The 281509-nt window shown below is 44.9% G+C and overlaps 2 protein-coding genes across 9 annotated transcripts in view; both read right to left on the bottom strand.

The window, feature by feature from the left end:
• The window catches only part of MMP17 (matrix metallopeptidase 17), a 118821-nt gene extending 118663 nt beyond the window's left edge, over nt 1–158 (bottom strand). Inside the window, exon 1 of the mRNA XM_070950844.1 lies at nt 74–158. Coding sequence (XP_070806945.1) covers nt 74–151 — 78 coding nt within the window. The 5' untranslated portion in view covers nt 152–158. The remainder of the gene's footprint in view (nt 1–73) is intronic.
• Nucleotides 159–38813: 38655 nt separating this feature from the next.
• Nucleotides 38814–162904, bottom strand: SFSWAP (splicing factor SWAP). 8 transcript variants are annotated; one of them, XM_070951299.1, is made up of 19 exons: nt 162507–162521; nt 158316–158453; nt 157757–157926; nt 156928–157062; nt 152444–152532; nt 143176–143401; nt 141607–141725; nt 138736–138868; nt 121161–121416; nt 117384–117515; nt 115118–115211; nt 99889–100060; nt 95093–95326; nt 85328–85518; nt 64943–65220; nt 55514–55639; nt 47464–47631; nt 44173–44245; nt 38814–39143 (listed from the first exon to the last, which is right to left on the bottom strand). In XM_070951299.1, exons 2-19 carry the CDS (start codon nt 158390–158392, stop codon nt 39078–39080), a joined length of 2739 nt encoding a protein of 912 aa, XP_070807400.1. In that variant the 5' UTR covers nt 158393–158453; nt 162507–162521; the 3' UTR covers nt 38814–39077. The 8 variants fall into 8 exon arrangements, 7 of the variants coding, with proteins under 7 accessions (XP_070807400.1, XP_070807396.1, XP_070807397.1 ...); XM_070951295.1 differs by lacking the exon at nt 158316–158453 and having other exon boundaries at nt 162507–162901; XM_070951296.1 differs by lacking the exon at nt 158316–158453 and having other exon boundaries at nt 99889–100057; nt 162507–162901.
• Nucleotides 162905–281509: the final 118605 nt, after the last annotated feature.

Below are 281509 nucleotides of genomic sequence, written 5' to 3'. Positions count from 1 at the left end.
CCCCTGGAGAGATCCCTTCGCGCAGAAGACAACCCCCCCCAAAAAAAGAGAGAGAGAAACGAGCCCCACTTACAACTCCCCGCGCCAGCTCCTCGGCGGTGGGGGTGGGGGCGGCCAAGGTCCGCCGCGTCGCCAAGCAAAAGGCGAGCATCAGAAACATCTCCTGGGGGGGCAGGCAGGGCCGGGGCCAACAGCTGCCCAACATCCCTTTCAGTCGTCTTCCACCGCCGCCGCCGCCGCCGCCCGCAGCCGCGGAGCCGCCGAGGAAGGCTGAGGAAGACGCCGGGCGCCGCCGGCGATCCGCAAAGGGGAAGAGGCGGAGGGCGACATCCGCGTTTCAGCGCTGCCGGCGGGGACTGTCGCCGGGGGAAAGCCGCTCCCCTCGCAGCAGCAACAGCAGCAGCAGCCCCCTCCCCGCCAGCCCCCGCGCGTCCTCAAGAAGATGAGGAGGGGGTCGGGGGGGGGGCGCAGTGGCAGAAGCTCCTGCGGGGGTGGGGAATTTGGGGAGGGGTGTCGTCGGCTCAGCTGTGCCCGGAGGAACCAGCGTCCAGAGATCCGAGGAGTGGGCTCCAACCCCCGGCGTCGGTTCCAACTTTTCTGGCGCAAACCGGTGCGCCCGGCAAGCAGGCAGGCAAGCAACAATCGCGGACTAAAGGCTCTCGGGCGCTCCCAGAAGCGTCTCAGAGTTCTGGGAGCTGCGAAGAATCCGTCGCTCCCCCCCACTCACTCCTTCCCCAGCTGGGGCTGGACGTCGCGCTCCGACAGCTGCCCAAAAAAAGGAAGAAGAAGAAGCGCGCAGTCGCCACCCAGCAACACCGAGACGCAGCCGCCGGGTCAGTGAAGAGAGAGCGCAGCTGAGCCCGGAGAAGTCCTTTTCGGTCGCGGCAACGGCAAAGCTTTGCGAAAGGAGGGCGGAGCGGGGGCGGCGGGAAAGGGAGGGGGGTCTCGGAGGCGTCGCCTTGGAGGGCCGGCCGGGGCGCTGGCGAGCGGGGAGGCGCGCTCCCCGGCTCGGGCACAGAGCTCCCTCCCGCGCGCGTCAAGACGCAGCGCAGCAGCGAGCTGGGGATGGAGGATTCCGCGTGGCCGGGACACGGGTTGTGCCTCTAGAGAGCTTGGGGGGGGGGTGGAGGAAGAGGAGGAAGAGGAGGGGGGTTCTAGATCTAGACTGGGTCAGGGAGAGGGCCAAGGAGATGCTCCGAGGGTCCCAGAGGCGCATCTCCTTGCCTGGCTTCAGGGGACGGGATCTTATGGAAGCGCCTGGTCCTTGTCCCGACTTCGGAGCGCTCTCTCCCTCCCGTTGGAGATTCTCAGTCCTTCAGGTCAGGATGCTTTTCCTGTTTTTCTTTGAAGACCTTTCGCTTCTCATCCAAGAAGCTTCTTCAGCTCTGACTGGATAATGGGGAATGGAAGGATTGATATTCCTTGCAGACAGCTGGTCATTTGCATCCTTTTAGAGCAGTGTTTCTCAACCTTGGTAGCTTGAAGATGGGTGGACTTCAACTCCCAGAATCCCCCAGCCAGCAGTGCTGGCTGGGGGGATTTTGGGAGTTTGAAGTCCACCCATCTTCAAGCTTCCAAGGTTGAGAAACACTGTTTTAGAGGGTCCCTTGAAGCGCTTGGAGGTTTATCTGTGTCCTCAGGGTCACCTAAGTGGTGCAAATGGTTCCTGTAGTCTGCCATTTTTCCCCCCTGGAAATCCATTCCTACTCCCACGCCGTTCCAAGAGCGTTCATCCCAAATTGCATAGCTAAAAGTCTGTAGAGATTCTCAGTCCTCCAGGTCCTTTTTTTCTTTGAAGATGTTTCACTTCTCATCCAAGAAGCTTCTTCCGCTCTGACTGGATGGTGGGGAATGGAAGGATTGATGCTTCTTGCAGGACAGCTGGTCATTTGCATCCTTTGAGAGGATCATTGAGGCCACTTGGAGTTTTATCTGTGTCCTCAGGGTCACCTGAATGGTGCAAAATGGGTGGGGAGCCTTCTTGGAACACAGTTGAAAGGACGGTGTTGTAGATGGATGCATTGTAGAATGGAGATAATGATGTCATATCCCATTAGAAGAGACTCTGCCTGCATTGCAGCAAGCCAACGGGGTGGAGGGGGGTGGGGCGGCGAGGGAGGGGACAGGGGCGAGTCCCCCCTGTTCTTTGCATCACAGTTTTCCATCATCAGCATCCTCTTCATCATCATCAGTCATGGGAATGTTACTACTCGGAGACACTGCAAAAGTCCCTTTCTCCCTGCGGTCTCGCAAAACCAAAAGCCAACCACAATTCACACATAAACACACACATCATAAAGGCATACCTGCAGAGAAAGCTAAATCGCTATTTTTTTTTAAAGGTAAAGTTAAAGGTTCCCCTCGCACATATGTGCTAGTCGTTCCCGACTCTAGGGGGCAATGCTCATCTCCGTTTCAAAGCCGAAGAGCCAGTGCTGTCCGAAGACGTCTCCATGGTCATGTGGCCAGCATGACTCAACGCCAAAGGTGCACGGAACGCTGTTCCCTTCCCACCAAAGGTGGTCCCTATTTTTCTACTTGCCTTTTTTACCTGCTTTCAATTGCTAGGTTGGCAGAAGCTGGGACAAGTCACGGGAGCTCACCCCGTTACGCGGCACTAGGGATTCGAACCGCTGAACTGCTGACCTTTCGATCGACAAGCTCAGCATCTTAGCCACTGAGCCACTGCGTAGATAGATAGATAGATAGATAGATAGATAGATAGATAGATAGATCTAGATGGATGGATAGATGGATGGACGGACATAATTGCAGAAAAGAGAGCTGGAGAGAGAGACAGATGTATATGAATAGAGGTAGATAGATAGATAGATAGATAGATAGATAGATAGATAGATAGATAGATAGATAGATAAAGGTTCCCCCTGGCACATATGTGCTAGTTGTTCCTGACTCTAGGGGACGGTGCTCATCTCCGTTTCAAACCGAAGAGCCAGTGCTGTCTGGTGGTCCCTATTTTTCTACTTGCATTTTTTACCTGCTTTCGAACTGCTAGGTTGGCAGAAACTGGGACAAGTCACGGAAGCTCATCCCGTTACGCGGCACTAGGAATTCGAACCACTGAACTGCCAACTTTTCGATCGACAAGCTCAGCATCTTAGCCACTGAGCCACCGTGTCCCTTAAAAAGAGAGTTTAAGCAACCATTAAAATGCAGCTTGTGGAAACTACCAGCCTGGGAAACCAGGCAAAGAGAAACTGGCAAGGAAAAGTCAGATAAAGAGATGGAGTTGCAGCTGGGGACCCTCCCTAGTTTCTCAGGCTGTAAAGGAGATGGGTGTATGAGAAAGACCCTGAGAAACAGGGTGGAGAGATGGAGTTTAGGGCAGGGGTCCCCGGCCCATTAGATTATTAGGAAGCTCACTGGGGGCAAAAAAAATCATTAAAAATAGTCTTATTTTTGGGATTCTTGAAATCAAAATTCTCGATTTCAAAATCTTTCTCACTCTTTTGATGAAGGATGGAGAAAATTGGATCTGCAGACCGATTGCAGCTCATAATTGATTTATGAGCTTTGTTTAAAATCATCTTTTTTTATTTATTATTCATATTCTGCCTTTTATTATTTTTACAAATAACTCCAAACAACCCTGTGAGGTGGGTTGAGCTGAGAGAGAGGGGGACTGGTCCAAGGGCACCCAATCGGCTTTCATGCCTAAGGTGGGACTAGAACTCACCCTCTCCTGGTGATTGGGCCCAAAGTCACCCAATTGGCTTCCATGCCTAAGGTGGGACTAGAACTCACCCTCTCCTGGTGATTGGCCCAAAGTCACCCAATTGGCTTCCGTGCCTAAGGCGGGACTGCAATTCACTGTTTCCTGATATCTAGCTGGTGCCTTTACCACTAGACTAAAGTAGTGATAGGGGGCGGAGCTTAATGTAGAAGCACAGTTGTTCCTCCTTTAAAGCTCCGCCCTCCTGCTAAATCAAGCTCTTGAATTCTCCATCCCGACCTTTTGCATTTTCTGAAACCTGTATGATTCCTCAGTCAATAGGATATTTTTATTTTTATTGATTCACTTCGGTATTTATCTCTCACCTTGCCGTGACGATGCATAAGGGAGCCTCACAGGTTTTTTTTAAAGAAAAGCAAAATTAAAATACAACTCTGTCAATAAAACAGGAGGCACGGCACAGCCATTGAATAGCCCCATAAAACATATTCCACAAACAGCACATACAGTATTCCACAAATAAAATATAACCTGAGCAGCTCTAAATAAGAAGACGGGGGTGGGGGTGGTGGGGGGAATGGTTAGAATAAAATATGTTGAGGGTGCAGCCAAGAACCAAGCTGCCTATGGTGTCTCTGTCTTGTGTGTGTGCATAAAGACTCTGATATTGTCACTTGTCAGATGAAGAGAAGGAGCAAGAGGCACAAGAGCTGGGACTTGAAAAGGGAGAAGAATAGAATAGGAGAGGAGAGGAGAGGAGAGGGGAGGAGAGGGGAGGGGAGGGGAGGGGAAGGGAGAGGAGAGGAGAGGAGAGGAGAGGAGAGGAGAGGAGAGAAGAGAAGAGAAGAGAAGGAGAAGGAGAAGGAGAAGGAGAAGGAGAAAGAGAAGGAGAAGGAGAAGGAGAAGGAGAAGGAGAAGGAATAAGATTAAAATTAATTAGAATAGAATAAGATTAGAATTAATTAGGATAGGATAGGATAGGATAGGATAGGATAGGATAGGATAGGATAGGATAGGATAGGACCGGACAGGACAGGACAGGACAGGACAGGACAGGACAGGACAGGACTGGATTAGAATAGAATAGAATAGAATAGAATAGAATAGAATAGAATAGAATAGAATAGAATAGAATAGAATAGAATAGAATAGAATAGAATAGAATAGAATAGAACAGAGGAGTAGGAGGAAGGAAGGAAGGAAAGTAGAGTAGAGTAGAGTAGAGTAGAGTAGAGTAGAGTAGAATAGAATAGAATAGAATAGAATAGAATAGAATAGAATAGAATAGAATAGAATAGAGGAGGAGGAGGAGAAGTAAGTAAGGAAAAATAGAGTAGAGTAGAATGGGGAGGAGGAGGAGGAAGAAGGAAGGAAGGAAGAATAGAATTGAATATGAATAGAGGAGAGAAGAGGAGAATAGGTGGAGGCGGAGGAGGAAGGAAGGAAGAATAGAAGATGAATAGAATAGAATAGAATAGAATAGAATAGAATAGAATAGAATAGAATAGAATAGAAGGAGGAAGAGCTTTTTTATTATCTCTTTTGAATGGTGTGTAAATGTGGTTTATCTCTATGTGCCTACTGATTGATTTATTGACCCATATAAATCAGAACACATCCTCTGCAGCAGCCCAGATAAGCAGGGACCAGGCAAGCAAGCAGGAAACAATACTCAAATCAAAAAACTGCCAAGGAAAAGACCACACGCCCCACCAACTTATATCATGGCAATCTACTGTATAGGAACAGAGAGCAAAACTCCCTTCCTTTCAACACTGAGGACGTTACCCAGTTATGTAGTGAAACCTCTGCAAGAAAACAGCCAGGAAAACAGAGAGCACCACGGACTCCACACTTCATTCAATTTTAAGACATGAAACTTTTAAAAAAGAAACAAAAAAGCAGATATGTCAGAGACCTTAGCCCTCGTTAAAGAAAGAAATCCATGGACGTCATGTTTGGAAGTGCCAGAATTAGCATTGGGAAAATTTGCAAAAGACCTATTTCCATTTCTTCTCTCCCAGAAAGTCTCTTATCAAGTCAGTGCACCCCAGAGGTGGAAATCAGCCAGTTCAGACCGGTTCAGTTGAAACCGGTATGGCGCTATGCCATCCTATTTAGCCACATTTTCTAAATTGCGTGCATGCGTAAAATTTAGGTGCACGGCAACCCAGTGGTAAAATTATGCGAAACCCACCCACCTCTGGCACAGCCCCAATTGCCCAAAAAGGGAGGATGGGATTGAAGAAGAAGGCTATGAAGATGAGAAGATGAGAAGACTCACTCCAGAATGAGATACGACTTCTCTCTGCTGGGGGGAACCATTCAGTGGTTGAAATTCAAATTTTTTTTACTACCGGTTCTGTGGGCATGGCTTGGTGGGCATGGTGTGGCTTGGTGGGTGTGGCCTGGTGGGCATGGCAGGGGAAGGATACTGAAAAATCTCCATTCCCTCCCCACTCCTGGGGGAAGGATATTGCAAAATCTCCATTCCCTCCCCACTCTGGGGCCAGCCAGAGGTGGCATTTGCCAGTTCTCCAAACTACTCAAAATTTCCACTACTGGTTCTCCAGAACCTGTCAGAACCTGATGGATTTCACCCCTGCCCCATTCCCTCCCCACTCCTGGGGGAAGGGTATTGCAAAACCTCCATTCCCACCCCACTCCTGGGGGAAGGATATTGCAAAATCTCCATTCCCTCCCCACTCTGGGGCCAGCCAGAGGTGGCATTTGCCAGTTCTCCGAACTACTCAAAATTTCCGCTACCGGTTCTCCAGAACCTGTCAGAACCTGCTGGATTTCACCCCTGGAACCATCCATTTTCCCCAACAGCTTTCAATGCGTGTCTCATAACAGCTCAGGAGGGAGGGCCACATTTTTGAAATATTTTCAAGGACGAGAACAAAGAAAACTTCCTTTCCGTCAGCTTCGGCTCATTTATGGTAACTTCTGATCTTTGCTACTACTTTTCAAGCAAACTGTCCTTTGCTCCCAACGCTGCACGTTTAATCTTCGCCTTCCCCTCTGAGCTTCGTCGGAAAACCCTCGCCGGTATGTTCCACCTCATTTGTCCAGCCCAAAACCCTCTTCTCTCATTCGTGGGAGGCTTTGTCTTGCCACCCAATCCGATCTGTGCCAAAATCATCATTATTATAAGTTGGTGCTTATTAAAATCCCTCCAGGCGTGTTTTTGAAATGCTGCCTGCCGCGTTTCATTTGTAAGAAATATTATCTTTGGAGTATTTCGTGACAACTCACCCATTGCTTAGCAACATTGCGTTAGAGTGATTTTTGCAACTAAGTTCGTAATCCTTCTCGTACGAGGAATTATATCACTTGGCAGCTGAGACAACCTCAGGCTGATCCACTGTTTTCCTGCAGTGCAGCACCAAGCCAGGGGAAAGCAGGTGGAATCCACTTCGATCATTCAGGTTGGTGTATTTGTCGGGGGGGGGGGGAGATGAAAAAAGAGATCCCTTTTGTTATTACCTTGAAAGTAAATACCTACAATTTTATCCAGTGGTGAAATCTGAACCGGTTTGCTACTGGTTCGCTGGTCACGCTTGCACGCTCCACGCGCGCATGCACACCAAATGTGTGCTGCATGCACACCAAATGTGTGCTGCATGCACATGTGTAATATGCACCAAAAGGAGGCTTGGGAAGGTAAGTAGAACAGCGAGGGGGAGGATCAGCTGTGTTGCGTTATTTAGCTTAACTAGAAAGCAGGATTTCCTGCTAAAGCTAAACCCGCAGCACAGCTGATTGTTGGAATACCAGTTCAGAGGAACCGGTAGCTTTTTTAAACTATTGGTTTGCCCGAACCGGTAGCTTTTTAAACTGCTGGTTCAACCAAACCGGAGCGAACCGTTAGCATTTCACCCCTGATTTTATCCCAAGCTGTTATGGAATGGATGGCCGGTACCATGTGCATCATTAAAGATACACTCTGAGAATCACTAAGGAGCAGCCGTCTTAAATTGCTTCCTCCCTGGAAGATTATCTAATCTTTGACGTCTCTTTGCTCTCTGGAATGCAGCCCCTCCCTCCTGGGAATCCAGACCACATTCCACCACACTCCCTGTCAAACAGAGTAGATACCATCAACTATTTTCTTCTAAAAATCTTATGCTAACTCTAGCTAACCAAGTCGCTCCAAATTTGGAATTTGCTATTTCTTATCTAGAGCAAGGGTTCCCAACTGGGGATGTGAGATGATATTCCAGGGGGGTGAAAAAACTTGGATTTAGAAGTTTCAAAATTATAGTGCAGTGATGGCTAACCTTTTCCAGACCGGGTGCCCAAAGCGCATGCAAATCCCAAAATACAATGTGCGCGTGGCCCCCCACATGCACCCCCACACGCATGTGCATGTGCCCCCCACACGTGTCCCCCCACACATGCATGTGTGGCACCCACGCATGTGCCCCACCCTCTGTGCATGCACGCATTCCCCCGCCCCCCCCGACAGAGACGCTAAGACCAGCTGGCTGGTGGGAGGCACGCATGCATGCGCAGCGGAGCTGAACTGGGGTGACAACTCATGTGCCATCAGAGAGGGCACTGCTTGCCACCTCTGGCATGCGTGCCATAGGTTTGCCATCACGGTTATAGTGTATATGCATAATTCAAACCAGATATTTACTTTTGTAAGGGGTGCGAGAATATATCAGAAGTGTTCTAGAGATGCGGAGAATAGAAAAGGTTGGGAAGCCCTGATCTAGAGGCTTAAAAGTTATTCAATCATGAGAACCTGTTTCCTACTCAGTGTAAAACTAGAGATAGGCATTATCAGAAGGAGACCTGACAGCACACAATTTGCTAGAGAGAAGTTCCCTGAAGATGGGCTCCAGCATGAGTCTGAAAGCTCGGAAGACAAAACCTCTGGTCCCGGTGACTGACCCAGATCGAATCCTGCAACATTATCCGGGGACACGTACATTCGCCTTCATTCAGGAGATCTCCTGATCCAATCAGCCAAATACTCTCTCAACACAAACACAGTTCTATCTACTTGGACCAACCAGTCGTAGAAGATGACCAGAATGAGCCAGAGGGAAGGGTCAAATGCGTCATCAGTCTTGAGTCCCTGCGTGCCCACAAGAGATGTAAATTCATCCTACCTTGAATTTTGTTGACTCTTATCTAGTGCCTATTTGAATTATTATTATCTATTTTTATAATTATAATTATAATTATCTATAATTATTATCTAGTGCCTATTATTGAATTATCGAGTCTGTCATCTGCACCTCTATAAGTGTCTGGTTTGGCTCTGCAACCCAACAAGACAGACCCAGACTTCAGAGGATCATTAGAACTGCAGAAAAAAACATGGCTACCAACCTGCCTTCCATGGAGGACCTGTATACTGCACGAGTCAAAAAGAGGGCTGTGAAAATATCTACAGACCCCTCGCATCCTGGACATCAACTCTTTCAACTCCTACCCTCAAAACGATGCTATAGAGCACTGCACACCAGAACAACTAGACACAAGGACAGTTTTTTCCTCCATGCCATCACTCTGCTAAACAAATAATTCCCTCAACACTGTCAAACTATTCACTAAGTCTGCACTACTATTAATCTTCTCATTGTTCCCGCCACCCATCTCCTCCCACTTATGACTGTATGACTGTAGCTTTGTTGCTTGTATCCTTACGATTTATATTGATATTGTTTCCTGATGGCTTATTTGTACCCTATGACCATCATTAAGTGTTGTACCTTATGATTCTTGACGAATGTATCTTGTCTTTTTATGTACACTGAGAGCATATGCACCAAAGACAAATTCCTTGTGTGTCCAATCACACTTGGCCATTCAAGAATTCTATTCTATTCTATTCTATTCTATTCTATTCTATTCTATTCTATTCTATTCTATTCTATTCTATTCTATTCTATTCTATTCTATTCTACTCTACTCTACTCTACTCTACTCTACTCTACTCTACTCTACTCTACTCTACTCTACTCTACTCTACTCTACTCTACTCGCTTTAACTGTTAAGAGTCCAGATTCTTGTAGAGAATGTTAGCGTACAATCAACCTTTATATTCATTTGAATTGCCTGGATTTCCTGATTTTGTTGGCACCTGATACCAGTTCTTCTTACTTTCACAGAGACGTGTGTGGTAGATGATGGACACAGCAAATGGAGAAGGCATTTCGCTTTTTCAAAAGTGACAATCAGGAAATCACAGTCTATTGGATTTGAAGGGCAATGTGGTGATGATATTTCAATTGGATGATATTTTGGATCACCCGCTAGAATCCTTGATGGTTTCGGAGTGACCATTTAGCTAGGGGAAAAAAAGAAGAAGAAGAAGAATGTCAGTATGATACTTGATAACAGCTGAGCATTTTCATAATTAAAAGGATGAACTGGGATATTTTTTTCTCTCCCTCAAGCCCTGGCATTTTATTACAAAAGTGAAATGGATTTAATCGATAAATATCTGGATTAAATCAAAACTGCACAGAGGAACAGAAAACTGCATTTATGTTATCAGACATAAATCCTCCAACACTGTTACTGGGATGAGATGCAGATCTAAATTGTAGAATTGGTTTTCTTTTTTTTCTTTTTTTTATTAAGCCATTTGGTCCCTTCAGCAAATAAAAATAACCCAAAACCTGTTTTTGCTTTCACAGCCACGGAGAAAGAATCTCAACATCCAACATTTGCAAATTTGCTTGCTTGGTTTAAATTTGATGCCATTTAAAAAATAACATCTCATTTGGAAGTGGGCACAAAAAGCTCAGGCCATGAATATTTTGCTTTGCAGCACAAGCTCCCCTCGAAAACTACTTTTCCAAGATTGCTGGTAGGCTTAACACACAACGCAACATTGGACAATTCCAATTTTTCCAATTGTTACCATGTATCTGTTGCATGAATTCTATGCTGCTCCTTTGCAACTGTCTGCCTTCTTTTTTTAAAAAAAAATATATTAAATTTTCCAAGTTAAAATCAACATAAGACAAAAACATCGATTATACATAAAAACAAAAACCATACATTCCCCTCCCTCCTTCCCCCATTCATAACACTAAACATACAAACACGTCTATCCCGGCAGATAATATTCCTGCCCTCATTAATAAATAATGATGCCCACAACACAGAATAAAGTAAATTGTCAGGTTTCGATGCTATCTCAAAATAAATGAATTTCCAAACTGCCAATCTTTAAGGAAGTTTTCTCTTTATTCGAGCACAGCAATCTGATCCTGGCTCTTTCGCGGTCAGTACTGACCTTTTGCCCCCCAATCCCTCCCTTTCCGATCCCCAATTCTCTGCTTCTCATTGGCTATCTTCCAAGTCACTTTCCTGATTCCTTCTTCGTCAGATCACAGGAATGTCTCCCCCCTCTTCCATCTCCAAGGAGACAGAATCTTCAAAGCGATTTAGTAGGCAAAAGTTCAGGCTTCTCCTCCCTTTATTATATGTCAGTGCTGGGACGCTGACATAAATATTCCCCAAATATGGTTTTCATACAATTATCTTTCAATCTAGATAAGTATTATCTCTCCTCATATTGACTTAGGCCCTCACTTCATCTCAATCCTTTTATTCAACCACCGATACCACCTGCCCCAACTTTGAAAAAAATTCAGAATCCTCTTTTTCTTTCAACGTCTGCCTTCTGTGGGATTTGACAGAGTGGCAAACCACTGGTACGTAAACAGAGAGGAAATGGCATCCCTTCTACCACTGATGATGTTGCCTAGTTGGGTCTTGAAATGTCTTCAAGAAAACAACCAAGCTCAGAGAGAACCAAGGACCCCACAGTCCTCCTCCTCTTCCTCCCCTTCCCCTTCCCTTCTGGCACTGATGATATTACCTAGTTGATAATGAAACATCTGCAAGAAAACCACCACCAAGCTCAGAGAGCGCTAAGGACCTCACATTCCTCCTCCCCCCTTCTAGCACTGATGATGTAACCTAGTTGGGTCATGAAACATCTGCAAGAAAACCACCAAGCTCAGAGAGCACCAAGGACCTCACCGTTCAACCCTGAGCTACAAATATTCTCTTCTAGAATAGTGTCCACTTTCTAAAAAGACCAGGCAAGGGAGCTACACCAAGACTTGAAACGTGACCCTGAAGCCATCAAGTCTAACCCCCCGTTCTTTGGAGGAACTCAAATGAAAGCCTGTCTGGGAGATGGTTACCCACCCTTTGCTCAAACACAGCTGCTGAAGAGAAGTCCACCCACTCTCTCAGTACTTGATTTTTTTAATAAAGAAGGCTTTCTTAATGTTCATATGATGCTTAATTCTTTGGAACTTGCAACCACTCTTCTGTGGCGTCCTTGATGCTCTCTGAGCTTGGTTGAAGTTCAACTCTTGGGTGTCTATATTATCCTCTTCTATTGAAACAATTATTCCACCACGAAAGAAGAACATCGTGGCTTTCGGTTGCATGACAACCTACAAAGAAGTGAAAGAATGCTATTATTACTTTTCCAAGGCTAATGCTAGATGAGATAGCATTAGGTAGGCAAGAGGGGCCAACTCCAAGGAAGCTGCTGTCCCTAGACAACAGCCTACAGATAATGAAGTTTTGCACATCAGCTTTCTCTAAGCAGAAATATCGGTCTTCAACCCCCATAATTCCATTTCCTGCAATAAACATACTTGTTTCCCAAATGTTGCATGAGGAACTGATCTGTGTAACCCAATATCCATCCATCCATCCATCCATCCTTCCTTCCTTCCATCTATCCATCCATCCATCCATCCATCCATCATCCATCCATCCATCTATCATCTATCTACAGTATCTATCTATCTATCTTCCATCCATCCATCTACTATCTATCTTTCTACAGTGTCTATCTATCTATCTATCTATCTATCTATCTATCTATCTATCTATCTATCTATCATCCATCTATCATCTATCTACAGTATCTATCTATCTATCTATCTATCTATCTATCTATCTATCTATCATCCATCCATCTATCATACATCCATCTATCATACATCCATACATCCATCCATCCATCTTTTCTCCTCCTCCTCTTCTTTTCTTCCCTCCCTCCCTCTAACCCTCCCTTCCTTCCTTGATAACCTCCCCCCATCATGCTCCCACTCTCTTCCTCCCTGCAAACCCCACTCCCTTCTAGCACTGATGATGTTACCTAGTTGTGTCATGAAACGTCTGCAAGAAAAAAAGCGAGCTTGGAAAATGCCAAGGACCCCACAATTCTAGTCGTCGTCGTCATCATCATCATCATCATCATCATCATCATCATCATCATCATTATCATCATCATCATCATCATCATCCTCCCAAAGCCCACTCCCTTCTAGCACTGATGAGGTTGGGTCATGACACGTCTGCAAGAAAACCACCAGGCTTAAGAGAGCACCAAGGACCCCACCAGTTCAACCCTGAGCTACGAATAGTCTCTTCTTATGAAGCCTACAAATCTCATTATTCTTTGTCATTGGCCATGCCGTCTAGTTATGTTGGAAGCATCAGTTCAGCAACAGCTAGAGATTTAGAGGTGCTCCAGTCCTTCGGGAGAAGGATGACTAAGGAGCTGCTGATCCAGTTCTACAGAGGAACTATTGAGTTTGTCATCTGCACCTCTATAACTGTCTGGTTTGGCTGTGCAACCCAACAAGAGAGACACAGACTTCAGAGGATCATTAGAACTGCAGAAAAAACCATGGCTACCAACCTGCCTTCCATGGAGGACTGTATACTGCACGAGTCAAAAAGAGGGCTGTGAAAATATCTACAGACCCCTTGCATCCTGGACATAAACTGTTTCAACTCCTACCCTCAGAACGATGCTATAGAGCACTGCACGCCAGAACAACTAGACACAAGGACAGTTTTTTCCCGAATGCCATCACTCTGCTAAACAAATAATTTCCTCAACACTGTCAAACTATTCACTAAGTCTGCATTATTATTAATCTTCTCATCGTTCCTATCACCCATCTCTTCCCACTTAGGACTGTATGACTGTAATTTTGTTTCTTGTATCCTTACAATTTATATTGATATTATTTCCTAGTATGATTTGATTGCTTATTTGTACCCTATGACTATCATTAAGTGTTGTACTTATGATCCTTAACTAATGTATCTTGTCTTTTTATGTACATTGAGAGCATATGCACCAAAGACAAATTCCTTGTGTGTCCAATCACACTTGACCAATAAAAAAATTCTACTCTACTCTACTCTACTCTACTCTACTCTACTCTACTCTACTCTACTCTACTCTACTCTACTCTACTCTACTCTACTCTACTCTACTCTACTCTTCTCTTTAAGGATATTCTTGGCTCATAACCGATGTTGTGGGTTATTGAGCAGAGTACCCTTTGAGTAAACGCATGAAAAGCGACTAGGAGTGGTTGTGAACAATCACAGTTAACATACAAACACACTGAGTTGTTGTAGTTTTAACTTTTAGAAAAAGTAAAGCAAAGTCCAAAAACAATCCAAGTGATACACAGATAAAACGAGAGTTAAAAGATCAATGCAGGGATATTTCAAAAACAAAATCTTATTACCAGTTGTAGTCCATACACAATAAAACAGTTCTTCTCAAGTTTCAAAACAGGAACAAGTTGAATATCAAAACATTCAATAAATAGTAGAAAGCAACATGTAGCTATGATCAAACAGTGGGTCAGCCTTGGAAAGCCTGAAGGAAAGCCCATGCTTTTCAGATTCAGGATTTCCCAGATGTGCCAGTTTACCTATTCTAGTAAAGAGAACTTTGGAAAATGCCTTACTGAGAGTTGGGGGTTTTCTGGAACGCTGACATTGTAATCACACAGAGAGATCAGGTAGAGAGTTACAGCAAATAAGCAGGTAAAATGGTGTAGTATCCTCACAAGCCATGATCCTGACTTCCCTTAAGTACATTGGCTACAGAGCTTAGCCAATCAGGATACAAGATGATGCAATAGAGTCTTAAAGCAATATAATACCTTTCTGACTGCAAACATACATTGTTGGTTTATATATTGCCTGACCAACTAGTTAGACAAATAACCATTTCCTAACATTATTCTATTCTATTCTATTCTATTCTATTCTATTCTATTCTATTCTATTCTATTCTATTCTATTCTATTCTATTCCATTCTTTATTCTTTATTCTTTATTCCTTATTCTATTCTCCTTCCTTCCTTCCTTCCTTCCTTCCTTCCTTCCTTCCTTCCTTCCTTCCTTCCTTCCTTCATTCTATTCTATTCTATTCTATTCTATTCTATTCTATTCTATTCTATTCTATTCTATTCTATTCTATTCTATTCTATTCTATTCTATTCTATTCTATTCCATTCCATTCCATTCCATTCCATTCCATTCTCTTTGCTCTCCATTGCTCATTTGGAAGACATTACCATCAACAGCCTTGGAAAGCACAGGTTCCCTCCTTCCTAGACCTGTGAAATGTTGCCCTTTGCAAAAAAAAAAAAAAAAAAAAAAAAAAAAAGCAGCGATAGTTGAACTGCTGCCTTTCTCATTACGGGTCTTTAATGAGCTTTTTGCCATTTTTTTTCCCTTCATGGGGAAATAAAAAAAAAAAAAGATAAAGGACAGAAACCGTGCGCAGCAGGGTGACAAGTGGCTGACCAATTTAATTGGCAGGTGCCCTTGGTCACCTGGAGAGAGTTCTGTGAAGAGGACTCTCTGCAGGCCAAACGTGTCACACCGGGGGGGTGCTTCGGGAACCATTCCCCCCCCCACCTCTTCGAAAGCATCAATTTTAAATGCTCTTTCCTTTGGCGTAATTGACTAGTTGAGTGACATCAGAAAGATGCTGGGAACACTGATTTATTTTAACTCCACCAAATGTCTTTTGAGTTGCTTTGCCAGCCGTGTCAGAATTAAATTAGGAGCCGTTCCAAGCAGTTGGAATGGTTCCACCGTTAATCCTTGTAATGGTATGTGGGAAAGACCTTGGGAGACCGGCGAAGAGACTCTGGCAAGGGGCATGGGGGAGGTCAGATAAGAGACAGCCTAGCCCACAGCTGCATAAATGGGTGGAGAAAAGGCTCAGAAGGGACCCTCCTATGCTGATAAGGGACAGCATAGCCCAGAGCTGCATAATGGGTGGGGCACGAGACTCAGGAGGGACTCTCTCTGGTTTCTCAACCTGCAAAAGGGGCAGCTGTGAGAAAGATCTTGGGACACAGGGGGATGCTGCCTAGGGAGCAGTTGGATAAGAGATGGCATAGCCCAGAGCTGCATAACAGGTGGAAAAAGACACTCAGAAGGGACCCTCCCTAGTTTCTCGGGCTGTAAAGGAGATGGCTGTAATGGTATGTGGGAAAGACCTTGGGAGAGGGAGGCAATGCCTATAGAATAATCAGGTAAGAGACAACCTAACTCACAGCTGCATAAATGGGTGGAGAAAAGGCTCAGAAGGGACCCTCCCTAGTATCCTGGGCTGTAAAAGAGACGGGGGGGGGAAGAGAATTGTACTTTCAGATCTGCAAGATTCTGCTAATATCGCTTTTAATAAAATAGATTGTGATTGCTATTTGATTTACTCCACAAGGTTGACATAGCAGAGTTGGAAGGGACCTTAAAGATCTTCTAGTCCAACCCCTTGCTCAAGCAGGTATAGTATAGTACCATTCCAGACAAATGGAATCTAATCTCTTTTTTAGAAACCTCTAGTGATGGAGCATCCACAACTTCTGGAGGCAAGTTGTTCCACTGATTAATTGTTCTCACTGTTAGGAAATTTCTCCTTGGTTTTAGACTGGATCTCTCTTTAATGATCTTCCACCCATTACGTCGTGTCTTGCCCTCTGGACAATTTGTAGAATAAGTCAATCCCCTCTTCTCCTTAAAAGGTAAAGGTAAAGGTAAAGGTAAAGGTTCCCCTTGCATATATGTGCTAATCATTCCTGACTCTAGGGGGCACTGCTCATCTCTGTTTCAAAACCGAAGAGCCAGCGCTGTCCGAAGACGTCTCCATGGTCATGTGGCAGGCATGATTCAATGCCAAAGGTGCACGGAACGCTGTTCCCTTCCCACCAAAGGTGGTCCCTGTTTTTCTACTGTCATTTTCAACGTGCTTTTGAACTGCTAGGTTGACAGAAGCTGGGACAAGTAATGGGAGCTCACCCCGTTACACGGGATTACACTAGGGATTTGAAACTTTCGATCGACAAGCTCAGTGTGTTAGCCACTGAGCCCCCTTTTTTTCTCTTCTCTTTTTTTCTCTTCTCCTTAGGATAGTCCAAATTGTGGGGCTATCCCATATGCTATTTCTTTTCCTTTTTTTTTAATGCAGTTCTAACACAGTCAGTGTATTTAAGAGGTGGGGGGAGCCAACTCTTTGTTTAAATAGAAATTTAGGATTAGGATTAGGATTAGGATTAGGATTAGGATTAGGATTAGGATTAGGATTAGGATTAGGATTAGGATTAGGATTAGGGTTAGGGTTAGAGTCAGGATCAGGGTCAGGGTTAGGGTTTAGGCATTTTCAGCGCCTCGTGCATCGAATCTCATTCCAGCTCTTGCAATGACATATTGTAATGATCATTTTGCCATGATGGGCACCTCACAATACTTGTATCCAGCACCCAACCTTTTCCCTGGGCTGCGTTTTGAGCTTTTGAGTGGTGACTTGGAGAGAAGCCCATCGCAAAGCAGCAGATGGGGGTGATGACAAAACCCAAAATTTGATTTCATTCCTATTTAAGGTTAATTGCTAATAAAAGGGGGCGATTCTGCCGTTGGATATTTACTCATTCTCTCTTTCCGCCACATAACACGCAAATCTGGAAACTTACCCTACAATTTAAACAACAATCACCTTTCACGATGATTAAGGAAAGGCGGTGATTATATGATACAAATCCTCCATCGGTTGTCAGCCCCCGTCTGAGTCAGATCCTGACAGCGCTGCTTTTTGAAGGAAGTATCTCAGATGGAAGAAGGCCTGGTCTGGGAGGCCAACTTCTTCAACAGAGGCCCTTTGTGCACGGAAGGCGAGGAGGACGCAAGAAAGACCTTTACTTGGTGTAAGTAGGGGCAAGGTGGAACACCATTCTGATCTCGAGTTTAGAGATGCAATTTGACTGCTTCTTAAGACTCTTTCTTCTGCTAGGTATTCAAAATGGACTGTGATTAATACACACACACACATATCTATTCCCATACACACACATGCATATGCATATACCGTGTTTCCCCCCAAATAAGACCAGGTCTTATATTAAATTTTGCTCCAAAAGATGGTTTATTTTCCACTTAGGTCTTATTTTGGGGGAATTACGGTACTAAATGCCTCCGTCTGCTGACAATCTTAACTGGGGCTTATTTTTGGGGTAGGGCTTATATTACGAGCATCCTGAAAAATCATGCTAGGGTTTATTTTCCAGTTGGGTCTTATTTTCGGGGAAACAGGGTAGCTGTGCTTTCTCCTCCCACCCCCTCATGTGGGTGTGGGTGTGTGTAGACTGACTTACCTTCTTTCTTTCTTTCTTTCTTTCTTTCTTTCTTTCTTTCTTTCTTTCTTTCTTGGGTGGGCATCAGAATTTCATTTTTCAATGTGTGCCAGTGTGTTCATAGAAAAAAAATGACAATAACGGTGATCTTATCTAGTGACAATAAAGGTGATTATCTTATCTTATCTTATCTTATCTTATCTTATCTTATCTTATCTTATCTTATCTTATCTTATCTTATCTTCTTACCCTGTTTCCCCAAAAATAAGACCCAACTGGAAAATAAGCCCTAGCATGATTTTTCAAGATGTTCATAATATAAGTCCTACCCCAAAAATAAGCCCCAGTTAAGATCGTCAGCAGACGGAGGCGTTTAGTACTGTATTTTCCCCAAAATAAGACCTAACCAGAAAATAAGCCCTAATGTGTCTTTTGGAGCAAAAATCTTATTTTGGGGGAAAAACACGGTGTTTTATCTCATCCCATCCCATCCAGAAAAATCTGGAAGCTTAAGAGCTGATTCTGAACTAACCTGCTTGTTTTTCACCCTCGCTTGCTGAGCAAGGGAGAAGATGAAATTTTCATACAGCTTTTTCCTGTTGTAAAAGTCTCAGATTTTCAATTCTATTACAAGTCATGCAACAGCCAGTCAAGGCCAGGTCTTGCAGTCTCCTAATCACAGCAGGGCCATGAAGTCATGGTTGTAGGAGATGAGCAGAGGGTAGGGTTAAATGCCTCGTCAGTTTGGCATCATTCGGCAGCCACAAGAAACCCAAGTCCAGTCCTTCCTTCTTTCCTTCTCCTCCTCCTCCTCCTCCTCCTCTTCCCCTTTCTCTTCTCCCTTTTCTTCTCCTTCTCCTTCTCCTCCTTCTTCCTCTTCCTCTTCCCCTTCTCCCTTTTCTTCTCCTTCTCCTTCTCCTTCTCCAACTCTGTTAATCTGTAACTATTGTCTCTGGATCCTGGTCATCGCCCTGACACTTGGCCAAACACTCAGTGATTCCCAAAAAGAAAAGAGATCCCATTTCAAGTCTTTCTCCTTTTCTGATGTTTGCTTGGAAACAAGTGAGTCTACGGAACAAGTCGCCAATGTTCACTTCCAAATATTTAGAGACGGCTTTGCTTACCATTTTATTGTACGATCTTTCCATTTTAAACCTGTGGCTCTGGAACACTTCAATCCTTCCCTGTGGATTTTTTTTTCCTGCATGACAGAAGCATTAATTCAGACACTGGGTAATGTAAAACATTCCACTGCATCAGGGCGATAGTTAGCACAATCAAAATAATAGGCATTGTTAATTACGGATGTTGTTTTGTGGATCTTAAAAGGTCACCCTCTGGCACTTTTTAAAAATCAAGGTATATTTCCCTTGACTGCTCTCCAGATGTTAGAGATGTTTTGACTGATAATCTAGAAGATTCTCTTTGGTTTTACCAAACGATATTCCAAAAATATCAGAACTGATATTTATTCATTCATTTATGTACCTAATTGATATAGCCACCCCATCTTGCAAACAAGCAACTCCGGGCAACGTACAACAAATATTTTATTTATTAAACTTATATGCATTTTTTAATTACATCCATTATTTATTACATCCATTATTTATTACTACCGTGTTTCCCCAAAAATAAAACAGGGTCTTATTTTCTTTTGACCCCCCACCCACCCAAGGAGCTGTTGATCCAGTTCTACAGAGGAATTATTGAGTCTGTCATCTGCACCTCTATAACTGTCTGGTTTGGCTCTGCAACCCAACAAGACAAACACTGGTGTAGGGTCTCCTGCTTGAGTGGGGGGTTGGACTAGATGACCTATAAGGTCCCTTCCAACTCTGTTAATCTGTTATTTATTTTTATTTATTGATTGATTTATTATTTTTTCTTTTATACCGCCCTTCTCCCGAAGGACTCAGGGAGGTGAACAGCCAAGGTTAAAATACATACAGTATGAAAATTAAAATAATTTTAAAAATAATTAAATCAATTTGGCTACCCAATTTTAAAACCCCTTACCCATAAAATTAATCAATTAAAATCTTAAGCCAGCCTGGCTCGCTGAAACAAGAAAGTCTTCAGAGCCCGATGGAAAGTACGGAGATCCAGGATCAGTTGTATCCCTGGGGGTAGTTATCTGTTATCCCACAACTTCCGAAGGCAACTTTTGTTCCATTGGTTGATTGTTCTCACTGTCAGGAAATTCCTCCTTATTTCCAGGCTGAATCTCTCCTTGATCAGTTTCCATCCATGATTCCTTGTCTGGTCTTCGGGGGCTTTGGGAAATAGCTGTACCCCGTCCTCTCTGTGGCAGCCCCTCACATATTGGAAGCCTGCTATCATGTCTCCCTTGGTCCTTCTCTTCACTCTTCCCTTCGCTCTTTGCTTAACAACTCTTGCAAGAAAGGTAAAATTCATTTAACAAAACGTCTCCCTTAGGAACCAGGATTTTGGGGCTCCATCGTGGTCGTAAGTCGAGATCTGCCTGTAGTTTCAGTGCGAAGCCCGTTTGATTGAATGCCTGAACTGAACTGCCTTAAATGCTTGGGAAATCAAATCTAATAAGACTCGGCTGGGTTAGAATTGATTCAACTATTCAGAAAAGAAAAAAAATCAAGCCAAATGGACCGGATGCAACTTTTTTTTTTCCATTTCCCCATTCAGCAAAGCAAACAAGTCAACCAATCCAAGTTTTCCCCGAGTCAAGAATCTAACCTCAATTGACTCTTATTTGACTCAATTTTCTCAATTGACTGGCATCGCTTGGCGTAACGCGATAACCGAAACATGGGTTTGCTTGACTTCACAACTGTAAAGCCAGAGACCGATGGTCTGTAAAGATTGATTGCTTGCCACTTTCGGTGAACTCTTGTCTGCCTGATTTGAAAGGTTAAAAAGAGGCATCCGTATACGTAAGAAAAAATTCTAGAAGGGAGAGAAGAATCTAGTTTATTTTTCCAGCTCTCATTTCTCAAGAGAGAAATATTGTTCATATAACTATCGGTGTAAATGCATAAAGCTCTTTCATATTTAACCTTCAGCGCAGAGTTGATTTTCAGCATGACAAAACATGTTAAATAGGATTTCAGGTGGAGGGGAGAAAAAAAAAAGATATTGGAGAGAATATTGGATATTGGAGAGCCTTGGTGGCGCAGCAGACTAAAGCACTGTTAAGTAACACCAGCTGCCTGCAATTACTGCAAGTTCGAATCTCACCAGGCTCAAGGTTGACTCAGCCTTCTATCCTTTCAAGGCAGGTAAAATGAGGACCCGGTTTGTGGGGGCAATAAGCTGACTTTGTATAAAAAAGAACACTGCTTAGGGGGGCCCGAAAGCCCTACTAAGCAGGTATATACAAAAGTATGAAGGCTATTGCTTAACGCATTGTAAGCCGCCCTGAGTCTCCAGAGAAGGGCGGCATATAAATCGAACCAATAAATAAATAAATAAATAATAAATATGAGGCCAAAACATAGAAAACTCATTTAACTAGGAACCTGGGCAGAAATTTTGGAAGCTAGGCAGTGGAAGAGGGTAGAAGTGGGAGAAATACCTAGACTGAACAGCCAAGAAGCAAATGCAGACAGAGATAAAGATCCAAGAGAGGAATTTGGGAGGTAAGTAAAAAAAAAAAAAAAAAAAGAATAGCAATTAAAGTATTAAAGCGGGCAAGAGACGAAGGATAGATGATTTCTCCTTTTTGTTGTTGTTCTGATTTGCTTCTCCTTTTCTCTCTCTTTCTTTTCTTTTTTTTTTTAGGTAGGTGACATGACTAGAAGTTAGGTAGGATAGAAAGAAAATGTTTCTTTAGTAAAAGGTGACATGATTAAAAGTTAGAGTAAGTGATAGAAATAAGAGAAGGGGGAATATTAGTGTATACATTTTTATATAATAAAATAAAAGTAATAACAAGAGAAAACATGGAATAATTGAATAATGACAGACTGCAACTTAATACAAATGTGTATCATTATTAGAAATTATACAGGTTGACTGAATGTAACAACTATGATTAATTCTACTAGTTTTATTTGTATTAGAATTTATGACACTCAGGTGCCACACTGTTCTCGCATTGATTTCAGAGGTGGCTTTCAGCAGGTTCTGACCAGTTCTGCAGAACCGGTAGCAGAAATTTTGAGTAGTTTGGAGAACCGGTAGTAAAAATTATGACTGGCCCCATCCCTATCTATTCTCTGCCTCCCAAGTCCCAGCTGATCGGGAGGAAATGGGGATTTTGCAGTAACTTTCCCTGGATTGGGGAGGGAATGGAGCAGGGGTGAAATGCTCCTGGTTTGGACGGATCGCCCGATCCAGTAGCGATGGCGGCGGGTGGTTCAGAGAACCGGTAGCAAAAATCCCTGTGCCCCCCCCCCCCATGCCCACCTGAGCCGCGTGATCATCAGAGGCTTTTTTTTTACTTTTAAAAGCATTTTTTCTACAACCTCTTTGGCCAAAAATATGCTTTTAAAAGTAAAAAAAAAAAGCCTCTGATGATCGCGTGGCTCAGCTGGGATTGTCAGAGGCTTTTAAAAGCATTTTTTCTACAACCTCTCCCAGCTGAGTTGCCTGATCGTCAGAGGCTTTTAAAAGCATTTTTTTTCCTGCAACCTCTTAAGGTTGTAGAAAAAATGCTTTTAAAAGTAAAAAAAAAAAAAAAAAGTTGGCCACGCCCACCCAGTCACATTAACACCCTCCACCAAGCCACGCCCACAGAACCGGTAGTAACAAATTTTACATTTCACCACTGGAATGGAGATTTTGCAGTATCCTTCCCCTGGAGTGGGGTGGGAATGGAGATTTTGCAGTATTCTCCCCCTGCCATGCCCACTAAGCCACATGCACAGAACTGGTAGTAAAAATTTTTGAAACCCACCAATTGATTTGATATTTTTGTAAAAAATTAAAAAATTAAAAAAACTTGAAAAAAAGAAAGAAAACTCATTTAACCCCCAGGTTTTCACTTTGGATCGATATTATTCAGAGACACATCTTAATCATTGAAGGATAAGAGTTTGACCTTTCCCTTGATTTTGATAGATCTGTATTTACGGGCTTCATTAAGTGATAATGAAGAAGCAAATGTTGGGAGAAATTAAAAGGTTAAGGGAGAGATCAGAAAATATTTTGTCTCGTTTCACAGGGAAATCCATCACGGCCCAAATCTTTACTGTTACTCAAAGTTAAGATAATAGTTTGGGGTTTTTTTTAGAAATTTCATTCACTGGAAATGCAGTTGTTCATTCTGGAAGGTCAATTTTGGCAAAGAAAATCCTCTGTTATGCTTTGGAGAATAGCTCGACTCCCTCTTCTTTGGGGCAGTCCTTCAAATATTGGAATGCTGCTTTGTCACTCCGAGTCCCTCTTTTCATTAAACTAGACATACACCATTCCAGCAACCGTTTTAGCCTCCAGTCACCTAATCATCAGATTTATCTTAATTCTTGAATTTTTCTTTATTCTTGGATTTTGCTTTGTCTGCTGTCTAAACATACCTTTGCTAAAAACCCTGGTGATTTGTTGTCAGGTCGTAAAGTTGACTGGTAAATCCAATACAACTAGATTTTGTTGATGGTTTTGTAAGGTCCCAAAATATACTTGAGTCACCAGAATGCCAAAGAGAGAGACTCAAGACGAGGCTTGCAAAAAAGCAGATTTTATTTATGGCCAAAAACAAAATACTGGGTGGAACTATATCCAGAACATACAGATACAATGCATGCGAGGAAATAGCCACACCTTGGGGAAGGTATGGTGTCCTTTTATACCCTCAGAGACGTCAGCTTAGTATAAGGTGACCAGACGTCCCGCTTTTGGCGGGACAGTCCCGCTTTTGAGCAATTTGTCCCGCGTCCCGCGGCGTTTTAAAAAAGTCCCGATTTTTCATTCTGCCTCCTGAGTCCCGGCTGCCTCCTGAGTCCCAGCTGATGGCTAGAGGGAAAAAACCTGTTTAAACTCTTGCCGCGGGGCTTCAAAGGGCCGCCCTACGTTGATTAGCTCGGCTTCCCCCTCTCAGCTGATTTGCGCAGGGCTCTGCTCTTGCTAAATTGCTCAGCAGTTTTTTTTTTCTCTTTGTGCAAACCAAGCTCAAAACGAAACTGAAAGTAAAACAGGCTGTTGGCTTTGCTGTTTGCTTGCAACGTTGGAAAATTAGGCAGATTTATTTTCCTTTTCCTCACCAAAAAAGGTAGGTGCAAACAATGGGAAATTATTTAGGGCAAAAGAGGAGAGTTCAAGATTTTAAAACACAAAAGAAAAAAAAGCTCTTTTTAACTAGGGAATTGTAATAATTGAGATACTATTAATTGTATACTGTGTTGAAAGCAGAAATGGTTAAGTTGTGGTTTGGAGGAATATATGGGGGAAATTATTTGGTTTATTATTATTGGTAAGTATAATTAATTGATTTGTAAGAAATTGGATTGAATGGAAATAATTGGAATATTCATGTTCATATTGATTAATATACAAAAAAGATAGTTATATAACTAATTGATTTATATTAAAATGTTGAATTTGTATTAAACAACTGTATTACATAATTAACCAATGTGAGGATGGATATAAAAATAGATGACAATGGGAAGGGGTATAATATAGAATAGAAGGGAAAAATTGAATTTGATTAAGATTAGAGATGAGGATGAAGGGTAATATTGTTTTTTTAAAAAAAATAGACGAGGAATAAATATGGCAAAAAGGAAATATAGAAATTATAAATTTAATTGAAATGACTAAACACTGTTTAAATTTGTGAACCAGCCAAATATTCTGTTCAAAGAAAATACATTGTATGTTTGTATGTGTGTTTCTAATTATTGCTATTTATTCATATTTGTTCTCTTTTATTCTTTAAAGTTTAACAATTCATTCTTTATCTTAATATCTTTATATTTGTTTGGGGTTGGCTTTCTTCCCTTTCATCTTTTTTATTGTACAGCAATCTTTCTCCTCAAACCTACCACCTCTCTTTTCTTTCCTTCTTACTTTCTCTTCCCCCCACCCTCTTCTTCTCCTCCCTATTTCCTCTTCCTTTCTCCTTCTCCTCCTCTTCCTCCCTCTCTTACCGTCACTCCTACTCTAATTTCCCTTCCCTTCCTTCATCCCTCTCTATTACTGTATCCTTTTATGCATATGGACTACTCAGAGGGCGGAAAAAGTTATTTCTGACTGGTCCTCACACTTTTGACCAGTCCTCGAACTTACGACTGTCCTCACATTTTACATTTTCTGCCCTATCTTGTCATCATGGTGAAGAGAAGCAGTTGTGAAATGAGTGACATGGTTGTTAAGAATGCTGCACGGGCATAAATGTGAGGATGGTCATAAGTGTGAGGACCAGTCAAAAGTGCGAGGACCTGTCAGAAATGACTTTTTTCAGCCCTCTGGTTAGTCCTTTTGTGCATATGGACTACTCAGAGGGCTGAAAAAGTTATTTTTGACTGGTCCTCACACTTTTGACCAGTCCTCGAACTTACGACTGTCCTCACATTTTACATTTTTGCCCTATCTTGTCATCATGGTGAAGAGAAGCAGTTGTGAAATGAGTGACATGGTTGTTAAGAATGCTGCATGGGCATAAATGTGAGGATGGTCATAAGTGTGAGGACCAGTCAAAAGTGTGAGGACCTGTCAGAAATGACTTTCCAGCCCTCTGAATAGTCCCTATACACATAGCCATGGCCACCCGGTCACATGACCAGCTAGCCACGCCCACCCAGTCACATGGCCTCCAAGCCATGCCCACACAATAAGCCACGCCCACAATGGTGTCCCTCTTACCAATGTTAAAATCTGTTCACCTTACCCTATACACATAGCCATGGCCACCCGGTCACATGACCAGCTAGTCACGCCCACCCAGTCACATGACCAGCTAGCCACGCCCACAACGTCCCTCTTTACCAATGTTAAAATCTGGTCACCTTAGCTTAGTACCCAATTCTAGCCTCCTAATTTAGGTTTGTGTATTTCTTGTTGCCCTGCAAGGGGGAATAGAAACTTCCCAATTAGTCATCTTAAGCATTTCTTTATTTACTTAATTGGCCATTTAGCCTCTGGCTCTGGAAGACAAGATCTTATCCAGATCAAACATAAATTAGGGCTGAGGTGTAAATTATCCCTTTGTTGATGGCTGTAGTTCCAACAGAGATACGTACCATGCTTTTAGATGGCACAGAAAGAGATTGATATGAGTTCAGATCAAATGGCAGGGACATAACGTTTGACAAATACCAGATACATTTCAGAGGCCTAATAACAATATGTTTGTAACAGGAGATACAAATAGAAAGGAATAATATGTATTACAGGAACCTAATGGTTACAGAATCTAGCATACCAGTATATCATATTCTAGTATTATTTATTATATCCTTATTATTGTTTCCCTTCAGTTTGGTTTTCATTTTGTGTCACACCCAGTCCAAATCCTAGGACCACATTTTATTGCAAGATGATGGGTGTCTTGTAAAATGGCTCTTTGTGGTGCCCCCCCTCGTTTTGGAGAGAGGAGGGCTACGGGGGAAAAAAACTTTCTCCCTCCTCCCCCACCCCAAAATCAGCTGTTGTCTTTAACTCAGTGGTGAAATCCAAATTTTTTTTACTACCGGTTTGTTGGGTATAGTGTGGCTTGGTGGATGTGGCAGGGGAAGGATATTGCAAAATCCCCATTCTCTCACCACTCCTGGGAAAAGGATACTTTAAAATCCCCATTCCCTCCCACCTCTTGAGGGAAGGATATTGCAAAATTCCCATTCCCTCCCCACTCCTGAGGGAAGGATATTGCAATATCCCCATTCCCACCCCACTCCAGGGGAAGGATACTGCAAAATCCCCATTCCCTCCTCACTCCTGAGGGAAAGATATTGCAAAATCTCCATTTCCTCCCCACTCTGGGGCCAGCCAGAGGTGGTATTTGCCGGTTCTCCGAACCACTCAAAATTTTTGCTACCAATTCTCCAGAACCTGTCAGAACCTGCTGGATTTCACCCCTGCTTTAACTCCACCAGAAATTACTGCTTTCGTAGGGCTAGAAATGAAAAAACGGGCCTGTAACTGATTTTCAGAGTATTTATTCAATTAAGATGATTCGGCCTCATTTTGGAATGAAGAAGAGAAACTAAGGAAAGTCTCCAAAAAAATAAAAATAAAAAATTTAGAGGCTTTGCTTTAGAAAAAAACACCCACCACAGAAAGATGACACAAAACCCAGCTATTGGAGTTTCCCTCCCCTTCCAACTGGAAGTTGAAAATACCCCTGTCTGTTAAATGGCAAGCCTTTTCTGAATTAAAATTATTTTCTCAATTCCCGTATCGGAATCGTTTAAGCACACTTAGCCAGACTGAAAAGGCCTCCCATTTTCTACAGCAAAAATTAAAGGTATTCTTTATAACAGTTACCAAATGTTAAACTTAACTGGCAATTTGCAACTGTGCATTGACAGAAGTTCTTCCGTCAAACATCTATTATGGATGAAGGGGGGAAAAATATATTTATCTGTCATGAATTCTTGCCTGTAATCTTCACTGGGGTCAAATGTCACCTAAAGTGTGGCATTTGCTGGATTTTTTTTTTTTTTTTTTTTACATTAAGGCAGGCTGGAATGAACCTTCCCGATTCCTTCTCTTTCAAAGCATTTATTCCACTTTTGGAAAGAAAAGTGAAGGTCCTAGAGGGCAAAACGCCTACATTTTTGAAAAGCTCTCGTCTCTTGACGCGTCAATTCGATGTGAATGATAATCTGTTCAGAATCTGCAAATCTTCTGAACTACAGCACGGAATCCCTTAAACCCGATACTTCAGAGAGCAAAAAGTGAACTGGCTTACCTCCAAATGAGATTTTATCTTCAATCACCATAGCCAAATTGATTTTTTTTTCCTTTTAACATCTTTTTCCTCTTGTCGATTTTTTCCCCCCCTCCGGAAAAAAAAAATCGATCCCCTTGTTTTTGTTTTAATATATAATAAAATAAATAAAAAAATAATAGCTTTATTGTCACTGTACGTGTATACACAGTATACCCATATAACGAAATTCACTTACCACCCAAAGACCAGGTCCAACACATATAACAATCCTCAAACGCACCACAAATATATATCTGTGGTTATATAGATAAGGAATGTTTGTCGCAACATTAGAAGTGTGTGGACGGGGATGTGAATCTTTGTGTAGCTTTCTAGATCGATGGTGTCATGTTATTAGCTGGTAAGCCAAAAGATTTGCAGCGAATGTTCGGAGGGATTGTATAATGCAGTGATAGCAAATCTTTTTGGCACTGATTGCCGAAAAGGTTGCACGGAAACATTGAGCGCGCGCGTGTCAGTGGTGGGTTTCAAAATTTTGTAGTACCGGTTCTGTGGGTGTGGCTTGGTGGGCGTGGCATGGCTTGGTGGGTGTGGCAAGGGAAGGATACTGTAAAATCTCCATTCCCTCCCCACTCTAGGGGAAGGTTACTGCAAAATCCCCATTCCCTCCTGATCAGCTGGGACTCAGGAGACAGAGAATAGATGAGGGTGGGGCCAGTCAAAGGCGGTATTTACCAGTTCTCTGAACTACTCAAAATTTCCGCTACCGGTTCTCCAGAACTGGTCAGAACCTGCTGAAATCCACCTCTGGCGGGTGTGCTCGTCAGGACCGCGCTCTGGAAAAAACGAAGTTCCGGGTTCTAGCACAAATGCGTGCCCGATGATCAGCTAGCTTGCGCACATGTGCAAACCTGTTTTCAGCACTGCCGTGTGTGCAAGGGGATCACACTCCGGAAAAGCTGAACTTCCAGGTTCTGGCACACATGCGCACCTGACAATCAGCTGGCTGGTGCACGTGCACACAACAGTTTTTGGTGCTCGCGAAGGACAGCTGATCGTTGCATGCACATGCACGCCAGAAACCCAGAAGACAAACAGGCAAGGCCACATGTGCTGGGTGACATGGCTTTGCGTGCCCCTTTGGGCAGACGTGCCATAGGTTTGCCATCAGGGGTATAATGCAACGGTGTTCTGCCCCAGCTCCGGATTCCCGAGGATATTGACACACACCAACAGTCCTTATCAAATTTATTAAATAGCAAGAATAAACCAAAGTCTGGCAAAGGTTGGCAACCAGGCCAGAAAACAAGATACGATAAGACTTTTCCAAAAATGCTCTGATGATAATTACAAGTTGTTTCCAGCAAGAAACTTACTAAAGGCATGTGACTTAAATAGGCTAGGGGAGTGGCCAATTATCCTCAAGCCTTACTCTCGAGACCTCCTCCTGAGTAGCCACTCCTGCCTTTTGGCAGCCCTGCGTGCTCGAGCATTGAGAAGAGACTCCTCCACTTCGCTCTCTCCACTTGAAGGAGCCTCTGGAGGTTCTGAAGGCCCTGGCTGAGTCTCTGTCTCTGGCACCACATCCTCTCCAGCCTCCTCACTGTCCGACGCGAGTGCCGGCTGCGCAGGCTGTTGGCGCGACCGCACCAGCCTCCTCTTCGTCGGGATCAGCCACGATCCGCGCAGGCTGCTGGCGGGCCACAACAAATGGGGATTATAGATCTGAAAATTAATTTATCTTGCTAATGTATCCATCGAAGGAAATGGAACAAATTACGCCTAATCCCGTTGCAGCAAATGTTGGAGAGATTGTATAATGCAATGAGGATTATAGATCTGACAAAGAAAACAGAATCCACCATATTTCAATGGGGGAAAAAAAAACCCTATAGGAAATAGATACCGTACATTTCTTCATCTTGGCAAAAGGTTTATTAATGATAAGGAAAGAGACGAAGAAACTGTTTTTTAAAGAAATGCAAATGCTATAGAAAAAAGAGCGGGCAGTATGTGTGTACTAGGGTTAGAAATAAAAGTCAAAAGAAGGGGAAAATGTCTGTTTGACCAGCTTCCCAAATATCGCCGATTCTCTTTGGAAAGTCAAGATTGTTGAGAAGAGTCCGAACTTTCAAGGACAAACTTCAACTATTTTTGGCTTCTGCAAAAAAAGTGCCTTGAATGGGTTTAATATTTGCCTCTAGGCAGCCCGGAGTCTTTCCTCCAACTACTTTAATGGAAATGTATGTGGGTGATTTCAATTACATCCAGACCCATTTTGACAAATTTATGGCCAGCTAAGTGGTTATTAATATTATATAGAAGTAGCCATTGAAAGCAAAGGCTTTCTATCTTTCACACACTGTCTCTGTGGTGTGGCAAAACACTTATTAAAAAAATGGGAGACCGAGGAGCCGAAATCCTTGCAAAATAGTATTGAGAAACATCTCCCACAGTGGAGGCCTTCTAGAAAAGATGAAAAGCAGAGAGTTCAAGTTTGTTCTTTCTTTTTGCAAAGGAGCAGCCAAGGAAGGAGAAATACAGGTAGTCCTCGACTTGCGACCACAACTGAGCCCAACATTTCTGTCGCTAAGTGAGACACTTAAGTGAGTTTTGCCCCTTCTTGCCACGGTTAAGCGAATCACGGCAGTTGTTAAATTAGTCACACCGTTGTTAAGCGAGTCTGGCTCCCCCCCTGACTTTGCTTGTCAGAAGGCTGCAAAAGGGGGATTACGTGTCATAAGTACGAGTCAGTTGCCAAGCGTCTGATTTTTTGCTCATGTGAACATGGAGATGCTGCAATGTCATAAAGGGTGAAAAATGGTCGTTATTTTTTTCGTGTTTTTACAACTTTGAAGTCACCAAATGAACTGTTGTTAACTCGTGGACTACCTGTATCTAAAGATCTCGGAGAAGCAGAGTTATCTAACGAATTTGGGTGAAAGAGTTGTTTGAGTTCTTTCTGGACATCCAAAAGGATGGGATGTGGCTAGGTGGAAGCTGCATCCCATCATCATCGCATTGTCATCACACCAGGAGGTGATTCAACAAAGCCCCAATCCTGAATAGTTACCTCTGTAATCATCATTTAACGACCCCATAATCCCTTGCGGGGTGGAGTCTGGGCAACTGAATGGAGCTAGCAGAGCGTTTACTGGCCGGATGTTGTTCCTGATGCCAACGCGGAGTTTTGTTCAGCAGATATATCCTCATTGTGCCCAGAGAGAGAAATATCTGCCTCTACCTAGGATTGAACTCATAGCCTCCTGATTGTGAGGCGAAAGCTCCACCTCTACGCCACCACGCCACTCCTAATAGTTACCACTGAAATGTTGAGACCGAATTCATTCAGTAGTAAAAAGTGCTAAATATTTTTAGATCACAAAATGGCATCTTGCCTATTTGGCCATTGTCAGGTCCCATAGATTGCTATCGGAAGGCTGCCATTTTGGTGGGGAGGGGCCCTGGGCGCATTCTTTAGTTTATAGCCTTTTTCCTGGTGCCTATCTATCCTGTGCTTTTGATTTACCTTCTTGGGAATGTAAGGGGGGGGGGAGCCATCTGTTTTGTCTCACTTCCAGAGCCTCCAGCAAGTGATGCCCGAGAACAACTTATCACCTTCTCAGCTTCTGTGTCATGTCCCCCTTGGAGCCTGAATCTGCGGGGGGGGGGGGGAGGAGATGAGCTGGAACAGGAGCTGACAGAGATCTAGGGGGTGGCTCTGTTGGGTTTGGAGGAAACTGGGGAAGGGCACGGCTTTTCAGGATCAGAAAGGCTTGTAGACAGGGAGGAGCAGGAGAGGCAGAGCTCAGGCGATGAGCAGGGACCACCCCCTCCTGATCCTAGAGCAAGAAGAGAAGAGAGAAGGCAGGAACGACACAGACTGAGCCGGCTATGAGGGATGAGTGCCCCGTCCTCCTTCACAAGGCACACCTGGGGACTGAGATGTTAAGGAGGTGCCAGTGGGAGGGACATTTGTTGGGAACAAGCGTTGAATCTGTGGAGCCTCTTGTGTTCTTGCCGAAGTCTGGAGATTACTGTGTTCTGTCTTGTGGGACTTGCCCGGTTTGCCTACTTTGCTGAACTTCTTGCTCTGGTTACTCTTTTGCTAACCTTGCTAACTGGACTTCTTGCCTTGGTTATTGGTTTGCTAACCTGGCTTACTGGACTACTCGCAGCCAGAGGCTGTTGAAGATGCGTGTGAGAGCTTTGCTCCAGGACGTGTAGTAAACGTGGGGACATTTGGAGGCAGTTGGAGCAATAAAGGGGAGTTAGACCTGTTCTCTGGCTGTGTTGCTTCTGTGCCATGCCCCGGGTCATCACATAATGGTTCTCAAAATAACTGCACCTGTGGATTGGCTTATTCAACACCGGACTGATAGGAGGGGTTTCTAACTGGACTGGAATTGCGCGGGAATCCTCAGATCCTGCTTCGTCTTGCTATCGCTTTCTTTCAATAAAAGGTCTCCTTTTGAAATGGTAATTGTTTCAAGAGTTCTGCTTTCTTGAACAGGAGAGGAGAATTTCCCCATGTTACGTGGGGAAGTTCACTGGAGAAAAGAGATTGTGTTTGGAAGGGTTAGGGCCGTGATGGCGAACCTATGGCATGCGTGCCACAGGTAGCACGCGGAGCCACATTAGTGGGCATGCCAGCTCAGCTCTGGGCCGCATGCGCGCACCGACCAGCTGATTTTCGGGCCTTCTGGGCCCACCAGAATTAGGGAAACAGGCTGTTTCCTGCCTCTGGGGGCCTGAGGGGGTGGGGGAGGCCCGTTTTTCTTTCTTACCTGGCTCCAGATCCTCTCTGTGTATCTTGGATAGAGAGGCTCCTACAGACTCCTAGAGAGGTTCTGAAGGCTGGGGACAGCAAAAAATGTCACCTCCTGTCCCACCGGGAGTTGGGAAATGGGCCCTTTCAGCCTCCGTAGGGCCTCCAAGGGAATGGGAAAGGCAGTTTTCGCCGTTCCCAGATACACAGAGGATCTGGAACCAGGTAAGAATGAAAAACGGGCCTACCAGGCCATCCTGTGCCAGGAGCAGGGGGGGAGGGGGTTGCACACAAATGCTCGTGGGCACGTGCGTGCATGACCCTCTCCCGCCCCCCCTCTCCTGGCACGCGATGGCAAAAAGGTTAACCATCACTGGGTTAGGGGGTCGAAAGAAACCAGGCCACTGGTGGTTGGACACCATCAAAAGTGACACCGGCCAGAGCATAGAATAACATAAAGAAGTGCCAAGATCGGAAGACGTGGAGAGACCTGGTCCATGGAATCGCCAAGAATCGGACACGACTGAATGGACATAGTTATCGTATCATCACGTCTGGAATCGACCACTGTTGCAGCACCCCAGACGTAAGAACTTAGTGGAAACACTTGAATTTAAAAGATAAATCGAATAAAGAACTAAAGATCAGCAGTTTGTCTCCTGTGACGTCCCCTTCTGTGCGATCACTCCATAAGGACTGAGTAGAATGTATTTCTGGGCCTTCTTGTCTTTAGAAACCAAAAAAACAACTTTCTGCATTTCATTCTCCGATAAACAAGGCCTTATTATCCGAGGCAAGGAAAATCCTTTTCCAAACAAGATGAAAATGTACATTTTCATAATGTAACCCGAGGCAATTACCAAGTTGCAATTTGGGGGTGGGGGTGGGGGGTGGGAGAAAAGCAAAGAAAGTCAGGGAACAAACAGAAATGGTGTAGCTCGTTCCCCCCCTTTAAATAGGGAATACATTTGAGAGAGAGAGAGAAAAAAAGAGACATGCCATTAACAGCATCTCCGAGCGCATTCAAACAGCGATGCATTGCGTAGGAAGAGAGGAGGCAAAAGAAATTGCCCCTTGGGAAAAGAGTTTGAAAAAACACTCCCTAAAGATCGCCGAAATGGTTTTTTTTTTTTGCAGACGTTTTCATTACCAAACCAGGTAACATCATCAGTGCCTTTGTCCCTTTCTCAACAAGATTCGTATTTTTTGGAAGGTAAAACCCTCCTTGAAAAGCTCCATCTGTCAACTCGCAAAGCATCCCTGGCCTGCAGTACGGCAGCCAAAGACAGGCGCACATTCCAGACGTATCTTTCTCAAGGCTGTCTCCCAGGCTTACCAACAGCAGCCGAGGGGAGTGATCTCTACAACCCACAAAATTGCTTCATTGGCGAATGTGATTGATGACACACCCTGGGGGGAGGGGGGAAACAGGGCCATGATTGGGGCCATAAATTACGTAGGGTCAGAGTTGGCTTCATTTGGGAACGTACTGATATGAAGCTCCTAATAAATACCTGGATTTCTTTTGAAGCTTGGCTCGAGGCTCATGATTTAATTAGGGCATCTGTCGGAACCCTGACACCATTGCTATTCTTGATTCTAGGATATTAACATTCAGGGTCACCAAATTTTCTCGATGATCCTTCAATATATCCACATTTTATTCTGGCAAAGATTTACTATTAAAAATGAAAGTTCTCTAGAGGTGTTGTGGCTCCGTTACCTGAGCCGGTGTCATCGGCAGGAGAGGTGTTAGGTTCAGCTTGCAGCTTACTCCTAACTTGTTGGTCAGGCAATATATCTGTTTCTTTAAGAAACAACTGAGCCACGTAATCAGGGTTTGCTGAACCCTGTAATTAGGCTACAGTGCATAAATAAGCAGCACAGAGAAGCGTTCGTTCTTCCTGCTTCTTCCGGATTGATACCTGATTGTATCCTGTTGCTTACTGCGTCTGTTATATGGTACTGTATACCAAGAGTTACTAAAGTCTGTTTGCTTTGGTAAGGGAAGATACTTACTGGACTGATATTACTGTTTATGACCTTGGACTGTTTTACTTACACCGAGACTGCTTGTTATCTATAAAGTATTTTTCTCACACGAGCCGCACGTTTATCTCCTTCCCTGTGTGTTTCTGCTCTGCTCGTTGCACAAGCAACAAATACTTTTTACACACACCCTAACAAGAGGATTCCGAGAGCGAAGGAGAGGAGTTGGCAAGGCCTCCCTCTCCAGGACCCTCCTCTCTGGCAATGCCTTCAGTGTCCGCCGAAGGGCAAGAGATAGGGCCAGGGCCAAGCACGTCCACACAGCCACAGATGGACAGTGATGAGGGTAATGAGTCTTGGCTGGATCCATGCTAGCGTCGCAGAGATAAGCATGCGCAACAGAAGAAAAGGCGTGCCCGAGATTAGGCTGAGTCACTGGACCACACCCCACAGGATATAAAAGGGAGCGTGGTGGCCAGTCAAACCTTGTGACGAACAAAGCTGAAAGCTTCCACGCCATTCTGCATTGCCAGACTTTTGGCTATAGACTTTGCTGGATTATCTCTGGACTTGATTGACTCCGTAATTATTGAGCTGTTTCTTTTGATGTACCAGGAGTGGGGAGAAGTTATCTCACCTCTTTGTAAATAATAAACTCTTGGCAGGCAGCCACTAGGTTGTTGCCAAGTTCCGTTATCATAAGGAAAAGGATTTTGCCGGCTGGTTTGGTCTTTAACTCTTGAACGTCTGTTGGTGTGTGTGCGTGTGGTTGGGGACAGAACAGGAGGATAGATTAATCTCTGCCTCCTATTGTAAAGTGGAAAAATGCATCACAATTGCCGGACCTCTTGACCAGTCCATCAAAAGACAGATAAACGATTTCCAAAGAGAAAAGCAGGGTCGGAACTCCTTCAGACAGACCACTTGAAAAAATACCTCGATTACAGGCTAGATCTAACAATGGCATTTTTTTTTTCGGCACTAAGAAAATGACAACGGATTTTGTAACCCTGAAATCCCAAGGATTCATGCTTGCTTGAACTCTGGCCAAGTTTTAAAGCAAAAGGTTTGAACCTTTTAAATTGAGGATTTTCTGGAAGTTCCTAATACTCTTTAACCTCAAGGTCTCCAGATTTTTTTTTTTTAAATAAATCAATCTGTACATTCAAAAGGCTTTGTCACCACACGCTATTTTATAAAACTGAATTGTTCCATCTTTTAAAGGCGGAAACAAGTATCCAAAAATTTTAAACTGGCTCTTGTTCAGAACTGCCACTTAAAACCCTCTTGATTCCTTTGGGTTTTTTTTTTTTAAAAAGGTATTGTGCTCCATTTGTACAAGCTATAATTATAGGAAATTGGCAAGATTCAGTGCATAATTGCAGATTGCCAGTCGCCTTTTATAAAGGCATGGCAACATCTATAAAGTATTAAAACTCTCCTGATTTTCTGTTGGATGAAAACAGTGCAATGCAGGACGATTCTTGAATCAAGGTGCTTCAAAAATAGCTTAACTTAAAAAAAAAGTGTCCAAAATCTTGGATCCATGACTCCCTTGGGATTTGACATTGAAAGGATCTTCAGACCAGTTGCTTTGGCAAAATGGTAGCCCCTGTAGTGCTATCTGGGTAATTTTCCACTAGCAAAATCAATGGAGAAGCCAGCAGGAAATCAAATCCCCTTCCTTTTTCCTTCCTACGGTCATTCTGTTTTATTTACGTAAGGAAGTATCTCTGTGTTAAGGTAATGTTTTAATAGCTGACCAGCTGCTGTAAGGCTGCAAACCGAGATGATGCAATGAGAATAAATCAGCAGTTATCACTTTAAGAAGCTGTCTATATGAGGGAGGCCATGAGACAGCGTCTCTCTCTCATGTCTCTCTGCATTATAGTCCTCTGTGTAGAGTTGAAGATTGATTGCTTGCCTGGTATATGCCTACCATGTGTATGTCTGTATATAGAAGTCTTGTATATAAACCACTGTTTATAATGACAAAACCTCTGTGTCCTGTATTTTGCTCCTGGGTTGTCTCAAAAATAGTAGTCATACTGTGCACACTCTGAAATGATGACCCAACAGACTGTGGCCTTTTCTAGCGTCCCCTCATTTTTAACGCTGTGTTTGGGACCTGGACAAAGTTAAGCATGAACAGAAGTGGTTTTGTGTTTGGTAAGGTGATTGTAGAAATAATAATGTGGCAAGGAAAAATAGGTCAGTGAATTCATTTACTGTTAAGAGGCTCCACACACTAAAACAAACTTGGAAAACAGCTAGCATTAAATCACCCGTCCACTCCCAATGCCTAAAGCTGGCTGAAATTTTATTATACTAATTTTACTCCTTTATGACTAATTTCAAAATGGATTACGCATCAATCCCTTCTTCCCAAGACTAATTTCACAAAGAGTTCCAGCTGTGGTGTTTCTAGACCCTCACGCCATCGGCCCAGCCTCAATTCTGGAGCGGTGGATTTTGGGTGGTACGGAGCGTCCTGGATCCTTCTAAAATTGCCCCACAAAAATTTGGCAGCAAAATGCAAGTCTTTTGTGGTTTGTTTGTCCTTGCATTTTCAACAAGTATTGCTTCAAGAAGTGGATTATTATTATATCCACCAAGCGCCCAATATATTTTTAATTAGAAGTCCAAATAAATAGTTTGTTTGTGTGTGTGAGAAAGACAATCTGCCAACTCCATGGCTACAAATATATATATATGTATGTATGTATGTATGTATGTATTGTTTTTTCTGTCGAAGCACCTGGTCTACCCCAATATGGGAGGGAGCATCCTGCTTCCCTTTCGCCTTTCAGCTCCAATCCAGGAGCCATCAGGCAGTTGCTTTCACTACAAACTATTTTGTAGCAAATTTATATTTGCTGATAAAGAAATAAAGGGAGACTAGTATAGATCTATTTCAAGCTATTTAGCTCTCAAGTTCAAATCCGAGTAAGGGTATGGCTAGCTGATGAGTCTTACCTGATTTCCTCTGTCTCCCTAACCTTAACCAGAGGAAATGGCGGGGACCGGCTGCACATGTGTTTAAATATTTTCGGGAGGGCTTATTTTTTTGGAGGGGAGGGCTTATTTTAGCAAAAGTGCTCAAAAGCCCAATTGGGCTTATTATCAGGGGATGTCTTATTTTTAAGGAAACGGTATATGTATGTGTGTGTGTATGTATGTATATATATATTTCTGCCTCCTATTTTATGATAAAGTCAAATAAATATATATAAAGGTAAAGGTTCCCCACTCTAGGGGGCGGTGCTCATCTCCATTTCAAAGCCAAAGAGCCAGCACTGTCCGAAGATGTCTCTGTGGTCATGTGGCTGCCATGACTAAACGCCAAAGGCGCATGGAACGCTGTTCCCTTCCTACCAAAGGGGGTCCCTATTTTTCTACTTGCATTTTTTAACATGCTTTCGAACTGCTAGACTGGCAGAAGTTGGGACAAGGAACGGGAGCTCACCCCGTTACACGGCACTAGGGATTCGAACCGCTGAACTGCTGACCTTTCGATTAACAAGCTCAGCGTCTTAGCCGCTGAGCCACCGCATCCCTTTATATCTATATCTATATCTATATCTATATCTATATCTAGATCTGTCTCTTATTTTATGATAAAGTCAAATAAATTGAGGTTTACCTTTATGGGCAGACTCTGGATATCTGGAGGATCCTGAGTTCTTCTTCCAGCAAGGTATTAAGAAGTCTTATTCCAAATCTTGGAATGGTTGTCACCAAGTAAATAACTAGTTTTTTTTTTCTGACTGGGGGTCATAAAACCCTGCAAGTCAGTTTCCAATTACAGCCTAGAGAATATTAGGAATCTGCTCCCTTCGACCCCTTTTGCATTATTCTCTCCAAGCAAAATCTATACAGCTCAATAAATGTCAGTCCTTCGGCCTAATTTTTTTCCCTTCCTTTTGCCAGGTTGCTTTGATTAGCATTTCCTCACTTTGTTCTGCTAAACTCAATTTATACACACTGCTTTAGAGGATCCTGATTGAAATGCGAGAATAAGGTCATCTGAAACAAAGAAAAGGAGGGGGAAAAAAAGAAAGAAACAAAAACAATAACCAACCAATCTCCAGAAAGCCTTTAGCTAATAAAAAGGATTTCTCTGCATTTTTATTTGTGTAACACTCGCCGGAATTTCGTATTTACAAATATACAGGCACCTCTTTGTTGTAAAATTCTAACTGAGAAACCAATCAGAACATAATTTACAAGGCTCCCTTTTCCCACGGCTGTTTTTTTTTTCGGCCAAGGAAGTTTTGCAACTCAGCAGCGTTGCAAGAAGATTCTCTTTCTCGCAGTTAACGAGGACTTTCTGTTCCTTCTACAGCTTCCATCTTTCCGTCTCAAGAGGCACTGGTTGAAATATTTTTAGAAGCTGCAAGCATCGCCCTCACCTTGGCCATAAGATCCTGCACACAAAGGAAGCATAAAACAAAGTCAGACAGCAACACTAACCAAACAAACAGTCTGCCGAAGGTTGGCAGAGGATCTCTTCCAACGGCATGTACACTGTGTCACAGAAGTGAATATACCCCAGGGATGAAATGCTCCCGGTTCAGACCGGAGCGCCTGATCCGGTAGCGATGGCGGCGGGTGGTTCGGAGAACCGGTAGCAAAAATCCCTGCCCCCCGCCCCCCCCCCAATGTCAAAATGTAAACTGGATGTATAAGTAGCTCCTAGTCTGTTTACAAATTCTGTCAAGGATAACCAGCAGGCCAAAAAAAAAAAAAAAAAGAGAGAGAGAGAGAGAGAGAGGGAGGGAGAAGCTAAGTTTGGTTAGCCGTCTCATTTAATTGCTTGAGATGGTTTGACATTTCTCAAAAGCGGTCTTTTTTTAGGGCAATTCCAGACCAGGGGCGAGCTGTGGCTTCAGAGACACTGCCCCAAAGGGGAACAATTTATTTATTTATTTATTTAGTCGCATTTCTATGCCGTCCAACTCCCAAGGGACTCTTTGTCAGATCAGAACAATTTTGTCAGATCAGAACAATTCAATCAAATCTGCCAATGCGCTTTCCAATGCTATATTCTTGAATCTCACTGTGCTCATCTTAAAAATTTGGGAATGAGAAATGTGGGGTTTGTTTGCTCCAGAAAGGAATATTACGATAGCAGATGGCTGGTTATAATAAATACTGTAAACATTATTTATAAAAACATGCAAAGAACGATGGCAGGAATTGGGTTATGTCTAGTTTAATGAAAAGAAGGATCAGGGGTGACAAGATAGCAGTGCTCCAATATCTGAGAGGCTGCCACAAAGAAGAGAGAGTCAAGCTATTCTCCAAAGCTCCTGAGGGCAGGAAAAGAAGCAGTGGATGGGAACTAATCAAGGGGAGATCCACCTACTGTGTTTCCCCAAAAATAAGACCTTGTCTTATGTATTTTTTAACCCTAAAATAAGCGCTTGGCATTATTTTCAGGGAGGTCTTATTATTTTGGGGCGCATGGAACAAGATGGGGTTCCTCTTGCTGTCTTACCTGATTTCCAGCTCTGTCTCCATTTAAATGCACGTTGTGCATCCGTTTAAATATTTTCGGGGAGGTCTTATTTTAGCGCATGCGCTGAAAAGCCCAATTGGCTTTATCATCAGGGGATGTCTTAATTTTGGGGAGACACGGTAGAAATACGGAGAAATTTCCTGGCTAGTGAGAAAAATTAATCAGGGCAACGACTTCCCTCCGGAAATTGTTGGGTGCTCCAACACTGGAGGATTTTTTAAAAAGAAATTGGACAGATCATTTGTCTGAAATAGTCTAGACTCTAGGACAATGATGGCTAACTTTTTTGTCATCGCGAGCCAAAAGCATGGGGGAGTCTCGCACATGTGTACCCACACCCATAATTCAATGCACTCTGCCCCCTTGCGCATTCACCCACGATCCCCCTGCGCTCCCCCCGCTTTTGGCACACAATGGCATGGTGAGCCCATAGGCCTGTTTTTTGCCCTTCCCAGGCTCCAGAGGCTTTCTTGGAACCTGGGGAGGATGAAAACGGCCTTCCCCACTCTCCCGGAGGCCCTCCAGGGGCCGGAAACGGCTCGTTTCCCAATTTCCGGTGGGCCCAGAAGGCCTGAAAATCAGCTGGCTGGCTAGTGCATGCGCACCATAGCTGAGCTGGGATAACGCTCACGTGCCCACCAATATGGCTCCCACGCCATAGGTTCGCCATCACGGGTCTAGGGTCGCCTGCTCAAGCAGGGGGTTGGGGATAGATGACCTCCAAGGGCTCTGTTATTTTGTAAATAATCGTGCAAAGCAGTTTTGATGATTTGCCCACCTCTCTACATTTTGCAGAGAAATGTGGTTCAGCAAATTACATGAAGGTTTTTTTTTTTTTTTTTGCTGCTGAGCAGACCATCTTTTGAAACTAGAGGAAGCAAGAAATTTTTGGCTCCCAAAATTCAAATGGCCAGTTTCAGTATGCATGGAAATATTTCCTTGGCATGTCTACGCTGCAAAATTGCTGGCTTCTGTTCAGCCACTCTGGAAAATTTAGCTAACCGGAGGATATCCAAGATTTTAATCACGGCTGTCACTTAAATGTATATAACGTTTTTGTAATTTGAAAAGGATATCAGAACACGTCATTTCTTATGGCTGTTTTCTAAACAAGGAAGCAAATAAAAGCCTATTTTCTGCATTTCTTTTTTTTTTTTGGTGAGAAAAGAATCTTTTAACTGGTGGTCATTTTCCAAGGTCTGATATCAAGACTCCCCCTTTATGAAGCTTGACAACTGTTTTATAATTGCCCTTTCAAAAGTAAACAGCCACTTTTTCAGGGAAAAAAAACAAGAAAGTTATTGTTGGGAAGAGAAAAAAGTTTCTGTCTGTAAAAGAACTGGAGATTAAGATGGATCTGGGACTGGTTTGGGCACTGGGGCTAAAATCACTCATTCCTAACCACCTTTTAAATTTTTATTTATTCATATCCTGCCTTTATTATTTTTACAATGATCTTTTTCAGTTCAGAAAATAACTCTATTCTTCAGTAAAATTTGGGTGTAAACCTAGCTGTGATTCATTTAACAACAGCTTTACTTAGCAACAGAATTTTCCTTCCTTCCTTCCTTCCTTCCTTCCTTCCTTCCTTCCTTGTTGGTACCTGGCCTACACTGGGTACTGGGTCCCATCTGGTGACCCACTGGGGCGCCAGCCCCCGTGGCAGATGTAACTGTACCATTTTGGATGGGATCCCTTTCCGAATCCCGCCCTGGACTAAACCTGGCCCATTACTGATGGTGTCCTGAGGGGTCCAATCTCCAAGAGACGCTGCAGCTGGAAGGAGGCGCCACACCTATCACCAACTCCTTCGAAGTAGGAGTTGAGCAGCGCGGGTGATGGTTGCGGCATCGATATCCTGACCTACCCAGGATCTGACCTGCTGATTTCTCGGCTGCCATCTCATTACCATTGCGAGGTGGAATCTTATGGAACGGCCCCTGGCGGACAGTAACGTCAGCCGGGGTCCCTCCGAGGGCAAGCCGGAACGAGTCTCCAGTATGTCTGGCTGTGAAAGTTGGACCATAAGAAAGGCTAAGCACCAAAGAATGGAGGCCTTTGAATTCTGGTGCTGGAGAAGACTCCTGAGAGTCCCTTGGACTGCAAGGCGATCCAACCGGTCCATCCTAGAGGAGATCAACCCTGACTGACTGCTCTTTAGAAGGCCAGATCCTGAAGAGGAAACTCAAATCCTTTGGCCACCTAATGAGAAGGAAGGACTCCCTGGAGAAGAGCCTAATGCTGGGAATGATGGAGGGCAAAAGAAGAAGGGGCCGGCAGAGAACGAGGTGGCTGGATGGAGTCACTGAAGCAGTCAGCCATGAGCTTAAATGGTCTCCGGGGGATGGTAGAGGACAGGAAGGCCTGGAGGAATGTTGTCCATGGGGTCACGATGGGTCGGACACGGCTTCGCAACTAACAACAACAAACAGACAGGCTGAAATGACTCTCTATCCGCGGTGACCTGTTCCTCATTGGAACCCAGCAACAGAATTTCTTTTCTTTTTTTCCATACTTTTTTATCTTATCTTAATACTTCTATGCTTATTGTATAAAGAACATCTTCTTCCGCCCTTAAATTCTACTTTTTTCATTATTAATCATATATATTTTCTTTTCACTTTCATATTAATTCATTCTTCATCCTAATAAATTTTTACATGTTCGGGGTAGCCCTTTTACCATTTCATCTTTTTTTGTTTTACAACAATCTTTCTTCTCCTTCTCTCTTTCCCTTCCCTCCCTTCTTTTAACCTTTCCTTTCTTCTTTCCTCCTCCTCTACTTCCCCTTCCTTTCTCCCCCTCCTTTCTTCCTCCCTTTCTAACCTTCTCTCCTACTCTTATTTCCCCTCCCTTTCTTCCTCTCCTTTTCCTTTTCTTCTATTTCTCTCTCTCCTTCCTCACTTCTCCCCTCCTTCCATCCCTCTACTCCTTCTTACCATTCCCTCTCCATTGCTGTATTCATTTTCAATTCAATATTTTCCTCTATGTTGTCCAGGCGACCCCGATTTTTTCTTCAATTATTATATATATTTCTCAAAATCCCCATCCCATTTTTAAATTATTAAGAATGTATTTCAATTTATTCCATTTTTACCATGAAAGCTTTTAACTCAATTAACCTTCCACCTCTTATTTTCTTTCATTCCTAATTTCTTATTTTCACATCAATTATTTCCGTTTACTAGCGTTTCAATTTTATATCACCATTTCAGTTATTTCACTTTTAAAATCTATCTTTCACATTGCGTCTGCTAATCCATTTTACAATAAACAATATACTTCTTTTTTGTTTCTTACTTACATCATTTACTAACATTTCACTTTTATTATCTTAATTTCAATTAATTATTCCATTTTACCGTGGTCTATATATTTCTAATTTACTTCTTACATGCAATTTCTATTACTAATACCATTCCTTTAAATCAACCAATAAATGCTTTAATTCCCTTTCTACTATCCAATTATTCTTCCCCTTTTAACCATTTTCTTTTGCTCTCTCCAAAATTCAATTTCTTAATATTTTCCTCCCTTTCTCTTATTTTCTTCTTTTTCTTTTTATATTTATTGTATCTTTCCCCCTGAATCCTTTCTCTAGTTTTTAAAATTGTTACCCTCTTCATTCTCCCCCAAACAACAAATATATAGGCTGGAATGCCTCTCTATCTGCGGTGACCTGTTCCTCATTGGAACCCAGCAACAGAATTTCTGTTGTGGTTGTGAGCGGAGAACTGCCTGTTAAATCACAAACATTGTCACAACAAAGAGACAACTAAGAAAAACTCCCTCCTCTCACAAAGCAGAAACATAAAAGATTTTAGGCATCTCCTTTGCAACGTGCAAAATGCCAATACCCCACAAGACGCTCAAGCAAGAACTGTGGTAACTGCGAAGCCTTGGAAAATCCGGAAGACGCTTAAGTTTTTTTTTACCTGAGTGATTTTACTCTGAACAGACGACACAATTGCAGAAGAGATCTGGCCCTCTTTTTCCAAAGGCACTCCCCTAAATATTTGAGAAGGAGGAGGGAAAAAAAAATCAATGGACAGGTAATTAAACACATACCTGAATTAAGTTGAGCGATTGCAATTAAATATGAAAAAAACAGAAGAACGGTGGAGGGAAAGGACTGGAAGGAGGGGTTTTTTTTTGCATCCTGCCTTTTTTCAGGAAATGAATGCGATTAGCCTGCCTTTTAAACAACTTGTAAGACCAGTGGGAAATATATACCATATTTTTCGGACTATAAGACGCACCAAGATTTTGAAGAGGTAAGCCAGAAAAAAAAGCTCGTGCCCTCCCCGGGCCCCAGGAGCAGTCTGCAGGCCTCCCAAATTCTCTGCGTGTCCCGTTTTTGCAAAAAACAGGATGCGCAGAGGGTTTGGGAGGCCTGTAGAGTGCTCCTGGGGGCTGGGGAGGGCAAAAGCGTAACGTGTGGGGGGTTGGGAGGCCAAAAACGGGCCTGTTTTTTGCAAAAACAGGGCATGCAGAGTGTTTGGGAGGCCTGCAGAGTGCTCCTGGGGGCTGGGGAAGACAAAAACACCCCCGTTTTTGCAAAAAATGGGCCCGTTTTTGGCCTCCCAAACCCCCATGTCGCGTTTTTTGCCCTCACCAGCCCCCAGGAACACTCTGCAGGCCTCCCAAACCCTCTGCAGGCCCCATTTTTGCGAAAAATGGGCCGGCTTTTGGCAAAAATGGGATGCACAGGTTGGGGTTTCGGGAGGCCAAAAATGGCTGTATTCGGTTTATAAGACGCATCAATACCTCCACCCTCTTTTGGGGGGGGGGGGGTAAAAGTGCATCTTATACTCCCAAAAAGTACAGCATATATATAATCAGAGGAAACACTTTGGAAATCTAGGTTGGACTCTGACACGAGGCATGCCCCCCCCACCCCCCCGCAAATTCTCATCAGTAGTACATCCTTAACTTGCAGCCTCTCCACAAATATTCCCATATAATTAATAATTAAAATTAAGCTGCTTCTGGAACATTCGCCGATGACCAGTTTTCTCACATGAAGCCATGCTGATTTATTTATTTATTCTTTGGGGGGGGGGGGGGAGGAAAACAATTCCCTGGAGCATCTCCCAAAATAAAGAAGAAGAAATACCCCAACGTTCTGGGGTTCTCACGGAAACATAAGAAAATAAAATTAAAAATGCAGCTCTGAGAGACGAGCCAGGCAAAGCTTCAAAGGGGAAAATCGGGATTCCATGGAGAGCCAGTCGAATCATCGAGTCACACTGAACCTTCAAATTGATTTGAGATGTCAGAGGCCTTCAAATAACTTCAGAGAGATTGCAACGCGATCCAGAGAATTTGACAATCTCTGTGTGGTTTTGTCGTCTCAGACATGGCTGGAACTTTTTTCCCCAACTAGGGACAAAGATGGGTGGGTGGGTGGTGGGTGGTAGATGCTGAATGAGTTCTTGGACACTGGAAGAATAGCCAGGGAGGTTTGATGGCTTCCACAAACTGCCTAGGAGAGATTTGAGCTGCTCTGGAGTTTGCATCTCACTCTGCTGATAGAATGCAGTTAGGCAGGTTGCTAAGACAGAGAGAGAAATTCAGATTTACTCTGATGCTCTTCTTCAATCTCATTTGCTCTCTCTGGCATGGTCTTTAATCACACAACCCAAATCTTTTCCTGATACCTGGGTAACTTTCCAGTTTTTTTTTTTAAAGGGAATATTTCAATAATTTATCAATTATTAAACCTGCAAGGTTAATATCCTGCTTAATATCCTCTAAAGGATCTACCATCCTTACTGTTTTAATTCATTCTGCCCCCCCCCCCCCAAATGAAGAGGCTGAAAAGCATTCTGACGCTTCCCTACTGAGACCTGTGATCCAACCTTTCTCCAAATCAAATTGGTGGAGATGAAACCTTGTTGCTCCTGAAACTGAATCTTGCCACAGTCGAATCTTAAATTATTATCTCCAATCCCCAAAATTGGACTGGAGATAATAGAGGCTGGTCAGGGATAACAAAACATATATCTATCCATCCATCTCCCTACCTACATCTCCCTATCTGTCTGTCTCTCTAATCTGGTTTAGCCTGTCTTATATATCTCCATCCACCCACCCACCCACCCACCCATTCTATCCATACATGTCTGTCTATTTATCTCCAATATCCATCCATCCATTCTATCCATACGTCTGTCTATCTCCCATCTCCGTCCATCCATCCAACCAACCTACCTTTCCATCCTTACGTCTACCTCCCAACTCAATCCATCCATCCATCCATCCATCCATCCATCCATCCATCCATCCATCCAACCAACCAACCTTTCTATCCATACGTCTATTTATCTCCCATTTCCATCCGTCTGTCCATCCGTCCATCTATTCACCAACCTTTCTATCCATACGTCTGTCTATTCATCTCCCATTTCCAACCGTTCGTTCATCCATCCATTCTATCTATACATCTATTTATGTCCCATTTCCATCCATCCATCCATTCAACCAACCTTTCTATCCATGTCTGTCTGTTTATCTCCCATCTCCATCCGTCCATCCATCCATTCAACCTTTCTATCCATACGTCTATCTCCCATCTCCATCCATCTATCCAACCAACCTTTCTATCCATACGTCTGTCTGTATCTCCCATTCCATCCATCCGTCCATCCCTCCTTTCTATCTATATATGTCTGTCTACCTAGCTATCTATCTCCATCCATTCCTCTCTCCCTCTTTACGTCCCTCCCTCCCACCTCTGCAAGCAGAAGCATCACACATAAAATGGTGGTATGTCATTGGAGGTAAGCAGGGTTTTCTTTTCCCCTTTTCTGAACAGGAGAGTGGTGGAAAAAATACCCCAGCCTGTTTTCCTCGCCCTTTCAACTCCACCAGCCTAGCCCATCCGCAGAGCTGTGTGGAGCGAACTACATAAACCCTCTTCAACCCCTCTTCGATTTTTCATGAGGGCAAGTCAAACAGGTAACCAGCTAAACAGCTGCAGAGCGCCCCTTTTGCGATGCTGGAGCATTTACAATTCCAACATGCTCAACGCTTTCTCGCTGCGTTCGCCCCCCACCCCCCGCAAAAGGTTTGGAGAAGAAAGGGAACCGAGCTTGGATTTTATTTTATTTTTTGGCAGAGAATCAGCAAGCACACCCCACCCCCCCGGCTTTACCATTATTTACTTTCCCAGTTTGGATTATTTATACACTCAGCCGGAATGGGGGCTCTTGGGGGCTCATTACCCAGAACGCTCTTGGCTGGATCCTCGACTCTCCACGGGAGAGATGCTGGCCGAGTGACTGGAATTCTTATGGGCGGGTTGTTTTCCCGGCGAGACGGAAGGCGAGTGGGACCTCGCTTTGGACTTGAGGTGGGAGTGTGACCGCCTCTTCTTTTTTTCGTGTGGGCTTCTGAAAAAAGGAAACAGGAACACACAGCACAGCCCCGTTAGACTAAACCAGGGGTGTCGAACTCGATTTCATTGAGGGCTGCATCAGAGTTGTGTTTGACCTCGGAGGGCCGGGGGGGGGGGGGAGGGATGGGGCATGGTTGATGTGACGGGACTCGTGTTGGGGGCACCTGTGGTGGCCAAGTGCTAAGGCAGGACTTCCCTGAGGCCCTCCCTCACTCTCATTATAATCTTCCTTCCTTCCTTCTTTTCCTTTCCTTTCCTTTTTTTCCCTTCATTCTTTTTCCTTCCCCTCTTTCCTTATTTTGCCGTCCTTGCTCTCTTCCCATCTTCTTCTTTCTCTTTCTCCTTTCCTGTTCCTTCTTGCATGCTCAAATGCAAAAGGGGAAATGTTTCTCCTTTTGTTTTGATAGCCCTCTGCCAGTGAAAACGGAGCTCGGAGGGGAGCGGGGCACGTGGCTGAAAACGGGGCGTGGGGAAGCGAGCTCTGTTTTTGCTGGCAGAGACACTGTGGGCCATTCCTTTGCTGTTTTCAGGCTGGCCCCATGGACCGGATCTAAGCACCCCGCAGGCCAGATCCGGGCCCTGGACCTTGAATTTGACACCCCTGGTCTAAAACAAGCAATCGCAACAGAGGAAAAGGGGGGGGGGAAGGAAAACAAAACAAAACAAACAAACAAACAAAAAAACACAAAACCACTGTTTGCCCTTCTTGTTTTAATCTTCCTGGGGCAGATTTCTCTTTTTCGCATCAAAAACGACGTACTTTTATTATTTTTCTAAGGAGCTCCCGATGTCGGAAGAGCTTCCTCCAAAGCCAAGTGGGCAAGTCTGGCCCAGGTTCGAAATGAGAACCTCGACGAAGCCTGCTTGAGCAGGGGGCTGGACTAGAAGATCTCCAAGGTCCCTTTCCAGCTCCATTCTGATTCTGACTCGTGTTCCATTTTAACCTTCGCAAGTGGCCGATGGTGAAACGCTCATGTGGACAGTGTGGAAATATTGCCTGCCTTATGGAAGGCACGAAAAATTGTGTCAGGAATGAAAGAGGAATCAAAGATATTCCTCTTACCGTCCAGCTGTAGACTTCCTCCAATAAAGGAGAATATTTGTAGCTCAGAGCTGAGTTACGGGGTATTTGCAGGATCACTTCCTACCGGCCTCCCACCGCCCAGTGCGCTCACATGGGGCTGCCCTCCTCCGGGTCCCCTTGGCCAGACAGTGTCGGCTGGCGGTCCCCAGGATGAGGGCGTTTCTGTGGTCGCACTGACCCTCTGGAATGGGTTGCCCACCGGGCTCTGGACGGCCCCCGACTTCCACATCTTCCGCGCCGACCTAAAGACATGGCTCTTTCAGCAACTTCCCTGATCTGCCGTGGATTTTAACTTGGGGATTTGAAATCGGTTTTTAATATTATTTAATCTTTATCTATTGTCGGGTTGTTTTATTGTTGTGAGCCGCCCCGAGTCCTACGGGAGAAGGGCAGCATATAAATCTGACAAACAAACAAACAAACAAACAAACAAACAAACAAACAAACAAACAAACAAACAAAGAGTCCTTGGTGCTCTCTGAGCTTGGTGGTTTTCTTACAGACGTTTCATGACCCACATCAGTGCTAGCACTGATGACGTTACCTAGTTTGGGTGATAAAACGCCTGCAAGAAAAGCACCAGGCTCAGAGAGCACAAAGGGCCCCCATTGTACTTCTAATCTATCCTGAGAGCTCGCGGTCAAGACGGATACTGTACAGCCGCCAACGTACTCTTTCTCTCACAAATCATCTTTTTTAAAGCTCACCAATATGTAGCTGAGACTTAATGTGCGCTACAGGGGATCTGCACCATAAACGGTTTTCTTCCTTTCTTCCCAGCTTGCGTGAGGCTACTTTGACCAGGTAGCACAAGCAGGCATTGCAACTGAAAATTGCTGTGGTTAAAGATGGAGATGTTTTTACAGAAAAGCTATCTCCTTACAGAAATGAAACAAGGGGATAAGCTAAAAACAACCGGCATTCTGCTGAGCTCTTGAGATAACACCCAGCTTTGTGGCTGGGAACATTTTCTCCCCAATCAAAACAAGGTCCAATTCTGTTATCAAACTGCAAAGCTTGGTCCTTAATCTCCAAGTCTTTGCCTTCAGATATGAGGAGGGGAGAAAGTACACGGCTGGCTGAAGGAGGAGGAAAAAAAAAAAGCATAATTTCAGAGGAAAGAGTAGGTGATGCTTCTTATCTGACTCAATACCGATTCTTTTTCTTTTTTTCCTCTAGCAAAGAATATGCCTCTTAGTAGTTTGGTCTGCAAAACGTTTCACAGGTCCACCATGAATGGGTTGGTGTCCTTCAACTTCATACTTTAAGTCAGTGTTGGCGAAGCTTTTCGGCACAGAGTGACCAACAGGTTGCATGGAAACTGCACGCACGCGCTCGTCGGGGCTGCGCTCCAGAAAAGCCAAACTTCCGGGTTCTAACATGCATGCGCACGCCTGACTATCAGCTGGCCGGTGCACATGTGCAGGCCGGTTTTCGGCACTGCTGTGAGTGTGAAGGGATCGTGCTCCGGAAAAGCCGAACTTCCAGGTTCTGGCGGCCATGCATACCTGACAATCAGCTGGGTGGTGTGCCTGTACCGGTTTTCGGCACTGCAACAATGCATGAAGGACAGCTGATCATCACGCACGCATGGGCGCCAGAAACCCGGAAGACAAACAGGCAAGGCCGTGCGTGCCAGGCGACATGGCTTCGTGTGTCACTTTGAGCACGCGTGCCATAAGTTCGGCATCACGGCTGTAAGTGATGTTGGCAAAGCTATGGGCTCACACTGTAGCTCAACGAGAGAGCTCACGGTTTGAATTCAGAGGAACCAAGTTTCATTCCCCCCATCCGGTGGTGAAATGTAAAGTTATTACCGGTTCTGTGGGTGTGGCTTGGGGGGGTAATGTGACTGGGTGGGCGTGGCCAACTTTTTTTTAATAAAGCATTTTTTCTACAACCTCTTCAGCCGAAGAGGTTGTAGAAAAAATGCTTTTAAAAGCCTCTGATGATCCCAGCTGAGTTCCCTGATCGTCAGAGGCTTTTTTTGCTTTTAAAAGCATTTTTTCTACAACCTCTTCAGCCAAAGAGGTTGTAAAAAAAAATGCTTTTAACTGCCTCTGCCAATCAGGCAACTCAGCTGGGATCGCCAGAGGCTTTTAAAAGCATTTTTTCTACCTCTTCGGCTGAAGAGGTTGTAGAAAAAATGCTTTTAAAAATAATAATAAAAAAAGCCTCTGATGATCGCGCAGCTCAGCTGGGCATGGGGGGGGGGGCCGCAGGTTCTCCGAACCACCCGCCACCATCGCTACCGGATCGGGTGATCCGGTCCAAACCGGGACCATTTCACCTGTGCCCCCATCTCTCTGGGTATTGGAGAATTATGAACACCGACTAATGTCCCATCTCAAATTGTCTTCTGGATGGTGGCTATAGTAAAGGTGATGGAAGAGAAATAGGGAAACTAAGCATGGAAACCGGCGGGGTGAATTTGGGGCCAGCCACTCTCCTTTCTCTGCCCAGCCCACCTCACAGGGATGATGGTAGGAAAAATAAGGGGAGGGACAGTACAGGTGGTCCTCGACTTACGACTGCAACTGAACCCCAAATTTCCGTTGCTAAGCAAAACAGCCGGTTCAGTGAATTCTACCCCGTTTTTCCGACCTTTCTGGTCACCAGTTGTTAAATGAATCACTGCAGTTGTTAAAAGTTAGGAACAGGGTCGCTAAGTGAATCTGGCTTCCCCACGGATTTTGCTTGTCAGAAGGTCACAAAAGGAGATCAAACAACCCCGGGATACGGCAATATGAGCCAGTTGCTAAGAGGCTGAATTTTGACCGCCTGGCCATGGAAGATGCTACAACTGTTGTATGTATGAAAAAATTGTCACAAGTCACTCTTCCCAGTATCGTCGTGACTTCGAAAGGTCACTGAACAAATGGTTATACGGCAAGGACTGCCTATAGGACCCAGATTGTTGGGGGCAAGAGGCTGATTCTGTAAAATCACTTAGAGAGGGCTGGAAAGCACTGTGAAGCGGTATATAACTCTAAGTGCTATTCCTTCCTTCCTTCCTTCCTTCCTTCCTTCCTTCCTTCCTTCCTTCCTTCCTTCCTTCCTTCCTTCCTTCCTTTCCTGTGCTGACTGCTAGCACTTCAATCTTGACAGGGCTCAAGGTTGACTCAGCCTTCCATCCTTCCGAGGTGGGTAAAATGAGGACCCAGATGGTTGGGGGCAAGAGGCTGACTCTGTAAACCGCTCAGAGAGGGCTGTAAAAGCACTTTGAAGCGGTATAGAAGTCTAAGGGCTACTGCTATCCATCAATCTCTCTCTCTCTATCTTTCACTGTTTTTTTTTCTCTCTCTCTGTCTATTCTGTCACTCATCCATCCATCTGAATTCTTAATTGCAGACTAATTCTGCCCACTGTCAGCAGTTCAATCCTGACTAGCTCGAGGTTGACTCAGCCTTCCATCCTTCTGAGGTGGGTAAAATGAGGACCCAGATTGTTGGGGGCAAGAGGCTGACTCTGTAGAGAGGGCTGTAAATGTCTAAGGGCTATTGCTAGTGTTATTTTCCTTCCTTCCTTCCTTCCTTCCTTCCTTCCTTCCTTCCTTCCTTCCTTCCTTCCTTCCTTCCTTCCTTCCCTCCCCCCCTCCCATCCACCCACCCACCCACCCACCCATCCATCCATGGTGTGCAGTAGTTAGAATGCAGTATTGCAGGCTAACTCTGCCCACTGTCTGCAGTTCGATCCTGACTGGCTCAAGGGTGACTCAGCCTTCCATCCTAAGGAAGGTTGGTCACTAAAATGAGGACCCAGATTGTTGGGGGCCATAGGCTGACTCTGTAAACCGCTTAGAGAGGGCTGTAAATGTCTAAGGGCTATTGCTAGTGTTATTTTCCTTCCTTCCTTCCTTCCTTCCTTCCTTCCTTCCTTCCTCCCTCCCTCCCTCCCTCCCTCCCTCCCTCCCTTCAGGTTGACTCAACCTTCCATCCTTCCGAGGTGGGTAAAATGAGGACCCAGATTGTTGAGGACCACAGGCTGACTCTGTAAACCGCTTAGAGAGGGCTGCAGAGCCCTGTGAAGCGGTATAGAAGTCTAAGTGCTATTGCTATAGCTACACCCACTTTAAAAAAAATGAAGATGGGATACACATCGGAGAAATAAATAAATAAATAAGGAAACCAATTCTAAGGAGGGAAGAGATTGAGGAAAAGGAAGAATGGCTCTGCTTCTAACCCCCCAAACCAGGACGGACGTGAAGTCCTCAGATCGATGCATGCACAGGATGCAACTGCAGCATCTGTTGGGGTTATTCTGAAAAATTCATTAGTTTTCATTATAGGGAGGGAGGGAGGAAGTGGGGTGGGAATTCAGCCTGGCTTAATTTACGGCAGGACCTCCTTGCCCTCTGCAGACAAAGGCGGCTCTGACTCGGCTGCACTGAAAGAGCCTTGGACAGAAGTCTTGATAAATAGAGATCAGCCGATATATCATAATCGCTCAAATCTGACTCTTCTCACATCAAATACAACAAAGCCCAATGTGCTGTTCACGTCATCCCATTTCAGAGTCGCATGCTCAGAATTTACAAGCTGGCAAAGAATATTTCGAGCTTGCAAGGTATTCTGACCCAGCTCCTCAAACAGGACAAACCCTCTGTAGTTAAATCAATGATTCCTTTATTAGGAGCGCCGGCAGCCCCCGGCAAAAAATTTCTCTCTCACCGCAGGCTAACAAATCTGTCCGGCAGGGAGATGAATAGTTGTCTGCCACATCTATTTGTCTCTGCCCCCTGCCTTTTATCCCCAGTTAGGGTGGAGCTTTGCTGGCAGCGGTGGCTCTTCCGTCCCAAGGACCGGCCCATAGATTTCCACTGCTCTCCTCTCCTCTGCCTTCTGCGCATCTGCGCGTCAGGCACTGGACCCAGCTGTTCCTCCTCTTCCTCATCAGCCACCTCCAGACCTGGGGGCTGTTGACTCTCCATCTGAGGGCTGATGGATGGCCCAGGCTCTGCCTCTTTCTCTCTCACTGACAGCTCCATTCCCTCTTCCCCCTCGGAGCTCGCAGGTTGCCTTGATGCTGACCCTGACTCCCATACTGCCTCCTCCTCCTCCTCTGATTCGTCTGCTGGAGGGGCCAGTGGCTGAGAAACCACAAGGATGGCTGTCCTAGAGACACTGATGTTGAGTTGATGCTCTACCTGAGGGACAGGTGCAGATTCTCCCAGGGGCCAAATCAATGAGAGGAGAAATCTTAGTTAATTAAGAATCCCCAATTCTTAATAAGAATCCGTACAGGTATAGTCTTAAGGGGTGCATTTCCCTGGGTGGTGCTTTAAATGCTCATTGAAAAAAGGCAAACTGAGAACGAGGCACACGCAAATAAGATCAGTACAGGTAGTCCTTGATTTACGGCCTCAACTGAGCCCCAATGTTTCTGTTGCTAAGCGAGACAGTTGTTAAGTGAATTTTGCCGCGTGTTACGAGCTTTCTTTTCCACAGCTTTCTTTTCGAATCCCTTGCAGTTTTTAAGTTAGGAACGCGGTCATAAAGTGGAATTCACTTTGGTCGTAAAAAAGGGGAACGCATGACCCCGGGCCACTGCAATCGTCATAAATATGAACCAGTTGCCAAGCGTCTGGATTTTGATCACGTGACCATGGGGATGCTGGAACGGTCGTAAGTGTGGAAAAACTAAGTCATTTTTTTTCCAGTGCCGCTGTTTTAACTTTCAACAGTCACTAAATGAACTGTTCTAATCTGTACTTTTAACTTGTGGCGGAAGGGAGAGGCGTTAAGATCTCCAGCACGTATCGCGCTACCCTTTTAGAATGATGGATGTAAACGGGTGAGCATTTCTCTGTAGAGAAGGTAAGATGTAAGGATAGCATGCATTCACAGGAAAGCCCACAGAGCATATTTTAAAACCTCGGGCAATGGAGATGGATGGAACTGCCTTGCACCATAATAAACATCGGCCTCCTTGGGAAGCTTCCTCTCGATCAGGGCTGTTTGCATTCCTCCTAACCAAAGCCTCCTAAATCAGAGAATAATTCGAGCCATAAAGATGCTAAAAGGCGCACACAACCTCACTCCTGCTACTTTCTATATATCACTCTCCTGGATTCATGTCTTCGTCTTATGAGCATTGTCTTCTTTTGCTTTCTGGCTGGTTTATATTTGCAATTATTAACAAATTGGGATCCATGCCCAGAAGCGACTACTGAAAGGATGTCAAAATAATAATAATAATAACAACAACAACAACAACAACAACAACAACAACAACAACAACAACAATCCAAATAAATCTCTCGGTTTTATGCCCTTTGGAGTTGGGGTCTCAATGCCGCAACCTAATTTCGTTGCTCATCTATAATGAAAAGGGGTCAAGCGAATCGCCTACAAAACCTACGGAAAAAAGATAACAGTTTTTTTTTCCTAGCCTCTTTAGTAAAATTGATGGAGAAGGCATCCCAAAGAATGTCAGGCCACCTTTTTTTTAAAAAAAACCCACCATGTCCTTGTTTAGTGAATGCCTCCTTTAGCGACCATTCGCAGCGGTGACAGCAATGAAAAAGTAACTCTGCGACTGATCCACACACCTATGACCTTCACAGGTCTGTAAACCGAAAGAATGCAGAAGATCGTAGGCGTGGTTTCACTTTGCGACCGGTTCACTTAACAGCTGCCAGTTCCAACTGTGGTTGGTAAATGAGGACTAAGCTATATTTTGAAAGCGAATGGAGAAAGTGAGGTAAAGAGCTGGACAAAGCCATGTAAATCAAGAAAGCCACAGCGTTCCCATTCTGGAGCAACACAGGTGTGCTGCGAGCACAATTGTGTACCTGGAACGGGTGCGTCTTCTGCTGATGCCCGGGCTGTTGCTCACACGATAGGCAGTTGGGACGCTCCGCTCTTCTCGATGCCTTTCAGGGGTGTGCGCCCGTCTTCTCGGCGACCTTGAGCGAGACCTGAATGGGCGAAAGAGGAGAATTAAGTTCAGCCTAGAAGGATTTTGAGGATCTTTAAGTTTCTTGATACGGGCACGGCACCAGGATTATCAAAGAGGAGTACAAATTCCAGCAAATCCATTTAAAAGGAGAAAATGTGGGTCTGTTACACCGCAAATACTTTTGGAAAGAAAGAAAGAAAGAAAGAAAGAAAGAAAGAAAGAAAGAAAGAAAGAAAGAAAGAAAGAAAGAGGAAGGATGGAAGGAAGGAAGGGGGAAAAAGGAAAGAGAAACAAAGAAAAGAAAGAAAAGAAAGAAAGAAAAAAACAAAGAAAGGGGAAGGAAGGAAGGAAAGAGAAAAGAAAGAGAAAGAAAGAAGGAAGGAAGGAAAGAGAAAGAGAAAAGAGAAAGAAAGAAGGAAGGAAAGAAAGAAAGAGGAAGGAAGGAAGCGGGAAAAAAGAAAGAGAAAGATGGAAAAAAGAAGGAAAGGAAGAAAGAGAGGAAGGAAGGAAGGGAATAAAAAGAAAAAAGAAAGATGGAAAGAAAGTAAAGAGAAACAAAGAAAAGAAAGAAAGAAAGAAAACAAGGAAAGAAGGAAGGAAAGAGAAAGAGAAAAGAGAAAAAGAAAGAAAGAGGAAGGAAGGAAAGAGAAAAGAAAGAGAAAGAAAGAAGGAAAGAAAGAAAGAAAGAGGAAGGAAGGAAGCGAGAAAAAAGAAAGATGGAAAAAAGAAGGAAAGAGGAAGGAAGGAAGGAATAAAAAGAAAAAAGAAAGGAAGAAAGATGGAAAGAAAAGAAAAGAAAAGAAAAGAAAAGAAAGAAAGAAAGAAAGAAAGAAAGAAAGAAAGAAAGAAAGAAAGAAAGAAAATTAAGATCACCAGACATGCAGCCTGGGGGAGTGGTTGTCAGCTCCCCAAATGCTTTATCCACTCACTTCCCCCCGCCCCACGACTTACTGTTTTTAAAATCCCAAACCAAATAATTCTGTCTTTTAAGTGCTTAAAAAGACAGGATGCAGATTAAGTGCTCTCCAGATGCAAAACAAATCATATTGGAACCGACGTTAGCCAAGAGGGCCGATTCTATTTTGTACGGCCAGCGGGACAACGCAAAGAGCCTCCTTTAAGAAAGGAACCAAGTGTGCTTATGGAACGATGGCCTCAGCCCAGCCTTTCCCACCGAAAAGGGCTTAGAACAGTGATGGCTAACCTTTTTGCCGTTGTGTGCCAAACGTGGGTGTAGTGGGGGGGGGGATTGCGCACGCCTGTGCCTACACCCATAATTCAGTGCGCCCCGTCTCCCCACGCATGCATGCGTGACCCCCCGCTCTCCCCCCGCTTTTGGCACGCGATAGCCCAGTGGGCCTGGTAGGACCATTTTTTGCCCTCCCCAGGCTCCAGAGCTTTTCTAGGAGCCTGGGGAGAGTGAAAACAACCTTCCCCACTCCCCTGGAGGCTCTCCGGAGGCCTGGAAACAGCCCATTTCCTGACTTCCAGTGGGCTCGGAAGGCCCGAAAATCAGCTGGCCAGCGTGCACATGCGTGCTGGACTGAGGTAGGGCAATGCTCCTGTGCCCACAAATATGGCTCCATGTGCCACCTGTGGCACCTGTGCCATAGGTTCGCCATCATGGGCTTAGAACTTGTCAGAGGGAAAGCGAGTGATTTTTTCTTTTTAAGCCACTTAATATCAGACCGCCTTAGCTTCTGAGATTTGCATAGCAATGACTAACATTCCTAAAAACCTCCAGTATTCAGACAATATTAAATAAATGACATTAGCTTTGAATACTGGTAAATATCACGTGTATTTTTCCGAATGCAGAGTGGGCTATTTAAAAAAAAAAAAAACCAAAAAAAACCCCCCTGTGCTAAATGCGGAAAGGTTACTGCCATTCATACGTGGGCTTATATCAGTGGTGAAATTCAACATTTTAAACTACTTTTTAAAATGGTTCTGTGGGCATGGCTTGGTGGGCGTGGCAGGGGAAGGATACTACAAAATCTTCATTCCCACCCCATTCCTGGGGGAAGGCTATTGCAAAATCTCCATTCCCACTCCCCTCCTGGGGGAAGGATATTGCAAAATCTCCATTCTCACCCGACTCCTGGGGGGAAGAATACTGCAAAATCCCCATTCCCACCCCACTCTGGGGCCAGCCAGAGATGGCATTTGCTGGTTCTCCGAACTACTCAAAATTTCCACTACCGGTTCTCCAGAACCCGTCAGAACCTGCTTATATATATATATATGTATGTATATTTGAAGGAAAAGTGTGGATTGTTGTTTGAGATTATGACTATTCGTAAGGACTTCAGATTCGTTCAAATTGCTAATCCCTTCCCGTTCTTAAGGAGCAGTATCTGAATGACTTTGCCCAGGAGAAAAAAACTGATTTTGAAGTCTTTATTTTGGCCTCTCTCATCAAGGAAACACCCACTCCCCACACATTTTGAGAATTAACATTACTGACTCTTTGAAAACGGAAGGCTATGAACAAGTGAAGTTTGCTTAATGCCAATCAAATCCTCTTACACGCTAAATACTTTAATGATGCCTTCCCTTGCTAATTACTACATACAGATCATTAGCTGGGTAAACAGAGTAGGTGGCTTAGCACGTAACCTCTTAGAAAGTTATACCCAGAAAAGCAATTCATGCCAAATAAAATTTAGCCTTTAAATGAAACGCAGGCAAGCAATTTGTCCGATCTATTTCTTCTACCCGAAGCAGAACAAAGCACACAGAGATACATGATCCCCTTAAGATTCATTTTTGGGGAGTTTTTTTTAAAAAAAATATATATATATAATTGGGACTTTCCAGGTTGAGGATTTCAGTTGTAAAATTTGTTGTAGAGCTGGCAGCAGATTCGGACAGTGAGGAAGTTGGGGAGGAACGTGGGCCTGTCCTGGAGTCTGGGGAAGGCTCTGATGAGGGCTCTGCGTGGGAGGCAGAGAGGGGGCCAAGGCCATCTGATAGTTCTTTGCTGCCTCCGGAGTCTGACGTCAGTGAGGCAGAAGAACAGCGGGAGCCTGTTCCCAGTGTGTGCATGCAGAGAGCTGCTAGAAGGCAAGAACAATTAAGAAAAAAGGGTCGACTTGGGAGTAAGGCTTGGAGATGATTGGCCCCTCCCATAAGACATAAAAGGAGAGTGAATGGGACGTGAGCTTTTGCAGGAAGCAATTAGTTCATCTGGTCGGGAAAAGCTTTGGGAAAGTTCTGTTTGACTCTGTGCTAAGTTTGGCCTTGCCTTGCGTGTGGCAATTAGTTCTCTGGCAGCATTCCAAGGGAGATAAGGTGGGTGTTTGTAAACACTCCCCTGAAAGACTGTTTGAGAAGCCTTTCAGACTGGGAATGACAATAATTCACAGGTGTATGAATTAAAGAGGTTTGCCGGGACTAAGATTGTGCTGTATCCTTTCCAAGGAAGCCTAGGTCAGAACAAAAACTACTGGATCACTTGCCGTCTAATTGTATTTCTTCCTCCTCCCTTCCAAACTGCAATGCTGTACTTTTGCAGAAAGTTAAAAAAAAGAAAAGAAAAAAAAAAGAATGAATTCGTATCGACTCTGGTTGGCAGTTATTATGGTTCACAGGTGTGACATATGTAGATGACCGCGGCAGGGTGAGGAGTTTAAGCAAAGCAAGGCCAGAGGTTGAAGATACAGATTGGCAAGTTGGAAAAAAACAGACGGCAATAAGCAGACCAACTCCATGCTTTTGCGGAGAAAATAAAAAACCCAGATGCCTCTATGTTAATGGTTTGGCACCGATCCGGCCTTGAAGGACATTTTACTCACGTTACACTGTGAAATTAGAAAACCTCTCAATTAAAAGCATCTTGGAAGCCCTTCAAAGATAGACTTTGCCCAGCTGCTAAAGTACTGCCCTGCTGATCCTTTCGCTGGGTCGCCATTTAACCCGGGATCCGAAGACCTCGTGGGAAATTTCACGAGATCGGGATCTGAACTCGGATGAGCAAAAGGTGACCTGAATGTACAAATGAGCTAAAACAGCTCTCCTACGAGCTATCAGGTGATGGGAAATGTGAGACTAGAAAGCTAATAAGGACAAAGAACTGGGTTAGGCGTTAATCTGTGGTGTTTTTTTTTCTTCTACTACAAAAGGAACAATAATTGGAATTTTAATATTCTAGCAAAGAAATATGTGAGTTTTAAAGAAGGGGTCCCCAACCTTTTCAGCTTGGCGGCCTGGCCTGGCAAGTGTGTGTGTGTCGGGCGCATGCACAGCTCCATTTGTGTGGGCTGCACATGGAGATTCGCTCGTGAGCACAAGTACTCTCTACTTGCGCAAGTGGAGCTTCACATGTGCATGCTTGCCCACCCCTCCTGCAGCCCTGTTTCGAACAGGCTACAGTCCGATAGTGGCCCTTCAGTCTGGGGATTGGGGGCTCCCCCTGTTTTAACACATGAAGGAAACAGAACGAAACCTGATCGGTATATTTCAGAGGCTGAGCCATTCTCCATCAGCCTCTAATTCAGATCGGCAGCCCAGAAGAAAATTTTGCAGTGAAACATTTCCGCGGGAAGAAAAAGAATGTTAATCCTTAGAAAATTTGTAGAGAGCATAGCAAAAGGGGCTTGAAGGACAGAAGGAAAACATGCGACCAAGACAACAGTCAGAAGAAAGAAATTTGAGTCTGGGACAGAACTGTAATCCGAGCAAACTTCTCAGGCAAGCTCTCTAGTTCACGTTAAGATAGACCAGGCCGGTATATCTAGCAAGAATCGCAAAGATGTTCCCTGGAACCTCAGCAGAATGTTGGAAATGTGGGTCAGCCAGGGGTACATTTTACCACCAATGGTGGACATGTCTACAAGCCCAAAATTATTGGAGTAAGATAAAAGTTTGGCTCATGGAGATTACAGGAGTCAGCTTTCAACTGAGACCAGAGGTCTACTTGTTAGGAATAAACCCTGGAGGCATAAGGAAAGCAGACTGGTACCTTTTCATACACGTTACCACTGCGGCTAGAATTGCATATGCGCAGCTTTGGAAAGGGAAAGAAGTACCATCAGATCAGATGATTATCGACAAAATTTTGTGGTGTGCAGAATGTGATAGATTAACATATATTCTTAAAGATAGACAAGAATCAATTTTCAATCAAAGCTGGGATAAATGGTACCAATGGATAGAAGTAAAAATGTCATGAGGTAGATGTTAGGGAAGCATGTAGCATAGATATGTAAATAGCAAGCTAAATATAAATAAGGTAATATTAGATATAAGATGATTAACAAATGCAAGATGCAGTCTGATAAACCAAATTGAAGCTGTAGTATGATGATATGTAATGTTATTTAGAAACTGTATATATATGGCGTTTGAATCAACCTCAGTCGTATGTATGTGATTGTGTTTCATTATAGTCTTTTTTCTGTTTTTTGTTTCTAATTTATAATAAAAAAAATTGTTTTTTAAAAAGATAGACTGGGCCGGGTGGGGGTGGGGGTGGGAGAAGAATCATATGGCTGGAAGGGACTTTGGAGGTCTTCTACTCCAACCCCCTCCTTCAGGCAGGAAACCTTATACCACCCTAGTCAAACGTCCAGTCTATTTTGGTACCCCCAATGATGGAGCGCCCACAAATTCAGGAGCGAAGCTGTTCCCTTGATTAATTGTTCTCACTGTTAAAACATTTCTCCTTATTTCTAGGTTGATTCTCTCTTTAATGATCTTTTTCACCCGTTACTTCTTCTCCTGCTCTCTGGTGCCTTAGAGAATAAGTCAATCCTCTCCTCTTTGTGATGGCCCCTCAAGTACTGGAAGAGAGTTATCCTGTCCTACCCCCCCAATCCTTCTCTTTGATACCTAGCTCCCACAACCGCTCCTCATACAATTGAGCCTCCAGTCCCCTAATCATCTTTGTTGCTCTTCGCTGCACTCTTTCTAGGACAGGGGTCGGCAACCTTAAACACTCAAAGAGCCACAAAGGTCCTAACCGGAAGCTCTCGTTCAATTCTGGAGCCGATCGGAAGTCCGGTCCCTCACCATAGAGTCTCCTCTTAGCACGGCATCCTTTTTCCTCTACCTGTCCTAACCGAAAGCCCTATCAATTGTGCCGCCGACCAGCAACAGGGAGCCGCAGCAGAGGGATGAAAGAGCCACATGCGGCTCCAGAGCCGCGGGTTGCTGACCCCTGTTCTAGAGCATCTTTTTTGGCGTTGTGGTGACCAGAATTGGATGCAGTATTCCAAGGATGGCCTCACCTGCGTGGTGTAAATCGACTCTATCATTTTCAGACTCGCAAGATTCTTTACAACAAAAGTAGTCCTGACATAAACAGCACTGGCTTCTCAGCCTAGCCCGGCTATGGACAATACTTCAGGGGCCGATTTATAGATCAGACTAATGCTCAATTCCTGAAGAAGTCTGAAGATACACCTGGGAGAAGATGCATCACCCTCTTGTTTACCCATCAAGCTACCTTCAAGTCCCTGCCCAGCTCTACTTAGTGAAACCAAGAGCGTACAAAATTCGGTCTCGCCGGACATTCTGCCTTCCCTCTCTCCCTTCCTATATAGCTCTGACCTGACAGTTCTTGGGTCAAGGAACTTGTGGTTAACACGGGGGAAGAAGTCATCAAAATAATATAAATTGGTTTATCGTGATGGGAGCCTGGAGCTTGAAAAATTTGCAGTGGAGACGTTGAAGGGCTTGTCAAAACCCCACAGTACATCTGAAGCCATTTTCAGAGGAAAGTTATCCTGTCAAAAGCCATCTAAAACCTCTCTGTGCCGCTAAGTAGGAATTCCCCTTAGCCAAGGTCTTAACGTCTCTCTTTTCTAGCCCAGGGACGGAGAAGGGCTTGGAACAGAAGTTTAGTTTAGTTAGTTTAGTTTATTTGATTTGTATACCACCCTACTCCCGAAGGACTCAGGGCGGTGAACAGCCAAACAATAAAATACATAAATATAAAAATTTAAAAACCAGATAAAATCAAATTAAATCATTTTGGCCCAGACAAATTAAAACACCCCAATAATTTAAAAACAGATTTAAAATTTACATATTAAAAGAAGGAGGAGATTAGGCCAAGCCCGCTTGATGGAATAAAAAAGTCTTCACAGCGCGGCGGAAGGTGCACAGATCCGGGATCCTCCGTATCTCTGGGGGGAGCTCATTCCAGACGGTAGGTGCCCCCACAGAGAAGGCTCTCCCCCTAGGGGTTGCCAGCCGACACTGTTTGGCTGACGGCACCCGGAGGAGTCCCTCTCTATGAGAGCGTACTGGCCGGTGGGAGGCTATTGGTGGTAGTAGGCGGTCCCGTAGATAACCAGGTCCTAAGCCATGGAGCGCTTTAAAGGTGGTAACCAAAACCTTGAAGCGCACCCGGAAGACCACCGGGAGCCAGTGCAGCTCGCGCAGGAGAGGTGTCACATGGGAGTGCCATGTTGCTCCCATTACCACCCGCGCGGCCGCACTCTGCGCCAGTTGGAGCCTCCGGGTGCTCCTCAAGGGGAGCCCCATGTAGAGAGCATTACAATAGTCCAGGCGGGAGGTGACAAGGGCATGAGTGACCGTGCGTAACAAGTCCCGATCCAGAAAGGGACGCAACTGGCGAATCAGGCGGACCTGATGAAAAATCCTCCCGGTCACGGTCGTCAAGTGCTCTTCTAAAGACAGCCGTGAATCCAGGAGGACCCCCAAGTTGCGAGCCCTCTCCGTGGGGGCCAGTGATTCGCCCCTAATAGTCAGTGATGGCGTCAACTGATTATATCGGGACGTCGGAAACCACAGCCACTTGGTCTTGGATGGGTTGAGCCTGAGCCTGTTCCTCCCCATCCAGATCCGTACGGCCTCCAGGCACCGGGACATCACTTCAAGGGCATCGTTGGGGTGATCCGGGGTGGAGATGTACAGCTGGGTGTCATCAGCGTACTGATGGTACTCCACCCCGAAACCACGGATGATCTCGCCCAGCGGCTTCACATAAATGTTGAACAGGAGAGGCGAGAGGACCGACTCTTGCGGCACCCCACATATGAGGGGCCTCGGGGTCGACCTCTGTCCCCCTGTCAACACAGACTGTGACCAGTCAGAGAGGAAAGAGGAGAACCACCGCAACACAGTGCCTCCCACCCCTAACTCTTCCAACCGGTGCAGCATGATACCATGGTCGATGGTATCAAAAGCTGCTGAGAGATCTAACAGGACCAGGACAGAGGAGCACCCCCTGTCCTGAGCCCTCCAGAGATCATCAACCAACGCGACCAATGCCGTTTCCGTGCTGTATCCGGGCCTGAAGCCCGACTGGAACGGATCCATATACATCCAGAAGTCTCTCCCTTCCCTCATTTGCATTGTCTCTTTCATCCGAGGATCCAAGCTGAGATTTTCTGCAGAGAAAGGGCCTGCTTTCCCAGTGAAATAGCGCCTTCCCTTAAGACGGGAAACTGTTAAAAAACGAAAGCGTTGATTTCCCTACTGCGTTTCCCTCTGTTATGAGGCGAACGGTGGCACGTATGAAGGTTGTCAGATATCCCTTCCAATCTTTTAAAAAAACAACAACACTAATTTAATCCTCAGATTCAATTAGGCAGAAACCTCTTTATGTCTCCAAGGCTCTGCTCTGGGGGGAACTCGGGACAGTAATGGAAGAGACACGGGATGGAAGGAGCCATATGATTTTTTAACAAGAACGTACAAGATTTGACATTTTTAGAGGGGGGCTAGCTGTCAAAAAAAAAAGTTTCCTATTCCCATCTCCTCAACTTAAATGATGTGTTTAAATTTATTTGCATTTTCCTAAAATACACATGCCAACACGTTTACTGCGCCCCTTCTGTTTTTTTTTTCTTTTTAAATTCTCCAAAACTTTAGCTTTTGAAAAACTTTCATTATGGATTTTTTAAAAGCTTGACAAGAGCCTCCTCTCGTTTCAATCAACTTCTCCCCAACTACATACCTTATTCTCGTATCCTAAAGGAGGCGTGAAGTGGGTGTGGGAACCATCTGACGTTCCATGTCAAGCGATGCGGTGACTTTGGCAACGTTGATAAAAATGACATCTTTTTTGCCCCTGGCAACTGACAAGAAGCTGTCTGCACTCTTAATTGGCGTCAGCAATCTGCCACTTATTTTTTGGGGGGGGGCAACCCCTGGCAGACGCACCGAAGGAAATGAAAGCTTTCCTTGTTCTAAACGTGTCACTTTTAGAAAACGCATCGCATGGCTGAATGCGGAATGGCTAAAAATATCAAGCGATACCCGGAAAAAGAGACAGGGTACGACGATGAGACCTGCAGGATACCGAAAACTTTTTAAGCATTTCAAGAGTTAGAAAAAAAAAAAAGCTCACCTGGAATGCCGGACGGTTCTGTAGGCCGTGGGAAGCGAATGCTTTGCTTTCGAATGGGATCGCGATTTGGCTTTGGAGGAAGAAGAGGAGTGGTATTTCGAAGGAGGGGTATGGGACCGCGATCGGGATCGTTTCTTGTGTTTCTTCTTCTTCTTCTCTTTCTCTTCCTCTCTGGGCAGATCTCTGCATTTGCTTGTAGGCCTTTCGGGCACCTTGGCTTCTAGGACTGGTAACGTCCGGATGCCGGTCAACAGAGCGCAGGGGATATTACTGACCGTCTGAAAGGAAGACAGCCAAGAGTTAGGGTGGGGTTTCTAGGAATCTGGGGGTGGCAAGTCAGCTAGGGAAATCCTGGAAGATCAACACGCATCCTGATACGATAAATAGCTTTCTGGCAAGCAAGCAATTTCAGTCTGTAAAAAGAAAATATCCTCCCCTACCCATTTTGAGAATTGGAAGTAATTTGCTACAGGTTATCAGTCTGAAGTTGTTGAGTGCCACATGCTGGAAAACTCTCTGTTCTACTTTGCTTCTAATTCTTACTATAGAATTTTACAGGGCTGGAAGGGCTGGAAGGGATCTTGGAGGTCTTCTAGTCCAACCCCCTGCTCAAGCAGAAGACCATTCCAGACAAATGGCTGTTCACCTCTTCTTAAAGCCTCACAACTGCTGAATGCAAGCCGTTCCACTGATTGTTCTCACTGTCAGGAAATTTTTTCTTAAGTTTTAGAGATTGGAGGTCTATCTTGGTAAATTTCCATTAAGTTAACCCCTTGTCCTGTCTTTAGGGGCCATGGGGAATAAACAGTAACAGAGTTGGAAGGGACCTTGGAGGTCATCTAGTCCAACCCCCTGCTCACGCAGGAGACCTGTAGTAGGGATTCAAGCTTCAGGTATAAAGAAATGTTTTGATTAACAGAGTTGGAAGGGACCCTGTAGGTCATCCAGTGCAACCCCCTGCCCAAGCAGGAGACCCTACACCATTTCTGACAGATGGCAGTCCAGCCTCTCCTTGAAATCTTGAAATTTAGAGCCCTCTTCCACAGAACAAGTCCCGACTGGATGCAAAGAAATAATCTCTTTTCGATAGACAGCCTGTTTTTGATGAGACACCTTCTGCCACCCAGAAGAGACTGGATAACTCTCTAATTTTACAAGCGTGGGATAAACATTCAGTAGCAATTCCTTGGCCACCTAAAAAAATTTTCATATTCAGAGATGTCTAGACAATTTTTTCTCCATGCTGACTGCAAGATTACAGTTTTGGGAACAGAGTTCACATTCGGATGGGCAAAATGCATAAAAACCCTGGGCAGGTTAAAATGTAATTACCATTTGTTGGAAGGGGTGTGTGGGGGAGGAGGTTGGAGAGGAAAAGCAGCATTTGTTTAAAAGAGTTTCCCAACTTTTATGGAAAGCAATATAGACTGAGAATATATTCCCAAAAAGGAACATTAAAACTAAATCACCGACTCGCCCAGTAATCAGTATTTCTTACTGAATTCAGTCAGTAAATTTAAGCGTACTGATTTAATTTAAATTTAATTACTCGAGTCAGTAATTTAAATACTCATTTAAATTTCTGGCCGAAGCTTTCCAGGATTTTAAAGAAAACTTTCCTGGCGTTATCTAGAAATGCCCAGCAGAGAAGATGGAATCTTTATTAATGTATAATCCTTTCCGTCCATCTGCAGGCAAAAGATCCTTTGATGTTTGGTGAAACTAGGAAATACTATTTCACATCAGATCCAACCGCATTTGTCTTGTTTTGGATCCTGTATTTTTAGCCAAGGGCAGGCAGATGACCAAGTTAATGAAAAGAAGGACCAGGGGTGACATGATAGCAGTCTTCCAATATCTCAGGGGCTGCCCCAAAGAAGAGGGAGTCAAGCTCTTCTCCAAAGCCCCAGAAGGCAGGACAAGAAGCAATGAGTGGAAACTAATCAAGGAGAGAAGCAACCTGGAATTAAGGAGAAATTTCCTGGCAGTTAGAACAATTAATCAGTGGAACAACCTGCCTCCAGAAGTTGTGAATGCTCCAACACTGGAAGTTTTTAAGAAGAGATTGGACAATCATCTCTCTGAAATGGTACAGGGTTTCCTGCCTGAGCAGGGGGTTGGTCTAGAAGACCTTACTAAAGCCTTCAGGTACAGATCTACTGGATCTGTAGATCTGTACCTGAAGGCTTTAGTAAGGTCTTCTACCACTACATGTAATCCTCGATTTACAACAGTCCGTTTAGTGGCCATTTAAAGCTACAAGGCACTGAAAAAAAGTGACCTATGACTATTTTTCACACTTACGACCATTGGAGAATCCCCATGGTCATGTGATCAACGGGTTCATATTTATGCTTGGGCAGGAGGGAGGGGGGGTTGGGCTAGATGACCTACAAGGTTCCTTCCAACTCTGTTAATCTGTCCTGGGTTTTCATGATCCCCTTTTACGACCTTCAGATGAGCAAAAGTCAATAGGGAAACCAGATTCACTTAACAGCCGTGTGACCAGGGGTGAAATGCTCTGGTAACGATGGCGGTGGGTGGTTCGGAGAACCGGTAGCAAAAATCCCTGCCACCTCCCCACACCCAGCTAAGCCGAGCGATCATCAGAGGTTTTTTTTAAAAAAATTTAAAAGCATTTTTTCTACAACCTCTTCGGCTGAAAAAATGCTTTTAAAAGTAAAAAAAAAGCCTCTGATGATCACGCGGCTAAGCAGGGATCGTCAGAGGCTTTTAAAAGCATTTTTTCTACAACCTCTTCAGCTGAAGAGGTTGTAGAAAAAACGGTTTTAAAAGTTAAAAAAAAAAAGTTGGCCACACCCACTCAGTGACAGTAACTCCCCCAACCAAGCCCCGCCCACAGAACCGGTAGTAACGAATTTTACATTTCACCACTGCGTGTGACTAACTTAACTGTGGCGATTTGCTTAACAATGGTGGCAAGAAAGGTGGTAAAATGGGGCGAGACACAGCTAACCAATGTCTGTCACAGCTTAGTGACAGAAATGTTGGGCTCAATTGGGGTCGTTTTGCATTTGCCGCATTCTCAGTTGGTGCTTTTCAATGTGCATTTAGAGCTCCAATCCAGGGAAATGCAGTTAACTTGAGTTAACTTCTTCTGGATCTGGAAATCCCTACCACTAATGACAGCAGGACATCTGAGCCAGCGTCCGATTTCTAGTTCTTTAACTGTGACCTGGAAAGGCTTCATCATTAGGCTGAAATTCCACCATCGCTACACCTTTCAGCCCTGCACGACCTCCGACTGAATGGATCAATAAGAGATGGTCTTCCTTGATGCTGGAAGAGCCGAGGATAATTGCTGGATCCATCAAACGCTTCTAATTTTAGCTGCCTTGGCAGGGTTTATTTTAGAAGATCACCATGTTCGTGAAAAATTTAAAAGCGCCTCTTTTGGGGGAGAAGAAGAAGGAGGAGAAGGAAAAAGAGAAGGAGAAGAAGAAGAAAAGGGTAGGAGGAAGAGAAGGAAGAAGAAGAAGAAGAAGAAGAAGAAGAAGAAGAAGAAGAAGAAGAAGAAGAAGAAGAAGAAGAAGAAGAAGAAGAAGAAGAAGAAGAAGAAGAAGAAGAAGAAGAGGAGGAGGAGGAAGAACGGGGTAGGAGGAAGAGGAGAAGGAAGAAGAAAAAAAAGGGGTAGGAGGAAGAGGAGAAGGAAGAAGAAAAAAAAGGGGTAGGAGGAAGAGGAGATGGAAGAAGAAGAAGAAGAAGGAAGGAAGGAAGGAAGGGAGAAGAAGAAGAAGTTTGGAGTTTTTTGGATTTCTATTCTGCCCTTCTCCCAGGGGACTCAGGACGGTGTACAGCCACATTAAAACACATGAATTTATAAAATTTAAAACCAATTAAAACAAATATATACAATTTGGCCCTCAAATTAAAACACACATACACTCACTTAAAATTCATATTAGGCCAGTCTGACTTGCTGAAACAGGAAGGTCTTTCGGGCACGGTGAAAAGTACGCAGGTCGGGGCTAAGACGAAGCTCTAGGGGCAGCTCATTCCAAAGGGCTGGTGCCCCCACAGAGGAGGAGGAGGAGGAGGAGGAGGAGGAGGAGGAGGAGGAGGAGGAGGAGGAGAAGAAGAAAGTAGGAGGAAGAGGAGAAGGAAGAAGAAGAAGCAGAAGAAGCAGAAGCAAAAGAAGGAGGAGGAGGAGGAGGAGGAGGAGGAGGGTCTACGTGATAAAGGCACCTATGTTCACGCAAATGCGCTCAGCTAGGATGTTCACACGACATGGTAACCTTGGTTGGATTCCGATTTGCTTTGGGGCCATAGTGCAAAGCCATCCTCTTGGGTTCGCTTGATGCTTTACACTTAGAACAACCTAGAACCAGTCCCAAAAGTGCTTTCTCAAGAGGCTACTGGAGTTCCCTGTTTTTCTTTGAAGACATTTTGCTTTTCATCCAAGAAGCTTCTTCAGCTCTGACTGGATGATGGGGGAAGGAAGGATTAATATTCCTTGCAGACAGCTGGTCATTTGCATCCCTTTAGAGAGCTGTTGAGGCCACTTGGGAGGTTTATCTGTATCCTCAGGGTCACCTGAGTTGTGCTCCTGGTTTCTGTAGTCTGCAATTTTTCCTCTGGAAATCCATTCCACTCAGGTGACCCTGAGGACACAGATAAACCTCCAAGGGTTTCAACGACCCTCTAAAAAGAATGCAAATGACCAGCTTCCTACAGGGAATACAAATCCTTCCATTCCCCACCATCCAGTCAGAGCTGAAGAAGCTTCTTGGATGAGAAGCGAAACATCTTCAAAAGAAAAAAAGAAGAAAGTCCAGTTGCCTCCTGAAAAAGCACCTTTGGGACAACCATGACCTGGATGACTGAGAATCTCGACAGACCTAGAACCAGATTAAGATTGTTGTGTGAATACAACTTCTGTTTGTTTTTGTTTGTTTCCTTTAGTGCCACCCTAGATTCCTGCTGCCCGCCTGGAGAAATCCTTGCGTATTTGGTCCCTTAGCCATTTCAAGAAGAATCCTCTTTCGGGGGGGGGGGGGGGGGAGAAAGGAAGAAGAAACGAGCATGACAGTGGTCAGTTCAGAAGAGAGACTGAAAAATCCAAAAAGGACGTAAGTCTGCACAATTTCCAAGCACGGATAAAGCAAGATTTTTCAATGCATGAAAAGAACCGAAGGGGGAGGGGGGAGGAGGAAGAGGAGGAGGGGGAAATGACCATTCCCCCCCCCCGCCTTCCTGAGCAGCATTTTCTGAAGTTTCACAGCAGACTCTCGAGAAAGCTTTGCTTAGGATAAAAATCAAAAGCGGGTCCCCGGTGCTGAGACGTCTGTCAAGGGAGCCGAAAAAGCTCTAATTAAAATGCCAAAACGTTTTGCTGAAGTGTAGAAGACAGAAATGCACGAGAGACATGTCAGGGCAGAAGAGAGGGTAAGATGTTTCATTGGGGGAGAGGGGCGAGGGGGGGGAGAGAGAGAAAGATGGGAGATGGAAGAGAAGTTTATTTCCAGCATTTGAAGAAATAAGTCACGGGGCCTGAGCTCTCCGATTATAAAACCAGTGTCAAAAATGCTGGGAGTTGTAAAGTACTCATTTTAGAATAGAATAGAATAGAATAGAATAGAATAGAATAGAATAGAATAGAATAGAATAGAATAGAATAGAACAGAATTGAATTTTTTTATTGGCCAAGTGTGATTGGACAAGGAGTTTGTCTTGGTGCATACGCTCTCAGTGTACATAAAAAGAAAAGATACATTTGTCAAGAATCAAAAGGTACAACACTTAATGATAGTCATAGGGTACAAATAAGCAAACAGGAAACAATAGCAATATAAATCATAAGGATACAAGCAACAAAATACAGTCATAAGTGGAAGGAGATGGGTGATAGGAACGATGAGAAGGCTAATAGTAATGCAAATTTAGTGAATAGTTTGAGGGAATTATTTGTTTAGCAGAGTGATGGCGTTCGGGAAAAAACTGTCCTTGTGTCTAGTTGTTCTGGTGTGCAGTGATCTATAGCGTCGTTTTGAGGGTAGGAGTTGAAAGAGTTTATGTCCAGGATGCGAGGGGTCTGTAGATATTTTCCCAGCCCTCTTTTTGACTCCTGCAGTATACAGGTCCTCCATGGAAGGCAGGTTGGTAGCCATGGTTTTTTCTGCCATTCTAATTATCCTCTGTGTCTCACTTGTTGGGTTGCACAGCCAAACCAGACAGTTATGGATGTGCAGATGACAGACTCAATAATTCCTCTGTAGAACTGGATCAGCAGCTCCTTGGGTAGTTTGAACTTCCTGAGTTGGTGCAGAAAGAACATTACCCAACTAGGTAACATCATCATTGCTAGAAGGGAGTGGGAGGAGGATCGTGGGTCCTTGGTGCTCTCTGAGCTTGGTGGTTTTTCTTGCAGATGTTTCATTACCCAACTAGATAACATCATCAGTGCTAGAAGGGAGTGGGGTTTGCTGAGTGGAGGAGGTGGGAGAGGCCTATGGGATCCTTGGTGCTATCTGAGCTGGGTTGTTTTCTTGCAAATGTTTCGTTACCCAACTAGATAACATCATCAGTGCTAGAAGGGAGCGGGGTTTGCAGAGGAGGGGGGGCGAGGACTGTGGGATTTTGGTGCTGTCTGAGCTTGGTTGTTTTCTTGCAGACGTTTCAAGACCCTTTTAGGTAACACCATCAGTGCTAAAAGAGAGTGGGGTTTGCTCTCTGTTTATATACAATACTTTGCCCTGCCAGTGATGGTGGGAGCGCTTGGTGGCTCCTTGATTAGACTGTTGTTTAGTGTTAAGCTTACTTGTCTGAGGTTGGCAGTTTCTCGATTGGGCTATCCAAGGCAAGCCACTTATATATAAAGAGAGGCCAACAGTGACAGGTTTCAAGAATAAAATAAACAAACTTAACTTAAATTTATTTGGGGCAGAGGGAGGGGGAAAAAAAAGGTTGATAAGAGTAATAAAAAAAAACCCCACAGCCATCGCAAAAAAATTAAAATAAAATAAATAAAGTAAAACAAAGCTATCGGAACGTCTTCTGGAAATGAAAGGAGTTTTGGGCGAGGAGTCCTTAAAATGTCAAAAGCTGAAGCCTAGAAATATTTTTATCAAGCTGTGTCGAGGGAATCAATACTTTTGTTTGAAGCCAAGGCGGAATTCGGTGCCGCCATCCAAGCGCAAACAATGTCGCTTTCCTTCAAGAAGCATTTAATCGCTGCAAAATCTGATAAGGCATGTTTTTCTTTTCTCTTCGTTTTTTTTCCACACAGATCGGTGACGGGTGTTTCTTGAGCACCCTTTGATGTTCTACGCCTGGAAAAAAGCCGGTGGCAGAAGGAGGGAGAAGAGATGGTCGTCCGGACAGGTGTTCTGCCCCAGCTATGGACCCCACAGAACGCAGCACACACGAAGTCTGTACAAAACTTAATTTTCTAAAATAACCTAGTCTTTCTCAAACAAAGGCTGTTAATAAACTTTCTTAACAGCCTACAAGAAACCGAAGATAAAAGTAATCACAATCTTACTATGGTTGGCAGAAAGCCCAGAAGCAATTTGCAAAGAATCCAAACGCGAAGGAGAGTGAACTAAAGTTGTTCCCTACAGTTTGCTTCAGTCAGCGTTCCTCCTTAAATAGGCTAAGGGAGTGGCCAATTAGCCCCAAGCCTTACTCTTGAGGAGACCTCCTCCTGAGGAGCCACTCCTGCCTTTTGGCAGCTCTGCGTGCCCGTGCATCGAGAAGAGGCTCCTCCTCTTCGTCCTCTTCACTTAAAGGAGCTTCTGGAGGTTCTGAAGGCCCTGGCTGAGTCCCTGCCTCTGGCACCACATCTTCATCAGCCTCCTCGCTGTCCGACGCGAGCGCCAGCTGCGCAGGCTGCTGGCACGACACCACACCAGCCTCCTCTTCGTCGGGATCAGCCACAATCCGCATAGGCCACTGACGGGCCACAACAACAGGGGAGAAGGGAGTCGGCATCTCTTCAGGTAGTCCTCGACTTACGACAGCGACTGAACCCGCTGAGTCACCAGTATTGTCATGTGAGTTGTAACACCAACCCGACCAAATTCGATTTGATGACATTTTGGGCAGTGGTTTGTTAAACGAATGCTGCAGTTTTGTTAGGTGAATCTGTTGTCCTCTATGGGCCATGGGTTGGCGGATGTTGTTTTTGGGGTTTTTTTTTGCTGGAAATGGAAGGAGGTGCCAGTTTCTGGAAGAAAACACCTTGTAAAATGTCATGTGACTGCAGGACGCTGCAAATGGTTGTAAGTGTGGACAGGTGTGCCAGGTGTCCAAAATTTGGCTCCAGGATTGCAGCTCTCCAGACGTCGGAACTTGTAAGTTAGGTTGTAAGTTCTGTTTTGGGGGATTCGTTGCAACTTTGAAGTCACTAAGCAACCAGTCATAAGTCAAGGACTACCTTTACTTGATCAACTGACCTTGTGTGGGGAGCCCACACAGCTGTGGGGTCCTGAGAGAACCTCCTGTTGCCCCTTTAATTAATTTTAATAGGGTCCAGCATCTTGCCTCGTTTCCAATCCTAAATTTTTTAAGATTTTAATTTAATTCTCATGTGCTTTTTTTGTATTTTAACGTTTTACTCAGAGGTGTATTTCAGCAGGTTCTGACAGTTCTGGAGAACCGGTAGTGGAAATTTTGAGTAGTTCGGAGAACTGGTAGTAAAAATTCTGACAGGCCCTGCCCCAATCTATTCTCTGCCTCCCAATTCCCAGCTGATTGAGAGAAAATGGGGATTTTGCAGTATCCTTCCCCTGGAGTGGGGTGTGAATGGAGATTTTGCAGTATCCTTCCCCTGGAGTGTGGTGGGAATGGAGATTTTACAGTATCCTTCCCCTGGAGTGGGGTGGGAATGGAGATTTTGCAGCATCCTTCCCCCGTCACGCCCACCAAGCCATGCCTACCAAGCCATGCCACACCCACCAAGCCACACCCACAGAACCGGTAGTAAAAAATTTTTGAAACCCAACACTGGTTTTACTAGACACGGCCAAGGGTCTTTCTCGGAGGGAGATGGGCAGTTCAAAAATGTATAAAAACAAACCAACAAACCCAATGCACATTCAGCAGATGAATCGTATCAATCGCACACACATTTAAAAGTGATAATGGACACAAACGTACAAACCACACACATTACAAAAAAAAAAAAAAAAGGAACGCGGGCCAAGCCGAAGATGCTGCAAAATATATCAAGAAACCCTTTCTCCCTTGAGGAAAGGGGATCTGCTTCTAGCTGTCAGTCAAGATTTAGCAACAAAGATAAATGGGAAGTTATCTTAGGAAGGATAATGAAAAGCATAAACCAGGAGCGGGGATGAAATCAAAGCAAAGGGGCGATTAGCCGTCCCATTCTTCAACCTGGAGCCCTCGGAGTTAATGCTTGCTAAGAGGTATTTGAGCAGCTCTTTTTGAGTTCTTACAGGCATTTCATGTAATCAATTCTCCCCCTCTGAATGTCAATTATCCCTGGTTTATGAAGGAATGCAGGCCCCCTTCCAACGTCTATTAGATTTGCCAGGGTTATTGACTAGCTTGGGTTGATATACAGCAAATGGAAACTGCCAGCTAAACCCTGGGATGCAAAAGCTGGATAAGTGCTTACTAACATTTATAAACCTGTAGCAAATCAGGATTACTGTGACAGCCCATTACCATATTAGAAAACACAAAGGGAGGAGGTGAGCAGAGGCAGAATCCAAAAGTTTCAAAGGATATATAACTTCGGCGGTAAAGAAGAGCCGCAGTTCTAAGGACGACAAATGTCAGAGCCTGGTTCAAAACCTTGATTCGAGAGCAGGAATCCCTTCCCGACATTTTGCATTTTGCCAAATAGGTAAAAGTCTTTTGAAGTGAGTGGCGTATAATGAATTTAGACCATCATTCACGAGGTAAGGATAACAAGGCGAAGGATAAAGAATAAAAAGCCAACCACTTCAGGGAGTATTTTGCGTATTTTCAAAAAGGCCCTCAGCAAGGTGGCAGCTGCTGATTGTGGATTTTTGCACACTAACTGGGTCTGCACAACATATAGGGTTGGACTAGAAGATTGCCGAGTTCCCTTCCAGATCTATGATTCTATGAATGTCGGTATCTGTTGTGACCCCGATTCCCGAGCCTGTCCTAACAGAAGAAGAGGACTCAGAAGGTGATGGGGAGGAACTGATAAGGCCTCCCTCTCCAGGACCCTCCTCTCTGGCAATGCCTCAGGTTCCATCCGAAGGCCAAGAGGAACAGCCTGGGATATGCCAGGAGGAAAGCATATCGGAACAACAACAGATAGGGAGCGAGGATGATGAATCCTGGCTTGATCCCAGGCAGCGTCGGAGGGAGAAGCGCGCGCAGCAACGAAAGAGGCGTGGGAGGGCCAGAGATTGAGCTGAGTCACTGGGCCACACCCCACAAGGAATAAAAGTGGGTGTGATTGCTCTTCAGGCTTTGTGACGGTCAAAGTTAAAAACCTGAGAGTGACATCGCGTTACCTGAAATCTGGCTTGTACATATTTGGATTGGACCTTGGCTAACTCTTGCTTCGTGGATTACTTTTTTGCTACTGGACCGGACTGAGGATAAACTCTCTCTTGCTGACTGTGAGTGAAAACTGACTTGGCAGGCATTTCGCAGTTTACTGCCAAAACTCTTATCTGCAAGGGATTCTAGTCTGATTGCATAATAAAACCTTGGCAGGCGTGCCTGGTTGTGTGTTTGCCTGTGTAGGGAAGGGGGGACAAAACAGTATCATGCCATGGTTCACACAACACGCTAGGCTGTTCTGGTAAACTTGCAAGATTTGTTTCTCTTGGTACATGCTTATTTATTTATTTATTTGTTTGTTTGTTTATTTAGTCATGTTTATGTTTATATTAGAAGTGGAGAACCTTTGAGAGCTGTATGCAATGTAATTTCATTTTAATGTATGCCGATTAGTGTACATTCAAAGTGACAATAAAGTATTCTATTCTATTCTATTCTATTCTATTCTATTCTATTCTATTCTATTCCATTCCATTCCTTTTGCTTCTACTTCTTTCATTCTTCTACTTCTTCCTCTTCATCTCCTCCATTCTATTCTATTCTATTCTATTCTATTCTATTCTATTCTATTCTATTCTATTCTATTCTATTCTATTCTATTCTATTCTATTCTATTCTATTCTATTCTATTCTATCCTATCCTATCCTATTCTATCCTATTCCATTCCTTCTCTTATTCCCTTCTCTTCTTATTTCTACTCTACTCTGTTCTATTTTCTATTCTATTCTCAAAATAAAAACTCCATCATATATTTTATATATGCGAATGTCATCCATCCCCTGAGCTATTCACAAGCTACTGCACATGACTGATGAACATTTTTTTTTTAACAAACGTATTCCAAAACTATTGTTTTAAGGTGTCTAGAAAATATTCCGGGGAAGAAAAATCCATCATCAAACGATGAGGTTCTTCAGCCTCCCTGAGACAACCTCACTTATCTTGTGCTCCTTCTTCCCTGCCTCTTCTCATCAAAAGCTGTTATGTGGAGAAGATACCCACACAAGATTGTCTATACCAGTGGTTCCTAATGTGGGGCCCACACCCCACAGGGGGGCAAACTGATTTTTTTTTTTGGCGTAACATTTTTTATTTTTATTTCTCATAAACATATTTAAGTGTACAGTCTCTTATCCATCATTAATCATTGATCATTCATCTTATCCTTTAACTTTCATTTTTATTTGTTCGGGGCTGCCTTTTTACCATTTCCTCTTCTTTGTTTTACAGCAACCTTTCCTCTTCTTCTTCCCTCCTCTTTTTTCTTCTGTCCCTTTCTACTTTCTTTATTCCTCCTCTCCTCCCCTTCCCTTCCCCCGCTCCTCTCTTCTTCCTCCCTTTCTAACCCTCTGTCCTAATCTTCTTTCCCCTCCCTTTTCTTCCTCTCCTTTCCCCTCCTTCCCTCTCTCTGCTCCCCACTTCTTTGTTGTATCCATTTTCAATTTAATCTAGAATGGTATTCGAGCAGCCCCGATTTTCTATTTACATATATCTTCATTTCAAATTCTTTTTTGTTTAATAACCACATCTGTTTTATCATTCATGTACACTTTTATAGTAACACTTTTTCTCTCCCCCCCCCTTTTCCATTTACCCAGGCGTCATCTGAGTTTCTATTCTTTTTATTGTCTTTTCTCTTATTTGTCTTTTCTCTATCCACTTCCTTTCTCTATCTTTATTTATATTTCTTTTCTAACCAATCATAAAAACTTTCCCATGTCTTGAAGAGCCTTGGTAGTACAGGGGTTTAAGGCACCCTGTTATTAAGCTTATTAAGACCAGCTGCCTGCAATTACTGCAGGGTTCGAATCTCGCCAAGGCTCAAGGTTGACTCAGCCTTCCATCCTTTCTAAGGTAGGTGAAATGAGGACCCAGTTTGTGGGGGCAATAAGCTGACTTTGTATAAATATACAAAAGGATGAAGGCTATTGCTGAGCACATTGTAAGCCGCCCTGAGTCTTCGGAGAAGGGCGGCATATAAATCAAATTAAAAAAAAAACAAAAAAACGTCAATTCCTCTTTTATCTTTTATTCTCAATGTTAATCTATTCATTTCTGCACATTCTAAAATTTTCTTTATTATTTAATGGGGGCAATTTGGAACCTTGTTTAAACCAAGTTAATGGCCTTTTAGGCTTCCTCCGCATGAGTAGAAGTTCACTTTTTGAATAGTAAGAATTATATGTCACCGGGGGGGGGGGGGGGAGGGGGAAACGGGATTTTAGAGATGCTTAGGTGGCGTATAGCCAAAAAAAGGTTGAGAACCATTGGTCTATGCTAAGGTTGTCTCATCTCTCAAGAGCTTGAAGACAAGGAGTAAGTCCAGGTCCACCTATCTTAGGACAAGACAAGGTTTCAAAGATTCCACCTTCAAGGAGAACTTGACGGACATGCAGATCACACGTCTTGCTCTACTTGGAATGCCACTCTAAACAGCAACCGTTGCAAACACTATTTTGCCACCTTTGCCAGAGAAGTGTGTCTTCTCCAGTTTCAGATCCAGGCCCAACTCCCAAAAAAGAAGGCGAGTTAAGTCTCTTTTACTGTCATAAATTCATCTAAATTGTCAACAAGGTGCACGTTCTAATTCTCAACCACATCTGATGCACCCCGCGTCATCTGTAACAAAACGACCAAACTTGAAGATTGTTCCACTCAAAGAACAAGCTCTCAAAATAGTTTTAAACGAAATGAAGAGGGAAGGAAGGAAGGAAGGGCGGGATGGGTGATGGTTGACAGGGACCCTTGAAATTTGTTAGTGGGCTAATCATATACAATTGAATATGTCATTCACACCAACCGCTTTAAATTACAAGAATTGTTGCTTGGGATCAATTAAAGATATTCATTATCTTTTGAAATCTGCATTTCCATGTGCTTGTTAATAACCACAAAGAGTGCTATTAAAAACACAAAAGCTATTAGAGGAGATTTAAAACAAAGAAGCCTCATTTACATACAATTCCAGTTATTTTTAGTAGAAGCATCACATTTTTTTTCTCTTCTTCTTGAAGCCTCCGATTCATGGAGAGTATAGGAATCTCTCTCAACAACCACCTGAAGGAACGTCATTCATAGCTCGGAAGCTATCTCTGAATTGATAATTCAAACCATCCATGGACTCACAAGACTTAAGCTAAGAATATTAATCTTTTTGGGCTTTAAGCACTTTACTCCAAAATACCTAAGGCAGATTGTCTGCCTGGATCAAAAACAAAAACAAAAAAACAACCCACATCAAACTTATACACTAAGATGCTCTCGCTGCTTTTCTGCGTACAAGAAGTTTTAGATTTAAGTCACTGGCCTCTGATTTATACTTCAATCCTTAAGCTGATGTGCTTTCACGAGCTTAGAAAGAAGTGATGGAAATTTTAATTGAATCGGATTTTCCCGTCCCAGGAAGGAAAAAAAAAAACCCCAACCCTAGGTTTTAAGATATAGCTCTGTCTTCATTACTGGGAAACAGACGGCTATAATATAGATCCTCCCAGCAGCCGTCACATTCTTGCTAAGATAATGTTTATTCTCCCCTGGTGATGGAGAATTTATGATCCTTCTACTGAGTTTGCTCAAGATGTCATTACCCAAAGATGTGTTGGAAGTTTCACACCGGAAAAAGAAAAGACCTCTGCCCTAAGAGCAAAACAACGGCCCAAACATGAAAGAACAAGGGGGGTGGGGGACCACCCCTCAAGAATCAAATAAAATCAGAACAAGATAATAAGGAAGCTCAGGGCTGTGAAAAGAGTCCCTGAAATTGAGAACCAGAAAATGATGTGGAAAAGTGACGCGGTGGCTCAGCAGCTAAGACGCTGAGCTTGTCGATCGAAAGAGTCGGCAGTTCAGCGGTTCGAACCCCTAGTGCCGCGTAACGGGGTGAGCTCCCGTGACTTGTCCCAGCTTCTGCCAACCTAGCAGTCCGAAAGCACGTAAAAAAATGCAAGTAGAAAAATAGGAACCACCTTTGGTGGAAAGGGAATAGCGTTCTGTGCGCCTTTGGCGTTGAGTCATGCTGGCCACATGACCACGGAAACATCTTTGGACAGCGCTGGCTCTTCGGCTTTGAAACAGAGATGAGCACCACCCCCTAGAGTCAGGAACAACTAGCACGTATGTGCGAGGGGAACCTTTACCTTATACACATATAATCATAGGATTCAGATATCAGGGTCAGGCCATGTTCTGCTTAAACACAGATTGCTGAAGAAACCACTGGCTGGGTGTTTACACATTCGGTTAGCAGCTGGTTGCTACACAATGGTTTCCATTGTGATTCTCCAAGTTTTTGGTCCATGAACTAAAGAAACTGTCAGAAGGCTGAAACCAATCTCGCAGAATTAGATACCAGGAGATCTCAGCTCCAGCTTTGCAGCAGCAATTCAAACCTGATAACCCATCCAACAGTTTTATGGGCATCTTTGCCAAAGCTTGCAGAGCAATTAAGTTTAAAAGACTTAAGAGAAGGGCCTTTTTTCTTATCAACACAAAACACGCCTGCAGTTTAAAGCTTGCAGTTAAATCGAGTGTAATCAAGATCCAAATGATTTCTTAAGCTGACTTTCCAGATGCGATCCAAGGTGAATGGTTCTGCCTTTCACACGGTCTCGCTTTTTTTGATGTGTCAAAGGTCACGGATCTCGTGCCTTTGGCTCAAGAAACCACAGGAAAAGAATCCCAAGGATTTGCCATTAGGAACATTCGCACAAAAATATTCTGGTAAGCAAAATTTTCTCCCCAAAGAGCGAGTTTAATTATTGGTTTTGTTGGCTTGCAAAAGGAAGAGGCACTGGTCAAAATGCCCAGAGATTAGATGAATTCTTTTGGGATAGGAAACAAACCATGATCCTCATGACACTCTTTCATGAAAACTAGAAATATCGGCTAATCTTTTTGAGGCATCTGAGCCCCAAGGTAAGTCATTTTTGGATTCTGACAGTGATGCTGCCTGGGGATGCTTGGACTTGGGAGGTTAAAGCATCCATGGGAGCAGTTGCTTTAAGAGGATCTTTTGGAAGTATGTTGGCCTTAATCTTAAATATGTTGAAATTAAGGCTTGGTAAAATTTAACTAGGGTCAGAAATGTTCTATATCTTGGGTTGGGTCTGTAAATGTTCACTGGGCACATGATATAAAGCAGGATTTCTCAACCTCTGCAACTTTTCTTCTCTCTACATATCAACGACTGCATCTCAAAAGATCTCTCTGTTAAAATACTGAAGTTTGCAGATGATACAACGATGATTGGTCTCATTCAAGACAACGATGAATCTGCATACAGACAGGAGGTTGAATAACTAGCCTTGTGGTGCAACCAGGACAATCTTGAACTAAATACACTCAAAACTGTAGAAATGGTGGTGGATTTTAGAAGAAAACCTTCTATACTACCATCTCTTATAATACTAGACGATACAGTATCAACAGTAGAGACCTTCAAGTTTCTAGGTTCTATCATATCTCAAGACTTAAAATGGTCACCTAACATCAAAAATGTCATCAAAAAAGCACAATAAAGAATGTTTTTTCTGCACCAACTCAGAAAGCTCAAACTGCCCCAGGAGCTGCTGATCCAGTTCTACAGAGGAATGATTGAATCTGTCATCTGCACCTCCATAACTGTCTGGTTTGGCTCTGCAACCCAACAAGACAGACACAGACTTCAACGGATAATTAGAACTGCAGAAAAAAACATGGCTACCAACTGCCTTCCATTGAGGACCAAAAAGAGGGCTGTGAAAATATTTACAGACCCGGACATAAATTGTTTCAACTCCTACCCTCAAAACGATGCTATAGAGCATTGCACACCAGAACAACTAGACACAAGGACAGTTTTTTCCCGAATGCCATCACTCTGCTTAACAATTAATTCCCACAACACTGTCAAACAATTTACTAAGATTGTATTACTATTATTCTTCTCTTCTTTCTTAGTATTTATCTCTTCCCACTTATGACTATATGTTGCTTGTATCTTTCAATTTACATTGTTTTATTTGTTTCCTAGTACGATTTGATAGTTTATTAGTAACCTTGACTATCACTAAGTGTTGTATCTTTTTATTCTTGATGAATGTATTTTATTCTCCTTATGTACACTGAGAGCATATACACCAAAGACAAATTCCTTGTGTGTCCAATCATACTTGGCCAATAAAGAATTCTATTCTATTCTAATTCTATTTTAAGATGGGTGGACTTCAACTCAACGTCAACCTCAGCTTGGTGGCCACGGAATTGAAGTCCACCCATCTTAAAAGCTGCCAAGGTTGAAAAACACTGATCTAAGTTAAAAGGAGAGAAGTACTTATTGTTCCACTTGGTTGAACTTGGTTTGACATAAAATGAGTGGACTTCAACTTCAGCTTTCTGGCTGGAGAATTCTGGGAGTTAAGGTTTATCCATCTTAAAAGCTATCAAGGTTGAGAAACACTGATCTAAGATAAGGACAGAGATACTTATGATTGGGTTGGATGCAAGATGGATGAACTTCAAGTCAACTTCAGCTTGTTGGCCAGGGAATTCTGGGAGTTGAAGCCCACCCATCTTAAAAATTATCAAGGCTGAGAAACACCGATCTAAGACAAAGGAGAGAAGTCCTTACTGCTCCTCTTGGTTACAGTAGCTTGGAAACCAACCACCACCCAACTTTGACTAGGAGAATCTGTGCCTACCAGTATCTCTCCCACATACTTCCGAAGCTTTCCCGTTATAGACACGGAAGAGTGGGCACTTTGCAAAATGCCAACTTCCCTGCCAGCCTCCAACCGCAGGCAGGGATGATTAAATAAACAGATCGGAAGAGCCAAAGTACCACCTGCTCCTTCGGGGTTTCGGCTATGACTGATCATCCCTTAGAGGGAGAGAGGGGAAAAAAAATCTTATTTCCTCAATACAGACTATTTTATTTTTCCTCCTAATGAGAACGCTTGGACAGCTGCTGCCAGCTCTCGGATGCCAAAGATCAAGCACAATACGCTTTTGTTCCTTAGCAATTTAATTTGAGTTCTTTCTGCCCTGGTTTTTGAGGCTCCCAAACTTGTTTTCAGGAGCCACGTTAGCGCTAGCAAGTCCCCAAGTTTCCCGGGACAATTATTGAGAACTGTAGTTCTTAGGTTGCTCCTGGCAACACTACGTCCCCATAGCGTTTTTTTCCCCCTTTGCTTCAGATCCCAGATCCACCCTTTTCTAAACAAGCAAGATGAAGAAAAGCAGTAATTAATAAATCAGAAGCTTCTATCGGTTCTAATGCACCGCCTCGACGGAATTAAGGGTGACGCAAAGTTAGCAAAGTGAGTTTCTTGCCTCCGGTTTTCAAAGCTGTTTCTTGCCCGGTACATGCTGAGGGCTAGAAACACCCTCAATACTTGTTCAAAAATAGTATCAGTCCCACTGTTGGCTTTGCTTTTAGCATGCAATGTTGCCTGAAATGCCTGACCTCGACTGGAAAAAAGAAAAGAAAATTCCAAATCTTAAAAAAGAAAAACAACAACTCCAGGACTGAAGAAGATGCGGAGAACACAGCCGACGTTGCAAGTTTTTTAACGGACGGACGTTTGCGAGTTTTTTTCAATTACGGAGTCTTAAGTAAATCTTAATAACCCTTTGGAAGGGGAGGAAAATTCCTCATTTCATCTGGCATAAACGCATTTGTTTACATGTCTATGGATTTATCCGAATAGGCTCCATTACTGCAAGTGCGTTCTCCAATACGTGAGCATTTTTGAACACGTCTTGGTGTGTGCCCCCCCCGCCCCCCAAGGCAATGCTGCTCCTTGAAAAATATGTTGTGATCCGGAGGGATAATTATACTCCGGATCAAAGGACGTGTTTGGGAAATGCAAATAATGTATGCTTTTATTAGAAATGCAAATCTTAGCATTTCCCCCTCCCCCTCCCAATAGCTTAAAAGGTAAAGATTCTCCTCGCACATATGTGCTAGTCGTTCCCGACTCTAGGGGGCGCTGCTCATCTCCATTTCAAAGCCGAAGAGCCAGTGCTGTCTGAAGACGTCTCCGTGGTCATGTGGCCGGCATGACTCAACGCCAAAGGCGCACAGAACGCTGTTCCCTTCCCACCAAAGGTGGTCCCTGTTTTTCTACTTGCATTTTTTTTACCTGCTTTCGAACTGCTCAGATGGCAGAAGCTGGGCCAAGTCACGGGAGCTCACCCTGTTTCACGGCACTAGGGATTCGAACCGCTGAACTGCCGACCTTTTCGATCGACAAGCTCAGCGTCTTAGCCATTGAGCCACCGTGTTTATTTTGTCCCCATAGTTTAGCAAATAGAAACAAAACTGCCCTTTAAACATGGCCTCACTTTGGCGATATCAGGAAGATTAAGCCGAGTCCATTTATCACAATTCCTTACATCCCCAAAGACCAACGTGTCGTTCATTTTAGACAATTTTTTTCCTTCCTTTCTTTAAAGAGTTACTCCTTACTCAATTTCAGTCAACGTTAATGTTTTCAGCAGTACTGGTAGCTCTCCCATTGCCTGCCCTTAAAAACAGCCTCTTGGCAAATTTTGTCAGCCTTACTAAGGTGGACCCAGATGGGAAACATGAACAGAGGAAGTAATTCTACTTTATCGTAAAGCTACATCAATAGAATCTTGCAAGTCTGAAAGTACAAATCTCCCATTGTCTCCTTTACAACCTGAGAAACTAGGAAGGGTCCCTTCTGAGTTTCTTTCTTCACCTATTATGCAGCTGGAGGCCATGCCTTCTCTTATCTGGCTGGTCCCTAAATAATCATGTGGTTTTGCTTCATCTCCCAAGGCTTTTCCCACATACCATTACAGCTATGTCCTTTACAGGATGAGAAACTAGGGAGGATCTCTTCTGAGCCTCCTTCTCATCCATTATGAAGCTGTGGGGTATGCTGTCTCTTTGTCAGAGCTCCCACAAATGTCCTAGTTAACTCATGAGCCTCTAATTAACTCACCAGCCTCGAGCCAAGTTTCAAAAGAAATCCAGTTATTTATTAGGAGCAACATGTCGGCGGTTTCCCAAGTGTAGTCAACTCTGCCACACGTAACTTCCACTGAGGACCTGTATACTGCACGAGTCAAAAAGAGGGCTGTGAAAGTATCTACAGACCCCTCACATCCTGGACATCAATTGTTTCAACTCCTACCCTCAAAACAATGCTATAGAGCACTGCACATCAGAACAACTGGACACAAGAAGTTTTTTCCCGAACGCCATCACTCTGCTAAACAAATAATTCCCTCAACACTGTCAAACTATTCACTAAGTCTGCATTACTATTACTATTAATCTTCTCATCGTTCCCATCACCCATCTCCTCCCACTTATGACTGTAACTTGTTGCTGTATCCTTATGATTTATATTGTTTCCTAGTATGATTTGATTGCTTATTTATACCCTATGACTATCATTGTACCTTATGATTCTTGACGAATGTATCTTGTCTTTTTATGTACAGAGAGCATATGCCAATAAAGAATTCTCTTCTTTCTTTCTTTCTTTCTTTCTTTTTCTTTCTTTCTTTCTTTCTTTCTTTCTTTCTTTCTTTCTTTCTCTCTCTCTCTCTCTCTCTCTCTCTCTCTCTTTCTTTCTTTCTTTCTTTCTTTCCCTCTCTCTCTCTGTCTCTCTCTCTCTCTCCCGAGGTCTTTCCCACACACCATTATAGTCACCTCCTTTACAGCTTGAGAAACTAGGGAGGGTTCCTTCTGAGCATCTTTCTCCATCTGTTATGCAGCTCTGGGCTATGCAGTCTCTTTTCCCAACGCTTCCCTTGGCAGCATCTCTTTGCCCCCTCTCTCAAGATTTCCCCCACCTGCCATCACAAATTCCCCCTGTAGTGTAAAGAGTGTCTTCTTTGCTCACCTCCATGTTAAAGGCACTTTCCTCCATTTTGTCAACTTCCATGTCTGCCAGTGGATTCTTCAGGTTCTGCAAAAAGAGGGCAGCTTTTCTCTTTCGTTCCGCTTGAAGCTGTTTCTCTTTCGATTCTTTGGAAGCCTGGGCTAGTTTTTCTCTTGCTGCAGCTGCCAATCTGTCTTCTAATTTCTGTTTTGCTGGTGGTGGTGGAGGAAAAGAGAAGAGACTGTCGTTTAACTTAAGACCTGTTTCTTATGCCAAGCTGCATTATTGTCTGAAAATCAGGCAACTTTAAAAAAACAAAACACATACACCCCCCCCCAAAAAAAATTACATGGCCTTTTAAAGATTGCTTGGAAAAACACCTTAAAAATATGTAAGAGGCAAAACAAAAGTTCTTTAAAAGAAAAAAAGAATATGAAGTGCTGTGACTGCTCTAAAAACATCAAACAGCGGAGATTTTCAAAGACGGCTTTTCATTAGCTAACAAAAGACATGATAAAGAACAAAGGACTAAGGGGAAATAGCAAAGATGAGGCTGCCATAAATTCTGAGAAAAGATTATCAGGGAGTGGGACAGAGACTAAACAGAGAACAAATCCCACTCTCCCTCCTGGCACTGATGATGTTATTTAGTTGGGTGATGAAACGTCTGCAAGGAAACCACCAAGCTCAAGAGAGCACCAAGAACCCTACAGACCAGGGGTGAAATGCTACTGGTTTGGGCTGGCAGAAAAAAAATGTAAAAAAAAAAAAAAGTTCCGACGATCAGCTGAGCGATGCGCGATCGTGATAACTTTTTAAGAAACTTTTTTTAGCATTTTTTAACTACCGGTTCTCTGGAACCGGTAGTTAAAAATGCTTTAAAAAAGTTAAAAAAAAAAAAAAAAGGCTCCAACAATCACACCTGTGCCCCACGATCGTCGGAGCCTCTTTTTTTTTTACTTTTTAAAAGCATTTTTTTACTACCTATTTGCCCAAACTGGTAGTAAAAAAATGCCTTTAAAAGGTAAAAAGAAGGTTCTGACGATCACGCAGCACAGCTGCAAGGCGATCCAACTGGTCAGTCCTAGAGGAGATCAACCCTGACTGCTCTTCAGAAGGCCAGATCCTGAAGAGGAAACTCAAATACTTTGGCCGCCTAATGAGAAGGAAGGACTCCCTGGAGAAGAGCCTAATGTTGGGAAAGATTGAGGGCAAAAGAAGAAGGGGACGGCAGAGAACAAGGTGGCTGGATGGAGTCACTGAAGCAGTCGGCGTGAGCTAAAATAGACTCCAGGAGGATGGTAGAGGACAGGAAGACCTGGAGGAACGTTGTCCGTGAGGTCGCGATGGGTTGGACATGACTTTGCGACTAACAACAACAATCTACTGTCTATCTTTTTCTGGCTCTCATGCAGAACTGTTCTCACCATCTCCTATGAAGCTAAAGGCTGGGCTTAATTTATCTTTTGCATCGCAAAAATTCAAAGAACTCGACTCTGCCCTAATGCCAAATGGACAAAGCAAAAGGCAACTACCTCCAACGCCAAGCAGAGACTCAAGGTTAAAGGAAATTTAAGCATCATGCAATCGAGGGGAAGATTAATTGGGGCACAAATCGGAAAGGCAGGAAACAATGCTTCCGAGAACTAGTTTCTAAACTAAGTTAAACATTCTCGCAGATTGCCGTCACATGCGCCTTTCCTTGCTAATTATTTCTTATTCTAATTATTTCTTAGTTGGTGCAGCTCCCTGCCTCTTCCACGTTGGTTACAATTGCCATGGAAATGTTTTCTGCTTACGCGGACATTTTCCGACGCTGTGCTAGAACCGAGCGATGGAGACAGAAGGGAGGTTAGCATGCAAATACCGTTAGCTGTACGCTCAACAGCTTTCCTCATCGCTGGCTGTGCTAATTAAAATAGCCTGTGTGTGTTTGTGCGTGTGACAAGTGCAAGATGTGCGTTTAAGCCATATCATGTTACGAATGCTTCTCTTAGCCTGGCTTGCTGATTAAAAAAAAAAAGACCACTGGTTTTATCAGGCAATGGTGCTCTCCAAGTTTTTAAGTGTGGATGGACGGTGAATGAGGCTTAAATCACTCAAGAGTGCCTTGTGGAGGAGTGAATGCATGGTCCCGGTAAGTCCATTTGCAACATAGTTGGCGCTGCTGGTTTTTTTGAACATAATGGAGGAGAACACGCAGGAGGAAAACTGCCAAGAACCAAACCAACGCAGCTCTTGGGAGAAAAACCTGCATCTCTTCACCTTCCGTTTCCAGGCTTTCAAGCAGAGACCAACCGTTCAGGGCCCTTGACACGACCTGCTTCTGAATCGTTACTTGGTTGGAACTATAAGTAGCAATTAATTAAAGGGCTTCCTGCCATTTATAATCGCTGCCCTGCCCTGATAAAACAATACACCCTCCCCAACACACTCACACGTGTAAAAGAGCTGTGGCTTAAACAAATTAAAGGCTTCTTGTAGAGTTTGTCAATGCACTTTTTTTTTTAACCATTTCCATATGTTTGCTTGCATACAATATTTTGGCTCTATTAAGGTGGGATTAGAACTCACCATCTCCTGGTGATTGGCCCAAAGTCACCTAGCTGGTGGGACTAAAACTCACAGTCTCCTGGTTTCTAGGCTAGAATCTTAACCACTGCACGAAACTGGCTCCCTATCCTAAAGCTGTGGTGGCGCAGTGGTTAGAAATGCAGGCTAACTCTGCCAACTGCCAGCAGTTTGAGCTTTACCGGCTCAAGAGTGATTCAGCTTTTCATCCTTCTGAGGACAGTTAAAATGAGGACTCAGATTCTTGAAGGCAATAGGCTGACTCTGGAAACTGCTTAGAGAGGGCTGTAAAGCACTATGAAGCAGTATATAAATCTAATTGCTATTGCTATTAATGATCTGGGTTTAAACAGAACCATTTTTTTTTAAAAAAAGTGATCTCTGTTGTTTCTGGTTCCCCAGCAAGTTTCGCATTTCATTGATATTGTACAAACGAAGTGGCTTTGCTGTCTTTAGTGCTGATGTACATCTGTGGACGGATATTAAAAAAGCACTTTATCAAGATTTGTAAACAGTATTTTAAAATATTGCCTATTTTCCCAAATATGAAAGAAGGAGAATTAATAAGACATCCCCTGATAATAAGCCCAATCAGGCTTTTGAGTGCATGCGCTAAAATAAGCCTCCCCCTGAAAATAAGCTCTCCTCAAAAATATTTAAATGCAGAGTTGGAAATCAGGTAGGATGACAAGATGAGCCCCATCTTGCTCCATTCACCCCAAAATAATAAGACCTCCCCGAAAATAATGCCAAGAACTTATTTTGGGGTTCAAAAAAATATAACACAGGGTCTTATTTTCAGGGAAACATGGTATGTATGTGTGTGTCTGTGTGTATGTATGTATGTATGTATGTATGTATGTATGTATGTATGTATTTTTCTTCAACTGGGTATTTTCCTACGTAAACCAAGTTTCTCAAATTGCAGCCATAGCTCAGTGAAATCACATCCACTATCCTAGGCTTCTTCAGACAGCAAGCAAGCATTTTGCTGCCTATTGGGAGACTAATATAGATCTATTTCGGACTGATTGGTCCTCATCAGTTAGCCACACCGTTACCATATGTTCCCTCCCCGTAGAGGCTAAGTATTTGCTTTCTTCTCTTATCGTAGGTTTTTGTATGTATTTTTCTTCAACTGGGTATTTTCCTACGTAAACCAAGTTTTATGTAGGAAATACCCAGTTGAAGAAAAATACATACAAAATCCTACGATAAGAGAAGAAAGCATATATACATGTGTGTGTGTGTGTGTATAAAAATTTTTATTTGCAAATGGATTCATGATTTTTTAAAAATTAATAATCATGTTTGCACTTTGTGGAGGAGTCTTTTCACAGCAGCTCAAAGTCAACCCTATCACTGTGGCTGCTTCATGAGACTTCTCTTATCAAATTACGCTGCTGCGTTTTATTGAATTAGACACACATAAATGCAGATTTAATTATCACTCGGGCACCATTCTTTCAGGAAAGGAAAAATGGAAAGGAGAATAACGTTTCCTTTCTTCCTCTGCCTCATTTATTTTGTGTCTGATATAGCAATGTCAAGGACCACGAATGGCTCGGTTACTTTACTCGCAAATACGTTTTGTGTGCGATGGCTACCTTTTGTGTAAAATAAGCCAGCATTGCTGATTTACAGGGAACATTTCACACAGGTAACCGTCAATCCCTAATTGAGCGCCAACATTTCTGTTTGCCAATGAGACAGTTGTTAAGTGAACTTTGCCCCATTTTGCAACCTTTCTTGCCACGGTTGTTAAGCAAATCACAATCATATCCGGGGATATTGCAACCGTCATAAATATGAAGCAGTTGCCAAACATCCAAATTTTGGTCACATGACCATGGGGCTAAGTGTGAAAAGTGCTCATAAATGTGGAAAAGCACCACTTTTTCCAGTGACGTCATAACTTCGAACTGTTGTAAAGTAAAGACTACCTGTACTTCCTTCTCTTTCGTCTTTGCACAAGACAAGAACCAAAAGGAAGGAAGAGTTATTTTATTAGTGACAATCTGACAATCAGCTGGCCAGGCGAGCATTTGGTTTTTGGCACTGCCGCGTGCGTGAAAGACAGCTAATCGATGTGTGTGCATGCATGCCAGGAACCCGGAAGACAAACAGGCAAGGCTGAGCGTGTCAGGCGACATGGCTTCACGTGCCATTTTGGGCACACGTGCCATAGATTCGCCATCACTGCCCTGTACCAGTTCATACAAATGGTTGTCCAATCTCTTCTTAAAAACCTCCAGTGATGGAGCATCTACAACTTCTAGAGGCAAGTCTTTCCACTGGTTAATTGTTCTATCGATCAGGAAATTTCTCCTTAGTTCTAGGTTGGGTCTCTGTTTGATTAGTTGCAAAAAAGAAAATCACATGTGTTATTTCATGGCTGGATTCACACAACTACCAGGTGTGTGAGCTTCAAAGAGCCGAGGTGGCGCAGTGGTTAGAGTGCAGTACTACAGCTACTTCAGCTGACTGCTAGTTCAGCAGATCAGCGGATCAAATCTCACCGGCTCAAGGTTGACTCAGCCTTCCATCCTTCCGAGGTGGGTAAAATGAGGAGCCAGATTGTTAGGGGGCAATATGCTATTTAGTATACTGTCTTTGGTGTAAGCCGCCCAGAGTCCTCGGAGAGTGGGCGGCATAGAAATATGACTAATATAATAATAATAATAATAATAATAATAATAATAATAATAATAATAATAGGCCTACCCTGCTATTTAGAAATTCTAAATTTGCCGGACTTGAACATTTTGACTCTACAAAAAAACCACCTTACTCGGAACAGCTTACATCCTCCGACGATACCTTAACAGTTCCTAGGTTCTTGGTTAGGACTCGAGCTGCTGAGCTATTAACCAGCCTCAAAGGCTGTGAATCTCACTAAAGATTAACCAATAATAATAATAATAATAATAATAATAATAATAATAATAATAATAATAATAATTCCTAGAATTCCTTGCTGGCATAGCTGCTGCTGGGAGTTTTGGGGTCAGATCAGGGGTGAAATGCTCCCGGTTCGGACTGGATCGCCCGATCCGATAGCAATGGCGGCAGGTGGTTCGGAGAACCGGTAGCAAAAATCCCTGCGGCCCCCCTCCCATGCCCAGCTGAGCCACACGATCATCAGAGGCTTTTTTTTTTTTACTTTTAAAAGCATTTTTTCTACAACCTCTTCTGCCGAAAAAATGCTTTTAAAAGTAAAAAAAAAACAAGCCTCTGATGATCACACGGCTCAGCTGGGATCATCAGAGGCTTTTAAAAGCATTTTTTTCCTGTAACCTCTTCGGCTGAAGAGGTTGTAGAAAAAATGCTTTTAAAAGTTAAAAAAAAAAAAAAAATGGCCACGCCCACCGTCACATTACCCTCCCCCCACCAAGCCACGCCCACAGAACCGGTAGTAACAAATTTTACATTTCACCACTGGGTTCAGATGTCCATGCAGCTGAGAAACTGCTTTGGGCAAGAGACCAGGAGGAAGGAACTGTAATTGCGGTCTACAGATCACATGTCCGAACAATGTGCTCTCTGGCAATTTAATGTGCGGTGGGCACATTAATGCAAGCCGAGATGATAGCAAGCTTGATCAATTAATTACCCAACTCCAGTTTAGTCTAGGTGACTGCTTTATTTATTTATTTATTGGTTCGATTTATATGCCGCCCTTCTCCGGAGACTTACGGAGACTCCGGCGATTTACAATGCGTTAAGCAATAGCCTTCATACTTTTGTATATACCTGCTTAGTAGGGCTTTTGGCCCCCCCCCCCAAGCGGTGTTCTTTTTTATACAAAGTCAGTTATGTGACAGCACTGGCTGGATCGCAGAACTATGCAACTCCACCCTCTTGGAGATCTAACAAAGTTCAAACACACTTCATAATCGTTTTGTGTCCAGGAGATGAATAGGAGAAGCTGGAAGGTGGAGTTAGGCGTGTCATCAGTTTGACGTCATTGTGCAGCCACAAGAGACCTAGGTCCAGCCCCCCTGTGAATTCTGTTGACCCTTAAAAAAGCAAAGGTTCCCCTTGCACATATGTGCTAGTCGTTCCTGACTCTAGGGGGCGCTGCTCATCTCCGTTTCAAAGCCGAAGAGCCAGCACTGTCTGAAGACGTCTCCGTGGTCATGAGGCCGGCATAACTCAATGCCAAAGGCGCACGGAACGCTGTTCCCTTCCCACCAAAGGTGGTCCCTATTTTTCTACTTGCATTTTTTTATGTGCTTTTGAACTACTAGGTTGGCAGAAGCTGGGACAAGTAAGGGGAGCTCACCCCATTCCGCGGCACTAGGGATTCGAACCACTGAAAAGCCAACCTTTCGATCAACAAGCTCAGCATCTTAGCCACTGAGCCACCACATCCCCCTTGATATAGGTGTATAGGTGGCAATAATGAACTTTTCTGTGCTTTGAACCAAACGAATGCTCCTGGTTATTTATGCCTGATGTTGTATGGCCGGTCTCTTTTGACTAAGATTCCTGTTTGCTTTCAAAAAAAAAAAAAATACTTGCTTGGTAATGTTTTCTTCTAAGGTCTCTTTCAACTCTACGAATCTGTGATCGGGGAAGCATGGAATGAAGGATTTGCCTTCAGCCTTGATTCGGTCAATGGAGAAGACCGTTCTGGTGTGCTACACATTGGCATTTCACTCTTGATTGCATTGATCTCGGTTAGTATGTAGGTATGGCTTCCTCCTCAGAGGAGGCGCCCGGTAGATTTAATGCTTCATTAAAGAGCTAGTATTTTAATGATTCTGGGTATGTGTTGTGCTACGTAGGATGTTCGCTTTCAAAACCTTTACTGAAACAGAACTCACCGCTTCATGTAATAGCCTGCTTCACTGGCTAGTAGCTTTTGCAGTTAGAAACTTAAAGCAGAATAACAGACCTGGAAGGGACCTTGGAGTCTTCCAGTCCAACCCCCTGCTCAGGAAGGAAACCCTATACCCGGGAGGTGAACCTATGGCATCCGTGCCAAGGTGGCACGCTGTTCTGTCCTGGCTCCGGATCCCTGAGGATATTGACACATACCAACAGTCCTTATCAAATTTATTAAGTAGCAAGAATAAACCAAAGTCCGGCAAAGGTGGGCAACCAGCCCAGAAAACAAGATACGATAAGACTTTTCCAAAAATGCTCTGATGATAATTACAAGTTGTTTCCAGCAAGAAACTTACTAACGGCGGCGTGCGACTTAAATAGGCTAGGGGAGTGGCCAATTATCCTCAAGCCTTACTCTCGAGGAGACCTCTTCCTCCTGAGTAGCCACTCCTGCCTTTTGGCAGCCCTGCATGCTCGAGCATTGAGGAGAGGCTCTTCCGCTTCGCTCTCTCCACTTGAAGGAGCCTTTGGAGGTTCTGAAGGCCCTGGCTGAGTCTCTGCCTCTGACACCACATCCTCTTCAACCTCCTTGCTGTCCGACACGAGCGCCGGCTGCGCAGGCTGCTGGCGCGACCCCACACCAGCCTCCTCGTCATTAGCCACGATCTGCGCAGGCTGCTGGCGGGCCACAACACATGCAGAGCCCTCTCTGTGGGCATGCATGCCTTCGCCAGCTGCTCTTCTGGTTTCCAGAGTGCGGGAAAATGGCCTGAAAACAGCCCGAAAAACGGCCCAAAACAGCAAAAAAACCCAGGCCATTTTTCAGGCCGTTTCTGAGCCTTTTTTGGCCCCGTTTTCAGGCATTTTTTTGGGCCTGAAAAACGGCCAAAAAACAGGCTTTTTTTTTTTAATTTGATTTATATGCCGCCCTTCTCCGGAGACTCAGGGCGGCTTACAATGTGCTAAGCAATAGGAATGTGCGCATTGAGCAGTTGGTCTTCCGGTTTCCTGCGCTCTGGCGCGCGCACATGCACACTGTCAGGGTTCCAAGTAACCCGATTGGTCGGGTCCACACAAGGACACACGCACATGCATTCTGGTTGGGCACTTGGTGCTGAAAAGGTTCGCCATCACTGCCCTGTACCAGTTCATACAAATGGTTGTCCATTCTCTTCTTAAAAACCTCTAGTGATGGAGCATCTACAACTTCTGGAGGCAAGTCTTTCCACTGGTTAATTGTTCTATCGATCAGGAAATTTCTCCTTAGTTCTAGGTTGGGTCTCTGCTTTATTAGTTACAAAAAAAGAAAACCACATGTATATCAAAGACAGTGCCAAGAAGGCTCCACACCCATTTGCACTACTCTGGTGACCCTGAGGACACAGATAAACCTCCAAGTGCTTCAACCACCTTCTAAAAGGATGCAAATGACCAGCCGTCTGCAAGGAATATAAATCCTTTCATTCCCCACCATCCAGTCAGAGCTGAAGAAGCTTCTTGGATGAGAAGCGAAACGTTTTCAAAATAAAAACCAAATAAATCCAGTTGCCTCTTGGGGGAAAAAAAGCACTTTTGGGACAACCATGACCTGGAGGACTGAGAATCTCCATCAAAATTTGTATATCAACAAATACTCGTATTTCTTCTGCCTTCTTCTGTTCTCTTTCCATCGCTCCCTTTTAGCAATGCTTCGACCCTGTTATCGCAGAATTACCGTACTTTTCGGAGTATAAGACGCACTCCCCCGCCCCAAAAGAGGGTGGAAATCTTGGTGCGTCTTATACAGCCATTTTTGGCCTCCCAAAACCCCACCCCACACGTCCCGTTTTTGCCAAAAACAGGCATGTTTTTGGCCTCCCAACCCCCTTATGCGTTGCATCTTTGCCCTCCCCAGCCCCCAGGAGCACTCTGCAGGCCTCCCAAACCCTCTGTGCACCCTATTTTTATGAAAAACGGGCCTGTTTTCACAAAAAAAACCCCATGCGTCACGTTCTTGCCCTCCCCAATCCCCAGGAACACTCTGCAGGCCTCCCAAACCCTCTGCGCGTCCTGTTTTTTGCGAAAAATGGGCCAGTTTTTGGCCTCCCAAACCCCCCACGCATCGCATTTTTGCCCTCCCTGACCCCAGGACCACTCTGCAGGCCTCCCAAACTTTCTGGACATCCCATTTTTGCGAAAAACATGCCCATTTTTCACAAAAACAGGACGCACAGAGGATTTGGGAGGCCTGCAGAGTGCTCCTGGGGGCCGGGGAGGGCAAAAACTTCCCCCCCCTTGTTTTGCTCTTCGAAATCTTGTTGCATCTTATAGTCCAAAAAATACGGTATGTTTCAAATGGGATGATATATAAATCCCAGTCGATCCAGACCATACAATTCTTACCTTGCTTGGCTTCCAGCTCTTCCTGGGTCAGCTGGGGCTTTTTTTCTTCCGGGGCACTGCTGGAGGGGGCAAGGAGGGCAGCACTGTTGGAGGTGCTGCTGGCACTCTCCTGGCCCTCTTTGCCTTCCTCCTCCTCCTCGTCAGTATCGTCGTCCAGCTTCACCCGGTTCTTTTCCAAAGGGAGCATGTCATTTTCTTTGGCCCGGATTGCAAAACTGATGGGTGCAAATGACACTGTGGGAGAGAAAGGATGATCTGTAAAGCAGTCATTGCTATTTGAAACCTGTTTGGTCTAGTGGTTGAGGCGTCAGGAACCAGGAGACAGCGAGTTCTAGTTCCAACCTTAGGCATGTAAGTTAGCTGGGTGACTTCAGGTCAATCGCCAGGTGACTGTGAATTCTAGTCCCATCTTACCCATGACAGTTGGCTGGGTAATTTTGGGTCAATCACCAAGAGATGGTGAGTTCTAGTCCCACCTTAGGCATGAAAACTAGCTGGGTGATTTTACGTCAATCACCAGGTGACTGTGAATCCTAGTTCCATCTTAGCCGTGACACTGGCTGGGTAATTTTGGGTCAATTAACAGGAGATGGTGAGTTCTAGTCCCACCTTAGGCATGAAAGTTAACTAGGTGACTTCAGGTCAATCGCCAGGTGACTGTGAATCCTAATCCCATTTTAGCCATGATTGATGGCTGGGTAATTTTAGGTCAATTAGCAGGAGATGGGGAGTTCTAGTCCTGCCTTAGCCATAAAAGCTGGCTGGGTGACTTTGGGCCACTCCTTCTCTCTCAGCTCAAGTCATCTCATAGTATTGCTGTTATGAAGGAGGAAAGTTTGCCAGATCTCTTTGCCACCTTGGGATTTGTAAAAAAATAAAATAAAGGCAGGACACAAATGAATAAATATTTTTACTGCCAGTTGCCAGGGGTGGTTTTTTTTTTTTTTTTTTTTGTTGGGATGGAAGGAGAGATAGGAAGAACAGTCTAATGGAATAGAGGAGGATGCAGCCCCCAGCTTCATTCGTGCTGCCCTTGGCTGAATTTTAATTCTCCTTAAAAAAAAAGAAAAACAAACAAACAAACAAAAAAAAAAGAAATCTGCTCAGACCAGGGTAGGACACAGAAGAAGAAAAATGAACCCAGAAAGCAAATATCAGAAAGCAAATGGTTACCTCCAGCTACTTTTGCCTCGGCCTCTTAACTATTTGCAGCCATGTGCTCCCCCAAAGACCTACTCTGCCCCACCCCAAAAAGATAGCAGTCCTTTATGCTATGGAATCCCCTTCTGAGTGTATCACGCTTGACCGCATCATTATTTGGACTAAAGCAGTAAGTTTTTCCCCAGGAGTTTTGGGATTTTTCAGGCAACTAGTTCTTTTCTATGGATTAAGGGTAAGCTCAGTTATCCATCCAAGACCTTTGGGTAATCAAAACAGCTTCCTCGACACGCACAAGGGAGGCTGCAGCAAGCTTAGAGGGACCTGTGCTTGCTAGTAGCCTTGGGGGACGGGGATGGGGGGGGGGGACGGACATAATGGAGGAGAAAAGCAGAACTGCTGGATGGAAATAGAAAATGCTTAAATCTTAAGGATTAAAAGATGCAAAATTTGCAGCCAGATATCTGGAAGAGGACCATTTTGTACCGGAGCATGGGGTCCCCTTGGTTGCAAAACAGAACCGGGCTGCAACCACAGGGCTTAAACTGTCTCTCCTTTGCTATTGTGCTGAAGTCCCCAAGGTCCTTCACTTAACAACTGTCTCACTTATTTTGGACTCAGTTTTGATGACAGGTCGAGGACTATTTCGCACTGGTTGCAGGACTTAAGAAAGATGAAATGCCAAGGAAATTAGACATGAATCCCATCGGGGAGAAAAAAAAAGAAAACCTCATGTATATGAACAACAGTGCCAAGTAGGCTCCACACCCATTTGCACCATTCAGGTGACCCTGAGGACACAGATAAACCTCCAAGTGGCCTCAATGACTCTCTAAAAAGATGCAAATGACCCGCTGTCTGCAAGGAATATAAATCCTTCCATTCCCCACCATTCAGTCAGAGTGGAAGAAGCTTCTTGAGATGAGAAGCGAAACGCCTTCAAAGAAAAATCAGAGTGTCCAGTTGGCCCTTGAAAAAAAAGCACCTTTGGGACAACCACAACCTGGATGATTGAGAATCTCCAGAGACATATTGTGACAAAGCTTGGCACAGTCCTCTAATATCTGTTGGTGTGTTGTGGTTCCCTCTAATTAGCTGTCACCTCGGGATAAAAATACACAAGAAAATATTATGACCGTACATCCTGCTAATTTTTTTTTAGAACGAAAGTGGAGGGAGGATTAATATATATATATATAAAAAATAGAAAGTGTATTTCCGAGCAGGCTTTTTTTTTCTGGAGACAAAAGACCGATATTACAGCTCTCTCATTTTTTTTTTAACTTCCCCCCCCCTACAGACTCAACCCACCACCGCACAGTTGCTTTTAAAGGGGAAAAAAAAATCTTTAGTAAATTGACTTTCTATTAAAGAGGATGGAGTAAAGCATGTGGATGTATCTGTCCTGAGGCTTATACCCACTAAATTGGAAAGGCCCTTTGTATAATTTGCAATTACTCATGAGAGGTGCTTTTCTACTTTGCAGGGAGTTAACTTGGCTTTTTACTCCTGGATAATTACCACCCACTGTTTGGGGGGTATGGACACCATTTGGACCTGATCAGGCTGCCAGTCTGTGAAAAAAATACAACAGGGACCCCCTTCCTTGAAATTCATTTCAACACCGTCAACCTTTTCTCCAAAACACCTGAGGGCAGGACGAGAAGTAATGGATGGAAAGTAATCAAAGAGAGATCCAACTAGAACTAAGGAGAAATTTCCTGACAGTGAGAACAATTATTGAGTAGAACGGCTTGCCTTAACCCTGGAAGTTCGATTCTGTGAGATTTGATTCAGCCGTATGATTCTATGAGACAGATAAGACAAGTCGATAGGTACATAGATGAGATAGGTAGATAAGATTGTAGGTAGGTAACTAGGTGTCGAGACTCACATCGGCTCGACACATCTTGGATCAGGGAAAAGCATCGGGGGATCGGAGACCTCAGATACAGCCCACGGGAGACCCCGAACGTTCTCCGACGAACTCCGACGGGTCGTGAAGACGGGTGGGCGGGGAGTGCACACAGCGGTGGTGGGGGTTATCGGTGATCTTTAAACTAGGCGGTTGGGCACTCTGCAGCCGGGCAAGGCAGATCCACGCCGGGATTCCAGGCGATGCAGGTGATGATGTCACCAGACCTGCAGCAGCCAGCTACGAATCCCGGAAATAAAGCCGATTGGCTGATAAGACACTGCGGGCTATTTAAAGAGCGCTGGGAGACGGCCGACTTTATGTATTCATTATTGCACTCGGTATTGACTACACCCGACCTGGAGCAGGAATAAACCATCATTCAGCTTCTGAATCTTGTAATTGAGGCGTGGTTCTTCCAAAGTGACCTGGTTCGGTGAGCAAGCCGAGAGTAGGTAGATCATAGAGAGAGAGGTGGATGGAGGGATGGAGAGAGATGATGGATAGATAGATAGAGATGGACAGATGGACGGAGAGAAATAGCAGATATATAGCACTTGATATGGTTAACAACCCTCTCAGGTGACAGACAGACAAGCCTTCCTGAGGTTTTTAAGAAATTGGACAACCATTAGTACAGAATGATAAATGGTTTCCTGCTTGAGCAGGAGGTTGGACTAGAACAGGGGTCACTAACCTTTCAGACCCCAGGGACCACTACAGTCATAATTTTAAATCCCGCTGACTACTAATATGATCTGCCTAATGAATGGCTGGGTGGGCGTGACAAGGTGGTCATGTGACTGGGTGGGCATGGCCAACTCAATGTCACTCACGTCGAGGGGCGCCTCCCCAGCTTCTACTCACCACTCCTCGCCTGCCTGCCTGGGTTCCTTAGGGCCCCAACAGGAAGCAGTTGTTGGAGCTAAGCAGCCACCATGAGAAAGAGTTGGCAAAACAGCTCAGTTCAAATTGGATCTGACTGAGAAGGAGGCTCAGCAGAAGCACCTCACTGAGGACTAGGAGCATAGGCTTTCCAAGCAGAGGGAAGACCTGCGGGAGTGCAAGGCCAGGTACTGGCGCCTGGAGGCTCAGCAGGCTGAGATGGTCAGCCAGTTCCAGGCCATGAGGCAGTCCCACTGGAACGAGGCCCTCTGGCTCTTCGCCAGCAGCGGCGCTTCCCTCCAGTCTTCGCCCAAAGCCCTGCACCAGGAGGCTGAAGCAGACCCCAAGTCGGAATTTCTGCCCCACTCTGACCCACACAAAAGACCCCAAAGGGGGAGACTCTCTGCAGCAACACAAACGTTCATTGCACATATCCGGCCTAGGGGCCATAGTTTGAGGACCCCTGATTTTAGTGCAATATAAAAAATGCAAATAATTTTTCTGTGGACCACCAAAATTTTCTCATGGAACACCAGTGGTCCACAGTTGGTGACCGCTGGACTAGAAGATCTCCAAGGTCCCTTCCAACTCTGTTATTCTGTATACTTTCCAGGGCTTATTTTAGCCATCAGGATGCATTTAAATTAACAATGCATGGGATAACTTGCCTTTTACTTCACAGCCTGTCTCTCATCTTTAAAAAATCATAATTCAACAGCACCTTTTAGAGAAGGGGGAGAGAGTGGAGGGCTGGGAGCCAGACCGAAGGTTTCTCAGGTGCCATCAATGTGACTTTGTCCTCTCAAAAGACAGGGTTTGATCTGGGCTGGAGGCTTACCTTTTATCAGTTTGCCATCATTGCTAATTTTGATGGCAGCTGCGTCCTTTGCATTATTTCCTTCAGCAGCTGAATCGGCATCTTCAGGAGTCTGCTCAGCAGGAAACTGGGTCTCTCCAGGTGCCATGCTGGGCGCGTCGGTAGAAACGTCCTCCGACAAAGAGGCGACCTGCTTTTAAAAGAGGGGGGAAAAATCCACTGTGTAGCACACTCCCAAAACTGGAAGCTGCAGCAGAATAAATGTGAAAAAACCCACCGAGACATACTTTCAATTGGGCAGCGTATCAACCCCACGCTGGGCTCTTAAGGATGTTTCAAACTGATGAAAGAAACTGCTTAAAAATAGGAGGTATTGTGGTCTACCGGCGGCCAGCGGAGCTGGCAGCAGGGTCGGACAGTGAGGAGATTGGGAAGGAACTTGGGCCAGTCCTGGGGAAAGCTTGGACGAGGGCTCTGCATTGGAGGCAGAGAGGGGGCCAAGGCCATCTGATAGTTATGTGCAGCCTCCAGAGTCTGACAGCAGCGAGGCAGAAGAACAGCAGGAGCCCGTTCCCAGTGTGTGCATGCGTGGAACTGCCAGACGACAAGAACAATTAAGAAAACAGGGTCGACTTGGGAGTAAGGCTTGGAGATGATTGGCCCCTCCCATAAGACATAAAAGGGGAGCGAATGGGATGTGAGCTTTTGCAGGAAGCAATTAGTTCATCTGGCCAATTCAAGATTTGAAACTTCTGTTTGTGACTCTGTGCCAAGTTTGGCCTTGCCCTGAGTCTGGAAATTAGCTCTTTGGCACCGTTCCACATGAGATAGGTGGGTGTTGATAACCTTCCTCTGAAAGACTGTTTATCAAGGCTTGCAGACTGTAAGTAAAAGTAATTTACAGTTGTATACTATAAATAAAAGAGGTTTTGTGGGATTAAGATTGTGCTTTATACTTTCTAAGGAAGCCTAGGTCAGAACAGGTATTACCCAGCCTTTGAGCCAAAAGTGGTAACCATAATGATAGCTTAGCAAGTCTGAATAATTTCACAAGAGATGAATGGAGCATTCATCAATAACATATACAGGGAGTCATCGAGTTATGACCGCTTGTTTAATGAGCAAAGTTGTGAAAATGCCTGCCCCCCAAAGCGACTTATGATCGGTCCTCACACTTATGACCATTGCAGCACCCTCATGGTCATGTGATCGAAATTGGGACGATGGGTGACCCACACTTAGGATGGTTGCAATATCTCAGCGTCACAAAAATGCCGTTTACTATCTTTCCAGCCAGCCCTGACAAAGCAAAAGCGATGGGGGGAAGGGGGGGTAGAGAAAGCCACATTCACTTAACGATGGCAGCAAAAATGGTTGTAAATCGGACGTCACGTGTTTTCCCCTTTTGCGACCTGCAAAGTCAACGGGGGGGAAACCAGATTGACTTAACAACCGTGCGACTAATTTAACAGCAGCAGTGATTCACTTAGCCAACTGAGGCAAGAAAATGAGCCAAAACTCACTTAATCAATGTCTGACTTAGCCACGGAAATTTGGGGCTCAATTGTGGTTGTAAGTCGAGGATTACCTGTCTATCTGGGGCCCTTTACGATTTCATCCGAGTGATTCTGTTCTCAAGAGTAAAGTAGATTTCCTTTTTTGTGCGAGTGAAAAAAGAAGATCTTAAAAGGTTATTGTACATGGATTGTAATTAAAAGTCCACGAGGCTCTGATACCAGCAAATTGGCAGCATATGAGAAGGTATTATTACATCTCGGGCTAGGATAAAGGAATATCATTTTTTTTGTCTTTAATCAATGCCGTGATGGAAGGGAGGACTTCTGATGGGGAAGACACATCACTCGTTCAATCAAAACCAGCTTAAGCACGTACAGGTAGTCCTCGATTTACGACCGCAACTGAGACCCAGAATTCCCATTGTTAAGTGAGACAGCGGTTGAGTGAGTTTTGCCCCATGTTACGACCTTTCTTGTGAAGAGAATCTGTGCAGCTGGTTCAGTCAGTAACCCGGTGGTTAAGTGAATCTGGCTTCCTCCCATTGACTTTGCTTGGGAGAAAGGTCGCAAAAGGGAAAATCACGCGACCCTGGCACATTGCGACTGTCGGAAAACGGTCACGAGTCACATTTTTCAGTGATGTTGTGACTTTGAGCGGTCACTAAAGCAGGGGTCACCAACCTTTTGGACCTCAGGGACCACTAAATTCATAATTTTAAATTCTGTGGACCACTAATATAATCTGCTTAATGACCAGCTGGGTGGGTGTGGCTAGGTGGTCATGTGACTGGGTGGGCATGGCCAACTCGATGTCACTCATGTGGAGGGGTGCCTCCCCAGCCTCTATTCGCCCCTCCCCTCCCAGCCACTCCTTGCCTGCCTGCCCAGGCTCCTTAGGGCCCAACAGGAAGCCGATGTTGGAGCTAAGCAGCCACTAGGAGAAAGAGTTGGCAAAACAGCTGGCTCAGTTCAAACTGGATCTGACCAAGAAGGAGGCTCAGCAGAAGCACCTCATTGAGGACTACGAGCATAGGCTTTCCAAGCAGAGGGAAGGCCTGTAGGAGTGCAAGGCCAGGTACCGGTATCTGGAGGCTCAGCGGGCTGAGATGGTCAGCCAGTTCCAGGCCATGATGCAGTCCCACTGGAAGGCCCTCCGGCTCTTCGCCACCAGCAGCACTTCCCTCCAGCCTTTACCCAAAACCAGGAGGCTGAAGCAGACCCCAAATCGGAATTTCTGGCCCCCTCCGACCCACACAAAAAGACCCCAAAGGGGGAGACTCTCTTCAGCCACAAAACCATTCATTGCACGTATTCGGCCGTAGTTTGAGGACCCCTGATTTAGTGCAATATAAAAAATGCAAATAATTTTTCTGCGGACTACCAAAATTTTCCCGCGGACACCAGTGGTCCATGGACCACCAGTTGGTGACCGCTGCACTAAAGGAACTGTTGCAAGGCCGAGAACTACCTGCATTTTAAACAATACAGTCCAAAGACGAACAGAGGTAGATACAAGCATTTTGTCTTGACTCATCAGTACCTACACTACAATAACATGGTTGAAAATCAGCCTCAAATGTCAGATCTAACAAGGGCATTAATTAAGCCTATAACGTATGCAAAAAAACAACCAATGACAAGCCTTATGCCCACAGGAGGCGCAGATTGACATGAAAACAACCAATGACAAGTCCACGGATCCTGTATTTTATCAGAAACAATCCCTATCCCAAGGTAGGTTTCCAGCCTGTTTGATCAGAAGGCACCGTTCAGGAGATGCCGAATACACCAAAACCTGCCTAAAATCCACTAATTCAACCATCAACACTAACACATCCAAGCCTTTGGGGTTGTCTTACAGGTAAGTCCCAAAAGGTGACTTTTTCAAGAGGCAATTGGACTTTCTGGTTTTTTTTTCTTTGAAGACGTTTCGCTTTTCATCCAAGAAGCTTCTTCAGTGCTCCAACGACCCTCTAAAAGGATGCAAACGATCAGCTGTCTGCAAGGAATATAAATCTTTCCATTCCCCAACATCCTGTCGGAGCTGAAGAAGCTTCTTGGATGAGAAGTGAAATGTCTTCAAAGAAAAACCAAGGAAGTCCAGTTGCCTCTTGAAAAAGTCACCTTTGGGACTCATCTGTAGGACAACCACAAAGGCTTGGAAGTGTTAGTGTTGATGGTTGAATTAGTGGATTTTTGGTATATTCTGAAAGTTGCCTCTTGAAAAAACACCTTTGGTGACAGCCATGACCGGGATGACTTGAGAATCTCCACAGTCTATTCCTGCGTGAGCAAGGGGGTTGGACTAGATGACCTCCAAGGTCCCTTCCAACTCTGTTACTGTTACCTAGGCTTCCTTAGAAAGCATGAAGCAAAGTCTTAATCCCGGTAAAACCTCTTTTATTAACACGACTGTGAATTCCGTTCATTCACAGTCAACAAGGCCTTGGCAAACAGTCTTTCCAGTGGAATGTTAATCAACCCTCACCTTATCTCACCTGGAACGCTACCAGGGAACCAATTTCCAAATGCAGAGCGAGGCCGAACTTGGCACCGAGTCTGTTAGAGTCATGAACAGAACTTTCCAATCTCGAAACGAGATGAACGAATTGCTTCCTGCAAAAGCCACCTCCCGTTTGCTCCTCTTTTATGTCCTATGGGAGGGGCCAATCATCTCCAAGGTGTGGCTTTACTCCTGAGTTGACCCTGCTTTCTGAGTTGTTCTTGTCTTCTGGCAGCTCTGCGCATGCGCACACTGGGAACGGGCTCCAGCTGCTCCTCTGCCTTGCTGCTGCCTAACTCCCTCTCTGCCTCCACCGCAGAGCCCTCGTCCGAGCTTTCCCCAGCCCCCAGGACTGGCCCAAGTTCCTCCCCAACCTCCTCACTGTCTGATTCTCCTGCCAGTTGTGCTGGCCGCTGGCGGGCCACAACACAGACACTCTTACAGAGGTTTGCAAAGCACTATCAGAGACTGACTGCAGAAGCAAAAAGAAAAAGAAAAAAAGAAAGAAAGAAAAGAAAGAAAAAAGACCTGGGCATTTTACACTCCCCATGGCCACCTCTGGAACTTTGTCTGCCCCGCCCTCCACATCTTCTGCTTTTATTTTGAAGGCGACTGTTATTTTTTCCAATTTATGTATGTGCATGCATCCCTTGGCACCTTTCACAGGCCTCTTGTTTCAGCCCGTCAAAACAATTCCAGTTTTCATTTGGGCCCTTGGGATATTTAATTGCTTTGCTTTTGCTTTGCTTTAATTTATATGCCGCCCTTCTCCGGAGACTCAGGGTGGCTTACAATGAGTTAAGCAATAGCCTTCATACTTTTGTATATTTTATACAAAGTCAGCTTATTGCCCCCACAATCTGGGTCCTCATTTTACCTACCTTAGAAAGGATGGAAGGCTGAGTCAACCTTGAGCCTGGTAAGATTTGAACTTGCAGTAATTGCAAGCAGCAGATGTTAATAACAGTGCATTAGTCCACTGTGCTACCAAGGCTCTTCTGTATTGGCCATCCCTGTTCTAGGATGTGGCTACCCTGAATCTCTTCCCCACTCTCCCATCGGGATCGTGCAGTATCTTAATTCGGGCTTCGTTTGGAAAGTTTGGTGTTGCCAAACTCTTCCTGCCCCTCTGCTCCTAGGTAAAGGTAAAGGTTCCCCTCGCACATATGTGCTAGTCGTTCCTGACTCTAGGGGGCGGTGCTCATCTGTTTCAAAGCCGAAGAGCCAGCGCTGTCCGAAGACGTCTCCGTGGTCGTGTGGCCGGCATGACTCAACGCCAAAGGCGCACGGAACGCTGTTCCCTTCCCACCAAAGGTAGTCCCTATTTTTCTACTTGCATTTTTTACCTGCTTTCAAAGGTTGGCAGAAGCTGGGACAAGTCACGGGAGCTCACCCCATTACATAGTGCTAGGGATTCGAACTGCAGACCTGTCGACTGATAAGCTCGGCATCTTAGCCACTGAGCCACCATGTCCCCCACTGCTCTTACAGGTGTACAATGCATTAGGACAAAAGGATGGAGCAGTTTGGTGTTAACGTCCGGCAGTGTGAACAAATTCTTCTAATTGTCAGCAAGGGATCTGGATGAGAGCTGAATTCTGGAGAAATGGCCTCGGTGGGAAACCCTGGGCCAAGGGATGAAGACTGAGGCCAATCGTTTTACATTTCAAGTTCTCGTTCATATGTATGTTGACGCTACTGATTGTTGCAGCGATCCAGAGATTCATTTAAGGAGCCCCACGCCATGATCTTCATATTATTTATTTATTTATTTATTGGTTTGATTTATATGTCGCCCTTCTCCGGAGACGCAGGGCGGCTTACAATGCGTTAAGCAATAGCCTTCATACTTTTGTATATACCTGCTTAGTAGGGCTTTCGCCTCCCCGCCCCCCCAGTGATGTTCTTTTTTATACCAAGTCAGCTTATTGCTCCCACAAACCGGGTCCTCATTTTACCTACCTCGGAAGGATGGAAGGCTGAGTCAACCTTGAGCCTGGTGAGATTTGAACTTGCAGTAATTGCAGGCAGCTGATGCTACTTAACAGCACTTTAGTCTGCTGCGTCACCAAAGCTCTTTTTAATATTAAGACTGTACAAAGCCATTTTAAATGAAGAAATGGCTTGAGATATGCTTGTGGAGGGGGGGGGGAAGAGAATGAAGCCTTCAAGGAACAATCTTCGGGTCTAGCTTTGCTTATCTGCTGCCGCTAATAGCAGCGATAAAGTTTAAGAGGGCTCGTGGCAGGAATTTCCATCTCCCCTATTCTTAAAAAAAGAAGAAGAAATGAATACATTAGCTGGCAGAGCTCGTCTTCCAAAAAGGAAAGGGGTGAATTTATTCAGGAAAGATCTGGCTGTGTTTGGCTTAATGAGGAAGAAATGTAATTGCAAGGGGGGGGGGAGAATTAATGATCGAATTGGAGGCCACCTTAAGTGGACTTACAGTACTGTATCTATTTGCTTAGCGTATCAGTTTTTAGCTAATTTAATGGGTTGCCTTCAAGCGTGATTTAAGGATCGTTTGCTGAATAATTGGTCATCTTTACCCCTCAAACTAAACCAGATCACTGTGATTTCTAAACCATGGGCAGTCCTTGATCTACAACCATAATTGGGACCGAAATTTCCAGCGTAAGTCGCTGCAAATCATAAAGTGAGTTGACCAGATACACGATTTTAGGGTCGTTTTTACCACGGTCGTGAAGTTTGACTCGGTAGTTGTTAAGCAAAACACCGGGTCGTGTCATTAAGCCAATTCCTGCTTCTCCAACTGACTTTTTGTTGGTCAAAAGCAGCTGGGAAGGTTGCAAATTGTGAGCATGTGACTTTTAAGACACTGAAACCATCGTAAACGCGAGCCGATTGCCCAAATTGCGATCGGGTGATGTGGTGCAATGGTTGTAACTTCGAGGATGGACCGACGCCATTTTAAACGAACGGTCGTAAGTTGAGCATTACCTGTGCAGCTTACCAACCATAGGGAATGTCACCTGTTCTGCTGACAGCCACCAAGCCGTATTGTGCCTTAGGATAATGTGCACGGGCCAGAAAAGAGAGATGTGAAAATATCTACAGATCAGTGGTGGGTTGCCCCTGGTTCGGACTGGTTCGCAAGAACCGGTAGTAAAACCGGTGGGAGGCTCCGCCCACCGACCCGGATGTCATCATAGGTGATCTGCACATGCACAGAAGCGCGCATGCTCCCAATGCGAACCAGCAGTAAAGGTAAGTAGAATCCACCCCTGCTACAGATCCCTCACATCCTGGACGTAAACTGTTTCAACCTCTTCCCTCAAGGCGATGCTAATAGGGCACTGCACACAAAAACAATCAGACACAAGGATAGTCCCCCCCCCTCCCCAATGCCATCTCTCTGCTAAACAACTAATTCCCACAATACTGTCTAACTACCGGTACCTAGTAGGGCTGTATTACTATTATCCTTCTCATCTTTCCTATTACCTGTTTCCTTATCTTCTCATAATTATAACTTTGTTGCTTGCATCTTACGATTTCTATTGTTGTATTTAGTTATCCTAGTATGATTTTTATGTTGGTTGTTTATTTAGTATCCTGTTGACTATCGGTAGGTGTTGCATCTTATGGTTTCTGATGTATTTTCATGATGATTATGATCATGATTTATCGCTTGTTGCTCTGCTTTTTAAATTTTGTATGTATGTATTTTATTGTAGGCTGTTCACCGCCCTGAGTCCTTCGGGAGTAAGGCAGTATATAAATCAAATTAAAGTAAAGTAAAAGTATGTACACTGAGAGCTTATGCACCGGAGATAAATTCCTTGGGTGTCCAATCACACTTGGCCAATAAAGAATTCAATTCAATTCAATTCTTCAATTCAATTCTATTAGTCTATTGTATTGTATTGTATTCTAGTCTCTATTCTATTCTATTCTATTCTATTCTATTCTATTCTATTCTATTCTATTCTATTCTATTCTATTCTATTTGTCTATTGTATTGTATTGTATTGTATTGTATTGTATTGTATTGTATTGTATTGTATTGTATTGTATTGTATTCTATTCTATTCTATTCTATTCTATTCTATTCTATTCTATTCTTTCCTATTTCCTATTCCCCATCCCATCGCTATCCTAAAACCGGAAACTAATTATCAACATTTATTAGCTCTGTGGACTCGAATGGAATTTTGGCTATTAAACATTATACATCAACTTTTTTATAGGAGGAATGCAGATGTTAAAAAAGCATCACTGTCTTCCTGTAAACATTATGGGATGTTTGTTGCAAGTGTAATGTTTGTGTGTAGCAGGGTTCTCTCTGTCCTTCTTTTGAAAAAAAATAAAACAGTTTACATGCCATTTTTGTTTTGTTTTGTTTTGTTTCCTGGAAAACACACAGCATTGTTTGATGCCCCATTAAACCGAATGGCAAAAAAATCTGTTTAAAACTGGAAGAGCACTCTGGTTCATTAGTGTCCCAGCTATTAATTTCAAAAGCACCTTTGTCCCCATTATGGCAAAAATGAGCGAAACAGACAGTTTCCTGGCAACCGCACGGTGTGTTTGCAATCTGTTTCATCAAACACAAAATACGCACGGTAAACAATTCAGGGAAAAAAAACATAAAAGGTGGAAGGCAAAGCAACAGGTCCCGCTTCCTGCAGAGACCTAGTCATATTGGTGGGTCTGTGCCACAAAACTCCTGGAATTAAAGGAAAAAATACACAAATACGGGCTGCGAATGATATTCAGCGTTTAACTGACATTTGGTAACAATTACCTAAACCAGGCAAATCAAAGGGAAGGTGAGTCTGAATTTAACTTATCCCCACCCAAGGGAGATGAGACAAGAGGTGTCCATTGTCACCCATGAGTAGAGAAGACGGCTGTGCCAACCACACTGTGCCAATTTAGGGGTGGTAATTACTCCTACCCACCCAGTTAAGGGGCAGGGACATTAGAATTAACCAAGTTCAATAACGAATGCCTGTGATCACTGAGAAAACTGACGGATCCCATCTGTTTATCTATCGACTGTTTTCATCCAGATATATATAAAATAGGCTCATATTTTATTTTATTTTTTTAAAAGTCTTTTAGGAGTATATATACACACAGGCAGAACTGGTTGCCAGCCATTTTCAGGTAAGGAGCACACATACAGAGAGAGAGAGAGAGAGAGAGAGAAAGAAAGAGAAGGAGAGGGAGGGAGGGAGGGAGACAGGAGAGAGAGAGACAGAGAGAAAGAGGGAGGGAGGGAGAAGATGAGAGAGAGGAAGGGAGAGAGAGAAGGAGAGAGGGAGAGAGGAGGGAGAGATGGAGAGAGAGAGTGAGGGAGAAGGAGAGACGGAGAGAGAGTGAGGGAGAGAGGGATAGAGAGAAAGAGAGGGAGGGAGGGAGGGAGAGAGAGAAGGAGAGAGAGGAAGGGAAAGAGAAGGAGTGGGGAGGGAGAGAGAGAGAGAGAGAGAGAGAGAGAGAGAGAGAGAGAGAGAGAGAGAGAGAGAGAGAAGGAGAGGCAATATCTGTGAGGTCACTGGTGCTCTCTGGGCTTGGTTCTTTTCTTGCAGACATTTCATCCATCATTCACCATCGTCCTTCTAGCTATTATCTATCCTCTGCGGGGTGAAGGATCCTTCCGCATGCTTCCAACCCATACGGTCCTTTGCTTGCTTGCTTGCTTGCTTGCTTGCTTGCTTGCTTGCTTGCTTGCTTGCTTATTATTTATTTATTTATTTATTTATTTATTTATTTATTTATTTATTTATTTATTTATTTATTTATTATTTATTTATTTATTTATTTATTTATTTATTTATTATTTATTTATTTATTTATTTATTTATTTATTTATTTATTTTTATTTATTTATTGCCAATTGGACCCGCCATACTTGCTGATGTCGTTGAGCCATCTGTCTCGTATATTTAGAATACACGAAACATATTTCTGCTTCTGCGCATGCTCCAAGATGGCGGCGACCAAGTGAGCTCCGTTTCGGGGATGGGAGAGTTGCCGGTCGCCAGGGTCTTCAGGAGCCTTCCTGTCCATCTCCGGCTCCAGTCCCAGTGAGGGGAGCATCCGCCCTGCCTGTTGAGGGCTTTTTCGCCCTCCGGAACGTCAGGGCAGGGCTGGACGGCACCGCGGGAGATGGGGCGATGGGCCTGGCCGCGGCAGCTGTTTCCGGTGTCGGAGGGAAGCGGAGGCCAAGGCATCCGGCGGCGGGCGGCCTTTGTGCGGCGGCGGCTTGGAAGTGGCCCCCCCCTCGCTCCCTATAGCCCTCTGGATCCCTGGGGCGCCCTTTTCCGGCGTTTTCGGGGGCCCCGGTGCGCCTTGGGAGCTTGGGGTGCCTGGTTGCGAGCTGGCGACGACGGCGGCGACGGCTGACATGGACCGGCCGGCCAGAAAAACAGCCTGGCAGCAGGTTGACGGAGGAGAAGCTGACAGCCTCACCCCTAAGACTACCATCTGTGATTACTGTGATGACTGTGATTACTGTGATGGGGTGTTTTTAGAACAAAGCTGTGACTGGGGGGTTGTGGAAATTGGGCTGGAGAGACAGGAGGCTGACCATGGTTTGGTTGCTTGGTCGCCTCGGGTGGTCTCTCCTCCCCCCCCCTTTCCCCCCAGGTAAGGGTGGGTGTTGACCTTAATGGCCAACCACCCCTGGATTGGGCTTTCCTGTCTCGCTACTCCTACTCTCACCTCAAGGAAGATCTTGTGCCCGTGGGTCTATTATCATCTTATTAATATCTTTATTATTACCATCGTTATTAACATCTACACTTTGGACACTTTGGACCTTTATTATGCTCCACTCATACCCTCGCTGGTTGGAGAGACTGTGCACCATATGAGAGCTGAGGGATTTTCCACATCCCAACGGAGAGGATAGAACACTGCTCCCGTCAACTTTGTAACGGGACCGGCCATCGTGAGAGGATGGTTGGCCATTAACCTCTGTTGGAGAAAAAGAACATTGGACCCTCTCCCTGTCGTGAGAGGACAGTGGAGTCCAGCCCTATAAATGGATATTTTGTGACCTTTATGCTCAGTTATCCCTTGGACTATGATAGATTCCCGGACTGGCTTTTCTTTTCCCATCTTTGGCTCGGTTGATGCTCCAAAAAACCGACCTTCTTGCGCTGCGAGACTCCCCCCTCTCACAGGCCTGGCTCTCCACGTTATCGAGGGCCTATCTTGATGACGGGCTTTGGGACCCCGAGAGATGGCATGCAGCAAAGAGGGGGCTGAGGGGTTTTTTAGCTAAATTTTTAAGGAAAATTTTAAGGGGACCCGGGAGGACGGGTGGGAGTTGTAAAAGTGGACCTGGGGGGGTCCAGATAGCGACTGTGCGGGATGAGGGGTTGGTTAGCTGCAGCAGAGGGGTCGTGACAGGAAATTTAACTGGGGGGCAGGGGGACGATAGAAAGGGCTGTGTAATTGAAATCATGAGTGGGAGGGGCAGGTACGACGGGCGCAGGGGGTCATATCAAGTGTCGGGGGTGCGCACGCGCTGTCTCCGAGCGATTGCGCACTCCGGCCCCCAATGCGTGACTCGTGTCCTGGGTTGTGTAGAGCCTCAGGCCCAGGGTCCGCGGCTGATGTTATGTAATGCCAGGTCGGTGGTTAATAAGGCCCCCCTCATCTGTGATCTTATTTCGGAGGGGGGTGCAGACCTGGCAGGTATTACGGAGACCTGGTTGGGCCAAGAGGGGGGGGGGTCCCCCTCGTAGAGATGTGCCCGCCAGGTTTCCGTGCATTTCATCAGCCAAGGGCCCAGGGGAGGGGTGGGGGAGTGGCGGTGATCATTAGGGAGAGTCTTTGTCCGAGGGAGACCACTGTTCCTCAGATAGCCGGATGTGAGTCCCTTTGTGTGAAGTGGGGCCGTGTGGTGCAGATGGGTTTGCTGACTACGTACCTGGCTCCCTGCCACGTGGCAGCGACCCTGCCCGAGCTACTCGACGTCATTGCCGGGGTGGCGGTTGATACCCCCAGACTTATTGTCATGGGGGATTTCAACCTCCCATCCGCAGGTGAGGCGTCAGAGGTGGCTCGGGAGTTCATGGCTTCCATGACGGCCTTGGACCTGACCCAGTTAGTTCAAGGCCCCACTCACATAGGGGGACACACTCTGGACTTGATTTTTATCTCTGGTCAGTGGTTGAATGATCTTGGTAGAGGGGACCTAGATATTAAACCCTTGTCATGGACAGATCATTCACTCCTTCAACTAGACTTTCCTACCGCTTGCCCCCACCGTAGGGAGACGGAACCGACCAGATGGTTCCGTCCCAGGCGCCTGATGGATCCCGAAAGGTTCCTGACGGAGCTTGGGCCGTTTCCTGAGACTCTAACACATGACTCGACTGAAGAGCTGGTGGCCGCCTGGGAAAGGGCGGCCGCCGGAGCTTTGGATCGCGTCGTGCCTTTGCGGCCTCTGACCCGATGCCAATCTCAATTAGCTCCTTGGTTCTCTGAGGAGCTGAGAGAGATGAAGCGTCGGAAAAGACGCCTAGAGAGCATTTGGAGGACTAGTCAATCCGATTCCGACCGGACACAGGTGAGGTCCTATATCAAGACCTACCTAGTGGCGATAAAAGCGGCAAAATCTAACCATTTTTCCGCTCTTATCGCATCTGCAGAGAACCGCCCAGCCGCCCTGTTTAGGGTGACCCACTCCCTTCTTCGGGGGGGAGTGCGGGAAGATCCCTTGCAGGGTCGTGCTGAGGATTTTGTGCAATTCCTGCACGATAAAGTCGCTCGGATTCGGGATGGCTTGGACTCCGATTGGATGAGTCCACGGGAGGAGACCGGGGCAGGTCTTGAGAATGTTATCTGGGAGGAGTTTGATCCTGTGACTCCCGAGGATGTGGACAGGGTTCTGGGTAAGATTAGTGCCGCCACGTGTTTATTGGACCCGTGTCCCTCCTGGTTGGTACTGGCCTCCCGGGAGGTTACACGAGGCTGGCTCCAGGGGATTATAGGTGCTTCTTTGGGTGAGGGTGCCTTTCCTGCTGCCTTGAAAGAGGCGGTAGTGAGGCCCCTCCTCAAGAAGCCTTCCCTGGACCCGGCTGAATTAGCCAACTATCGTCCAGTCTCCAACCTTCGTTTTGTGGCGAAGGTTGTTGAGAGCGTGGTGGCACGACAACTTCCCCGGCACCTGGATGAAGCTATCTATCTAGACCCGTACCAGTCGGGCTTCAGGCAGGGGTACAGCACAGAAACGGCATTGGTCACGTTGGTGGATGATCTCTGGAGGGCTCGGGACAGGGGTTGTTCCTCTGTCCTAGTCCTATTAGATCTCTCAGCGGCTTTTGATACCATCGACCATGGTATCATGCTGCAGCGGTTGAGGGGGTTAGGAATAGGGGGCACCGTTTTGCGGTGGTTCTCCTCCTTCCTCTCCAACCGCTCGCAGTTCGTGTTGGCAGGGGGGCAGAGGTCGACCTCGAGGCGTCTCGCATGGGGAGAGCCGCAAGGGTCGGTCCTCTCGCCCCTCCTGTTCAACATTTATGTGAAGCCGCTGGGTGAGATCATCCGTGGTTTTGGAGTGAAGTGTCATCTGTACGCTGACGATACCCAGCTGTACATCTCCACCCCAGACCACCCCAACGATGCCCTTGATGTGATGTCCCGCTGCCTGGAGGCCGTGCGGGCCTGGATGGGGAGGAACAGGCTCAGACTCAACCCCTCCAAGACCGAGTGGCTGTGGCTTCCGGCGCCCCGATATAGTCAGCAGGTGCCATCGCTGACTATTGGGGGTGAATCTTTGCCCCCCACGGAGAGGGCTCGCAATCTGGGTGTCCTCCTGGATGCGCGGCTGTCTTTAGAAGAGCATATGACGGCCGTGGCCAGGGGGGGCCTTTTATCAGGTTCGCCTGATTCGCCAGTTGCAGCCCTTTCTGGATCGGGACGCCCTGCGCACGGTCACTCATGCCCTTGTTACTTCCCGGTTGGACTATTGTAATGCTCTCTACATGGGGCTCCCCTTGAAGAGCACTCGGAAGCTCCAACTGGTCCAGAATGCGGCCGCGCGGGTGGTTATGGGCGCAACCCGTTATGCCCATGTGACACCCCTCCTGCGCGAGCTGCACTGGCTCCCGGTGGTCTTCCGGGTGCGATTCAAGGTGTTGGTTACCACCTTTAAAGCGCTCCATGGCATAGGACCCGGGTACCTCCGAGACCGTCTTCTGCCACCAATAGCCTCCCACCGACCAGTTCGTTCCCACAGAGAGGGTCTCCTCAGGGTGCCGTCAGCCAAGTTATGTCGGCTGGCGACGCCCAGGGGGAGGGCCTTCTCTGTGGGAGCCCCAGCCCTGTGGAATGAACTGCCCCCGGAAATTCGTAAGATATCTGACCTCCGGGTGTTTCGCTGCGCATTGAAGACCCTGTTGTTCCGCCAGGCCGGACTATCAATACAATAGTTTTAAATTGGGGTATTTAAATTTATTGGGGTTTTAAATTTGAGCCATTTATTTAATTATTTTAAATTTTATATCATTGTTTTGTTTGTGTTTTTAAATAGGCTGTACACCGCCCTGAGTCCTTCGGGAGAAGGGCGGTATAGAAATAAAATTATTATTATTATTATTATTATATTTGATTCTATTTGAAATGTATGAGATATTTCAAGGTTTATCTTGGTTATCTACAAGATTTAACACCAGACCAACAGCCAAATTGTCAACGCAGCCCACACAAGGAACCAGCTGAGAAGAAAACACTTCCTTCAACAATGACAGGGGCAAGCCACTTTTGTATATATATCAACAGAGAGCAAACCCTGTTCTCTTCTAGCACTGATGACGTTACCTAGTTGGGTCATGAAAGGTCTGCAAGAAAACAACCAAGCTCAGAGAGCACCAAGGACCCCACAGTCGTCCTCCTCCTCCTCCCCTCCTCTTCCCCCTCCCCTCCTCCCTGCAAATTCCACTCTTTCTAGCACTGATGATGTTACCTAGTTGAGTCATGAAACGTCTGCAAGAAAACCACCAAGCTCAGAGAGCACCAAGGATCACACAGTCCTCTCCCTCTCCACAAACCCCCCTCATCACCTCCTCCCCACAGTAACAAAGAGGGTGGACAACACATTTTTAAAGCAAAGCCTCTGATGGGAAACTGGTTTCTCTCTCAACGGCCCCAGTCATCGAATAAGACATTCCCCCGGGGGGGGGGGGGGGGGGGAACGACAAGCAAACAAGCCAGCATGTATTACTGTTATGTTATACTTTCATAAACCTACCTTTGAGCTGTCACTGGCCTCTTTCTGAAGGAAGAACTGTTTCTTAAATTCGTAGTAGGCGTTATACTGATGCCAAGGCTGCAGAAATTCAAATCTGTTAAGGAGGAGACAAAAATGTAGACCGTGCTCAACTTATGACCATAACTGGGGCTGGAACTGTTGCTCGTAAGCCATGTCAGATCCGATTTTATGACCATTTTTAGGGAAGTCGTATCGCCGCAGTTGTTAAAAGTGAATCCAGCTATGCCAATGGGCCTTTTAGGTTGCAAATTGCAACCAGGTGATACACGGATCCTACAACTGGTCGTAAATGCAACTTGGTTGCCAAGTACCCAAACTGTGATCCCAGGATGCGCAGGGGGATACGACTGTTGTAAGAGCAAGTACAGGCCGTAAGTCCCTTTTCCCCCCAAGGCCGTTGTAACTTTGAATAGTTTTAAGTTGAGAGCTACTTATAATAGAGCTAGTCCTTGACTTACAACAGTTCATTTGCTGACCATTCAAAATTACAACACTGAAAAAGTGACTTTATTGGTTCGATTTATATTTTAAATTTAAATTAAATATTTTATATTTAAATTTTTTGGGGTTTTAAATCTGAGCCAAATTTAAAAACAGGCTGTACACCGCCCTGAGTCCTTCGGGAGAAGGGCGGTATAGAAATAAAATAATAATAATAATAATAATAATAATAATAATAATAATAATAATAATAATATGCCGCCCTTCTCCGGAGACTCAGGGCGGCTTACAATGCGTTAAGCAATAGCCTTCATACTTTTGTATATACCTGCTTATTAGGGCTTTTGGCCCCCCCTAAGCGGTGTTCTTTTTTTTATATACAAAGTCAGTTTATTGCCCCCACAATCCGGGTTCTCATTTTACCTACCTCGGAAGGATGGAAGGCTGAGTCAACCTTGAGCCTGGTGAGATTTGAACTCGCAGTAATTGCAGGCAGCTGGCAGCTAAATGCTACTTTAACAGCACTTTAGTCCACTGCACCACCAAGGCTCTTTTATGACCGTTTTTCACACTCACCACCTTTCCAGCATCCTCATGGTCACATGATCAAAATTCAAGACGCTTGGCAACTGAACTCACATTTACGACGGACACAATGTTCCGGGGTTGAGTGATTCCCCTTTCATGACCTTCTGACAAGCAAAGTCGATGGGGAAGCCAGATTCACTTAACAACCCTGCTACTTTCTTAACAACTGCAGTGATTCACTTAACAACGGTGGTAAGAAAGGTCGCAACATGTGGCAACATTAACTTAAATCAAATGTTTAGAATGAGTGAGCTGGAAGGGACCTTGGAGGTCTTCTAGTCCAGCCCCCTGCTCAAGCAGGAGAACCTATACAATCTCAGACAAGTGACTGTCTAGTCTCTTCTTAAAAACCTCCAGTGATGGAGCACCCACGATTTCTGGAGGCAAGCTGTTCCACTGGTTAATTGTCCTCACTGTTAGGAAGTTTCTCCTTAATGTCTCGCTCAACCTCAGAATTCGTAAGTCGAGGGCTTACCTGCATTTCTCTCTGGGAGGGAGATGGATACCGTATTTTTCGAAGTATAAGATACACTCTCCTACACTCCCCCCCAAAAGTGGGTAAAAATTTCGGTGCGTCTTATAGACCAAATACGGGCCTGGTTTTGGCCCCTCAAACCCTCTGCGCGTCGCGTTTTCGCCCTCCCCGGACCCCAGAAGCACTCTGCAGTGCTCCGTACGTCCCATTTTTGTCAAAAACGGGCTGTTTTAGGCCTGCAAAGTGCTTCTGGGGGCTGGGGAGGGCGAAAACGTGACACGTGGAGGCCAAAAACTATTTTTTTCCTTGTTTTCCTCCTCTAAATCTAGGTGCGTCTTATAGTCCGAAAAATACGGTAATTTAAAAATGTGGTACAGAAATCAAAACGGGGGAAAATACACCATCTCTCAACTGTAAATTGCGGCTATAATTCATTATTTCCCCACCTAAGGAACAAAAAAGGCTATTTGATATTCTGAAAATAATAAATTACACCCCCAAAGGCCAGAAGTTACATATGTCTGGAAGGCAAGCTTCGAGATTCTTTGGCAATAATGCTTTTATCATTAACTTCCAGTAGTTTCTTGAATTTTAATGTGAGGAACTACAATAGGTTACTATGTTGCCCCCCCCCCACCCCCGCTTCTTCTGACAAGACTGTCAATAAGAGCGGGGCAAAGCTACCCGGCTTGCAGGTTTATCGTAAAATGAAATTAAGACCGAAGTCTTCCGTCTACTCACCTCGGATCATTCTTGGCACGAACGCTGGTCTCAAATTTAATCCCATTTCTCGCAACATACTCGGCTAGCTTGTCAATTACAGGTTGGATATCTGGAGGTGGAGGAATGACGGCAACCACTGGAGGAATTGAGCTGGGAAATGTCAAGAGTTGTAAGATTTACACAAGGCAGAGAACACAACCTATTAAAATGGGGGGAGGGGGGGAGGGAGGGAGAAGCAGCTCAATTTTTTTAAAAGCATCACCTAACTGCGGGCTAAACAGGGAAAAGCCAGGTATTTCAACAGCATTGGGGGTGGAGTGGGGTGGAATAAAGGAAATACAGATCAAAGGTCCCAGGCAGGATTTTAAAAGTTTTAGACATCCAACTAAAATGAACAGATATGAACAGGGATGGGATTCAGCCGGTTCGGGCGAAATGGATGCTACTTTTATATCTGGTTCACCGAACCGGTAGTTGCAAGGACTGGCTGGCCCCGCCCACCCTGCCCCTCCCCTCCCAGGAGTCTCCATGCGGCCCGTTTTAGATGCCAGGTAAGTGCAGGGCCTGCGCGGAAGCTCTGGGAGGATGAAAAACGGGCCTTGCGGAAGTCTGGAAACAGGCCCAATTCCTACCAGAGGCCAGGGGAGGCAGTTTTCGCCCTCCCGGAGGCTCGAGAAAAGCCTCCAGAGCCTGGGGAGGGCGAAAATGCCCCTCCCCCCATGGTGCAGGCGGCCGAGTAGGCCACGCCCACCCAGCAACCAGGCAGAGAACCGGTTGCTAAAAATTTTTTAATCCCACCCCTGGATCTGAACGATTCATTCTGGCTGACAAACGTGCAATTCTAGAGAAACTGCAATTGTTTGAAGCAGGACGGCCACATCAAGAGAAAAGAAGTGGTTTAAGAATAATTCTGCATGCGCAGCTTCTGTCAGACAATAGGCACTTATTGAAATTCTCTACGTATTCTGCAAAGCTAAGACTCTGCTTTAATTGAACACCGTTCTTTCGGAACAGGTTCTTTTATGGGAGATACACACCCACATGCTATTACTTTCATTATGTGAAATTCCAAAGCAATATTCATTTCAAATATTTACGTCGCGTAATTAAAAAGGAACGTTGGCGGTACGATTGACCATATAAACCGTGTTATTTGATTTTTATCCCACCTTTATTACTTGCTAGGTAAATTCAAGGCAGCAAACATAAAGTAAGGCTTAATCCCTCCTCCTATTTTCCTTACGACAACCTGTGAGGTGGGTTGGGCTGAGAGCGCGGGACTGGGCGAGAGTCGCTCAGCTGGTTTTCATGGCTAAGGCAGGACTAGAACTTCCAATCTCCTGGTGATGGGTCCAAAGTTACCCAGTTGGCTTTCATGCCTAAGGAAGGTCTAGAACTCACCATCTCCTGGTTTCTAGGCCAGCACCTTAACCACTAGATCAAATTGGCTCTCAAAAATGAGGGGAAAAAATGATGGAGAACCTTTCCTCATATAGGACATTAATCCTGCTAAGGCAGAACCAGAACTCCCAATCTCCTGGTGATTGGTCCAAAGTCACCCAGTCAGCTTTCATGCCTAAAATGGGACTAGAACTCACCGTCTCCTGGTCACTGGACCAAGTTACCCAGCCGGCTTTCATGCTTAAGGCAGGACTAGAACTCACTCTCTCCTGGTGATTGGCCCAAAGTTACACAACCGGCTTTCATGCTTAAGGCAGGACTAGAACTCACTCACTCCTGGTGATTGGCCCAGTTACCCAGCCAGCTTTCACATGCCTAAGGCAGGACTAGAATTCACAATCTCCTGATTTCTAGGCCAGCACCTTAACCACTAGATCAGTGATGGCTAACCTTTTTGCCATTGCGTGCCAAAAGCGTGGGGAGCATGGTATCACACACGTGCATGCCCACACCCATAATTCTATGCCCGCGACCCCCCTGCTTTTGGCACACAATGGTACAATGAGCCCAGTAGGCCCGTTTTTCACCCTCCCCAGGCTCCAGAGCCTTTCTAGGAGCCTGGAGAGCGCAAAAAATGGGCCTTCCCCCCACCCCAGGCCTCCAGAGGCCAGAAACAGCCTGTTTTCCGACTTCTGGTCGGCCCAGAAGTTCTGAAAATCAGCTGGCTGGCGTGCCCACCGATATGGCTCCATGTGCCCACCTGTGGCATGCGTGCTATAGGTTCGCCATCATGGCACTAGACCAAATTGGCTCTCAAAAATGAAAATAAATAAACGATGGAGAACCTGTTCTCATATGGGATACTAGAGCAAAACGAACATCAGCAGGCTTTGAGATGGCCAATAGAATATCCTCTCCAGAACGCAAACTTGGGAAGACCCATCTGGAAGTGGACGGTTCATGAAGCAGAAATTAAATAGGCTTCTTGCACATTATAAGCCCGCACAGGGCTGGCAGGGGAGGAAAAGCGGATTATTTTTAGTGAAAAGATTAATTGCTGACCAAGGAGGCTGTCAAAAAAAAAAAAAAAAATGACAAAAATCCCCCGAGGATATCATCCGTGAAACAAAACTAGACAAGGCAAACATACCGGCTCTTTTGCGCTCTGTCTAAAGCTCTGACAATTTTAGGATGCAATGAGACGCCCTTTTATTTGAGCTGCCGTTTTAATTATTAACATTTAATCACTTTAACATATGCAACTGTCCACTGCCTGGTAGCTGGGAAGCCTCCTTGCCAAAACCTGGTCTGAAAGAAACAGCCCAGCCACTCGGAATTGCTGGCGTTAGGTCAACAGGCAGGACCCAGGTTTATATCAATGCAAAAGCTGCATTGGGGCTTACAAAGGGATTCTGGTGTTCAACATCTGAACACCAGAAATGAATATAATAATAAACCCACAGTAATACAGAATAACAGGATTGGAAGGGACCTTGGGGTCTTCTAATTGTCTGAGATGGGCAGCTAATCAAACTGGAGAAAGAGATAGGGATGGAGGGAGGGAGGGGGAAGGGGAGAAGGGAAGGAGGAAGGAAGCAAGCAAGCAAATGAGAAAAAGGGGGAGGGAGGGAGGGATGAATAAATGAATGGAAGAAGGCATAACAGAGATATTAAAAGAAGGGAAGGAGGGAGAGAGGGAAGAAGGAAGGAAATGAGAAAAAGGGGGAGGGATGAATAAATGAATGAATGGAAGAAGGCATAGAAGAGATATTAAAAGAAGGGAAGGAGGGAGGGAGAAAAGGAGAGATGGGGAGGGAGTAAGCAAGCAAGCAAATAAGAAAAAGAGGGAGGGAATAAGGGATGAATGGAAGAAGGCATAAAAGAGATATTAAAATAAGGGAAGGAGGGAGGAAGGAAGCAAGCAAGAAAATGAGGAAAAGAGGGAGGGAGGCAGGAATAAATGAAAGAAGGCATAAAAGAGATATTAAAAGAAGGGAGGAAGGGAGGGAGAAAAGGAGAGAAAGGGAGGGAGGGGGAAGGGAAGAAGGAAGAAGGAAGGAAGGAAGGAAGGAAGGAAGGAAGGAAGGAAGGAAGGAAGGAAGGAAGAAGGAAGGAAGGAAGAAAAACCTGATTTCTGCTGCTTGTGAAAAAACCCTCCGTGGGAAAAAGAGCCAAGTAAGTACCTGCTGCTATCAAGTCCATATTATCTCATCACCAATGAGTTGCTGAGTCTATCCAACAAGTTCTTGTCCTTAGCTTGGGTTTACTTTCAGAAGTGGGTATCCCCTTCCACCAATTAGAAAAAAGGTGTTCTGTTACACGAGCAGTTGGTTAGTTACACAAGTCACTCAAACCAAACTCCTTCTCTGCACAGGCCAGCCTAAAATACGATACCTTGCCGAAGTGCTTGTGCCAGGTAAGGCGCCACTCGTGTCTTCGCTGGCTTCTGAAGATGTTGAAGGTGGCGGTGGCGTCGTGCCGGGCGGCGGAGGTGCTGTGATCGTGGCTACGCCGGTGGTGCTCGACACCGTCACACCTGCTGGCAAGGCGCTGTAGTAAGTAGCCATGTCAATCCCCGGCGGCGGTGGGGCAAGGCAGTACGTTCCATCGGGCAGCATGTAGTAGCTGTAGTACATGGCTGCCACTGTTGCTAGATAGATATATAAAAAATGGGATGATCAGAATACAGGTAAGCCTCGATTTACGACCACAATGGAGTTCAACATTTCTGTTGTTAAGTGAGACATTTGTTAAGTGAGCTTTGCTCCATTTTACCACCCTTCTCGCCATTAAGTGAATCCGGCTTCCCCACTGACTTTTGCAGGTCGGAAGGTCGCAAAAGGGGAATCACGGGACTTTGGGACACAGCAAAGGTCGTAAGCATGAGCCAGTTGCCAAGCGTCTGAATTCTGATCACACGATCATGGGGATGCTGCAAAGGTTGTAGCTGTGAAAAATGACACCCCTTTTCAGCCGTTGTAACTTTGAATGGTCCCCAAGTGAACTGATGTACTGTAAGTCGAGAGCTACCTGTATAAGCAGTAACGTCAAGGAACGTGAATTTGAATGAAAGAGCTAAAATGCATCGTCTAGGATGCTGAGCAATAGCAATAAGACTTATATATCACTTCACAGCCCCTCTCTAAGCAGTTTGCAGAGTCAGCCTCTTGCCCCCAACCATCTGGGTCCTCATTTTACCCACCTCGGAAGGATGGAAGGCTGAGTCAACCTTGAGCTGGTCAGAGTCGAACTCCTGGCAGTGGGCAGAGTTAGCCTGCAATTCTGCATTCTAACCACTGTGCACCATGGATGGATGGATGGATGGATGGAAGGAAGGAAGGAAGGGCAATAGCAATAGCCCTTAGACTTGTATATCACTTCACAGTATTTTACAGCCCTCTCTAAGCGGTTTACGGAGTCAGCCTTTTGCTCCCAACCATCTGGGTCCTCATTTTGCCCACCTCGGAAGGATGAAAGGCTGAGTCAACCTTGAGCCGGTCAAGGTCGAACTCCTGGTAGTGGGCAGAGTTAGCCTGCAAAACTGCATTCTAACCACTGTGCACCATGGATGGATGGATGGATGGATGGATGGAAGGAAGGAAGGAAGGAAGGAAGGAAGGAAGGAAGAAAGGGAGGGAGGGCAATAGCACTTAGACTTATATACCGCTTCACTGTGCTTTAGCGCCCTCTCTTAAGCGGTTTACGGAGTCAGCCTCTTGCCCCCAATCATCTGGGTCCTCATTTTACCCACCTCGGAAGGAGGGAAGGCCGAGTCAACCTTGAGCCTGGTGAGAATCGATCTGCCAAACTGCTGGCAGCCAGTGATCAGCAGAAGTAGTCTGCAGTACTGCACTCTAACCAGTGCGCCATCGCGGCTGTTACCTGAGAGTCCACATCAAAGGAGTAATCTACTGGTAGGTGACAGGTGGACATTATGTTCCATTAAATGCTAATAACAGCAGAATCGTATTATGAGTTTTGAGGGAAAATGGTGCGATGTCATGAATATAAGGCAATCCAGGGAGAAAATGCCCTCTTATGTGACATCGGTGGATGGGTAGGAATGAGATGAGGGAGTATAAAGTGGTGATTGGGCTATTTGGATCCCGAGAGATTATTATGATTATCTGCTTAGAAAATTGTGTGCTTGTTTTTCAAACATACCTCTGAATATGTACAAACAGCGAAGGAACTGATAGAAGCCTGAAAGTTCGGCTGATTTTCGATTGTTTTGGATGACAGGTTGACATTAGTGAGCGATATGGGAGGGAGCAGAAGTTCTGAATGCTGTGTTAGGAAATGATAATTACCTAACTTGTTGGGTTGGCAATATATAAAACCTCAATATAGCTTTAAGACTGTATTGCTGTATTGCATCATACTGTGTCCTGATTGGTTAGCTCTGTAGCCAATGTCCTTAAGAGGAAGCTTGAAACATGGTTTGTTTCTCTTTGCTGACCATTGTTATTCTTTATTGCTCTTTGCTGTGTTTGCTACTGTTTGCAACTGTTTATTGTGTAGGACTACGACGACTGGTAAGAAGACTTTGTTATTGGAATATCCCTGGACTATTGTTTAACTATCTACTGCTTTATCCGTGTATGACCTGGGCTGTTTATTGGACTGTGCCTTATTACTATTTTCCTGAAAAGTAAACACAGCTCAGTGTATCTGTGTGTTGGCTAAGGTTATTCGCAACTGCTCTCAGTCGCTTTCATGTGCATATCCTTGCTACTCTAGGGTTGCTCTGCGAATTCCTCAACATGCTGTACCCATCATTTCTCGATACAGGCAGTCCTCCACTTATGACAGTTAATTTAGTGACCGTTTGAAGTTACAACAGCACTGAAAAAAGAGACTTACGACCGCCTTTTTTCACATTTATGACATTTGCAGCATCTCCCTGCTCGTGTGATCAAAATTCAGGTGCTGGGCAACTGGTTCATACTTATGACCGTTGCAGTGTCCGAATGGTCACGTGATCCCCTTTTGCGTACTTCTGACCAGCAAAGTCGATGGGTAATCCAGGTTCACTTAACAACTGTGGCAAGACTGATTGTAAAATGGGACTAAAGTCACTTGACAAATGTCTCACTTAACAACAGAAATGTTGGGCTCAATTGTGGTCATAAGTTGAGGACTACCTGTACTGTTAAGAATGGATCTTAGGGGGGGAAAAACTGATACGGGCAGAAAGCAAGGAGGTGGCAGAAACTAAAATGAAAATAAACCAACTGCAAAAAGAGAAAAATACATGCCCTGTGGAAAAAAAAAATCCCTAACAGGTAGTCCTCGACTTATGACCACAATGCCCCTCAAAATTTATGCTCCTAAGCGAGACATTTGTCAAGTGACCTTTCTGGCCACAGTTGTTAAGTGAATCATTGCATTCGGTTAAGCGAATCCGGTTTACCCACTGACTTTGTTCGTCAGGAGGTCGCAAAAGGGGACACTGCAACCGTCATAAATGTGAGTCAGTTGCCAACTGCCTGAATTTTGATCAGGTGACCACGGGGGAGACTGCAAGCATCGTAAGTGTGAAAAACGGTCCTAAGTGACGTTGTAACTTTGAAAAGTTGCTTAAACGAACCGCCGTTCAGTCCCTAAACCGAATCCCCCGACAGGACGAATGGAAAAGGGACATAAATGCCCTACGACGGAAAACCGTTGCTCGCAAATGCCAAAAAAACCCCTAACTTAAAACAGCATTTAAAACCGTCAAAAAAGGCTGCACAAACTATGCCCCTCCCCTCAAAAAAAGGGTGCCCCCCTCCGCCCCCGAAGGAAGTTTCAGAAAGTCGTGCAAATGGAAGCTGCCCGATTGCTGGCGTGAATAAAACACTCTGCGGCTTTGAGAGCGTTTCATTATTTTATCAATACCCTAACATGCATTGCAGGAATGCCGATTTAAAACAGCTCAGCAGTTTGCAGTATAATCAACCGCTTGCCCTCGTTGTGTGTGTGTGTGTGTGTGTGTGTGTGTGTGTTGTGGGGAGTCTGCATAATTCATGCCTTTCAAAAGGCAGGGCGATAAATCACGAGCCTGTTTGGGTGGAGAGCTTTTGAATGAGTTTATTTTATTAAATGCACAGGTATGAATCCTTTCACTTCTGACACGCCAGCTGACCAAGCCACTAATAACCCAGAGTCGGTTTAATTTTACAGACAGAATCCGAAGGGTTATTGAAGCCATCTGCTCCAGTTGCAGGACTCACACAAATCAAAATGTATCCAGGGAGACGGCGGCTTTAATTCTTAATTTTAGAGTTCTCTTGTCAGCCTTCCTGAATTATTTAGAAAAACAGGATGGAGACATGTGTGAAAGTGACAGACATGTAATTAATTATAATATTTCATTAATAAAACAGAGAGGGTGCTTCCTTGCAATGGCTTAACAACAGAATAATTCTAGCCCGGTGTTTTTTTTTTTGTTTTTTTATTTATTTATTTTTTTAAATTTGATTTATGTGCCGCCCTTCTCCGGAGACTCAGGGCGGCTTACAATGTGCTCAGCAATAGCCTTCATCCTTTTTGTATATTTATACAAAGTCAGCTTATTGCCCCCACAAACTGGGTCCTCAATTTACCTACCTTAGAAAGGATGGAAGGCTGAGTCAACCTTGAGCCTTCGCGAGATTTGAACCTGCAGTAATTGCAGGCAGGCTAGTCTTAATAACCAGCTTAATAACAGGGTGCCTTAGACCACTGTACTACCAAGGCTCTTGATAGTACAGGTGTTAAGGTGTTTTAAGCTTAAAAGGGTTAGAAATTCTGTGATAAGATGCATCTCTTAAAATGCACAACACTTCTAAATAAAAATAGATCTGATATCAAGCGGGGGGGGGGGGGAAACAGAGCATCGTAAAAACGAAGCTTGGAATGATAATAAGTCTGTACCTATTAAAAACAACAAGGTAAGCCATTTACAAGCCCAGCTTATACCTAAATGAGCTTCATGAAGTCTCTAAAAAACAAGAATTGTGGCAAGGCTTTTCTGCAATCGAAAATTATGCTACCGTTCTTCGGATGTGGCAGTGGTTAAAAAAAACAAAACAAGACAGCATCTTAATATCACCAGCACTAAAATAAAAGATAGAAACCCTGCTAATTATGAGAAAAGTTTCTTGCATCTTGAAACGAACAGCCGGAAAGAATTTTGCAACTTGCAAAACTAGAATTACTGTTTGGGGGGTAGAGATGGGACTATTTGGGTTTTTTTTTTTAAAAAAAATGTATGGTAGTCCTGCCACTATGATTGGAGCCAGAATTTCCATTGCTAAGCAAAGCAGTTGTTAAATGAGCTGTGTCCAGGGGTAAAATGCTCCCAGTTCGGACCGGATCACCCGATCCGGTAGCGATGGAGGCGGGTGGTTCGGAGAACCGGTAGCAAAAATCCCTGCCCCCACCCCCATGCCCAGCTGAGCCGCGCGATCATCAGAGGCTTTTTTTAAAACCATTTTTTCTACAACCTCTTCTGCCAAAAAAAATGCTTTTAAAAGTTAAAAAAAAAAAAGCCTCTAATGATCGTGTGGCTCAGTTGGGTTCGTCAAAGAACCTGAGCTGAGGATTTTGTACAATATCTGTATGACAAAATTGCTCAGATTCGTGAACAGCTAGACTCTGACTGGATTGATCCAGAGGAGATGACAGGGGCAGGTCCTGAGAATATTATTTGGGAAGAGTTTGATCCTGTGACTCCCGAAAGCGTGGACAGGATACTGAACAGACTAAAGGCGACCACATGTTTATTGGACCCGTGTCCATCCTGGTTGGTACTGGCCTCCCGGGAGGTGACACGAGGCTGGCTCCAGGAGATTATAAACGCTTCTTTGAGTGAGGGTGTCTTTCCCACCGTCTTGAAAGAGGCGGTGGTGAGGCCCCTCCTCAAGAAGCCCTCCCTGGATCCAGCTGTATTAGCAAATTATCGTCCTGTCTCCAACCTTCGCTTTGTTGCAAAGGTTGTTGAGAGTGTGGTTGCACGACAACTGCCTCAGTACCTGGATGAATCGAATTATCTAGATCCGTTCCAGTCATGATTCAGGCCCGGGTACAGCACAGAGACAGCATTGGTGGCATTGGTTGATGATCTCTGGAGGGCTCGAGACAGGGGTTGCTCCTCAGTCCTTGTCCTATTAGACCTCTCAGCGGCTTTTGATACCATCGATCATGATATCATGCTGCACCGGTTGGAAGGGTTGGGGGTGGGGGGCACTGTTCTACAGTGGTTCTCCTCCTTTCTCTCTGACCGGTCACAGTCTGTGTTGACAGGGGGGCAGAGGTCGACCCCGAGGCCCCTTATATGTGGGGTGCCACAAGGATCGGTCCTCTCGCCCCTTCTATTCAACATTTATGTGAAGCCGCTGGGTGAGATCATCCGTGGTTTTGGGGTGAAGTACCATCAGTACGCTGATGACACCCAGCTGTACATCTCCACCCCAGACCACCCCAATGATGCCCTCGAGGTGATGTCCCGGTGCCTGGAGGCCGTACGGATCTGGATGGGGAGGAACAAACTCAGACTCAACCCATCCAAGACCGAGTGGCTGTGGTTTCCGTCATCCCGATATAGTCAGTTGGCGCCATCTCTGACTATTGGGGGCGAGTCGTTGGCCCCCACAGATGGGGTTCGCAACTTGGGCATCCTCCTGGACTCATGGCTGTCTTTTGAAGAGCATATGACGGCCGTAGCCAGGAGGACTTTTTATCAGATTCGCCTGATTCGCCAGTTGCATCCCTTTCTGGATCGGGACTCGTTACGCACGGTCACTCACGCCCTTGTCACCTTACGCCTGGATTATTGTAATGCTCTCTACATGGGGCTCCCCTTGAGAAGCACCCGAAGGCTCTAACTGGTCCAGAATGCGGCCGCGCGGGTGGTAATGGGAGCAATGTGGCGCTCTCATGTAACCCCCCTCCTGCGCGAGCTGCACTGGCTCCCAGTGGTCTTCCGGGTGCGCTTCAAGATTTTGGTTACTATCTTTAGAGCGCTCCATGGCTCAGGACCAGGGTACTTACGAGACCGCCTCCTGCCACCAATAGCCTCTCACCGACCAGTTCGCTCCCATAGAGAGGGACTCCTCAGGGTGCCGTCGGCCAAACAATGTCGACTGACGGCCCCCAGGGGGAGAGCCTTTTCTGTGGGGGCACCTACCATCTGGAACGGGCTTCCCCTGGAGTTACGAAACATCCAAGACTTACGCATTTTCCGCCGAGCCCTGAAAACATTTCTATTCCAACAAGCTGGTCTGGCCTAACTCTCCCTTTTTAATTGGCTTTTAAACTGTCTTTTAAATTGGGTTTTAAACCTCTTTAGATAAATTTGGATGTTTTTTAATCTTTGAGCCTAAATTACTTAATCTGTTTCTTAATAGTTTTTAACTTCTATATGTATTTGTATTTATTATGGCTGTTCACCACCCTGAGTCCTTCGGGAGTAGGGCGGTATACAAATATGAAAAATAAATAAATAAATAAATAAAGGCTTTTAAAAACATTTTTTCTACAACCTCTTCAGAGATTGTAGAAAAAATGCTTTTAAAAGCCTCTGACGATCCCAGCTGAGTTGCCTAATCGTCAGAGGCTTTTTTCCTTTTAAATGCCTCTGACGATCCAAGCTGAGTTGCCTGATCAGCACAGGCTTTTAAAAGAAAAAAAGCCTCTGCCGATCAGGCAACTCAGCTGGGATCGTCAGAGGCTTTTAAAAGCATTTTTTTAACCACCTCTTCGCCGAAGAGGTTGTAGAAAAAATGGTTTTAAAAGGGGAAAAAAATGGCCACGCCCACCCAGTCACATTACCCCCCCACCAAGCCATGCCCACAGAACCGGTAGTAACAAATTTTAGATTTCACCACTGCTATTTCTGGTACGGTGCAAAGGAATGGACTTTGGTGACTGCCTAGAGCAAACTCCAGAAGTTGTAAATGCTCCAACACTGGAAGTTTTTAAGAAGAGATTAAAAGGGGGTTGGACTAGAAGATCTCCAAGGTCCCTTCCAACTTCTATTCCCGTGATGGCGATCTTATGGCACACAGCACTCTCTCTGTGGGCACGCGAGCCATCGCCCCAGCTCAGCTGGGTCATGCATGCGCGTGCGCCTCCTGCTGGCCAGCTGGTCTTTGGGCCTCTGCTGCGCATGCGTGGGGAGGCGCATACAGAACGGCACAGGTGCATGAGCGGGGGGGGGGTACATGTGGGGTGCCTCACACACATGCATGGGGCATGCACAGGTGGCATGCATGCGGTGGGGGGGTGGGGCACATGGGGGAACACACGTGCATTGCATTTGGGTGGTTCAGGTGCTTTGAGCACTTGGTCCAGAAAAGGTTAGCCATCTCTGTTCTGCTCTGCTCTTCTTTTCTTTTCTTTTCTTCTTTTTTTCTTTTCTTTTCTTTTCTTTTCTTTTCTTTTCTTTTCTTTTTTTCTCCTTTCCTTTCCTTTCCTTTCCTTTCCTTTCCTTCCCTTCTTTTTTCTTTTTTTCTTTTCTTTTCTTTTCTCCTTTCCTTTCCTTTCCTTTCCTTTCCTTTCCTTTCCTTTCCTTTCCTTTCCTTTCCTTTCCTTTCCTTTCCTTTCCTTTCCTTTCCTTTCCTTTCCTTTCCTTCCCTTTCCTTCCCTTCCCTTCCCTTCCTTTCTTTTCTTTTCTTCTCTTTTCTTTTTTCTTTTCTTTTTATTTATTTTATTTTATTTCTATACTGCCCTTCTCCTGCGGGACTCAGGGCGGTGTACAGCCAAGATAAAACATAGCATATAAAATTTAAAAAACATTTTAAAAAAACCAATTAAAACTGAATTCAAATTAAATTCCATTCCATTCCATTCCATTCCATTCCATATTCTAATTCTAATTCTATTCCATTATTTCTATTTCTATTCTTATTCTATTCTATCCCGAATTGTGCCTTTTTGTATGCTGTGGCTGCCTGAATTCCAACGCTAAGCATTGCAGCGAGTGTGCATGAAACTACTTGGCAATTCTCGCTTGGCTCAAAATGGGCCTTCGTAATTTTATTCTCAACACTAACAATATTTACTTTGACACCTACGAGAACAATTCTAGCAGCTAATGTACTCTGCATTCAAAACTGCCGAAGCTTAAAACTTAAAAGGAAGCAGAAGAAGAAGGGGAGAAAAAAATAACAGCATAGTAGTTACACACACACACACACACACACACACACACCCACACCCAAAACTTTATGTACATAAAGTGCTCAGGATAAACTGCCATCACACTGATGTCAAGATAATGCAGGCAGGATTTTTTTATGCTGTTTTTGTTTTTTTGAAAAAAATAAAAAGTGAGAGATTTTAAACTGCGTTACACTGAACTCTTCAAAAGCTGCATTGCTAATCCTCCCACTTTCCTTAAACATTTCTCAGAATTTCAAACCTAGGAGGGAGCAGCGATCGACCAATTGCCAAGATTTCATTTCAGCAACTTTTGCAAAGAGCAATGTGGCAGGATGGGCAGTCCTTGACTTACAACAGTTCCTTTCACAAGCGTTCGAAGCTATGATGGCGCTGAAAAAAGTGACTTACGATGCGTTTTTCACCCTTAGGACTGTTTTTCCACACTTATGACCATAGCAGCAGCAGTAGCAGCATGGTCACGTGATTAAAATTTAGACGTTTGGCAACTGAGTCATAATTTATGATGGTTGCCACGTCCCGGACTCAAGAGGGATGTAAAGCACTGTGAAGTGGTACATAAGTCTTTATTGCTATTGCTATCTGATAGCAAGAGAATGACAACCTTGCTGTCTGAAAAACAGACCTGTGGCTGAAAAATAGGGCATCCTGAAATCTGTTTATGGACCCGGTCTCAATGTCAACTGGGATCTACAATAGCATTTTACAAGACTGGATGTCTTAACACGAGAGCTGTGGGCAGAATGAAATAAAATATACAGTTCATCGGCATTCCACAAGTGTTGAATTGTCTATGAGCATTTGATTGACAGGGAGAGCAGTTCTCATCCAGGCCAACAGAGAAGGCAAAAAAGAACTCAAAGAAAAAAAGGAGAAATTGGGCGTTCTGGGGAATAGCAAGAACTTTTGAATTTTTAATAGTGATAAAAGGTAAAGGTTCCCCTCGCACATATGTGCTGGTCGTTCCTGATTCTAGAGGGCGGTGCTCATCTCTATTTCAAAGCCGAAGAGCCAGCGCTGTCCGAAGACATCTCCGTGGTCATGTGGCTGGCATGATTCAACGCCAAAGGCGCACGGAACGCTGTTCCCTTCCCACCAAAGGTGGTCCCTATTTTTCTACTTGCATTTTTTACCTGCTTTTGAACTGCTAGGTTGGCAGAAGCTGGGACAAGTCACGGGAGCTCCCCCCGTTACGCGGCACTAGGGATTCGAACCGCTGAACTGCCAGCCTTTTTGATCCACAAGCTCAGCGTCTTAGCCATTGAGCTACTGTGCCCCTCTCAAGTTTCCATAGCTCATGACAAAGTCTTCTGGCAGAGGAGCACCAAGTCAGAGATGGCGAATCTCTGCCTACAAATTCAGCTTCTAGAGACAAGATCGCTGCCTGCGACGGTAGACAATATCAAGCTTTATTTCATTTGTCTATGGCATCCAGGTCATGGTTGTCCCAAAAGGTTTTTTGTTTTTGTTTTTTAAAAAAAGAGCAAATGAACTTCCTTAAAAAAAAAAAAAAGCACCTTTGGGACGATTTCATTTATTAAAGTTATGTGCTGCCCCTCACACCGATAATTTGGCCCTTGAGGAACAAGCATTTGAAATCACGTAAGGCAGTTTCCTATAGAAAAGAATTATATGGCCACTCCTGATATCCCTTTCTTGGATGTTCTCCCACTAAATAAAATTTGGAATGTTTGAAAATAATCACCCAGACAAAGATGACACCTCAGTCTATGGGCAAGGCGCTTCCTCTCAATCCCAAGATTGTGATAATCTTTTGTAAAGATCGTAAATGCTACTTCTATTTTATTATGGTTTTTTTTTTAAAAGTTATGGTAATTTTCTTCAGCCCTCTTAAGTAATTCTCTCTCATTTTGCAAGACCTCATTTTCTTATTAAGATGACTATTCGGTGATTAGCATCACGCCCTTTGCTCAGCTGGCCTTTAGCTCATTTTAATATTTAATGTGCAATAAATGACTCACTTTACAAATTCATTCGGTGTTGCAGAACAGATAAAACTAACAATGACAACCGAGACAAATGTTCTGTGGAGAAAGTTATGCAACTCCACTCCCCACCTCCACTTTTACCATAGCGTTACTTATTTGCAGTAACAAATATGAAGTACTAATAAACAAAAGAAAGGAAAAAAACATGTTTTCGAAAGGATAAGCCGCCAGGAAATCATCAATAAATGTTTTACTCTCAAAACATGAATCATTATATACCGATTATGTTTAAAATTCTTTCTGAGCTTTCAAAAGATAATAATCTCGATGCCAGGAATCCAATTATAAGATACCTCTGTATACAATGAGTTCTTTCCGTATCCAAATCATTTAATCAGATCAGTTATCTTTTGGATATTCACCAGTTTAAATTGCTTGAGCAAAAGTTTGTCTGGAATGCAAAGTGTGAACCTCTATGCCCTTTTCCTTCTGAGTGAGGAAGGCATCTCCAATGCAACTAATTTCATGCAGAAAAATGAGCAATTGGGCTACGAAAGCATGGAAATTAAGGCACTCCTTCAAACCAACTATTTATCCAGGACAAGGCAATGTTTACAATAAGTTAATTAAGAAAAGCTTTCGCTGCTAGAAGCACAAGAACGAATTAAGGGGTGGATGGCAATGCAAGGAAAGGACACAAATTGCTTCTCCATCATCTGCATTTAGCTAAGTCTGATTTTTGCTTCACGTTTGCATACCTTGGTACTCAACTGCTTTGAAACTCATCAAATTTGGTACTCAACACATTTTGACATGAAGATTTTGTTCATTTGTTTGGTACTCAAAGCACAAGCTAGAACTTGTTTGGTGTTGGCTGCCTTGTGACTCAAATTTTTTTGTGGGAAAAAAAACTGTTCGATGCTCACAAGTTTTTGGAACTCATCACATCTCCCAGAACCAATTAACAAGGAGTACCGAGGTACCACTGTACTTTGAGCTGTTATTTTTTTAAAAAATCACATTCACGAGCTTTGTAGGTTACCAGTTTGAGAAACTGAGAAGCCACATAAGAGAAACCGCCATCCAACTATAAACCCCCATTGAGCCTGTCCACCTCATCACATCTATAAATCAAATTCTTTACGATCAGAGATCAGTAATAAAAACAACCCAATAAAAAAAAATCAAGCCACCCAACCTATGTGAAACAATCAGTCATTTCGGGAAGTCTGAAGGCACTGCAGTATAGAAGGCACTGTGCTCGTAATTCCTAGACATTTTTTTTTAACTTGGCTGTAAAAAAAAAAAAAAATAGGCCACAGGGAAAGTTGGCCCTCACTGGCCAGGTATCTAATGTTCTGTAGCATTCCTTATCACAGAAATGAACAATATTAGTTTTATTTCTCACTGAAACCAGTCATATATTTAAAAGAAAAAAAACTATTCATGGCATGCTGTTAAGAGCCTGCCTCTCTGCCATTCTGCATCATCCTATCTTTGGTCTTCTAACTATAGATTAGTAACCTCCTTTTTAAAGGAAGAACGGTGGTGTATTTCTGAAACGAATGAAGCAGCTTTGATTTTTTTATTTCCTTTTCCCCTACAGGGGAGAAATATAGCTAAATTAACATTTTCCCACTGTTACGAGACACGTGGGTTTTGATGACGGGTCCCTCTTCCGTTCAGTATCTTTGAGGCATTGTCACAGGGAAGCAACGCCAGGAAAAATAAAAAGTTTGACTCAAATGGAAGGTTAAATGCTTACGTTCCACACCAAGAACGAGCTAGCTCCAAATAAGTGCAGCCCAGATGATTTCTGGTTTTTTAAATCGGAATGATTACGGTTCCACGGATATTATGTTGAGAAAGCAAGAATCTAAAACCTTTCCTATAAGAGTCCTCGTTCCTCTGATGCTAACACAGACTAATAGGAAGCTGTCGTTATCTCACATCTGGAGAGGGGAAGTATGAAAAATATTACTAACTATATCCTCTGATGCTCAATTTGTGTAGACTAATGCATGGCATGCGCCTTCAGAAATGAAACCATCTTCGTTAATTTGATTCTCCTTCCACTCTGCTCTTTGTGGAGTTTAGGATATCGATATTGCACAATCCATCTCCACTCGTCTAATAAAACGGGCAGCGGGATGATGGGAAAAGAACAAAAATACATCATCGGGGTGCAACTATTGCTACTCGAGAATGACAGGCCATTTTTCCTGCAAGCGGGACTATCAACTCTGAATCCACAGCTTCATTGTTCAACCCCAAGCTGCCTGGGGGGAAAAAAAAATCCGGACAGGTTGCAGGGAGGCTGTATTAAACAGCATCTTCTCAAGCCACAAAGATATGCTCTTTGATTGTGGGAGTGGGGACCCTAATCAAGAAAACATCACCTGTTAAGTCTGTAGAGATTCTCAGTCATCCAGACCATGGTGGTCCCAAAGGTGCTTTTTCAGGAGGCAACTGGACTTTCTCGTCTTTTTCTTTTGAAGACGTTTTGCTTCTCATCCAAAAAGCATCTTCAGCTCTGACAGGAGAGTGGGGAATGGAAGGATTTACAAACTTTTTGTCAGCGTTTCAACGCTGGCATAGAGAGCAGAGGAGAGCGAGAGATAAACTCTGAAACTTTTGCCTGCTAAATCCCTTTGAAGTCGGGTTGTCATGGAAATGAGGGGAGGGGGCACATTCCTGGGAAATGACGAGAAAAGAAGTCTGAAGAATGACTTGGAAGATAGCCAATGAGAAGCAGAGATTTGGGGATCGGAAAGGGAGGGATTGGGGTGCAAAAGGTCAGTCTTGTCTGTGTGGAGTCATGATCCGGTGGCTATGCTCAATTAAAGAAAGATTTCCTTAAAGATTGGCAGTTTGGAAATTCATTTAATTTTGAGATAGCATCGCGGTCTGACACTTTTAGTTATACAATTTGGAATGAACACCCTTTGAATGGTGTGGGATTAGGAATAGATTTCCAGAGGAGGGAAAAAATTAGAGACTACAAGAACTGGGAGTGCCACTCAGGTGACCCTGATGACACAGATAAACCTCCAAGTGGTCTCAACGACCCTCTAAAATGATGAAAATGATAAACTGTCTGCAAGGAGTATAAATCCTTCCATTCCCCACCAGCCAGTCAGAGCTGAAGAAGCTTCTAGGATGTGAAGCGAAAGGTCTTCAAAGAAAAAACAAGAAAGTCCAGTTGCCTCCTGAAAAAGCACCTTTGGGATCATCTTTTAAGGCAGGGGTCCCCAACCCCCAGGGCCTTGACCTGGTACTGGATCATGGCCTGTTGAGTATCAGGCACACAAAACTCCATTTGTGCAAGCACTGGGTGTATGCATTGGCCCGTGAAGCTCCATTTGTGCAAGTGCATCCGCTGTATGGGGGGGAACCATCCTGTCTCCGCCGTCCCCCACCCCCGCTGATCCGCAAAGCGAAAAAGGTTGGGGACCCCTGTTTTACAACATACAGATTTAAGCGAGGTCTGATGCCATGCATTAACAGAGAGATACAATCAAGATCAAGGGAGGTACTAATACCACTCTATAAAGCCTTAGTAAGACCACACCTAGAATCTGCATCCAGTTTTGGTCACCACACTATAAAAAAGATGTTAAATCTCTAGAAAGAGTGCAGAGGAGAGCAACCAGGATGATGAGGCTAAAACATATGAGGAACGGTTGCAGGAACTGGGCATGGCTAGTCTAGTGAAGAGAAGGACCAGGGGAGACAGGATAGCAGTCTTCCAATATTTGAGGGGCTGCCACAGAGAGGAGAGGAGGGGGATCAAAATATTTTCCAAAGCACCAGAAGGCCAAACAAGGAATAATGGATGGAAACTGATCAAGGAGAGATTCAACCTAGAAATAAGGAGAAATTTTCTGACAGTGAGAACAATCAACCAATGGAACAGAAGTTGCCTTCAGAAGTTGTGGGAGCTTCATCCCTGGAAGTCTTCAAGAAGAAACTGGGCTGCCATTGGTCAGAAATGGTCTAGGGTCTCCTGCTTGGGCGAGGGGATTGGACTAGATGACCTACAAGGTCCTTTCCAACTCTGTTAATCTGTTATCTGTTAAAAATGCAGTTGCTCTGATGAAACCCCCTCGACCCAAATTCTGAATTCGGGGAAAGTAACAGGTAGTCCTCGACTTACGACTTCAATCAAGCCCAGAATTTCAGTTTGCCAAGGGAGACATTTGTTAAGTGAGCTTTGCCCCATTTTGCGACCTTTCTTGCCACAGCTGTTAAGTGAATCGCTGCAGTTGTGAAACTAGTAAACCCGGTTGCTACGTGAATCTGGCTTCCCCGTTGACTTTCCTTGCCAGACACAAAAGGGGAACCGCGTTGCAACCGTCATAAAGTAAGAGCCAGTTGCCAAGCGTCTGAATTTTGATCACCTGACCCTAAGGATGATGCCGCAACAGTCGTTAAGTGTGAAAAATGGTCCTAAGTTACTTTTTGTTCAGTGCTGTTGTAACTTTGAACGGCTACTAATGTCAGAGGTGGCAAGGATCTTTTTACACATGAAAAATTGCCAGGCCCCCTAAGAACCAGGAACGACATGTGGAGATGCTTGTGAGTAGTTGCCTTTATGTCCTTTACCTAAGGACAGAATCTTGCCAGACTAAAGCAAAGATAGCGAACCTCTTTGGCACTAAGTGCCCAAACCGGAATGTGCCCGCGCGCTGGAGCACCGGAAACCCAAAGATTACCTGGCCGGTGCACATGCCGACCACCTGACCTTTGGGTTTCCGGTGCGTGCATGTTTGCTGGTCAGCTGGCCTTTGGCCGTGTGTACGAAGAACAGCATGTGCACGCCGGAAACCACAAGAGCAGCTGGCAACGGTGCCCGTGCCCACAGAGAGGGCTGTGTGTGCCACCTCTGGCACGCGTGCCATAGGTTTGCCATCATGGGAGCAGGGTGGATAAAAATCAATGATTTTTTTTAAAAAATCAAAAAAAATCAGATTTTTTAAAATTTAAATCGGATTTTTTTAATTTAAATCGAATTTATTTTAATAAAAAACTTTGGGGGCAAAAATCTATTGTGAGATAGTTTTCTATTTAAGGTACATAAATAATTTAGTTTATTCAGCATGAAATGGAGCTTAGTTATGTAGCACGAGGCTGTATATTCTGCAACACTGGGACTATCGGTGAGTCAACAGTGGATCAAAGGAGTAGCAGAGATGACAGTTGCTCTTTAAAAATCGTGATTTAAATCGAGTTGATTTAAATCAAGCCTTTTTACTAGTGATTTAAATTGTGATTTAAATCGAGTTGATTTAAATCAAATCCACCCTGCATGGGAGTAAAGCAATCGTCAGCGTAACTCAAAATCTGCTATGTGAATTGCTAGGGAGGGTCCCACTTTGCCCCCTTCCTGCCTACCAGACATTCCAAGCTCCCGCTGTCACTTTGCCCTCCGGAAAGGAGCCCCTCCTTCCTGCAACCCCCCCCCCCGACATCTTTCTGTTCCAAAAAGGCATTCATTCATCTATGAAATAAGATTCCCTTGTCACGTCTTTAACCTTAGATCTGCTAACTGCTCCGAGATTCCAGCTTATTTAATTGGAAGTTCCAAATACCCAATTCATTTTATACCCATGTAGGCTCAAATTACTTATCAGTATCTCCAAAATAATGAGATTGTTTTCTATTAGTACTGAGATTGGACCTTATTAGCAGAGACACCATTGCTCTTTCTAGACAGATAACTCTTGAGTTGCGGATAGCAAATGACAGAACCGTAACTTCCCTTTCCTGAAACTGATGTGTGTGCATGCGCGGAAGGAGCGTGAGCGAGCAAAGCGCATGCACAGAAGGCGGGGTTTATGTGCGAAGTGACGAACCGGTGGTAACAAAATGTGAAACCCACCGCTGGTCTCAACATGTGACTGAAAAAGTGGTAACCTAGGGGTGAAATGCTCCTGGTTCGGACCAGATCACCCGATCCGGTAGCAATGGAGGCAGGTGGTTCGGAGAACTGGTAGCAAAAATCCCTGCTCCCCCCCACCCATGCCCAGCTGAGCCGCACAATCATCAGAGGCGTTTTTTTTACTTTTAAAAGCATTTTTTCTACAACCTCTTCGGCCGAAAAAATGCTTTTAAAAGTAAAAAAAAAAGCCTCTGATGATCACGCGGCTCAGCTGGGATCGTCAGAGCCTTTTGAAAGCATTTTTTAACAACCTCTTCGCCGAACAGGTTGTAGAAAAAATGGTTTTAAAAGTAAAAAAAAAAATGGCCACGCCCACCCAGTCACATTACCCCCCACCAAGCCACGCCCACAGAACCAGTAGTAACAATTTTTAGATTTCACCACTGCGGTAATGACGCAAGCATGCAACCAGGTTGACAAGCAGCACCTCTCCTACCAGGCTATCCAATACAGGTAAAAGTCCTCGACTTACAACTGGGGGTTTGGTGACAACGTTCAAAGTTACAACGGCACTGAGAACTGTGACTTGTGAGCGTTTTTCAAAGTTATGACCTTTGCAGCATCCCCACGGCCGTGGGATCAAAATTCAGACGCTTGGCAACTGGTTTCATATTTATGACCTTTGCTGGGTCCTGTGATCGATCCCCTTTGTGACCTTCTGACGAGAAGTCAATGGGAAACCAGCATTCGCTTTACAACGCTGTTACTAGCTTAACGGCTGCAAGGATTCACTGAACAATGGTGCCAAGAAAAGTTGTCAAATGGGGTTTAAAACCCACTGAACAAATGTCTCACTTGACAACAGAAGTGTTGGGTTCAACCATGGCCGTAAGTCCAGGGCTACCTGTAGCCGTCACTGTTGTCTCTTCCAGCCCATTGTGCACACCGACTTTCTGAAAGGCTTCATTCTCGTTTATCAACAGGATGTACTTACGATCAGAAGAATATTCCATTTGGGACGACGGAGTGGTTGTTCCTTCAGCCGCCTGAGACGCAGTGGCGTTTTCGGCTTGAGCTTTGCGAACAAGGGCTGCCAACGGGTGATCGGGATCTACCACTTTCAGCGGCTACAGGGGGCAAAGACAAGGGACATCATGGTGGCTGAACTCCCTCACCTTGACTGCCCAATGTCGAAGTGATTCAAATGGCTTGCTGGAAATCATCATCACTTAATGACCCCATAATCCTTTGCGGGGTGGAGTCTGGGCAACTGAATGGAGCTGATTGTTTACTGACCAGATGCCCTTCCTGTCGCCAGTACGGAGTTTTATTCAGCAGATTATATTATCAATGTGCCCAGAGAGAGGCCGTTTTCCTGATTCATCGTTGCCACACAGTTGCAGGAGGTGGAGGTGGAAAGGAGGTTGGAATGCCTTACTAGACACTACATCTTTCTCGTGGGAACCAAGATCATCTCCCAGGTGATGGAGGGAGGAGGAGAGTGCCTGAGGGGCCTGCCAACTAACCTAATTGGCCAATGTGACCAGTGACACTTGGGGAAGGGGTTATTGCCTGATTTAATTATACTGAACCCGTGGGAATGATTCAGTTGGTTTTACACTAAGTGTGCCGAAATGATGTACCCAATAAAGAAGTTCTTTGAGGAAGCAAGTGGCCTCGTAGTTCTGATTTGCTTTGTTAGTCGGGACTTTGACAATCTGATTTATATCCTGCCTTACTTTTGTAAATAATTCCAGGTGGTGAACTATCTAATACTCCTTTGTTTCTGTTTTCTCTGCAACAACCACCCTGTGAGGTGCGTTAGGCTGAGAGGGTGAGACAGATTCAAAGACATCCAGACGGCTTTCATGCCTAAATTAGAACTAGAACTCACCATCTCCTGGTGATGGGTCCAAAGCCACCCAGTTGGCTTTTTTGCCTAAAATGGGATTAGAAGTCACCATCTCCTGGTGATTGGCCCAAAGTCATCTAGCTGGTGGGACTAGAACTCACAGTCTCCTGGTTTCTGGGCCAGCATCTTAACCACTGCACAAAACTGGCTCTCTATCCTAGTGGTTAGAGTGCAGTACTGCAGGCTACTTCAGCTGACTGCTAGCTGCAGTTCGGCAGTTCAAATCTCACCAGCTCAAGGTTGACTCAGCCTTCCAAGATGGGTAAATAAAATGAGGACCCAGATTGTTGGCGGCAATAGGCTGACTCTGTAAACCTCTTAGAGAGGGCTGTAAAAACACTGTAAAGCGGTATATAACTCTAAGTCCTATTGCTAGTATTATTAGAAGGGACAATGTTTTATCATTTTTACCAATCGAAGAGAATGTTCTTTGTAATTGTTAACTTTTATCGAGCTTTTTTTGCCCATCCAAAAGAGGTGGGGAAAAAGGTTGAATTGTGTCCCCTCCCTGAAAGAAACTGTGTTGAGATCAGAGAAGTGGCTTCTGAAACGTCATCGTAGAAAACAGCTACCACCTAAATAGAGGTGAAGGAAGGAAAATCTCAAAGGTTTTTTGCTAGTGAACAAGAGGAAAATAACTCTACTTCATATGGCGTGCAAACCTAGAAGGGCATTATCTACCATTAGTAACCTGGAATAGGGGTCTTGTCAGATCCGTGCATCTGCCATTCTTCGGTGGAAGAAGGGGGGTAGGTGGGTTTGGATTTGATACATAGTTTCTCTTTCCTTTCTATGTATCTGGGATATCCTATTTCTTGCCTTGTATAACCTTTCACTTGATTTATAACCGTTGCCTGGTGCTTCAGATGCCTGGAAATTTCTCACCTCTTGGGGAATACAAGGGGAGGGCCATGTGGATTGCAATGTCGTAAGACGGCCCTGAGAAACGGTTTATCCATTTCTCAGAGAGGCTGGCACGAAAAAAATCTTCACACCTGCGGATTGGTGGAATCCACAATCGAATGGCTGGGAGGGGTTCTTAATTTCTTTTATCCTGGACTGGGACCTCAGAGCCTGCTTTGAATTCTGACTTGCTTTCGCCTCTTTTCAATAAAAGGTTCCTTTTGAAGTACAAAGTTTCAAGAGTTTATACCAGGAGTTTGCAATGTTAAACACTCAAAGAACCGTTTGGACCCGTTTCCCACAGAAAAGAAAACACCGGCAGCCACAAAACCTGGGTGGGCGTGGCCAACTCAATGTCACTCACTTCCACCAGTCACATGACCCCCCCAGCCACGCCTACCCAGCAGGTCATTAGGGTAGAGAACCAGTTGTTAAAAAACACCGGGAACCACAAAATCCTTTTGATATCTCTCTCTCTCTCTCTGTCCTGGCCACTTCTCCATGCCCCGCCATCGCCCTTAGCTTCTCAGGCCAGGCAAGAAGTGACTGGGAGGGCAGAGCAAGGGGCGGGGCCAGCCAGTGTGGGATCACCTGACAGGAAGCCACAGCAGAGGGCCCAAAGAACCACACGTTGCTGACTCCAGTGGTGAAATCCAAATTTTTTTACTACCGGTTTTGTGGCTGTGGCTCGGTGGGCTTTGCAGGGAAAGGATACTGCAAAATCCCCATTCCCTTCCCACTCCTGGGGAATGGTATTGCAAAATCTCCATCCCCCCCCCACTCCAGCCAGGGGTGGTATTTGCCAGTTCTCTGAACTGCTCAAAATTTCCGCTACCGATTCTCCAGAACCTGTCAGAACCTGCTGGATTTCAACCCTGGTCTATACTTTCTTGAAGGGGTGGGGGGAGGCTGGCCTTACAGAACAAGCAAAGGGGTAGCGGGGGAGGAAGGCATGGAGGAGTTACTGTATATAAAAACTCACAAACTTTGACAGCACATTTAAAACCAGCTGGGAAGTCTCTTTAAAAGAAAAGGAACCGACTGCATCACCTTCATCAGCTCTTCTAGCCTGCTCCGTTTCTTAGAAGCGAAAAGGCTGGGGTGCAGATAATTGCCTTCATTGTCATCGTCGTCATCATCATCATCTTCATCGCCATCTTCCATTGCATCTGCCGAGTGAAGAACAGAAAGGATGAGACTTTTTTTTTAAACGGCAGTATTCCAGAGCGCCACATTGTTGGGAAGGGCCCTGAAAGGAAGGAGTTCCAAAGCCCTAAGCCTAGACAAAACCATCGGGGCGCCATTCCGGGGCACTGCAGAGGCTGCCGCATTGGCAAGCTTTGGTTCAAAGGCTGCCGTGGTGATTGACAACGCGACGTTCGGAATGCTGCAAATGATGCTGCCTTGAAGGCACTGATCCTGGTTGGGCAAGCTCGCCCTGCGCAGCGTCCGTTTTCCATAGCAATACGGGTAATCCCCATTTTATAATAGTTCACTTCCATTTATTTATTTTGTCATGTTAAGTTCACTTCTATTTATTTATTGAGTCATGTTCATGTCGTGTGTATCGGAGGTGGTGACTCTTTGAGCTGTATGCAATGAAATTGCATTTTAATGTACATTCAAAGTGACAATAAAGTTATTATTCTTTTCTATACTATGCTGCTACTCTATTTTAAATTCTATTCTATTCTATTCTATTCTATTCTATTCTATTCTATTCTATTCTATTCTATTCTATTCTATTCTATTCTATTCTATTCTATTCCATTCCATTCCATTCCATTCCATTCCATTCCACTTTCTATTCTTTTCCTTCTATTCTTTTCTCCTCCTCTATTCTATTCTTCCTTCTTCCTCCTCCTCCTTCTACTCTATTCTCTTCTCTTCTCCTCCTTCTATTCTCTCCTCCTCCTCCTCTATTCTATTCTAAATTCTATTCTATTCTACTCTATTCCATTCTCTCTCCCCTCCCCTCCCCTCCCCTCCCCTCCCCTCCCCATTCCATTTTATTCTATTCTCTATTCTGTTCTATTCTGAATTCTCCGTGGTCATGTGGCCAGCATGACTAAACGCCAAAGGTGCACGGAACGCTGTTCCCTTCCCATCAAAGGTGGTCCCTATTTTTGCATTTTTTACATGCTTTCGAACTGCTAGGTTGGCAGAAGCTGGGACAAGTCACGGGAGCGCACCCCGTTCCGCGGCACTAGGGATTCGAGCCACCAGACTGCCAACCTTCTGATCGACAAGCTCAGCGTCTTAGCCACTAAGCCACCGCGTCCCTGTCAAAGGAGTAAAACCATCTAAAAAACGCAAGCATAAAACTTCAGTTTTTTTTTTAAATGGATTTAAAAAAGAACTCGGTTTAAACGCTGCCAAAAGTTGGGTTATGCCTGGGGAGGTTGTCATTCGAAGCATTTAAACTTCTAATCCTCTCTATAGCCTTTGGAAGGGGGGAAAAAAACGATTTAAAACATTTGCAGCAGATATTAGCAAACAGCTTCCTCAGCTGTCAAAAGACGCTGGAGTGATTTAGGCAGGAACGCACAAGCTTACAGGCTGCCTCCCTCTTGATACCGTGTTTTTTTAAAAAAACAACAACCCACGAAGATTGCTTACTTTTTTCCTCCTCTTTTTTCTTCTCCGAAGAAGCAGCGTAGCGCCCTTCCTTCATGGCTTTCTGAATAAATTTGTAGTAAGGATTGAGATAGTGATCAAACCGCAGGAAATCAAACTGGGAGTTGCGAGCCTGTTTTGCTTTCAGCATAATCTCAAATTGGACGCCCTGTTTGCAGACAAAGTTCGCCGTCCGTTCGATGATGGCGTGCATTTTGGCAGTGGGGGGCTACGGGGGGAGATAAAAAAAAATTAGGTTTATCTTTTTTTTTTAATTGATTTTTATTAAGTAAACAATACATTACAATTCCACATTTTAGGTTTGGCAACGTGCAATCATGCTATATGCTTATATAAGTGGTATCTAATAGATTAAGTAGGTATTTTAAAATTAAAACATAGGATACTTATAGTTTATTACATTATGAATTATAGTATTACTATAATATATAGATTACATAAATACTTAAGCATTGTCCCCCTTAATAGTTAACTTTTGCATTTATTTTCTAGCCACCTGTACAATTAAAATTCCGAATCCTCATTCTCATTTAGCACATGTGTTAACCTGCACATTTCTGCGCATTCCAATATTTTACTGACTATCGTTCATTTAGGTTTATCTTTTAACAGATACAGTTCTTCTTTTGGTTCGGGGCTTCCTTTCCCTCTTTTTTTTTTTTTTTGTTTTCACGCTGTGGCAAATTATCTTAACCCTGGCAGCCAAACCGCCTGCTCTTTCCCGAGCGTTGCGTCGCCAAAGAGAAAATCAAAAGTTAATCTTTATATTCCCTCACCGCAATTACAACAGGGCAATGCAGAGATTTTACACCACAAATTGGTTTTAAGACAAAGGCGAGGGTGTGATTTCGCGACTTGCGATGCCAAAACTTAAGCACGGCTCGGCTGTGGATGAGCAGAAAAAGCCATCAAATCATCTTTCCATCTGCCTGGAATTGCAACAATAAAAGCGGGAAACCATAATGCATTACTTGTGAACCGTGGTCATCCAATAAGCAGCAGGCTATAGAGATAAAACTATGGAAAAAAAAAAGCTCCTGGATCTCATGATTGCAAAGCAAGATGAGGGGGGGGGGGGAAATGTGGCCATTAGAACGGTGAAAAGCTCAGAAAAAAGGCCAATTTTCTCGCCTTTTTTCATTTTTTGACCGCGAACAGTCCGCATTACAGTTTTATTCTTTTTCAATATGGGTGCAATCGTAAAACCTGAGGCATTAACTGGCAACTGAGGTCCCTCGCCCGTTTTTAGGGCTCTCGAAACCACAGATTTTTCCATTGTTGCCAAAAGGAAAGGTCGGGGCAATAAATACACCAAAAAGGGAGTGTGAATCTTTGATACGAAGCATTTACCAACAAGAACATTATTTAAAGAAAATACAGGGAAGTCCTTGACTTACAACAGTTCATTTAGTGACCGTTTGAAGGCACTGAAAAAAGTGATGTAGGATGTTTTTTTCACACTTAAGACTGTTGCAGCAGCCCCACAGTCACGTGATCAAAATTCAGACGCACTCGGCAACACTCATATTTATGACGGTCGAAGTGTCCTGGGGTCACGTGATCCCCTTTTGTGACCTTCTAGCAAGCAATATCAATGGGGGAGCCCGATTCACTTAACAGCGTGTTACTAACTTAACAACGGCAGAGATTCGCTTAGCATCTGTGGCAAGAAAAATCGTAAACATGGGGCAAAACTGACTTAACACCCATCTTGCTTAGGAACATAAACTTTGGGCTCAATTACGGTTGTAAGCAGAGGACTATCTGTATTGGATGGTGTTTTTTCTTTAATCAATGATTCCCCCCCCCCCATTTTTTTCCCCTAGTCAAATTGTCAGGCCTGGAAGCCATTTTTTATATTGGACCTTCAGGCCTGCCACATTTACTGCTGTGGGAAAATGGGAGGGAGGATTGTATGGAGCTTGGGTGATATATAGTCATAATAACATTCCTTTCTCAGAGAGTCAAGGACATCTTGCCCTGCACCTGGAGAGCTGGAACTGTGAGGCATCTCCAGTTGGGACAGTGCTTGGATTGGACCATGTGATGGGACACGTGGGTGCTGAGCAGGGACTTGGACTTTCCTTTGGGTGGGGAACACCTGGAAGCTTTCAGATTCGGGTTTTCCCAGATGTGCCAATATGACATCTGTAATGAAATGCAACTTTGAGGAAACTCAAGCCTTAACACCTAACACCCCCCTTCATTGGGGGTGTTACTTGGAATTCTGACACAAATCATCTGAGAAACATTATAACGTGTAAGGCTTTTAGAGGAATAACCTGGGAACTGTTTATTTTGTTTTGTTTGTTTTGTTTGTTTTTATTGAATTTCTATACCGCCCTACTCCCGAAGGACTCAGGGCGGTGCACAGCCATGAAATAAAACACATAGATATACAAAATTTAAAATCGAATAAAATGAATTAAATAAATTTGGCTGAATTAATACCCATAATTTAAAATACCCATATTTTAAAATCCATTAAAATTTAGAATTTACACTTAAAAGGGAGAAGATTTAGGCAAGGCCAGCTTGATGAAATAAAAGCATCTTCAACTCGCGGCGGAAGGTGCGCAGATCCGGAATCCTCCGTATCTCTGGGGGGAGCTCATTCCAGATCGTCGGTGCCCCCACAGAGAAGGCTCTCCCCCTAGGGGCCGACAGCCGACATTGTTTGGCCGACGGCACCTGGAGGAGCCCCTCTCTGTGGGAGCGTACTGGTCGGTGGGAGGCTGTTGATGGTAGTAGGCGGTCCCGTAAGTAACCAGGTCCCAAGCCATGGAGCGCTTTAAAGGTGGTAACCAGAACCTTGAAGCGCACCCGGAAGACCACCAGGAGCCAGTGCAGCTCGCGCAGGAGAGGTGTTACATGGGAGCTCCATGTTGCTCCCATAACCACCCGCGCGGCCGCACTCTGCGCCAATTGGAGCCTCCGGGTGCACCTCAAGGGGAGCCCCATGTAGAGAGCATTACAATAGTCCAGACGAGAGGTGACAAGGGCATGAGTGACTGTGCGTAACGAGTCCCGATCTAGAAAGGGACGCAACTGGCGAATCAGGCGAACCTGATGAAAAATCCTCCCGGTCACGGCCGTCAAGTGCTCTTCTAAAGACAGCCGTGAATCCAGGAGGACGCCCAAGTTACGAGCCCTTTCCGTGGGGGCCAATGATTCGCCCCCAATAGCCAGCGATGGCGCCAGCTGACTATATCGGGACGTCGGAAACCACAGCCACTCGGTCTTGGATGGGTTGAGCCTGAGCCCGTTTCTCCCCATCCAGATCCTACGGCCTCCAGGCACTGGGACATCACTTCAAGGGCATCGTTGGGGTGGTCCGGGGTGGAGATGTACAGCTGGGTGTCATCAGCGTACAGATGGTACTTCACCCCGAAACCACGGATGATCTCGCCCAGCGGCTTTACATAAATGTTGAACAGAAGGGGCAAGAGAACCGATCCCTGCGGCACCCCACATATAAGGGGCCTCGGGGTCAATCTCTGCCCCCTGTCAACACAGACTGTGACCGGTCAGAGAGAAAGGAGGAGAACCACCGTAAAACAGTGCCTCCCACCCCCAACCCTTCCAGCCGGTGCAGCATGATACCATGGTTGATGGTATCAAAAGCCGCTGAGAGGTCTAACAGGACCAGGACAGAGGAACAACCCCTGTCCCGAGCCCTCCAGAGATCATCAACCAACGCGACCAATGCCGTTTCCGTGCTGTACCCAGGCCTGAAGCCCGACTGGAACGGATCTAGATACGACGCTTCATCCAGGTACTGGGGTAGCTGTCGCGCAACCACACTCTCAACAACCTTCGCAACGAAGCAAAGGTTGGAGACTGGACGATAATTAGCCAATACTGCCGGGTCCAGGGAAGGCTTCTTGAGGAGAGGCCTTACCACCGCCTCTTTCAAGGCGGCGGGAAAGACACCCTCACCCAACGAAGCATTTATAATCCCCTGGAGCCAGCCTCGCGTCACCTCCCGGGAAGCCAGCACTAACCAGGAGGGACACGGGTCCAACAAACATGTGGTCGCATTCAATCTACCCAGAATCCTGTCCACGTCATCTGGGGTCACAGGATCAAACTCATCCCAGATAACAGTCTCAAGACCTGTCTCCGTCACCCTCGCTGGATCTATCCCGTCAGAGTCCAGGCCTGCCCGAATCTGAGTGATTTTGTCATACAGATACTGAACAAAATCCTCGGCTCTTCCCTCCAAGGGGTCCTCCCGCGCTTCCTGGTGGAGCAGGGAGCGGGTCACCCTAAACAGGGTGGCCGGGCGATTATCTGATGACGCAATAAGAGCAGTAAAATGAGTACATTTTGCTGCTTTTATCGCCACTAGGTAACTCCTAATATGAGATCTTACCAGTGTTCGGTCAGATTCAGAAAGACTAGCCCTCCAACAGCTCTCTAGGCGTCTTTTCCGGCGCTTCATCTCCCTCAGCTCCTCGGTGAACCAAGGAGCCAGGCGAGATCGGCGCCGGGTCAGAGGCCGCAAAGGCACGACTCGATCCAGGGCTCCAGCCGCCGCCCTATCCCAGGCGGCCACTAGGTCCCCAGATGAGGCGTGAGCCAGAACCTCCGGGATTGGCCCAAGCTCCATCTGGAACCTATCAGGTTCCATCAGGCGCCTGGGGCGGGTACCATCTTACCGGTTCCACCTCCCTGCGGTGGGGTGCTGCGGTTCGAAGGTCAAGGCGAAGGAGCGAGTGATCTGACCATGACAAGGGCTCGATGACTATATCCCCTATCTCGAGATCACTCAACCACTGTCCAGAGACAAAAACCAAGTCCAGTGTGTTTCCCCCAGTGTGCGTAGGGCCATGAATTAGTTGGGTCAGGTCCATGGCCGTCATGGAAGCCATGAACTCCATGAACTTTGTATTCTCCACTGTCAGCTTTTGTTTCCCTTAACTCAGGGGTCAGCAACCTGTGGCTCTGGAGCCGCATGTGGCTCTTTCACCCCTCTGCTGCGGCTCCGTCGCTCAAAATATGCGTCAAAACTGCCAATGTGCGACACCCATCGACGCGCAATTTATTAAGCTTTTTGACCCCGGTAGGCCAACCATGGATACATCCAAGAAAAGAAAAGTTTCAGAAGAAAACAGAATCTTTAATTCAACTATATATGCTAGTTTTGTGGCCGCTCAGGAAATAGTCAGGTACGGGAAGGGTTTTGTGGCTCCCAGTGTTTTCTTTTCTGTGGTAAACGGGGCCAAATGGATCTCTGAGTGTTTAAGGTTGCTGACCCCTGCCTTAACTGCATGAAAAGCTTCTTTAAAAAGTACTATTTATTAAATTTCTACCCCATTTTTTAAAAAAGACAGATCCAAGCAGGGCAACATGCTTTCCTTTCTCCAGTTTTTCCTCTGTCAACCTCCAAGTTAGATAGGCTTGTTCAAGGGAAATTGATTTGCCCGAAGTCATCTAAAGTGCTTCCATAACTGAAAGCAGATTAAATCTGTCCTAACCAGCCTGACACTTGCCTGCTGCATCACCCAAGGCGTTTTAAAGGCAGGTGCTAAAATTAGGTGGCAAAATGAACCCACTCCATCCTGTGATTTACACAGTAGGGCACAAATTTCGTAACAGTTTTATAGAGTTCTTACGCAATCATGCAGTTAATTTCAAAGGCAGCCAGGGAATAATATCATAAAAAAAAAAAAAGAACATGGAGCCACCCATAAAAATTTATGTCTCCCTTTTCAAATACCTGAAGCCTATCTGCTTTTGTGACAAGACTTAAGGGGAAAACACCGGAACTATAGCAACAGCAATGGCAGTTAAACTTATATACCGCTTCACACTGTTTTACAGCCTTCTCTAAGCGGTTTACAGAGTCAACATATTACCCCCAATGATCTGGGTCCCATTTTACCGACCTCAGAAGGAGGGAAGGCTGAGTCAACTTCGAGATGGTCAGGATTGAACTGCTGACAGTGAGCAGAGTTAGCCTGCAATGCTGCATTCTAACCAGTGCACACCATGGATTGATGGATGGAGGAAAGGAAGGAAGAGAGGGAGGGAGGGAGGAGGGAAGGAAGGGCAGTAACACTAGCAATAGCACTTAGACTTATATACTGCTTCACCGTAAGCAGTTTACAGAGTCAGCCTCTTGCCCCCACAATCTGAGTCCTCATTTTACCGACCTCGGAAGGATAGAAGGCTGAGGCAACCTTGAGGCGGTCAGGATCGAACTGCTGGCAGTCGGCAGAGTTAGCCTGCAACACTGCCTTCTAACCACCGCGCCATCACAGTAAATAATTCTGATGTTAATAGAAATAATTCTGATGTCAACACTGTGTACGATGGATGGGTGGATGGAAAGAAGGAATAGCAATAGCCCTTAGACTTCTATACCACTTCACAGTGCTTTACCGCCCTCTCTAAGCGGTTTACAGAGTCAGCCTCTTGCCCCCAACAATCTGGCTCCTCATTTTACCAATCTCGTAAGGATAGAAGGCTGAATCAACCTTGAGCCGGTCAGGATCGAACTGCTGGCAGTCGGCAGAGTTAGCCTGCAACACTGCCTTCTAACCACCGCGCCATCACAGCAAATAATTCTGATGTTAATAGAAACTTACATATAAGTCATCTCGGGTGGATAACCATGATTTGTTAATAAAGAGGTTTTTTTTTTTTTTTTAAAGTCTCTAGTCATAAATATGGGTGTGTAGCAATATTAAGGAAACGAATTCCACACACCAGGGAAAAAAACAAAAACAAGCCAAAAAAAAAAAAAAAAACCCAAAACCAAACCAAACCAGAGAAAGGCTACAGAAGGTTTTTTTCCCTCCCCACTGAACATCTGAAAGAATTTTTGAGCTCTAAGAGTTCTGTGCCCTCCTCGTAAAAGTTAACCTTCTTTCAGAATTTCAAACTATCGAGTTGCTACTCCCGCATCAAAGGACTTTGATTCATGTTCGCACAGGGCCTGAAATCGCAAAGCGCTAAGTCACAAGAGCAAGACCGCTCCCTGTATTTGATGTGGGTTTTAATCGTAAAAGGGCTCACGTCTATGCAAACGCAGCTCTTATTCCATTTTAAATTATTCCGCAGATGGTGGATTGGAAAGCTGCTAGGGAACCAAGCGTCTAAAATGCAATGAGCAGGCAAAATGTTGTGCTACCTCTCCAAATCAGGGGGAAAAAAAACAGAAAATAGATGATCTGGATCATAAAATAAAGAGTTACAACAGAATGATTCAACTAGGAAACAGCCAGACTGGGAAAATAATTCCAGGGCTGTAAATCTTACCAATTTACAGACAAATTTCCTAAAATACAGTGGGTTTTTTTTTCTCCTCTTCAGAACATTATTATTGCAATTGTTTGCAGTTGGCCAACTATCCTTTTACAATATCAATAGTATCTGACACAGTGCTAAACGTTGAGAAGCTCACTCTCTGCCCAGAAGAGATTTACTCTTGGTTTACTCCCAGGTAAACTACATTAGGATTACCTTGACTTCCAACAGTTCACGTAGTGACCATTTCCAAGTTACAACGGCACTGAAAAAGAGGGACTTCTGACCATTTTTCACACTTCTGACCATTGCAACATCCCCATGGTTACGCGATCAAAATTTGGATGTTTGGCAACTGACTCGTATTTATGATGGTTGCAGTGTTCCAGGGTTGTGGGACCCCCTTTTGCAGCCTTCTGACAAGCAAAATCAATGGGGAAACCACAGTCACTCAACAACCGTGGGACTTAATTTAACAAGTGCCGTTGATTCGCTTAACAACTGTGGCAAGAAAAGTCGTAAAAAGGGACAAATATCTCGTTTAGCCACAGAAATGCTGGGCTCAATTAACGGTCGTAAGTCAAGGACTACCTATACAATCTAAATCTGCCAACAATGTCAATTAATGCAATAGCCAGATATTCAGGAAGCTGTTGTGACCTAGGCCCAAGTAGTTATTACCAGACACAATCAGTCCTAATGTTATGGCCCGTCAGCGGCCTGTGCAGTTAGTAGCTGATTCCGACAGCGAGGAGGCTGATGTGGTGCTGCGCCAGCAGTCTGTGCAGTTGGCGCTCGAGTCGGACAATGAGGAGGCTGGAGAAGATGTGGTGCCAGAGGCGGGGATTCAGCCAGGGCCTTCAGAACCTCCAGAAGCTCCCATAAGAGAAGAGGAAGAAGAGGAGGAGCCTCTTCTCGATGCACGGGTGCGCAGAGCTGCCAAAAGGCAGGAGTGGCTCCTCAGGAGGAGGTCTCTTCGAGAGTAAGGCTTGGGGCTAATTGGCCACTCCCTTAGCCTATTTAAGGAGGAACGCCGACTGAAGCAAGTTGTAGGGAACAACTTCGTTCACATTCTTTTGCGTCTTGATTCCAGAAAATGTTTGATTCGGCTCTTGTTTCTCTCTTATCAGTTTTCCTGCAACTTGCTTCTGGGCATTCTGCCAACCACAGTAAGATTACAGTTATCTGAAATATTGTGCCTCAGAATTGATATATTATTCTTTGGATTCTTGTCGGCTGTTAATGAAGTTCAATTAACAGCCTTTGTTCAGAAAAGACTGATTTAAATTATTAAACTAAGGTTTGTACGGACTTTGTGTGTGCTGTGTTCTTTGGAGTCCGTAGCTGGGGCAGAACACCTAAACAAATTCTTCATAAACAGTCCTTCAGCCTTATCACCAACCTTTGTCTCCTTTGGCACCCTGCCAAAGGCTTTTCTTGGCAAAAGTTCAGAAGCAAGAGACCCCGACAAGAAACAAATGTAGCAAGACATGAAACAAATGTAGCAACATTTTTTTCCAACAAAGAGCCCAAGAGCCTTTATTGCTCTTTTAAGCCTTCTGGGAGGGGCCAATCATCTCCTGGCCTTACTCTCAAGTCATCCTTTTTGCTTCAGCTGCTCTTGTCTTCTGGCAACTCTTCGCATGTGTGCACTAGGAACAGGCTCCTCCTGTTCCTCTGCCTCTCTACTGTCAGCCTCTGGAGGCTCTGGAGTCCGCGCATCGCTCCCAGATGGCGCTGGCCCCATCTGCCTCCGATGCAGAGCCCTCGACCGGGCCTTCTCCTGACTCCAGGACTGGCCCATGTTCCTCCCCAGCCTTCCCACTGTCCAAATCTGCTGCCAGCTCCGCAGGCTGCTGGCGGACCACAACACTTGCTTTCAGAATTGAATTTCCGAACAGACAGAATTTACTTGTTGCATTATTCAAATTTACAGAAAGGAAGATGTTATAGATACTCCATGGTGTTCATCTGTATTAAAACAAAACATACTCACCAGTTCCACATCGGAAGGTACAGTCAGTCCCAAAGGGGCGATAAATGGCTCTTCGTTTTCTTCTACGCTTTCTGCCTTGGTTACAGCCGCTATAAATTAGAAGAGGATACACTATCATGCAAAAAAACCCACCTCTCTTGTATGAACTGAACGCAAACAAAACATCGGCTTAAGTTTCCCTTCTTGGCAGTCTATTCCCCACCCCCCCATCTGCATATTTCCAGGCTGCGTTACACTGCCAATTTTTCTTTCATTACCTCTGTTTTATTGAGTTAAGAAGCCTGCCTCTGCTGAAGAACACAAACATGTTTTTGCTAACCTGATGGCGTAACTATCGCTTAAGAGACCAAGACACATGGCGGGATTGAGCCTTAATGCTTCTCGGCAAAGTTGATGCCGCAGGTGTTTGCAGATGTTCCACCTGAGCGATGTACCAGCGAACATCGCTTCAACAACCAGAACCAATTAAAAGAAGGAGTCTTTGATGGGTGTACACCAGCCATTCAGAAGTTAAGAGTCATGGGAAGTGGGGAGAAATCCATCTTGGTTACAACGATCAGACTGCAGACTTTTCCTTTCTCACTGTCAAGAAGATAAATCCTTGGTGCGTGTATTTACGCCACCAGCACCTGGTTTTTTGAGATAATCTGCACTGCCTTGCTAGATTAATTCACAGGAGTAACTAGGGACCTCACAGGGATAACGACATTTCATTCATTAATGTCTTTTCTCCGATACTTGGGTGGCTTGTTTTTTTACAAATCAGTAGCTACAGCTCAGCCACTTAAAATAGCCAAAATTGTTCAGCTTATTATTATTATTATTATTTTTAAAGTTGGCAGCATTCTCTTTCCCATCCACAAGTTATCCCAAACCCTGGAAAACTGGCTGCAAGCACACTGCCTAAATTGGTCCATTCTGTACAGAATTCGGAGGGGGGAATCTTAGGATAGGCCTAATTCTTGTTTTATAGAATAGAATGAGAATCGGAAGGTCTTCTATTCCAACCTCCCTGCTCAGGCAGGAAACCCTATACCATTTCAGACAAAAGGTTGTCCAATCTCTTCTTAAAAACTTCCAGTGTTGGAGGATTCACGACTTCTGGAGGCAAGTTGTTCCACTGATTAATTTTTCTAACTGACAGGAAATTTCTCCTTAGTTCTAGGTTGCTTCTCTCCTTGATTAGTTTCCATCCGTTGCTTCTTGTCCTGCCCTCAGGTGCTCTGGAGAATAGGTTGAACCTCTCCTCTTTTTGGCAGCCCCTGAGATATTGAAAGATGCTATCATGTCACCCCTAATCCTTCTCTTCACTAGACTAGCCATGCCCAGCTCCAGCAACCATTCATTGCATGTTTTAGCCTTCAGTCTCCTAATCCTTTTTCTTGCTCTTCTCTGCACTCTTTCTAGGGTTGCAACACCTTTTTTACATTGTGGTGACCCAAACATCTGGATATACAAGTAGTCCTCAACTTATAATAGTCCGTTTAGTGACCGTTCAAAATTACAACGGCACTTTAAAAAAAGTGACTTGTGGCTGTTTTTCACCCTTATGACTGTTGCAGCATTCCCATGATCACGTGATCCAAATTCAGATGATTCGTATTTATGGTGGTTACAGTGCCCCGGGGCCATGTGAACAGTTTTCATGACCTTCTGACAAGCAAATTTAATGGGGAAACTAGATTCACTTAACAAGGGTGTGACTAGCTGAACAACAGCAGTGATTCACTAAACAACAGTGGCCAGAGAGGTTGTAAAATGGGGCAAAACCCATGTAGCAAATGTCTCCCTTAGCAACAGAAATGCTGGGCTCAACTAGGGTCATAAGTCGAGGACTCCCTGTAGTAACTTCTATAAATTAACTCATTAATTCAGAGTGGTGTACATGCTGTGTCCTCTTGATATAGTTGTCCACCGCTAGATGAACTCCGTTAAACTTCAATTCAATTATCTTCCTGTCTTGAGATGTTTAAACAGCCACATGCAAGAACTGGGATCAGAAGAAAATATGCAAAGCCACATCAGAACTCAACTTCTATCTCCTCCCGGTTTCTCCAGAGCGGGGCTGATACAGCATCAAAAGAAGTAAGGCGAAGATTAAGATGGATCTGCTTAACAACTACGGGAGATATTCTGCTCTCGCTTAATACCAGACAAAGCAGATACAACCTTCTGATCTATCCCAGAATCAATGGAGCCGTAAATTCTTTTCTACAATTTTTCCCAGCTGTTAATGGCATCCCCCCCAACACTCCCAATTTAATCTGGGAGAGCAATCTCAGAATTGTAATTCAATTATGGGGAAGGGAAGGCAAGCCTCAGATTCAACACAAGCGGTGTGTACTTGTGCACAGGGGATATGTGGGTCACATTCACTTCTCCCATACAAAATGGCTCTCCACAATTGTGATGTACAGCTCCTACTAATGCCTGCGGCAAACAAATGGGCTCAAATGTAACCATATTTTGTCAGTTGCACGGGAAGTAGGATTCTATGCAGGACTGCCGTTATCTTACCCCAAAGTCTGCGGGGACTACAAACCGTACAGCAGACAAAGCGATTTAACAACTGTCTTATTTTTTCCCCCCTATCTATTGTTAAACATTTCCTGCAATGCTGGTTTTTCTACTTCCACTGTCACTGGGAGAGAGAAACAAACTAACATATTTTCAGAGATGCTCCTAGACAGCTAAGCTCACTACAGGGGAGTTGTTTTAATGATCTGCCCCAAGAACATCTGGTTCTCTTTTGGCGGCATCGAAAAATCTTGTGTGATTTGACACTACGGTAAGCCTCACTATTACAAGTTCTTAAAAGCATGTTGAGTTTCTCAAAGAGCAATGGGCAAACATCACGCATTAACTATGTAATAGCTAGCTACCACTCTACCCGTTCTCCTGTTCTCAAGCTGGGAGAACTCAAACTGCTGGGGGGAAATGGATCATCTTTAAACTTTAATTTACCGAGAATCCAGCAAAAAAAGGATTAACAACGACACTTGTAATCAAACATGACAGTCTCGGATGTTCCTTGCAGTATGACTGTATAAGCAACTGATGGTGCACTTTTTACCAGCCACATTGTGCCTATTACATCACACAGAAAAGCAATGAGCAACCTCAGCTTAAGGTAAAGGTTCCACTCGCACATATGTGCTAGTCGTTCCCATCTCTAAAGGGGGGTGCTCATCTCCGTTTCAAAGCTGAAGAGCCAGCGCTGTCCGAAGACGTCTCTGTGGTCATGTAGCCGGCATGACTAAACGCCAAAGGTGCACAGAGCGCTGTTTCCTTCCCACCAAAGGTGGTCCTTATTTTTCTACTTGCATTTTTTTTTACCTGCTTTCAAACTGCTAGGTTGGCAGAAGCTGGGACAAGTCACGGGAGCTCACCCCGTTACGCGGCACTGGGGATTCGAACCGCTGAACTGCCAACCTTTTTGATCGACAAGCTCAGCATCTTAGCCACTGAGCCACAGTGTCCCCTAGTCAGCTACAAGGTAGCAAAAATGAATTGAAAATTTGACTTTGCCACAATGCAGTCTACATCCTATAAAGCAGGGGATCCCCAAACTGTGGGCCACGGCCCTGTGAGTGACAGGCTGGCACACAGCCTGACTCATGCAAGCGGCAAGTACTGGTGCTCGCAGCGCCACTCGCGTTCGTTGCATGCACTGATGCCCGCAGCCTGACTCCCTCAAATGGTGGGTGTTGGGTCTCACAACCCTCCTGAGTGGCAGGCACTGGACACTCGCAGCCCCACAGCTCATACCATTCAAGCTGTGCACCTTCCCCTCGCACAAATTCACATGCGCACCTGCGCGCACCAGGCCACCAATCCGGAAAGGTTGAGGAACACTGCTATAAGGCAACCTGAATGTCTCAAACAAGAAAGGTGGGAAAGCGTTCCCAAATATTTGAAGCAACAAGTTAAGACTATTTCAGGGAATCTGAAAAAGAACTGATCAGAATGAGGGAGGTTTCACTTTCTTTGTGGGTTTTTAAAAGGATCGAGTAAGCTAATACGCTTGCTTGCATTACTCACTTCCATGCCAGTTGCAAGCTATTTAAATATACAGAACTCTTTCAGCCTCTAAAAGGTACTACATTTTATACTTTAAAGCCAGTTTGGTCTAGTAGTTAAGGCACTAAGTTAGAAACCTGGAAATCACAAGTTCTAGTTCCACTTTAGGCATGAAAGGTGGCTAGGTGACTTTGGGCCAATCACCAGGAGACGGTGAGTTCTAGTTTTGCCTTGGGCATGAAAGCAGGCTAAGTGACTTTGGGCCAATCACCAGGAGACGGTGAGTTCTAGTCCCGCCCTGGGCATGAAAGCGGAAGAGACATTTGTTTCATGTACAGGTGTCCCCAAACTGAGGAATTCAATGCCTTTCATCAACAGAACTACAAAATCTTAGCCCAGCCAATATGATTTTTTTCCCAAGATACATATAGGAAGCAATTTTTTCCCGCAGAATTTCCCCTTACCTTTGGCCTTGAAGGGCTGTTCTTCCTCCTCAGTGGGTTCTGAGGGATCGTAATAATCACTACTGTAGGTAAATCCCACTGCATTATAGGATCCATCCTCGGCCAGAGCTTCGCTCAGCCTCTTATATTCTTCCTCTTGAAGAAAAAAGCAACACACAATTTTTAAAAAGGGGGATAACGTTTAAATACAGCTAACTTTCTTTTTTTTAAAAAATGAACAACACGTAATTCGCCCAAGCATTCAAACACAAACGTTACAGCAAGCTGACCATGTGGGTCATGTATGGACACTGATATTTCCACCCAAACACATAAAAAAAGGGCAGAAGGTATCAGCTTTCTTTCTTCTTCTTTTTTTTTTTGGGGGGGGGGGGGGGCAGGAATGATCTCGGGTTTATATTTTAAAAAATTTCTCCTGCTGAGATAAGCGTGAATGTCATTTCTACTCAAAACACAGAAGAAGAAGAAGAAGAAGAAAAAAAGAGACGTGAACTTTTCGATGATACGATACTGTTAAAAGAAGAACAGTTAAAAGAGTGCGCGCAACGTTCAGCCTGCCCTCAAAACGAATGGGCAGCCATTCTGGGTGGCACTACAAATAAACTATATCCTGAGGTCCTCAGATACGCAAAGACGCTCGTTTTTTTCGAATCCACTGGGTTACTGTCAAAATAATATCAGAAAGAGTGAGTATATAACGAGTGGGAAACAACAATTTTTTTTCTTTTTAAAAAAGTTACATTTTTTTTCAAAGGAGGGGGGGGAAAGCAATTTTTGTTTTCAAATTCAACGCGTGCTATTCTCAGGAAATTGTCCTAGATTTTTATACCTTGCCTTGCCTCTTCCTCAAGCAAGTCCGTACGCAAGGCTAAATACCTCTCTTCATCACAGAGAGCTTCGATTCGAGCTTCCTCTTCGGACAATTGGTAATCTCTGTTCCAGGTGGAATATTCGGCGTCGTATTCGGAAAGGTCGTGCAAGTGGCCACGCCCATCATATCTGCAACAGGAAGGGGAGGATCAACCAAGGGACTTCGGGCTGGGTTTCCTGCCAAATCTATCAATACTTACCACCTATAACGGAAAAGAACCATCTACTGAATTAAACGAGGGACCCGTTAAATCTGACTCAACACTCCTGACCCACTTCCTTTAACAAGCGCAAAAACCAAGCCCTTTTGGGAGTTACTGATTACAATTAAAAGCAGACTATCTAACCGGCTACAAAGAGGAACCAGCTGCTATGCGTCCTTACCGTTTGTGGTTCAACCATTTAATGACCCTGGCCGACATATATAACGGCTATGTAACAGAGGGAAATTTTTGTGTTTTTTTTTTTCCTGCAAAGGCAAATTACTTACATTTACACAAACCCAAGTACATAAATACCTATCCGTAAGAACCAAACGGTGGGCAATTCCTCGCTTCTTTTCTGCTAGTCTTGCATTCTCAGGAGAAATCTTCATCAAAGAAACCTGGATCCATTGGAGGTAAAATCATGGCTAGGCTCGGCCCCTAGCTATGTGGCTGAGGAAAGAAGTCCTGGGTTATGTGATAGAGAGACACACATACATAGGAACAGCAACATTGGTGCAATTTAAGGAGGTTCTCTGCAGAAAACGCTCACCGATCCCCTGAACTAGATATCCATCGTTTTACATTGGGCATTTATTTCATTTGGTCACTTTTTTTAATTGTCTGTATTTGTAAGCCGCTTAAGTTTTTCTTTGGGCTAATAATTTATTTATTTATTTATTTTGTATAATCTGTGCCAGGCCGATAATTAAAAGAGGATTAGGCTGAGACTTAAAACTATTTTCTTTGTGGCTGGGAAAATATGAGCAGAAGGGAGCAACCGAGCCCATTCCACCATTCTAAGAAGAATGTGGAATATGAAGTTTGGTTAAAAGATGAAAACTAATATAATGTAGGAGACTTTATTTTATTTTTTTAAAAAAAACCAGACTTGTGAATAAAAAGGCAACTTTCTTCTAAGATGTAATCGTCTCAATGCCATTATTGCTTCCTCAAAAACAAACAATTCCAGAGAGAGCAAGGTAAAAAAAAAAAAAAAAACAACCGCTCTGAAAGATTATCAATCAATAATTTAGAGCCAGTTTTCTATAGTGACTAAATCTATCAAACCTCCTTAAGTTACAAATGTAAAATAATAAAAGATCATGAGCATATCCATAGCTTGCTCCTACCATTTTTACAGTTTTCAGTTAACTTGCCTTATCAGAAACTGTGAAAGAGCATTGGCTGGTATGTGCTATTGTTTTGACTGATGACCATGAAGCTGAATGATCAAATCCATGTTTAATTTACATTTTAGTTTGATTCCAGGAAGTCACAAAATATTGCCACATAACCTTATACGAGACATATGCCATGGTGTTACCAACAGTACGTTTTTGTTCTGGATGTTTAAAGAAAATTCATTTTAAGGTTTCGCCAAAAATCATCATTAATGAGTTTTGTATTGTTCCCGGTAGGGCTTGATTTGGGCATTGGGACCTTGTAAACTTACAAAGATTGTGTAAAGCAAAAAAGAAAAATGGAAGGAGCAAGCTCTTACAATATGCCACACACTCTTTTCAAACCAAAGCCTTCAGACTCTCTTTGTTTTACACTAGAGGGATTGTGCTAACAACAATGCCTTTTCAGTCCCTTTGGCTATCCATTTTCTCACTAAAATGCCAATAGAAACGTTTTGATCTTCCAAAACAATCAGATTACAACCAGACAAAGAATCCACCTGTCAGTTTTAGCTTTAAATAGCAGGAGTCCCCAAGCGTAACAGCATTACAGGAACCATTATCTAAATTCTGTACCATTTTGTGGTAATAAAATGAGTTTCCATGAAGCTACAAATACTATTAAACTAAACAGCTGGAACATCTATCTACAAATCAATGAAAACCAAGGTTTTTTGCCAGAAGCCGTACAAGTGTAGCCAATACACGCAACAACTTCCATCACGCTAAAAGTGGCATTATTGCCCTAAGTGAATTAGAATATTTGGAATTCGGAAACCAAGGTTCTACTTTGTCAAACTTGAAATTCCCTGGAGGATTTTAAATCAGTCAAGTCACTAAACCTCAGTTTAACCTTCTCTACGGGACCATTACAAAGATTGCTACTATGCTGCTCCGAAGAGGGGGGGGGACGGACCGCAGCAAAACAAGATTCATCAATGAATTGTAGTAGGGAAGGATGAGAATGCAAGAATCACATTAACCTTGGACTGTAGCTTTACATCATTTATTGGAAACTCAGGCAGAAAAAAATATGGCCTGGGCGTCATACTGCATAACAGATCGTGAGATTAACTTTATCGCCCTAGAGAGTATGTTTTCGCTAGGATAAGCATTCAGAGATGCAAATAAGTCTTCCTTCCATTCGTAACAGGAGTCATTAAAGACTTTGGTTTGAAAAGAGGGTACTCCAACCCCAGTTTATATAGGATCCACTCCTTCAAAGTGGAGGGAATGTAAATAACACAACACATCCTCTGCCAAGGAGGAAGAGAACATGGGGAGGTGAGGAAGGGACCTCTAGATTTATCTAGATCAGATAAAGCCTGAAAAACAAAGCTTTTTAGATTTATCTAGATTAGATAAACCCTGGAGCTTTCTAGATTCCCAAAGCTGGCTTTGCTGGAATCTAAAGGAAACTTTACAAATTTTTGTAGTTTCTTTGTTTTTTGTTTTTTTTTTAAGATGTGCTGTGCCTTGACTAGCTCAACAGGCAAGGGAAGCTCTTAATCTTTTTTTTTTAAATAGCTATTATAGGAGCCATATCACACCCAACTTCAGAGGAGTAGCCATGCTGGTCTCTTCCATCAAAAACCAAGCCAGCATCACCTTAAAGGTAGGTACTTTCATGGTCTAAAAACCATTCAAATAAGTGAAGGATTTGTGCAGTCTCAGTATTAAAACGACACATTTTATAAATAATTGTTGTTCCTTTGAAAGCTGCTTTTACCAAATCAAACTTTCTATATGTGCACCCCCAAAAAAACAGCAGCCTTTTTGGGGAGACATCTTTATCCAGGCTTCTGTCATAAACAATCATAGGTAATTAACCCAATACATGATTTCTGAAAGCTACTCAGAAGCTATATTTGCAGATATTTTTTTTTTTTTAGAAAAAAGTTGAAAGGTGATTTAGCACTTCCACTAATAAGTTTTTTTAAGGTTACACTACATTATGTTTGTGCCCTGGTATTATAACCAAGTAATGGCAAGATTTGTTATTCACCAAGAACTCGCAGTAACTTGAAGTACAGCTTTTCCAACAGCTCAAATTATATAATTAGATTGTTTACACAAAAACAAACACACTGTCCAATTTTATGTGGTTACAACAACCTAATACATAAAAGTTTTTTACTGGTAATCTTGGGAATTCCTTCTACAATGAACTAACAGCTGAATGGAAGCAACAAAATTCAATATTTTTATTTTATTGGATTTCCAATTTTATTGGAATTATGGGGCTTGGCAGTCATCTCCAACCCGGATAGATGGACCAGTGGGAGTTGTAGTCCAGCATGTAGAGATCACCAGGGAGGCGGAAATGGATGATGGGAGTTGCAATTCAGCACATTTAGTAAGTTAACTACAGATTATGAAATTTATAACCCTGCACAACTAAGTGGAGGTATTCGTTTAGCATAGGGTATCCGGAAACAGCCAGATATGCTGGATGGGGATTGTAGTCCAGCATATCCCAAAACCACAAACGACAAGGATGGGAGATGTAGTCCAGCCTGTGTGAAAACAGCCAGGGATGCTGGATAGGGATGGGAATTGCAGTTCAGGCTATCCAAAACCAGACAAAGATACATGGGGATGGGAATTGTAGTCCAGCCTGTCTGAAATCAGAGACAGGGATGGGAGATGTAGTCCAGGCTGTCTGAAATGAGACAGGGAAGACAGATGGAGATGGGAGTTGTAGTCCGGCCTGTCTGAAATCAGACAGGGAACACAGACGGGGATGGGAGTTGTAGTCCGGCCTATCTGAAATCAGACAGGGAAGACAGACGGGTATGGGAGATATAGTTCAGCCTGTCTAAAATCAGAGACAGGGAACACAGACGGAGATGGGAGTTGTAGTCCAGCCTATCTAAAATCACAGGAAAGACAGACGGGGATGGGAGTTGTAGTCCAGCCTGTCTGAAATCAGACAGGAACGCTGGACACAGATGGGAGTTGTAGTCCAGCCTTTTGAAAGCAGCCAGGGAAACCAGCCAGAGATGGGGAACTGTAAGCCTAGCCCTGCTCGTAGGAGAAGGCAGGGGATAATAATAATAATAATAATAATAAAATAATAATAATAATAATAATAATAATAATAATAATAATAATAATAATAATAATAATAAGCCTTTCCTCGCCTGGGCCCAGCTCTCCCTTGTCCTGCTTGGCAGAGGATCCCTGACAACCCCTCCCCCCATCCCACTCTTCCCTCCCTTCCCCCCCTCCCTCCCCAGAGACCCACAAGGAGGGCGAGAAGGAGAAGAAGAAGCACAACGAGAGCAGCGATAGTCGGGCGGGGGGGTTGCTGTGCACCGACCTATCGATCATGATGGAGGCCTCGCCCATCCAGGGGATCAGGTGGCGGCCTTGCTCCTGCTGCAGCGCCTTCTCGTCGTCGCGGAACAGCTTGCAGGCGTAGCCGAAGACCAGCAGCTCCACGCGGCCACCGACGACCACCCCGCCGCCGCCGCCGCTCCCGCCTTCGCCGCCGCTCGGGCCGCCGGGCGAGGCCGCCGCTGACGCTGACGGGAGCGCTCCCACAGAGCTCAGCGTCCGCCCAGCAGGCGCCGCCGAGGCCTCCGCCCCGCTAGGCCGCCCGGCGTACATGGCCCCGAAGAAGTCGCCGCTCGAGAACCGGAGAAGGGAAAAAAGCCGCCCGGGCGTCGCCTCACAGCGACCCCTCGCAGGGCAGTAGCGGCCGCCGCGGCCTCCCTGACGCCGCCATCAGCCGCCAGAAAATGGCGGGCAGTGACTTCCGGTCCGAGGACGAGGAACGGCCGGAAGTGTTTCCTCCCGCGCCGCAGATTCGAAAGGACCTCCTCCTTCGGCCGATTCGTCACGAGCTTGAGGCGGGTTTGAAAATAAATCAATTTAAAAAAAAAAAGTCCGAACCAGACGTTTGAAAAAAAAGGGCGGTTTTGTGCAGAGAACGAAGAGGGCGGATTCGTTGAAGGTTTATAAATAAATAAAAAAAAAAAGCTACGCCGCGGCGAAAGTGCGAACCCGAATGGGAATCCCTGAGAGGAGCGAGGAAAGAAAAAGGGGGCGGGGTTTCAATGAAGGGCGGGGAGGAGGAGGAGGAGCTTCAAAAGTTTCCCTTTGATTGTAATCAGATTCAGAGTTGCAGATTGTGTTGTTATCTTCTTATATTGTGCCCAAAAGACTTGGAAGTCAGTCCTTTTCTTTCTCCCCTTCCTTTACTCTAAGACTTTGTTCCATTCTCCTTTTTCCTCCCCATTTTCCCCACTATTTTCAGAAGCAGAGGTGGAAGGGGCCCTCGAGGTCTTCTAGTCCAACCCCTTTCATTGATGCAGTTTAGGACTGTGTTGGCTTTTTTAGGCAGCTGCAGCACACTGGAGGGAGAGGGAGAAGCAGAGAATAGAATAGAATAGAATAGAATAGAATAGAATAGAATAGAATAGAATAGAATAGAATAGAAATGAAAAGGGAATGGAATGGAATGGAATGGTATAGAATGGAATGGAATGGAATAGAATAGAATAGAATAGGGAATGGAATGGAAGAATAGAATAGGATAGAATAGAATAGAATAGAATAGAATAGAATAGAATAGAATAGAATAGAATAGAATAGAATAGAAATGAAAAGGGAATGGAATAGAATGGAATGGAATAGAATAGAATGGAATGGAATAGAATAGAAATAGAATAGAATAGAATAGAATAGAATAGGGAATGGAATAGAATAGAATAGAATAGAATAGGGAATAGAATAGAATAGAAATGAAAAGGGAATGGAATGGAATGGAATGGAATGGAATAGGGAATGGAATGGAATAGGGAATGGAATGGAATGGAATGGAAGAATAGAATAGAATAGAATAGGGAATGGAATAGAATAGAATAGAATAGAATAGGGAATAGAATAGAAATGAAAAGGGAATGGAATGGTATAGAATGGAATGGAATAGAATGGAATGGAATGAATGGAATGGAATAGAATAGAATAGAATAGAAATGAAAAGGGAATGGAATAGAATGGAATGGAATAGAATAGAATGGAATGGAATAGAATAGAAATAGAATAGAATAGAATAGGGAATGGAATAGAATAGAATAGGGAATAGAATAGAATAGAAATGAAAAGGGAATGGAATGGAATGGAATGGAATGGAATGGAATAGGGAATGGAATGGAATAGGGAATGGAATGGAATGGAAGAATAGAATAGAATAGAATAGGGAATGGAATAGAATAGAATAGAATAGGGAATAGAATAGAAATGAAAAGGGAATGGAATGGAATGGAATGGTATAGAATGGAATGGAATAGAATGGAATGGAATAGAATAGAATAGAATAGAATAGAATAGGGAATGGAATGGAATGGAATGGAATGGAATGGAATGGAATAGAATAGGGAATGGAATGGAATAGGGAATGGAATGGAATGGAAGAATAGAATAGAATAGAATAGAATAGAATAGAATAGAATAGAATAGAATAGAATAGAATAGAATAATAGAATAGAAATGAAAAGGGAATGGAATGGAATGGATTGGAATAGAATGGAATGGAATAGAATAGAAATAGAATAGAATAGAATAGAATAGGGAATGGAATAGAATAGAATAGGGAATAGAATAGAATAGAATAGAAATGAAAAGGGAATGGAATAGAATGGAATAGAATAGAATAGAATAGAATAGAATAGAATAGAATAGAAAAAATAGAATAGAATAGAATAGAATAGAATAGAATAGAATAGAATAGAATAGAATAGAATAGAATAGAATAGAATAGAATAGTAACACAGTTGAAAGGGACCTTGGAGATCTTCTAGTCCAGCCTCCTACTCAAGCCGGAGACCCTATACCATTTCAGACAAATGACTATCCAGTCTCTTCTTCAAAACCTCCGGCGATGAAGCTTCTGGTGGCAAGCTGTTCCACAGGTTAACCATCCTCACTGTTAGGAAGTTTCTCCTTCATTCCAGGATGCTTCTCTCCTTAATTAGTTTCCAACCATTGTTTCTTGTCCTGCCTTCAGGTGCTTTGGAAAATAAAAGGTCCCCCCTCCCTCTATTTTCTTTTGTATTTTATATCCTGACAATAAAAGTCTTCAAAATGGAAAAGAGTGGCAGATTGTGTTTATTGCGGTCGTATATTTATGGCAGCAGTGATTAATGGCTTTATGGGCTTCCTGAGTGATAACAGTACTGCTGCGTTATTTCCCAAGTGAACCACATCCGCTGTTAAAATTTTGCATTTCAGTCAGAAGTTCAACCAATGTAGCCTTTGTCTCTGGAGTTTCTCAGTCATCCAGGTTATGGTTGTCCCAAAGGTGCTTTTCTCAAGAGGCAACTGGTCTTGTTTGTTTGTTTTTAAAGATGTTTCGCTTCTGGTGTGGTGTAGGGGTTTCCTGCCTAATGGGATTGGACTAGAAGACCTCCAAGGTCCCTTCCAACTATTCTATTCTATTCTATTCTATTCTATTCTATTCTATTCTATTCTATTCTATTCTATTCTATTCTATTCTATTCTATTCTATTCTATTCTATTCTATTCTAATCCAATCCAATCCAATCCATTCTCTATTCTATTCTATTCTATTCTATTCTATTCTATTCTATTCTATTCTATTCTTCAGCTCTGACTGAATGGTGGGGAATGGAAGGATTTATACTCCTTGCGGACAGCTGGCCATTTGCATTCTTCTGGAGAGTCATTGAGGCCACTTGGAGGTTTATTTGTATTTTCAGGGTCACCTGAGTAATGAATGAATGAATTTATTTATTGATTAGCCCTTGGGCCATATCAAAGTGCAGAGTTCCAGAAACAAATCATTACAAAAGTTTGGTAAAACAATTTAAATGAAATTGGAATAACGCATGATTAAAAATGCAATTAGAATAAAATACGATCTAAAATGAAATCGGGATAAAATACAATCATTTGAGATACAATTTAAATATGATTAAAATTATATTATAATGTCACCCCTGCATCTACCCAATCAGTCTTAAAACTACTATTAAAATTACATTATTAGATCAAATGGTCTTTCCTACAATCTACCACATACCGTAAATTTGGCAATCCATTTCACCAACTGCAAGTTAGAACCTAACAGACAATGTTGCAAAAAGTGCTCTTTAGACTTAGGGGTGCTGGTATAAAAGATCCTGCCCAGTTGATGTTCCCTCAAATCTGAGTATAGGTGGCAATCAAAAATTACATGGGACGTTGAGTAATGCAAATGGGTGTGGAGCAACAGTGGTCAACAATAAAGGGACACAGGGCAGAAAACATCCTGAAACCAAGAAGGCTCCACTCCCATTTGAACTATTCAGGTGACCCTGAGGACACAGATAAACCTCCAAGTGGCCTCAATGACCCTCTAAAAAGATGCAAATGACCAGCTGTCTGCAAGGAATATAAATCCTTCCATTCCTCACCATCCAGTCAGAGCTGAAGAAACTTCTGGGATGAGAATCGAAACGTCTTCAAAGAAAAGCAAGAAAGTCCAGTTGCCTCCTGAAAAAGCATCTTTGGGACAATGAAGTCTTTCCTGTTTTTGAAAAGGGGGAGAAAGGAAATACCTACATTATCTTAATGACCTCATGGTTCCTTTAACATCTACAGTGATTTGCTTGGCAAAAAAGGCCATAAAACTGGTTGCAACTCACGTAACACCCTCCATGCTTAGGAATGAAAATTCTGCTCCCAAATATGGTCATAAGGCGAGGACTACTGTAATAATACACCCTATCCACTCACACCTTCATTTTTTTTTTAATTTGATTTATATGCCGCCCTTCTCTGGAAACTCGGGGCGGCTTACAATGCATTAAGCAATAGCCTTCATACTTTTGTATATTTATACAAAGTCAGCTTATTGCCCCCACAAACTGGGTCCTCAATTTACCTACTTAGAAAGGATGGAAGGCTGAGTCAACCTTGAGCCTGGTGAGATTCGAACTTACTTTAATTGCAGACAGCTGGTGTTAAATTACAGTGCTTTAGTCTGCAGGGCTATCCAGGCTCCTCATTATAAAGGTGCTGTCCTTGCTTTAAAGCAGTGATTCAGTGATTCTCAATCTTGTGGACTTTTAAGACCTGTAGACTTCCAAGTCCCAGAATTCCCCAGCTATGTGGACTTCAAGTCCCAGAATTCTCCAGCCATGTGAACCTCAAGTCCCAGAATTCCCCAGCCATGTGGACTTCATGTCCCAGGATTCCCCAGCCATGTGGACTTCATGTCCCAGGATTCCCCAGCCATGTGAACCTCAAGTCCCAGAATTCCCCAGCCATGTGGACTTCATGTCCCAGGATTCCCCAGCCATATGGACTTCATGTCCCAGAATTCCCCAGCCATGTGAACCTCAAGTCCCAGAATTTCCCAGCCATGTGAACCTCAAGTCCCAGAATTCCCCAGCCATGTGGACTTCATGTCCCAGAATTCCCGGTAATACTTGATGTCACCTGGTCTGTGACACATTGACAAACTTTGCAAGACTAATTTACTTTGAAGGAGTTACTTTCTTGTGCCCTGAATCTAATAAGTTCTGAGGGATTCTGGAATCAATCTATTCTAGTCCTATCAAATATATATATATGTGTGTGTGTGTTTATGGAACAAACATACGGATATAGATGGATATAAAATCCCTTCCTTGCATTTGGTGGATTGGCCTCGCACTTATAAGCTGCTTCTTGATTGAATAATTGTAGGTTTAGGCGATTTGCAAATATTGGCACTCCCAACTCTGCATCTAATGCCACTTTGCATTTTCAAAGCCTGCCAAAGCACAATGTTGATTTAGGAATAAATTTCCATTTAGCCTTGTATGCTTCTTTTGTGCCTTTTGTCCTCCACTGAATTGTTTTCCCACCTGCTTTGGGAAAAAAAAAAGGAAAAGAGAAAAAGGCTGTTTTGGGAAGAGCGGGAGCCGGAGATAAATTCTACTTCATTGCCTGGGTCGGGTGTCGGCAACCTGCGGCTCCAGAGCTGCATGTGGCTCTTTGGGCTGTCTGCTGTGGCTCCCTGTTGGATGATCCCACCACTGGCTGGCCCCACTCCTCACCCTCCCCTCCCAGTCACTCCTCTCCTAGTCTGAGAAGGTAAGGGCGATGGCAGGGAATGGAGAAGCGGCCGGGGCAGAGACAGAGAGATACAGAGAGAGGGGGAGAGAGAGAGAGACATAGAGAGATACAGAGAGAGAGGGGAGAGAGAGAGGGAGGGGGAGGGAGGGAGAGAGAGATGTCAAAAGGGTTTCACCTTGGGGAAAGTCTGGCGTCCTTTTATACCTTTAGAGACATCAGCTTAGTACACAATTCTGCCCCCCAGCCCATGACTTTCTTTGGCAGTGCAGCAAGGAACGGGGGGGGGGGGTTGAGTGCTTAGCAACAGAGCGGCTGGGGTTAAACAAGATAGCAGAAGTTAGATCACTGGTAGAAGCAAACGGCAGAAAGAAAGAAGTAATTGAGCAGCAAGCTGAAAATTGAAAAAGTAAAGCTCTGCATGGCCAATACTTGAAAAGTATTGAAGGCAAAGCTGACCAGAAATTAACTTGGAACTGGTTAAGATCAATATTGAAAAAGGAAACAGAAAGCTTTATTTTGGCAGCTCAAGAACAAGTCCTAGCCACAAACTGCATGAAGGCAAAAATTCAACATGTTACCACCAACAGCAAATGCCGCCTCTGCAATGAGAAAGATGAGACAGTCGACCACCTGATCAGTGGGTGCAGCAAAATTTCACAAACTGACTACCTACAACGCCATGACTGTGTTGCTAAGATCATTCACTGGAAATTGTGCCAGAAGTTTGGATTTGAGTACAGCAAAAACCACTGGGAACATCAGGTTGAGAAAATTTTAGAGAATGAGAAACTCAAGATCTCGTGGGACTTTAGGATTCAGACTGACAGGCACTTGGTCCACAATACACCTGACATAACAATAGTTGAAAAGAAAAAAGTATGGTTCATTGACATTGCAATACCTGGTGATGCAAATTGAAGTTGAGCGACTGTGGAAAAAGAAATCATGTGTTGTCCCGATTGTAATTGGAGCCCTTGGAGCAATACCCAAAGGGCTACCCCGCTACTTAGAAATTCTAAATTTACCGGACTTGAACATTTTGACTCTACAAAAAACCACCTTACTCGGAACAGCTTACATCCTCTGACGTTACTTTAACAGTTCCTAGGTCCTTGGTTAGGACTCGAGCTGCTGAGCTATTAACCAGCCTCAAAGGCTGTGAATCTCACTAAAGATTAAATAATAATAATAATAATAATAATAATAATAATAATAATAATAATAATAATAATATAATGCAGCGAGGAAAAATGGAAAAAATAGAAGGAATAGAACAAAATAGAACAAAGGAATAGCAAAATTGCACAAACTGATTACAAAGCTAGACACGACTGAGTTGCTAAATTAGTCCACTGGTCATTATGTAAAAAAATATGACTTTCCTGTATCCAAAAAGTCATGGGAAGATAAAGTGGAAAAAGTTATAGAAAATGAAAAGGTGAAGATCTTGTGGGACTTTCGAATACAGATGGATTGTCACTTGGAACACAATAGGCCAGATATCACAGTTGTCGAAAACTGAAACGTACAATTTATTGACATCGCGGTACCAGGAGATGCCAGAGTCGAAGAAAAAGAACTGGAAAAAATCATGAAGTATTGCGACCTGGCCATCGAAACTACATGGCTATGGATGAAACATGTAACCGTGATACCCATTGTCATCGGGGCACTTGGTACCATGTCCAAGAATTTTACAAAACACATCAAGAAATTGCAGCTTCCTGCAATAACACCAGTGGAACTGCAAAAAACTGTGCTACTTGGAACATCGTACATCTTAAGAAGGTACTTGGTTGATACCTAGGATGCTGGCAGCAACCCGTATCAACCATTAGCACCAGTCTGTGGTATTTGTGATGCATTTTTGAATGTTCAGTTGACTGAGTTTCATGCTTAATGAATAAAATATATAATAATAATAATAAAAAACCTTGAGAAGGACTTGAAAGGTGGATCAAAATGCCAAATACAGTCTCAACACCTGGCTGACTGTGCAATTAACCAAAATAGCTGGTACCTATTGGGCCATCTTTGAATACTATAAAATACAGAACAATAAAAGGCAGTGTGCTACAAAACAGAATAAAAGGCACAATTAAAAGAAAACGCAAATCATGTTTCTGTGTCACCCCGGCAATTTACCCGAATCAGATGTGATAACCACTTACATAGTTCTCAGTTGGCTCTTTTGTTCAGATAAAGGCCATATTATATGTAATTTTGAGGTTCAGACCGCACCACACATACTAAATTAGGTGCTAGAAAAACCTTCATATTCCTGGAGTTTAATAGTTATTAGGAATAGAATCACTGTTTATCTAATCTCTCAAGTTTTCCCTTTGATCCTCTAAGTTTTAATTTTCTCTCCCTCCACCTCACAGTTACTAAGACACAAAGCTTTTCGGTTCCTATTTATTAATTAATCATATTTATAAGGCAGCCCATCTCACGCAATGCAGCTTTGGGCAGTTTACAAAACAACGACACAAGCAATTGTTAAAGCATTCGGAAGTGCTTTCTGTTAGGCGTCGTTGTCCTCGTTTTGACCTAACATGTTGCTCCTTGTTTATTCATTCGTTCATTCGCTCATTCTGCAAATGTGAGGAGGCTGTTCATCTTAATCAAGCATACAGATGGGAGGTTGAACAACTAGCCTCGTGGTGCGACCGGAACACACTCAAAACCTCATGGCTTAGGACCTGGTTATCTACGGCAGTGGTCCCCAACCCCCGGTCCGCGGACCGGTGCCGGGCCGTGGAGTACCTGGCACCGGGCCGCGCAGCGGCCGGGGGACATGAACGCTGCAGCGCAAAGGCTCCTGGGCCGTGCGCAATGGGCCGTGCGCAAAAGCTCCTGGGCCGTGCCCCCACCCCTGCGCGCGCTCAGCGGGCCGCGGCGATAAAAAGGTTGGGGACCACTGATCTACGGGACCGCCTGCTACCACCAATAGCGTCCCACCGGCCAGTACGCGCCCACAGAGCAGGGCTCCTCCGGGTGCCGTCAGCCAAACAATGTCGACTGGCGGCCCCTAGGGGGAGAGCCTTCTCTGTGGGGGCACTTACGATCTGGAATGAGCTCCCCCCGGAGATACGGAGGATCCCGGATCTGCGCACCTTCTGTCACGCGCTCAAGACTTTCTTATTTCATCAAGCTGGCCTGGCCTAAATTGTCATGATAAATGCCTAACTATTACTTCTCCCTGACCACCCGGTCCTTCAAGGGTTAACTAACCACATATCCCATAATCCCTGTAACCACTCCTTACCTCTTGACCCCTCCTCCTGGGTACAAAAGGGCCAACCACATGTTCCACAGTTGATTCCAGATGTATACCTGAAGGAGAAAGGTACAAGGTCAGTGACCTCCAGTACCAACAGACCAACAATAAAACTACTGAAAAGAATTGGGCTATGTCTTTGAGTTATTGGGCTAGATCCAGTTTCTAACAAAATTGGTAGCAGAGGTCGGTTGCCCATAACTCCAGACAATGACTGAACCCAACACCTATCCTGAAGAAGCAAACAGAGCACAGACCAGAGCTCTTACCAAGAAGATGGCTGAGAAGCTTGCAACCGAAGCCACAGCCATGGAGGAGACAGAAGCTGGAAGCGAACAGGACTCCAGCCTGGACTCACAATCAGATGAAGAGGGGCCATCCAAGGAAATCATCGCCCCGGAAGAAGAAACAGCACAGAAAATGAATAAATTCAAACTCTCCATCCTGAAACTGATGGAGGGAAACAGCAACAAAGAAAACCTCATCGCGGACCTTCAAAGCCTCTTCGAGCAACAAGAAGCAGCGATCGAGGCCCCAAAGACCACAGAGAAAGAAAAGCCAGCAAAAAAGGGTAAGCCACCCCAACCCGATGACCCTGAGCCGGCAGAATCCATCTCCGCGCCCCCTTCCCGGCGGCCATCTTGGGACGAGCACCAGCCAATGGGAAGCCAGGATTTGAATCCCTTGGCGCGAAAATGCCCGAACCCCGAAACAGACGAGGGAGACTCAGAAAGTGACTACGAAGAGCCCAACTCTGAAAGCGACCACGAAGAGATCGCAATAACAAAAAGAAAAACGCCCACCGATCTCGAGTTGCAAAAGGCAATCGAGACCATCACCGCTGCCCTAGGCTCTGCTTTCGAGCCTCCCGCGGCACTCAATAAATCGAAGAAAAATCCCGGGGGGCACAAGAAGGCCAGGACAACCAACAGAGACCAGGCAACCGAGGCACAGCCCACAAAAAACTCCGCGCGCACCAGCAACCGGCACAAAAGACCGCCCGCCTGCAGGAAAAGTCAACCGCAGGACTCGAACTCACCACCCGCTACACCGACAACGCGAGGCCCGAGGCAGAAGAGAAGGACCGGCTACTCACCAACGCCACGACACCCATCAGGCCAGTCCACGCGACCAGGGACCAGCGACCACGAGGGAGGATCAGCCGCCGCCGCCGCCATTGCCGCCGAGCCGCCGGGAGCAGGAAGTCCTCAACCTACGACCTCCGCTGCTTCCGCGCCGCCGACCCGCGAAAGTCCTCGACTTACGACCGCGTCGCCCCCTCACCTTCTGCCCTTCTTCGCCGGGGATCCGGCCATCCAGCAGTGGTGTCCACCTCAGGGAGGGATCTTCGGACCCACCGGAGGCGGGTCCAGCCTCCCACCGACGGGCCTAGGCCTAGGCCTGGGAGCTCCAGCAACAGGAACCTCACCCGATGGACTCCAGCGCGGAATGAGCTTCGCGCATGCCCAGTACCTGCCTGTAATAAGAGAAGCAAGTTACATAGATCCAAGCAAGTACAGAATGGCCACAGACATCCCAAAGCCTTATTGTGAATTTAATCACAACTTGGACCATGGACAGCTCCCCCCAGTAAGTAACCTTACTAACATTTCTGGGGCAAATTATGCCAATTTGCCAAAACTGCAGTTAGATGGGGGTAATATTATAGAGTGGAGCCAACAATTAAGAGTTGCTCTCATGAGAGAGAATGCACTGTTCCTAGCTAACAAACCTCCCCAAAAGCCCTGGTCACTGGAAATTGACTGCATTCATCACAGGGCATTTTGCATCATGTTAACCTCCATTCCATCCGCTATGTATCCATCTATTGAGGACAATCTAACTGTTTATGATATTATGCAAAAATTATGTAACCTGTTTTATAGCCAAAGCAGAGCCACCACCACTAGACTATCCAGGGAGTTCCACTCCACCAAGCATAAGGCAGGGGTCCCCATGAGTGAGCACATCTTAAAGATGAATGCTGCAAGGACAGAACTCATGCAGAGGGGGGAAATCATCACTGAAGAGAGCATGATAAGCATAATCATAAACTCTCTTGATAGCAGCTGGGACATATTCATGACCCAACTAAATAGCCTCAACATGCAATACCTCACACTAGGCTCACTGACCAGTCAGCTTGTTGCAGAGGACACCCTGAGGAGGGAACGCCAACTAGCCAAAGGGGACCCCAGACCCACAAAGAGGGTGGATTTCCAGGATAGGGCCAGGGATACCTCAGAATGTTATGCTTGTGGATCGAGGAACCACTTAAAAAAGGATTGCCCCAGGAACCATAGGGATAGGGGGCAGCACGACAGTAGAGGGGGAAGGTCACCTGAACGCAGGTACCCAAAGGAAAGGGGGCGAGGATGGTCACCCAACCCCAAGAAACACCACGAGCGCAGAGACCACTCCAGGGAGAGTAGCTCTGGCTCCATGTACGGGATCAGGCACGATGACCCAGATGACAAACACAAGATAGAGAGAAACTCATGGCTTCTAGATTCAGGGGCCACAAGTCACACTACCTGTAACCCAGAGCTGCTAGACTCACTCACAAAAATAGACTCAGAGATAAAGGTGGCAAACCAAAGCAAGGTCAGAGTAGTGGGGAAAGGAAACGTACACATCACACAGCTAGGGGACTTAAAGGAGGTACTGTACATACCAGAGATTCCCCACAATGTGCTGGCCATCACGAGGCTAACACGAGACACAAATATAGAAATAAAGTTTAAAGATGGAAAGGCACACTTGATCAAGCAGGGGAAAGAGATAGGAAAGGTAACCATACACGAGGGACTCCCCTACTTCACACCCAATGCAAGAGAGGAAGAAGGCATTGATACCAGCACAAACCACAGGATAGATAAGTATCCAGAAACAGAGGGGGTGCAGCAGGAGGCAGGAAGTAGCCATGAGAAGACAAGCAAGTCCGTATCTATCGGCAAGCCACTGCATGATAACTGCGCCCATCTCCTCCACAGGAGACTGGGACACATAAGCTTCCCCATTGTAAAGAAAATGACGGAATGTACCGAGGGTCTCAAAGTAAAGAACTGCGAAAACTACTTGGAGTGTTCAGTTTGTAAGCGTTCTAAGATCAAGGTTAAGGCCATCCCCAGGGGATCCAAACGAACCACGGAATACCCCTTCCAATTGGTGCATATGGACTTGGTAGGGCCAATGAAACCCTCTGTAGGACATAGGAAGCGGTTCTTCCTCACGATTGTAGATGACTACACCAGGTACGGGTATGTCTACTCCCTGAGACACAAAAATGAAGTGTTCCAAAGGTTTAAAGAATTCCACAGGAGAGTAGACATGCAACACAACATGAGAATAAGGCAGATAATGACCGATAGGGGCTCAGAGTTCATGGCCAAAGAGTTCACAAGGTGGCTGAGGGAGCAGGGCATAGCGCATTACACCTCTTCACCTTTCTCCCCCTTCCAAAATGGAGTCTCAGAGAGAAAAAACGGGGTGTTGCAAACCATGATGAGATGCGCCCTGGAGGATGCTGAGATGGGGCAGCATTTCTGGTCAGAGGCATTACACTACGCCAATTACACCCTGAATAGACTGTGGTCAAGCTCTATCAATAAGACACCATACGAGATGCTATACAACAGAAAGCCCAACATTGCTCACTTACACATATTCGGCGCCCCAGCTGATGTCCACATTCCCAGGCAGCTAAGAAGAAAGGGGGAAAAATTATCAAAAAGGTTAAGGTTCGTGGGTTACGAACCGGGCACAAAGGGCTACAGATTTGTCGACAACAATAACCGTTTTGTGGTTTCCAGATCAGCCAGTTTCCACGAAAACGCAAACTGGTCGAGGGTACACTCCAATGACATCCCAACCAATAGGGTCACGTTCGAGCATGACCAAGGGGAAAGGGAGGTCAGAGAGGTCACAGGGCACAAAGCCAACCATCGCAAGGCAAGCGTCAAAGGTTGGAAAGAAGGGCACCCCTCACTGAAGATAGATGACCTAACGGATAATGAGGCAGACAACATGCAGGAAACCGAACCAACCCCCAGCAGGCCAATCAGAGGAACCAGAAACAAGCTACCAAAGAAGTTAGAGGACTACGTTATGACCATCCACAACACCCATTTCACGCCCAGCTCATATGAGGACATCCTCGGGCTCCCCCAGGAAGAAAAAGAAAAATGGATGTCTGCCATGGAGAAGGAGATGGAAAGCCTAAGGAACCTCCAGGTATACTCACCTGCCCAAGTTCCAGGGGACAAAAAACCAATAGGAACCAAATGGGTGTTCAGGGTCAAGACATTAGAGGACAACAAGGTCCTATACAAGGCAAGATTAGTCGCGCAGGGTTTCGCCCAAAGATACCCCGAAGACTATACAGACACCTACTCGCCAACCGTCAGGGCGGAGAGCGTCAAAAGCGCCCTGGTGATAGCCACCATCCTAGGCTTGGAGGTCTTCCAGTTCGACGTGCAAACAGCGTACCTGCACGCCGAGTTGGACAAAGAAATATACGTCAAGGCGCCGCCTGGATACAACAAAGGCGAGGACCAAACCTGGCTGCTGAACAAAAGCCTGTACGGACTCAAGCAGTCAGGCAAAAGGTGGTATGACTGCCTGGCCAAGGCCCTCAGATCCATGGGCTTCGAGGCCACCTCAGCCGACAAATGTTTCTTTACGAGGAGAGAAAACAACACGTTCGAGGGTGTGCTCGTTTACGTGGACGACATCTTGTACATCAGCAAACACAAGGACAGATGTGACAAGTTCGCCACCGACCTGGGTAGCCACTTCTCCCTAAAGTCACTCGGGAAGATTGACAGGTACCTAGGGGTCCAAGTGATAAAAACCAACAAGGGTTTCCGCCTCTCCCAGAGAGAAAAGATCATCGAGCTGCTGTCCAAATGCAACATGTCCGAAGCAAAACCCAGCGAGACCCCCATGCAGCCTGAGTTCCTGAAGACCATGTATGAGGAATCTGAACCCTTCACAGACAACAAACTGTATAGATCAACGATAGGGTCACTGCTATACATATCCAACTGGACCAGGCCCGACATCGCCTTAGCCGTCAATCTACTGTCCAGGCATGTAAGCAAGCCCATGTTAATACACTGGAACGCCATCAAAAGACTACTCAGATACTTAAAATTCAGCGCGGATGCCCTACTCTGCCTAGAACCAGAAACATCCGAGAAACCAAAGCTAACCTGCTATGCTGACGCTGACTGGGCTGGGGACATAGGATGCAGAAAAAGCACCTCTGGCTACGTGCTACTACTCAACAATTGCCCCATCCATTGGTACACTGGAAAGCAAAAACTGGTGGCCACATCAACCACGGAAGCAGAATTTGTTTGCCTATCAAAGGCCGCAAACAATTTAGTATGGTTCGATGACCTGCTCTGCGACATCTGGGCTGAACCCTCATATCCAATAGTTATCCACGAAGACAACAAAGCAGCAATAGAGATCTCTAGGGCCGATGCCATAGGTCAGCGTTCTAGACACATTGACATTAAATACAAACACGTCAGGCAGTTTTCAGAGATAGGATTCATTAGAGCAGTACACTGTGACACAGAGGAGCAAACAGCAGATATTCTCACTAAACCCCTACCACATAAACAACATGCTTACCTAATGTCAAAAATGCGTGTTTGCTTGTAATTCATGTCTGTACTTGTGTATTTCCTGTATGTGCGCGTACATTACCCCTGGTATCCAGTTAGGCATTTAGAGGGGGTTTTGTCATGATAAATGCCTAACTATTACTTCTCCCTGACCACCCGGTCCTTCAAGGGTTAACTAACCACATATCCCATAATCCCTGTAACCACTCCTTACCTCTTGACCCCTCCTCCTGGGTACAAAAGGGCCAACCACATGTTCCACAGTTGATTCCAGATGTATACCTGAAGGAGAAAGGTACAAGGTCAGTGACCTCCAGTACCAACAGACCAACAATAAAACTACTGAAAAGAATTGGGCTATGTCTTTGAGTTATTGGGCTAGATCCAGTTTCTAACATAAATCTTCTCCCCTTTTTGAATGTAAATTTTAATTTGTTTTTAAATTATGGGGTATTTTAAATTTGTTCAGCCAAATTATTTAATTCGTTTTTATTTTATTTTAAATTTTTGTATTTATGTGTTTTATCTTGTGGCTGTTCACCGCCCTGAGTCCTTCGGGAGAAGGGCGGTATAGAAATTTAATAAAATAAATAAATAAATAAAATAAATAAATAAACCCATAGAAATGGTGGTAGACTTTAGGAGAAACCCTCCCATACATCCATCTCTCACAATACTAGACAACACAGTATCCACAGTAGAGACCTTCAAATTTCTAGGTTCTACCATTTCGCAAGATCTAAAATGGACACCTAACATCAAAAACGTCATCAAAAAAGCACAGCAAAGAATGTTCTTTCTGCGCCAACTCAGGAAGTTTAAACTGCCCAAAGAGCTGCTGATCCAGTTCTACAGAGGAATTATTGAGTCTGTCATCTGCACCTCTATAACTGTCTGGTTTGGTTCTGCAACCCAACAAGGCAGACACAGACTTCAGAGGATAAGTAGAACTCAGAAAAGACAGTGGCTACCAACCTGCCTTCCATTGAGGACCTGTATACTGCACGAGTCAAACAGCGGGCTGTGAAAATATCTACAGACCCCTCACATCCTGGACATAAATTGTTTCAACTCCTACCCTCAAAACGACGCTATAGGGCACTGCACACCAGAACAACTAGACACAAGGACAGTTTTTCCCCGAATGCCATCACTCTGCTCAACAAATAATTCCCTCAACACTGTCAAACTATTTACTAAGTCTGCACTACTATTAATCTTCTCATCTTCTCATCGTTCCCATCATCCATCTCTTCCCACTTATGACTGTATGACTGTAACCTTGTTGCGGGTATCTTACGATTTATACTGATATTGTTTCCTGATTGCTTATCTGTACCCTATGACTATCATTAAGTGTTGTACCTTATGATTCTTGATGAACGTATCTTTTCTTTTTATGTACACTGGGAGGGTATGCACCAAAGACAAATTCCTTGTGTGTCCAATCACACTTGGCCAATAAAGAATTCTATTCTATTCTATTCAAATAATTCCAGGCAGTTAACAAGGCATACTAACAGAAGAACACATATTGAAAGAACGATTAAAAAAAGCACCGGTTAACAACAATCCTACCTGCGTTTGTAAGGGCTTGCAAATAAAAGTGTATGAAGTTTGTAGGAAAGAAAAGAAAAGAAAAATATAAAAATTGCTATCGAGTTTGTACTGAGTTGGTTGACAATACTTTCTTTTCTTCGGGGTTCCTTTGTTTGACCATGAATGGTGCACCAAAAACACTGTTTCTGTAAAAATAAAAGCATGAAACACTTGTTTCATAATTATATTATACCCCCACCCCGCCCTCTCTGTTTCGAGTTTGTCTTTCCACTCTCTTATGACTGTAGTTGCTATGGAAACATTTGAACTTCATGCCAGTCTCCCCTTTGCCCATTTTAGACTCAGAATTTTGGCTTCTGGTAAGCAAACAATGGGTTTTATGAAGTCCATCAAGTTGAGACACAAACTCTTTTTCCTGTCGGTTTGTCTCAGTGGTGAAATCCAAATTTTTTTTACTACCGGTTCTGTGGGCGTAGCTTGGTGGGTGTGGTGTGGCTTGGTGGGCATGGCAGGGGAAGGATACTGCAAAATCTCCATTCCCACCCCACTCCAGGGGAAGGATACTGCAAAATCCCCATTCCTATCCTACTCTGGGGCCAGCCAGAGGTGGTATTTGCTGGTTCTCCAAACTACTCAAAATTTCTGCTACCGGTTCTCCAGAACCTGTCAGAACCTGCTGGATTTCACCCCTGGTTTGTCTGCTTGTTCTGACCTAGGATTCCTTAGAAAGGATACAGCACAATCTTAGTCCCGGCAAACCTCTTTAATTCATACGGCTGTGAATTATTGTCATTCTCAGTCTGAAAGGCTTCTCAAACAGTCTTTCAGGGAAGTGTTTACAAACACCCACCTTATCTCCCTTGGAATGCTGCCAGAGAACTAATTGCCACATGCAAGGCCAGGCCAAACTTGGCACAGAGTCAAACAGAACTTTTCAAAGCTTGAACCAACCAGATGAATTAATTGCTTTCTGCAAAAGCTCACGTCCCATTCGCCCCTTTTATGTCTTATGGGAGGGCCAATCATCTCCAAGCCTTACTCCCAAGTCGACCCTGTTTTCTTAATTGTTCTTGTCTCCTGGCAGCTCTGTACATGTGCACACATTGGGAACAGGCTACTGCTGTTCTTCTGCCTTGCTGATGTCAGACTCCAGAGGCAGCAAAGAACTACCAGATGGCCTTGGCCCCCTCTTTGCCTCCGACTCAGAACCATCGTCTAAGCCTTCCCCAGACTCCAGGACTGGCCCACTTTCCTCCCCAGCCTCCTCACTGTCCGAATCTGCTGCCAGCCCTGCTGACTTCTGGTGGGCCACAACATTATGCTCACAACAATAATATTTTGTCTTGTGTGTTCTTTGCATACCCTGAAAGGCAATTCAACAAAAGAATTGTTCATCTTAAAGAAGAGCCAACCCCAAGCAAAATAAAAAATAAAAATGCAATGCCTCCTGAAGTTATGGGTGTTCCATCACTGGTGGTTTTTAAGAAGAGACTGGGCAACCATTTGTCTGAAATAGTATAGGGTTTCTTAAAGTCTGTAGAGATTCTCAGTCCTCCAGGTCACGGCTGTCCGTAAGGTGCTTTTTCAGGAGGCAACTGGACTTTCTAGTTTTTTCTTTTGAAGATGTTTCACTTCTCATCCAAGAAGCTTCTTCCGCTCTGACAGGATGGTGGGGAATGGAAGGATTTATACTCCTTGCAGACAGCTGGTCATTTGCATCCTTTTTAGAGGGTCGTTGAGGCTATTTGGAGGTTTATCTGTGTCCTCAGTGTTGCTTGAGTAGTACTCCTGGTTCCCGTAGTGTGCAATTTTTTCCTCTGGAAATTTAGGAATTCTTGCTTGAGCAGGGGGTTGGACTTGATGACCTCCAAGGTTGCTTCCAACTCTGATAAAGGTCAATGGGTTTTATTTATTTATTTGTTTCAATTTCTATACCGCCCTTCTTCAAATAGGACTCAGGGTGGTGAAAAGCCAAAGTAAAAAACAGGACATACAAATTTAAAAACAATTTAAAATAATTAGATATTTTGGCCATAAATTAAAACAACCCAATTTAAAATCAATTTAAAATTTAACTCAAGCCAGCCCAGCTAGTTGAAATAAATAGGTTTTCAGGGCCCGACGAAAGATCCGGAGGTCTGTTATTGTACGTATCTCTGTGGGGAGGTTGTTCCAGAGGGTGGGCGCTGCCACAGAGAAGGCTCTCTCCCTGGGGGTCGCCAGCCGACATTGTCTGGCGGACGGCACCCTGAGGAGGCCCACTCTGTGCGAGCATACTGGCCGGTGGGAGGCTATTGGTGGCAGAAGGCAGTCTCGTAGGTACCCCGGCCCTAAGCCATGGAGCGCTTTTAATTCGAATTGTTTTAAATTTGGGCCAAAGTATGTAATTCTTTTAATAATTTTAAATTTTGCATTGGTATGTGTTTTAGTTCTGGCTGTGCACCACCCTGAGTCCACTAGGAGAAGGGCGGTATTCAAATTGAAATAAATAAATAAATAAATAAATAAATAAATAAATAAATGTAATCCTCGATTTACGACCACAATTCCATCCAAAATTTCTGCTGCTAAGTGAGACGTTCGTTAAGCGACTTTTGCCCCCATTTTACGACCTTCCTTTCCACGGTTGTTAAGTGAATCACTGCAGTTGATAAGTTGGGAACCCCAGTTGTTAAGTCAATCTGGCTTCTCCGTTGACTTTGCTTGTCAGAAGGTCGCAAAGGGGAAATCACATAATCCCAGGATCAGGGGTGAAATGCTACCGGTTCGCACCGGTTCGGGCAAATCGGTAGCAGCGGTGGCAGGTGGTTCAGAGAACCAGTAGTGGCAGCAGCGTGAGGGTCTGCCCCCCGACCGGATATCATTACTTCCTGGTTTTAACCTACCCTGTTTTTTACCCTCTGCGCATGCGCAGAAGGCTTTGCCCATGCTCAGAGGGTCCAAAATTTCATGTGATGCGCGCACTCACTTCCGAACTGGTAGGGAAGGTAAGTAGATTTCACCCCTGCCCCGGACCATCGTAAATATGTACCAGTGGCCAAGGATCTGAATTTCTTTCTTTAAAAAAAAAAATTAAACAGTTTGTCTTTAAAAATAACACAAAAAACAATCACACACATATAAAAACAAAACTTGTCAAAACATAACGTATTGAACATTACAGAACATCAAAGGATCCGAATTTCAATCACATGATCATGGGGGATCCTGCGAAGGTCGTAACCGTGAAAAATGGCCACTGAGAGTCACATTTTTCAGCGTTGTTGTAACATTGAATAGTCAGTAGACAAACTGTTGTAAGTTTAGGGCTTTTTGTTCTGTTCTGTTTCGAGAGTGAGAGAAATCTAAGTCATACTTATCAATAACCACTGGTTTACTATTCAATCCACGGCTCTAATATGTTTGAGTTTACGGTAGTTCGCCGTTGATCTGATTGCATACATTCAATAGCTTTGCTCATCAGCATGTAAGCCATCCATTCACTAATGTGGTTTAAAGCAGAAGGGTGCATTCCCAACGTGATTCCAAATTAAATCTTCTCCCAGACCCTTGGCATTGCCAGCTGTTCAGAATCAATCCTGCCCTGGCAAGAGCATATTTCTAGCCTGTCTCTCAGATCCATTAAGAATAACAGCTCCCAGACAATAAAACAAATTTCCTTCCATTCATTAAGGAGAGTGAATCTGTGGCATACGCTATGGGAGCCCGATATAACTCTCCCGAGACTTCAGCGCCAAGCCATTACTCAACTAACTAATTAACTGACCAAATAATATAATTCCTGTCTGTTTTGTAATTGTCATTTTGCCCAGGCCCTAAAGGAGCGGAGTTGGTTTCTTTCCATTATTATTTCATGTGTCATAAAACACTCATGTGTTTGAGCCAGGTTAAAATTTTAGTGGATTAAACATGGTGGCAGAAAGAACGAGAGGAAGAAGAGGAGGAGGAGGAGGAAGAAAGAAAAAGGGAGGGAGGGAGGAAAAAGGGAAGAGGAGAGAGAAAACAGGAAGGAAGGAAGGAAGGAAGGAAGGAAGGAAGGAAGGAAGGAAGGAAGGAAGGAAGGAAGGAAGGAAGGTAGGTGTCAGACCTGGAAGCCATCTTTTTCGTTGGATCTTCAGGCCTGCCACATTTACTACTGTGGGAAACTGGGAGGGGGGATTATATGGAGTATGGGAGATATATAGTCAAAATAACATTCCTTTCTCAGAGAGTCAAGGACATCTTGCCCTGCACCTGGAGGGGTGTGACTGTGAGGCATCTCCAGTTGGGATGGTGCTTTGATTGGACCATGTGATGGACATGTGGGTGCTGGGCAGGGACTTGGACTTTAATTTGGGTGGGGAAAACCTGGAAACTTTCTGATTCAGGTTTTCCCAGATGTGCCAATATGACATCTCTAATAAAATGGAATTTTAAGGAACCTCGAGCCTCTGAGTCTTCTTTTGTTGGGGGTATTACTCGGAATCCTGACATTAGGAAGAAAAGGAAGGAAGGAAGGAAGCAGAGGTGGGTTTCAGCAGGTTCTGATCTGTTCTGGAGAACCAGTAGTGGAAATTTTGAGTAGTTCGGAGAACCGGTAAATATCACCTCTGACTGGCCCCGCCCCCATCTATTCTCTGCCTCCCGAGTCCCAGCTGATCAGGAGGAAATGGGGATTTTGCAGTAACCTTCCCCTGGAGTGGGGAGGGAATGGAGATTTTGCAGTATCCTTCCCCTGCCATGCCCATCAAGCCATGCCATGCCCACCAAGCCACACCCACAGAACTGGTGTAAAAAAATTAGAAACCCACCACTGGAAGGAAGGAAGGAAGGAAGGAAGATGATTAAAAATATTTATACAATGCTGCTTCATACATGTTCATGTAACTTTCAAGGGAAAGGTAGTTTAACTAGAAATTCAGCATTTTTCAATATGTGAAAAGATGAATTATGTTCCTGATTGTTTGCAGGCCTAATGGTGCTAACTCCCAACAGATAGCATCTAATCTCTCCTGCTTTCCTTTTTGGTGTACCTCCTCTCTAATACAGCATAAGACCATACAAGAATTAAGGTGTTTATTTTAATATAAATCATAATGTCAGCTGCTGATCTAATGAGTCAATTTGTTTTTCAGATTTATGGAGCAAATACCCTGAACTTTATAACAGATTAACAGAGTTGGAAGGGACCTTATAGGTCATCTAGTCCAACCTCCCCCGCTCCCTCTTCTTTTAACTGAGCTCCCACCAATGATTTATCAATGAAAGCCACAAGACCTGGCATAGCCTACACAAAGATGGACTATCTGTAGCTTCCACCAGATTGGCTGACAAGTCTTTACTTTCGAGGCAAATCCCACTGCTGATATCTTACTCTCCAAAATGTCTGCAGGTCTTTTGCGACCTATAGAAGCCAGGCTGGATATCTCTTGCTATTGGGCATCTCCCCAAAATACCAGTTTAAGATCGAACTCAGCATCACCTGGAACACAACAGTAGTGGCCAAAATTGTGGAAATCTTTTGGGAAAAGTGTATTTTCTAAAACTAGCTAATAACATCACTTCTTTTTTTATTGGAGTAGTACCATAAAATGATTTATCAATGGAAAGATAATTTAATGAAGAATGTCATGCAATAACTTTTATGAAGGATTTGCTATTAGAATAGCAGTTACAGTATAAAGGAGAAAATTGGAACACGTAAAAAAAAAACAAGAATACAAAAATGATCACCATAGAAAAAACGAGATATGTAGAAATGATCACCATGTCAGTTAATACTTCGTTGGGTAACCTTTAGCATGAATTACGGGCTTACGACGTCTTCCCATGGAGTGAACCAAGTCTTTTAGTTCTGCAGCTGTTATAATGTAAAACCAAGATTGAATGATAGCTTCTATTAACTGGGTTTTATTGCTGGGTCGCTTCTGACTAACCAGTTTCTTTAGTCGGCTCCATAGATTTTCAATTGGGTGAAGATCTGGGCTATTCCCAGGCCATTCCAGCAGTGGAATAGGATTATCTTGAAACTCCAAAAAAAAAAAAAAAAAAAAAAAAAAGTGGTGTTATTAGCCATCAAACCTCAAAAACACACTTTTCCCAAAAGGTTTTCACAATTTTGACCACTACTGTGGAGAAGAATGAAGTCCTCTCAATCAAGCCATCAAGATTGCAATTATGCTCTCCAAGGTGCTGAAGCCAAATTGCACCTTTCAGCACCTTGGAGAGCAGAATGCAGTCTAGATGGGTCTGCCCTTACAGGGAGCCCTCGACTTACGACCAAAGTTGAGCCCAAAATTTCTGTTGGTAAGCACTATGGTTGTTAAGTGAGTTTTACCCCATGTTATGACCTTTCTTGTCACAGTTGTTAAGTGAATCATTGCAGTTATTAAACTGGTAACACAGTTGTAAAGTGAATCAGTTTTCTCCATTGACTTGGTTTCCCAGAAGGTCACAAAAGTGGATCACATGATCCAGGGACACTGCAACCGTCATAAATATGAGTCCGTTGCCAAGTATCTGAATTTTGATCACGTGATCATGGGGATGCTACAATGGTCAAAAATGGTCATAACGCACTTTTTACCTGTAGTCTTAAGTTGGTGAGAACTCATAATCTTGTATCTCTCTGACCCCACAAGAGCCTAGGTTCTTTAACAGTCTGTTGCCATTTATCACACTTTTGTTGTGGTAAAAAGCATCCACCTTCCTTCACGTACAAACTGCATTCATCACCAAGCCTATCAGATGCCTCTCCATACATGTGTTCCAGGTGAGACTTCCCATACCAGGAGATCTCTTAAACTACTACTACCCTGTTTCCCCCCAAATAAGACATCCCCTGATAATAAGAGCAATTGGGCGTTTGAGTGCAATAAGGCCTTAGCAATAAGGCCAAGTGCTTATTTCAGGGTTCAAAAAAATATAAGACAGGGTCTTTTGGTGGAAACACAGTTCTTCTCCTTCTCCTTCTCCTTCTCCTTCTCCTTCTCCTTCTCCTTCTCCTTCTCCTTCTCCTTCTCCTTCTCCTTCTCCTCCTCCTCCTCCTCCTCCTCCTCCTCCTCCTCCTCCTCCTCCTCCTCCTCCTCCTCCTCCTCTGCCCGATGAAGGCCTCTTCCGCATGTTTTCAACCAATACAGACCTGAGCTTTATTTAGCCAATTGGGCCTGCCATACTTGCTGATGTCATCGATCCATCTTGTTTTAGGTCTCTTTTGTGGACGTTTTTGATCAAGTGGGATCCATTCTATGATCACCTTGGTCCACCTGCCAGCAGTTCTTCTTGCGATGTGACCAGCCCGTTTCCATTTCAGTTCTTAGACTCTCTTGATGGCATCCTATACTTTTGTCTGTTCTCTAATCCACGTGCAAGTCTTTCTATCTTGTCTTGTGATGCTGAGCGTGTATCTTTCCATGGCTCTTTGCGCCACTCACATCTGCCAACCCGCATTGGACCAGTGTGGCAGATTATGACCTATTACTTCCAAATCTCAATGCAAGCTCAAAAACAGCCCTCATTGCTCAGAGGCCCTAGGGGGCAACTCTTAAACAGAACTCTTGGAAACCTTGACTCCTTTTTCAATCTGCAGAAATCCATAGAGATCTTGGATTCACAGAGTTCCACAAACTGTGGGATCCTCACCTCCACTTTGCCCTGGGAATAAACAATAAATAGCATTCCTAAAAGCATCCTGAGCTGTCATGGGACATTAACTATCTTCTTTTTCATTTTTTTATTATTTTTTAAGACAAACAAACATTTAATACATCAATCATCCCTCCCCGTGACATCTTGGTGTTAACTTCTTCAGTTCTTTTTATTCTTCTTGTTCCAACAGTTTCTTCTATCTTAATCATCATCCAAACCACTATAAAAGTTCATTCCTATAACCATATTCTTTCCATCAAATTTTTACACATAGTTATAAAACTAATCATTTATATCTCTTTTCCAACCAACAATAGAAATAATTCCATATTCTAAAGTATTCTGATTCTTCCCTATCTTTAATCAACAAAGTTAATTGGTTCATTTCTGCACAATCTAAAATCTTTTTCATTACTTCATCTGCCAAAGGTAATTTCTCTAATTTCCAATTTTGAGCATAAACAATCCTTGCAGCTGTTATTACGTGTATAATCAAATAAATACATTCCTTTTTAATTTTGTCAGGTAGGATACCCAATAGGAAGGACCTTAACTGCCTTCATTGGATGGATAAGTATACCCGTTGCTCAATGCCAGCATGGATGAGACACAGCCTGAATACCTGATTCTGCAGAGATTAAAAAGTAAATAAATCAGGAACCACCGTTTGCCTTTCGTTCTCTGCTTTTATTTCTGTATTTTTATGGTCACCATCCTTTCCCCGCTGATAGATCTTCAAGAGCCTCCCCACCATCAGACCAAACAATTATGATGACACTGAATGTCTCATTATCAGGTTGAAAATATGACAAGATGACAAAGGGAACTGAATATTGAGGAGGACACGGAGCTGGGCTGTGTTTTGATTGCTTGCCAGCTGATGCTCCTCTCCATCTTTTTTTGAGGGGTGGGTGAGGCAGAATAGCCAAAGAGATCTTCCAGGCAGGAAATGAGAGATGGTGATGGAAATGAGTGTTGAAGTCATCAAAATAGGAGGTCTGTTTTCCTCCGTCGTGGTGTGCTTGCTTGGCAAGGTTTTTGACAACTGAATAATGGCCGCTGCATTTCCCACCCCACCCATCTACCCAACCATCACCCCTAAAGCCTGCAGGCCCCACAGTCAGAAATCCTGATGATGCAAACGGAGGGAAAACAACTTCCAATGAATTTGATGAGCCACGGTGGCGCAGTGGTTAGAGTGCAGTACTGCAGGCTACTTCTGCTGACTGCCGGCTGCCTGCAATTTGGCAGTTCGAATCTCACCAGGCTCAAGGCTGAGTCAGCCTTCTGTCCTTCCGAGGTGGGTAAAATGAGGATCCAGATTGTTGGGGGCAAGAGGCTGACTCTGTAAACCGCTTAGAGAGGGTTGTAAAGCACTGTGAAGCAGTATAGAAGTCTATGTGCTATTGCTATTGTACTTTCTTTACTCCTTCCTTCCTTTCCTGCCTTTCCTTCCTTCCTTCCTGCCTGCCTGCCTGCCTGCCTGCCTGCCTGCCTTTTGTTCCTTCCTTCCTTCCTTCCCTTCCCTTCCCTTCCCTTTCCTTCCCTTTCCTTCCCTTTCCTTCCCTTCCTTCCTTCCTTCCTTCCTGCCTGCCTGCCTGCCTTTCATTCCTTCGTTCCTTCCCTTTGCTTTCCTTCCCTTCCCTTCCCTTCCCTTCCCTTCCCTTCCCTTCCCTTCCCTTCCCTTCCCTTTCCTTTCCTTTCCTTTCCCTTCCTTCCTTCCTTCCTTCCTTCCTTCCTTCCTTCCTTCCTTCCTGCCTGCCTGCCTGCCTGCCTGCCTGCCTGCCTTTCGTTCCTTCCTTCCTTCCCTTCCCTTCCCTTCCCTTCCCTTCCCTTCCCTTCCCTTCCCTTCCCTTCCTTCCTTCCTTCCTTCCTTCCTTCCTTCCTTCCTTCTTTCACAGTGGATAGAATGGAGCATTGCAGGGTAACTCTGCCCACTGTCGGCAGCTCGAATCTCACCAGACTCAAGGTTGACTCAGCCTTCCATCCATCCTTCCGAGGTGGGTAAAATGAGGACCTAGATTGTTGGGGGCAAGAGGCTGACTCTGTAAACTGCTTAGAGAGGGCTTTAAAGCACTGTGAAGTGGTAGGTAAGTGCTAATTGCTATTGCTATTCACAGCAAGTTGCTCAGGATACTTAATAAACATCACCTTTTAAATTGGGCAAAGTTTGAAGATACACTAGAGCAGAGAAGGCTAACTTTTTTGCCCCCGCGTGCCAAAAGCGGGTGGAGAGCAGGGGGGGTCACACATGTGCATGCCCACACCCATAATTCTATGCGCCCCGCCTCCCCGTGCATATGTGCACGACCCCCCCGCATGCTGCCCACGCTTTTGGCACGTGACGGCACAGTGGGCCTGGTAGACCTGTTTTTCACTCTTCCCCATGGTCTGTTTGCTGACTGGTGGGCCCAGAAGGCCCGAAAATCAGCACGCTGGAGCTGAGCTTGCGTGCCCACCAATATGGCTCCATGTGCCACCTGTGGCACGTGTGCCATAGGTTTGCCATCCGGGCACTAGAGCCATCATTCTGGTTCAATATTTATTTATGCTCAACCATCCAGGTTATGGTTGTCCCAAAGGTGCTTTTTCAAGAGCCAACTGGATTTTCTTTGTTTTATCTTTGAAGACGTTTCGCTTCTCATCCAAGAAGCTTCTTCAGCTCTGACTGGATGGTGGGGAATGGAAGGATTTATATTCCTTGCAGACAGCTGGTCATTTGCATCCTTTTAGAGGGTCATTGAGGCCACTTGGAGGTTTATCTGTGTCCTCAGGGTCACCAGAGTGGTGCTCTTTGTTCCTGTAATCTGCAATTTTTTTCTCTCTGGAAATCCATTCTTACTCTCACACCATTCAAAGGATGTTCATCCCAAATGACATAGCTAAAAGTCTGTAGAGATTCTTAGTCATCCAGGTCACCGTTGTCCCAAAGGAGCTTTTTTTCAGGAAGCAGCTGGACTTTCTATCCTGTCAGGGCTGAAGAAGCTTCTTGGATGAGAAGCAAATCATCTTCAAAAGAAAAAAACAAGTCCAATTGCCTCCTGAAAAAGCACTTTTGGGACATTCAGGTTGATGGGACCCACAGCACGCCTCCTTTGCCTGCACAAGCGGGAAAGACCAATCACCCCAAAACCGTACAGACCTTGGCTTCTTAACACTGCAAAGCAAAAAAAGAAAGAAAACGTCTTATTTAACCCGCTCTAGGGAAACATTTAATTAAACATGGATGGGTCTACACGCATTTCTCAAAACAGCCAAAGAACCTGGATGAGCTACTGCCTACCACCCAGCTTCCATGCATCTACAATTAGATTCCCCCCACCCTTTGACTTAAGCAGAAGGTAAGATGAGCAGAGGGTGGGTGGGTGGGTGGATTCCATAAATGTTTTTGTCTCCCAAACGATTGGGGGAAAAAAAACAGACTTTGTGTCCCTTTCCTTGTTACTAGGGAACGGGTGAATCCAGCGACGTGTGGTACGATTTCCTCCTCTGCAGTGGCACGCAAAAACCTTCTGACACGCAAAAATTGTGGGCAGGCAGCCACATTAAGTTTTAATAACTTCCTCCGAGAGCAGTAGAGAAGGAGAAACAAAAATCTTATTTTCGCTTTATTAAAATCAAACGCACTCACGGTAGGGTCCGATACATGGCCTTGGTCTTCTCGCTCCTTCCCCCCTCTGTAGAAAAACAATAAAGATATATGACATTGACTGATCTGTGGCCCTCACAGCCGCCCCCTCCCCCCCTAAAATAAACTCAGATGTTCTATGGTGGGCATCATAATTTTATGACAAAGGCCCTTCAGCAAGGAAGACATTCTCATCAGAATAGAATAGAATAGAATAGAATAGAATAGAATAGAATAGAGTAGAGTAGAGTAGAGTAGAGTAGAGTAGAGTAGAGTAGAATAGAATAGAATAGGGTCGTGGAGTACAGATGGGCTTGTTGGTCACGTACCTGGCTCCCTGCCACGTGGCAACGGCCCTGCCCGAGCTGCTTAACGTTATAGCCGAGGTGGCGGTGGACAACCCCAGACTTGTCATCATGGGGGATTTCAACCTGCCATCTATCGGTGAGACATCTGAAGTGGCTCGAGAGTTCATGGCTTCCATGACGGCCATGGACCTTACTCAGTTAATTCATGACCCCACTCACACAGGGGGACACACTCTGGACTTAGTTTTTGTCTCTGGTCAGTGGTTGAGTGGCCTTGATATAGGGGATATAGCCATCAAACCCTTGTCATGGTCTGACCACTCGCTCCTTCGACTGGACTTCCTAACCGCTGCACCCCGCCGCAGGGAGGCGGGACCGACCAGGTGGTTCCACCCCAGGCGCCTGATGGACCCTGATAGGTTCCAGATGGAGCTTGGGCCATTTCCTGAGACTCTGGCTCATGACTCGGCTGAAGACCTGGTGGCCGCCTGGGATAGCGCGGCTGCCGGGGCCTTGGACCGTGTCGTGCCTTTGCAGCCTCTGACCCGGCACCGAACTCACCTAGCTCCTTGGTTCTCCGAGGAGCTTAGGGGGATGAAGCGCCAGAAAAGATGCCTGGAGAGTAGTTGGAGGATCAGCCGCTCCGAATCCGACCGAACACTGGTGAGGTCTCATATTAAGACCTACCTAGTGGCGATAAAAGCGGCGAAATCTAGTTATTTTGCCGCTCTTATCGCGTCATCAGATAATCGCTCGGCCGCCCTGTTTAGGGTGACCCGCTCCCTCCTCCATCTGGAAGTGCGGGATGACCCCTTGCAGGGCCGAGCTGAGGACTTTGTGCAGTATCTGTATGACAAAATCGCTCAGATTCGGGAAGGGCTGGCCTCTGACTGGGTATGTCCGGACGGGATGACTGAGGCAGGTCTTGAGAGTGTTATCTGGGGGGAGTTCGATCCTGTGGCTCCCAAGGACGTGGACAGGGTCCTGGGACGGCTGAACGCGACCACATGTTTATTGGACCCGTGCCCCTCCTGGCTGGTACTGGCTTCCCGGGAGGTGACACGAGGCTGGCTCCAGAAGATTGTTAACGCTTCTTTGAGTGAGGGGGTCCTGCCGGCCGTTTTGAAAGAAGCGGTTGTGAGGCCCCTCCTCAAGAAGCCCTCTCTGGATCCGGATGTTTTGGCAAATTATCGTCCAGTCTCCAACCTTCGCTTTGTTGTGAAGGTTGTTGAGAGTGTGGTGGCGCAACAGCTTCCCTGGTACCTGGATGAAGCTGTCTATCTAGACCCGCTCCAGTCCGGCTTCCGGCCTGGGCACAGCATGGAAACGGCATTGGTTGCGTTGGTGGATGATCTCTGGAGGACTCGGGATAGGGGTTGTTCCTCTATCCTGGTCCTGTTAGACCTCTCAGCGGCTTTTGATACCATCGACCATGGTATCATGTTGCACCGGTTGGCGGGGTTGGGGGTGGGGGGCACCGTTCTGCGGTGGTTCTCCTCCTACCTCTCTGACCGGTCTCAATCTGTGTTGACAGGGGGGCAGCGGTCGACCCCGAGGCACCTTGCTTGTGGGGTGCCACAAGGGTCGGTCCTCTCGCCCCTTCTGTTCAACATTTATGTAAAGCCGCTGGGTGAGATCATCCGTGGCTTCGGGGTGGAGTTCCTTCAGTATGCTGATGACACCCAGCTGTACATCTCCACCCCAGGCCACCCCAACGATGCCCTTGAAGTGATGTCCCAGTGCCTGGAGGCCGTGCGGGCCTGGATGGGGAGAAACAGGCTCCGACTCAACCCCTCCAAGACCGAGCGGCTGTGGCTTCTGGCGTCCCGATATAGCCAGCTGACGCCATCGCTGGCTATTGGGGGCGAATCACTTGCCCCCACGGAGAGGGCTCGTAACTTGGGCGTAATCCTGGATGCATGGCTGTCGTTAGAAGATCATTTGACGGCCGTGGCCAGGGGGGCTTTTTATCAGGTCCGCCTGATACGCCAGTTGCACCCCTTTCTAGATCGGGACTCCCTACGCACAGTCACTCAGGCACTCGTCACTTCCCGCCTGGACTACTGCAATGCTCTCTACATGGGGCTCCCCCTGGGGTGCACCTGGAGGCTTCAGCTGGTCCAGAACGTGGCCGCGCAGGGGATTATGGGGGCAACGAGGCGCTCCCATGTAACACCTCTCCTGCGTGAGCTGCACTGGCTCCCGGTGGTCTTCCGGGTGCGCTTCAAGGTGTTGGTGACCACCTTTAAAGCGCTCCATGGCTTAGGGCCGGGGTACTTACGAGACCGCCTTCTGCCACCAATAGCCTCCCACTGGCCAGTACGCTCGCACAGAGTGGGCCTCCTCATGGTGCCGTCTGCCAGACAATGTCGGCTGGCGACCCACAGGGGGAGAGCCTTCTCTGTGGCGGCGCCCACCCTCTGGAACAACCTCCCCCCAGAGATACGTACAATAACAGACCTCCGGATTTTTCGTCGGGCCCTGAAAACCCATTTATTTCAACTAGCTGGGCTGGCTTGAGGTAATTTTAAATTGATTTTAAATTGGGTTGTTTTAATTTACGGCCAAAATATTTAATTATTTTAATACTGTTTTTTAAATTTTGTATGTATAGTTTTTTACTTTGGCTGTTCACCGCCCTGAGTCCTATTTTGGAGAAGGGCGGTATGGAAATTTAAACAAATAAATAGAATAGAATAGAATAGAATAGAATAGAATAGAATAGAATAGAATAGAATAGAATAGAATAGAATAGAATAGAATAGTTGGAAGGGACTTTGGAGAAAATTTTCGCTACCAGTTCTGTGGGCGGGGCTTAATTAGTGGGCGGGGCTTGGGGGGGTCAGGGGACTGGGTGGGCCTAGAAACTAGTGGATTGGGATTTCACTGAACTAGGGCTGCACAAAAATCTTGGTTTAGGTAAGAAGAACCTGGCTAAAGAGAAACTATATATATATATATATATATATATATATATATATATATATATATATATATATATATATATATATATATATATATATATAATATTATGCACATATAGACCTACGAAAAAAGAACAGAATAAATATATATATATATATACACACACATATATATACACACACACACACACACTCATACACATATATACACACATACATACATATACATACACACACATATATTTATATACGTACATTATATATATATATATATATATATATATATATATATATATATATATATATATATATATATACATACGTGTATATATATCTCAAAGCTGTCTGTACAACTCATTTAACAACTGTCTTGCTTAGCAACAGAAATTTTGGGCTCATGTGTGGCCATACATTGAGGACTACTTCTACTTGGTTATGTATTATAGTTTAGAGTATCCGATAGGCCCGTGATGGCGAACCATATCGGTGGGCACGCGAGCCAGCTGATTTTTGGGCCTTCTGGGCCCACCGAGAAGTAGGGAAACAGGCTGTTTCCTGCCTCCGGAGGGCCTCAGAGGATGGGGTGGGGAAGGCCCTTTTTTTGCTCACCCCAGGCTCTAGAGTCTTTCCAAGAGCCTGGGGAGGGTGAAAACAACCTCCCCCCACCCCCACTGGACGCCCTCGGGAGGCTGGAAACATCCTGTTTGCCTCCGGTCCACAAACAAATTGAAATAGACCTGGAGAAATGGAGAAACTTGCAACTATCATTAATGGGAAGAATAGCATTAATAAAAATGAATGCATTACCAAAACTATTATTTCTATTTCAAACTATACCAATAAAACTGGAGAAAAAAAATACTTTGAAGAGAATAACATGGAAATATGTGTGGCAAGGAAAAAGAGCAATAATTAACATAAAAATGCTGAAAAATGCAAGAACTAGAGGTTGGTTTGGCCTACTGAATTGGGAAATGTATTATCAAGTGGCAGCGTTAACATGGATTAAAGAATGGATTTTATTGAGGAATGACCATGGAGGGCCGTGATTTACAACTGGGTTGGTATGCCTTTCTATGGTACGGGAAACAAAGGATACATTTGTTATCCTACAACAAAGGATATTTCCAGAGACATTATGTAAGAAATGGCTTGTTATCAGTATGGGAGAGAGTGAAAGAAAAACATTATCGGAACATACTAATGTGGCTTTCTACAATATGAGTAGTGACATATTCAAATATTGATTTTTGGGCCTCCTGGGCCCACCGGAAGTAGGGAAACAGGCTGTTTCCTGCCTCCAGAGAGCCTCGGGGGGGGGGGGGGTGGTGCGGCTGGGGAAGGCCCATTTTTTGCTCTCCTAGGAGCTTCTAGGAGCCTGGGGAGGGCGAAAACAACCTTCCCCACCCCCCCGGAGACCCTCCGGAGGCCAGAAATGGCCTGTTTGCCTCCGGTCCCACTATTTCCGGCTTCCGGAGAGTCTCCAGGTGTGTGTGGAAGGCTGTTTTCACCCTCCCCAGGCTCCTAGAAAGCCTCTGGAGCCTGGGTAGAGCAAAAAAACAGGCTTCCAGTCCCACTGGAAGTCAGCAAATGGGCTGTTTCTGGCCTCCAGAGGGCCTCAGGGTGGGGGTGGGGGTGAGGAAGGCCGTTTTCACCCTCCCCAGGCTCCTATAAAGCCTTTGGAGCCTGGGGAGGGCAAAAAAATGGGTCTACGGGCCCACTGTGCCATTGCATGCCAAAAGCAGGATCGCAGAGGGGTTGCGCTCGCATACGCGGGGGGGGGGGAGCAGGGTGCATAGAATTATGGGTGTGGGCATGCCAGCGCACAACCCCCACCCCCATGCTCCCCCTGCTTTTGGCACGCAATGGCAAAAAGGTTAGCCATCACTGCAACAGGCCTTAAATCAAGACATATCTGCCTGCCCCCTCTTAGCTGTACTGTCTGGTGGATCAACCTTTAAGAAAGAAAAGATTGCCCCTTGAAACCCAAGCAGAAATATTAGTTTCATTCATTCCCTTGGAAATTTCATCATCATCTCTTGGAGGGGGGAAAAAAAAAGGAAAACTAATTTCGCTGGTGCTGCGTCCTTTTTGTCTCCTCTCACCGTGATCTTTGATTGATGTCCTGTCCCTTAATATCTTTTGACCCAGTTAAGCATCCTCTGGTTGACATTTTCTCATCTCTGATTTCAAAGGCTACATATTGTAATCTCCCGGGCTCATCCTTCAGCCGACGTGAAACAGCAAAGCACTGTTCCTTGGAATAGCTCAATACAATTTTTCAACATCCAAAGATATATCTTTCACTGCCCTCTCTTGAGTTGTCTAGCGTCCCTTGAGGACCCAGATGTTCCAGCTTGAAGGATCTCTGGGTAAACTCTCTTCAATCATCTTCTTTTAAGGACCCCATAATCCCTTGCGGGATGGAGTCTGGGCAACTGAATGGAGCTGAGTGTTTACTGGCCGGATGCCCTTCCTATCACCAATGCGGAACTTTGTTCAGCTGATATATTCTCATCGTGCCCAGAGAGAGAAATATCTGCCTCTACCTAGGATCGAACTCACAGTCTCCTGATTGTGAGGTGAGAGCTCCACCTCTAGGCCACCACATCACTCTGCATAAACTCTCTTCAATGGAGCTGCTATATATGCCAAAGGTGCACAGAACGCTGTTACCTTCCCACCAAAGTGGTACCTACTTATCTACTCGCATTTGCATGCTTTTGAACTGCTAGATGGGCAGGAGCTGGGGCAAGTAACAGGAGCTCACCCTGTCGCGTGATGCTCAGATAAAAAAACAAACAAACAGCGCAAGCAGCTGGAAGTAGCCGCCATCTTTATTACCCATCATACTGCCAGTAGGGACAAGCTGTCTTTAGAAGAGCATATGACGGCCGTGGCCAGGAAGGCCTTTTATCAGGTTCGCCTGATCCGCCAGTTGCAGCCCTTTCTGGACCGGGACGCCTTGCGCACGGTCACTCATGCCCTTGTCACCTCCCGGCTGGACTATTGTAATGCTCTCTACATGGGGCTCCCCTTGAAGAGCACTTGGAGGTTCCAACTGGTCCAGAATACGGCCGCGCGGGTTATGGACGCAACTCATTGTGCCTGCGTGACACCCCTCCTGCGCGAGCTGCACTGGCTCCCAGTAGTCTTCCGGGTGCGATTCAAGGTGTTGGTTACCACCTTTAAAGCGCTCCATGGCATAGGACCCGGGTACCTTCGAGACCGTCTTCTGCCACCAATAGCCTCCCACCGACCAGTCCGCTCCCACAGAGAGGGTCTCCTCCGGGTGCCATCAGCCAAGTTATGTCGGCTGGCAACACCCAGGGGGAGGGCCTTCTCTGTGGGAGCCCCAGCCCTGTGGAATGAACTGCCCCCGGAAATATGTAAGATCTCCGACCTCTGGGTGTTTCTCTGCGCACTGAAGACCCTGTTGTTCCGCCAGGCCGGGCTATCAACATAATAATTTAAATTGGGGTATTTTAAATTTTTGGGGTTTTAAATCGGCCAAATCTATTTAATTATTTTAATTTTTAATCATTGTTCTGTTTTGTGTTTTTAAATTGGATGTACACCGCCCTGAGTCCTTTGGGAGAAAGGCGGTATAGAAATAAAATTATTATTATTATTATTATTATTATTATTATTATTATTATTATTATTATTGACACTGAGCTTGTCAGCTGGAGAGCTGACAGCCCAGGTTCGAGACCTGAGCTCCACGCAACGGGGTGAGCTCCTGTTTCTTGCTCCAGCTCCTGTTCACCAAGCAGTTTGAAAGCATGCACATGTGAGTAGATAAATAGTTACCACTTCGGTGGGAAAGTAACAGCGTTCCGTGCACCTTTGGTGTATAGCCATGCTGGGCACATGACCATGGAAATTGTCTTTAGACAATGCTAGCTTTCTGGTCCAAGAAATACAACTGGACAGGGGAAACTTTCACCCTTTACTACTTCCAGTACAGCCTTACTTTAATGCATTGTGGGAAATCAGAAAAGTGTCTAAATGCAACCATTGAGGGCTTGCCAAAATCAATAGAGAGAAAAGACAGATCCAGGTGAACTAAGATCAAGAAATTGCGGGTGGGAGAAATTCAGTTCTGATACTGAAGTCCACAAAGTCCTTTGTGCACAATGTCTCCAAGTTTACAAAGACATAATGAATTATAATCCCCCAAAATGCTTCATGGTAGTCTGGATTATCTTGAAGGACTAATATGTGGTGTCTTCGGAGATATTTTCTTGTCTACAAGGCTTAAGAGAGTAACAGAATAACAGTGCTGGAAGGGACCTTAGAGGTCTATTAGTCCAACCGTCTGCTCAAGCAGGAAACCTTGCATTGTTTGTTATCCAATCTCTTCTTAAAAACTTCCAGTGTTGGAGCATTCACAACTTCTGGAGGCAAGTTGTTCCACTGATTAATTGTCCTCACTGTCAGGAAATTTCTCCTTAGTTCTAAATTGCTTCTTTCCTTGATGAGTTTCCACCATTTGGCTCTGCAACCCAACAAGAGAGACACAGACTTCAGAGGATAATTAGAACTGCAGAAAAAAACATGGCTACCAACCTGCCTTCCATGGAGGACCTGGATACTGCACGAGTCCAAAAGAGGGCTGTGAAACCCCTCGCATCCTGGACATAAATTGTTTCAACTCCTACCCTCAAAACGATGCTATAGGGCACTGCACACCAGAACAACTAGACACAAGAATAGTTTTTTCCCGAATGCCATCACTCTGCTAAACAAATAATTCCCTCAACACTATCAAACTAGTTCTGCTAAACAAATAATTCCCTCAACACTATCAAACTAGTTACTAAGTCTGCACTACTATTAATCTTCTCATCCTTCCCACCACCCATCTCCTCCCACTTATGACTGTATGACTGTAACTTTGTTGCTTGTGTCCTTACCATTTATATTGATATTGTTTCCGGATTGCTTATTTGTACCCTATGACTATCATTAAGTGTTGTACCTTATGATTCTTGATGAATGTATCTTGTCTTTTTATGTACACTGAGAGCATATGCACCCAAGACAAATTCCTTGTGTGTCCAATCACACTTGGCCAATAAAGAATTCTAATTCTAATTCTAATTCTAATTCTAATTCTAATTCTAATTCTAATTCTAATTCTAATTCTAATTCTAATTCTAATTCTAATTCTAATTCTAATTCTAATTCTAATTCTAATTCTAATAATTCTAATTCTTGTCCTGCCTTCATGTGCTTTGGAAAATAGGTTGAGACCCTTTCTTCTATGTGGCTTGGTAGGATCAGAACGATAGAAACGGGGACTTTTCTTTTGCTTCTGAGATATATACCTAAAGAAAAAGCAATACATTTTATTCACACACCCAATTACCTGGGAATTATGCATGGAGGTTTGGGGGGAAAAAAATAATAAAGAGAATTCTGTTTTATCTCATCTATCATCATGAAACATGGTTTGGTGTTTATTTTCTTTTTAACTCAAAAACTCTCATTAAGCCAAACTTAATATTCTGCAAGCCTAGAATTTACAGCATAGGGGGGAAAAAAAACACCCCTCATTATTCCAACTATAATTTGCCACACCAGGTAATTAGGAAGAAAACTGCATGGCTGTCTCTGAGTCAAATGTTGTCCTGCGAAAAGCACCAAAGGATGCTTGAGAACATCAAGAGGAAATAGATATTTGCAGAGCTGAGATTTTTCATATCGGAGATGTCAAGTGCAAAGGATCAGGGCAGTGGTGGGTTCCATTTTTTTTTTACTACTGGTTCTGTGGGTGTGGCTTGATGGGCATGGCATGGTGGGCATGGCAGGGGAAGGATACTGTAAAATCTCCATTCCCACCCCACTCCAGGGAAAGGATACTGCAAAATCCCTATTTCCTCCCGATCAGCTGGGACTTGGGAGGCAGAGAATAGATGGGGGCAGGGCCAGCCAGAGGTGGTATTTACTGGTTCTCCGAACTACTCAAAATTTCCGCTAACGGTTCTCCAGAACCAGTCAGAATCTGCTGAAACCCACCTCTGGATCAGGGCCATATGTTAAGATGCAGTATAGAAGATGCCTCTACCCAACTAAATCTAGTCAACTAAAGTTCAGTACTAAATTGACACCAAGTAAGGGTCAATGGAAATCAAGAGGGGCTGGGCTTCAACCGTTTGTGGCAATGTAATGACTCTAGGCTGGTGACTTACTTCACTCTGCCTGCTATGCTATTCTCTAACAGTGTTGTGGCTCCGTTACCTGAGCCTGTGTCATTGGCAGGAGAGGACTCCGAGAGTGAAGGAGAGGAGTTGGCAAGGCATCCCTCTCCAGGACCCTCCTCTCTGGCAATGCCTTTGGTGTCCGCCGAAGGGCAAGAGATAGGGCCGGGGCCAAGCATGTCCACGCAGCCACAGATAGACAGTGATGAGGGTAATGAGTCTTGACTGGATCCACGCCAGCGTCACAGAGATAAGTGCGCGCAACAGAAGAAAAGGCGTGCCCGAGATTAGGCTGAGTCACTGGACCACACCCCACAAGGTATAAAAGGGAGCGTGGTGGCCAGTCAAACCTTGTGATGAACAAAGCTGAAAGCTTCCACACCATTCTGCATTTCGGACTTTTGCTATAGACTTTGCTGGATTATCTCTGGACTTGATTGACTCTGTAATTATTGAGCTGTTTCTTTTGATGTACCAGAAGTGGGGAGAAGTTATCTCTCCTCTTCATAAGTAATAAACTCTTGGCAGGCAGCCACTAGGTTGTTGCCAAGTTCCGTTATCATAAGGAAAAGGATTTTGCCAGCTGGTTTGGTCTTTAACTCTTGAACGTCTGTTGGTGTGTGTGCGTGTGGGAGAGCTTTGCATTTTATGCATGTACTAGCTGATAACCGAGCGTTGCCCAGGTATTTATTTATCACAATCCTGTATTAGACAGGAAGAGCAACTTTACCCTGAGCCCTGATTTTGGCGAGAATTAAATTAGTTAAAAATGGTTTCCCTGTGACCCCAGAAGCATCAAGTAAAATGATACCACCTTGTTGTTTTACTAGCTGATCCATGATCATTTGGTATGCTTTTTTCTGGCTTTGATTTAGAAGTGGCTTCTTGTCCGTGATATATGCACTAAACTGTTCGACACTGTAGTTCTTTTCTCATATGTAATCTGCATGAAGTATGTCGTGTTGGTCTCGTAGTGGTGCAGGCAGGCTGAGTTGCAGTAATGTTTTATTGATCAGGGGCGTACATTTGTCCTCAAGAATAATCAAAGCCTTGTTGAAAATGTCTGGACCAAACGTAATTGCTAATGTTGGATTTCCTCCCTTACCAGAGGAAGCCCCCTTGTGGAGTACTGTGAAGCCGTTACCATGGCAAGTCCACTGTGCTGTACAGTAGAAGCCATTTTAAGACAGTACAGTAGAAGCCATTCTAAGGCACAACAGGCTGTGTCTTAACAGAACACAAACCCTGAGAGGTGTTAGAGGTGTCTTACCCCCACAGTTTTTTTTTCCAGAGAGTAAGTCATCTGTGTACCAAGTTTGGTTGAAATTGCTCGAGGCGTTCCAGAGTTATGCTGGAACACACACACACACACACACACACACACACACATATATATATATAAAAGTCCAAATTTTATAGCTTTTGACCAGATATTGTACTGGAGACAGTATATGCTGACATTTGGTGCGATCTCCTGAAAGAGAGGTTTCAAAGTCTCCATTCAATGATTGCAGAGTGAATCTGAAGTACCTCTTCAGATATTTAAGTTTTGGAAACCATCTCTTTCTTATTGAAGTGTTCACTTAATTCAAGTGGGATCACACACTCTGTCTGCCTGTAGCAAGAATGAGGCTGGAATTCAAAAAAATGCTTTATTATGAACTGGTTCTCCACTCTAAAACAGCTGGAAAATTATCACTATTGGGTCAGCTAACAATTAGGAACTTTTTGGAGATAAGGGTTTGGAGCATATGGTCTAGCAATTTTTCTGTCTCTTTCTCTCTCAGAAGAGTCAGGAAAAAAATGGGTCCATTGCCCATAAAGGTAAAGGTAAAGGTTCCCCTTGCACATATGTGCTAGTTGTTCCTGACTGTAGGGGGCGGTGCTCATCTCCGTTTCAAAGCCGAAGAGCCAATGCTGTCCGAAGATGTCTCCGTGGTCATGTGGCCGCCATGACTCAACGCCAAAGGTGCACGGAATGCTGTTCTCTTCCCACCAAAGGTGGTCCCTATTTTTCTACTTGCATTTTTTACCTGCTTTCGAACTGCTAGGTTGGCAGAAGCTGGGACAAGTCACGGGAGCTCACCCCATTACGCGGCACTAGGGATTCGAACCGCTGAACTGCCGACCTTTCGATCGACAAGCTCAGCGTCTTAGCCACTGAGCCACCAAGTCCCATCCCAGGAGAAAAAATCAAGGAAAACAGTTCTCATTGTGATGTTTGGGTAATGAGTGGCACAGCAGGGACATTTTACCAAGTTAAGAATAAACCACTCGGTCATGAGGCATCACGACACGCACAAAGTCTCAAGGTCAATAGACAAAAGCTTTTTAAGCATCCCTCAACTGAAAACAGCAAAATCTATTATATATTTTAACCTTAATCAAATAAGCCAGCTTGATAATAGCAGACAATCTTAAGAGAAATGTAGCAGATTTTAACAGATTTAACAGAGTTGGAAGGGACCTTGTAGGTCATTTAGTCCAACCTCCCGTCCAAGCAGGAGACCCTACACCAAGAGCCGTAGTGGTGCAGTGGTTAGAGTGCAGTACTGCAGGCTACTTCTGCTGATCATCGTCTGCCAGCAGTTTGGCAGTTCAAATTTCATCAGGCTCAAGGTTGACTTAGCCTTCCATCCTTCCGAGGTGGGTAAAATGAGGACCCAGATTGTTGGGGGCCAGAGGCTGACTCTGTAAACTGCTTAGAGAGGACTGGAAAGCACTATGAAGCGGTATATAAATCTAGGTGCTATTGCCCTTCCTCCTTCCTTCCTTCCTTCCTTCCTTCCTTCCTTCCTTCCTTCCTTCCTTGTGGTTAGAATGCAGTATCGCATGCTAATTATGTCCACTGCCAGTAGTTTGATCCTGACAGTCTCACTGTTGACTCAGCCTTCCATTCTTCCAAGGTGGGTAAAATGAGGACCCAGATTGTTGGGGGCAAGAGGCTGACTCTGTAAACTGCTTAGAGAGGTCTGTAAAGCACTGTGAAGCGGTATATAAGTCTAAGGGCTATTGTTATTGCTATTTCTGATAAATGGCAGTCCAATCTTTTCTTGAAAATCTCAAGTGATGAAGTTTGAATTCATTTCGGAGTTCCTTGTTGCCAAATATCCTCAAATTCTTCCAAAGTTAAAACACTTGCCTCCCATTCTGCATTAGTGGGTCTCTTCTCTTTTAATTATAATCTTACGCTCTTTCTGGTGGCCTCTAGTGTCCAGCCTTCAAAGTCTCCTCTTATCATGTTTTTCTTCTAATCCACAACACTTACCCATGGGAAGATTTCTTACACTTAGAATCAAAACCTTCATATATTTTTAATAGGGTTTTAAACAACCCACTGGAAGGATTCTTATAATTAGTTTCAACATCTTATTTCCAATTCATCTGGCCCCCTTCATCCATTTTAAAACTTTCCAAAATTAACATTCTAATTTTCCTTTTGCTGTTTGTTTCAGAATACTTTAAAAAAATTCTTAAACTTACATGAAATTTATTTTGTTAAGGGTTGAAAGAGAATCATCCATGGGATTGACATTTTGAAGGTTCTTCATTTCCAAAAGCAGTTAACAAGCCCTTTCTAGAAGGTATTAGAAAAGTTAGTGGATGAACTCAGTTTGAAGGCTTCATCAAAGCTAACTTTGCCTTGGCTAGCAGTGGTCTAAAACGTAGAGATTATTTGTTTGAAGCACTTATGGGCTATCCATTGTCCTCCTCTTTAACTGAGGAGAAATTTCAAGGCACCAAGATATTCATCAGCTCCTCATTTAACAGAATAATAGAGTTGGAAGGGACCTTGGAGGTCTTCTAGTCCAACCCCCTGCTCAGGCATTAAGCCCTGTACCATTTCAGACAAATGATTGTCCAAACTCTTCTTAAAAACCCCAGTGTTGGAGCATCCGTGGAGCCGTGGTGGGGCAGTGGTTAGAAGGCAATACTGCAGGCTACTTCTGCTCATTGCCAGCTGCCTGCAATTCAGCAGTTCGAATCTCATCAGGCTCAAGGTTGACTCAGCCTTCCGTCCTTCCGAGGTGGGTACAATGAGGACTCAGATTGTTGGGGGGCAAGAGGCTGACTCTGTAAATTGCTTAGAGAGGGGGCTGTAAAGCACTGTGAAGCAGTCTATAAGTCTAAGTGCTATTGCTATTGCTAATGTTATTGCCTTTCCTTCCTTCCTTCCTTCCTTCCTTCCTTCCTTCCTTCCTTCCTTCCTTCCATCCATCCATTCATCCATTCATGGTGCACAGTGGAAAGAATGCAGTATTGCAGGCTAATTCTGCCGACTGCCAGCAGTTCAATCCTGACCGGCTCAAGGTTGACTCAGCCTTCCATCCTTCCGAGGTCGGTAAAATGAGGAGCCAGATTGTTGGGGGCAATAGGCTGATTCTGTAAACCTCTTATAGAGGGCTATAAAGCACTGTGAAGCGGTATATAAGTCTAAGTGCTATTGCTATTGCTATCCACAACTTCTGGAGGGAAGCCATTCGACAGATAGATTGTTCTTGCTGTCAGGAAATTTCTCCTTAGTTCTAGGTTGCTTCTCTCCTTGATTAGTTTCCACACATTGCTTCTTGTTCTACCCTCAGGTGCTTTGGAGAATAGGCTGACTCCCTCTTCTTTGTGGCAGCTTCTGAGATATTGGAAGACTGCTATCATGTCTCCCCTAGTCCTTCTTTTCATTAAACTAGACATACCTAATTCCTGCATTCATTCTTCGTATGTTTTAGCATCCAGCCCCCTAATCATCTTGGTTGCTCTTTTCTGCACTCTTTCCAGAATTCAACACCTTTTTTAAATATCATGGCAATCAAAATTAGATGCAACATTTCAAGTGTGCTTTTACAAAGGCATTATAAACTGGGATTAACACTTCACACTTCTGCCACTGTCACCAGTTCTGCAAAAAAGCCAAGCTCTCCTCCGTTTGCCATTGTTTCCCTGGAAGCGAACCGTGCCAATATTTAAGCTAAACGCATCCATGTTGTATCCCCAGTTTCCAGAAGAGCGTGCGTTGACTCGCAATCTTTTCCCCTTTTGCCTCAGAGACGAAGGAAGCTCATTTGCGAATTTGTTCCACCTCCAAAGGCTGAGGTTTGATGAATCACGTTCAAATTCAAACTGACAGGAGCAAAAATATGAACTGATGAATTGGAGATGCCACATGGAGCCACAAGGATGAGCCTCAATTACGGTTACAAATATTTTAGTTATTACAGCGCATTTGCCATGCAGAGGCAGGAGCGGCTGTCCCAAATGCTAATTAATGATTTTAAAATGATGGGGCTTTTTTTTTCCTTTAAAAAAAAAAATCTGAATAGCAAACAACAATGTTTTGGGTGTGCATTTGGTAGATTTTTTTTATTATTATTTGTTCCTCACATGTTATACATCTCAGTTCTTCATGGTACATTTGGGTCTTTGCTTGATTCATTTGGATAAAAAAAAATCCTACAGCAAACATGAATCAGGAGAGTTAAATATGGGCGGTTTCAGAAACCTACTACTCCATCTGGGATCACCAATAATTGATACCCTGTTTTCCCGAAAACAAGACCCAACTGGAAAATTGGGTCTTGTTTCCTAGCATGATTTTTCAGGATGCTCGTAATATAAGCCCTACCCCCAAAATAGGCCCCAGTTAAGATTGTCAGCCAGATGGATGCATTTAGTACCTTATTTCCACCAAAATAAGACCTAACCAGAAAATAAGCCCTAATGAGTCTTTTGGAGCAAAAATTAATATAAGATCTGGTCTTATTTTCGAGGAAACATGGTATCATCTATCTATCTATCTATCTATCTATCTATCTATCTATCTATCTATCATCTATCTATCTATTTATCTATCTATCTATCTATCCATCCACCCACCTACATACCTACCTATCCTGTTTCCCTGAAAATAAGACCCAACTAGAAAATAAGTCCTAGCATGATTTTTCAGGATGCTCTTAATATAAGCCCTACCCCAAAATAAGCCCCAGTTAAGATTGTCAGCCAGGTGGATGCATTTAGTACTGTATTTCCCCAAAAATAAGACCTAACCAGAAAATAAGCCCTAATGCATCTTTTGGAGCAACAATTAATACAAGACCCGGTCTTATTTTCTGGGAAACATGATATAATGTTTTCTGGAATTGTTTTTAAAAAATAGCCTTTGAGTTTGGTAGGTACGGAGGTCAATTGGAACGTATAAATGCATGGAGCTTTTAGGTGAGAAATATGTGACTGGAGTCTTGGGTAATAAAAGAATAATGTAGCAGTCAGGGACCTTCCATTGCTCACGGTGATCGAGTAATCTTCAGATTGATCCCAGCCACTGAAAAGGCCTGGAAGGGTTGTTCCTATCAAAACCCCATTGCTTGCTCTACAGGAAGGGGCAGTGGTGCCCCAGGTTGGACTCTAATACTCTCTCTGGGTCCATAGATTATGCAATGCCTTTTTTGTGTGAGTGGCATTCACAGCTCACCCCAATGCATCAATCTTGCCAGCGCAGCCCATAAGCCATCGTTTGGGGGTTTCTTTTGGTTTGGTTCCAAACCTAGCACATTTCATTTTCATTTTATTAAATTTGTATACTGCCCTACTCCCGAAGGACTCAGGGCGGTGAACAGCCATAAAATAAAACATATAGATACAAAATTTAAAATAGAGATAAAACTAATTAAATAAATTTGGCTGAACCATTTTAAAATCCCAATAAATTAAAACCAAATTTAAAATTCCATTTAAAAAGAGGAAAAGTTTAGGTCAGGCCAGCTTGATGGAATAAGAACGTCTTAAGCGCGCGACGGAAGGTACGCAGATCCGGAATCCTCCGTATCTCCGGGGGGAGCTCGTTCCAGATCGTAGGTGCCCCCACAGAGAAGGCTCTCCCCCTGGGGGCCGCCAGTTGACATTGTTTGGCCGACGGCACCTGGAGGAGCCCCTCTCTATGGGAGCGTACTGGTCGGTGGGAGGCTATTGGTGGCAGCAGGCGGTCCCATAAATAGCCAGGTCCTAAGCCATGGAGCGCTCTGAAGGTGATAACCAAAACCTTGAAGCGCACTCGGAAGACCACCGGGAGCCAGTGCAGCTCACGCAGGAGAGGCGTTACATGGGAGCGCCACGTCGCTCCCATCACCACCCGTGCAGCCGCACTCTGCGCCAGTTGGAGCCTCCGAGTGCTCCTCAAGGGGAGCCCCATGTAGAGAGCTTTACAATAGTCCAGACGGGAGGTGACGAGGGCATGAGTGACCGTGCGTAACGAGTCCCGATCCAGAAAGGGACGCAACTGGCGAATCAGGCGGACCTGATGAAAAATCCTCCCGGTCACGGCCGTCAAGTGCTCTTCTAAAGACAGCTGTGAATCCAGGAGGACACCCAAGTTGCGAACCCTCTCCGTGGGGGCCAATGCTTCGCCCCCAATAGTCAGCGATGGCACCAGCTGACTATATCGGGACGTCGGAAACCACAGCCACTCGGTCTTGGATGGGTTGAGCCTGAGCCTGTTTCTCCCCATCCAGATCCGTACAGCCTCCAGGCACCGGGACATCACTTCAAGGGCATCGTTGGGGTGGTCTGGGGTGGAGATGTACAGCTGGGTGTCGTCAGCATACTGATGGTACTCCACCCCGAAACCATGGATGATCTCGCCCAGCGGCTTCACATAAATGTTGAACAGAAGGGGCGAGAGGACCGATCCTTGTGGCATCCCACATATAAGGGGCCTCAGGGTCAACCTCTGCCCCCCTGTCAACACAGACTGCGACCGGTCGGAGAGAAAGGAGGAGAACCACCATAATACGGTGCCTCCCACCCCCAACTCAAAAGCCACTGAGAGATCTAATAGGACCAGGACAGAGGAACAACCTCTGTCCCGAGCCCTCCAGAGATCATCCACCAACGCGACCAATGCCGTTTCCGTGCTGTACCCAGGCCTGAAACCCGACTGGAACGGATCTAGATACGTCGTTTCATCCAGGTACCGGGGAAGCTGTCGTGCAACCACACTCTCAACAACCTTCGCCACAAAGCGAAGGTTGGAGACTGGACGATAGTTAGCCAATGTTGCCGGGTCCAGGGAAGGCTTCTTGAGGAGAGGTCTCACCACCGCCTCTTTCAAGGCAGCGGGAAAGACACCCTCGCCCAATGAAGCATTTATAATCCCCTGGAGCCAGCCTCGCGTCACCTCCCGGGAAGCCAGCACTAACCAGGAGGGGCACGGGTCCAACAAACATGTGGTCAGTCTACCCAGAATCCTGTCCACGTCCTCAGGGGTCACAGAATCAAACTCATCCCAGATAACATTCTCAGGACCTGCCCCCGTCATCCCCGCTGGATCTACCCAGTCGGAGTCCAGATCTTCCCGAATCTGAGTGATTTTGTCATACAGATACTGAACAAAATCCTCGGCTCTTCCCTCCAAGGGGTCCTCCCTCGCTTCCTGGTGGAGCAGGGAGCGGGTCGCCCTAAACAGGGCGGCCGGGCGGTTATCTGATGACACAATAAGAGCAGCAAGATAAGTGCATTTTGCTGCTTTTATTGCCACTAGGTAATTCTTAATATGAGATCTTACCAGTGTCCGGTCAGATTCAGTATGACTGGCCCTCCAACTACTCTCTAGGCGTCTTTTCCGGCGCTTCATCTCCCTCAGCTCCTCAGTAAACCAAGGAGCCAGGTGAGATCGGCGCCAGGTCAGAGGCCGCAAAGGCACGACTTGATCCAGAGCTCCAGCGGCCGCCCTATCCCAGGCGGCCACTAGGTCTCCAGTGGAGGCGTGAGCCAGAACCTCAGGAATTGGCCCAAGCTCCATCTGGAATCTATCAGGTTCCATCAGACGCCTGGGGCGGTACCATCTCATCGGTTCCGCCTCCCTGCGGTGGGGTGCAGCAGTTCGAAGGTCAAGGCGAAGGAGAGGGTGATCCGACCATGACAAGGGCTCAATGACTATGTCCCCTATCTCGAGATCACTCAGCCACTGTCCAGAGACAAAAATCAGGTCCAGTGTGTTTCCCCCCATGTGCGTAGGGCCATGAATTAGTTGGGTCAGATCCATAGCCGTCATGGAAGCCATGAACTCCCGAGCCACCTCAGACATCTCACCCACAGACGGCAGGTTGAAATCCCCCATGACTATAAGTCTGGGGGTATCAACCGCCACCGCGGCGATAACATTGAGTAGCTCGGGCAGGGCTGCTGCCACATGGCAGGGAGCCAGGTACGTGATCAGCAAACCCCTCTGAACCCCATGACCCCACTTCACAAGGAGGGTCTCACAACCAGCTGTCTGAGGAACAGTGGCCTCCCTCGGCCTAAGGCCTTCTCTAATAATAACCGCTACTCCCCCGCCCCTCCCCTGTGACCTCGGCTGATGGAATGCCAGGAAGCCTGGTGGGCACATTTCTACCAGAGGGACCCCTCCCTCCGGGCCCAACCAGGTCTCCGTAATACCCGCCAGGTCCGCTCCCCCCTCTTGAACCAGATCACAAATGAGGGGGGCTTTATTTATTACAGACCTGGCATTGCACAACATCAGTCGAAGGCCCAGGCCCTGAGGGTCTGTACAACCTGGAGAACGAGTGGAGCCTTGGGGGCCGGAGCACGCCACCGCTCGGAGACAGCGGGTGCGCGCTCCCTTAACATGATATGGCCCCCTGCTCCCACCATATCTACCCCTCCCACTCACAGTACCGATGATAGAAACACAATCTGGACAAGCTCGACCCCCCCATCACCTCCGGATCCCCCATCCCCTCCGCCGTGCATAGTGGCCAGGCCTGACCCTCCCCTTGGTGGGTCTTCCCCCAAACCCACAACCCTAGTTCCAATATTTCCCTCCCCCCCTGGGACCCCTTAAAAATTTACCCAATTTACTTAAAAAAACCCTCAACCCCCTCTTCGCGGCATGCCACCTCTCTGGGTTCCAAAGCCCGTCATTGAGGTAGGCCCTCGATAATGTGGAGTGCCAGACCTGCGAGAGGGGGGAGTCTCGCAGCGCAAGAAGCTCAATGGTTGAATACATCCACAGAATGGGAAAGGGTGAAGATGGAGTCTGGCCAGGGTTCCATAATGTCTAAAGGTCCTGAGGACAAAAGGCAGCAACAAAAACGTGGGTAACTGGACTCGCATTGTGATTTAGTTGATAAGCTGTGGTGATACAAAGCACCTTTTGGTTGTTGTTGTTGTTAATTGTGAAGTCGTGTCTGACCCATCACAACCCCATGGACAACATTCCTCCAGGCCTTCCTGTCCTCTACCATCCTCTGGAGTCCATTAAAGCTCACACCGACTGCTTCAGTGACTCCATCCAGCCACCTCATTCTTTGCCATCCCCTTCTTTTCTTTTGCCCTCAATCATTCCCAGCATTAGGCTCTTCTCCAGGGAGTCCTTCCTTCTCATTAGTTGGCCAAAGTATTCGAGTTTTATCTTCAGGATCTGGCCTTCTAAAGAGCAGTCAGGGTTGATCTCCTCTAGGACTGACCAGTTGGATCACCTTGCAGTCCAAGGGACTCACAGGAGTCTTCTCCAGCACCAGAGTTCAGAGGCCTCCATTCTTTGGTGCTCAGCCTTTCTTATGGTCCAACTTTCACAGCCATACATTGCAACTGGGAAAACCATATCCTTGACTATAGGCACTTTTGTTGGCAGGGTGATGTCTCTGCTTTTTAGTATTCCTACTGTTTGGTAGGAATGCAGAAATGCAGCTAACTTCTTCCCATAAAGGAGAAATCCACGAGCTTTTGGCTTCTCCTGGTCCTTTTACAGATGCTGTCCAGGGTCCTGAAATTTCATCCAAGCATGCTTCACTAAATTGACTTCTTTTCTCCTTTCGTTCTCTGAACTTTGGTAGATTAGGATGAAGGACGTGCTAATGGAGCACAGAGAATCGTGGAATCATGGAATCACATGGCTGGAAGGCACCTGGGAGGTCTTCTAATTCAACCCCTTGCCTAAGCAGGAGTCTATATCATCCTGGACAAAAATAGAATAGAATAGAATAGAATAGAATAGAATAGAATAGAATAGAATAGAATAGAATAGAATAGAATAGAATAGAATTCAGAATTACATTGGAATGGAATGGAATGGAATGGAATAGAATAGAATAGAATAGAATAGAATAGAATAGAATAGAATAGAATAGAACACAATACAATACAATACAATAGACGAATAGAATAGAATAGAATAGAATAGAATAGAATAGAATAGAATAGAATAGAATAGAATAGAATAGAATTCAGAATTACATTGGAATGGAATGGAATGGAATAGAATAGAATAGAATAGAATAGAATAGAATAGAATAGAATAGAGACTAGAACACAATACAATACAATACAATAGACTAATAGAATAGAATAGAATAGAATAGAATAGAATAGAATAGAATAGAATAGAATTCAGAATTACATTGGAATAGAATAGAGTAGAATAGAATAGAATAGAATAGAATAGAATAGAATAGAATAGAATAGAATAGAATAGAATAGAATAGAATAGAATAGAGCTGGAAGGGATCTTATCCTCTAAAGAGTTCTTGCACAGTCCTTACTTGTGTTACAAGTAATTAATGCCCTCCGAGCAAAATTGCAGTTCATCAGTTCAAAAACATGAGGTAATCTGAAGAACAAAGAACGAATCTTGATGGCCTTCAGAATTTCCAGAGTACATTTAGATTAACCATTATTATATTATATTATATATTTTAAATTTATATACCGCCCTTCTCCCTGAGGACTCAGGGCGGTGTACAGCCAGAATTAAAAAACATGGAATACAAATATTAAAAACAATTAAAATATATATAAATTTGGCCCAAAATTAAAAATACAAACCAATTAAAACATTTAAAATTTCTTCTTAAGCCAGCCCGGCTTGCTGGAAAAAGTGGGTTTTAAGGGCACGGCGGAAGGCGCTAAGGTCTTGGATTCTCCTTATCTCTGGGGGCAACTGATTCCAGAGGGTAGGTGCCCCCACAGAGAAGGCCCTCCCCCTGGGGGTCACCAGCCTGCATTGATTGGCTGATGGCACCCTGAGGAGGCCCTCTGTGGGAGCGCACGGGACGATGGGAGGTCGTTGGTAGCAGCAGGCGGTCTCGAAGATAGCTAGGCCCGATGCCATGGAGCGCTTTAAAGGTGATAACCAGCACCTTGAAGCGCACCCGGAAGACCACTGGGAGCCAGTGCAGCTCGCGCAGGAGCGGTGTTACATGGGAGCGCCATGCTGCTCCCATCACTACCCGCGCTGCTGCATTCTGGACCAGTTGGAGCCTCCGGGTGCTCTTCAAGGGGAGCCCCATGTAGAGAGCATTGCAGTAGTCAAGGCAAGAGGTGACGAGGGCATGAGTGACTATGCACAGGGAATCCCGATCAAGAAAGGGCCGCAACTGGCGAATCAGGCGAACCTGACAAAAGGTCCCCCTGGTTACAGCTGTCAGATGTTCCTCCAAGGACAGCTGCCTATCCAGGAGGACTCCCAGATTGCGAGCCCCTTCTGTGGGGGCCAAGGACTCGCCCCCAATAGTCAGTGATGGAGTCAACTGACTATATCGGGATGCCGGGAGCCACAGCCACTCAGTCTTGGAAGGGTTGAGCTTGAGCCTGTTCCTCCCCATCCAGATCCGCACATCCTCCAGGCACTGGGACATCACTTCAAGGGCATCATTGGGGTGGCCTGGGGTGGAGATGTACAGCTGGGTGTCATCAGCGTACTGGTGGTATCTCACCCCAAAGCCACGGATGATCTCGCCCAGCGGCTTTACATAAATGTTGAACAGAAGGGGCGAGAGGACCGATCCCTGCGGCACTCCACAGATAAGAGGCCTCGAGGTCGACCTCTGCCCCCCTGCCAACACAAACTGCGACCGGTGGGAGAGAAAGGAGGAGAACCACCACAACACGGTGCCTCCCACCCCCAACTCTTCCAGCCGGTGCAGCATGATACCGTGGTCGATGGTATCAAAAGCCGCTGAGAGATCTAACAGGACCAGAACAGAGGAACCCCTATCCCGAGCCCTCCAGAGATCATCAACCAACGCGACCAATGCTGTTTCCGTGCTGTGCCCAGACCTGAAACCTGACTGGAACAGATCAAGATAAGATGTTTCCTCCAGGAATTGCGGGAACTGTTGCGCGACCACATTCTCAACAACCTTCGCCATAAAGCGAAGGTTGGAGACAGGACGATAGTTGGCCAATATTGCCGGATCCAGGGACGGCTTCTTGAGGAGAGGCCTCACCACCGCCTCTTTCAAGGCAGTGGGAAAGTGGCCCTCACTCAGCGAAGCGTTGATAACACCCTGGAGCCAGCCTCGTGTAACCTCCCGGGAAGCCAGTACCAACCAGGAGGGACACGGGTCCAATAAACATGTGGCCGCACTAAGTCTCCCCAAAATCCTGTCCACATCATCGGGAGTCACAGCGTCAAACTCCTCCCAGATAACATTCTCAAGACTATTCCTCATCACTCTGCCCTGATCTACCCAGTCAGAGTCCAAATCCCGCCGGATCTGAGCGATTTTGTCATACAGGTATTGTCCAAAATCCTCCGCCCTGCCTTCCAAGGGATCCTCCCGCACTCCCGGATGGAGCAGGGAGCGGGTCACCCTAAACAGGGCGGCCGGACGATTCCCTGATGACGCAATATAGGCAGAAAAGTAATTAAACTTTGCCGTCTTTATCGCCACTAGGTAGGTCTTAATATGCGACCTTACCATTAACCTTCCTCAGCCTCGCATCTTCCAGACGTCCAAGCGTTAATACGTAGGATTCCCCCCAGTGACCACACATTTGGAAGGCCGTCCAGATAAATACAGAAAATTTGTCCATCTAATTCTGTTTTTTGCATCAGCTGTTATTCTGGAGACGCAAGTCAACTCTCATTGTTTCTCAGCAGATGTGGCTGTTGGAAGATTACTATCACCTGGGGGAAATGGAAAGCCACCTCTTTCCTATAAACTAATATTTTAAAAACTGGTGTCAGAAGTAGTTAGCTGTCAGAAAAAACAGGAATGTGAGCTCTTGGCTGCAAATCAAATATGAATATGAATGAGCTTGGCATCATGAATATGAGTCAATTCTATATAATGTTCTACCACATCTCTCCTGTAATCTGTAGAACAGGGCTTGTTTAATGTAAACAGAAATCAGATTTAAAGGCCACCTCCAGGAATTCAAGTTGACAGGCTGCATTTCTCCAGGAAGAGATGTCGCTTATGCCAAACAATTGTCACCCAGCTTCCAAATTGAGAAGCAGAAGGCAACAAAAGACAGCGCCAGCTCTTCGGCTTTGAAACGGAGATGAGCACCGCCCCCTAGCGTCGGGAACGACTAGCACATATGTGCGAGGGGAAGCTTTACCTTTACGTCACTGTGAAAAGGCTTTTGATCTTGAAATCCAATTTGGTTGGAAGATAAGCTTCTTTTCTTTCTTTAACACAGAGCTAAAAGAAGGTTTGGGGCAGTTCCTGGAGAACAGAAACGAAATAATCCAAGGGAAAACTACAGAAGATCTCTTGAGTCCATCAACCTGTTTGATGGTCTGGTAGCATTGTCCTAGCTGCTAGTTCTGGCTTGTCAAAATCCTGTCAAATGAAAAAAACAACAACCACAACCTTTATTTGTTTGTGTTCTTGATTTAGGCTTTAAAGGGATGCACCAGTCAAGCCAGCATGGGTCCTTCAAGGACCTCTGCCTCAAGAGAAAATTCACCTTTGATTTGATTTTGCTAATATACAGTACCTGTATTTAACTCAACATCAGAAATCCACAGTCCTTCACTCTCCTTCCAGCTGGCCCATTTCTTGTGAGAGACCATGTTTCCTCATACCTTTCTGCCAAATTTAGCAGAAACTCTGCCTCCTCATGGGACATGGTGGCTCAGTGGCTAAAACGCTGAGCTTATTGATCGAAAGGTTGGCAGTTCAGTGGTTCGAATCCCTACTGCCGCTTAACGGGGTGAGCTCCCGTGACTTGTCCCAGCTTCTGCCAACCTAGTGGTTCGAAAGCAGGTAAAAAATGCAAGTAGAAAAATAGGGACCATCTTTGGTGGGAAGGGAACAGCGTTCCGTGTGCCTTTGGCGTTGAGTCATGTTGGCTACATGACCACGGAGACGGACAGCACCGCCTCCTAGAGTCAGGAACGACTAGCACGCATGTGCGGGGAAACCTTTACCTTTACCTTTAGTCTAGTGAAAAGAAGGACTACTGCCACCAAGAAGAGGGGGGTCGACCTATTTTCCAAAGCACCAGAAGGCAAGACAAGAAACAAAGGATGGAAACTAATCAAGGAGAGAAGCAACCTGGAATTAAGGAGAAACTTCCTGACATTGAGAACAATGAACCAGTGGAACAGCTGGCCTTCAGAAGTTGTAGGTGCTTCATCACTGGAGGTTTTTAAGAAGAGATTAGACAACCTTTGGTCTGAAATGCTATATAGGGTCTCTTGCTTGAGCAGGGGGTTGGATTAGAAGACCTCCAAGGTCCCTTCCAACTCTGTTATTCTGAACCTCTAGTCCGGACAGGATGTATTGGGTCAATTAGCTTAGATGTTCTGCTGCCAAACTGTTGCCAATTTGCTTGAGATCACCTGTCGCACACAACTTTTTCTCCTCTTCTACCCCAAAACCCATAAAAGCTCATCCGAGCCCAGATAGTCTATTTTTATTAAGGCTGATGACAGCTACAAATAAATTAACTGTCCAGAGAGTGAATTGTGCATATATTAGCTGTTTCTGCATGGATTCTAAATCTCTTTAAATTGGAAGCATCTGAAAACCTCTCTCAAAGTGATTGGGAAGATGAAAGATATACGACGTCTGCTTGTGTTAAGAGAGTTACTACTCATTCTTCCTTGCAGCTGAAAGGACACGTCATTTTCTTAAAAGCTTCTCTGATACAAATGTTTGTCTTTGCCACCATCGTCAAACCAATCCTACTCCAAGCATAGGCATTTGTTGCCTACAAGAGAGGCCGTACCGATGTTTGGTGCTTTCTGAGCTTGGTGGTTTTCTTGCACATGTTTCATTACCAAATTTGGTGGTATCACCAGTGCTAGAAAGTAGTAGTAGTAGTAGTAGTAGTAGTAGTATGGGGTCCTTGGTGCTCTCTTATTATCTTTTTTTCTTGCAGACATTTCATTCCCCAACTAGGGAACATAATCAGTGCTAGAAGAGAATGGGGTTTGTGACGAGGAAGAAGAGGTGGTGGAGATGGAGGAGGAGAAGGTGGAGGAGGAGGAGTGTAGGTCCTTTGTACTCTTTGAGCTTGGTGGTTTTCTTGCACATGTTTCATTACCAAATTTGGTGGTATCACCAGTGCTAGAAAGTAGTAGTAGTAGTAGTAGTAGTAGTAGTAGTAGTAGTAGTAGTAGTAGTAGTATGGGGTCCTTGGTGCTCTCTTATTATCTTTTTTTCTTGCAGACATTTCATTCCCCAACTAGGGAACATAATCAGTGCTAGAAGAGAATGGGGTTTGTGACGAGGAGGAAGAAGAGGTGGTGGAGATGGAGGAGGAGAAGGTGGTGGTGGAGGAGGAGTGTAGGTCCTTTGTACTCTTTGAGCTTGGTGGTTTTCTTGCAAATGTTTCATTACCAAATTAGGTGATATCACCAGTGCTAGAAAGGAGGAGGAGGAAGGGGGGAGGAGGAGGAGGAGGAAGGGGGGGAGGAGGAGGAAGAGGAGGAGGAGGAGGAGGAGGAGGAGGAGGAGGAGGAGGAGGAGAATTGGTGCTCTCTTGGTTTTTTTTCTTGTGGACATTTCATTACCCAACTAGGGAACATAATCAGAGAACGGGGTTTGTGAGGAGGAGGAGAAAGAGGAAGAGGTGGTGGAGGAGAAGTTGGTGGTGGTGGTGGAGGAGGAGGATGAGTGGGAGTGCTTTTTGAGCTTGGTTGTTTTCCTTGCAGACATTTCATTACCCTAATTGTGTCATGAATCATATGCCAGAAAACCACCAAGGACTCCACAGTTCAAGCTACAAATCTCCTCTTCTCTTGGGATTCCGAATTCCATGCTGGCTGACGAACTCTGGGAGTTGTAGTCCATACAGTTGCTGAGATTGAGAACCTAGATCTATACCAGTATTCCCCAGCCTTGGCAATTTTGACACTCGTGGTTCATGATTCTCTGAGTTGAAATCCACGTAGCAGGAACCAATAATATATGTGGAATATATGTAGCTCAGGATCAAAGTTTCGGGTTCTTAGGTTTTTCAGAGCTTGGTGGTTTTCCTACAGACATTTCATTGCCAGCCTAGGTAACAGCATCAGTTTTGTTTTCAATTATCCCTTTTTTGCTTTCCAGTTGTCTTCTTCATCAATTCCATTCTGAGCCTCAGGTAACTATAGAAACAAAGATCTCTGAGCTGCCTTCAAAAAAATATATATATGAAAAACTGAGCCCTTGAATTCCTATTACAGGAGACGAGCTTCCTAAATAGCATTGCTGGCATTTCTAAATATTGCTTTCCTTCTTCCTGTCTTGTTGATTGAATCAGATTATCAGATCCATTCCGGATCCAATCATCAACCTCCTGGAGGGTTGTGATGATCAGTGTTGGTTAGAAAGGACTCGTCATTAATTTCAACACGGTCTGGAGGAATCCACCTGACCTTCCCTGCACCTTCCTGCTATTTTCCCCTTCGCTTGTGACAATTAAAATAAAATTCTAGACATTCAGTGAGACAAGAGATTAAAGAGGCTTCGTTTTCTGTCATCTTCCATAAGGATGATTTCCCCCCCCTTCTCTCTCTCTCTCTCTCTCTTTCTGATACTTCACATTGAGGCAGGCTGTTGAAAGATGATAGCAGTTTGGCTTAAATCATGTGATAGCAATGGAATTTATGATCCTGCCAGCCCACACCCCTCTAAGGCACCGTTCCTCCTTCCTAGAGCATGCATTGGCATGACAGAAGGAATCAAAAAGTGTACAGTAGCATCTTGGCTGCGGTAGCAAAATATCGGAAGATATCACCTATATCTTCGGGATATACGGGAAGCTTATAGGGCAGATTCTTTTTTTAAAAAGAAATAGTAACTGGCTAGATCAGGAGACACCAAACTTGGGAACTTTAAGACTTGTGGACTTCTGCTCCCAGAATTCCCCAGCCAGACAATTGAAGGCTCCATAATCCATGACGCAGGGATGGGGAATGATGGCTCTTTTATGACTTGTGGACTTCAACTCCCAGAATTCCTCAACCTGCATTCCTGAGCATGGCTGGCTCAGGAATTCTGGGAGTTGAAGTCCACAAGTCATGAAGGGGCCGTAATTTCTCACCTCTGATCTAAAGTGTCAATCCTGAAGCTGACCAGACTGAGGCCATTTTGAGACTTCAGTGCTGACACACTGGAGCCAAGGGATAGGGAGGGGAGACTAGGTAGTTGGGGTACTATATAGTCAAAACAAAATACTTTCTCTTGGGAACCAAGGACATTCCTGCAGGCATTCGGAAGGAAGGGATCGATGTCACTTAGCAACTGTATCCTGATTGGGTCCAGGGGTGGGCTGTTGGAGGTTTGCGAGGGTTCGGGAGAACCTCTAGCCAAGTTTCTGTGCAGTTCGGAGAACTCCCAAATCCCACTCCTGGCTGGCCCCACCCACCCTGCCCCTCCCCTCCCAGGAGACCCCACACAGCCCATTTTGGATGCAGGTAAGTGCAGGGCGCATACGGAGGCTTAGGGAGGGCGAAAAACAGGCCTACCGGAAGTTCAGGAAGGCTGGAAATGGGCCCACTTCCAGCCTCCAGAGGGCCTCTGGAGCCTGGGGCCTCCGGAGCCTGCTTTTGCTCTCCCAGAAGCTCGAGGAAAGCCTCCGGAGCCTGGGGAGGGCAAAAATGCCCCCTCCGCTGTGGTGCAGGAGGCCGACTAGGCCACGCCCACCATGTCCACGTCCACCCAGCAACTGGGCAGAGAACCCCTTGCTAAAATTTTTGAAGCCCCCCCCTGATTGGGTCATGTAATTGGTTGTTTTAATTAGGTGAAATCCACGGGAATACTCAGAGTCGGTTTTCACCAGCCTGTGCCAATATGACATAGCCAATAAACTTATTCTTTGAGGAATCTACCTGCCTCGGAGTTTTGTTTGCTATGGGTATGTTACTTGGAATCTGACATTAAGATTTGCAAATAACAGCAACTGATTAGCAAGGTCTTGCTCAGGATGGAGTTGTGGGGAATTCATTTCGCCAAAGCTGTCTCAGAAGTCAGAGTTGAACTATTGATATAGGAGTACATGCAATAGTTAAAATAGCCGCCCTTCAGTTTCTCCACCCACTCAATCAAAATTTACATGTTTTTTTTTTCTCTCCCAGGCAATCAATTTCTAAACATCATTGGAGATTCAGAACAGTATCAGGCTAGTCCTAAGGGAACAAGTGATTTTGAAATGAAATAACTTCACTGCTGCTGAAGCAATCAATAATTCAACTGTTCTGTAGGCTTAATAAATCTTACCGGGACTGATCACCATCCATATTTTTTTTAAAATGAATTTTATTTTTAAAGCTCAGAGGAACTCACTCACTCACTCACTCACTCATTCACTCATTCACTCACTCACTCCATCCATCCATCCATCCATCCATCCATCCATCCATCCATCGCAAACAATTGACTGAAAACTATTCTCATCATTTTAATTTGCTCTAGTTGTATATACAAATTTATTCCATCAAACAGGTTTTCATCCTTCTCCCAAAGTTTAGGAGTATAAAATTTAGGCAGTTCCATGGATTGTCCTCCCTCCCTCCCCCTCCCTCTCCCCCCTCTCTGTCTGTCTGTCTCTCTCTTTCTCTCTCTCTCTCTATCTGTCTGTCTCTGTCTCTCTGTCTCTTTCTCTCTGTCTCTCTGTCTCTGTCTCTTTCTCTCTGTCTCTGTCTGTCTGTCTGTCTGTCTGTCTGTCTGTCTGTCTGTCTGTCTCTCTCTCTCTCTGTCTTTCTGTCTCTCTCTCCCCCTCTTCTTTCTTCCCAACCACATTTGTGCTGTGCATAGAAGATGGCCTTATTGACGTACAACAACACACCGGACCAGTTTGGCTGAAAATGTTGTCCCAAGTCAAGAGGGGTTTCCTAGCAAGCACGTTCCTAAAATGACTTTGACAAATGAGATATTAGCAGGAGTGGTTTAAGTAGGCTGGCTGTTCTGTGACAGCTCAAATCTCTCGGGGGAGGAGGGGGGGGACTGCGGAAAGTCTCATCAGCTTGATTAATCAGAGACCTGGGGCTCCCGCTGGGCCATCACTTCCTCCCCTGTTCTAACGTGGTTACGAAAGTCTCTTGCGTGCGCTTAGAACATCTTGTGTCTCCCTACTCGGAGGGCATATTTGTGTCTGTGTGTTGGCGGGAGGAAGGGAGAGGGAGAAGGGAGAATCCTTGACGGCATTTATAGAACTGCTTTCGTGTTTGATATAGGCCAAGATGGTGACTCATCTCATCCCAGGATCAAGAAGCAAACAGCAGGTGGTTGTCAGGCAGGAAGAATCAAGACCAGCTGTGGTTAAGCTGATGTATTTCTCATGCCTAAACTGGTGCTAGATCAGAGTCAACAGAATTCCAGAGGGGCTGGACTGAGACTGTGGGAATGTAATGACTCTAGGCAGGGGTGAAATGTAAAATTGGTTACTACCGGTTCTGTGGGTGTGGCTTGGTGGGGGGGGTGGTAATGTGACTGGGTGGGCATGGCCAACTTTTTTTTTTTACTTTTAAAAGCATTTTTTTCTACAACCTCGTCAGCCGAAGAGGTTGTTAAAAAAAATGCTTTTAAAAGCCTCTGACGATCCCAGCTGAGCCGTGGGATCGTCAGAGGCTTCTTTTTTTACTTTTAAAAGCATTTTTTCTACAACCTCGTCAGCTGAAGAGGTTGTTAAAAAAATGCTTTTAAAAGGCTCTGACAATCAGGCAATTGAGCTGGGATCGTCAGAGGATTTTAAAAGCCTCTTACAATCCCAGCTGAGCCGTGGGATCGTCAGAGGCTTTTTTTTTTACTTTTAAAAGCATTTTTTCTACAACCTCGTCAGCCGAAGAGGTTGTTAAAAATTGCTTTTAAAAGCCTCTGATGATCCCAGCTGAGCCGTGTGATCATCAGAGGCTTTTTTTTTTTTTTTTACTTTTAAAAGCATTTTTTCGGCCGAAGAGGTTGTAGAAAAAATGCTTTTAAAAGGGAAAAAAAAGCCTCTGATGATTGCGCGGCTCAGCTGGACATGGGGGGGGGGGCACAGGGATTTTTGCTACCGATTCTCTGAACCACCCGCCGCCATTGCTACCAGATCGGGCGATCCAGTTCGAACCGGGAGCATTTCACCCCTGCCTCTAGGCTGATGACTCTCTTGACTCCATCCATCCCCAGGCTCTGTCTCGGTTTTCTGTGTGAGGAATGGCTGTTGTTGTGATGGTAATGTCAAAATACCCGGGAAATCAGGAGATTCAGGAGGGTCTTATACTATAACTATATTAATCTAAGTATTGTATTAATCACAGTATTATATTGCTTTCAGAGGTGTTGACCTTGGAGCAGACGTTATGTTGCAAACCTCAGGAGAGTACAAGAAACAGAAATAAGGAACTTGTTAAATGTACCGATGAGCTTAATGACCTATGTTCTATATCATTTCTGTAGTGAACTTATATTAAGCAATATGTCACCAGATGTGTCAACGGAAGATAACCGAAGGTGTAAGATAATACCCATATATGGAAATATAATAACCAATTATGTAAACTTCTTCTTTCTTATGTTATGTTTTACTCTATAAAAGTCATACCGGGGGCATAGCCCTGGGTTCAGGGTCTGTCATTTTAATGCCCTGAACTAGTGGTGGGTTCCTCCCGGTTCGGTCCAGTTCGGCCGAGCCGGTAGCGGTGACGATATGATGTCACCGAACCGGTTCTCCCCCCCGTCCTCCCACCCCCCCACCCCCCCACGTTATTCTTACCTTTTATTTGGTCCCACCCCCAATCTATTGCTGCCTCCTGAGTCCCAGCTGATGACTAGAGGGAAAAAAACTGTTTAAACTCTTGCCCCGGGGCTTCAAAGGGCCGTCCTACAGCTGATCAGTGTTAAAAGCAAACAAATGAGTCAGGTCGTAAGTGCGAGGACCTTCCAGAAATGACTCTGACCAGCTAGCCATGCCCATCTAGTCACATGACCCCCCAAGCCACACCCAAAAAAATAAGCCACGCCCACAGAACCGGTAGTAAAAACAATTAGAACCCACCCCTGCCCTGAACCTTTGCGCAAATAAACCTGTGTTCTCCAACCTTCGTGGTCTCGTCTCCTGAATTTGATAAAAGGGTCTTCTGCTACAGAAGAAGAAGTAAAAGTAATGTCAGTGAATATAAATGGACTAAATTCATTTATCCATAAAAAAAAAGAAGAATATTCAGCAAATTAGAAAAATTAAAATTAGAGCTTATTTATTTATTTATTTGTTCAATTTGTATGCCACCTTTCTCCGAAGACTCAAGGCAGCTTACAATGCATTTAAAAACCATATATAAAAACATTAAAAATTAAAACATTAAAAACAATTAATGTTTTTCATGGCCGGATCTCGCCAGATCGCAACAGCGAGATCAACGGCCCCAGGCCTGCCGGAAAAGCCAGGTCTTCACCGCTTTTTGGAAGGCCAATAGGGTGGGTATGGTCCGGACCTCAGGAGGTAACTGGTTCCAGAGAGCTGGGGCAGCCACAGAGAAGGCCCTCCCCCGCGGGCCCGCCAGCCGGCATTGTTTAGCTGACGGGACCCGGAGGAGGTCAACTCTGTGGGATCTTACCAGTCGCTGGGAGCTATGCGGTAGAAGGCGGTCTCGAAGATAACCTGGCCCTGAGCCATGTAGAGCTTTAAAGGTAATAACCAACACCTTGAATTGTGACCGGAGACCAATAGGAAGCCAGTGCAGCTCGCGGAGAATTGGTGTATAAGTTTACAAGAAATTCATATTAAGAAACAACATAAATATCTATTGGAACAAACGAAATTGGGAAGACTATACACAACACTTTCCAGTCAAAGTAAAAGAGGGGTAGCATTATACATTAAGAAAACAATTCAATCCAAACAAATCTTTGAAGATGAGGAAGGAAGGATACTAATGGTTGAAATAACTATGAATAATAATAAAAAAACACTGTTAGTGGCAATATATGCTCCATCATCATTTCCTTTTAATGACCCCATAATCCCTAGCGCGGTGGAGTCTGGGCAACTGAATGGAGCTGTTTACTGGCCGGATACCCTTCCTGTCACCAACGCAGAGTTTTTTCAGCAGATATATTCTCAATGTGCCAATATCTGCGTCTACCTAGGATCAAACTCACAGCCTCCTGATTATGAGGCGAGGGCTCCACCTCTAGGCCACCGCACCACTTACATATTTCCCCTAACACGGAGTCAAAACCTACCCAGTCATTTCCTCCAAGTTTTCTCCTCTTACAAACAAACAAAAAAATGTTTGTGCTTTCTTCTAGCCTTCTTAGCTGGGTTTTTTTCATGGTTGCTGAATTAGTGTTGTGATCTTCAGAAGTTTACTCTAGCATTGAAAGTCTTCATTTAAAAATAAAGATGCAGTAGGATTTCCTCACTCTTCTGACTGGTGAGCAAGAAGGCCTTGAATCTTGGCTGGCACATCGTTCCGTATCCTCAAGAAAGCTTGGATTTGATCAGGGGTGAAATCCAGCAGGTTCTGGAGAACCGGTAGCGGAAATTTTGAATAGTTTGGAGAACCGGCAAATACCACCTCTGACTGGCCCCAGAGTGAGGTAGGAATGGAGGTTTTGCAATATCCTTCCTCCAGGAGTGGGGAGGGAATGTGGATTTTGCAGTATCTTTCCCCTGGAGTGGGGAGGGAATGTGGATTTTGCAGTATCCTTCCCCTGGAGCGGGGAGGGAATGTGGATTTTGCAGTATCCTTCCCCTGGAGTGGGGAGGGAATGTGAATTTTGCAGTATCCTTCCCCTGGAGTGGGGAGGGAATGGGGATTTTGCAGTATCCTTCCCCTGGAGTGGGGAGGGAATGGGGATTTTGCAATATTCTTCCACCAGGAGTGGGGTGGGAATGGAGATTTTGCAATATCCTTCCTCCAGGAGTGGGGAGGGAATGGGGATTTTGCAGTATCCTTCCCCTGGAGTGGGGAGGGAATGGGGATTTTGCAGTATCTTTCCCCTGGAGTGGGGAGGGAATGGGGATTTTGCAGTATCTTTCCCCTGGAGTGGGGAGGGAATGGGGATTTTGCAGTATCTTTCCCCTGGAGTGGGGAGGGGATGGAGATTTTGCAATATCCTTCCCCTGGAGTGAGGAGGGAATGGAGAGTTTGCAATATCCTTCCTCCAGGAGTGGGGTGGGAATGGGGATTTTGCAATATCCTTCCCCTGCCATGCCCACCAAGCCACGCCCACAGAACCGGTAGTAAAAAAAAAATTGGATTTCACCACTGGATTTGATGTAGATGATCCCATCGCAACTCACGAGGATCTTCTGGTCTCCCCTATTTTTCAACCATTTCATCGAGATGAAGGTGATCTATTCAGAACTGCTGGGAAGTGAATTCAAGATTCCAAAGAACTGGCAAGAGGCAACCATTCTAGAGCACCAGTTCTGCCAATATTCCAGATGACGTCAAATCCAGGGGGAAGTTGGCATTACTTTTCCCCGTGTCTGTCATGCCCCAAGAACCAAGAAAGACAGGTAGAATTATTTCTGAACGGTTTCCTTTTTTGTTCTTCACCTATACAGTAGTGGCCAAAATTGTGGAAACCTTTTGGGAAAAGTGTATTTTTGAGGTTTGATGGCTAATAACACCTCTCTCTTTTTTTTTTTGGAGTTTCAAGATAATCCTATTCCACTGCTGGAATGGCCTGGGAATAGCCCAGACCTTCACCCAATTGAAAATCTATGGAGCCGACTAAAGGAACTTGTTAGTCAGAAGTCACCCAGCAATAAAACCCAGTTAATCGAAGCCATCCTTCAATCTTGGTTTCACATTAGAACAGCTGCAGAACTCAAAGACTTGGTTCACTCCATGGGAAGACGTTGTAAGGTCAACCAATGAAGTATTAACTGACACGGTGATAGTTTTTGTATATCTCGTTTTTTCACTTTTCTTCTTTATATTGTAAGCGCTATTCTAATAGCAAATCCTTCATAAAAGTTATTGCATGTCATTCTTGATTAAGTTATCTTTCCATTGATATATAATTTTATGGTACTACTCCAAAAAAATGTGGTGTTATTAGCTAGTTTTAGAAAACACACTTTTCCCAAAAAGTTTCCACAATTTTGGCCACTACTGGAGACAGAAATATTGCCAAACTAAAGCAACTCTTTGTGTCACGATAGATCTACTCCGGGAATCTCTAGGGAGGAACCATCTTCACCAAACTCTCTCAACTTGATTGTCTCTTTGCCTTCTAGAATGAAGCTCCTCCCTCCTGGGAATCCAGACTCCATTCCACCACAACACCTGAAGGCAGTGTCAGGGTTCCAAATAACATCCTCAAACGAAAAAAAACAACAACAAAAACTCTGAAGCTTGAAGTTCCTCAAAGTTCCATTTTATTAGAGATGGCACATCTGGGAAAACCCAAATCTGAAAGCTTCCAGGTTTTCCCCACCCAAAGGAAAGTCCAAGTCCCTTTCCCTGCACCCACATGTCAATCACATGATCCAATCCAAGCACCATCCCAACTACAGATGCCTCCCAGTTCCAGCCCTCCAGGTGCAAGGCAAGATGTCCTTGACTCTCTGAGAAAGGAATGTTATTATGACTACATAAGAGCCTTGGTGGTGCAGCAGACTAAAGTGCTGTTAAATAGCACCAGCTGCCTGCAATTACTGCAAGTTCAAATCTCACCTGGCTCAAAGTTGACTCAGCCTTCCATCCTTCCGAGGTAGGTAAAATGAGGACCCGGATTGTGGGGGCAATAAGATGACTTTGTATAAAAAAGAACACTGCTTAGGGGCCCCCGAAAGCCCTACTAAGCAGGTATATACAAAAGTATGGAGGCTATTGCTTAATGCATTGTAAGCTGCCCTGAGTCTCCGGAGAAGGGTGGCATATAAATCGAACCAATAAATAAATAAATAAATAATACATATCAACCATGTTCAATCTCCCCTCTCAGTTTCCCACAGAAGTAAATGTGGCAGACCTGAAGGCCCAATGCAAAAGATGACTTCCAGGCCTGACAGGTAGATCAGCAAAACCTCATTCTCTTAACTTATTTGCGGCAGAAACTGAGAACTTTGTGGAACTCAAGACATTTTTCCTTCTGGTCAATCTACAGTTGTTTTCTTCCTTTCTGTCCTGGCAGTCTAGACAGGTCAATTGTTTCAGACAATCTGCTCATTAATTCTTGACATTCCAGGAGTTTCTAGTTTCTTTCTCCTCTTTATCTCCCCACGGTGAGTTATTTCTCTCTTTTTCTGGCTATTAGATGGAACAAAAGGTTCAGATACCTGATAATGCTCTATAGAAGCCAGGTAAAAATGCACCAGCTGTGCAACCACTCCAAAAGTTTGTTTGTCAAATGGCAAAAACTTTGGGATAGGAACTATAAATTGATAATGTCTACGGCATATACGGAAAATCTTTATAAAATGTTTTATAGGTGGCATTTGCCACCGGCAAGACTGGCAAAAATGTTTAGTAATCTGTCTGCTAAATGCTGGAAATGCAATCAGACCGCAGGTACTTACTATCATATGTGGTGGACTTGTATGAAAGCAAGAAAATATTGGAAGAAAATATACACCTGGTTGGAAAAGATGATTGAGCAACATATAGACCTGAACCCAGAAGTATTTCTGTTAGGTATAACAGAAGGGTTAACCCTATAACATAGGGTTATGATAAGGGACTACATGTTTAGTTTTGCATGTATTGACAGCAATAAGAATCGTATTTGCAAAATACTGGAAAAATGAGCATGCTCCAACAGATGAGGATATAATTTGGAAAATGTTAGACTGCGCTGAGATGGACAGACTGACTTTAAAAATAAAGGACAAGGATGACACAGAATATTACTTGATATCAGAGGTGGATTTCAGCAGGTTCTGACCAGTTCTGGAGAACTGGTAGTGGAATTTTTGAATACTTCAGAGAACCGGTAGTAAAAATTCTGACTGGCCCCACCCCCATCTATTCTCTGCCTCCCAAGTCCCAGCTGATCAGCTGTATTGAGGAGTTTGCACCTCAGTCAAAACAAAGCACATTCCAGCCGGCAAATGTCAAGGCCATCTCCATGGAGATCCACAGTAGCCAGAGGGAGTGACTTCTACAACCTGCGAAATTGCTTCGTTGGGGAATGTGACTGATGACACACCTTGGGGGGAGGGGGAAACAGGGTCAGAGCCAAGGCATGAATTAAGTGAGGTCAGAGTTGGCTTCACTTGGTCCGTGCTGACATAATAATAATAATAATAATAATAATAATAATAATAATAATAATAATAATAATAATAATAATAATAATAACAACAACAACAACAACAATATTATTATTATTATTATTATTATTATTATTATTATTATTATTATTATTATTATTATTTTATTTCTATACCGCCCTTCTCCCGAAGGACTCAGGGCGGTGTACAGCCAATTTAAAAACACAAGACACAACAATGATTAAAAATTAAAATAATTAAATAAATTTGGCCGGATTAAAACCCCAAAAATTTAAAATACCCCAATTAAAATTATTATGTTGATAGCCCGGCCTGGCGGAACAACAGGGTCTTCAATGCGCAACGAAAACCCAGAGGTCAGAGATCTTACGTATTTCCGGGGGCATGATGCTCCTAATAAATAACTGGATTTCTTTTGAACCTCGGCTTGAGATTCATGATTTAATTAGGGCATCGGTTGGAGCCCTGAAAGACATCATTCTGGAGAAGACAGGTGACCAAGATGACACAGCATCTCAAAGATGACACTTCACAAACACCAAATTATTTTTATAATACTTGGTCTATGGAAAAATGCGGTGTAATTATTTAGATGGTACCCAAACGGGCAATGTTTTATTACTTCTTAAACTCCTAAAAATGTAAATATTCTCCATTTGTTCCAACGGCTGAATTAAAGTGGTAAGTAATTTAATGTTTTTCCTATCTTCAGCGTTCCATGAACTTCTTACCTTCCAGGAAATTCATCTCCTTCCTAGAAGAAAATTGAGAGTCTTTGAATCACCAGTAAATAACCTGATGCCCTCAGCCACTAATTTTATGGTTCAAGCTGTTGTCAGAACTCATGGAGCTCCGTAAACGTTTAATGCTGATCAAGTGCTTGCAATCGGCCAGGAACAAAATGCTCTGGGTTAGCATAAGCTAGAGCAATTACGGAGTTCACCAGGAAAAAAAAATACAGTCCTTAATTAGCTTTACAATGAGAAGAAAATGAATTACAAACTAACTGTGTAATTCATGACTTGCATCCAGTTAATTTGACGTGATGATGCATGAAGTTCAACTTCCCTTCTGTTTGTTGTTAAACCTCAATGTGTACCTCAATGCAACTCCACCTGGCTGAGATGGGAAGTCATCAAAGACAATTATAACCCAAACGGAACTGAAAGTTGTGCGGAATAATCCTCATGATTTCTCCATTTTTCTAGAAAGAGTGCAGAGAAGAGCAAGAAAGAGGATGAGGGGACTGGAGGCTAAAACATAGGAAGAACAGTTGCAGGAACTGGGCATGTCTACTCTAGTGAAGAGAAGGACCAGGGGAGACATGATAGCAGCCTTTCAATATCTCAGGGGCTGCCCCAAAGAAGAGGGAGTCAAGCTTTGGAGAACCAAAGCACCTGAGGGCAGGAGAAGAAGCAATGGGCGGAAACTAATCAAGGAGAGAAGCAACTTAGAACTAAGGAGGAATTTCCTGACAGTGGGAACAATTAATCAGTGGAACAGTTTGCCACCAGAAGTTGTGGGTCCTCCATCACTGGAGGTTTTTAAGAAGAGACTAGACCTATCTGAAATGGTATAGGATCTTCTGCTTGAGCAGGGGGTTGGACTAGAAGACATCCAAGGCCCCTTCCAGCTCTATTCCGATTGATTGATTGATTGATTGGTTGGTTGGTTGGTTGGTTGGTTGTTCATCAAGAAAGAGGATTTGGGGACTGGAGGCTAAAACATATGAAGAACAGTTGTAGGAACTGGGTATCTCTAGTTTAATGAAAAGAAGGACTAGGGGTGACATGATAGCAGTCTTTCAATATCTCAGAGGCTGCCACAAAGAAGAGGGAGTCAAGCTATTCTTCAAAGCTCCTGAAGATAGGACAAGAAGCAATAGGTGGAAACTAATCAAGGAAAGAAGCAACTTTATTTATTTATTTATTGGTTCGATTTATATGCCGCCCTTTTCCAGAGACTTCCAGGTTTACAATGCATTAAGCAATAGCCTTCATACTTTTGTATATACCTGCTTAGTAGGGCTTTGCCCCCCCCCCACAAGCGGTGTTCTTTTTTATACAAAGTCAGCTTATTGCCCCCACAAACCGGGTCCTCATTTTACCTACCTCAGAAGGATGGAAGGCTGAGTCAACCTTGAGCCTGGTGAGATTTGAACTTGCAGTAATTGCAGGCAGCTGGTGTTACTTAACAGTGCTTTAGTCTGCTGTGCCACCAAGGCTCTTGGTGGCACTTAAAACCAAGGAGAAATTTCCTGACAGTTAGAACAATTAACCAGTGGAACAACTGGCCTTCAGAAGTTGTGAATGCTCCAACACTGGAAGTTTTTAAGAAAATGTTGGATAACCATTTGTCTGAAGTGGTGTAGGGTTTCCTGCCTAAGCAGAGGGTTGGACTAGAAGACCTCCAAGGTCCCTTCCAACTCTGTTATTCTAAATTCTAAATACCGGGTTTTGGTTGGAAAAGCTGCAGAACAAGCAGAATATTTTGTTTAACAATTCCATTGACTGCAGTCAAAGACCAGTACAGGTAATGAACAAATGAATTTTAAGAGAGAGTTAAATGATAAGGGATAGAGAGAGGTCAGTAGATTCATGACAGGCTTCAACCTTCCTGTCATCAATACACAACAGATATATTGTCCCAGCTGCCAACAACCAGATAAACCAGGTATCTCTCTAGGCCATGGATAAGCCACTATTCCAGAAACAGTTGACTTCTTAGGTTCCATCTTGTTGTGGCCTGTCAGTGGCCTGTGCAGATTGTAGCTTATTACAACAATGAGGAGGCTGGTGTGGTGCTGTGCCAGCAGCCTGTGCAGCTGGCACTCGAGTCGGACAATGAGGAGGCTGGAGAAGATGTGGTGCCAGAGGCGGGGATTCAGCCAGAGCCTTCAGAACCTCCAGAAGCTCCCTTAAGTGAAGAGGATGAAAAGGAGGAGCCTCTTCTCGATGCACAGGCGCACAGAGAAGCCAAAAGGCAGGAGTGGCTCCTCAGGAGGAGGTCTCCTCGAGCGTAAGGCTTGGGGCTAATTGGCCACTCCCTCAGCCTATTTAAGGAGGAATGCCGATTGCAGCAAGTTGTAGGGAACAACTTTAGTTCACTCTTCTTCGCGTCTGGACTCTCTGCAAAATTGTTTCTGGGCTTTCTGCCAATTCTAGTAAGATTGTGATTACCTTATCTCAGAATTCTTGTAGGCTGTTAAGATAGTTTATTAACAGCCTTTGGTTGATAAAGACTGAGTTATTTGAGTAAAATAAGCTTTGTATAGAGTTTGTGTGTGCTGCGTTCTTTGGGGTCCGTAGCTGGGGCAGAACACATCTAGTCCAAGATCAATGGTGAAGAACAGAAGATTTCAAACTTGCTTAGAGACCCAACTTTGCTTCACTAGAAGAATGAAGAACTTGGATTTTCAGATGTTTCCTTACAGCTCCCAGCAATCCAGCAAGGCTACTTAGTTATGGGTGCAGGGAATTATAGCTCAGCAAACTGGAGAAGCTCATGGATTCCCAAGCATTCCCAGGAACTGATGTGGTTCTACACACATTGATTGACTACTCTTTTTTTCACACCAGAAGGGCTACCAACGTCTCCAATTTAGGCATGGACTTTGCTCTGGTTAGCGCCTGAATCCAAACTGAAGTCAACATGGACTCAAGTCCACTTTGAGAGCTTCCGTATTATATTACGGTACTAAATATGCTTCTCAAGATTAAGATGGGTCCAAAATAAAAACTGCTTTGATCTGACCCTGAATCATGGTGGCTTCACCCCCCATGATCATGTTTGCAATAGGCTTCTCTCCCTCTCTCCTTCTCTCCCTCTCTCTCACCCCTCTCTCCCCTGTCTCTCTCTGTGTCTCTCTCTCTCTCTCTGTCTCTCTCCCTCCCTCCCTCTCTCTCCCTGTCTCTCTTCCTCCCTGTCTCCCTGTCTGTCTCTCCCTGTCTCTCTCGCTCCCTCCCTGCCTCTCTCTCTCTCTCTCTCTCCCTGTCTCTTTTTCTCTCTCCCCCTGTCTTTCTCTCTCCCTATCTGTCTCTGTCTCTCTCCTTGTCTCTCTCTCCCTGTCTCTGTCTCTCTCTCTCCCCGTCTCTCTTTCTCTCCCCCTCCCTGCCTCTCTCTCCTTGCCCCCCCTCTCTCTCCCTGCCTCTCTCTCCTTGCCTGCCTCTCTCTCTCTCTCTCTCTCTCCCTGCCTCTCTCTGTGTGTCTCTCTTCCTATTTCACTCTCTCCCTCCCTCCCTAACTCTCTCTCTCTCCCCCCCTCTCTCTCTCCCTCCCTCCCTCCCTCCTCCCTCCCTCCCTCTCTGAAAATAAGAAGTTATGACTGAATGGGCAAAAGATCTTCCCTTGAAGTTTATTTAGGATTACTAGATTTGGCTTGCAGGAATTCAGCTGACCACCAGCTAGAGATGAAGAACACTCAAACTCTTTGCTACCAACTGGTAGTCCATCTGGAACCTTCCTGTCCATATTTCATAGTCCTCCTTAATTCTAAGCCCATTTCAGGCTGCCTCTATGAAATTAGAAATACATAGTACTGATTTCAGTGGTAATTAATGTTGGAAACAGTCATGCCTGTACATTTAATTCTGGGATTTTTTTTTTAAAAAACATATTTTAGAAGTACTTTGTTTGTTCTGAGCTGTTGTGTTTTCTGACAGAGATGTTTTCCAATGATGTCGACTCCTCGGTGTTATCACCACTATCCATTAATGATTCAGTAAATTAATTCAATTAAATGCTTCAGCTTCCTGAAGCCCACGTTTCTAATATGAACGATAAACAAACAGGAGGGAGGATATGAATTTGAATGAAATGCACGCTCCCTCCATTTCCGTGTGTCTCTGTGGTTATTTTTGAAAAGATTTGGGAGTGGAGTTAATCAGTTCTCTCTCTCTCTCTTTGCCTTTTGTGAATTGTGGGTGCGGAAAAAATTCCCCACTTGAATCCATATCCTTTCCCTGGCAATCATAGTTGTGTGTTTGAATGCAAATTTATGCAATCTATCTCAGTGTGAGAAAGAAGCAAAAAAAATCCCAAATGGAGCTTACTTAGACTTCAGCTGTAAGTACCTCCCTCAGCTAGTCCCTCCGGAAAGTAAGACTCTTGAATCCCATTGAGTTGAATCAACTTTTACTGAGAGAAAGTGGTTGCAGTAAAGTCAGGCGGACTCTGAAGATCCCACACAAACCAGAAAGCGATTCTTTCATTTCCCCACACCCAACCCCCCTGACCAGTCCACCGGCAGCCAACGTAATGCCGAGATGTTTTGAGAATGCTGAGGTGTGAAGCAGATAACAGGCCACTCTCAAGGCACGAGGGCCTTGAAACCAGGCTGGAACCAGCTGGAAGGGAGTCTGTCTTGTCTCCAAAGACATTCCCCTTCCCTAATTCCCAAGTGTCCAGGCAAAAGCGAACACATCCAAAGCATGCCAGCCTCCCTCTCCTTCCAACAGAATGGCAGGACATGATGGGGGACCTGATAGCAGCTTAGATATCCTTCTGATTTCCAAAGGTAGGGAAGTAGGCCTAATGTCATGACATGGAAATTGTATTCTGGTGGCTAACTGGGGAAAGATACCAAAACAGCATGGGGTATTTTGGCAGCCTAGCCAAAGCCAAAGCCAAAGCCAAAGCCAAAGCCAAAGCCAAAGCCAAAGCCAGAAAAACAACTTTGTCTGCCATAACCATTTTTAGATAGCTTTCCACCCTCCCACAGAAATCCATAATCACTATCTGCTAGCCCAGGTCAACCAGGTCAAGAAGGCAGACCAGATCAGGAAGGTAGTCCAGATATACCAGGTCAATAAGATAGACCAGGTAGGTCAGGTCAAGAAGGTAGACCAGGTCAAGAAGGTAGACCAGGTTAAGAAGATAGATCAGGTCAAGAGACAGACTAGGCAGACCAGGTCAAGAAGGTAGACCAGGTCAAGAAGATAGACAAGGTCAAGAAGGTAGACCAGGTCAAGAAGATAGACAAGTTCAAGAAGATAGACCAGATCAGGAAGGTAGACCAGATCAGGAAGGTAGTCCAGATGCACCATGTCAAGAAGTAGACCAGGTAGACCATGTCAAGAAGGTAGACATGTCAAGAAGGAGACCATGTCAAGAAGGTAGACCAGGTCAAGAGACAAACTAGGTAGACTAGATCAAGAAGACATACCAGATAGACCAGATCAAGAAGGCAGAGCAGGTCAAGAAGGTAGACCATGGCAAGAAGGTAGAGCAGGTCAAGAGACAAACTAGGTAGATTAGATCAAGAAGACATACCAGATAGACCAGATCAAGAAGGTAGAGCAGGTCAAGAAGGTAGACCAGGTCAAGAGACAGACTAGGTAGACCAAGTCAAGAAGATAGATGTGGTCACTAGACAGACTAGGTAGACCAGATCAAGAAACAGGCACAATGGAGATTCCAGGAATTGCCTTTATTTTAGAGTAGCAGAGCCTTGAAAACCTGTCCAATCTTTCTCACCCCTTTCTTGTTCAAAAATCAAGGCAGGGTCACATTGAGTTTCTTTCTTACTTTTCTTTCCAATCCTGGCCTGGGTAATCTCTTCTCCTAGTCTTCTCTTAACAGTTCATGCCTTCCTTCGCCAAGGTCATCTCTACATTCCCTGATACCATTTGGGCAATCTTAGGCTGTTCCTTGGTTTTAACATTACATTTCCAAGACAAGAAAGAGGGAATAAAATCACAGCTGGCTTCATCCGGATAGTTCTAAGTCTGTATGATGGAAACAATCAAAAGGGGGACCAACAATTTCTGTGGGTTTCCTAGACCGATTGATTAATTCTTCTTCTTGTGCCATATCCGTCATCAGATGTTGGTGATCATGTTGCAATCTATTTTTGTCAACAGCCACATGAAAAAGTGCTGCTGAGTTTTGTCCAAACTAGTCTCTTAGGTTTTGAAGCCATGATGTTCTCCTTCTGCCTGGACCTTGTTTGCCTTCAATCTTTCCCTGGAGGATTAAGTGAAGGATGCCGTATTTTTCTGGGTGTCGCATCCCATGACCAAAATATTCTAACTTTTGCTTTTTAACTATGATTGATTTCTTCTCAAGGACAATATTGAAGTGGTTCATTCTTGTTATCTCCTGTAGTGTCTTTTTCAGTCTAGCCCACAATCTTTGTCCAGTAATCAAAAGGACACATATAGAGTGGGTGAAACCAGATTTAATAGCAGTAATTGTGAGAGGGATCTTGGTGTCTTAGTGGACAACCAGCTAAATATGAGCCAGCAGTGTGTGGCGGCAGCCAAAAAAGCCAATGCAATCCTAAATTGCATTAACAGAGGGAAACAATCAAGATCAAGTGAGGTACTAATACCACTCTATAAAGCCTTAGTAAGACCACACCTAGAATCCTAGAATCCAGTTTTGGTCACCACACTATAAAAACGATGTTGAGACTCTAGAAAGATAGACCAAGATGATTAGGGGGCTGGAGGCTAAAACAACGATGAACGGTTACAGGAACTGGGCCTGGCTAGTCTAGTGAAGAGAAGAGAAGGACCAGGGGAGACATGAGAGCAGTGTTCCAATATTTGAGGAGCTGCCACAGAGAGGAAGGAGTGAAGCTATTTTCCAAGGCACCTGAAGGCCAGACAAGGAATCACGGATGGAAACTGAAGAAGGAAAGATTCAACCTGGAAATAAGGAGGAATTTTCTGACAGTGAGAACAATCAACCGATGGAACAGAAGTTGCCTTCAGAAGTTGTGGGAGCTTCATCACTTGAGGTTTTCAAGAAAAGATTGGACGGCCATTTGTCAGAAATGGTGTAGGGTCTTCCGCTTGAGCGGGTGGTTGGACTAGATGACCTATAAGGTCCCTTCCAACTCTATTAATCTGTTAAACTCTCCTATTCTAATCCCAATCCAATTTTGAACCGAAGGTCAAACAAGATCACCCAGATGTTTCCAGTTCTTGAAGACTATGGAACAGCTAAAAGAGATAGATGAAGACTGAAGAAAAAACTCATCTTTTTCACAGTCTTTTGGTCTACTTGAGATGGCTTATATAACCAGGCGTGACGGTCCCAAATCTCTCTACTTTTTAAATGCCAAAAGAAATCTCCCTGAATCCTTAATCTCTTTTCTTTGGAAATATTTCTTCGTCATCATGATGAGCTACTCAGAGTGAATAAACCAAAGTGATTAAACATTCCGTCTAGAGTCAGATGTAATTAGCTATGTAAAATAGAGCTAATAAAGATGTTAATGGATTTTTTCCTTGGGGTCTGGAAAGAAGTATTAGGTTTTATACTTACATAAAGAAATGCACAGCGCTAGTGGGCCCCTTCCCCTCTGGACCTCATGTTTTGGCTCTATAATTAATTGCATAAAAGTTTTGCAATTTGGCAGAGGGATTAAGTTTTAGCTCAGCTTGATGGTGGCTTCTATATTTTAGTAATAATCATTTTTTTTTCTCTCTCTCTCTGTCATCTGAGAGAAGAATTCTGGTATGTTTTTTCGGCATGACTCAGCTTCTTCTCTAGAATTGAGCAGATCATAACTTAATCTCCTCCTCCTTCTCCTTCTCCACCTTCTTGCAAGATAAACCAGAGGACCAAGGAAACATGGCCAGATGAGCTAATTCTACTTTAAGTTTACATTAACAGGATCTTATGTCAGACATAAGAATATATCTTTCGCTGCTCCCTTTACTCCTACTCCTCCTTCTTTCTTTTCTTCTTTTTTCCTCCTCCTCTTCCCTCCTCCTCCTCTTCCTCCTTTCTTTTCTTCTTCTTTCCTCCTCTTCTTTCCTCCTCCTCCTCCCTCCTCCTCCTCCTTTCTTTTCTTCTTCTTTCCTCCTCTTCTTTCCTCCTCTTCTCTCCTCCTCCTCCATTCTTTTCTTCTTCTTTCCTCCTCTTCTTTCCTTTTCTCCTCTTCTCTCCTCCTCTTCCCTCCTCCTCCTCCTTTCTTTTCTTCTTCTTTCCTCCTCTTCTTTCCTCCTCCCTTCTCTCCTCCTCCTCCTCCTTTCTTTTCTTCTTCTTTCCTCCTCTTCTTTCTTCCTCCTCCTCTTCTCTCCTCCTCTTTCCGCCTCCTCCTTTCTTTTCTTCTTCTTTCCTCCTCTTCTTTCCTCCTTCCCCCGCTCCTCCCCCCCAGGGTTTCTAACCTTGTCTCCATGTTAAGACATGTGAACTTCAACTCACAGAATTCTCATCAATTGGCACCATAAGTAGGCTTGAGAAGGCAATATTTTACTCGGCCCGAGGAAAGAAAAATCTTGCTTCTGTGACAGAAAAAGAGAAGGTTAAGGTCAGCTCATGACCCTTAAAAGAAGCAACAAATGCCCTTAAAAGCCAAACAAAGCCACATTTCACAACTAAGAATGACTTATCATCTTCAGAAAACTCTCGGGTTGTCAGATGGGCGCAAAGCAATTTGATGATTTAATTACAAATGAGAATGGCTTTTGAATGGGAACTCAAGATACCAGAGAGAATGCTAATTAGTTTGCACGCATGCCCGACGGCAAGCCAAAAACAAAGTTTCTAGTATCTTCACTTGAGCTGGTTCCAGGATCCTAAAACTCCTTGAGTCCACAAACAATATGCACCGGCAAGACTGGCAAAAATGTATAAAGACAGATCTGCTAAACGTTGAAAGTGTAATCAATCATCTGGTTCATACTACCATATGTGGTGGGCATGCCCAAAAGCTAAAAAATATCGGACGAAAATACATACTTGGTTGGAAAAAAATGACAAAACAACACGTAGACTTGAAACCAGAGATATTTTTGTTGGGCTTTCTACAGGAAAAAAATATATGATAAAAAGACTATATATCTGGTTTGGCATATACTAACCGCAACTAGAATTGAATTTGCACAGCAATGGAAAAATAATGAGATTCCGTCAGAGGGGAATGTAATGAAGAAAATATTAGAATGCACAGAAATGGATAGATTAAAAAGGTAAAGGTTCCCCTTGCACATCTTTGCTAGTTGTTCCTGACTCTAGGGGGTAGTGCTCATCTCCGTTTCAAAGCTGAAGAGCCAGCACTGTCAGAAGATGTCTCCGTGGTCATGTGGCCGGCACGACTCAACAACAAAGGCCCACGGAACACTGTTCCCTTCCCACCAAAGGTGGTCCCTATTTTTCTACTTGCATTTTTTACCTGCTTTCAAACTGCTAGGTTGGCAGAAGCTGGGACAAGTCACGGGAGCTCACCCCGTTACGCGGTGCTAGGGATTTGAACCACTGAACTGCCAACCTTTCGATCAACAAGCTCGGCATCTTAGCCATTGATCCACCGCTCACTATTAAGGATAAAGAAGAAACTGAATATTTTTTTGATATGGGACATATTTTCTCAATGGCTAGACCAGGGGTCGGCAACCTTAAACACTCAAAGAGCCACAAAGGTCCTAACCGGAAGCCCCCGTTCAATTCTGGAGCTGACTGGAAGTCCAGTTCCCACATCATAGAGTCTCCTCCTAGCGCGGTGTCCTTTTTCCTCTGCTAACCTGAAGTCCAGTTCCCCCACCATAGAGTCTCCTCCTAGTGCAGCATCCTTTTTCCTCTACCTCTCCTAACCAAAAGCCCTATCAATTGTGGAGCCGACCAGCAACAGGGAGCCACAGCAGTGGGATGAAAAAGCCACATGCGGGTCCAGAGCCGCAGGTTGCTGACCCCTGGGCTAGACAATAGAAACAGAAGTTAGAAAGGAGGAGAGATAACAGGAAATGTTAATATGGAGAGTTGTTAAAGATGATGATATTAAAAAAATATTATTGTTATTATATTAAATAGCACTTAGCTGCCAGCTGCCTGCAATTACTGTGAGTTCAAATCTCACCAGGCTCAAGGTTGACTCAGCCTTCCATCCTTCCGAGGTAGGTAAAATGAGGACCCGGATTGTGGGGGCAATAAGCTGATTTTGTATAAAAAAGAACACCACTTAGGGGGGCCAACAGCCCTACTAAGCAGGTATATACAAAAGTATGAAGGCTATTGCTTAACGCATTGTAAGCGGCCCTGAGTCTCCGGAGAAGGGTGGCATATAAATTTGAACCAATAAATAAATAAAACAATAAAATATTATTAATATTATTGTGATGAATACTACAACAAATATGTGGATTATGATTGCTTAAAAACAATTGTACCCAGATCACACACTGTTTGATGGAAATTGAATGTTATATAAATAAAACTAATAAAACATGAAAAAAAAATATGTTCTTCACGAGAAGCTCACTTTTTTCCTTAATAATTCCTACTTGAAGTGCAACAGAACAACTTGCCCAGAGAGTAGAGTCCTTGTTCAGCTTGACCTTTTTTCCCTCCTGAACCATCCTGGGGATTAAACCTAAGACCTTCTGAATGTCAAGTACGTGCTTTTGAACTCACCTTTCAACTTTCCATCGCACTGCAACAATTTACCAGTAGGTCAGACATGCCTGGCCAGTGTTGGTCTGCATTCACCATCTTTTTTTTTTTAACAGATGGTGGGTTTTTTGTTTTTTGCAAAAGAGCATTGTGACATTCTGAAAAGTGAGCTTGTTGAAAAGTATATCAATCTTCTCAGGGGGTTGGCTTCAAAAATTGCTTCAAGGGGTTGCTTGCCCAGTTGCTGGGTGGTCGGACACAACTTCACAACTAACAACAACAACAACAACAATAGATAGATAGATAGATAGATAGATAGATAGATAGATAGATAGATAGATAGATAGATAGATGATAGATAGATAGATCCAAGGGACTCCTGCAAGTCCCTTGGACTGCAAGGCGATCTAACCGGTCAGTCCTAGAGGAAATCAACCCTGACTGCTCTTTAGAAGGCCAGATCCTGAAGAGGAAACTCAAATACTTTGGCCACCTAATGAGAAGGAAGGACTCCCTGGAGAAGAGCCTAATGCTGGGAATGATGGAGGGCAAAAGAAGAAGGGGACGGCAGAGAACAAGGGGGCTGGATGGAGTCACTGAAGCAGTCGGCGTGAGCTTCAATGGACTCCAGAGGATGGTAGAGGACAGGAAGGCCTGGAGGAACATTGTCCATTGGGTCGCGATGGGTTGGACACGACTTTGCAACTAACAACAACAGTAGATAGATTATAGATAGATAAGGCGATCTAATCGGTCAGTCCTAGAGGAGATCAACCCTGACTGCTCTTTAGAAGGCCAGATCCTGAAGAGGAAACTCAAATACTTTGGCCACCTAATGAGAAGGAAGGACTCCCTGGAGAAGAGCCTAATGCTGGGAATGATGGAGGGCAAAAGAAGAAGGGGACGGCAGAGAACAAGGGGGCTGGATGGAGTCACTGAAGCAGTCGGCGTGAGCTTCAATGGACTCCAGAGGATGGTAGAGGACAGGAAGGCCTGGAGGAACATTGTCCATTGGGTCGCGATGGGTTGGACACGACTTTGCAACTAACAACAACAGTAGATAGATTATAGATAGATAAGGCGATCTAATCGGTCAGTCCTAGAGGAGATCAACCCTGACTGCTCTTTAGAAGGCCAGATCCTGAAGAGGAAACTCAAATCCTTTGGTCACCTAATGAGAAGGAAGGACTCACTGGAGAAGAGCCTAATGCTGGGAACGATGGAGGGCAAAAGAAGAAGGGGATGGCAGAGAAGGAGGTGGCTGGATGGAGTCACTGAAGCAGTCGGCGTGAGCTTAAATGGACTCCGGGGGATGGTAGAGGACAGGAAGGCCTGGAGGAATGTTGTCCATGGTGTCACAATGGGTCAGACACGACTTCGCAACTAATAACAACAACAACAATAGATAGATAGATAGATAGATAGATAGATAGATAGATAGATAGATAGATAGATCCAAGAGACTCCTGCAAGTCCCTTGGACTGCAAGGCGATCCAACCGGTCAGTCCTAGAGGAAATCAACCCTGACTGTTCTTTAAAAGGCCGGATCCTGAAGAGGAAACTCAAATCCTTTGGCCACCTAATGAGAAGGAAGGACTCCCTGGAGAAGAGCCTAATGCTGGGAATGATGGAGGGCAAAAGAAGAAGGGGATGGCAGAGAACGAGGTGGCTGGATGGAGTCACCATCCAGCAGTCGGTGTGAGATTAAATGGATTCCAGAGGATGGTAGAGGACAGGAAGGCCTGGAGGAATGTTGTCCATGGGGTCACAATGGGCTGGACACAACTTCGCAACTAATAACAACAACCAATACTTCACATGATTTTGATTCTATGCCAATAAAGAATATTTATAGCACTGGGTTGAAATGAGGAGTCCTTGGTGCTTTCTGAGCTTGGAGGTTGTCTTGCAGACGTTTCATTACCAAACTAGGTAACATCATCCGTGTTGGTGATGCAATGCTTCTGTTTATGCCACTAAGGGTTGCATGAGCTTTTTTGGCTGTTGCTTGAAGACCTCCAAGGCAGGGGTGGTGTTCCCTTACCTTCGCTACCGGTTTGCAAATGTGAGCATCAAAAATGGGACGTGATGTCATCCGGGGAGGTGAGTGGAGCCTCCTGCAGCCGCTGCTACCGATTTGCCCAAACCGGCTGAATACCATCACTGCTCCAAGGTCCCTTCCCATTCTGTTGTTCTGTTAGATGGCTCTACAAGAATGGGCCCATTTTCTTTTGAAGCAAGCATTTCCCATCTCGGTTGCTTCAACCACCAATTACTATTACGTCCTTCATTTCCCCACCCCAAAGGCAGTCAAGATACACTACTACTCAACATAATTTATCACCAGTTATTGAAAGTGGGGGGAGGGGAAACTGCCCTTGAAGAAATCAATGAAAAAGCCATTACATTTGTGATTTAGGGCTTTGATGCAACCACAAACTGGCCGGCTAAAATGATTACCAAGAGCGAATAAGAAATATGCGGTGATTAAAGGCAGGTGCAGCGGTCTCCGTTGGGCGTTGTGATTGTTTTCGCTGTTTGTCATTATTGATGTTGACAACGATGATGCCTTCGTTTCTCAGGAATGGGCTTACTTAGCTGAGCCATTTTCTGGCAGTTGAAGAGGTCCTCTCATATTATCCAGCTGCAAAAAATCATGCCAAACATGTGGGTTTGTTTTGGAGTGGATCGTACACTTGAATTAGCTGTGGAGGACTTTTTGCTTATTTATTTTGAGTGCAGAGCAGCAACGTTAAGAAGAAGATAGAGCTCATTCTAACATCCAATATGGCACGGCTGTAGTATTATCATTACCCTTCTTGTCTTCTCTACTACCCACTCTTATTGGTATCGTGTGATGATGATGATGATTACCCTGTTGCTTAGCATGTAGTACATTGAGAGCTTCTGCACGGGAGACAAATTCCTTGTGTGTGTAATCACAGTTGGGCAAATAAAGAATTCTATGCTGTTCTGTTCTGTTCTAATCTAGTCTATTCTTATTCTAGTCTATCCCATCCTATCCTATTCCTTTTGCTTCTACTTCTCTCATTCTCCTCCTCTCCCTCTTCTCCCTCTCCTCCCTCTCCTTCCTCTCCTCCTCCTCCTCCTCCTCTTCCTCCTCTTCTCTTCTCTTCTCTTCTCTTCTCTTCTCTTCTCTTCTCTTCTCTTCTCTTCTCTTCTCTTCTCTTCTCTTCTCTTCTATCCTATCCTATCCTATCCTATCCTATCCTATCCTATCCTATCCTATCCTAACCTTATTCCATTTGCTTCTCCTTTTCTCGTTCTTCTCCTTCTCCTTCTCCTTCTCCTTCTCCTTCTCCTTCTCCTTCTCCTTCTCCTTCTCCTTCTCCTCCTCCTCCTCCTCCTCCTCCTAGAATATTCTATTCTATTCTATTCTATTCTATTCTATTCTATTCTATTCTATTCTATTCTATTCTATTCTATTCCATTCCATTCCATTCCATTCCATATTTTCTATTCTATTCTATTCTATTCTATTCTATTCTATTCTATTCTATTCTATTCTATTCTATTCTATTCTATTCTATTCCATTCCATTCCATATTTTCTATTCTATTCTATTCTATTCTATTCTATTCTATTCTATTCTATTCTATTCTATTCTATTCTATTCTATTCTATTCCATTCCACTCCACTCCACTCCACTCCACTCCATTCCATTATCCATCCCACCCCACCCCATTCTATTCCATTTTCTCACCCTCTGGTGGGTAAAGAACGGATTAAAGCTTTTCTCTCCCTGCTATTCTCCCAATTGCTTATCCTGTGATGCCTTAATGAGGTTAGGACGTTGGCCTTTCCACGTTTCTCCTTTATTAATGCCGCTGTCATTTGATATCAATTTTCACCTCGGTTTATAACCGTTCATAACCCCACTTTCATATCCTTCAATATTTTTTCCCCTAATCACAAAGCCCAAAGATTGATTTGGAAAAAGGAGAAAGATGAATGCTCAGTGGCTCGGGGATGGTTTCAAAGACATGATTAATGGGCTGAAGAGAAGATCATTGGTCCAAGATTTAAATAAATCCAAGCAGTGATCTATTGGCCCTTCACGGAGGATGTAAAATTTGTTAATTGTGATTCACAGCTGCCAGAGTTTCCAAGCTTCAACAGGTCCATTCAGTCCTGTTTGTAAATAGTCAAAGGGAGATATTCTTTCACCTTTTCAATAGAGAACAATTGAAACGTCTTCATTCTGTGACTTGGCGAGACCTAAAAAGTGCTGTTATTATAACTGGGCGAGGTTATTTATGCCCTGACTAAAATTATTTAGCAGCGCAGCTTTGTGTTTTAATAAAACCATATGCTTAGAAGTCTTCCCTCCCTCCCTCCCTCCCTCCCTCCCTCCCTCCGTCTCTCTCTCTCTCTCTCTCTCTCTCTCTCTCTCTCTCTCTCTCTTTCGCTCTTCGTCTTCCAAGAGAAGAGCACCTTTATTTAAAATGGAGAGTTCAAAATCAATCTGGGATGTCTGTTCATTTAGCTTTAAATCTCCACTATAGTGCCACCCGAAAGGATTTCATTGCCTGGAAGAAGGGCTGTTAATGTAACTCTTTGTTATCTGCTTTTTTTCTCCCCAGCATGGAAAGACTATAGTTCAGCCAAACAGCAGCTGCAGTGACTGCAAAACTCCCAGGGAACAATCACCAGCGTTTTCAGGATGTTCCACTCATGTGTCAAAAAAAAGGTATATATCTGCATATATCTGCTAGTTGTTCCTGACTAGGGAGCGGTGCTCATCTCCGTTTCAAAGCCGAAGAGCCAGCGCTGTCCGAAGACGTCTCCGTGGTCATGTGGCTGGCATGACTCAACACCAAAGGCGCATGGAAAGCTGTTACCTTCCCATCAAAGGTGGTCCCTATTTTTCTACTTGCATTTTTTACCTGCTTTCGAACTGCTAGTTTGGCAGAAGCTGGGACAAGTCACAGGAGCTCACCCTGTTACGCAGCACTAGGGATTCGAACCGCTGAACTGCCGACCTTTCAATTGACAAGCTCAGCATCTTAGCCACTGAGTCACTGCATCCCATCCATGTGTCAAATAGCACTTACCAATTCGATGCCCAGCAAGATTAACATTTAACAGACTAACAGAATACCAGAGTTGGAAGGCACCTTGGAGGTCTTCGAGTCCTCTAGCCAAGCAGGAGACCTGATACCAATCCCAGACAAGCATCTGTCCAGTCTCTTCTTGAAAACTTCCGGTTTTAGAACATCCACACAATTTCTGAAGGCAAGCCATCAGAAGTTCCATTGCAAACATTTATTGCAAAGCATTGGAAGATGGAATGATATTATTTTTCACGGGGAATTGTTCTGGCTGAAAATATTGACATAAGGATGATTTGTTTTAGAAATATTCTAAATTTAGAAATTTAGAAATAGAAAGTGAATTTCGTTGTATGGGTATACTGTGCATATACGTACAATGACAATAAAGTTGTTGTTATTATTATCATCATCATCATCATTATTAAATATAATATAGGTAGTTCATAGAATAGAATAGAATAGAATAGAATAGAATAGAATAGAATAGAATAGAATAGAATAGAATAGAATAGAATAGAATAGAATAGAATCTGGAAGGGGCTTTGGAGGTCTTCTAGTCCAGCCCCTTGCTCAAGTAGGAGAACCTATACTATTTCAGATAAGTGACTGTCTAGACTGTTCTTAAAAACAACCTCCAGTGATGGAGCATCCACAACTTCCTGGTGGCAAGCTGTTCCGCTGGTTAATTGTCCTCGCTGTTAGGAAGTTTCTCCTTTATTCCAGGTTGCTTCTCTCTTTGGTTACTTTCCAACCATTGTTTCTTGTCCTGCCTTCTGGTGCTTTGGAGTATAATTTGACCCCCATCTTCTTTGTTGCAGCTCCTCAAATACTGGAATGCTGCTATCCTTTCTCCCCTAATTCTTCTTTTCTTTAGACTAGCCAGACCCAAATCCTGCAGCCGTTCTTCCTATGGTTTAATCTCCAGGCCTTTGATCATCTTAGTTTTTTTTTTAATTTGATTTATATGCCGCCCTTCTCCGGAGACTCAGGGCGGCTTACAATGCGTTAAGCAATAGCCTTCATACTTTTTGTATATTTATACAAAGTCAGCTTATTGCCCCCAGAAACTGGGTCCTCAATTTACCCACCTTAGAAAGGATGGAAGACTGAGTCGACCTTGAGCGTGGTGAGAATTGAACTCGCAGTAATTGCAGGCAGCTGGATGTTAAATGCTGCCTTAGGAGGCATTAGCCTCCTACACCACTCAGGCAGAGAAGTTGCTCTTCTCTGAACTTTTTCCAAAGTCTCAACATCTTTTTTGTAGTACGGTGATCAAAATTCTCCTTGATGTACCACAGTTCATTTAGTGACCAACCGAAGTTACAATGGCACTGAAAAAAGTGACTTGTGACCATTTCCCATACTTACAACTGCTGCAGCATCCCCCATGGTCATGTGATCAAAATTCAGATGGCAGCCGGCTCGTATTTATGATAGTCGCAGTGCCCCAGGGACACATGATCCCCTTCTGACAATGGGAAAGCTGGATTTACTGTGTTGCTAACTTAACAACACCAGCGATTCACTTAACAGCGGCGGCAAGGAATGTCGTAAATTGGGACAAAACTCACTTAACAACGGTGCCGCTTAGCAAATAAATTGCGGGTTCAGTTGTGGTCATAAATTGAGGACTGCTTGTAGCAGTCATCGTCATCATGTTCTTCATCTTCAGCATCATCTTTATGTTCATCATCATCTTCATTTACTTCTTCTTCTCCATCATCATCATCATCATCATCATCATCACCCCTGCCAGCAGTATCGCGGACCGAGATATTCCACGAAAAAGAACAGGTTAAGTTTCATTAGAAAGTCCGCCGATTATCAAGGCAAATTTCCTGTTTTTAAAATATCAAACCTTTTTCCCCTGACCCAGCTTGATCGTATATTTTTTTGCTCACAAAAGGTTGCAATTAACTTCTGCAATTTTTGCTCAGGATATTCCCTAGCAAGAGAACAAAACCACAACTTGGGAGCAATCTATTTCTCTATTAGAGCCATTAATTCTTTTTTTTTTTTTTTTGGAAAATGTAAAGTTCAGGGACTTTAGCAGAACACAGACGATGCCCACTCAGGCAATTATGGGGCCTGTTGTTCACTCATACGCTCAATTTGGACACCGTTCAACTCTTAAAAAAAAAAAGAAAAAAAGAAAAGAAAAGAAAAGAAAAGAAAAGGAAGAAAGGCAAATATGAATGGGGATGAAACAGCCAATTTCACATCCAGGTTGGATTTCTGCAGTTGAATGATCATTAAACAAATGATTGTTAAGTTTCGGTCTACCTGTAATGCATTCAGTTTCACAGCTACTGCAATTGTTGGCTGAGCAGGGATAAAAATAGCCAGAGAAATGACTGAAGTCTGGGAAACGTGGCTTTTGTCATTCTACAGGAGTGCTGAATGACACAACAGGAGTGTTGAAGGGCACAACAGGAGCACTAGCTTATCAGGAGCTGAGGGCACAGCAGGAAACCACACTCCACAACTTAATAGCCAGTCATCAACACCAGGGGTGGGTTCTACTTACCTTTACTACCAGTTGGCAATGGGAGCGCACGCGTGCGGACGTCATCCTCTCTCTCTCACGTGCTTCCACGCATGCGCAGAAGCTTCTTGTTGTGGCCCGCCAGCGGCCTGCGTGGATCGTGGCTGATCCTGACGACGAGGAGGCTGGTATGGGGTCGCGCCAGCAGCCTGCACAGCCTGTGCTCACGTCGGACAGCGAGGAGGCTGAAGAGGATGTGGTGCCAGAGGCAGAGACTCAGCCAGGGCCTTCAGAACCTCCAGAGGATCCTTCTAGTGGAGAGAGCGAAGTGGAGGAGCCTCTCCTCAATGCTCGAGCACGCAGGGCTGCCAAAAGGCAGGAGTGGCTACTTAGGAGGAGGAGGTCTCCTCGAGAGTAAGGCTTGAGGATAATTGGCCACTCCCTTAGCCTATTTAAGTCACATGCAGTTAGTAATTTCTTGCTGGAAACAACGAATAATTATTACAGAGCATTTTGGAGAGTGAGTGTCTTATCGTATCTTGTTTTCTGGGCTGTTTGCCAACCTTTGCCGGACTTCGTTTATTCTTGGTACGTTATAACTTTGATAAGGACCGTTGGTGTGTGTCAATATCTTCGGGAATCCGGAGCTGGGGCAGAACACTTCTGTGCATGCGCAGATCACCCCTGATGACATTGTATGACCGGTTCTATAGAATCGGACAGAACTGGGAGCAACCCACCACTGATCAACACCCTAATTACCCTAATTACCCTAATTAACAACCAAAAAGCTACACACAACAAGGTACCACATAAATACAATGCGTAGAACAGCCCTGACGATGGGCTCCAGCACAAGCATGAAAGCTTGAGAGAATAAATCTCTCTGATCCCAGTGACCGATTCAGATTGGATCCTGCAACTATCTATAATTGTCTGTAGAGATTCTCAATCATCCAGGTCATGGTTGTCCCAAAGGTGCTTTTTCAGAAGGCAACTGGACTTCTTTGTTTTTCTTTGAAGATGTTTTGCTTCTCATCCAAGAAGCTTCTTCAGTTCTGACTGGAGGGTGGGGAATGGAAGGGTTTATACTCCTTGCAGCCAGCTGGTCATTTGCATCCTTTTAGAGGGTCATTGAGGCCACTTGGAGGTTTATCTGTGTCCTCAGGGTCACCTGAGTGGTGCAAATGGTTCCTGTAGTCTGCAATTTTCCCCCCCTGGAAATCCATTCCTACTCTCACACCATTCAAAGGGCGTTCATCCCAAATTGCATAGCTAAAAGTCTGTAGAGATTATCAGTCATCCATGTTCAAGACTCTAGAAAGAGTGCAGAGAAGAGCAAAAAAGATGATTAGGAGACTGGAGGCTAAAACATATGAAGAACAGTTGCAGGAATTGGATATGTCTAGTTTAATGAAAAGAAGGACTAGGGGAGACATGATAGCAGTCTTCCAATATCTCAGGGGCTGCCCCAAAGAAGAGGCAGTCAAGCTATTCTCCAAAGCACCTCAAGGCAAGACAAGAAGCAATGGGTGGAAATTTATCAAGGAGAGAAGCAACCTAGAACTAAGGAGAAATTTCCTGACAGTGAGGACAATTAATCATTGGAACAGAAGTTGCCTCCAAAAGTTGTGAATGCTCCAACACTGGAAGTTTTTAAGACGATGTTGGATAACCATTTGTCTGAAGTGGTGTGGGGTTTCCTGCCTAAGCAGGGGGTTGGACTAGAAGACCTTCAAAGTCCCTTCCAACTCTGTTATTCTATGTTATGGTTGTCTCAAAGGTGCTTTTTCAGGAGGCAACTGGACTTTCTGGTTTTTTCTTTTGAAGACGTTTCACTTCTTATTCAAGGAGCTTCTTCAGAGCTGAAGAAGCTTTTTGGATGAGAAGCGAAACATCTTCAAAGAAAAACAAGAAAATCCAGTTGCTTTCTGGAACTACCTATAAAGTGTTGGATGGCAAAGCTTATCAAGGATAGTAGCATCAGAGCTTCTGAAGGGCTTTGCATATGTGCAGAATGCCCTGTTTTCGACTGAAATGACACAACTGTTGTGCTGTTTTATCCTTTCATCATTTTTCTTTGAAGGGAGACTTCACCTGAATTATCAATGGATGTTTTTTAAAAAAGGAAAAGAAAAATCTTTGATCTCCTGGAGAAAGAAAAAAAAAAAAAAAAGAGGTCAACCAACCAAATGGTCACGGTTACATCACTGAAAAACCCGAAGGATTTTCAAAGACGAAGAGTCAACAAGTCACTTGGTTTGTGCAGAATGCTGTCTTGATGTTGTGTTTGTGGGGGATCTTGCTGATTCTGTCTGTGGTGCCTTTTATGTATGGGAGGAGGGCTTTGCCGTTTTCTTGTTCTCTGTCTTGGGTTTTAGTGGGGGTTTCTTTTTGGATTAGGTTGGTAATCTTATTCCTTTGGAATCCGTTGGATATTAGTACTTTAGTGAGAGTGTGTAGTTCGGTTTTTAGGTGTTGTTCGTCAGCTAAGCGTTTTGTTCTGGAGATGAGTATCTTGGCTACGGAGTTGATCTGTGCTGGATGGTGGTGTGAGAGTGCATGCAGATAGCGGTTTGTGTGTGTTTTCTTCTGGTAGATGGTGTGTCCTAGGGAGCCATTGGATTTTTTGTAGACTAAGACATCCAGGAAGGGAAGTTGGTTGTTCGCTTCTGTTTCCATGGTGAACTGTATTTTGGGGTGTAGGCTGTTGAGGTGTGTGAGGAAGTTGTCCAGTTTTTCTTTCCCGTGTGGCCAGATTATGAAGGTGTCGTCTACGTATCTGAGCCAGAGTTTGGGTTTGTGATCCGATTTTTCTAGAGCTTGGGTTTCAAAGTGTTCCATGTAGAGGTTTGCAATGACAGGTGAGAGGGGTGATCCCATGGGTGCTCCTTCTATTTGTTTGTATTTTTGTCCATTATAGATGAAGTATGTGTTGGATAGGCAGTAGTTGGTCAGATCTAGGATGTGCTTGGAGGGGTTATATTTGTTTTGGATAGCTGTCAAGGCTTCTTTGATTGGCACTTGGATGAAGAGGGATATGACATCGAAGCTCACTAGTAGGTCGCTGGGCTGTAAGTTTTGTTTCTTTATGATCTCACATTGCTTCTAGAAGCTGCGATCTCACAATGCTCCTAGAAGCACGAAGCCGAAAACACCAGCCTGAAGATGACGAATGAGACTTCGTCGAAACGTCGCCAAGACACTTCCAATTTTACGCGGGAGAAAACCCGAATAACCAAAGACCTACATATATGTATGTATGTATATATACATACATATACAATATATATATATACTATATATACAGAAAAGTGAAACTCATAGAAAAAACGAGATATACAAAAATGATCAGCATGTCAGTTAATGCTTAGTTGGGTAACCTTTAGCATGAATGATGGCCTTACAATGTCTTCCCATGGAGTGAACCAAGTCTTTGAGTTCTGCAGCTGCTGTAATGTGAAACCAAGATTGAATGATGGTTTCTATTAACTGGGTTTTATTGCTGGGTCGCTTCTGACTAACAAGGATCTTTAGTCAGCTCCATAGAATTTTCAATTGGGTTAAGGTCTGGGCTATTCCCAGGCCATTCCAGCAGTGGAATAGGATGATCTTGAAACTCAAAAAAAAAAAAAAAAAAGTGGTGTTATTAGCCATCAAAGCTCAAAAATACACTTTTCCCAAAAGGTTCCCACAATTTTGGCCACTACTGTAGTCTCATCCCAGACATTAACTAGATCTTATCCTCCTTAACTTTCTGAGATCTTCTAAGGCCCGTCAAGTGATCCCATTCAGCTTAGTCGATGGAGCAGACTGGTCCTTCAAAAATCAAACCATCTTAGGTGTTTCTATTGACTGTGGAATTTTTTTTTTAGCATTCACCTATTGTTTCTTTAGGGACACGGTGGCTCAGTGCCTAAGACGCTGAGCTTGTCGATCGAAAGGTGAGCAGTTCAATGGTTCGAATCCCTAGTGCCGGGTAATGGGGTGAGCTCCCGTGACTTCTCCCAGCTTCTGCCAACCTAGCAGTTCGAAAGCACATAAAAAATGCAAGTAGAAAAATAGGGACCATCTTTGGTGGGAAGGGAACAGCATTCCGTGCGCCTTCAGCATTGAGTCATGCTGGTCACATGACCACGGAGACGTCTTCGGACAGCGCTGGCTCTTCGGCTTTGAAATGGAGATGAGCAGCGCTCCCTAGAGTCGGGAACGACTAGCACATATGTGCGAGGGGAACCTTTGCCTTTACCTTATTGTTTCTTTTTTTCCACCATTCATTTGTCTGTATTTTAACATTCACAAGGAAGTAGAGAGAAAAATATATTTTCCTGACTGCAATTTCATTGATAAACTGTATTTATAGAGTGAATGATATATGAACGTCAGAGCTGTTTTAGAAGCAGCAAGGGAAAATAAAATAAAACAAGAGATTCTTCAGTTATTTCAAAAAAAAAGAAAAGAAAGAAAAAAGAAAAAAAATAGAAATCCTACTACTGCCTGGTTCCCTCCTGCGCTCTCTTTGCTTCTTATTTTGCAATGTATTGGTAATCTCGGAAAGATAGATATTTATTTGCTTGTGTTACTGAATAGGACGGATAATGCAATGTGGAAAAAAAAAAAAGAAGATTATTATGGGAGCCAAAAAGAGATGTTGCTGTATTTTTAGATTTATCAACCCTGCTGGATTCAACATGAAATTTAATGTTGAAAAATGAATAACAGAGTTTAGAAATCTTGGAACCATCGGGGAGACACGGGGGGTGGGGTGGCAGAGGCAGCATCTAAAGAGAGAAATGGACAGGGAGAAGTTGGATACGTGTCACTGTCATGAATTTTAATGTAGAGCATTATTGTCCCTAAGATGTAATAGAAGAAGGAAGTTTTGCATTTGAATGTAACTTTTATTTGACAAGAAAGACATTTCTGATTTTATTAGTTTTGTAACTGGTTACCCTTCTTTTCACTTCCTCTCCCCCCACCTTTCTCCCTTACTCATTCCCTCTCTTCCTTCCTCCCTCCTGCCTTTCTCCTTCCCCCTTCCCTTCCCCCTTTTCTCTCTCTCTCCCTCACCTTTCTCCCTCCCTTCCTTTATCTCTCCCTTCCCTTCCCTCCCATCTCTCCTTCCTTCCTTCCTTCCTTCCTGTCCCTCTCTCTTGCTCTTCTTTCCCCTTCTCTTCCCTCCCCTTTTCTCTCTCTTAATCTCTCTCTCTCACACACACCTATCTCCTTTTCTCATTCCCTCCCACTCTCCCTCCTTTTCCCACTTTCCTTCCCTATTTCCTCTCTCTCTCCTCACCTTTCTCCCTCCCTCCCTCCTTTCTTCCTTCCACTTTTCCTCTCTCTCTCCCTCACCTTTCTCCCTCCTTCCCTTTATCTCTTCCTCCCCCCTCCCCATCCATCTCTCCTTCCTTCCTGCCTTCTTTCCTGCCTTTCTGCTTCCTTCCTTCCTTCCTTCATCCTACCCTCCCTCTCTCCTTTCCCCTTCACTTCCCTCCCCTCCTCTTCTCTTTCCTCTCTCTCAATCTCTCTCTCTCACGTACACCTTTCTCATTCCCTCTCTTCCTCCTTTCCCCTTCCCCTTTCCTTTCCCCTTTCCTCCCTCTCTCCTCACCTTTCTCCCTCCCTCCCTTCTTCCCTCCCTCCCTTCTTTCCTCCCTCCTTCCCTCCTTCTCATTGCTCTCCCTCCCTTTCTTCTCCTTCCTTCCTTCCTCCCTTCTCATTGCCCTCCCCTCTCTCCCTCCCTCCTCCTTTCCCCTTCCCTTTTCCCCTTCCCTTCCCTGCCAAATGGCCCCATCTTTCAAGGCCAAAGCAAAAGCGACAAGAATTATTTGGTTGCTTTTCTTCAAAGCAGGAGCAAAGATTCTACCGCTAAACAGTCCTCCAGGGAGATCTAAAAAAAGCTGGAAAAAATCTAAACGCAAAGAAAAAGGAGACAGAAAATGGCTCAAGGGAACCAGAAGAAAGAACAAATAAGGAGAATTCTTTCAAACGATTTGCACAGCAGCACTTCAATCCTTTCTCATCTTTCCTCTTTAAAACCGAAGGAAGATTTGGTCCAAATTTTCAAGGCGCAACTGGTTCCCAACTCTTTCTCCAGCTTCTCCTCCTTGGGGGCTTCGGCTGGAGTAATTACTACCAGGAAGATCTGCGTTTCGAGCTGCTTTTATTGATTTCTCCTTAGCGCTAAGGAACTCTGCTAACCCTTTGAAGCTGGAGCATGTTTAGTTGAAGGACCCCAATTTTTCTTGCCTTGGTTTTAATTAGAGAAGCAACCGTACTTTTGGTCTTTATCTTGTCAGGCCTCAAGGCATCTGGGTTTTTTTTTTGGGGGAGAAGAAAATGGTTTATGAAAAGCTCATTAAAATGTTGATTGCTCCTTTTTCAAACCAGCATTCGGGCTTTGAAAGGAACGGGTGTGGTGGAAAAAAATAGGACAGGGATTTCTCTATGCTGTGGCCTGTTGGCCGCTGGCCACTCCAGCAGCCGAATCAGAGGAGAAGGAAGAGGAGGCATGGAAGTCAGGGCCAGCATCAAGGCAACCTGGGAGCTCCGAGGGAGAAGAGGGAATGGAGCTGTCAGAGAGAGAGACAGAGGTGGAGCCTGGGCTGCCCATCTGTCCTCAGATGGAGAGTCAACAGCCCCCAGGTCTGGAGGTGGCTGATGAGGAAGAGGAGGAACAGCTGAGACCAGTGCCTGATGTGCGGATGCACAGAAGGCAGAGGAGAGGAGAGCAGTGGAAATCTATGGGCCGGCCCTTGGGAAGGAAGAGCCACCACTGCTAGCGAAGCCCCACCCTGGGGATAAAAGGTGTGGCAGACAACTATTCATCTTCTGGCAGGACAGATTTGTTAACCTAAGAGAGAAAAAGGGCCCGCATGGCCTGTTTTTGCTCTCAGGAGGCTGCAGGGAGGCCTATTAGGCCCAAAATGGGGCATGGGTGGGTGGGTGGCACGTCCCCCCCCGTGGCCCGTTTTTGCTCCCAGGGGGGTGCAGGAGGCCAAGTGCTGCCTGTCACATCCCCTGGCCACACCCACCATGATGATACCCACCCAGCCAGTCATTAGGGCAGAGAACCAGTTGTTAAATTATTTGAATCCCATCACTGTTTATGACGGATGCAGTGCCCCAGGATCACCTAACCCCCTTTTGCGGCCTTCTGATGATCAGAGAAGAGATTGGACATCCATTTGTCTGGAATGATATAGGGTTTCCTGCTTGAGCAGGGGGTTGGACTAGAAGACCTCCAAGGTCCCTCCAACTCTGTTACTAGTACTGAGAAGAAGCATGTCCTTCCCTCCGAACGAGCTTTACTTATGGTCAGTGGTCTCATCCCATAGCCAACTCCCACCGCATGTGTCACAGCCTCTTCCAGGAAACTTACTGTGTTTCCCCGAAAATAAGACCCTGTCTTATATTTTTTTCAACCCCAAAATAAGCGCGATGGGGCTCCTCTTGCCGTTTTACCTGATTTCCAGCTCTGCGTTTAAATATTTTCGGGGAGGGCTTATTGTTGGGGCGGGCTTATTTTACCGCATGCAATCAAAAGCCTGATTGGGCTTATTATCAGGGGAGGTCTTATTTTCGGGGAAACAGGGTACTTACTCACTCGCTCACACTATACTGGAAATGGATGCAAAAGAACAAGATTTTGGGTGGGGGGAATTGCAATAATAAATGAATAGCCTAGGGCAGTGATGGCTAACCTTTTTGCCGTCGCGTGCCAAAAGTGGGGGAAGCATGGGGGGGGCGTACGTGCATGTGCCCACACCGATAATTCAATGCCCCCTGTGCCCTGCCACCCGTGCCCTGCCCCCCATGCCCTGTCCTCCCTGCGCATGTGCGTGCGATCCCCCCGCACTCTCCCCACTTTTGGCACGCGATAGCACGGTGGGCCTGGAAGTCCCGTTTTTTCCCCCTCCCCAAGCTCCATAGGCTTTCTTGAAACCTGGGGAGGGCAAAAACAGCCTTCCCCACCCACTCCTGGAGGCCCTCTGGAGGCTGGAAATGGCCCGGAAATGGCCTGAAAGGCCTGAAAAATCAGCTGGCTGGTGCACGCATGCATGCTGGAACTGAACTAGGGCAATGCCCGCATGCCCACATATATGGCTCTGTGTGGCATAGGTTCGCCATCATGGGACTAAGGCTCTAATGGTGGGGAGAATACCTCAAGTCCCCTAATTATCTTTCCCACCAACTGGAACCATTCATAATATTTGTCTCACCTGCTAAAAATAATGAAGACTCCCCAGGAATTATAAGTTGTAATTCTTTCCTTCTCTCTCTCTCTCTCTCTCCCCCCCCCCCTCTCTCTCTCCTCCAATCCTTCTTATTTTCTCCATTCTAAGCAGGGAACAAATGTTTGGTATCGTTTTGCTATTAACTTTATTTGGTGGCGCGATGCCTTTGAAATACGTCCGTAATGGCATCATGCAGAAGCCACGTTGAAATGTGGAAATGCCGAGCAGACCTCTGTCGTCTCAATGCGGAAAATAAAGATGGTATCAGTCAGCCAAAGCCTTGGTGCTTGGCAGTCTTATCAAAGCCCTGTTCCTTGGGGAGACCGTTTCTCCTGGGCGAGACGTCAGTCTGTTTAAAGTTGGGATTACTTTTCCTTTTGATATGATGCCTTGTATGGTGCAGCTAATACCCCAGCCTCTCTCCACTTAATTAAGCTGTGGATTATGTTTCCCTGGATCTGGATGGTGGGGCAGGCGTGAAGAAGAGAAGTAGAGGGAAAGACTGCTGCCTTCTTTTCTTCCTCCCTCCCTCCCTCCCTCCCTTCCTTTCCCCTCTCCTCTCCTCTCCTCCCCTCCCCTTCCCATTCTCTCCTCTCTTCTCCTTCCTTCCTTCCTTTCCTCCTCTGCCTCCCTTCCTCTCCCTATCCCTTTTCCTTCTTTCCCTTCTCTTTCTATCCTCTCTTCCATTCGTCTTCCCTCCCCTCTCCTTTTTTTCTTTCTTTCCTTCCTTCCTTCCTTTCTTCCTTCCTTCCTTCCTTCCTCTCCCATTCTTTCCTCTCCTCTCCTCTCCTCTCCTCTCCTCTCCTCTCCTCTCCTCTCCTCTCCTCTCCTCTCCTCTCCTCTGCTCTGCTCTGCTCTCCTCTCCCCATTGTCTCCTCTCCTCTCCTTCCTTCCTTTCCTCCTCTGCCTCCCTTCCTCTCTCTATCCCTCTTCCTTCCTTCCCTTCCCTTTCTATCCTCCCCTCCATTCCTCTTCCCTCCCCTCTCCTTTTTTCTTCCTTCCTTCCTTCCTTCCTCTCCCCTCCCCATTCTCTCCTCTCCTCTCCTCTCCTCTCCTCTCCTCTCCTCTCCTCTCCTCTCCTCTCCTCTCCTTCCTTCCTTTCCTCCTCTGCCTCCCTTCCTCTCCCTATCCCTCTTCCTTCCTTCCCTTCCCTTCCCTTTCTATCCTCCCCTCCATTCCTCTTCCCTCCCCTCTCCTTTTTTCTTTCTCTTTCTTTCTCTTTTCTTTCTTTCCTTCCTTCCTTCCTTCCTCCCTTCCTCTCCCCTTCCCATTCTTTCCTCTCCTCTCCTTCCTTCCTTTCCTCTTCTGCCTCCCTTCTTTCCTTTATCCCTACCTTCCCTTTCTTTTCTACTCCCCTCCATTATTCTTCCCTCCCCTCCCCTCCTTCCTTCCTTCCTTCCTTCCTTCCTTCCTTCCTTCCTTCCTTCCTTCCTTCCTTCTCTCCCTTCCTCTCTCCCACATTATCTTCCTGTTCTTCACTTTGTAAATTTTTCTTGGTATAAATTAAACAGGGACTCTGAATCCAGGTGTCACTTCAAATCAATGTTTGCAAAAACTCTGGGCCGTAAGGGAATAGAAAACAAGATGCTTTGGAAAGCCGTTAACTGTTCTCTGTGTTTCTGTTATTCCACACAGAATGGGTCAGGTCTCTTGACTGTGGGCTGCCTAAAATTCTCATCAGATTCTGTTACATTCCAGCAAGGATTTATTGCCCTTCCTAAGCCGTGTTATAGTGACACTTCCCAAAATTCAACCATTTCCCATCTCCGGCTGTGACTTAGCACCAGTTTTGGCTATAATCTTTCATTAGGCATTTCCCGCAGTGACTTAGATGCATGCCAGAGTATCATTTTGGGCTCTAGGAGACTTTAAAAATAGTGCTTTTGGGAGCGCTTGAAGTCTATCCGTCAGCAAAGTGCTAAACAAAGTAAGAGCACAGCAAGCATCCTCCCATTTCTCTCATTCATCCTCAAATCATATTCATTTTTACATAAACATTTATGCATTATGATCCAGTTTTATGGTAGTATTCCCTAGCCTTAAGGCCAGAGTAAAAGTTATGATTTGATTATCTGTTTGTTGCAAAAAAAAACCCACACAATTCTTTCTATAAAGAATTCCATAAATATTTATGTGCTTTATTACTTTGGTGGGGGAGGGGAAGGGAGGCAGAATTCTCCCTGATTTTTATCATATCAAGATTCAGTGAAAAATATATATTTGTTTTGAAAAATGTTTTTCATCTTTCCTTCTTTCTTTCTTTCTTCTTTCTTTCTTTCTTTCTTTCTTTCTTTCTTTCTTTCTTTCTTTCTTTCTTTCTTTCTTTCTTTCTTTTTTTGTATAATAGTTTTTCTATCACGGTGTAACGTCACCAAAACATCCATGTATATATACACCAATACTCAGAAAGTAAAAGTAGAAATTATTTAATAATAATAATAATAATAATTTTATTTCTATACCGCCCTTCTCCCGAAGGACTCAGGGCGGTGTACAGCCAATTTAAAAACACAAGACACAACAATGATTAAAAATTAAAATAATTAAATAGATTTGGCTGATTTAAAACCCCAAAAATTTAAAAAACCTCAATTTAAAATTATTATGTTGATAGCCCGGCCTGGCGGAACAACAGGGTCTTCAATGCGCAACGAAACACCCGGAGGTCGGAGATCTTACGTATTTCCGGGGGCAGTTCATTCCACAGGGCTGGGGCTCCCACAGAGAAGGCCCTCCCCCTGGGTGTCGCCAGCCGACATAGCTTGGCTGATGGCACCCTGAGGAGGCCCTCTCTGTGGGAACGGACTGGTCGGTGGGAGGCTATTGGTGGCAGAAGACGGTCTCGAAGGTACCCGGGTCCTATGCCATGGAGCACTTTAAAGGTGGTAACCAACACCTTGAATCGCACCCGGAAGACCACTGGGAGCCAGTGCAGCTCGCACAGGAGGGGTGTCACGCGGGCACAACGGATAAGAATATTTACATATTCTTATATACAAATTTACATTTCCAATACTTATTGATTAGCATAATTATATTTATAATTATAATTATAAACCAACAGTATCCTTTACCTCTCTCTCATCGTTTCTGGATCCAATCATATCACATGTTCCAACTACTATAAAAATCCGAGTCTCTTTTGCCCTTGATCAGTTTTGTAAGTCTGTCGGACTCCGCACATCTCATGATTTTATAAATTATTTTTGAGTCCGTTGGTAAGTCCTCATTCTTCCATTCTTGTGCGAATGCCAGTCTCCCTGCAGGGATTATGTGCAGCATCAGATACCATTTAGTCAATCCAATATTTGCGGGTCTAACCTCCAACAAAATGGTTTCCAGTTTCAGTTCCACTCTAAGGTGTGTAATTTCAAGCAACCATCGTCGTATTTTTATTTCTTATGCACATACTATAAATGTACATTCCCTAATTGGTCATACATATACATATTTTTCTTAAAGAAAGTATAAAAATAAGGCATAAGCCAGCAGATGACAGCAGAGTAAATGGAAAAGGGGGATGGGAGTGTGGGACGTATAATTATGAAGATAACAGCGATAGGTTGAGTAAAATTGAAAAGAAAGCGAAAAGAAAGTATATATTATTAGAATACTGGAATTGCTCGGATACCAAACAAGGAAAATATTCCACAACAAAGGAGAAAGAAAGGAGAGAGGAGTAGAGGGTAAGAAGAGGAGAGGGAGAGAGAGGAATGGAAGAAAGGGGAAAGGAGAGGAAGAAAAGAAAGGGGGAAAGAGGGAAGGAGTGGGGGAAAGGAAGGGGATGTAGGAAGAGGAAGGAAAGGAGGAGGGAGAAAGTAGGAGAGGAGGAGGGAGGGAAGGGAAAGAAGAAGGAGAAGGTTTGTTGTGAAACGAGAAAAAAGAAAGGGTAGAAGAGCAACCCCGAATGTAATTAAAATGCGGTGAAAAATATTTGTGATGGGTGAAAACATTTGATCCAGAGACATCCGCGGAAGCTACATGGAACAGACTTGAAACTGAATCTTACACCATCACATTAACTGTTATGATAGGTTGGCTCACGTCAAAACATCATGTCGTTCATCAGGTGTGTCTTGGACTATCCAATCCAGTGGTGGGTTTCAATTTTTTTTACTATCAGTTCTGTGGGTGTGGCTTGGTGGGTGTGGCATGGCTTGGTGGGTGTGGCTTTGGTGGATGTGTCAGGGGAAGGATACTGCAAAATCCCCATTTCCTTCCGATAAACTGGGACTCGGGAGGCAGAGAATAGATGGGGATGGGGCCAGTCAGAGGTGGCCAGTTACCGGTTCTCCAAACTACTCAAAATTTCCACTACCGGTTCTCCAGAACTGATCAGAACCTGCTGAAACCCACCTCTGATCCAATCTTTTCATGTATGACCATCTCTCCAGCATCTGAGATCTTATTGTTGTCACCTAGGCTTCCTGAGTCATTAAAACACAGGAGTAGCCCCAAAAACCTCTTTTATTGCAACGGCTGTGAATTACGTTCATTCACAGCTGAGTCCCAATTAGTTGCAAAAAGTCCTTCGGGAAAATTACCAACCTTTATCTCCCTTGACACTCTGCCAAAGACTCCTTGGCAAACTCACATAGATTCCAGAATCAAACAGAGATGCCAACTGGGAACAGAATTAACAATGTTGCTTTCCTGCAAAGTGCCCACGTGCCTTTGCTCCTCTTTTAAGCCTTATGGGAGGGGCCAATCATCTCCAGGCCTTACTCCCGAGTCATCCTTTTTGCTTTAGCTGCTCTTGCCTTCTGGCAGCTCTGCGCATGCATGCACTAGGAACAGGCTCCTCCTGTTCTTCTGCCTCTCTGCTGTTTGACTCTGGAGGCTCTGGAGTCTGCACATCGCTCCCAGATGGTCCTGGCCCCCTCTCTGCCTCTGACGCAGAGCCCTCATCCAAGCCTTCCCCTGACTCCAGGACTGGCCCATGTTCCTCCCCAGCCTCCTCACTGTCTGACTCTGCAGCCAGCTCCGCAGGCTGCTGGTGGACCACAACAGTCATGATCAATGTTGCACAGTGCAGTCAGGGAAGCAAAAATCACAGACTTCATGTGATGATCCGGCACAAGGCACCAAGGCCACACAGCCAGCGGAGAGTTCAAATTCCCCTTTAATGCTCCAACTTTCTCCCAAATGCTCCCACATTCATGGCAAGTCCCGGAGCAAAGCACTCACTCACTCACTCACTCACTCACTCACTCACTCACTCACTCACACACACACATGCACATACACAGAGCAGCCTGTGGCTGCGAGTAGTCCAGAAAAATGCTGTTAGCACAACAGCTTCTAAGCAAGAAGTCCAGCGTGGCAAAGGAAGTGAAAGGAAATGAGTCCATGAAGCACGGCAGAAGCAATGACTCCACGAAGCAAGGAACAAGACAATGTGTCCACAAAGCAAGGAAGAAGCAATGAGTCCATGAAGCAAGGAAGAAGCAAGCAGTCCTGCAAACGCCAGACGTCGGCAACGGTACACAAAACTCCACAAATTCAGCGTTTGTTCCTGACAAACATCCCTCCCCAAAGTGTCTCCTCAAATCTCAGTCCCCAGTTGTGTCTTGTGAAGAGGGGCAGGACACTCTCCTCCCGAGTCGTCGGGTTGGCCTGTGCTATTCCTGCCTCCTCTCCACTCTCTGTGCTTGGGGATCAGGAGGGGGCGGTTCTTGCTCATTGCCTGAGCTCCATCGCTCCTCATTTCCACTGTCTGCCCTCTCTCAGTCATCCTGCTTGTGTTCCTCCCTGCTGGCAAAGCTGTCCCAAGCCAGAGGGGCCTGAGGCTGCCTTGTCCTGCTCCTCCCTGCATTCCTCCGAAGCCAATGAAGCTGCCCCCTCAACCTCTGTCGGCCCCAGCTCCTGCCTGTTCTCCTCCGCGGATTCAGGCTATGATGGTGGCATGACACTCGAATAAGAAATTGAAGTAGGAAAAAAAATTCACATTTCCGAACTGGTAGCAAAAGTAAGTGCATTTCACCGCTGTATAGGATGCACATTTTCCCCCTTAAAAGAGGGTGGAAATTTTGGTGCATCTTATACACCGAATACAGCCATTTTTGGCCTCCTGAAACCCTGCCCTGCGTGTCCCATTTTTGCCAAAAACAGGCCCACTTTTCACAAAAACAGGATGTGTGGAGGGTTTGGGAGGCCTGCAGAGTGCTCCTGGGGGATGGGGTGGGCAAAAACATGATGCATGGGGGGTTTGGGAGGCCAAAAACGGGCCCGTTTTTTGTGAAAATGGGCCAGTTTTTGGCAAAAACAGAATGCACGGGGTGAGGTTTTGGGAGGCAAAAAGCGGCTGTATTCAGTGTATAAGATGCACAAACATTTCCACCCTCTTTTAGGGGGGAAAAACTTTGTCTTGTTTTCTGAAAAGTACGGTAAATGCTTCCTAGACAACATCTCTTCCCTTCCTCCCTCAAGGTCATTCACACATATTCTATTATCACTTCTGTATGCAAAGCAATGCTTGACCATGAAGTAAGGCAACTTTTCGGGCCCTACAAGACTTAAATATAAGATGCTCATTTCAATACGTTGACCTTCATGGTATAGAGATACTATCAAAGTGCAAATCTGAGGACAATATTCATACATGATGTATGGCCTGTTCCCCAAGATGATTCTTCTGTTTTCCCTGATTATTATTATTATTATTATTTTGAAATTTTTAGTCCTGTGTTTTCTGCCACAAATAAATGTGAGCATTTATCATTTTGCACCAAATTGCCAAGTGAAATTCTAAAGGACATTATCGCCCACCTATCATCAATTAAACATTTTCTTTTCAAGAAAGGAGATGAACATGCATTTTAACCAGGGGCGAAATCTGCTTACCTTCCCTACCAGTTCGGAAGTGCGTATGCGCACCATCGTCGGGTCCAATTTTTGACCCTCTGTGCATGCGGAAAGCCTTCTGCGCATGCGCAGAAGGTAAAAAATGGGTTACTTCCTGGTTAAAACTAGGAAGTAACGATGTCCGGGCGGGTGCGCTGCCGCCGCTACCAGTTCGCTGAACCACGTGCCACCGCCGCTTCCGGTTTGCCTAGCCGGACAGAACTGGCAGGATTTCACCATTGATTTAAACCCTAAACCGAAGAAGAACGCGGCGGCGGGGGAGTGGGGAATCCCAACATCTTAGCAAAAGTAATGAAATCACGAATTCACCAAACCTGGTGGAGTTCCCATGTAACACCTCTCCTGCGTGAGCTGCACTGGCTCCCGGTGGTCTTCCGAGTGCGCTTCAAGGTTCTGGTTATCACCTTTAAAGCGCTCCATGGTTTAGGACCTGGTTATCTACGGGACCGCCTGCTACCATCAATAGTCTCCCACCGGCCAGTACGCTCCCATAGAGAGGGGCTCCTCCGGGTGCCGTCGGCCAAACAATGTTGATTGGCGGCCCCTAGGGGGGGAGCCTTCTCTGTGGGAGCACCTACGATCTGGAACGAGCTCCCCCCGGAGATACGGAGGATCCCGGATCTGCGCACCTTCCATCACGCGCTTAAGACTTTTTTATTTCATCAAGCTGGCCTGGCCTAAATCTTCTCCCCTTTTTAAATGTAAATTTTAATTTGTTTTAAATTATGGGGTATTTTAAATTCAGCCAAATTATTTAATTCGTTTTTAATTTATTTTAAATTTTTGTATTTATGTGTTTTATCTTGTGGCTGTTCACCGCCCTGAGTCCTTCGGGAGAAAGGTGGTATAGAAATTTAATAAAATAAATAAAATAAAAACCTAGGCAATTGTTTAAAAAAACGTTTTTCTTTCTTTTTGAGGCATTAGGCCAATTTGGCATCCCATGAACCTCCCTAGTGAGAAAATGCCAGGGTAGAAGGATTAAAACTAGCAATATTATGTGACGACAGTTACTATAATCATAATTTATTTCACAATCAGAGAAACAGAGAGGCTGGAGATAAAACATGGTTTGCCTAACGGTATTTTCATGCATTAACCTGGCTTGGTCCAAAAAAGTTAACCTGCCTTTTTCTTTCTTTTTCTTTTTCTTTTTCTTTTTTTTTTGCGTTGGTTGCTACTTGATGAATTTACCTGCTCCCCTCGGTCATCAATCACGAGCAATACTTTTAAAGGGCAGGCAAACCAATGATAGGAACAATTCGTATCAGATGTTTCCGCCAGAAGGTAAATAAAGATTATGACCCTGTCACCTTTACATGAGAAATTCTGCCAACCGCAAATGTTAAGAGTTTGAGAATATGTATGGTGTGCCTTTTTTTAAATTAAAGTCAGTTGAAATGAATGTTCGTGCACCGCCTGCTAATATTTCAGGTGTCTTTATTCATTGTTTCCCCTCAAATGGGAACTTGTGTTCATAAATTGCCCAGAATTTTAAAGGTATAAGAGAGAAACTGCACAAAAGGTTATCCTGGCGTAGAATGCGGCCGCGCGGGTGGTTATGGGATTAACGTGGCGCTCCCATGTAACGCCTCTCCTGCGCGAGCTGCACAGGCTCCCGGTGGTCTTCCGGGTGTGCTTCAAGGTTTTGGTTACCACCTTTAGAGCACTCCATGGCTTAGGGCCTGGTTATTTACGGGACCGCCTGCTACCACCAATAGCCTCCCACCGGCCAGTACGCTCCCATAGAGAGGGGCTCCTCCGGGTGCCGTCGGCCAAACAATGTCGACTGGCAGCCCCCAGGGGGAGAGCCTTCTCTGTGGGGGCACCTACTATCTGGAACGAGCTGCCCCCGGAGATACGGAGGATCCCGGATCTGCGTACCTTCCATCGCGCGCTCAAGACTTTCTTATTTCATCAAGCTGGCCTGACCTAAGTTTTTTCCCCTTTTTAAATGGAAATTTTAAATTTGGTTTTAAATTATTGGGGTTTTAAATTTGTTCAGTCAAATTATTCAATTCGTTTTATTCTATTTTAAATTTTGTACTTATATGTTTTATTCTATGGCTGCTCACCGCCCTGAGTCCTTCGGGAGTAGGGCGGTATACAAATTCAATAAAATAAATAATAAATAAAAATAAATAAATAATCCTTACTTCTATCTAAACCAGGGTTATCAAACTCAAAGCACGCAGGCCGGATCTGGCCTCTGGGGCTGCCCTGGAAACAGCAACGGATTGGCTCGTAGTGCCTCTAGCAGTGAAAATGGAGCCCGGTGTTCTGCCCCAGCTCTGGATTTCCGAGGATATTGACACACACCAAAGGTCCTTATCAAATTTATTAAGTAGCAAGAATAAACAAGCCCTGCAAAGGTTGGCAAACAGCCCAGAAAGCAAAATATGAGAAACCAAAATACTCTGATTATAAAAAAGAGTTGTTTCCAGTAAAAAAGCACTAGCTGCGTGCGACTTAAATAGGCTAAGGGAGTGGCCAATTATCCTCAAGCCCTACTCTCGAGGAGACCTCCTCCTCCTGAGTAGCCACTCCTGCCTTTTGGCAGCCCTGCGCGCCCGAGCATTGAGGAGAGGCTCCTCCACTTCGCTCTCTCCACTTGAAGGATCCTCTGGAGGTTCTGAAGGCCCTGGCTGAGTCTCTGCCTCTGGCACCACATCCTCTTCAGCCTCCTCGCTGTCCGACGCGAGCGCTGGCTGTGCAGGCTGCTGGCGCAACCCCACACCAGCCTCCTCTTCATCGGGATCAACCACGATCCGCACAGGCTGCTGGCGGGCCACAACACCCGGAGAGCCTGCCCTTTTTGCTGGCACAGGGCTGCAGGAGGCCATCACAACTGAAAATGGAGCCCAGGTGGCCCGCGTATGACCCCCCCTAAGCTCCGTTTTCATTGGCAGAGGGCTGCAGGAAGCTGTTGCAGTGAAAACGGAGCCTGGGTGGGCCGTGTGTAGCATCCCCAGGCTCTGTTTTTGCTGGCTGAAAGCCGTTGTGGCCAAAAACATAGAGTGGGTGGACTGCATGTGCTCCCAAGCTCCGTCTTTGTTGTCAGAGAACTGCAGGAGGCTGTCACAGATGAAAATGGAGCCTGGGCCAGCCACATGCAGCCCCCCCCCCAACAGGAGTGAAATCCAACAGGTTCTGACAGGTTCTGGAGAACCGGTACTGGAAATTTTGAGCAGTTCGGAGAACCGGTAGTGGGAAATTTTGAGTAGTTCGCAGATACCACCTCTGGCTGGTCCCAGAGTGGAATGGGAATGGAGATTTTGCAATATCCTTCCCCAAGTAGTGGGGCGGGAATGGGGATTTTGCTGTATCCTTCCCCTGGAGTGGGGTGGGAATGGAGATTTTGCCGTATCCTTCCCTGCCACGCCCACCAAGCCACACTACTTCTACCAAGCCACGCCCACAGACAGGTAGTAAAAAAATGTGGATTTCACCACTGCCCCCTGAGCTTTGTTTTCGCTCGCAGAGGGCTGCAGGAGATCGTGACGTTGAGCTGCCCACCTTGGGCAGTTGCCAAAAAGCGAAGCTCGACTCTTCACATTTCAGAGGCGCTGAACCAGTGTCAAATTATTTTAATAATCTAGCAGAGGACCGCTAGAGGGCAGGAAAGGCTTTTATTATATTTTTTTTTCAGCCTCTTTGCTGACATCTGGTGGTGGTTTAGAAATTTGCACTGATTATTATTATGAGCCCTTCTTTGCCAGGAGTGGTAGTTTCTTAAACGGAATATATTTCCTTGAGAAGCAGTACAGCAATTTATTCTAAATTGCAGGTTGGGTGATGTATTTTGACGTTGGTTCTTAAGTAGTCTCATTCTTCTCCTTAATTAAGGTTCCCCAGCGTACCCAGGCAGTGAGCTGTTGCAAAATTTACCATAAGTAAATTTACTTGAGAATGATACTCTTTACCTTTGGGATATTTCATATTTTTGCAGATTGTGAGTTCTGGAGATATTTTTTTTCCCCACACCCCAAGCGATAAAACTTGAAACCGGATAGCCAAGAGGGACTGTTCTGTTTTTGACTACTGCTTGCTAGTAATCTTCTACCAGTCTCACACAGGATAAGTAACTGGTGTAGAAACATGTAATATAAATATAAATAAATAAATATGTTACTAAGTCGAAAAACACTGATCTAGCCCAGCTCTTGCAGCATCCCCGAAGTCACATAATCAAAATTCAGACCCACGGCAACTGGCATGTATTTATGATGGTTGCAGCATCCCAATATCCTGTGATTCCCCTTTTCTGAACTTCTGACAAGGAACGTCAATGGGGAAGTCAGTCTCACTTAACAACCATGTTATTAACTTAACAACTGAAGCGATTCACCTAACACCTGTGGCAAGGACTGTCGTAAAACGGGGTGAAGCTCACTTAACAAATGTTAAGGTGACCAACTTTTTTACAATGAGAAGGAGGACACAAATAAATTGAAGGAAAAAAAAAAGAAGTGAGTATAATGCGTGCGTATGTGCCGTGTCGTGTTTCGGTAAGAAGTAATCCTCTATAACTGTCTGGTTTGGCTCTGCAACCCAACAAGACAGACCCAGACTTCAGAGGATCATTAGAACTGCATGGCTACCAACCTGCCTTCCATGGAGGACTATATACTGTACGAGTCAAAAAGAGGGCTGTGAAAATATCTACAGACCCCTCGCATCCTGGACATAAACTGTTTCAACTCCTACCCTCTAAACGACGCTATAAGGCATTGCACACCAGAACAACTAGACACAAGGACAGTTTTTTCCTAAATGCCATCACTCTGCTAAACGGATAATTCTCTCAACACTGCCAAACTATTCACTAAGTCTGCACTACTATTAATCTTCTCATCCTTCCCACCACCCATCTCCTTCCACTTATGACTGCATGACTGTAACTTCGTTGCTTGTATCCTTACGATTTATGTTGATATTGTTTCCTGATTGCTTATTTGTACCCTATGACTATCATTAAGTGTTGTACCTTATGATTCTTGACAAATGTATATTTTCTTTTTATGTACACTGAGAGTGTATGCACCAAAGAGAAATTTCTTGTGTGTCCAATCACACTTGGCCAATAAAGAATTCTATTCTATTCTATTCTATTCTATTCTATTCTATTCTATTCTATTCTATTCTATTCTATTCTATTCTATTCTATTCTTCCATTCCATTCCATTCCATTCCATTCTATTCTAAACAAACCCACTTGCGCACGGCGCACTCTCTCAAAACAATTCTCCTGTGCGGAGCGCATGCGTCTCATAATCGCGTCTCGCCACACTGTACCGAGCCTTGATGAATCGTCATGTCAAATACAAATACGTCACATCACACGCAACAGACCGGATCGGCATCGATCGACTAAGGAGATTTACAGATTAGTCTTCAAATATCGAAAAGGAGGACATGTAGGAGGACACTTTTTGGGAGAGGACAGAACTTACAAAAGAAGGACTGTCCTCCCTAAAGGAGGACAATTGGTCACCTTACAAATGTCTCCCTTAACCACAGAAATTATGGGCTCCATTGTGGTCGTAAGTCGAGGACGGCCCAGTTCTCTCTGTCTTCTTACCCTGCCCTGCCATTCTGGATGCAGCTCCTCACAAATTAGGAAACGTTGCCATGGTAGAAGGCCCCTGTAATGCAATCATTGCTAAACAGTTGTGTGAATGTCAAAAGGATCTGTTCTTCATTATATAAAAAATAATGCATGCTGAGACCAGGGGGAAAAAAAAATCAATTTCTTGTCTATAATACAAAGGCTGAAAAGCCTGAAATGTGCATTTTACTATTAGCCGGAGAAGTGTTGAACTTCTGACTAAATAGCTATGGATTTTATAGTCATTTTTATTCAATTCAATAAGGCAGTGTTAATTGAAATAGATGGCATCTTTTCCTCCCCCAAATATATTTAATCTGGCCTCCCTTTAAACCGTTGTAAGGTAACTTTGGCTTTCTTCCTTGAGTGAAATGCTGAAACCTGGAAGACGTCTTTATATACTGAGATTTTGCAATTAAGCGCACACCATGCCTAGTTGAGGAAGAGCACAACTGTTTGGTGATACGACACCAGCCCTTTCGTAGTCCTGTAATTGAGCAATTGCAAATAAAATGCAACAGGGAACAATAGAAAACCATCTGTGTGTAAATTCTGGGCCTTTGTTTCTCTATGTTATTAATTCACCCCCTAAAACTTTATACGATGGCGTATAAGGTTAGATCAAAAATTTTTGTGCGCGCGTGCAATATTTTTCTCAACAGTGGCGCATATGCAAAAAGGCTGTTTTAAATATTGGTTACCTTTCTATTCTATTTTGTCACCTCCTGTTATGTTTAGACGGGGCATCTACATTTTGCTGGCAGCATCAGCTACTGCCGTTAATTGAAAAGCAATCAATATGAATTTGTTATCTTTTTACAAGATTACCTTTGATGTTTACAGCAGGGTGATTGTTGCACTCAACTAGTTACTACTAACTAGTTATTTTTTAAAAAATTTATTTATTTTTATATGCCGCCCTTCTCCAGAGACTCGGGGCAGCTTACAATGCGTTAAGCAATAGCCTTCATACTTTTGTATATTTTATACAAAGTCAGCTTATTGCCCCCACAAACTGGGTCCTCAATTTACCCACCTTAGAAAGGATGGAAGGCTGAGTCGACTTGAGCCTGGTGAGAATTGAACTCGCAGTAATTGCAGGCAGCTGGATGTTAAATGCTGCCTTAGTAGGAGGCATTAGTCTCCTACGCCACTCAGGCTCCTTTTAGTTACTAGTTACTGGCTACCAGTTCTTAGTCACACACTTCCCCCGCACTTACGACGACAAGAAGCTTTCATTCGGGAGTATAGTAAGATCCTGTTAAATTCCTCTCTACCCATTCATGGCTACATTCCTGATCTCTTAAGATGCCGATTAAAGCCAAGAAACCCACCACTCTTGACAGCGCTTAAGCTGCTGGCCGATCATCAGAACACCACACAAAAGTGGATGGAAGCGTGGAGTAGCTATTCCCCCCAAGATATTTCTGAGCATGTTAATCCTAATAGTATACCTCCAGGACTTAATCTACCCCGACACATATGGGTGACATACAATAGAATTAGAATGACTCATGGGGTGTGTGCTGACTCCTTGTATAAATGGGGAAAGACACCTTCAGCACAATGCAATTGCGGAGCCCCCAGACAGACTATCCAACATGATGTCCACTGATGCTGCCATAAAAAGACGAGGCTTGACTTTTCACCTACTTATTTTCTCTGTAGATAATATCCCCTAGGAGTTGGGATGGGAGGGGGACATTCCTGTGGGCTGAGGTCAGAAGCTGGGGAGACTGACTTGGAAGATGGCCAATGAGAAGATGAGAATTGGGGAACGGAAAGGGAAGGGTTTGAGGTCAGAGGGTTAGTATCGGCTATGACAAAGTCGGGGCCAGATCTGAAGTACTCAAGAAATGGAATATTTCAGCAAAGATTAATTGTTTGGGAGTGCAATTTATTTGAGATGACATCGAAACCTGACACATATAGTGAGGGAATGCTCTAACAGAAGGTATCCTGGATATTTTAGGGACTTCCTCTGTGTAACAACCACAGCTACTGACTGGATCTCCAAACTCGACATTAAACTCTGAAATGTTGTTTCTGTTTTCCTCTTAGGTTTTCTTACTGCTCTTTTAAAAATTGTTTTAATTGTTTTAACCTGTAAAAATGAATTGTTTTAATATTGTGTGCGACCAGCCATATGCTAAATAAATAAATAAATGCACTCAACTCTGGTTACAGGAGCAACTGGGGAAAGTTGGCTAATGAAACGTTTGCAAGAAATCAAGTTAGCACGGAAGATGTTATCTAGCTGGGTTATGAAACGGCTGCAAGAAATCAACCAAGCTAGCACTGATGATGTTCCCTAGTTAGGTCATGAAACATCTGCAAGGAAACAACCAAATAGGGAACTCCAAGGACCCTACAGTCTCCTCCTCTTCCTCCTTCCTCCCTCCCTCTTTCCTTCTTTCCTTCTTATCTCTGCAAATCCTACTCCCTTCTAGCACTGATGATGTTCTCTAGTTTGATCATGAAATGACTGCAAGGAAGCAATCAAACTTAGGGAGCTTCAAGGACCCCACAGTCCTTCCTCCCTCCCTCCCTCCTCCTCCTCCTCCTCCTCCTCCTCCTCCTCCTCCTCCTCCCTTCTAGCACTAATGATGTTACCTTATTGGATAATGAAACTTTTGCAGCAAGCTCAGGCAGAACCAAGGACCCCAGAGTTCTCCTCCTCCTCCTCCTCCTCCTCCTCCTCCTCCTCCTCCTCCTCCTCCTCCTCCTCCTCCCTCCCTCCCTCCCTCCCTTCCTCCCTTTTTCCTTCTTTCCTTCTTATCTCTGCAAATCCTACTCCCTTCTAGCACTGATGATGTTCTCTAGTTTGATCATGAATTGACTGCAAGGAAGCAATCAAACTCAGGGAGCTTCAAGGACCTCACAGTCCTTCCTCCCTGCCTCCTCCTCCTCCTCCTCCTCCTCCTCCTCCTCCTCCTCTTCCTCCTCCTCCTCCTCCTCCTCCCTTCTAGCACTAATGATGTTACCTTATTGGATAATGAAACTTTTGCAGCAAGCTCAGGCAGAACCAAGAACCCCAGAGTTCTCCTCCTCCTCCTCCTCCTCCCTCCCTCCCTCCCTCCCTCCCTCCCTCCCTCCCTCTTATTTCTGCAAAACCCACTCCCTTCTAGCGCTGATGATGTTACCCAGTCGGGTAATACAAGAAAGCCACCAAGCTCAGAAGTCACCCAGGGCAGTGATAACACAAGAAGACAATTTCAATAGGGTTGCACAGCCATTTTTACATACAAGTAGAACAATTATTAAAAGGGGCGCGGTGGCTCAGTGGCTAAGACGTTGAGCTTGTCGATCAAAAGGTCGGCAGTTCAGCGGTTCAAATCCCTAGCGCCGCGTAACGGGGTGAGCTCCCGTTCCTTGTCCCAGCTTCTGCCAACTTAGCAGTTCGAAAGCACGTAAAAAATGCATGTAGAAAAATAGGGATCACCTTTGGTGGGAAAGGAACAGCGCTCCGTGCACCTTTGGCATTGAGTCATGCCGGCCACACGACCATGGATATGTCTTCGGACAGTGCTGGCTCTTCGGCTTTGAAACGGAGATGAGCACTGCCCCCTAGAGTCGGGAATGACTAGCACGTGTGTGCGAAGGAAACCTTTACCTTTAGATTGATTATTTGATTATTGAGTTCCCCGCTTTCCTTCAGAGGCAGCTTCTTTCCTCTTTTACAGCGCAGGAACTAATATTGTCTAAACATCTTGATACGCTGAAGATGCTAAGCCAAAACGACAACTGTGTGTCTCTCCACTTCTGTACCAAGCGTCGTGGAATAGCAACCAATATGTTTTTTTCCCCCCTTAATGAACTGATTTTTTTTCCTTGCTTGTTTTTGCCATGCTTATGCCTAATTAAAGCACACAAGGGTAACTTTCCAGGGGGCTTAATTAATTGAAATCTACTGAGAAGTAAAATAATCGCAGGCAATTAAAAATCATTGTGCGTCTTCCATTTCTTTCTTCTTCCTCTTGCTTTTCCCAAGACTTTGGAGCGGATCTTTTTATTCAGAAGCATTTGGTAAACTCGGAGTCCTTTTGCTGCAAACGAAGATTGAGTTGTAACAACAGACATTAAACTTCCGTGAGACATTACTGGCATCCCAAGGACATCCCGAGCCGATGTCCCTGCATGGCTGGCTGTTTCCCATAACGAAATGAACAAGAAGTGATTGGTGGATGTTTCGGACTGTGGGTGGCTCATGGGGAAAAGGGGGATTAACAGATCACCAGAGTTGGAAGGGACCTTATTGGTCATCTAGTTCAACCCCCTGCTCAAGCAGGAGACCCTACACCATTTCTGACAAATGGCAGTCCAATCTCTTCTTTAATGTTTCAAATGATGAAGCTCCCAGAACTTCTGAAAGCAACTTCTGTTCCATGGATTGATTGTTCTCACTGTCAGAAAATCCCTCCCTATTTCTAGGTTGAATCTCTCCTTGTTCAGTTTCCATTCATTGTTCCTTGTCTGGCCTTCAGGTGCTTTGGAAAACAGGTTCACCCTCTCCTTTCTGTGGCAGCCCCTCAAATATTGGAAGACTGCTATCCTGTCTCCCCTGGTCCTTCTCTTCACTAGACTAGCCATGCCCAGTTCCTGTAACCATTCTTCATATGTTTTAGTCTCCAGTCCCCTAATCATCCTGGTTGCTCTTCTCTGCACTCTTTCTAGAGTCTCAACATCTTTTTTATAGTGTGGTGACAAAAACTGGATGCAGTACTCTATGTGTGGCCTTACTAGGGCTTGATAGAGTGGCATTAGTACCTCACTTGATCTTGATTATATCCCTCTGTTAATACAACTATCCTTGCTTTTGTGTGGGAAACCCAGAGCTGGTTTCGCTTCTTCGGTGCCACTGCGGTTTTATTCAGTAAATAAATTTATAATAATGTCCCAGGAGTTCCTTTTTCTGGTTTCACCAACTGGACAGTTGACCGTCCGTTCAAAATTGCTTAACCCTGTCTGTAAATCCTCAAATGAAGTTCCTGGAAACTTTTGCAGCTTGTTCGAGAAACGATGATGAACCAAACTCAGAAGTTTGACCGTGCGTAGTCCACGCCCTGCTCCAATGCCGCAGTTCCAAGATTGCTATTTCAGAAGAAGGCTCCAGCTCAGCTTAGGCTCCTTGGGATCATCCTCTCCCCGAGTACTGCCAATTCAACCTCTTCCCTTTCTTCTGTCGTTAGGGAGACAACCATCCATCATAGTGTCCACAGAAGCGAAACCTTCTGGAGAAAAGTGTGCTTGGGCTAGGAGAAGACAACCAGCTATTAGTCCTCATTTGGGTGCTTAATTGACAGTGGAGGAAATGCAGAACAATGGGCCCATTGTTTTGTTATGAGCCATAAACTGTTTCATGAGTGAGTCATTCTGAGTAATTTGATGAGATCTTCATTTCCATCTCTCTCTCTCCCTCCCTCTCTCTCTCTCTCTCTCTCTCTCTGCCCCCTTTCTCTGCCTCTCTCTGTCTCTCTGTCTCTCTCTATCTCTCTCTCTCTTTCTCTCTCTGTGTGCCTTTCTTTCTGTCTTTGCCTCTCTCTCTGTGCCTCTGTCTGCTTCTCTCTCTCTCTCTCTCTCTCTGCATTTCTCTCTCTCTGTGCCTTTCTTTCTTTGTGCCCCCTTCTCTCTGTCTTTCTCTATATTTCTGTCACTCTCTGTCTCTCTGTGTGCCTTTCTCTCTCTCTGCCTTTCTCTTTGTGTGTGCCTCTCTCTCTCTCTCTCTCTCCCCATCACAAACAATTTGCTGAAAATTATTTTAATCATTTCAATTTGCTCTAGTTTTATGCACAAATTTATTGCATCAAACAGGTTTTCATCCATCTCCCAAAGTTTGGGAGTATAAAATTTAGGCAATTTAGTCCTCCCTTCCTCCCTCCTTCCCTCTCTGTCTCTCTCATAAGCAAAATGCACAAGAAGATTTTGCTGTAGAGGAAAGTGGGGGTTGAAGATGCCAGAAAGAGGTCCTGCCCATGGATCTTTTGCGTCAGATTGATGTCTACTTTGGGTTATTGCAATACCTATCCTTCAAAGAAGCGGGATGAAAGAGGAAATCGACAAAGAAAAATGACCAACACTGGAATTGTGCAAGTTGCAATATTTGGTGAGACGCTCTCTTGAAGTGAAAGTTGGACTTTGAAGAAGCAAGATGGGGTCTGTGTTGCCAGCTTTGAACTTTGGTGTTGGGGAAGGCAACTGAGAAAACCGTGGACAGCCAAAAAAACAAACCAATAGATCATCAAACAAATCAACCCAGAATTCTCACTCAAAGCACAAATTTATTTTTATTTTATTTTATTTATTTAGTTTGTCAAACATGTATAAGATAGCAGATATAAGTATAAACATGATTATGAACACAGGAAGTGGATATGAATAAATGGGGACAGTAGGACAGGGACAGAAGGCACATTGATACGCTTATGCATGACCCTTACAGACCCCTTAGGAATGGGGTGAGATCAACAGTAGACAGTCTAAGGTTAAAGTTTTGGGGGTTTTGGAATGAAACCACAGAGTCAGGTGGTGCATTCCAGGCATTGACCACTCTGTTACTGAAGTTGTATTTGTTATGTCCTTATAAGGACATCCGCCCGGATTGGCTGCCAGCCATCGGGCGGGAAAGTTTGAATCGCTGTCAGGGGCGGTGCGACTGCCGGAGCGAATATAAGGAGAGCTCCGGCAGCGCGCAGCCAGTCTTGTTTCTCTGTTCTAAATAAAGTTACTAATGTAACGAGCTGGTCGCGTCTTCAATTTCCTGTGCCGATCTAACACTGGCGACGAAGGACTAGAGCAAGAGACGAACCTCGTGGCGCCAAGCCAACAAGACCAAGACACCGGCACCTGAAACCACCGTAGGCATTTCCGAAGGCATGGCATCCGCTGAAGTCACTTTGCCAGCCCTTGCTCCTTTCCGCCCAGGGAAGGACAAGTGGAAATCCTACGTGGTCAAATTTCGGCAATACCTGAGAGGCAACAACATCAGGGATGCCGACGATGACCGAAAAAAGGGCATCTTCCTGGCCAACTGCGGCTCCAAAGTCCTCGACATGGCAATCAACCTCATAGCACCACGAGACATCGAAGAAGTGCCATGGACGGACCTGCTGCAGATCCTGGAGGACCACTATGCCCCAACTGGAACACCAGTGGCGAACCGTTTCACCTTCCATCAGAGGGACCAGAAGGAAGGTGAGACCATCAAAGAATTCGAGGCCACCCTGCGCCAAATCGCAGCCAGCTGTGAGTTTGACCACGTGGAAAACGCCATCGCTGACTGCGTGGTTTTCGGCATGAGGGACAGAGGCCTGCAAAAGAAATTCCTGAGCAGGAAGAAACTCGTGCTCAAGGATGTGGTGGAGGAAGCCACCGCATCCGAAATCTCGGAGAAAGCGGCAGCCGCAGTAAGCAGAGCAAAGGGAATCCACAAGATTCGCTCCACAAAACAATCATCAACTGAGGATTCCACAGCTGGATCAGAATTGGAGGAGGAGTCCACCGTCCACAAAGTATCCAGACCCCCAAGGCAGGAAACCGCTCAAAGAAGTTACAAGGGGGAGTGCTGTGCCAGCTGCAGAGGGGGACCATGCCAGGGCAACCTGCAAGTGGAGAGATGTGACCTGCAGACGCTGCAACAGAAGGGGTCACATCGCCGAAGCTTGCAGAGCCGAGGAACCAGCCCCAGAACCCTCCAGCCACCGCCACCAGCGAAAATCAAAAAGAATACCAGAGATCATCCAAACGGTCCTCTGGCCCATCCAGACGCAGAGACGATGATTTTCCCCGGAGCAGAGCGGTCCACCAGACAACCATCGCCCACACAAACTCAGACAATGCCACCAAGTTCCACGTGACCATCCACGTGGAGGGAGCATCATGCTCAATGGAGGGAGACTCGGGCTCGGTCTACTCCATTATGGATTGGCACCAGCTGAAGCGCCTGCAACCCAGCATCACCAAGCAAAACCTGAAGCCACTACACTCCAAGCTCGTCAATTTTGGGGGAAATCCCATCGGAGTCTTAGGAAGAGCCAACATCCGAGTCTCCTACAATGAGTTCCAAGGCAAGCTTTCCATCACAGTCGTGGAGAACAGCCGACTGAACCTGCTAAGAGTGGAGTGGTTTAAGCTGCTGGGGCTATCAATCGAAGGCATCCACCAAATTTGCAGGAACGAACTCGACAACCTCATCGAAGAGTTCAAGAAAGTCTTCGATGGTAAGCTGGGGAAATTTGTGGGGAGGCCAATCTCTTTTAATCTGGACAAGGGAATCACCCCAATTAGGCTGAAGCCCCGCCGGGTTCCGTTTGCCCTGCGGCCAAAAGTAGACGAGCAGCTGTATAAGCTGATCGCCCAGGGCGTCCTGGAACCGATCGATCATGCCTCATGGGAGACCCCCATTGTGACCCCACTGAAGCATGATGGGTCTGTGCGCATCTGCGCCGACTATCGTTGTACCATCAACAAGGCGTTGGCACAGAGCGCATACCCAGTCCCAGTGGTGCAGCATCTGTTGCATTCCCTGGGAACTGGCAAAATTTTTGCAAAACTGGACCTGGCCCAGGCTTACCAGCAACTGCCAGTGGATGAAAAAACGACGGAGGCACAAACAATAGTCACTCACAGGGGGGCATTCAAATGCAACCGTCTCCAGTTTGGAGTCAGCGCTGCCCCCGGCATCTTCCAATCAATGATGGAGCGCCTTCTCCAAGGCATTCCAGGGGTGGTGCCATACTTTGACGATGTACTAATCTCCGGAGATTCACAGGCATAACTCCTTGAAAGGCTCAGACTTGTCCTGCAGCGCTTCAGGGCCAAGGGCTTGAGAGTCAGGAGAGATAAATGCATCCTAGGAGTACAGGAAGTCGAGTTCCTGGGCTATCTCATAGATAGCACTGGCATCCACCCCACCAAATCAAAAGTGAAGGCAATCCATGAAGCTCCGAGCCCCAAAAACAAAACGGAACTTCAGGCATTCCTTGGATTGCTCAACTTCTATGCAATGTTTCTTAAACAGAAAGCCACAGTTGCTGAGCCACTCCACCGCCTGCTGGGGAAAGCGGCTTCCTGGAAGTGGGGCCAAGAAGAGGAAGCAGCATTCCGGGCCGTGAAAGGACTTCTAACTTCCAAAAGCGTCCTCATCCAGTACAATGAGACGCTCCCCATTAAGATAACCTGTGATGCGTCACCCTACGGGGTGGGGGCAGTCCTCAGCCACAAACTGCCCAACGGCTCCGAAGCCCCAATAGCATATTTCTCTAAAACCATGTCCGGCGCAGAACGCAACTACAGCCAGCTGGACAAAGAAGCCCTGGCCATCGTGGCAGGAGTGAAACGATTCCATGAGTATCTCTATGGGAGGAGTTTCACCATAGTCACCGACCACAAGCCACTCCTGGGGCTCCTCGCAGGCGACCAACCCACCCCGACCTTCATGTCCCCGCGGATGACGAGATGGGCCATCTTCCTAGCCGGCTACTCCTACAGGCTCGTGCACCAGCCAGGCACAGCCATAGGAAACGCTGACGCGCTGAGTAGATGCCCATTGAAGGACCCAGTAGAAGACCCAGCCCCCACGCTCCATCTTTTCCATATAGACGACGACGCCAGCTGTCCAGTCTCGTCCGCAGATGTGGCCATCCACACCCAAAAGGACTCCACACTCCGCCAAGTGAAGTCCTGGGTCCTCAGGGGGTGGCCATCGGAGAAGACGGAGGAGAAGTTCAGCCCATTCGCCAGGAAGCAGAAGGAGCTGTCCACCATGAAGGGCTGTTTGCTATGGGGAGACAGGGTGCTGATTCCAAGCACTCTGCAACGGCGGACGCTAGAGACATTACACAAAGGGCACCCAGGCATCGTCCGCATGAAGGCCCTGGCACGGAGTTACGTCTGGTGGCCCTCACTGGACAAAGATATCGAAGAATGGGTCTCCAGATGTGACCCGTGCCAAGAAGTACGCCCAGCGCTGCCACAAGCCAAAACAGCGAAGTGGGAGACCCCCAGCAACCCCTGGTCGAGGATCCATATCGACTTCGTGGGTCCGATGCAAGGGCGCCACCTCCTCATCGTTGTAGATGCCTTCTCCAAGTGGCTCGAGGTGGTACCCATGGCATCTACCACAACGGAAGCGACAATCCGGGCCCTGCGCCGCCTTTTCGCCACCCATGGACTGCCGGATGTGCTGGTCTCCGACAACGGGGCCCCAACTCACATCCCTGGCCATGGAGGCATTCCTGGCAGGACTGGGCATCCGCCATGCCCTGTCCGCCCCGTACAGGCCGGCTGGGAACAGACAAGTGGAACGAATGGTGAGACTCACCAAGGAGGCACTCACCAAGATGGGCACGGGCGACTGGCAGAAAAGAATAGACAACTTCCTCCTCACCCAGCACATCACGCAGCATGCCATCACCCACAAGAGCCCGGCCGAGCTGTTGATGGGCAGAAGGTTGAGGTCACCATTGGACCGGCTGCACCCCCAATACAGCCCAGAAGTGACCGCAACGGCCAGCCACCCACTTCGCGCCTTCAGCAAGGGAGATTCGGTTTTCGCACTAAACTTCCACGGCTCTCCTAAGTGGCTGAAGGGGAAGATAGACAGCACAACCAGCCCGAAGTCCTACACCGTAGAGCTGGAAGATGGACAGATCTGTAGACGTCACATCGACCAGCTCCGGAAAAGGTGGGGGGGAGCACAAGAAAACCAGCCTGACGAGGTAGGCCTGCAACACCCCGACGAGGTAGGCCTGCAACACCCCGACGAGGTAGGCCTGCAACACCCCGACGAGGTAGGCCTGCAACACCCCGGCGAGGTAGGCCTACCACACCCCGGCAAGGCAGACCACCGCCACCCCCGACGAGGCCGGCCAAGCACACTACCAGGCGCTAACACACTGACAGTCCAGAGCGGTAGACCGGGGCTAGCCGCATGGGGGATGGCAACACCAACCCAGCGAGGTGGGCACACGGCATGACAGGGCGAGGGACCACCGCCTAAGTGGCTGAAGGGGAAGATAGACAGCACAACCAGCCCAAAGTCCTACACCGTAGAGCTGGAAGATGGACAGATCTGTAGACGTCACATCGACCAGCTCCGGAAAAGGTGGGGGGGAGCACAAGAAAACCAGCCTGACGAGGTAGGCCTGCAACACCCCGACGAGGTAGGCCTGCAACACCCCGACGAGGTAGGCCTGCAACACTCCGACGAGGTAAGCCTACAACACCCCGGCGAGGTAGGCCTACCACACCCCGACGAGGTAGGCCTACCACACCCCGGCAAGGCAGACCACCGCCACCCCCGACGAGGCCGGCCAAGCACACTACCAGGCGCTAACACACTGACAGTCCAGAGCGGTAGACCGGGGCTAGCCGCATGGGGGATGGCAACACCAACCCAGCGAGGTGGGCACACGGCATGACAGGGCGAGGGACCACCAAAACAGCCCACGAGTAGACCGGGACATACCCCGAAAGGGAGCATCGCACCCATCCGGCAAAGGCAATCAGCGACAGCCCTGCCAGGGAGACCTCCACTACAGGCGAGTAGACCAGGGACCATCTGAGGTGGGCACACCACAGCCCAGGGGTGAGGGTGGCACACAACTCCCTGGCGAGAGGGACCCCCGCCCAGCACAGAAGACAACCCGGCAACAACAACCCAGCCCAGATGACCGCAACCACCAACCTGCGGTAGACCAGGGACTAGGGCGAAGGGAAAGCCGACAACAACCCGGCCAGGGAGGCCTGCGCCACCCCGGTAGGGGAGACCTCCACCGACCAGAGGAGGTAGCCCCACAACGACATCCCGACCAGATCGACCACCGCCGACCTGACGGGGTAGGCCAACGCCAGCCCGACCAAGGGGACCTGTGCCACCCCTGCGAGGTCGGACAGCACGACACGACCCAACACCACCCACTGCTGGCAGACCGGACCCGAGGGCACCAATCCGAACCACCCCCCAGACGACAACGAGCCGAACCGCAGCCGAACCGCAGCGCCCGGGAGACCGGGGAGGAGCAAGTGACAGCCTGGGACTTACTGAGACTCAGACACTCTTCCCGGGTTGGAACCGAGCAGCCTCGGCGAGGCGATAGATCCACAGGCCAGGAGGAAGACCACCAGAACCAGCCATCCAAGGTCTGCGGTCCAGCCGGAGGCGCTGAGGGTGACCCCGCACACTCGCCAGCCGAACCGAACCCAGTTTTGGAGAGGGAACCAGGAGACACAGGAGCCCCGTCCGTCCGGGTCGGGGACGAGGAAGAAGTGAGACTGCGTAGGTCAACTAGGATGCCGAGGCATCCTACGTACCTGCGTGATTACGTGACTTTTATTGACGAACATTGACTGTTCTCGGACTAAGGGGGGAGGAGTGTTATGTCCTTATAAGGACATCCGCCCGGATTGGCTGCCAGCCATTGGGCGGGAAAGTTTGAATCGCTGTCAGGGGCGGTGCGACTGCCGGAGCGAATATAAGGAGAGCTCCGGCAGCACGCAGCCAGTCTTGTTTCTCTGTTCTAAATAAAGTTACTAATGTAACGAGCTGGTCGCGTCTTCCATTTCCTGCGCCGATCTAACAGTATTTCCTGCAATCGAGTTTGGATTGGTTTACCTTGAGTTTGTATCTATTGTGTGCTCGTGTATTGTTGTGGTTGAAGCTGAAGTAGTCATTGACACATAGGATGTTGTAGCAGATAATTTTGTGTACTATGCTTAGGTCAGACCGAAGGCAGAGTAGTTCTAAGTTGTCTAAGCCCAAAATTTCAAACCTGGTAGCATAAATGTATTCTGTTGCGAGCAGAGGAGTGGAGGACTCTTCTTGCGAAATACCTCTGGACTCGCTCAATTGTATTACTATCCAATATACAGTGCAGATTCCAGGCAGACGAACTGTATTCGAGAATTGGTCTAGCAAAGGTTTTGTACGCCCTAGTTTTCAGTACAATATTACCGGAGAAGAAGATTCGCAAGATTAGGTTCAAATTACCTAGTTAGTATTGATGATGTTACCTAGTTTGAGTAATGAAAAGTCTACAAGAAAACAAGCCAGTCAGAGAGAACCAAGGACTCCTCAGGCACAAGTTATCCAATTATGGTCACATTATGAGAAGATCCAGCTCTCTGGAGAAGGTTCTACTGCTGGTAAATTAATTCCACAATTTTGCCACTACTGTGTATTGGAAATATGGCTTCCTTGTCCACCAATGGTTGGGCATTCCTGTCTGCAAATTGTGGCCTTTTTTTTGGTCAAAAACTCTTCAAAACCTACTAGTAGCCTACTATCCATAACGGCGTAAGAGACAGTAATTAATATTAATGCGTCTGAGTAACTAATCTACCGTTCACTGAGGGACTCATTCCTTCCCTCGGGGGGAATGTACTTATTGCCTTTAACAAGGACTTTGCCCCAGGAAAATGGGTCTAGGTGGGATAATCTCAAAACAGCAAATAAAACACAGGGGGAGTTAATTAACATCCAACCCTTTTTACACCATGATTAATTATGGACTGGACACCGAGTGAAATAGCAGGTAAGATTTAATCACAGATAATTTTCTTTTAACAGTCTCTCATATTTTTTTTCTCCCCTTCCGGTTCTTAATTATTTTTGGACTTGCACCATTAAATGTTTACTAGTTATTTAATCGGAGATAGTAAATGCGCCTCCGATTTTCTGCAGTGTTTATGGAGGAGAACACTTGTAAATCATCTCTTCTACCAATGCATTTCAGATTTGCTTTTTCATGTCTCCAGCCGTGATCTCATTCCCGCTTCGGTCGGTCGATCACTGGTAGTTTTCAATGGGCTGCTGAAGTTTGTTGTACAACCAAAAAGTGAAACTACAACTGCATTATAAAACTCTAGTAAGACCATACCAGAAGTGGGTTTCAGCAGGTTCTGACCAGTTCTGGAGAACCGGGTAGTGGAAATTTTGAGTAGTTTGGAGAACTGGTACTAAAATTCTGACTGGCCCTGCCCCCATCTATTTTCTTGCCTCCCAAGTCCTAGCTGATCAGGAGGAAATGGGGATTTTCCAGTATCCTCCCCCGGAATGGGGTGGGAATGGAGATTTTACAGTATCCTTGCCATGCCATGCCATGCCACGCCCACCAAGCCACACCCACAGTAAAAAAGTTTGAAACCCACCACTGGACCACACCTGGAACACCACATTACAAAAAAGATGTTAAGACTTTGGAAAAAGTTCTGAGAAGAGCAACTAAGATCATCAAAGGCCTGGAGACTAAAACATAGGAAGAACGGTTGCAGGTTTGGGGCTTGGCTAATCTAAAGAAAAGAAGAATTAGGAGTGACATGATAGCAGTATTCCAGTATTTGAGGGGCTGCCACAAAGAAGAGTGGGGGTCAATTCATTTTCCAAAGCACCAGAAGGCAAGACAAGAAACAAATCAAAGAGAGAAGCAACCTGGAATTAAGGAGAAACTTCCTAACAGTGAGAACCATTAACCAGTGGAACAGCTTGCCACCAGAAGCTTCATCACTGGAGGTTTTGAAGAAGAGACTGGACAGTCACTTGTTTGAGATTATATATAGATTCTCCTGCTTGAGCAGAGGGCTGGACTAGATGATCTCCAAGGTCCCTTCCCTGCTCGTTCTATTCTAAATGCTCTGAATTCTAAACGGAATGCAAAAAAAACCCACTGAAGCTCTAAATATATCTTTTGCATTATAGTAATATTTTAATATTTAACCGTTTGCTGTACGTTGGAATGAGTTGGAAGTCAATGCTCCCCCCCGTTTTTTTCTTTGAATCCTGCACCCCTCTTTCTTCCTCCTTTAATTTTGTTGTATGTTATGCAGTGTTTTAATAAACCTTAATAAAGCACTGGAAAAAGTAGAATTAGATCATTGTTCAGCCCTCCTTTATATTCCTCAGCGAAGAACTTATTCAATCAGTTAAATGATTTCTGTTTCGGATTTTGTTTTTTGAAGTCTTGGTAACTCTTATGGAGATATTGGGAGGGGGTCGCCCTTTTTCCTGGCTCCCCCCCTTTTTTCCTCTGGCTAAGAAATGGGCTAATTCATGACGCATAGCTTAAAAAGCAAGCTACAAGGCCTATGGATGACTTCTCT

Source organism: Pituophis catenifer, unplaced genomic scaffold (genome assembly GCF_029215685.1).
Source record: "Pituophis catenifer annectens isolate HBS135680 unplaced genomic scaffold, rPitCat1.0.hap2 SCAF_10, whole genome shotgun sequence".
NCBI classification, from domain to species: Eukaryota; Metazoa; Chordata; class Lepidosauria; order Squamata; family Colubridae; genus Pituophis; species Pituophis catenifer.
Note: the sequence above shows the minus strand (reverse complement) of the source record. Positions and strands in the feature narration are given on the sequence as shown.

What these genes read in the sequence shown, in the direction of transcription:
- SFSWAP (XM_070951295.1), bottom strand. Translation starts at nt 162,796, where the DNA reads ATGTACGCCGGGCGGCCTAGCGGGGCGGAGGCCTCGGCGGCGCCTGCT. An exon ending in AGGCCAGTGACAGCTCAAAG is followed by an intron (nt 100,061 to 115,117) that starts GTAGGTTTATGA and finishes CTCTTTTAAAAG; the next exon opens with CAGGTCGCCTCTTTGTCGGA. An exon ending in AGAGCTGGAAGCCAAGCAAG is followed by an intron (nt 85,519 to 95,092) that starts GTAAGAATTGTA and finishes CACCACCACCAG; the next exon opens with CAAAACAGAAATTAGAAGAC.